Source organism: Ahaetulla prasina, chromosome 10, assembly GCF_028640845.1.
Source record: "Ahaetulla prasina isolate Xishuangbanna chromosome 10, ASM2864084v1, whole genome shotgun sequence".
Taxonomy (NCBI): domain Eukaryota; kingdom Metazoa; phylum Chordata; class Lepidosauria; order Squamata; family Colubridae; genus Ahaetulla; species Ahaetulla prasina.
The window spans coordinates 31,822,002-32,025,403 of NC_080548.1; the positions used below are offsets into that span (position 1 = coordinate 31,822,002).

The window sequence follows — 203,402 nt, forward strand, 5'->3', positions numbered from 1 at the left end:
GGGCAAAAAAACCCAAAACCCTTCACCGGGCTGAAATGTGCAGATTTGCCAGCAGAGGGCGGGCCACTCCAGAGAACTGAAAGGCTGCAGGAAATCTGGGTTGTTCCTGGATTGAAAGAAAAAATTCCAGAATCGGCTGCAATCCGTGATTAACTCATTTTGCTTCATAACAAGAATGGAAATGATTTGCAATTAATTCTCCACCCTCACCCCCTACTTTGCAGCCTGGGCTCCATTATGGTCGTAAGTCGAGGACTGCACAGCACAGAGCCCAGGTTGTGGAAGGCAGGCTAAACCCATTAAATGGAAACCAGAAAACAACATTTAAAAGAGCATCCATTTCTTCCTTGTATATAATTTATTGATTCAAAGAGCCCACGCAGATAAGACTAGAGTTGGTTCTAAAATCCGGCTTATTGTTTTCCCCAGCGCCAGGGGCTTAGAAGACGAATCGCCCTTTTATTAAAAAAACCAACAAACAAAAAAAAAACCCCAAAACATACATCTTTTTAAAAACGCTCAGAGAAAGGCCACCATCGGTCATATTTTTCCCTTTCCAAGGACACCATACAAATAAAGCGAGGATTAAAATAATCATCATTATTAACAAAATCTAGGAAGGCCGCGGATTACCTTTTTAATCTATGTTTTTAAAGCGAAAGGAGGCAAAAACCGGGGGGGGGGGAATGAGTGGGTGGGCTTTGCCGTCACCAATTCTGCTCATTCTTCCCCGCTGCCAGAAAAAAAAAATATCCTCATAATTCTTGGCAGAAAATCCAGTCCACCTTTTTAAAGTGCAGAAGGTCAGTCAGCAATCGAAGGCAGGAACTCGGAGAGACAAAGAGAGACTGCATGCCATTTTGGGGAGAGAAAACCTTTGAAATAGAAAGGAGAAAAATAATGAAACGGGAGCTTGGGATATGCCTCAATACAGACGGTCCTCGACTTACAGCCATTCACTTAGTGACCGTTCAAAGTTTAATAACACTGGGGGGAAAAAAACGTGATTTGCAACTGGTCCTTGCACTTAACTCAAGCAGAGACCCCGTATAACCATTTCAGACAAGTGACTGCCCAATCTCTTCTTTAAAAACTCCAGTGATGGAGCACCCACAACTTCTGGTGGCAAGCTGTTCCACTGGTTAATTGTCCTCACTGTTAGGAAGTTTCTCCTTCATTCCAGGTTGCTTCTCTCCTTGCTTAGTTTCTTGTTCTTTCCTCTTGTGCTTTGGAAAATAAGTTGACACCCTCCTCTATATAACTTGTTGCTGGCAATCCTTATGATTTATATTGATATATTGATCATCAATTGTGTTGTAAATGTTGTACCTTGATGAACGTATCTTTTCTTTTATGTACACTGAGAGCATATGCACCAAGACAAATTCCTTGTGTGTCCAATCACATTTGGCCAATAAAAAAAAATTCTAAAAAAAAATTCTAAAAATTCTCTTTGTGGCAACAATTGAGATATCGGAACACTGCTATCGTGTCACCCCTAGTCCTTCTTTTCTCTAGACTGGCTAAACCCAAATCCTGCAACTGTTCTTCAAATGTTTTTGTCTCTATCTTTCTAGCTGCTCTTCTCTGCATTTTTTCCAAAGTCTCAACATCTTTCTTATAACATGGGGACCAAAACTGGATGCCGGAGTCCAGGTTTTATAAAGAGGTACTAATACTTCACGTCAACTATTAGTAACACTTTAAAACAGGACAGGGTTGAAACCCAGCAGGTTCTGGAGAACCGGTAGCGGAAATTTTGAGTAGTTTGGAGAACCAGCAAATGCCACCTCTGGCTGGTCCCAGAGTAGGGTGGAAAGGGAGATTTTGCAATATCCTTCCCCCAGGAGTGGGGAAGGAATGGGGATTTTGCAGTATCCTTCCCCCAGGAGTGGGGAGGGAATGGGGCTTTTGCAGTATCCTTCCCCTGCCACGCCCACCAAGCCACACCACGTCCACCAAGCCACGCCCACAGAACTGGTAGTAAAAAAAAATAGATTTCACCACTGAACTTAAACTGTTTTTGAAAAAGGAAGCCAATAATTGGGAACATGTATTCTTCCAGCTTCTTCCACCCTCAATAATATCGTCTTAAGTTTCCTCTCTTTCTTTTCAAATCTTCCTCCTAAGAAGGCAACTTTTCTCATTCTTATCTGGTTTTTGGCAACGATCCGTGTCCTCGATCAAGAATCAAACTTCACTAAGACAAGGATTAGCCAAAACGCCTCCAACGGAATTAAACAATGAAAGAAACAACCGGACAACGGGAAAAGCCTCCAACGGTGCCAACGGTGTTTCGCCTTCTGCGTTTGGAATTGACGTCTTTAATCAAGGAAGCAGGTTTTGGGTTTCTCGGAGCGCCGTTTTGTTAAAAGCAGAAACAATCAGTTTGTCCCCGTTTCTTTTCAAGGGTTTCAGGTGACTCTCGGTTGTTTTCACAAAAGAAGAAATGCCAATTTAACCCATTTGGAAGGAAACAGCGTGGAAAGTTAATCCAGACTTAATCTGCTCTCTAAACTCCTTTTTTTTGTCAGAAGGATTGACAGAATAAAATGGGGGGGGGGGAGAGAAAGGTTGGGATGAATTTATTAAGGGACAAAGGGAGGGGGAGTTGAAAAAGCACTAATTAATTTTGTTCCAGGCCTTGCTGATTCCAGCAAGCTCCCAATTTTGTTGGCAGCACCAAATACAGGGCATCCTTAATGTAGACCGCCATCTGTTTAAACCGTTGTTAAACGGTTTAAATTTACAAATGGTCTCGGAGAAAGTAACTTACGGACCGGTTCTCAGATTTACGACCGTCGTTCCACCTTCATGTGATTGTGGCGCTCAGCAACTGCGCGTCACAAAAGTGAGATCCCGTGACCCCCAGGGACGCTGCCACCCTCATAAATATGAGTCGATTGCCATGCGGCTGGATTTTGATCACGTGACCCCTGGGGAGGCTGCCACGGTCGTAAGTGTGAAAACCGGTCAGACGTCTCTCTTTTTTTTTTATATACATTTATATCCCGCCCTTCTCCGAAGACTCAGGGCGGCTTACAGTGTATAAGGCAATAGTCTCATTCTATTTGTATATTTACAAAGTCAACTTATTGCCCCCCCCCAACAATCTGGGTCCTCATTTTACCTACCTTATAAAGGATGGAAGGCTGAGTCAACCTTGGGCCTGGTGGGATTCGAGCCTGCAGTAATTGCAGGCTGCTGTGTTTTAATAACAGGCTATCTTACAGCCTGAGCCACCACGGCCCAGTGTTTTTTCCAGTGTCGTCATAATAACTTCGAACGGTCAGTCAATGAATGGTCGTAAGTAGAGGACTAGCTGTAAGACGCTCCTGGAGGCACGCAGACTACCGTTCAAGTCCAAATCCGCTTGGACTTGTGTCAGAGCTCCAGGAATTACATTGGGGGGGGGGATCTCATGTGTCCCCCCCTCACACTTCCCCGGAGCTGCAAGTAGAAAAAAAAGGGGAGAGGGGTCTGCAAAAGCCCACAGCCCCAAAATACACACCGGAGGGTTAGCTGAGCCCCAAACAGCCTCTGAATTCGGGCAGCGAGATCAACTTGTTGCCGCTGAGATCGCAGTAATCCAGGAACTTCCGGGCGCAACGTTTGGGCCGGGCGTTTTGCTTCATGTACAGCTTGAAGGGACGCAACTCCCGCTCGCTCACGCCGTTGCTGAAGTCTCGGTCCAGGTGGGTGAACTGCCAGCGCACGGCCCGGTCTTCCAGGCTGGGAGCTGCCAAGGAATCCGGAAACCTGCCGAGAGAGTGTCGCGTTTTTTAAAACCTGGTTAAATTGTTGCTGCAAGTCAAGACGGCACGGGTAATGCTCCCAACGACGACCCTGGGAGGTAGGTTGGGCTGGAGGGGAAGCGACTCGCCCCAAATCCCCCAGGTGGGACTAGAACGCATCACTTCCTGGTGATTGGCCCAAAGTCACCCAGCTGGTTTTCATGCCTAAGGCAGGACTAGAATTCACCGTCTCTTGACGATTGGCTCAAAGTCATCCAGCTAGCTTTCATGGCTAAGGCAGAACTTGAACTCATGGCCTCCCAATTCATGGTCCTGAAACTACCAAACTCTCTCTCTCTCTCCCTCCCTCCTTCTTCCCTTCCTTCCCTTCCCTCTCTTCCTCTCTTCCTCTGCCTCTCTCTCCCCCTCTCTCTCTCCTCCGGCTGCATGTGTCTACGAGGTCTACAGGGTTCATATATGCCAACTGTACAAACACTCTTAGCAAACTCTCTAAAATTAACCAACCAGGTCCCAAAACTTGAGTTTGGCGTATGGTCCTCCTCCTTTCACCCAACACCTGCATCCTAACTCCGTGTTTCTCGATCTTGGCAGCTTTAAGGGGTGTGGATTCCCAACTCCCAGAATACCCTAGCAACCACGTTGAAGTCAACCCATCTTCAAGTTGAAAATGCTACCTGGGGAATTGTCGAAGTTGAAATCCACAGACCTTAAATCTGAGAAACTGCACAATATCTTGGATTGTGCGGTTGTTGTGGTCCGCCAGCAGCCTGTAGAGCTGGCAGCAGAGTTGGACAGCGATGAGGCTGAGGAAGAGCATGGGCCAGTCCTGGAGGCTGGGGAAGGCCCGGATGAGGGCTCTGCATCAGAGGCAAAAGTGGGGCAGGGCCATTGGGGAGTGATGTGCGGACTCCGGAGCCTCCAGAGGTTGACAGTAGTGAGGCAGAGGAACAGGAGGAGCCTGTTCCTAATGCACACATGAGAAGAGCTGCCAGAAGGCAAGAGCAGTTCAAGCAAAGAGGACAACTCGAGGGTAGGGCCAAGAGATGATTGGCCCCTCCCATAAGGCTTAAAGGACCAGCAACGGCGTTTGGGCTCTTTGTCGGAAAACAACGTTGATAGCCTTGCTCCTTGTCTTGCTGCATTTATTTCTTGTTGGTGTCTTCTGCTTTTGAACTTTTGCCAAGAAAAGCCTTTGGCAGTTTGCCTAATTAGACCAAGGTTGGTGATAAGACTGAAGAATTGTGTTAGGAAGAATTTGCTTTAATTTAGTTGAACTACGCTGAGAATGAAGTAATTCTCAGCTGTTCGAATAAAGTTTGTTTGTTTTTACTGTTGTGTCTCGTCCGATCTCACCACAGCCGGGGCCTTCTTATCTGCTTCCAAACACGGAGGAATGGCCTAGTATGCCTCCCGGCCCCAGCCCTGGGTCCATGCCCAGACAGGCTGAAGAGGAGGAAATACCTCCAGCCCCCAGCTCTGGCTCCATGCCCAGGCAAACGGAGCAACTAGACCCCTCCCCCTCCTCCACAGCATGTGAGCCTGAGGGAGGTCAATTGCCAACAGCTGCCGACTGGAGTGACCCTCGCGTCAGAAGACTTGATAGGCGGAGGCAACAGAAGGAAGGGAGGGGCAGGCCTGGATAAGTGCTGAGTCTTGGAGCCACACCCCATGGCCTATATAAAGGATCTGCTTTCTGGCATTCTCTGAGTCAGGCAAAGTCTAAACATATCTTGCTGAAGTCACTTTCTGGTCTCCTGCCTGCCCTGAGGACTTTGCTAGGACTTTGGCAGAGCTGCAGAGGCATGCCTGATTCGGATTTCCCTGACCCGGCCGTCAGCGGAGGAGTGGGACACGACATCTACATTGACTGAGTTTCCTCCTACCTACTTGGGCCTGGGTCACAACTGGGGTTCACTGACCGAAGGCGCTTCCTTTTTCGCAATGGGCGAGTCGAATTTACCTGCGGTACGGAATGGTCATCAGCCTCGATTGCAGCATGTGAGAACTCAACGCTTTGATCAGTTGGGTAAGGAACTGCGTTTTCTTTGACCCGGGACAACCTAATTGGGAAGATCAAAAAACAGGAATCTTTCCGACAGAAAGCTGCAGAAAACCCTTGTTGAAAATAAACGTGTTTTCTTACGACTGTTTTTAAAAGGAGGGAAACAGCTCTGACTTACCTGGCAGGATCCGATCTCGGAACAAGGACCCTAGTTCCGTGCTCTTGGTAGCTGTATCAGCTTCACAGTCCGGAGGAAAGTTTCTGGGAAAACGACGGAGAAATTAAAAGAAGGCCGTTTGGGGGCAGTAAAACTCCCCGTCTTTCCCAGGGGAGCCCCCTTTTTTAGGGGGTGATGTTAGGAACTGAAAAAAAACTGCAGCCCAGACCGGTTCCAGATCTGGGTCTCTCCCAATTTTTTCTCTCTTTCAACCTCTCCCAGCCTTGGGGATATCGGCTATGTTGGGACTGCAATTCCCAGAATTCCTCAGTTGTCAATGGGAATGCTGGGAGTTGCAGTCCCAGGACACACCCAGACAAGTGGTTTAATGGAGGAGTCTCGGACTTTGGCAGCTCTGTGACCAGTGAACTTCAACTCCCAGAATTCCTCAGCCAGCATAGCCAACAAGGGTTTTCTGCAGAATTCTGGGAGTTGAAGTCCACAAAGTTGCTAAGTTTCGAGACCCCCCGCTTTCTGCTAAAGGAGGGAGGTGTCACTGAACATAAGGGAGGAGAAAGGGACTCAAACTCTTGAGTTCAAGACAACTACAGCACTGACCGGGTGGAGGTCCCTGGGATGGGGCGGCCGCTGACCACTCGCACGCACCAGCAGTAGCCTGTGGCTTGGTGACATTGCACTTCCTTGTAGGTGCCATCGCCTTCGCACTCTGGGATGAAGGTGCCCTCCTGTTGGTGCTGGCGGGCCTCGTGGATGGCTTCCCGCCGTTCCTGTTCGCACGACGGCGGATATTCTGCAGGGAAGGAGCGTCAGGCGCAAGAGAAACCAGGAACAGGAGTTGAGTTCAAAGGGCTAAAAGTTTATCGCGTTCTACCTCTACGCAAGGATCTGATCTACTAATGGTCAAGCCCAATTGGTGCCAGATAAGAATCAACGGAATTCATGGGAGGGCTGGACTGGTTTCTCTGGTGGGAACGCCACGATTCTAAACTGATGGCACGTTTGACCCCACCTTCCAGGTCAGCCTGTTCAACGATGAGGATGAAGCAGATTTTTCTTAGCAAATGCTAAAATGATTTTCAAAAATAGACTGGAGAACCACTTGACTGGGATGGTTCAGGTAGTCCTTGGCTTATGACCACAATGGACCCCAAAATTTATGTTGCTAAGCAAGACAGTTGTTAACTGAATTTTCCATCCATTTTATGACCTTCTTCTCCCAGTTGTTAAGTGAATCACAGCAGTTGTTAAGTAAGTAATACAGTTGTAAACTGAATCTGGCTTCCCCATTAACTTTCTTCGTCAGAAGGTCGCAAAGGGGAATCACGTGACCCCGAAACACTGCAGCCGTCATAAATAGGAGTCAATTGCCAAGATTCCGAGAGTCAATTCCTAAATCCGGACTCTGGACAGATCTGGCATCAGGCAGAAATAATTTTCTAACTTTTAATGGTCAGCTGTCCAGAGTTGCTTTTTAGAGTGACATGAGCAGCATATAAATGTAATAAAGACATTAGTAAGGAAACGGGGCTCACCTTGAGCCGGTTTCGCCGTGTGGTTGGTCTTGAAATCCGGAAGGATGATGGGAATCAGGAAAGGCAGGGTGGTGCCTTCTGGGTTACGGAGGAATGGATCCATGATGGGCAGGGAAGCAGAATAATTGGCAGGAAACAGAAGTGGGTGTGGGGGGGGGAGTTAGAGCAATCATGTGGCATCTGGAAACCCTCTTATCACACCCAACTCGTTGGTGCCTCAATGGCCCTTCCGGTTTTCCTCTTGCCCAGCCCCCCCCCCCCGCCACATCCAAAGGGTTCCTGGTCTTGTTCAGGGTTGGGGGGAGTCCATCCTGCCAGGCTTCCTTATGGAGAGACCACCTCTCGCCAAATAGGGCAGGACAGCCCACCCCAACTAAGGGCAGCTGTGCCACTCACCCACTTGAGTTGCCCACTCAACCGACAGCGACTGCCGCTGCTTTATATCCATGTTCATGTATATTTACATTCCTCAGTGAGTGAGTTCTAATCCTGCCTTGGACCTGAAAGCTGGCTGGATGACTTTGGGCCAAGTGCCATGAGACTGGGAGTTCTAGTCCCGCCTTAGGCATGATAGCTGGTTGGGTGACTTTGGGCCAAGCGCCAGGAGATGGTGAATTCTAATCTCTCCTTAAGCATGACAGCCGGCTGAATAACTTTAGGCAAGTCCTTCTCTTTCTCAGCTCAGCCCACCTCACAGGGTGGTTGTTGTCGGAAGAATAGGAGGAAGGAGTATTAGATATGCTTGTTAGTTTCTTGATAAAAATAGTGAAGGTAGGATATAAATAAATAAATAGAAAAAGAGAAGAGGGGAAAGAAAAAGAAAGAAAAAGAAAGAAAGAAAGAAGGAAGGAAGGAAGAGTGAGAGGAAAGAAGGAAGGAAAAAGGATACAGGAAGGAAAGGAAGGAAGGAAAAAGGATGAAGGAAGGAGGGAAGGAAGGAAAAAGAATAAACAGGAAAGGAAGGGATTCTTGATAAACGGGAAGGAAAGGGAGGAAGGAAAGGAAGGAAGGAAAAAGGATAAAGAAAAAGGAAAGAATGAGAATAGGGCAAACCAGGCGTGGCAGCTATAAAAGTCCACATTCAGTGTCTCCATTTCAAGCATGCATTGTGCAATTGTTGCCTAGCACTGCAAACACACCCATGCAACAACAGTCCTGTTCTGGCGAGTCCAAGCAGCTTATCACCCTCCCCCAAAACTGAGGTCGGTGGCCTGGGTGGCACACTGACCGGGCATGGGGAGGGGGAAGGAGGAAGGGCTAGACCTACCTGGCTGCCTGCGGGGCACAGGGCTTGGCTGAGTAGGCCTGGGGGCGACACCTTCTTCTGCGTTCAGGGAGGAAAAGAGGTGGAAGGCAGCTATTACAGAAGGTTTAATGTCATCTTCTCTGTCCAAAGAGGGGGAGAATTTAGAGCTGCAGGGGGCGCCTCGAGTCGATGACGAGGTTCTACATTCGACGCAAACTGAGGGAGGGGGACCAACCCGAAACCCAACAGGGCAGGGGTATGCTTTCCGAAGACAGAAGAAGCTCCATCGGTTGAACTTCTGCCTGCTAAGCAAACCCCCCCCCCCCGCCCCCTCCAAAGGCACTAAAGGGAGGAATGCAGAAAATGACTTTTGTGGGTTTTTTGGTCAGGAAGGCCCCCTTCCGTAGCTCAAGTAGCTTATAAGTCGGCGTTTCTCAACCTGGGCAGCTTTTAGATGGCTGGACTGCAAGTCCCAGAATTCCCTAGGCATTTTTAGATGGCTGGACTGCAAGTCCCAGATATTCCCTAACCTGGCTAGGGCATTCTGGGAGTTGAAGTCCACACGTCTTAAAGTGGCTAAGACTGAGAAACACTGCTCTAATTCCGTGTTTTAGATGGGTCTTCTGGGGAAGGGGCTGAGGGCTGCTATGAAGGAAGGGGGGGGTCACATGAAACCTATTTTTAAGACTTCTTAGATTTCTTATCAGCAGTCAGGCTCCAAATCCCAAGAAAGGCAAGTAGAAAACTTGCCAAATTGAAGGAGACAACTTGTACCATAAAACATATGCTGTGGGAACTGTTAGGGAGGAGCTGTCTTCACTCTCATTCTCATACACAAAACTCTCTGAAATGAGTCTTGAGCTGCCCCTCCCACCTGGGAATCCAGGCTACGTTCCACTATATCCTCAAAGGGTGGGAAAACACACACCACTCCTGTTCTGCCAATGGTAGGAGGGGGCCTTTGGGAAATGCGGCTTGGGGGGGGTGTCTCCTCAGAAGGTCAAAAGAGAGAAGCCAGAAACATGCAATCAAAATCTGCATGTTGCATGAGGAAACAGGCGAGGCTTCATTGCCTCATAGTGACCGTCGTTTAGGCGTTTTTTTCTCTGCAGACATCCCTGGGTGGGTGTTTCCTAGAGGCCCAGTTATATACTCCTGAAATGCAGCTACAGTAAATGTAATATTAATTTTAATAATTTTAATAGCTTTTTTTTAACTGTACAACACTCTTTGAGTGAGACGGGCGGTCTCCCAATTAGACATAGGACTAAAATTAAGCCAATAGATAAAAAAGCCTCGTTCGCTTGTGCAACAGACCAGGGGTGCAGTACTCACACACGCCAGCAGGATTCGCAAACTGCGATTGTGAACTACCGGGTTCACAGCACCTTTTCTAGATCAGGGGTCTCCAACCTTGGTCCCTTTAAGACTTGTGGACTTCAACTCTGGGAGTTGAAGTCCACAAGTCTTAAAGGGACCAAGGTTGGAGACCCCTGTTCTAGAAGCTTAGTCGAAGCCCCCAGGGGCTACATTCCCACAACATGCTTAAACTGGGTTAGTTTGAACCTCAGTCAGTGCACGGTGTGAATCCAAAACACATGGGTTAACTCACTAACCAAGTTAGGCACATCATGCACGCTCAATCGCTGGGCATAACAGCCAGCAGAGGGCGACTTACCTCGCTTAGAAGAATGGGCATCTTGCCATGAAGTTCCCACCGAATTCATTCCTGGTTTGGGGTGGACGCAAAAAAGACAGAAGGAATAAAGGGGTAACTAACCAAGATTCACAGACAATCCTCGGTTTATAAGCACCGTTGCGACTGGAACTTCCAGCAATCTCTTTGTTAAGTCAGTCGTGCCTGATTTTGCCCCCGTCATTAAGCCAATCCAGCTTCCGCCACGAACTTGGCTTGTTGGAAGCCAGCTAAGAAGGTGGGTGCCACAACCATTGTAAATACATGCGGGTTGCCAACCACCCAAAACTGTGATCATGTGTGGTCCTGGGGATGCTGCAATGGTCCGAAGTACGAGGACAGGTTATAAGTCTTCATCATACGAAGGTCATAAGTGTGAGGACAGGTCATAAGTGCGAGGACTGGTCATAAATCACCTTTCTCAGCACTGTTGTAACTACAAATGGTCGTAACTTGTGGATTACCTGTAGGTCTTTTTCACCTTCCTCTGGTCAGAGTTTTTCAAACTTCTCAACTTTAAGACATACGGACTTCAACTCCCAGAATTCCCCTTAAGATGAAGTCCATACATCTTAAAAATTGCCAGGTTTGGAAAAACACTGCTCTTAGTCTAATCTGGATTTCTAGTTGTTCTTGATCTTTTATTAAAATAGTTCTCTTGGATATTTATTAACTTATTATTAAATGTATTAATTGTTTTAATTTAATTTAATTATTAATATTTTTTTTGAGTGGTGCGGTGGCCTAGAGGTGGGAGCTCTCGCCTCACAATCAGGAGGCTGGGAGTTCGATTCTAGGTAGCGGCAGATATTTCTCTCTCTGGGCACAATGAGTAAATATCAGCTGCGAACTCTGCATTGGCGAGAGGAAGGGCATCCGGCCAGTAAACATTCAGCCCCATTCAGCTGCCCGGATTCCAATCCGATGCAAGGGATTACGGGGTCATTAAAGACCAAATTTTTTTTTTATTATTTTCTCTGCATTAATTATTTCCGTTCAGAAGAGCAACCGAGCCCCGCAAAGCAGGAAAATGAATCTTGGCTAAATTCCTCCTTTCTAGGAACCTGGCCGGAGGAGAGAGAAGGCCTTACCTGTGCAATTGGGTGCTTGGTTCAGGGCAGACGTTCCCGCGATGGGCTTCCCTTGCGGGGTAGAGCACCAACAGTAGCCGGTCTGTTTATGGCACTGGACCTGGGCAGACGGGAGAGAGAATGGGTGAGGGGATGATGTGTCCAGGAAAATGATACAGGTGAGTCCTCCACTTACGACCATTCATCATTAATGACTGCTCAAAGTTACAACGGCCATCAAAACATGCGATTTATGACACGCATGACCGTTGCAGCATCCTTTATAGTCGCCAGCTGGTAATCCTCGCCTTACGACAAGTTCATTTAGTGACCGTTCAAAGTTACCACAGCACCGGAACCAGGGACTTAGGGCCGTTTTTCACGCTTACGACCGTGGCAGCATCCCCCATGGTCAGAATTCAGACAGTTGGCAACTGATTCAGATTTATGACGGTTGCAGTGTCCCGGGGGTCACATGATCCCCTTTTACGACTTCTGACAAACCAAGACAATGGGGGGTGGGGTGGGGGGAAGCCCGATTCACTGAACAACCGTGTCACTAATTTAAGAACTGCAGTGATTCACTTATTGAATCACTTATTGAGTCTGTCATTTGCACCTCTATAACTGTCTGGTTCGGTTCTGCAACCCAACAAGAAAAACACAGACTTCAGAGGATCATTAGAACTGCAGAAAAAATAATTGCTACCAACCTGCCTTCCATTGAGGACCTGTATACTGCACGAATCAAGAAGAGGGCCGTGAAAATATTTGCAGATCCCTCGCATCCTGGACATAAACTGTTTCAACTCCTACCCTCAAAACGACGCTATAGAGCACTGCACACCAGAACAACTAGACACAAGAACAGTTTTTTCCCGAAGGCCATCACTCTGCTAAACAAATAATTCCCTCAACACTGTCAGACTATTTACTGAATCTGCACTACTATTAATCGTTTCATAGTTCCCATCACCAATCTCTTTCCATTTATGACTGTATGACTGTAACTTGTTGCTGGCAATCCTTATGATTTATATTGATATATTGATCATCAATTGTGTTGTAAATGTTGTACCTTGATGAACGTATCTTTTCTTTTATGTACACTGAGAGCATATGCACCAAGACAAATTCCTTGTGTGTCCAATCACACTTGGCCAATAAAATTCAATTCTATTATATTCTATTCTATTCTATTCTATTCTATTCTATTCTATTCTATTCTATTCTATTAACGACCGTGGCAAAAAAGGTCGTGAAAGAGGGCAAAGCTCACTTAACAAATGTCTCACTTCGCAGCAGACATTTTGGGGCTCGGTTTTTATGGTCGTAAGTCGAAGAATTTGAAGTCTGCAACCACACCGTCCAAAAACCAGAGCTTGGTGGCAAAGGGTGCAATGTCGTTTTTGACCGTCCCTCAGGCAGCCCGTTGTCTGCCCTGCACCCTGAGCTCCGAGGGAGCCCATGGAACAGGGGTGTCAAACGCAAGGCCCCGTGGACCGGATCCAGCCTGCAAGGTGGTCAGATCCGGTCCGTGAAGCCATCTTGGAAAATGTAAAGGGCCAGCCTTGCGTGGCTTTGGCCAGGTCTACCCAGCGCAAAGAGGAAACATGCCAGCAGTTTGGGGCAAAGGTGGGTTTCAGTAGGTGCTGACCAGTTCTGGAGAACCGGTAGCGGAAATTTTGAGTATTATTTATTTATTTATTTATTAAATTTTTATACCGCCCTTCTCCCAAAGGACTCAGGGTGGTGTACAGCCAAAATAAAACACAATATATATACAATTAAAACCAAAGTAGTTCGGAGAACCGGTAAATACCAGCTCTACTCAAGTGCCAGCTGATTGGGAGGGAATGGAGATTTTACATATCCTTCCCCTGCCACGGCCACCAAGCCACACCCACAGAACCAGTACTAAATTTTTTTTGAAACCCACCACTGGTTTGGAGGGTGGCATCAAGCTGGCCACGCCCACCTCCCCACCCACCCCCGAGGTCAACCGCAGCCCCCATGCGGCCCTCACCCCTGCTGTAGAAGATGGATGTATTGACGTAGGAAGTTAGCCCCCACCCGTCTCCTAGGAAAATGAGATATTTTAGGAGATATTAAAAAGGGCAGAATATTTCCCCTAAACGGGAGGCAGAAACTCAGCCCCCTTTGTCAATGGGCCATTAAGGCCTGGGCCAACGAAGAGCCACCTCCTTCAGGCAGAGCCGTAGTAGGACTTGCCCAAAGCCCTTTCATTACATCATCACCCAGCAAGGCTCAACCATGCCTGGGACGCAGATAACCTACAAAGTTACCCCTGGCATGGCCCCATGGGAGTCTGACAACCAATCAGAATGCAAGCTCAAATTCAAAAGCCCAGAGAGGGCATAAAACCCAGGCGCTCTCAGCATGTCTTCCCCTTTTTGTCTTCTTCACCCAAGAACTTCAAGGCATGTGATCCTGTCTACCATTAAAAAAATCTTCTTTCCAGTCAGCCACCGTGTTTCCCGTGTTTTTTTCTTCCCACTTGGAACTGAACCCAGATGGACGTTTCTTCCAACATCGATTAAATGCATTTGCCTTCCGTCTTGCTATCAAGATGGGACATGATGGAAAGTTTGCCCAGTGCTGTAAGGAAAACGTAGAAAGAGGCTCACCTCCAGGAAAGCGCCGTTCTCACTACATTCGGGCACGTACAGGGCGTGGGCCTGGCGCCGGGATTTGGCGAGGGCAGTCGCCCGGTCTTCTTGGCAACGAGTCAAATTGGCACCTATGGAAGAAATGGGAGGAAGACCCAAGTCAAGATCGGGCATCGAACCAGAGTTTCTGAACCATGGCGACTTCTAGACGGGGTGGGCTTCAACTCCTGCCTATAAATAATTTGCTAATCAATCAATTCACACACCATGGTCCGGTTTTACAACCTCTTCAGCGGAAGAGGTTGTAAAAAAAAAATGCTTTTAAAAGGTTCTGGCGATCAGGGAACTCAGCTCGGATCGTCAGAACCCTTTAAAAGCAGTTTTTCTACAACCTCTTTGGCCGAAGAGGTTGTAGAAAAAATTCTTTTAAAAGTAAAAAAAAAAAAAGTTGGCCATGCCCACCCAGTCACATTAACCCCCACCACCGCCAAGCTATGCCCACCGAACCGGTAGTAACAAATTTTACATTTCACCTCTGAGCCAGTCCTTTGGAGGTCTGGAGAATTGCAGTCATAAATCAAGGATTACCTATAAACCATTTGCTAATCCATCAATCCACACTGCAGCCCTGTTTCACAGCTATGTCCACCTGGGAAAAGCCATCCTTCCCCAAAATTCTCTCCCGTGTCCGTCCGTCCCTCCTTGACACAGGGGCACCTCCCTCCCATCTCTCCCCCCTCCCCCGATCCCCGCCATCCTGGCGTCCTTACTGTTGTTATCCCGCTGGGCAGCTCCTCTGCAGCGGAAACGAGGCCAGACCTGCAGGTTGGGACGTTCACATCGGGCTTCCTGGAAGGCGCAGAGCGACATATAAAACTTCCCGTCGGAGGCACACAGGGGGCGGCCGTGTTCGTGGGGGGGGCACTCGGCCGGGCATGGCAGCCGCTCCTGGTCACCCTCCGAGATGAGGAACTGCAAAACAGGCAGAGGCGCGTGATTAAAAAACCCAAGTCGTCCTCGACTTACGGCCACCTTTGAGCCCAGGATTTCTGGGGCTAAGTGAGACATTTCTTAAGTGAGTTTTTCTCCGTTTTGCGACTAACCCCGTCTGTTAAGCGAATCACTGCAGTGCAGATGTTAGTCACACGGTTGTTAAGTGAATCTGGCTTCCCCCATTGATTTGGCTTGTCGGAAGATCGTAAAAGGGGATCGTGTGACCCTCCCCCGCAGTTACTGCAACCATCATAAATATGAAGCAGTCGAATTAAATCACGTGACCAAGCGGATTCTTCAGCGGTTGCAAATGTGAAAAAGGATCATAAGTCGCTATTTTCACTGCCGTTGTAACTGTGAACGGTCACTAAATGAACTGTTGTAAGGCAAGGACTACCTATACAGGTGGGCCCTCAACTTGCAACCTACTTTGAAGTCACAGCGGCAGTGAAAATAAGTGACTTATGGCCGTTTTTCACACCTACGACTCTTCCAGCATCCCCATGGTCAGGCGATCAAACATTCAGATGCTTGGCTCATACTGACTCATACTTACGACGGTCGTGGTGTGTCCCGGGGACACGTGATCCCCTTTTGCGACCTTCTAACAAGCCAAGTCAATAGGGAAGCCAGACTGACTTCCCAGCCGTGTTATTAATTGGACAACTTATGGCAGCTGGAGGATTCTGGGATTTGAAGCCCGTCTGTCGTACTTTGCAAGGTTGCAAGAAAAAATGTTTGTTTTTAATGGCAGGATAGAGAGGGTTGGTGTTCCTCCGCCTTCGAGTGGCCACGTTCGACAAACCTTCATCTAGGCCTCCAGAGAGGGGAGGCGAAGGCTATTATTGAGGGTCTACCTGGAGCCTGCAACATCCAGGATAGACAGTCCCACAGCCCACCGACAATTTTTGGTTCTTAGTTGCAACCCCATGGACCACGTTCCTCCAGGCCTTCCCGTCCTCCACCATCCTCTGGAGCAGGGGTCTCCAACCTTGGCAGCTTTAAGACTTGAGGACTTCAACTGCTAGAATCCCTCAGCCAGCGAAGCTGGTTGAAGTCCACAAGCCTTAAAGTTGCCAAGGTTGGAGACCGCTGCTCTGGAGTCCATTTCAGCTCCCGTCAACTGCTTCAGAGACTCCATCCAGCCGCCTCGTTCTCTGTCGTCCCCGTCTTCTTATGCCCTCCATCATTCCCAGCATTTGGCTCTTCTCCAGGGAGCCCTTCCTTCTCATCAGGTAGCCAAAGTATTTGAGTTTCGGTTGATCTCCTCTAGGACTGACCGGTTGGATTGCCTTGCAGTCCAAGGGACTCGCAGGAGTCTTCTCCAGCACCTGAGTTCAAAGGCCTCAATTCTTTGGCGCTCAGCCTTATGGTCCAACTTTCACAGCCATCCCTTGCAACTGGGAAAACCATAGCCTTGACTAACCGCACTTTTGCTGGCAGGGTGATGTCCCTGCTTTTTAATATGCTGTCTAGATTTGCCACGGCTTTCCTCCCCAGGAGCAAGCATCTTTTAACGTCTTGGCTGCAGTCCCCGTTTGCGGTGATCTTGGTGAATCTTAAGTTTCAAAGCAGGGCTGGCGCAGAAAACATGCCAAGCAAGAAGGGTTTGTGGGCTAAATTCCCCTCGGTTGGTGTTGGAGGCACCTGTCGGATTAATCTTTCAACGTGACAGCCGGCCGGGGCTGGGGAATTCTGGGAGTTGAAGTCCCCCACCCTCCCATGTCTCCAAGTGGCCCAGGTTTGAGAAACGCAGCTTTTATGCTACAAAAGGGTGTTTGAATGTCGCCCTCATCAAGCAGACATGAGGTCACCCATCACCTCCACAGGAGCTGCTGTGTGTTCTAGGGAAAGTCAGCCAGGTCTCCAATTCGGACAGCCCTTCCTGGACTGTGTAGACACAACCTCCCCCCCCCACCCCACCCACCCTCGAGTCTCCCACATCTCGTCTGCCCTCGGTTGAAGGATGGGATGGCAGAGGGAGGGGCACTGCTTCTGTGAAGGGTCTTTCAAGAGGATGGTCCTTCCTTCTGAGTCCCCCCAACCAACCAACCAACCAACCTTTAAATCATTCTCAAGGACAATCGGGATTATACAGCAATAAATTATCGGGCGTATTTAGACCAGGAAAAATATAGGTCTCTCCAGGATCCATGGAGGGGTGGGTGGTGGGCCAATCACCAGGAGACAGGGAGTTGTAGTCCGGCCTTAAGCATGAAAGGCATCTGAGTCAGGGGTCTCCAACTTTGGCAACTTTAAGCCTGGAGGACTTCAACTCCCAGAATTCCCCAGCCAGCAAAGCTTGGGGTGATTGGCCCAAAGTCACCCAGCTGGCTTTCATGCCTAAGGCAGAACTAGAACTCACCGTCTCCTGGTGATTGGCCCAAAGTCATCCATCTTTCCTTCATACCTAAAGTGGAACTAGAACTCCCTGTCTCCTGGTGATTGGTCCAAAGTCACCCGCCTGTTTTTCATACCTAAAGTGAAATTAGAACTCCCTGTCTCCTGGTGAAGTCACCCAGCTGGCTCACCCTAATATAAACTCAGCATTCATCCTGCTTATTGCAGCTTTTCAGGGGTGTCCTTTTTTGGCCATTTTGTGGTCAAAAAAAGTCAAGCTAGGACCACCCCCCCCAACGGTGGGATCAAAGCTCCACCTGGTTTTTAGGTGCAACGCATTCATACTGATCCGTATGAGTGATTTTAAGCAATTCTCTCTGTGTGTGTGGGGGTGTTGCCCTCATCCTGAAACAGACTCCAAGTTGGCTCACCGTGCAATTTTTCCTTTTGCTCCAGGACTGAAAGACGACACCGTGTCCCAGTCACCTTATTTTACGTGTCCTTTTCCCTCTACTTAACGTCGACGAACACAACACACCTCTGACCAGCCTGGCCGAGATGCCAAATCGCATCTCCCGCTGCCTCCCCAACACAAATATTAGTGCGCATTATGAAAAAGTCTGTTATGGGTGGGGATATTTGTTTATTTTGCAGTAGACAATTTATCTAATAATTCAGCCGGGGGCAGTTGTTTTGGTGGGAGATGCACTTGGAAAAATGTTGTGGTTCATAAAACGGTTCCAAATGCAACACATTTGGGGGGGCCTGGATGGTCCTGGGCGCACGCACGTCGGCTGGGGTTGGACAAGAAAAAGGCTGCCCTTCTTTGGGAACTGACATTGACGGACACTGGCACAGAGCCGACCCCAAAAAGAACGATGCGTCTAACATCCCATGCCTCCCTCGAAGTCTCCCAGTATGAGAAACAGAGGGGCCATTCGCTAGGGGTGCTTACTGGACAAACCCGGAGGCGTTTTACACATTGAGATGACACGTGAAATAAACCCACAATTATTACAGGTAGCCCAAAGTTTACAACCATCCTTGGTGCTTTCTGAGCTTGGTTGTTTCCTTGGTAGATGTTTCATTACCCAAAGTAGGTAACAAAATCAGTGCGAGAAGGAACTGTGTTTAAGCAGAGAGCAACCCCCGCTCCCTTCTAGAACTGATGATGTTACCCAGTTTGGTCATGAAACGTCTGCAAGAAAACTACCCAGCTCAGAGAGCACCAAGGACCCCCTCATTTCAACCCTGAGCTACAAAATATTCTCCCTTATTGGTTACAAGCATTTGTCGAACAACGGTTTGACGTTACAATGACACTGAAAAAAAGTGACTTACAACCTGGTCCTCGCACTTACAACCCTCACTCCCTCACAGTGACGTCATCAAAATTCAGGCGCTTGGCAAGACCAGCACTGTGTAAGTAGTATATATGTTATTTGTCTTTTACTTTGGTTTATATGTAAATAATAAAAATATATTTTTTTTAAAAAAAAATCATGCGCTTGGCAATCACAACCCTGGGTCATGTGACCTTCCCAGCTGGCTTCCAGGAAAGTCAAGGAAGTCAGAGGAAGAAGTCGCTTAAAGCCATGGAAATTTTGACACCCCTCTCCCCAATTTTGGTCGTAAGTCAAATACTACCTGTAATAGCACCATAAACATTAAAAATATGAACTGCCTTGCTTGTCTCATTAAGCGGCACAAGATTTTTTTAAAAAATTTATGGCAGTCATTCATTTATTCATTCATTCATTTATTTATTTATCTATCTATTTATCCATCCATCTATCCATCTATCTATCCATCCATCCAATTTATTTGCTGCCCATCGCGTAGTTCAGGGGTCTCTGGATTTTAATTTTTTTTTTTAAAAAAATCAAAACTTGACAAAAATGTCCCCTAAGACAGAGGTCTCCAACCTTGCCAACTTTAAGACTTGTGGACTTCAACTCCCAACTCTGGGTTGTCTTAAAGTTGCCAAGGTTGGAGACCCTATGACTTAAGATGGAGTTCAGCGGTCAGGGTGAAGTCGTTTGAGATCTGGATTTGTGGGAAAGACTCTGAACCTCAACAAACAGGTCGGGATTAGGGGTGCAAATACCCCAGAGCGGGGGTCTCCAATCTTGGTCCCTTTAAGACCTGTGGACTTCAACTCCCAGAGTTCAATTCTGGGAGTTGAAGTCCACAAATCTTAAAGGGAACCAAGGTTGGAGACCCCTGCCCCAGAGTGCTGTGTGTGTGTGTGTGTGTGTGTGTGTGTGTGTACAAAAGCTGCATCTGTTGCACACAGCTGCCATCTGAGCACTTCAGTCTTGATTGACAAGCCAGTCGTAGGCATAGCCACCTCCTGGCTGAACAGATTCCCTGTCTCTTTGTGTGTGTGTGTGTGTGTGTGTGTGTGTGTGTGTGTGTGTGTGGTGAGCAACCCAAGTGCCTCGCAGCTTACCTTGGCTCCTTGCATGCTACCCCGTAACCGCAGGAGCTGCAGCCAGGAAAATGTGAGGTCTGTATCAACAGAATTTGATAGGCAGGCCTGCCCGTTACAACTCTCCGTTCTGTGTCCTGCATCAGCATCCAAGATGCTGGGCGATGCTGGGGGGGGGGGTGAGGGGGGGTGGATCTTTAGGAGGGGTCTTTAGAAATTTGGAGAGGGGGAAAGAGTTGAAAGAGCAGGGAGGGGCAGGATAAGTGTTCTTGGGGTGCAGAGAAGTTCTGAAGCAAAGTTCCTTAACCTGGTAGGCTTTAAGATGGATGGACCTCAACTCCCAGAAGTCCCCAGCTAAGAAGCTTAAAGATGAGTTGACTTCAAGTACCAGAATTCTCCAGCCAGGAGGCTTTAAGATGGGTGGACACAAGCAATCAATTTTAAACCAAGTTATTCTCTTATTTGACTCATTATTTAATTCTACAATGTATAGGGAAACATAGAATTCCTTAAATTTTACAAGAACAAAAAGTGGGTAAGATTGGATGCCGTTCCTCTACCCCATGGGAAGGTTGAACCATCTCCCTGCAGCAAGAAAATTCAGCAAAGCAATGAGAAATTATTATTATTTTATTTTATTTTTATTTGAATTTATATCCCACCCTTCTCCGAAGACTCAGGGCGGCTTACACTATGTCAAGCAATAGTCTTCATCCATTTGTATATTATATGCAAAGTCAACTTATTGCCCCCAACAATCTGGGTCCTCATTTTACCTACCTTATAAAGGATGGAAGGCCGAGTCAACCTTGGGCCTGGTGGGACTAGAACCTGCAGTAATTGCAAGCAGCTGTATTAATAACAGACTGCATTAGTCTGTTGAGCCACCAGAGGCCCTTTCACTGAATAGCCCATGTCTCCTTTTAGGGTTTTTTTGAGAGTGTTTTCCTGATTGTCTATAGGTAAGTCCTTGACTTACAATCGCAATTGAGCCCAAAACTTCTGTTAAGTGAGAAATGTGTTGAGTTTTGCCCCATTTTACAGCTTTTCTTGCCACAATTGTTAAGCGAATCCCTGCGGTCGTTAATCTAGTAACACGGCTGTTAAGTGAATCAGGTGTCCCCATTGACTTCGCTTGTCAGAAGGTCGCAAAAGGGGGGGGGGTCACATAATCGTGGGACACAGCAACGGTCATAAATATGAGTCAGTTGCCAAGGGTCTGAATTCCGATCCCACGAAGCTGCAAAGGTCATAACTGTGAAAAACGGTCGTAAGTCACATTTTTCAGTGCCGTTGTAACTTTGAGTGGTCACTAAACCAAGCATTGTAAGCTGAGAAGTACCCGTAGCAGCCCCTCTCCACTTCCACGCAGGAGTCTTCGAACCCACTAAGAAGTGGATTTATTTAGGGAAGGGTAATGGCTTGTTGGCCGATTATGTGCTTTGCGTGCAAATAAATAAACGTGGTTTTTTTTTTATTAAAAAAATACCGCAATCGCTCCCAGAGGAACGGCTTGGGAAATCTCTGCCAGGAATCTACGGAGCTCCTCTCCTCTCCACATCAATCAAGGGGCTTCTAAATGGACCTTTGTTGTCTAAAGTAGCTTTCCACCTTCCTAAAAGCTGCCACTTCATCGGATCAATGCTTTAGAAAAAAAAAAACCACAAAAAACACCCAAATTCAAGAGAAGGCGGACGGCTTCGGATCCAAATTCTCGCCATTTGCATTTGGCAGCCTACCACCAAGACGTGCCTCCTGGGGGATTCCAGAAAACCCAGCCCGTGGGGTGTATTTAGCTTGTCTGAAGCGTGTTTCTCCCGCTGAGACATCGGGGACCAAACAGACGTGCCCCGATCGACAGCCAGGATCAACAAACCCGGGGCCCACGCCTGGACAGGTGTGTGTGTTTGCTTGTGCTACTGGCTGTGGACATGCCAAGTGCAACTCCAAGCAAAGAGATGTTGCATCAGTTGTAAACAACCCAGGCTTTCAATCAAGGGGGGCGGGGGGGGGGCACAGGGGGAGGCAGGGGCACCGGGTTGGAGACCAAGAATAAATATTGGAAACTGGGCCTTTTTCTTAGCTGGGAGATGCCAGAACAGAGGCAGGGGTGGCTAATTTCGAAGAAAAAAGAGTTAGAAGGCTTGGAAGATGCTACTTGTAGATTAAATTGGGGAAACTGGGACAAAGTGATGCTCCCAAATGAAAACCACCCCCAATGCTGACCTTATCTACTTCCCAGCCCAAATTTAGTTGGTCTTTACAAGATCTACAAAATCTTGAGTGTTCCTTGGGGCTCCCCGAGTTTGGTTGTTTTCTTGAAGATGTTTCACTACCCAACTAGGCAGCATCATCAGCTATCTAGAAGGGAGTGGGATTTGTGGAGAGGAGGAAGGGGAGGAGGAGAACAACTGTGGGGTCCTTAGTGCTCTCTGAGCTGAGTTGATTTCTTGCAGACAGTTCATGACCCTACTAGGGAACATCATCAGTACAACTAATCGATAATCTTTCTTTGGGGACATTGCTCCCATTTGGTCAGGTTTTGAATGCTGCCCCAGATGTCGGCCAATCCAGTTGTGTGGCTCTTCCCCCTTGATTAACTCTCCAGCTGCCATCAACTCCTTCGGGGTGGACAGGGGTTCAAGATCCTTAGCCTGTTGTCTTCCTCTCGTTTAGTGACCAATCAAAGGCACTAAAAAAAAGTGACTTAGGACCATTTTTCACACTTACGACCGTTGCAACATCCACCACATGATTAAAATTCAGACGCTCGGCAACTGACTCATGTTTATGACGGTTGTGGTATCGTGGTATCACGTTTTGCGACCTTCTGATATGCAAAATCAGTGGGGAAGCCAGATTCACTTAACCCCTTAAAGGGGTCTGCAAACTTGGCTCTTAGTCCACAAGTCTTAAAAGAGCCAAGTTTTGCAGACCCCTGACTTAACCAGTGTGTGACTAACTTAACAGCTGCAGTGATTCAACAACGGTGGCAAGAAAGGTCGCAAGATGGAGCAAAACTCACTTAACCAATATCTCACTCAGCCACCTAAATTATTTTTTTTTGGGGGGGAGGAGGAGGGGAACTGTGGTCGTAAGTCGAGGACTACCCCCTGGGCTGAATTCAAAGGTGCAAAAAAACCACATTCTGCAAACCGTTTGGAGAACCAGGTAGCTCTGCTCTCCCTCCCTGCTGTTTCAGCATCTGGGCTTCTGAGCGGCCAAGCTTTTGTGGTTTCGGTGGCCCATCGGCTGCCCCGTGCCAGAGCACACACGGCTCTTTCAGCTGTCAGCTGGCAGGATTTGTTAGCACCGCCGGCAAACGTGCGAGAGAAACTGTGCAGAAATTCTCTTCCCTTTGCCAGATTCAAAGCTGCCTTGTAGGGCAGCTGCCCTCCTTGCTCTGTCCCCCACCTCCTCAGATGACAAAGGCCCTTGATTAGCAAGGGCTGCGGAGTGGCTTATGAAGGGGCCTTATTTGACAAGGGGGGGGGAGGCAAGGAGGGGGGCCAAGAATGGAGGAGGAGGAGGGGGACAACGACGACTATGGGGTCCTTGATACTGGTGATGTTCTTGTAGACGTTTCACTACCCAGCTAGGTAACATCATCAGTTATCTAGAAGGGAGTGGGGTTTGTGGACTGGTGAGGAGGAGAAGAGGGAGGAGGAGGAGGAGGAGGAAGCTGGAGCCTTGCAGCATGCTAGGAACCTGCTCTGCTCTGCCCCCAGATATCCACACGTCTCAAAGTCAGCAAGGTTGGAGACCCCTGATCTCAACGTTTAAGGTAAAGGTAAAGGTTCCCCTCGCACATACGTGCTAGTCGTTCCTGACTCTAGGGGGCGGTGCTCATCTCCGTTTCAAAGCCGAAGAGCCAGCGCTGTCCGAAGACGTCTCCGTGGTCATGTGGCCGGCATGACTCAATGCCAAAGGCGCACAGAACGCTGTTCCCTTCCCACCAAAGGTGGTCCCTATTTTTTCTACTTGGATTTTTACGTGCTTTCGAAACTGCTAGGTTGGCAGAAGCTGGGACAAGTAACGGGAGCTCACCCCGTTATACGGCAGCACTAGGGATTCGAACCGCCGAGCTGCCGACCTTTCAATCGACAAGCTCAGCCTCCTAGCCCCTGAGCCACCGCGTCCCTTAGTGGGAGCATATTCGAAGAAGTCAGAATGACAGCTAAACAAAACGTAGAATACGTTCCTGGTTTGGGATGATTACCTATTTTGGAGACAGATTACTGTCAACGAAACAAAAAGGAGCTTCCTAAATTGAGGAAATGGAAAACTAGCTCGAAACTCAATTCCGAAATTGAGAACTAACTCAAAACTGGACATTTTTGACATTCCTTGACTTAGCAGGCAAAGGTTTGTTCAATCGTTCTTAAGGAATAAATAATGGATAAAATCCAAGTACAGATAGTTCTCGACTTACAACAGTTCGTTTAGTGACTATTCATTAGAAGTATCTCATAGCCTTGAAAAAAATGTGACTTATGGCCATTTTTCTCACATCTGACCGCTGCGGCATCCCCATGGCCATGTGATCAAAACTGAAACTCTGGCAATTGACTCGTGTTTATGACGGTCACAGTGTCCCTGGGTCACGCAAAGCCAGATTCACTTAACAACCTTGTGGCTAATGTTAATGACCGCAGCGATTCGCTTAACAAGTCTGGCAAGAAAGTTTATAAAATGGGACAAAACTCACTTAGCAACATAGCAACAGAAAGGTCGGCCTCAGTTGTGGTCATAAGTCGAGGACTGCCTGTATTGGCATCCCTTGTTCCACGCTGTTGTCTTTCTACTCTTATTTCTTCTTTGCCTGACCGAATGTCACAACTATCTTTTTCGCATAAAAATGTATATTTGGAAAAACTTCTGGTTTAGTTCAATCAGATTCAGATCCTGATCTGTCGCTCCCGAGGTGCCGAAAAATCAGATCAGGATGGAGAGAGTTTCCTGTCCCAAAGGTGCTGGCTTTTCTTTGAAGAGGTTTCGCTTCTCATCCGAGAAGCTTCTTCAACTTTGACTGAATGGTGGGGAATGGAATTCTTCAGTCAGAGCGGAAGAAGCTTCTCGGATGAGAAGTGAAACCTCTTCAAAGAAAAACCAGATAGTCCACTTGGCTCTTGGAAAAAAAACACCTTTGGGACAACCTGGATGGCGGAGAATCTCCCTAGACAGAGACTGTCATGCGTCACCCTTGTCTAGCAAATGGGGACATTCTTCTGCTCGGTCCACATCCAGGAGAAGACCCTGTGGGTGGAGGTTGCCCGGTTGTGTTTCTAGCTGGTGAACTTTGTTAAGGGCCCACCGAAGAGATGACCTCACTCCGAACAGACTCGGCCTCCCAAGAGCAGGTTAAAATTAGCTCCTGCAAGTGACACGTTGGGAACTAAATATGGATTTCAGTCCTTCCCAATTTGGCCATGCGCTTTGTGTCTCGGGATCTGTGAAAGCCTGGCCTGTTGCTGGATAGAAAGGAGCACCCAGCTCAAGCCCATCGTTCTTGGTAAAGGGACTACAGAGCCATCTTCCAGCTGGGGGCCAAGAACAGCCCTGAGAAATCCAGAATAAAATCTAATTATTTCCAGAACCATACAAGTAGCCCAAACGCTGAGAGTAATTAGCCAAAAACAGACAAATTCATCACTGGGATTTTTTTTTTTTCCAGATAAGATTTAGGATTTGAGAAAAAAATAAAATCATGAAAGAAACCCTTTTCAAATCTACCGTGTTCTCCTTTAGCTTCTTCCAGCTTTAAAGATCTGAAAGTTAGGGAGAAAATTAAAAAGAAAAAAAAATAGCTCTCTAAAAGGCAGAGAGGAGGAAGTGCTTCGTCCATGTTGCACTTAACAAATAGGCAAAGCTTGATTGGACTTTTGTGGTGGCCATGTTGACTTTTGTGGCCACATCTTGCAGACACTTGATTCTTGTCCTTGATTCTTGACCTCCAGTGTTTCTGACCACTCCATTCTCATATGCAACAGAGAAAACCGTGGGGTTTTTCTGGGACATTGATATACAGGTAGTCCTCGACTTATGACCACAATGGAGCCCCCAAATTTTGGTTGCTAGTTGTTGGGAGAGTTTTGCCCCATTTTATGACCTTTCTTGCCATACTTGTTAAGTGAATCACTGCAGTTGTTAAGTTGCTAACATGGTTGTTAAGCAGATCTGGCTTCCCGAATGACTTTGCTTGTCAGAAGGTCACAAAAGGGGATCACGTGACCTTGGGACACTGCGACCGTCATAAATATGAGTCAGTTGCCAAGCGTCCGAATTTTGATCACATGACCATGGGGATGCCGCAAGGGTCGTAAGTGTGAAAATGGTCATAAGTCACTTTTTTCCAGTGTTGTTGTTACTCTGAACGGTCACTAAACAAATAGTTTAGTCGAAGTATGCCTGTATTTAACTTTTTCTACTATAGCATGAAGCCAAAAAAGAAACCAGCAAAACTTTCCTGACCAAAAAGGAATTGTAGAGTAAGCACATTGATTGAGCACTACAAGCACATTCCTGAATTATTTCTTGAGCAATTTGCACAAGCAAGAGAGTCAGAGGAAGTTCTTTGCCCAAAGAAGGAGCTTATAACATATAATTCAAAAAGGTAACTGAGAATGGGGACCAGAGGAAAAAACCATCCAGACAGAACTCTAGAGCCTGTGTCCAACATTCCACCTCAAGTCCCAAATGCCGCAATTCTGACTCGTCGCGTAGAAGAATGAGATGCAACCCTTCACTGTCTAAACAGGAAGGTCCTCTTCTCAGAGCGTTAACACTTACAATTTCCCAACCCTGAGTGGGGAGAGGGGAATGGAGGAAAGATGCATATTGATAGAGTTAATCACACTTGGACTTAAGAGGTGAGTAAGAGGTTAAGCCAGAAGGTGTGAACAATGGGAGATTTGGGAAGAAAACATGTCTTTGTTTGATTTATAAAATTTATAGTCTGCTCATGTTCTCTCAAGGTAATTCTAGGAACATGAAGGCGAAGGAATCCTAGGAAAAACACTACACCAAAACCTTAGCAAGAACTCATCTATTCCGTAAGCTAAGATAAGCACGAAAAGCTTTGCAAAAAAGCTTAACAACAGACGAAGTAAGATTAGAGATTTCCCTGTTTACAACCATCCATCAACCTTGGCACATGGTGACATAAATGTCACTGTGTCTCTTTTTTCTTTTCTAACATCTATAAACATGGAAGCTCTATTGCTTACTGTAATTTTCCGCCTGGGCCTATGGAGAGCCAACTAATAAATAAAGTGAAGTTACCCAGTAACCATCACAAAATCAAAAGGACTTTACGTGAAGACGGATAAAAGATTGTGGCAGAGAAGACTTGAACATTAAACTTATAAAACTTACTTTTAAAAAAATCTTACAAATGTATTTTCTGCAAGAAATGGAACACAAAACGTGCTTTGAATGTCATAGGGAGGGCAGTTAGAGGCTCAGTTAATGTATACAACGTTTCTCAACTTTGATAATGTTAAGATGCGTGGACTTCAACTCCCAGAATTCCCCAGCCAACATGGGAGTTGAAGTCTGTGCATCTTAATGTTACCAAGGTCAAGAAACACTGAAATGCTTGACTTATGAGCACAATGGAGCCCAAAATGCTAGGCGAGAAAGTTGATAAGTGAGCTTGGCTTAATTTATGACCTTTCTTGCCTCCGTTGTTAAGCGAATAACTGCAGTTGATAAGTTAGTACCCCGATTTTAAATGAATCTGGCTTCCCCATTGACTTTGCTTGTCAGAAAGTCGCAAAAGAGGATCTCATGACCCCGGGATACAGCAACGGTCATAAATATGAAACAGTTGCCAAGCATCCGGATTTTGATCACGTGACCATGGGGAACGATGAAAAGGTCGTCACTGTGAAAAACGGTCGTAAGTCACTTTTTTCAAGGCCTTTGAACGGTCACTAAACAAACTGTTGTAAGTCGAGAACTATCTGTATGAACCAAACTTTACAAACCTCTTTACCTTAAACCAGGGGTCTCCAACCTTGACCACTTTAAATTCTGGGAGTTGAAGTCCACAAGTCTTAAAGTGGCCAAGGTTGGAGACCCCTGCCTTAAACTATGATACCACTTTCCAAGGAAAGATTATGTACTGATAATTGAAATTTAATTAAAATTCAGTTAACCTACCATCAAAAACCCACTCCACATTATGCCAGATTGGAGACATTCATAATGTTTGAATAAATAGAATGAAATAGAGTGGGGGGGGGGAACAAAATTTGCTTCATTTTTGCTGGGCTGGTGCCAGAGACTTATTTTAAATCAGTAATGATTTCCCCAGGTTTGAAAAAAAAAAGTGGTGGGGGGCAGGATAGAGAACAGCCCCAAATATTAGCTCGGATTCTCTCAGACTTGGTATGAAAAATAAGACAACAGACTCCCAAATTCTCTGCTTTTAGAGTTTTAACTTTGCACACCGCCAAAGGAAATAACCTTTCTTTGCCAAATATTGATCTCTTTTAGAAAAAAAAGTTTTCAATATCTAGAGGTTTAAAAGTCACACGCATACAGGTATTTCCCTGGTCATGTGTTGCGGCGTTCAAACATTTATGAGTTTATAGTATACCCATGACAAAGATCCAGAAAAGTAGCAGTACAAAAAAAGAGGGGAGGGGGGATGTCTACCCCATTCAGGATCAAAGAATCAGTGTACCCCGTTTAGGAGCCCCTCCCCAAAACAAGTGCACAGAGCCCCCCCTCCCTTTATGCTTCCAAGTTCAGATCAGTTGTTTTTAACAAATTGCTTCCAGGTTTTCTTACCGGAGACCGAAAAGATGCTGTCAGTTGTAGGAGGAAGAGCAGTAGCCAAAGCTCAGGAGGTTGCATGGCGTTGGCAGACTCTTCAGTTCTCCCCACCGAGGTTTCTGCAGCCCCCTCCCCAAAAAAGCAAGACGAAGGGGACCCGGACTGGACACGGCTGAGTCACCGCCTGCCAAGTTATAAAGCCCACTCCCCCCCCTGCCCTGAGAGCCCACCAGCACTTCCCCGCCCTTCCCAGCCGGTCACTGCTCTCTTCTCCAAGGTGTTCAAAGCACATGGGCCACCAACAGCTGGAGGAGAAGCCACGCCCCCTCGGGGGGGGGGAGATACCTGCCCATCCCCTTTTCCAGATGGGAGGCTGAAGTTCGGCCAGAGGGAGGCAGTCACAGAGAAGCCGGCTGGGTAGATTTCATCGCTGGAGGGTTTTTTTGAAGAAGAGACAGTCACTTATCTAAAATGGTAAGACGTTCTCCTGCTTGAGCAGGGGGCTGGACTAGAAGACCTCTGAGGTCCCATTCTGAAGTCTTTGCCTCCAGTGATTTTGCAAAAGGGCGGCCCAGCTCCAGAGGGCTTGAAGGAGCACAGGTGGTCCTTAGAGGGTTACCATCACAACGGAAGCCCCCCCCCCCGGGGGGTTTTATGGCTAAGGGAAACTCAGTTCATTTTTGTGGCTGAGCGAGGGTAACTTTAATAAGTTGAGTTTAGTTCCGTTTTATGACTGTCCTGCCGCGGTTGGTAAGCGAATCCCTGCAAGTTGACAAGTTAGGAACACGGTAGTTAAAGGGAATCTGGCTTCCCGTGGACTTGGCTTGCCAGGTCATAAAAGGGGGATCATATGACCCTGGGACACTGCGACCGTAATATGTATGAGTCGGTTGCTAAGCATCTGAATCAGGGGTGGTACTGACTTAACTACCGGTTCACAAATGTGAGCAACCACCTCCCCGCGCATGCTCAGGACCTTCTGCGCATGCACAGAGCATTAAAAAAAGGACGTAATGAAGTCCGGGTGGGTCAGCGGAGGGTGGGTTTACCTGAACCGGGTAGAACTGGCAGAATCCCACTACTGATCTGAATGTAAATCACATGACCCTGGGGGTGCAGACACAACAGTCTTAAGTGTGAAAAACGGTCATAAGTCACTTTTTTGACGCCGCAGTAATTCTGGGAGTTGGCATCCACATCACTAAAGTCACTAAAGGTTGTGAAACACTGTTCTAGCAGAAGATCTGTGGAAGAACATCTTGTTGTGCAGGTCCAGTTCCCTCCAAGAAGCCACAAGCATGTTCAGATCTTCCTTCCTTGCCCAATCTCTCTTCTCAACACTCCCAAGCAGCCATCGCTCCTCCACGCCGATCTCTTACCCGTTGAGTTTCGGTTACACGGTTACAGGGAAGAGCAAACAGGGAGGAGGGAGAGAGAGAGAGAGAGAGAGAGAGAGAGAGACACGCACACACGGCAGCCCAGGTTGGGGCAGGGATATTTGTGAGAACAAAATGTGCTGCTGACAGCCCCTTTAGTCTCTGAGCATGGGTTAAGCTTTAACCATTGAATCCACAGCTCCTCCTTGAAGTGACCCTCCGGAGCACCAGCTGCTGACCCAACTGTAGGCGTTCTGGATTCGAGCCGCGAACGGGGCACGTTTATTGTGCAAGGGGCAAAACTGAGCGTACAGTCTCTTGGGAAACAGACACTGCTCTCTGCTGGATAGAAATCGCACCGGGATCGAACGGTTGCTGGAATTGGGCATGTCTAGTTTAATGAAAAGAAGGATTAGAGGATGACAGTCTTCCAATATCTAAGGGGCTGCCACAAAGAAGTGTGGAGGGTCAACCTATTCTCCAAAGCACCTGAAGGCAGGAGAAGAAGCAACGGATCGAAGCTAATCAAGGAGAGGAGCAACCTGGAATTAAGGAGAAATTTCTTGACAGTGAGAACAATTAACCAGGGGAACGACTTGCCACCAGAAATTGTGGGTGCTCCATCATTGGGGGTTTTTAAGAAAAGACTGAACAACCACTTGTCTTGAATGGTAGAGGGTCTCCTGCTTGAACAGGGGACTAGAACACTGTAGCTTCAAACAGTCACTAAACAAATTGTTGTGAATTGTGGACTGCGGTATTAGATCCACCTCAAAAACACCCATTTCAGTATATATAACTCCACAGCTTAATTGTCTTAATTGAGCTTAAATGGACTCCGGAGGATGGTAGAGGACAGGCAGGCCTGGAGGAATGTTGTCCATGGGGTCGTGATGGGTCGGACACAACTTCGCAACTGACAAGAAGAAGAACAAACTCCAGACACTGTAAGGCCTTGATTGTAAAAAGATATTAATAACATTGGGAAAAAGTGGGATTGGACGCTTCAAATAATTCCTTTATGGCCACTGTTATCCACAAAACACCACTATGAGGATGCAGGGTTCACCAAGGGGGGGGATAGCTGCATCTTTGCACTTCTTAAATAAAATTACAAACGGCTTAAATCAAAATACCAGGCCGGCATCGAATTTATAGACATGGCTCCCATTCTCTTGAAAAAAAAGAGAGGAGGAAACGCCAGAGCCCAAGATCTGAAAAGGACATTATTTTAAAAGGTGACGTGTAAAATTAAACCAGTACGTTTAATTGACTTTTCCAGAATCCACTCGATAAATCTGTCTTGGGTGGGCGAAAAAGCCTTCCAGCCAGCCACCCGGAGAGGATAGCAAAATGTCCTCGCTTTGTACGATTGGAGACACGGGGCCAACTCTGCAGAAACTGATCAGAGAAGGCAACGAAGAGCAAAAGGGGAGAGAAGGAAGTTACGTGTGAAAGTAGGAGACCTGTTCTTGTTTTTCTCCCGGTTCCTCTGGGCTGGTTCGTGTTAGGCTGGTTGGGGAAACTCAGTTTTGGGTGGGGAGGTCCAACAATCTTTTAACAACAGTCCTGTCGCGTTACTAATTTTAAGGATGATGAGAGCTGCTGCCAAGGTGAGCACTTCAGCACATCAAGATCGTCTGCTCAAGAGATTTCTTCCCTGTAGTCCTCATGTCAGCTGCCACTTCAGGCTTGCCTTTGGCTATCGCTCGGGGCCAGACTGCCATGAACTCGGAGGAGCTGGGGGGATTCAAGGAAAACGAAAAGTTGACCCTATCTCCCCGAGACACGGGTTTCAAGGTCAAGCGGTTGGGGAACGGAATAGAGCTGCATATCAAAGCGACCGTTCTGAAAATATCTTCTTTGAATTTGATTGGACACGGGGGGGCATGGGAGGTATCTAAAGAAAGGAAAATTAGACTTGGGGATTTTGGCGTGCAATTTTCAGTTCTGGCTTTGCACTGCTGTAGTTCACTTGATGTCTGGTTAACTCTACCTTTGTAAAAAAAACAAAAACAGAATTAAGGATTGTTTTTTCTTAGAGACTCCAGCTGAGGCAGGTTGGACCTTAAACCAGTCTTAGTCTAGTCTAATCCCTAGACACTCAGCCTTTTCCTGGATTTAGGCCAACTTGGAAACTTCATCCAACCCAGAGAAGACAAGGAAGGACCATGGCCATAGTCAATCCCCATCCAACTGCTCCATCCCCACCTTTTCAAGAGGCTTGCGGGACTCGGTCAAGTTGACAGCTTCCTGAAGCAGACCAGCAGCAGAGGCAGTCCGGGGGCTATTTTTGGGCTTGTAAACAAAATTGACGCTGCCCTCTCTTTGGAGAAGATCTGCACGGATCTTCTGGGGGCAGCTGTCCTCCGTTAAGAGTTGACTGGAGTTGTCCGATATCACAAAAAGGCCATAAGCGGCACCGTCGGAGACGCCATACTTCTCCGCACAGGCGGCGCAGACCAATGCCGTGGTCATGTCGGGAGGGACGGAGATAGTCTTCTGGTTATTGAAGGGTTCATGGAAGGAGACGTAGAGGGTGTGCTGAAAAGAAGGGAAGAGAACCAATGTCCAACCAACCTCTTCGGCTGAAGAAATTGTTCAAAAAATGCTTTTAAAAGTAAAAGTAAAAAAAAAAAAAGCTGGCCATGCCCATCCAGTCACATTATCCCCACCACCAAGCCACGCCTACAGAACCGGGAGTAACACATTTTACATTTCACCACTGCCACATGCCCTCACCTAAGGGCCGCTCCCACAACCCTAGCCACCACAGCCCATCTGTCACACTAATGGCTACTGCAAAAGCCATTAGTGAAGAACAGGGGGGGCGACGGGACATCTGGTTGGAGTAGCATGGCCGGGCCGATGGCATGGTGCAGAGTCCTGGGAAGCCTGACTGGAAGTGCGTGCAGAGCCTCGGGGCAAACAGCTGACGAGCGGCTGTGTCAGCAGCAGCCAGGAGGTGACCGTGCTCGGCACCTCCTGGACCTCAAAAATAATCAGACCTCCCCGAAAATAAGGCCAACTGCTTATTTTGGGGGTCAAAAGAAAATAAGACCCTGTCTGGCATCTGCAGTGGTACCGCAGTACTCAACTGCTCCAAAACGCGTCAAATTGGATACAAAATGTTGTACAGGAAGATCTCAACTTACAACAGTTCGTTTAGTGACTGTTCAAGGTTACAGCGGCACTGAAAAAAGTAACTTATGACCAGTTTCCACACTTACAACCGTTGCAGCATCTCCATGGTCACATGACTGACATTTCAGATGCTTTGCAAGTGACTCATATTTATAACGGTTGCAGTGTCCTGACGTCGCGTGATCCTCTTTTGCGACCTTCTGATGAGCAAAGTCAATGGGGCAGCCAGATTCACTTCCCCTCTGTGTCACTCACTTAATGACTGCAGTGGTTCACCTTTGCAGCTGTTGCGAAGAAGTCACAAAATGGGGCAGAATTCGCTTAATGAATGCCTCATTTAGCAACAGAAATGGTCAATTCTGGAAACTGAAGTCCATATCTCTTAAAAGTTGCCACGGTTGAGAAACACTGGTCTGAAGGGATGTTTTGCCCTGCCTTTCCGACTTCAATGTCCTCTTCTCACCTGCCTTCCACGCTCACCTGCAAATTGCGGCGATGGTGGTGATGGATGGTTCGGCGGCGATGCCACTGATGGATGGAGTGCTGGGCCTCCACGCTGATCTGTCTGGTGAGGGTAAAAGTTGCTTGGAAGTTTTCAATGTGGTAGAGAGCCCCGAACCAGGTGGTGAGGTAGTAGCCCCCTAGAACGCAGGAGGAGGGGAAGGGAGGATAGGAACATGGGAACACAGTCACGTTTCGGGAGAAATCTTGGAGTGACAGTTCAAAGGTTTCTGACGGACCTTTTGCAAGACCAAGTTAAGCTCCCCTCCCCCAAGCCAACTTCAAGCCAGTCTTGTGAGTTTCTTGTTGTTCCCCTCTCACCTGTCAAGGCAACAACAGGTAGAGAGCACTTCCCTGTGCAACAGGGCACTTTGAATAACCCCAAGGCTTCTAGTACAGAAAGTACAATCTTTATTGTATTGTTCAATTTTTAATCCACTTTTATTATATTAAATAACTGAAGCGGCAATTATTGAAGAGGCAATAATCCTCCTATTTTCCCCACAACAACCCTATGAGGTAAGTTGGACTGAGAGATTGGCCCAAAGGCACCCAGCCAGTTTTTGTATCCAAGGTGGGGCTAGAACTCAATGTCTCCTGGTGATTGGCCCAAAGTCACCCATCTAGCTTTCATGCCTAAGGCAGGACTAGAACTCACCGTCTCCTGGTGATTGGCCCAAAGTCACCCATCTAGCTTTCATGCCTAAGGCAGGACTAGAACTCACCGTCTCCTGGTGATTGGCCCAAAGTCACCCATCTAGCTTTCATGCCTAAGGCAGGACTAGAACTCACCGTCTCCTGGTGATTGGCCCAAAGTCACCCATCTAGCTTTCATGCCTAAGGCAGGACTAGAACTCACCGTCTCCTGGTGATTGGCCCAAAGTCACCCATCTAGCTTTCATGCCTAAGGCAGGACTAGAACTCACCGTCTCCTGGTGATTGGCCCAAAGTCACCCATCTAGCTTTCATGCCTAAGGCAGGACTAGAACTCACCGTCTCCTGGTGATTGGCCCAAAGTCACCCATCTAGCTTTCATGCCTAAGGCAGGACTAGAATCCTTCGCTTCTGATGATCAGCCCAGCCACTTTTCAGCTTAAGGCAGGACTAGAATTCCCTGCCTCCTGGTGATTGACCAGGACTTTCGTTCCACATTTAGAAGAACCTCTGAGTCTTAGCAAGAACTTAAGATGATCTCATGGCTGGTGGAAGAAAACTCTTCCTTGGAAACAGATCCAGCTTTGAACCCAGCAAGCCCACCCTACCTTCTCCCTGCAGCTGACTGGGATCCATCAGTTCCATCATGTACTCCACATCCAACTGTACGGACACCACATCGCAGCGCACCAGCATGTAGATGAGAACTGGCAGGAAGTCATCGGCACCAAACGGCTCTTCCAAAAATAGAAAGCAAAGGCATATTATGGGGGAGGGGCAGCAGACATCTGAAGCAGCTCAGCAATATATTCCGCGCCTTTATTACAGCTACTCTTCGGCTTACAAGTTTGTTTAGTGACCGTTCAAAGTTACAACAACACTGAAAAAAGTCACTTACAACCATTTTTCACACTTATGACCATTGCAGCCACCCCCAAGGTCACATGATTTATATTCAGATGCTTGGCAGCTGGCTGGTTGCAGTGTCCCGGGGTCATGTGATCCCCTTTGGCGACCTTCCGACCAGCAAAGTCGGGGGGGGGGGGGAGCCAGAATCCCTTAACCACCATGTTATGAACTTAACAAGTGCAGCAATCACTAAACAACTCTGGTATGCCACGTTGTAAAATCTGGCAAAGCTCACTTAGCAAATATCTCGCTTAGTAACAGAAATTCTGGGCTCAATTGGGGTCGTAAGTTGAGGACTACCTGTATTGTAACCTTCCCCTACTTCAATGGTGAAATCTAAATGTCTTTCCTACGGGTTCTGTGGGCGTGGCTTGGTGGGTGGGCGTGGCTATGTGAGTGGGGGGATCAAAAGACAGAAACTCACTAACAATGTCCTGCTGGAGCAGGGTTGGACTAGATGATCTCCAGGTCCCTTCCAGCCCTGGATTATCCTCTGAAGCTGTGTCTAGTGCCAGGTTTGTAGTCCTTCCTTCCTCTCCTTTTCCCTCCCTCTTTCTTTCTTTCTTTCTTTTCTTTCTTTTTCTTTCTCTCTCTCTCTCTGTCAAACGAACCCCCCACCACCCCATTTTTTGCCTACACCCCCCATTTTTTGCCTAGCAGGCTTCAGATTTTTTGCATTTTAAAAAATGCTTTTAAAAGTTTTTTTTAAAAAAAAGGCTCTGACGATCATGTGCTTCAGCTGGGCATGGGAGTGGGACAGGGATTTTTGCTACTGGTTCTCCGAACCACCTGCCGCCATCGCTACTGGATCGGCCGATCTGGTCCGAACCGGGAGCATTTCACCCCTGCCCTATTTTCTCCCCTCCCCCTATAAATGTCTTCCGCAACCACGGAAATAGACGTTAGCAGAATTGAAAAATAGCCCACCCGGAAGCCTCCTACCTGCCTTCTCGCAGTGGAGGTTCATGGCCTCATAAAGCATCTTGCAGATCTTCAGCATCTGCGTCTCCTTCTTCTTGGGCGAGTAGGCCTGGTGCAGGAGACTCAGCTTGGTCTGGATACGCTCCAGGCAAGCCGCGTCGGGCACCCCGGCCGCCACTCCGAGCTCTTCCAAGCTTTGCTGGCTCAAGGTCAGCTGATTTTCACGCAAACGGTTCAGAGACCCGTCCCGGGTGCGGAAGTCCAGCAACTGGGCATAAATCAAATCTCTCAGCGGCTTCAGGATGCATTTGTAAAGGGCGTCTTCCATCACGGAACCTGGCCCAAAAGAAGAATAACAAAACTGGGAGGGGCCTTTGGAGGTCTTCTAGTCCGACCCCACTGCTCAGGCAGGAAACCCTGTAACATTTTAGACAATTGGCTCTTCGATCTTTTCTTGAACACCTCCAGTGTTGGAGCACCCACAACTTCTGGTGGCAAGTTGTTCCACTGCTTAATTGTCCTCACTGTCAGGAGATTTCTCTTTAGTTCTAGGTTGCTTCTCTCCTCCATTAGTTTCCATCTGTTGCTTCTTGTCCTGCCTTCAGGTGTTTTGGAGCAGGGGTCTCCAACCTTGACAACTTTAAGCCTGGAGGACTTCAACTCCCAGAATCCCCCCAGCCAGCTTAAAGTTCTGGGAGTTGAAGTCCTCCAGGCTTAAAGTTGCCAAGGTTGGAGACCCCTGCTTTGGAGAATAGGTTGACTCCCCCTTCTTTGTGGCAGCCCCTCAAATATTGGAAGACTGCGGTCTTGTCCCCCCTAGTCCTTCTTTTAATGAAACTAGATATACCTAATTCCTGCAACCATTTTTTGGTATGTTTTAGCCTCCAGTCCCCCAAGATCAAGAGAATGACCTTGGAGCCAAGAGGTGGGTCCTTTGGTCTTAGGCAATAACATCTTATGCAATTGGTTGCAAGCCAACTTCCATCTGTTTAGCTCATATTGTCCAAGATGGAGCAACCCTTTGGCCTACAAAAAGTAGCAGTTAACATCTCAGGAAGGTCGAGAGCAACGAAGTGGATAAGGCCCCATTGGATCCGGAGGTAGGACTGAAATTTTCAATATTTTGAGCAAGATGGTCTTGCTTTTCCAGTGTTGGTATGCTGATTTTATGTTCTTCACTGCCATTCTTATATACTTTCACTGGATGGGGAATTCTGGGAGTTGAAGTCCACCCCTCTTAAAGTTGCCAAAGTTGAGAAACTGGGGAATTCTGGGAGTCGAAGTCCACCCCTCTTCAGTATTAATTCAATTTGCCAGTCACAGATTTTAGCTTGGGGCCCCAGGTGGGAATCCGACCAGCGATGTGTCTTCAAGACATCCCTGGTCAAACCAATCATGGCTTATGCAGAGAAATTTCCATCATCTGTTCCGCTGCCTCTTTTGAGCTGCGAGGGCCGAGACTGAACCTACAACCTCCTCCCGTGCCATAACCGGGTTCAAGGGCTGCCGAGTTAAGAAAGTTTTCCCACCTTTGTCCAGCTGCTTTGGAGACTTACCAGAAGATAAACCCACTTGGGTAAACATGACCTGAAAACCTTGTGGGAAACTAACACAGCAAACCACCCCGGATTATCCGTCTTTAGAAAAAGATCTTAAAGCTGGAATTTAATTTGCAGCCCAAAGCTTCTTCCAAATTTTGCACAAAAGGTTGTGCAGGTAAGCTCAAAAGCTTCCCACTTTTTAATTGTCTGTTGAAGGTAGCTCTTTTGGGTCCTTGGTGCTCTCTGAGCTTGGTAGTTTTCTTGCAGACGTTTCATGACCCAACTAGGTAACGTCACCAGTGCTAGAAGGGCTTGCTGCCTATTTATATTCAAGTGGCTCACGCTGTCAGTGTTGGTGACCTTGTTCTTGGTGGCTCCTTGACTAAGCTGTTGTTTACTCTTTGATTGCTTGTCTGCTGGCACTGATGATGTTCCCTAGTTGGGTCATGAAACGCCTGCAAGAAAACCCCCAACCTCAGTGAGCCCCAAGGACCCCTCACTTCAACCCTGAGTTACAAATCTTCTCTTTAGTGCTAGAAGGGAGTGCAGGAGAAAGAGGAAGATGTGGGGTCCTTGGGACTCTCTGAGCGTGCTTGTTTCCTTGCAAATGTTTCATTACCCAGCTAGATAACACCTTCAGTGCTAGTACGGAGTGAGGTTTGGTCTTTTTTTTTTATAAACCCCACTCCCTTCTATCACTGTAGATGTTATGTAGCTGGGTAATGAAATGCCTGCAAGGAAACAACCAAGCTCGGAGAAATGAGGCCCCTCATTTCAACCCTGAGTTACAAATAATCTCTTTTATTGGTTTCTGGGTTCCCCCCCCTCCCCCCGTCCCCGTCCCATCCACCGCCCCAAACCTCTCCTTCAACTGTCAAAGCCACACACGGCGCTGCTTGCATCACAACCCCGACCACAGGCCAGGTTGATTTCCTAAGCTATCGGTGTTCATGTCAGCAGACACTGCTGTAAACCTGCCGAGAGGCCAGAGTGGAAACCATAGAAATATTTTCAGTTGTTCGGAGATAGGGCAAGAGATATTTATGATCAGTTTTCTGGGAAACGGACTTGAGAGGTGAACTCCTTGGGAGTCGTTGCAGACAGAGGAGTTGATCGCAAAACTTTGCTCTACCGGGAGAAGAGGGTATTTGTGGCTCAGGTTCAACCCCTGTAGAAGAGGGTTGGTTCACTCTAGCACCAATGATGTTACTTAGTTTAGTAATGAAACATCTGCAAGGACCCCACAGTACTCCTTCTCTTCTTCCTACTCCTCCCTCTCTCTCTGCAAGCCCCACTCTCTTCTAAAACTGATGATGTTACCTAGCTGGGTCATGAAACGTCTGCACGAAAACCACCAAGCTCAGAGAACCCCGAGAAGCTCTTACTGAGGCAAATGGATCATTTTCAGACTCCCCGCCCCCAAATCTCTCGGAAGACCCCGTTCCATACCAAGATCCAGTTCCTCGGCGTCACTGTATTCACCGTAGGCGGCGCGCAGATCCGAACTTTCGCCCAGGTAGCCCTTCAGACTGCTGATCATATTCCGTATCTCCTGCAGCATGTCGGTGCTGGTTGGGTGCCGGGATCCAGCTCCTTGCTGGATGTGCTCCACAAAGTTCTGCACCAGGCCTCCCACGTCCGACGTGGGCTCCTGGACCAGCTCTTGCACCCGCTTGGCGACCCGGCGCTCGAGCGAGAGGAAGCCGGTCAGGGCGCTGCTCATGGCTGAGAGACGGTTGAGAACCTTGTGGGTGAAGGTGACGGAGGAGGGGCGCCGTCTCTTCTGTGGCGAAGGGGTGGCAGGAGGGAGACCCTCACCCTCGTCCTCCATGCTGCTGATGGAGAGTGAATCCAATTCCGGGATGAGAGGCAGCAACATGGAGTCGTTCAGCAACAAGGATTCAGACCGGGCCTTTTTCAAGCAGGGAAAAGCGTCGGCCGAGATCCCTTCCACCCAGGAAACACGGTGGGGAGAGCGGGTCTCCTTTTGGGACACGGTGGGAGACCACGGCGGTGGAGCCTCCGTTTCCGAACTCTTCCAGGACCGTGTGCGAGGAAGGAAATCCCCTTGCGCAGAGGCGGAGCAGGGCGGAGGCTCTGCGGGGAAGAAAACGGCAAGAAAGGAACCTGTGGGCAAATTAGCCAATCTGTGCTATTCCATCTACCATTTAGAATGCCAGCTGGTGATATTACACAGTAGTATCTACTAATGGAAGAGGAATCTTTGTAGCTCGGGGTTCAACTGTGGGGACATTGATGCTCCATGAGCTCGGGAGTTTTCTTGCAGACATTTCATGACCCAACTAGGTAGCATCCTCAGTGCTAGTAAGAAGTGGGGTTTGCGGAGTACAAGAGGAGGAGGAGGAGGAGGAGGAGGAGGAGGAGACGGACTGTGGAGTCCTTGGTGCTCTCTGAGCTTGGGGGTTTTCTTGCAGACATTCCATAACCCAACTAGGTAGCATCATCAGTGCTAGAAGGGAGTGGAGTTTGTGGAGTGGAGGGGGAGGAGGAGGAGACTATGGCGTCCTTAGTGCTCCCTGAGCTTGGTGGTTTTCTTGCAAATCTTTCATTACCAGACTAGATATCATCATCAATGTTACTGCTAACACTAATGATGTTACCTAGTTTGGTAATGAAACATCTGCAAGAAAACCCCCAAGCTCAGAGAGCACCAAGGAGCCCACAGTTCAACCCTGAGCTATAAAGATTCTCTTCTCTTCTGTTGGTAAAACATGCTCTTCAGGAGCAGGAGAAAGGGCCTCTGTGGCTCAGACTGCTAAGACAATCTGTTATTAACACAGCTGCTTGCAATTACTGCAGGTTCTAGTCCCACCAGGCCCAAGGTTGAATCAGCCTTCCCTCCTTTATAAGGTCGGTAAAATGAAGATCCAGATTGTTGGGGGCAATAAGTTGACTTTGTATATAAGTATACAAATAGAATGAAGACTATTGCTAACATAGTGTAAGCCGCCCTGAGTCTTCGGAGAAGGGCGGGATATAAATGCAAATTAAAAAAAAAAAAACCGGGGTGATGGTGGGGGGGAGGAACTTTTATATCCATAACACCACCACGCCCAAGAGCTGCCCAAATCTTACCTTTCCCCGTCTTCTCTTTCTCTTCCAGAGACTTGAGACGTTCCAGTCTAACTGGGGCTTCTTGCCTCACTGAGCCATTGGCGAGCGGCCGGGATCCCCGCCTGCGTGTCGAGTGGTAGAGGCCTGGGGCCAGGTCGAGCCATTCGATGTCACTGTGCACGGAAAGAAAGAGGGGGTTCACGATGCACAGGGCCACGTCCTCGGACGTCACGCGGATGGAGCACGAGGGCTGCTTGGATTTCAGCAGGTCCCCGTTGGGTTCCATGCAGCTGGCTTCTGCGTCATCTGAGGCCAGGCCATTGGTAGGTTTAAGAGGCATCGCCCAGAACGCTGAGGAGGGAAAAAAAACAGGAAATGGAGGAGAGGAACCCTTGGAGCGGGAGGGGTGGAGGGCTTCAAAACTGTTCTATGACATCAAATGTTTCATTACCCAATTAGGCAACATCTTCAATGCACTGATGATGTTACTTTGCCAGACAATGAAACGCCTGCAAGCAAACAACCACGTTCAGAGAGAACCAGACGCTCTCACACTACTCCTCCTCTTTTCCACAAATGACACTCCCTTCTAGCACTGATGATGTTACTTAATTGTAGTGAAACGGTCTGCAAGAAAACCCACCGAGCTCAGAGAGCTCCAAGGACCCCACAGTCCTCCCCCCTCCTCCTTCTCCTTGGGTCATAAAACATCTGCAAGAAAACAAGCAAGCCCAGAGAGCACCAAGGACACACGGACACACACATACGGACACGTTCAACCCTGAGACACCAATATTCTCTTCCACTGGAATCCCTATGGTTAAGTCTGGAGTGGAAAGAAAGATCTAACTTCTTTCCGAATAAAACGAAACTGTCGTGTCCCACTCCTCCGCTGACGGCCGGGTCAGGGAAATCCGAATCAGGCGTGCCTCTGCAGCTCTGCCCAAAGTCCTAGCAAAATTCTCAAGGCAGGCAGGAGACCAGTAAGTGACTTCAGCAAGATAAGTTTGACTTTGCCTGACTCAGAGAATGCCAGAAAGCAGGTCCTTTATATAGGCCATGGGGTGTGGCTCCATGACTCAGCACTTATCCAGGCCTGCCCCTCCCTTCCTTCTGTTGCCTCCGCCTATCCAATCTTCTGATGCGAGGGTCACTCCAATCAGCAGCTGTTGGAAATAAACCCTCCTCAGGCTCACATGCTGTGGAGGAGGGGGAGGGGTCTACCGCTCCATTTGCCTGGGCATGGAGCCAGGGCTGGGGCCGGGGGATGCTCCCTCCTCTGCAGCCTGCTTGGGCATGGAGCCAGGGCTGGGGCCGGGGGATGCTCCCTCCTCTGCAGCCTGCTTGGGCATGGAGCCAGGGCTGGGGCCGGGAGGTGCTCCTTCTTCTGCAGTTTGTCTGGGCATGGAGCCAGGACTGGGGCCGGGAGGCATACATTCCTCCGTGTTCGGGAGCAGATAAGAAGGCCCCGGCTGCTCTGAGGGCGGGCAAGACACAACAGAAACCTTCCACTTTCTTGGTAACTGCATGCACTGGTTCAAATGAAAAAAACCAGGTTACCAAATTCCATAGAGTACAGATATGAAGCAACCCGATTAGGCAAACTCCCCCCAAATTCCAAAGCGGAACGTGGGGTATTCTCACTCACTTGGGCCCAAGGTGGCAACTGCATCTAAATCAGCTGTGCCAGGGAGTTGAAAGGCGTGGGCGACCCTGAGCAAACAAGGCAGGATATCCCTGGAAGAGAAGCACAATGACAAAAACGATAGCCACGATTGGCTCCTTGTAGGTCTTCTGTGCTACCTTTTTTCCCATTTATTTATGACTAATTTAGTTGCTTATTACATTTCTATGCTGACCCTCTCCACTACAAGGTGACTCTGGGTGGCTTGCAAATGATAGAAACAAGTTAAAAATCGTTAAAGGATTAAAAGATTAAAATGTACCATGAAAGATTAAAGCTTTGCACCATGGAGGCTGTTTTTAAAGTGGGTGCTCTAAGCATATTCAGGGCATGTAGTCTGAGATTTCTTTCCTACACCTCTTTTCCCAAAGCCTGCCCGATTTCCTCTTACAATTCGGAAGGTCTTCCGAGGAACAGAGATATTTGGGAAAGGGCAGATGCTAGGAGCCTGCCCTTTGATCTCAGAAATATTTGGCAATTACTGGATTAATTAAAGCCACATTCAGCACCAGTAAGTTCCTCCCAGCCTGCTTCAACGCTACAACCTCCCTCTCCCTGGTGCTCACCTGCTCACAAAGTGAAAGCCAAGCAGTTCCAAAAGGTTTCTGAAATACAACTGAGAACCTTTGAGGTGAAGGGCTGCAGAAGAAAGAAAGAAAGAAAGAAAGAAAGAAAGAAAGAAAGAAAGAAAGAAAGAAAGAAAGAAAGAAAGAAAGAAAGAAAGAAAGAGGGAGGGAGGGAGGGAGGGAGGGAGGAAGAGAATTTGTTTAGTGACTGTTCAAAGTTACAACAGTATCGAAAAAAATGACTTATCACGTAATCAAAATTCAAATGCTTGGCAACTGGCATGTACTTATGACTGCTTTTCACACGACCGTTGCAGCATCCCCGTGGTCTTGTGATCAATTTTCGGACGCTTGGCAGTTGACTCATATCTATGATGATCACAGCATCCCGGGGTCATGCGACCTTCCGATACGCAACATCAATGGGGAAACCGGATTCACTTAACAACCATATTGTTAATTTTAACAACTGCAGTGATTAACTCAACAGTGACGGCCAGAAAGGTCGTACAATGGAGTTAAAATCACTCCAGAGCTCTCTCGCTTAGCCACGGAAATTTTGGGCCGAATGAGGACTACCTGTAGATGATTGCCATGGGGAGGGGGGTGAGGAAGGAAGCTTCTGTCCTTGGCCGGGGCTTACTAGCTAAGCACATGCTTTATAATCAGAGCAACTTCTTCCCATTTCTGCTCACAATTTCCAACTAAAGGCCAAGTGGAAAAAAGAAGAGAGTCTGGAAATCTGCACGATGACTTGCACGATGCCCCAACAACCTGACTCAACGCTTCCCTCGGTGGATTGAGACATATCCGTCGTTCACAACAGAACATCTGGAGGACAGAAGGAAGTCTGAAATTGAACTACTGACACGTCTGGCCTGAGGAAAAGATCTCAGGGCCAGGATCATCTCAGGAGGAGGAAGAAGAGGTAATCAGCCAGTAGCAAAAAATTAAAATTAAAAAAAAAATTGAACCAAGTGGGATGGATGGATGGATCAAAGTGAGATCCAGCCTGGAATTAAGAAGAAATTTCCAGGCAGTGAGAACGATTAAGTCGATGGAAGAGCCTGCCTTCAGAAGTTGTGGGTGTTCCATCACTGGAAGTTTTCAAGAAAAGATGGCACAACCATTTGTCCAGGAGGAAATAAGGGACTCCTGCCTCAGCAGGGGGTCAGACTAGATAGAAGACCTCCAAGCTCCCTTCCAGCCCTAGGATTCTGATTCTGTGGTTTCGTGTATGTTCTCTATGTACTTCCTTCCTTCAAGGATCCTGAAAACTCTTGATTTTCAAATGCCAAGAGCCTCTTCACTCAAAAGTTTTAAGATTTCCTTCTATACTGAGGCACGAAACACAGAAGCAATAGTGGAAGCTCTCAAATAACTATTAAAATAGTTTAATAAAACATCCAAGGATCTTTTGATAGCAGATGGTATAAACAACTGAATACTATATGTAAAATAAAATAAGTTTGAGAACATCAATCTACATGATCAGATCTTTGGCCTATCTAATGCTAAGGAGACATTTCTTGTTAGCACTAGATTAAGGAGAAATTTTCCTGACAGTGAGAACAATTAATCAGTGGAACGACTTGCCTCCAGAAGTTGTGAATGCTCGCAAAGCTTTTTAAAAAAAATACTTTTTAAAATTTATTTTAAATACAAGTAATGCCAACAATACGAACATATACATACACATCTAAATACAAAAAAGAAAAAAATACAAATAATACAGTGCACCCCCACCCCTGGAGACCATTCCGCCCCCCTTATATTTCTTCTTCTATAACAGCTTCTTCGTCTATTAACAGAAATGTTAATAATGATGCATTATTAACATTTCAAAATCCCGTAGTTAATATAGAGAGGATATATTTATATCTGAACGAATTGTATAATGAAATTTGGAGCATGGCAACAAACGATAAATTAACAAGAGAAATTAAATTTTAAAAAGGGATGATTAAAACAAACAATTATAATGAAATATGGGGGGATTTTATAAAATCAGTGTTGGTGGAAGGCAAAGGGAATAAACCTACTCGAGAATATAAGATGTTTTGGAGAGGATAAGGGCACAATTATAATATATTGTATATTTTTTGGGCTGTAATGCTCTGGAAGTTTTTAAGAAGAAGGACAACCATTTGTCTGGAGTGGTAGAGGGTTTCCTGCCTGAGCAGGGGGTTGGACTAGAAGACCTCCAAGGTCCCTTCTAACTCTGTTATTCTGTATTCTCTAATGCAGTAGCCTGTTCTTTTGAGGTGCGGTCATCCAATCCGGTCATCTCCCACCAGAAGGCCTTCAGAGACAGTCCCAAGGCCATCAAGGTCATGAGCCGTTGTTCTCTGTGACTTCTACAAATTAGGCCTTTTTTAAAAAGCCAGATAAACTGGTCCCCAGCACCACCTCCTGGGATAGCAAATTCCAACGTTGAATTGTGCATCCTGTAAATATATATCTATTTCTTTTTGTCTGTCCTGATCCTTCCAGGATTCAATTTCACAGAGTGACCCCTGGTTCTAATATTTAGAGAAGGGAAAACCACAGGCAGCCCTTCACTTACGACTTCAATTGAGCCCCAAATTTCTGTCGCTAAACCAGATATTTGTTGAGTGACTTTTGCCCCATTTTACAACCTTTCTTGCCCCAGCTGTTAAGTGAATCACTGCAAATTGTTACGTCCGGGACACAGTTGTTAGGTGAATCTGGCTTCCCCCATTGATTTTGCTTGTCAGAAGGTCACAAAAGGGTGATCCCACAACCCTGGGGCCCTCAATCGTCATAAATGACCTCAGTTGCCAAAGGTCTCAATTTTTTCTCACACTGAGAATGCTATACAGTCGTAAGTGTGAAAAAAGGTCATGTCACTTTTTTCAGTGTCGTTAGAATGGTCACTAAATGAACTAACTGTATTTAGAGAAGGGGAAGCTAGCCTCCTGATGCAATTTATCCACATCACAGTTTTGTATACCTCCAACCTGCCCCCTCTCCTTCGCCTCCTTTAAAGACTACAAAACCCTTAACGTTGCAACCTTTCCTCGCAAGGAAGCCATGCCAGCCCCTTGGCCCTTCTCAGTTGCCCCTTCTCCCAATCTTTTCTGGCTCTGCTGTTGTGCATCCTTTTTGAGGTACGGCAAGCAGAATTGTAAACGCACCTGCCTCACAGGATTGTTGTTGTTGGGAAAAGGAGGAGGAGGAAGATAGGTGGGATATGCCGGCCACCTTGAATTATTTGTTAAGAACACGCTGAAGGCGGGATGCACATAAATAAGCTTAAAGAAACAACCTTGAGACAAATTCACCCTGGAATAATTAGCGGCATTTTGGAAAAGCAGCCTGACCTTTTCAGCAGATGCCAAAGACACAGGGCTGCCCACTTGGCACCACTCCAACCCCTAGGTTTTGCAGAATTTAGGTAATTCTGTAAGAGAAACCTGGAAGCTGTACCAGTTCTTTCCAGTTCTTATGCAGAGCAGACTGAGGTATCCAACCTTGGCAACTTTGAAGACTTGTGGACTTCAACTCCCCAAATTCCCCATCCAGCCATCGGGAATTCTGGGAGTTGAAGTCCACAAGTGTTAAAGTTAGCAAGATTGGACACCCCTGGCTTTCTTCCTCTGGTTGGGAAAGGTGCTTCTCTCCCTCGCCCCCTTGTTCATTTCCTTAAATGAATGGGGGGGGGGGAGAGGGAGGGAGAGAGAGAGAATCGGTTTACATCGCTCCGTTTTGCCTAGAAGCAAGGTAGGATTTAAAACACATATTTAACACAAGGAAGAATTCCTCACCTGTTCAGAGACGGGGAACACCAAATTCAGGGGAAGCAAGATGAGAAAAGAGCAAGAGCCGGAGAACGGAGGGAAAAAGACAGAACTAACGGCCAGTCTCTCGGTCAAGAATTTAAGGAGGTCGCCAGTTTACAAGGCGAGCGTGCAGCCTGCGACAACTGGTCCTTCTGCGCTTCTCCAAACTACTTCCTCTTTTAAGTAGAAGGAAATGATGTTTTGAAATTCCCCAGAAGAGACACGATGAGTGTTGAGGTCCAGCAACTGGTTGGGGCAAGGAAGTGAGGAACGGTAGCTCAAAGCCTGGACATTTCCTATTTCCCACACTTCAGGTTCTCATCATGAGATCGAGCAAGGGAGGTGAAATTTTGGTGAGGGGGCTGGCAGAGAAGGGAAAGAAAGGGAAGGGATCCATGCTCCTTGTTTCTCCTCTACATGTATAATTCTAGAACCCCGAAAGTGTAGACATTCATTCATACAACCTCCTTGTGGGAAAGAAAAGCAAACATCTTTCCGTCATAAACGTGAGGACTGTGGGGTCCTCGATGCTTTCTGAGGTGGGTAGTTTTGTTGCAGATGTTTCATTGCCAAACTAGGAAACATCATCAGTGTTGTGACGTCACTTAGTTTGGTAATGAAACATCTGCCAAGAAAACTACCCACCTCAGAACGCACCGAGGACCCCACAGCTTAATCCTGAGTTGAAAACATTCTCTTCTAACCCAAAAGTGCTTTTTCAGGAGGCAAGCGGACTTCCTTGTTTTTTCTTTCGAAGACGTTTCGCTTCTCATCCAAGAAGCTTCTTCGGCTCTGACTGGATGGTGGGGAATGGAAGGATTTATACTCCTTGCGGACAGCTGGTCATTTGCATCCTTTTAGAGCTGGGGTCTCCAACCTTGGCCACTTTAACCTTGGCCAGCTTTGCTGGCCGGGGAATTCTGGGAGTTGAAGTCCGCCAGAGTTAAAGTGGCCAAGGTTGGAGACCCTGTTTTAGAGAGTCATTGAGGAACTTGAAGGTTTATCTGTGACCTCAGGGTCACCTGAGTCTTGCAAATGGTTCCTGTAGTCTGCAATTTGTTTGGAAATCTCTTCATGCTCCCACACCATTTGAAGGCTTCTTGGGTGAGAAGCAAAACGTCTTCAAAAAAAAAACCAAGGAAGTCCACTTGCCTCCTGAAAAATCACCTTTGGGACAACCATGACCTGGATGACGGAGAATCTCCAAAGACATTTAATTACCTTCTAAGGTTAAGACTGACTGAAGATCTTTTTAGCACTGGTTTGAAAATACCGCTTAATGCTGCATTGTTCCACGAGATTGCCAGGTGTCCCTGTTCACCTCCCAGGGGACAGAAAGATCCAGGACCAAACCAACTCACCCGGATTGTCGTCAAGAGGAAAAAGGTCAACAACCTTATTGTCACTTTCAGGTAACCGGAGGAAAAGGGTCTTGGTGGCGCCGTTCCCATTTCTAGCAACGATGAATGACTGAAAAGAGGTGAAAAATGGAGACGGCAGGGTTGCTGGAAAGCAAAACCATCACCACCTCCTAAATACCCATTTCTCTCACCCTTTCGGTAGGATTGATAGTGATTAAATTTTAAGTAACCCACCTCCCCGTGACAGCCACTCTGGGAGACTTACAATATAATAAAAAAAGTAATAAGTGATTAAAATTAAGAGGATTAAACAGAAAACTAAAAAACAAAAGAATGGGTGGCATGGGGATGTTATCTTCTCTATATCCCATCCGCTACCCTTGGCCTTGGGTGCCCCTATCAGGGTGCCAGGCCAGCTAGCGGAACCAGGTTTAAGGCAATTATTGATTGATTGATTGAATTTATATTGCCGCCTATTTGCCCATGGCGACTCACGGGCGCTTACAGAATATAAAGCCACATTTAAAACAATAAAAACTAAAAAGAATCAAATAAATGAATGCAGTACAATATAACAAAATCACCTCCCCACCTCCCACCCGGCAACAGCAGATCACACGAGCCATTTAATGGGCTCCCTCCCGCACTGGGTTCCCCAGGGTCCGCTGACAGAACCAGGTCTTCAGCGCCTTCCGGAAGAGTATTAGAGTGGGGGCCATTCTAATCTCTGGGGGAAATGATGTTCCAGAAAGAGGGAGCCACCACGGAGAAGGCCCTTCTTCTGGGTCCCACCAGGCGTATCTCCCTTGGGGATGAGACCCGCAACATTCCCTGCCTCCCCGCTCTGATGAGTCGAGTAGATATGACCAGCAAATTAGTCCAATCCCAACAGATCGGAAGAGATCAGTTTTTCAGGAAAGAAATCCTGGGCAAAAATTTTAGTCCTTCTAAAAAGGGTTAGTTATTCACCCCTGGTTGGTGTGACGAGAGCAACCTCTTGACTTGCTCCGGCTGGACATCCAGAAGCTCCCAAATGCCCCTCGTGGCCAAGAGCCTGTCCAGAAGTGGGATGCGACTGCTGGGTTTTCGCCCCGTCGTTTCCTGTGACCTACGAAAGAGAAGACGCAAACGAAAGAGGCCAATTGATTTTGTGCTGCCAAAAAAACCCCTCCAGTTGTTTGTGTGCAAACCAGGATCACGTGATCCGGTAGCAATCATGGCTGATGATTCGGCAATCCGATAGCAATGGCGGATCCAAGGAATGTTTCTCAACTTTGGCATTGTATGGACCTCCGCTCCCAGCATTCCCCCTTATCTCCTTCCAGGAATTCTGGAAATTGAAATCCACACATCTTAAAAGTTGTGGAGGTTTGGATTACATGCTCTTCACATAACCAACTGGGCAAACAGGCATTCCTCTTTCTTGACCTAGACACCCAGACCCTTTCCTTACCGAGACCCTGGTCCCTTGTGCTCCTTGCTGGCATCAACCATGATCTCCGTCATTGCTCATTCCCACGAGACTCCAGTTGATCCCCAAGCCCTCTTTCCCTGATCAAGCTTTCCAAACTGTTTTTTTCTTTGGGGGGTGGTGGTGGTCTCTGAATGTTCTCCTGGAGAAACAGAAGACGTCAGGCAAATGAATCTGAGCCCCAGGAACAGAAGAAACTGAACGGAAGAGCTGTTTCTTCTAGGAATGATGAAAACAAAATATGAAAAAAAACACCCATATATTATTTTACATATGACAACGGCGGCAAGATTGGCATTTACGCAATGTTGGAGAAGCTCAAATACACCCTCTGAAGAGTTAATAATTAGAAAAATATTGGATTGCACCGTGATGGACAAAATGACACTTGAACTGAAAGGATGGATGGATTCGGATTTTTATGTAATATGGGAGAAATGGTATAATTGGGTCGAAAATAGGAAAAAAGGGGAAATAACAGATAGTAGAATTAGTAAGAATTAGAAATTCTAATTAGAATTAGTAATATAATTTAGTAAAATTATATAGAGTATAGGAGAACACTAATAGGATGATATGTAAATGGTCACAGTTATGCACAAGAGTTGAATGAAAACTGTTTAATTGTTAAAATTCAATAAAAAAACTATATTTTTTAAAAAAAGAATCTGAGCCCCAGATTCTCCACCCGTGGGTAGAGAAATGATAGCAGGAGCAAAAGACGTGCCCGTGGGCCAGGTAAGCTAAAAAGTGTCCTGAGGAAGGGTTGACTTATTTGTGAGATGGGCGGCTACATGCACGGGACAAGTAAATAAATAATTTGCTACTGTGGGATTCAGTAAAAGCTGCTACCCTTTGAATGTAGCATAGCATAACATAACATAATTACAAGAATTATGTTTATGTTTTTTCTTTGTAAAAGGAGAGTTAAGGTTCTAGGGGAGGATGGGAGTTTACAGATAGTTAGCATAATTTAGCTTATGATTGTTAGATTTAATACCCTGTATTTTGTTCCGGGAAGTCTGGGGGGGAGGGGTTTGGGAGAGGGAGGGAGGGGGGAAGAGGGGAGGCTGGGGAGGGGGAAGGGGGAAGGAGGGGTAACTCTTTGTAAAACTTTTTCAATAAAAAAAAAAAAGCTGCTACCCTTGGGGAAAAGGAGCCAGCTCTCCCCAAGTCCGTGAATGAAGAACTCTACTGATCAATAAAGGAGAATATTTGTAGCTCAGGGTTGAAATGAGGGGTCCTTGGTGTCTTCCGAGTTTGTAGATGTTTCATTACCCAGTGCAGGGAGGAGGAGGAGGAGGAGGAGGAGGAGGAGGAGGAGGAGGAGGAAGAGGAGGAGAACTGTGGGGTCCTTGGTGCTCTCTGAGCTTGCTTGTTTTCTTGCAGATATTTCATGGTTCAAACGAGGCAACCTCAGTGGGTCTGTTACTAGTTTGGTAATGAAATGAAAACAACCAAGTTCAGAGAGCATCAAGGACTTTTAATCCTATTTGAAACCACCACTGTATTCGTCAATAAATATTAACCATATACATTACAATGGATAAGAGACGCCTCCTGGCCTCCTTCCATAGGGAATCAACCCCATAAGCTCAATGCTCTTGAAAGTTCCCACCGTTCGGAGAAGAAATCGTACTTAACATACCTACAGCTAAATTAAAAACGTGCAGCGTCCAGGGAGGATCCTTCAGAAGAAAGTTTCCCCTTCCAAATGGCCTCTTCCTTTTCAATCCCTGCCCTAGTAGAGCTCGTACCAGATCCGGCTGCAAGGGAGACCCGAGCCCACGTGCCCCTATCAGCATGCAAAATGGCGGACAGAGTCAATGTTTAGCTCTGAAAGAAAGATAAACATCCTGCTTGAAGAAAGAAAAAAAAAAACCAGCGCTCAGCAAAACACCAAATGCATCCATACCGTCCGTGCCAAAGACCATTTCTGACCTTCCTCCCGCATGTACACAAAGTTTCAGGTGCGTTTGAATATCTGCATCAAAAATATTTATATTTATACCCCACGATGGCTTCCAACAAACAAGCTGATGCCACCGAAACACACAGCAGCAGGCAGTCAATCCAAGAAGGGAGAATAGTTTTGTAGCTCAGGGTTGATGGGAAGGGTCCTTGGTGCTCTCTGAGCCTGCTGGTTTTCTTGCAGATGTTTCACGGACCAAACTAGGTCACATCAGCATTGTTGATGTTACCTAGTTTGGATAACGAAACATCTGCAAGAAAACAAGTGAACAAGCAAGCTCAGAGATCACCAAGAACCCCCCCTCCCAATAATTCCAGCATTCATCCCCCAGAAATAGGTGAAGAGATTTTGGTTAACTTTCCTGAGGCTTGTAGGGATAGGTAAATCTTTTCTTCTCAAACTCTGCCTTAACCTTCCTGTTCAGAAATAAAACCTGGAGTTCTGATCCAAAGGTCCCCTTGTTTACCTCATCCCATCGACAGTTAGAAGATCTTACCTTGCGATGGGCATGCAGGAAAGTGAAACCGCCAGCTACGAAACCTCTGGGCCCAGGGGCCACTCCTGGAGCAGCAAAAGGTGAGCAAAGAAAGGCAGAACTGACAGTTTCGGGAGACAAAGGCAGGGATGTGGTTTGACACCTCCGCCGACTGGCTTCACGTGGTCCTGGGGCCTCCGCCGTTCACTTCAAAGAAAGGCAGCTAAAGAGAAAATAGAAGTTGGGCGGAGAAGCATTCATTAGAAAAGCATTTAAGAGTAGATATGCTGGATCAGAAAAAAATAATAATAAACCACGTTTAATCCAGGTTCCACTTGCTCCATGGTGGCCAACCGGCTGCGTCTGAGAAGCTCCCGAATGAACACACCACTTATGCTTCTCAGCAATGGCCTCCAGTGCTAGAGGGGATACGTTGCCGTCATGCTTAGTACATGTCAAAAGCCTTCCCCTTCTTGAATTTAAGATTTTTTTTGTTTCAAAGCCTTCCAAGAGAATCACTCATAACCTTCCCACGTGGATCAACAGGTCTGTGATGCACCGAGAGAGAGAATTCTGGAAAAAAACCTCCTGCGTGAAGCCAGAAGGCAAGAGGGAAAATTAGTCCGGACAGACACTCAAGGTAAAACAGAGAGGGCCGATTGGGAGTTATTAGGTGGCTCAGGCAGCTAGATGAACTTAAGAGCAGTCTTAAGCCGGTCTCAGCAACTTCGTGTGGGCCTGCTGCCTGGGGAATTCTGGGAACTGAAAGAAACACTGACTTGGTCAAAGGTATTAATAGTACAAAGCTATTGGCACAAAAGCTCAAGAGATTGGTTAGGCTTCCAAAGTGAAAAGTGCTTTAAAAAGCAATTTCCTGGTTTTTCCCCCCCTCAAATGTTTAACCTGACTATTCCTAGAGATCTTAGAAACTTATATACCTTTTAGGAGCAGTTCAGTTGAACTAAGAAAAGGGTTTGCCTAACTATGGATTCGGACATGGTGGCTCAGGGGCTAAGACGCTGATGCTGAGTTTGTCAATTGAAAGGTCGGCAGTTCAAATCCCTAGTGCCAAGTAACGGGGTGAGCTCTCGTGACTTGTCCCACCTTCTGCCAATCTAGCAGTTCGAAAACACGTAAACAATGCAAGTAGAAAAATAGGGACCACCTTTGGTGGGAAAGGAACAATGTTCTGTGCGCCTTTGACATTGAATCATGCCGGCCACATGACCACGGAGACGTCTTCGGACAGCGCTGACTCTTCGGCTTTGAAAGGGAGATGAGCACCGCCCCCTAGAGTCGGGAACAACTAGCACATATGTGCGAGGGGAGCCTTTACCTTTTAACCATGGACTGTGTGAATGATTTTGCAAATTCCTCTATAATCCATGTATTTATTTTTTTTAAAGGTACATAACCTGTAAACACTAGGACATAAAGCTAAGCTCTTTATATGTGAAGCCCTTACTTATGCTAGCAGCTAGAGTCTAGACCATTTTCTAAACCAAGTTGCTTTTATTATAAAATACTTTTCCAGTACCTCTATCTGAAGAATATATATCTTTCTTTAATTGTAGCAATAAAAAAAAAACTTGTAATAGATGACAGGGAGCTATAAACTAATGCCCAAAGCTATTTTGCTGTAATCTATGACCTAAGGGTGAAATCCAGCAAGTTCTGACAGGTTCTGGAGAACCAGAAGCAGAAAATTTGAGTAGTTTGGGGAACTAAATAAATAAACCAGCAAATACCACCTCTGGCTGGTCCCAGAGTAGGGTGGCAATGGGGATTTTGCAGTATCCTTTCCCTGCCACACACACCAAGCCATGCCCACAGAACTGGTAGTAAAAAAAAATTGAATTTCACCACTGCTATGACCCTCAGACAACTGATGGGAAAGTCAATAGTTGCCTCTCAGTACAGAAACCAGAGAACCAGTAAGGATTGCATCCATATTAAACTTTGTAAACACAAGTTTCACTTTGTGTCCACAAGAGGGCACCAACACTCCAACCCCTGAATTGCCACCAGGTTTTGCTAATTTGGATCACTACAAGACAGGTGACACCCAGTCTTCTTAAAAATAAACACAGGAATGCAGAAAAAACAACATATTATCTTGTGGTATCAAGCTGATTATATTTAATTGTCACTGATGACAGCTTTATGTAAATGATGGAAACAAAAGCATCACAGCTAGTTTAAAACTGCTACCCTGCATAAATCAACAGTTTAATCAAACACTTCAAACTATGCTGCTCCGAAAGTGCCTTCCTTGGTTAGATCAAGGAAACAAAGAAAGAAGGGGAGGGAGGGAGGGAAGGAAGGAAGGAAGGAAGGAAGGAAGGAAGGAAGGAAGGAAGGAAGGAAGGAAGGAAGGAAGGAAGAATAATAAGGGCTGGATATAAGTTTAGATCAAGTGTCATTTTGTCTTTTTTTTTTCTCTAAGGCAATTAGAACAAAATTCTAAAGTTAACTGAAAATTAATCAAATTCATCCTCCCAACACTTCGAAATAAGTAGAGCAAGGCTCTAAAGCAGGTGTCCAATCTTGGCAACTTTAAGACCTATGGACTTCAACTCCCAGAGTTCTCTAGCCAGCTTGCTTCTGGGGAATTCTGGGACTTGAAGTCCACAAGTCTTAAAGTTGCCAAGTTGGGCATCCCTATTCTAAAGAAATCTCCAAGAAATACTCCTCCTGCTAAATTAAAACTCCAATTCAATCATAATTTCAGCTGTTAGTGGCTCTGATTGGGCCCAAAGTCCCCCCGAGATGACTTCATGGGGTGAGACCTATTTTGGATTCCATCTTTGCCCTGAATTCTATGACCTCCCCCAAAATCTTTGACGCCAGATGGCTAAGTCCCTTTGCTTAGTTTGTTTGTTAGAATTATATCCTGCCTTTTCTCCAGCAGCGCAAACAGAAGAATCTTCCTTCCACTTATCCTCCCAACAGCCGTTTGGGGTGACAGGGACTCGCCCAAAATTATGTAGGGAATTTCCAGCGCTAAAGACGGACACCTCGTCAGCTCGCCTTAAGGAAATGAAGACAGAAGGCCCCCAGCATCCCCCGTTCACATCGAGGTGGGTTTTTTAATAATCAGAAAAGTAGGGCTCCTCAATCTTCTCTAATCTCTTCATTCTTCTTTCTTTGCTGCTGGCTTTTCTTTCTCTGAAGACAGATTCTGCTCTTGCTTCTTGTCTGGTTGCCAACCAGCACCTGCCCCGACACCCACAGCCTGTCCAGATTGGGCCTCAATAAGAGCGTGTTCCTTTTCCACCAGTTCCTCCAGCTCTTTCTAAGGGGGGAGGGGGGAGAAAAGAGAAAACCACGTAAGGAAGATAACCAAGAAATAAACAGACACTTAATTTGCTCAGAGTTGGCAAGCCACCCCTGAGGGAGCTAAAGAGAACCCTGTTCATTTTTACATCTGGGCTCTTCTCAGTGATTTTCAAACGGGGGCAGATACCTTCCATCCCAGCAGCTCTGCTAAAGCCAGGCAGCCCTCATCGCAGTCTCCCAGCCACGCAACGTCCCTGAAAAATTAAGTGGGGTGGGAAAGGCCCCCCCCAAAAGAACGGTGAATAACGGAATTCCAATTTATTGGTATTTCTACAGAGCTGACAAAGCATTCCAAGACAGATGCATCTTTTTTCCCAGCAATCCTTACAAATACTTTGTGATCATCTTCCTAACACACCTGGGCTATGAAGACCAAGCATGTCCCAAAGGTGCTTTTTTCCCCAAGAGCTAAAGGATCTTCCTGGATGAGAAGCGAAACGTCTTTCAAATAAAAACCAAAAAGTCCAGTTGTCTCTTGGGAAAAAAAAAAGCATCTTTGGGACAACCATGACTTGGATGACCGAGAATCTCCATAGAGAAGACCAAGAGTGGCCTCCCTGAAGCCACCAGGGGAGCTCAGCATATGGACCACAAAGCTGCATTAGATACACCGAGGCAACTGAGCATGTCAGAATCAAGAGAAACACAGAGAAATTATTGGCTTAAACTTTATTTTATTTAACTCCTCAGTGAAGTCTCTTATCTAAGACTTTTGTTTGGCACCAAAGCACTGAACCACACCCCACCTCCCATGAGTTAACCCTTAAGTTCTCAGCATCCACCCTGCCACAATCCTGCACCCTCAGGTGAACTTGCCTGTATGCCTTCTCTGAATCAAAATCCATCCCGCAGCCTAAGCCCATCAGGGACATGAAAGGATCACTCTGAAACGAGATCAAAAATTTTAAGAACGTTCTCTTGGAGGGCTCTGAGATGGTGACAATTTTAAGATAGGGGATCAGCAGAGAACTATCATCATACAAGCTGGCTCAGGAATTCTGGAAGTTGAATTCCACAGGTCATAAAATTGCCGTAACTTTATGGTAGATGATCTGGACGGGGATATGCAGGTGATGTTGCCTAAGCTGAAAAGCATTTTTTAAAAAAGGCCAGAGCAACAAGACGGCATTCAGAAGCAGCTCAAGCCAAAACCTTCCTGATTCACAGAAGTACAAGAAGAAGCAGGAGGTCAGCTCAGGAATTCTGGGAGTTGAAGTCCACCGCTCTCGTACAACTGCCGTAGCTGCCACACCCCAGCTCTATTCCCAGGAGCTCCCACTCTGTGGCAGGCCAAAGAAAACAGGCTGCAAAGCTAACCTCACCTCTCCAGTCTTCTCTTTATTGATCAGAAGACGTGGGGTGTTTGCGGGTACCCTGGAAGAAACAAGAGAGGAGGAGCCATTTAGCAACGGTGCCTGCGGCGCCTTGGTTCAGGAAAGGCAGCCCTTGGTGGCAGAAGCGGATGGAGTTGGCTGAAATGGCAAAAGTGACTCCTCTGACGAAAGAAAAGGACACCGAGTGCTTTGGTTTCCACATGGAACCCGCTTCTGAACTTCGTGGTTGATGTGGGAAAGTATGTAACTTTGACTTTGGGTTTTATAGATTAGATGGATAGATCTTTATAGAAATGACTTGTCCATGTTATGATGGAGAAACAAAAAGCTGTGATTTGATGCTAATGCCTTATTTTACTGCAACAGAGAGTCGGAAGTCGATGCTTCTTTTTCTTTTCTTTTCTCTACCTTGCCTCACTTCTCTTTCCCCTTTCCCCTCCCTCCTCGCTGCTCTTTTATTTACGTTTGTATTTTATAATGCTTTATAATACTTAATTAAAACGATTTTTGGGGGGAAAAAGAGAAAAGAAGAGCAAGCCCTCCCTTACGCAGCCCAGATTCACTGACCTGCTGACCAGAGAGGCGAAAGGTTGGACTTGAAGGGAGGTGCCCATGATAATAAGCATGTCCGCATTCTGGAAATCCTGCAAGCAGAGAGTTAGCGTGAAGGACGAAGGGCACCTGAAGAATTGCATCCCAGCGTCTAACCTGGTTTCAAACACCCTTGTCTCTGAAATAATGCTACCTGGATATGTTCCTTTGACCTTTCATTTATTCAGGCCTAGGTGGACTTTGCTGCCCCATGTTATTATGGTCATGACAGACCAGGAGTCTCCAACCTTGGCAACTTGGCAAAGCTGGCTGGGGAATTCTGGGAGTTGAAGTCTGCCAGGCTTAAAAAGTTGCCAAGGTTGGAGACCCCTGTGACAGACCACAGAAGAGTGAAGGGTTAAGGCTCCGGGCTATAAGACTTATTCAACAGAGAGGAAAGCTCTAGGTTCCTGCAGTGTGCAGATTCAGGTAGTCCTTGACTTACGACCAGAATTCAGCCCCAAATTTATGTGGCTAAGGGAGAAATTTGTTAAGTGAGTTTTGCCCTGTTTTACGATTTTTCTTGCCCCATGTTAGGTGAATCACTGCAGCTATTAAATTAGTAACATGGTTGTTAAGTGATTCTGGTTTCTCTGTTGAGTTTGCTGGTCAGAAGGTTGCAAAAGGATCGCGTGGCCCCAGGACACTGCAAGCGTCATAAATGTGAACCAGTTGTCAAGTAGCCATGGGTCAAGTAAATCACGTGACCATGGGGATGCTGCAATGGTCGTAAGGGTGGGAAATGATCATGTGACTGTTTTCAGTGCTGTTGTAACTTCGAATGGTCACTAAGCAAACTGTTGTAAGTCGAGGACTACCTATACAGGATTTTAAATTTTTTTGTTTTTGTTTTTGTTTACATTTATACCCCGCCCTTCTCCGAAGACTCAGGGCGGCTTACAGTGTATAAGGCAATGAGTACATACTGCATGTGGAGGGGCTTCTGACTGTAAAATTGAAGGTTAATTTGCGAATATGTTTATAGTACAAGATTCAGCTAACGTTTGCCCAATGTTTTGTTCCAAAAAACACCTGGAAGAAAGATACAACTCCGTGGAAGCTGAATGTTACTTTTTTTTGGGGGGGGAACATCCTTTATCTCTATTTTCAGCCTAAAATACAGCTCCTTTTCTGCCGTATTTTCATGCACCAGATTTCATTCATCCTAACCAATTATGGATCACATCTGACAAATTAGCATACTTGACTAAATAACATCATTCTGTCTGGAGAAATTTTAACTCCTAGAATAAGGAGTCAGAAATCCTGGCTCTTAGGAGACCTCCACCATGGGGCTGCCAGCGTTCCCAGTCCAAGGACAAACGACTGAAGCACTTACCGACTGCATGAGAGAGAAGAAACGAGGGGGCAGATTCTCCCCAAAAAACACGATGTCTGAACAAAGGGAAAGAAAGCAGAACCTTGGGTTAGCATTCCCTGAAACCTGATCGATAAGCACCAAGATCCCAGGATGTTGCTTTGATGAAGGACTGGGTGGGGATGCTCACCTGGCTTCACTACGCTCTGACATTTTTCACACCTGGGGGTGAGAGATGCAAATATTTTTTCTGAAAGAAGAAAAAGAAGAGCAATGCACCTGAGCCAATTCCATTTGCAGCCAATTCATGATTTGGCATAAATGTCAGTGGTCCAGGTTCCTTGAGGGGCCGTCTCACCCCACTGGGATTGGCCTGTACCACATGCCGGCAGAGGAGGCAGGCTGCGGGTCCCCTCAGCTCCAGTATCCCAGCTGGTGGGGTCCAGGAGAAAGGCCTTCTCTGCAGTTGCGCCTGCCCTCTGGAACATCTCCCTCCCTCCCCCATGTGAGGTTGGCCCCAACCCTTCTATCTTTTCGGAAGGACCTAAAGATGTAGCTGCGCCAATCAGCTTAGGGCTCCAGTGGGGGATCAGCGCAATAGAGGTAGTTGGTTGAGTAATAACAGAAACCCCTCCCCATGTGTCTTTGGTTGCAAGGCTTGATTTTCACATTTTAGGTTTTAATTAAGCTGTAATTGTAAGCTGCCCAGAGTTACCCTATAATTAAATGGGTGGCCAATTTTATAAATAATTTTTTAAAAACCTACAACCCTTATTCTAATCAGTCTTTTATTTTATTTATTTATTTATTTATTTATTATTTATTTGATTTTTATACCGCCCTTCTCCCGAAGGACTCAGGGCGGTGTACAGGCAAAAATAAAACAGATAATACAATATACAATTTAAAAAGCAGATTAAAAAACTTATTTTAAAATTAGCCTGATAGGTTAAAATATACAAGACTAAAAAAACCCCATTTAAAATTAATTAATAAAAATTTAAAATTTAAAATTAATAAAATTCAATTCAAGCCAGCCCCGCGCGAATGAAAAGATGTGTCTTCAGTTCGCGACGGAAAGTCCGAAGGTCAGGTATTTGGCGTAAACCCGGGGGAAGCTCGTTCTAGAGTGTGGGAGCCCCCACAGAGAAGGCCCTTCCCCTGGGGGCCGCCAGCCGACATTGTTTGGCGGACGGCACCCTGAGAAGTCCCTCTCTGTGAGAGCGTACGGGTCGGTGGGAGGCATAAGGTAACAGCAGGCGGTCCCATAAGTACCCAGGCCCTAAGCCATGGAGCGCTTTAAAGGTCATAACCAACACTTTAAAGTGCACTCGAAAGGCCACAGGTAGCCAGTGCAGTCTGCGCAGGAGCGGTGTTACGTGGGAGCTATGCGTAGCTCCCTCTATCACCCGCGCAGCTGCATTCTGATAGATTTTAATCTCTGCACTAGCCATACTAGTGAATCCAAAGTGTACCACTGGAATAGCAATAGCACTTAGACTTATATACCGCTTCACAGTGCTTTACAGCCCTCTTTAAGGGGTTTACAGCCTATTGCCCCAACAATCTGAGTCCTCATTTGACCCACCTCGGAAGGATGGAGGTCTGAGTCAACCTTGAGCCTGGTGAGATTTGAACTGCCAAATTGCAGGCAGCCGGCAGTCAGCAGAAGTAGCCTGCAGTACTGCACTCTAACCACTGCCCCATCGTGGCTCAATCCCACAAGTGGTGGCTTTCTCCCCTCAGCAGCATTCACACATCTCAGAAACAAGCACTGCTTAATCAAGATCATGCAGCGGGAATAATCCAGTTTATTCCAAAGGAATTTTTTTTAATTTTCTTTACCCCTTCCATCCCTTCCAGAAGGCCCCCGAAAATGTCTTCCCTGCTTCCAATGCCTGACTCTCACCTTTCATCCACTCCAGGCTGTAGGACTTCCTGCAAGTGGAGCTGATGCAATGGGAGGTATAAAAGGTGCCATGAGCTTCCACTAAGTGTTCAGCATCCAGACCGGCCACCCGTTCCAAGGTGTCAATGTTCTGGAGGAAGGCAAGAGGTTCAAAATAAATCCAACCTGAAGTGGCCGTCAATCATCATCTCCTTTTAATGACCCCATTAATCCCTTGCGGGGTGTTTACTGGCTGGATGCCCTTCCTGTCACCAATGCGGAGTTTTGTTCAGCAGATACACTCTCATTGTGCCCAGAGAGAGAAATAGCTCCCTGATTGTGAGGCAAGAGCTCCACCTCTAGGCCACCGCACCAGTCTAACTGGAAATAGCTGTCAATCCTGGAATTAAATCTGACTAGGACTGTTATTTTATCTAATGCCAGCGTATTAACTTTCGAGCATCACACGTTAATTCAACATTAAAAAAATTCCTTGCCAGACTCATTCAAAATTCACTTGCTGCAATGCACCATTTCAAAGCAAGAAAATGCTAATGGCTCTTATTTATTTAGGAGGCCAGAATAATATAACAAAAACTTTAATTGTTTTAAAGCACCAGCCCCAAAGACCAGAAAGAGACCCAAAGGGAAAAGGACTTATTTACCTGAGTGTAGCAGCGTAGCAGCAGCCCTTTTTCCTTTAAAAGACGAATGAAGTAGTGACAGACTGTGGGCTGAAAAGGACCAGAGCCTTAAATGTCATATTTTCTTTTCACAAAGGAAACCAAAGGGATAGTTTTTATTTACATGTTTATTCATTCATTCCGACACTTTGGCAGTTAACAACATTCGTCACATTAAAACATTCATTGTAAATTAACAATAAAACATCCACGGGCGATTAAATGAAACAATAAACTGCAGTAAATTAATGCATAACGAACTGACAGCAGCAGAAAAAACATCAGCTTCGGTTCATTAAAACCTAGGGATGACACTGAGCAATCAACAAAAGAACTTGGTGTTTGGCATCTTCTGGAACAAAGCCAGAGAAGGGCACCTAGATTTCAACAGAGTGGCTGTTCAAAAAAGCATGCCCTACTCCTGAAACGTTGTCCTTCATCCCAATTCATGGATGACCACAGGAGGGGTACTGGTAGTAGTCTCTCGGGGGAGAATCAAGTCAGTCAGGTTAATTCTAGGTGAAGAATGCAGTTCTGCAGGTGTGTGTTTTATTGTATGGGAAATGTATACAGTTTGGCGATGGAATACTTTACAACCAGTCTGATAGAGAAATGCCGCTCTTCCCAAGCACTAAAAATTGTTAAGAAAACTCAAGAGGATGTGGCTCTGGTTCTACTCTAAAGTTTTAGCCCAGAGGTGTTCAAACTTGGCAGCTTTAAGACTTGAGGACTTCAACTCCCAGAATTCTCCAGCCAGCAAAGCTGTTTGGGGACCCCTGCCTTAGCCCCTCACTTAAAACCTCTTAAAGAGACCCAATTTTGAGCACCTCTCTAAACTAGAAGCAGACCAAAGCAGAGATGGGCTTCTCAAGAGTGTGAAGGGGGCAGGGAGGGCACTTGTTAGGAACTCTTTGAAGCAGCCATTTCTTCTCCTGGGTGACAAGAAGACCACTGCATTTCTAGGATTGAGTTGAAATCCCTGCCCACCGCCTAGGAAACATGAAAAGCCAGCTGACCTTGAACTGCCCTGGGTAGAGCTCCCGAGCCAAGGTGAAGAATGGGTCTGGGTTTTTCTAAATGAAAACAGACATCGAATCAGTTATGCCAAAGAAAACAAACCATTCAGCCCACGTAAACAGCAAGCGGGTAACTCAGCCTGGTACCTTGAAGTAGCCAATCTCAAAGATGGCTTCAGGGTATGGTAGATTGTATTGCTGCAGATTGGCATATAGCCCCGTGCCAGGTGAGCGGAAATCGGGGATCCCCGCACCTGAGAGGCAGAAAGGCAAACGCTGAGACCAAACGGATAGCTGGAAGCAGCTAAATAGAAAACTAACAAAGGATAGGTTCTAAGGATAGGGACTTATTTATTCTGACACTATAGGAAGCACAAATACAGTTTGAGCTAAGAAGCATATACTGTACTTGAGGTTCCCAGCTCCATTATTTCAAGCCCAGCTTAGAACAAAGGAGATAAATTATTTTGATTTATCAGGGTGCTTCTCGTAAACATTTTTTCTCTACTTTCCCAGAAAAAGAGTTCCCTAATTAAAAAAAATAAATCTCTGTGGCAGGATATAAGAGCACACTTTATTAGATTGAGTAGAAAAAAACTCCTTCTGACCCCTAACTATGTAAAGGCAGTTTCTAATTTTATCAACCAGCATCACATTCTGCTCCTACATTTGTACAAAACAAACAAACAAACAAACAAACAAAAAGGACACATAATCAGCAAAGCCATTGTGACACTTACTAGTTGAGATTCCTGCACCGACCATACAGATTATATTCTTGCCTGCAAGAGGAAGGGCAGTAAATTGCCTTTCAATATCATGCCCTGAATTACACCATGCCACCCTCATACCCTGAACAGCATCAACTGCTTGGCATAGGCATTCAACCATTGGGAGCCTCGGCAACTGAGAAGCCCCAGAATTTCAGAAGCTGTGATTCAAATTATTCTGCTAGGAGGTGACATCTTTGGGTGGCTCTGGGCAAATAACCTTAGTCAACAGCAGTCCCTATCGGTAAAAGTATCAAGGACCACAGGTAAGCATGCACAGATATACTGATAACGGCATTTAACTACAGCACACAGAGGTGCCAAACCTCCCTCCTCTCTTTGACCTACACCACCACCTGCATCACAAGCTGTCCCCCCCTCCCTTTTCATTCACTTTTCAGAAAAAAGAGGCTTTTCAGGAAAAAGAGCAAAACGTTTCAGTCTCTAGAAAGAACTGGTTTACATTTCTCAGTGAGCATGAAGTTGGTCACGCCTTCCAGCGTCAGTTCCTCCAGCACCTTCTCAGGCTTCTCACTGCCAAAGCCCAGAGTCCGGGAAAAGAGGTTTCGCAAAAATTCCACTGTTAAGAAAGAAAAAAAATCGCAACGTCATCATGTGCCTTGAAGAGCTGAGATCTGTGCTGATAGAAGAGATCATCAGTGCACAAATGAAATTACCTACCGTGTTTCCCCGAAAATAAGACCCCACCTTATATTTTTTGAACTCTGAAATAAGCGCTTGGCCTTATTGCCATGCGCTCAAAAGCCGGATTGGGTTTATTATCAGGGGATGTCTTATTTTGGGGGAAACAGGGTAGAAGGATAATGAAACATCTGCAAGGAAACCACGAAGCTCAGAGAGCACCCCCCAGTCCTCCTCCTCCTCCTCTCTGCAAACCCTACTCCCTTCTAACACTGATAATGTTACCTAGTTGAGTCATAAAATGTCTGCAGGAAAATAACCAAATACAAAAAGCACCAGGGACCCCATGAGATCTCTGTATATTGTGCTAAACTCTTACTTGAAGAAAAATCTACCTGCAGCTCAAATGTGAGCTTTTCTACGCCTTATATATAAAAAAATGCTAATGTCTTGAAACACTGTTTCTCAATCTTGGTAGCTTTCAGCCGGATGGACTTCAACTCCCAGAATTCCCCAGTCAGCCATGGGGAATCTAGTTTGAGGTTTCTCTAGTTTGTTTGGCTTCAGTCCAAGATTTGTTAGAAAAGCAAAAAACAAGGCTCCCCTCCTTGTTTTAGAGAAGCGCAACTCTGAAAGGAAAGGCACATTGTTGTTTTAGGAACTCACTTCCCCTATTCTGTTCTTATTTTTGACAAATAAGCCCTGATTTACATGCTCCACTAGACATTTGCTCATCTTGTCCTGAGGCAGCTGACACAAACTACAAGCTCACTAATAAATGGACATGTCTATAACTGTTGCCCAGAGACAAAAGTTTGCTCGATGGATTAAGGCCAGCCTTACCTTATTCCAGGCAAAAGAATATAATTATAATGCTTGATTACATTATTATTATACTTTATTGTCAGTGCACAACATATGTACAATAAGATTGGTTGAGCTCCCTCAGTGCACACCCCTCCCAACACAATACAACTCACAGTGAAGACAGAAAATCAAAGTGATAAGTATACATAGCTACTGTGTACAGCAAACCGCCCTGAGTCCTTTGGGAGATAGGGCGGTATATAAATTCAAACAATAAATAAATAAATAAATAAATAATTCTTATCCTGGGTTTCACAATTCAGGGATTTCTATGTCTAGAAATAATTTTTCATTAGCTATAGGAAGACAGTAATAGTTTGGAGATATCGGGATAGTCTCAATTTATACATTCACAATATTTAAAGGAAAACATGAATTCCCACTGGATACTTACTTTCTGTCTGGCCAGAAGCTCCCCCTTCCTCATCAGAATCTGAACTCTATAGGAAGAAAGGAAGGAGGGATGTTATTTCTTACAATTCCTTAATATTAACTGAATTTATTAAGTCTGGCCAATCTTGCTTGGGCTCAAACTGAGCAGGGTTAATGCCTGCTAAGCACTTCACTCCACTCCACAAAAAAGTACTGTGAAATTCCAGAACATCCCAAATCCCATCTATCCTTTCCTAAAAATGTATTTTTAAGTGGCTCCTGAACTTTTTCCACAGGTGCAGGTGCTTTCTGGCCTCAAACTCAGAAAGGCTCTAGCGACAGTCTAGCCCCAGCATGGATCAATGTTCTCCCATCAACATTTTTGGAGAAGAGCTATAAGGGCATTCCATTTGAATTTAAACTATGCGCAGAGGTGAATGAGCCTCTGAAACAGTAAGAGATATCTTTTTATACCAGTGTTTCTCAATCTGGGCAGCTTGAAGACGTGTGGACTTCAACTCCCAGAATTCTGCTGGCTGGGGAGTTCTGGGAGTTGATGTCCACAGGTTTTCAAGATGCCCAGGTTGAGAAATACTGTTTTGTACTGTCTATTCCACATTAAATCCAATTCCCTGGTCATTCTGATCAGTGTATTTTCCAAACATCAATCTTACGTGACTTTCTCCTCAAGTGTGGCCAAATTTTGTCATTTGTCTGTAATATGTACAATAGTTTAAAATTAAATGATAGGCTTGATGAATTGCACAATTGATACAAGTGTTATGTATTTTTGACTTATTTATGTGTGTATTATTTATGCATTATATTTATATATTATTTATATATTATTAATATATTTATATTATTGATTTAGATATTATTTATATATATAGATAAATAATATATATCTGGTCCTCAATGTACAACTCCATTTGGGACCAGAACTTCCATTGCTAAGCAAGATGGTTGTTAAATGAGGCATGCCTGATTTTATGACCTCTTTTGCTGCAGTCATCAAGCAAATCATTGCAGTCATTAAGCGAATCACACGATTGTTAAGCAAATCCGGCTTTTCCCATTGACTCTGCTTGTCAAATTTTGATCACATGACTGTGGAGATGCCGTGATGGTCGTAAAAGAGAGGACTTGTTGTTGTAAGTCACTTTTTCCAGTGTCATAACTTCAAATGGACGGTTAATGTTTGTGTACATCATGAATTTTGAGGACCAGCTGTAATAAAAGATCTATAGGTAGTCCTCGACTTACAACCATTCATTCAGTGACCGTTCAAAGTTACAACGGCACTGAGAAAAGTGACTTACGACTGTTTTTCACACTTACGACCGTTGCAGCATCCTTATGGTCACAGGATCAAAATTTGGACGTTTGGCACCTGCCTCATATTTATGGTCCCATGGTCACATGATCCCCTTTTAGGACATTGTTCCAAGCAATGTTAACGGGGAAGCAAGATTCACTTAACAACCATGTTACTCACTTAACAACCGTAGCACAAATGGTCGTAAAAACGGAGCCAAATTCACTTAACAAACAAATCAGAAAAGAGCTGGAAGGGGCCTTAGAGGTCTTCTAGTCCAGCCCCCAGCTCAAGCAGGAGATCCTACGCCATTTCAACGTTTCACTTAGCAACAAAAACGTGGGGCTCACTTGTGTCCGTAAGTGGAGGACTCCTTTTTATCAGGAGATCGGAGGATCCCTGGCATCTCCTCTTGATGTGCCTCCATGATCAGGCAGAGTCTACCCTCAGGCCCAAACCATGTAAGATTTTAAAGGGGTGGATCCCCCACCCAGGGCCAGTCACTATATTAATTATTATTTACATATTTTATTTTGTTTTGTAAAATCCTAACAGGGATTTCATCGCAGCAGGAGTTTCCTCAGGGGTTTTTCCCCCCTCACCTGACTCCCATTCAGCTGAGCCGGGGATGATGGGCTTGGAAGTCCACCCCCTCCCCCCTCCCCCCAAATGACTTTTAAGAGTCCTTATTCTGGGACTCGAGCCACTTTCCCCCTCAGGAAGCTCTACCGGTTGGATTTCCGCCTGATGGACAGCGCTCCAGGCGCCCCCTTCCTCTGTGGGGGCAGCGCCGCGTAGAGAGAAGGCCCCAGACAGAGCGGAGGGGGATTCGGAGCGACGCCCCCCAATTTCGCCCCCTAAATCCTCACCGAGGACTTCGAGGCCTTTTCGGCGCCCTTTTCGGGACTGGCGGCAGCGCCTGTGACAAGGGAAACAGAAGGAAGAAGGGGGAAACTGAGCGGGAAGCCCGGGCCTTCTCAGCCCACCGATTCCCTCAGCAGGACCGTTACCTTCCCGGCTTGCCATGGAAGTTCGCGACGCTAGTCCGCCGAGAATCCAGAGACCGTTGCCCCCTGAGAGGAAAACTACAAGCCCCGAAAAGCCCCGCGGGACAACAGCCAATGGCCGGCCAGCGTCCAAACAAACAACGTCTGACGTCACCGATGGGCGTAAAGAGACCGTTTTGGACTCGCCCAACCGCCGCTAAGGACGAGGGGGCGGGGAAAGAGAAATTACAAATAAACACGTTTCCCTTCAGGCTTTGCGCCGGCAGTGGGGGTTCAACGTTGATGAAGTGTAAGTCGTATTTCCAAATTCCCAATTCCCAAAGCCCAAAAATTGACGAAGGCGAATGTAAACGAAAAGTGACGTTAAAAAGTTCGAAGTTCTGAAGGGAAACACCGAATCCTGAAAAAAGACGGCAATGCTACTCAAACGCCCTCACTTCTCAGGACTCCACTTCCCATCATACCTCGAGGGAGAAAAATATGGCGCCTCCGTCTTTTTTTTCTAAAGCGCAGGCGCGGAGGGAGGAGGAGGGGGGGGAATGACGACAAGTAGCGTCACTACAACTCCCGGCATGCCTCTCTTCGCCCGATAAGAGCGCTTGGCCGGGGAATCCCCAGGCCTCGGAAATTCCCCTTCATGGCATCCTCGGCCGGGCCGCCCGCTTGAGTTTCGTCGGCCCTCGGGGGGGGGGCTTCTGGGCCCGGCCTCCGCGATGGCACCGCTGCCCGTAGCGGAGGTTCCTCTGTAGGCCCGTCCCGAGCCATGGCCTTCGTGCAGGGCCAGGGCGGCCCCAGAGAGCCGAAGAAGGCCGAGGCTGGGGGCGAGGAGTGGTGCGACAGCGGCCTGGGCTCGCTCAGCGAAGGGCAGCTGGTCCAGCTCCGGGAGGATGGAGGCCTGGAGGGCCCTGGAGACGCTGAGGGGGGCCCTGGGGGCTTCCCAGTGACCTCTGACCCCACCGCCCCCCAGAAATCGGAGGAGGAGGGGCGCCTGGACTCGGCCTTGGGGGGCGACGAGGGGGTGGGCGACCTGGTGGAAGGGGTGGGGGGCGTCCACCTCCAGAGCCAGGTGGGCCCCGAGGCTTGGCTGCGCCACGTCCTGGGCTTCGTCACTGAGGATGGAGACACGTAGGTAGCCCGGGCTCTGAGGGGGCCTGAACTGGGGGGTCCCTGGGGGAGGAGGGGGCACAGGTGAAATTGAAAGTCGGGGCACCTCACCTGATGGATGACCTGCTAAAGCAGGGGTCTCCAACCTTGGCCACTTTAAGACTTGTGGACTTCAACTCCCAGAGTTCCTCAGCCAGCTTTGCTGGGAGTTGAAGTCCACAAGTCTTAAAGTGGCCAAGGTTGGAGACCCCTGCGCTAAAGGACCAGCACAACTTTTAACAACCGTAAATTCCAGTCTCAATGGCGGTGCTAAGTTGAGGGATTTAACTACCTGTACGAGGTAATTCTCGGCTTACGACCACCATCGAGCCCCAAATTTGGGTTGCTGAGCGAGTTTTGCTCCCCCCGCCCTTTTTTACGACCTTTCTCCCGAGAATCTCCTGCAGTGGTTGAAGCCGGCTTCCCCCGTTGGCTTTGCTGGTCAGGGGATCGCAAAAAGGGGATCATGTGACGTTGGGATCCTGTGGTGGTTGTAAATATGAATTGGTTGCTAAGTGTCTGATCACGGGACCGTGGGCAATGTTGCAACGGTCAGTGTGAAAATTGGGCCTTAAGTCACTTTTTTCAGTCTGGTTGTAACTCTGATCAGTCATTAAACAAATGGTTGTAAGTCGAGAGCTATACTGTAGAAAAGTTTTCCCAACAGTGAGTTCAGCCTTTTTTTAACCACGTTTGCTCTTTCCTCTCATTCCAGGGCTCTTCACCTGGCGGTGATCCATGAACACGAAGCTTTCCTGGATTCTATTCTGCAATACACCCATGGAACAGATTACCTGGATATTCAGAATGACCTTGGCCAGGTGAGACCGTGGGGGCACTTTGCTTCGCTCCAGCTGTCCTGGCTGTCTCAAAATTTACAAGTGAGACTAGGAAGACTGTTGGGACAGACCTGAGAACAGAATTTACGCTGGTTAAATTTTAAAAGGGCAAAAGCCGAGTACAATAAAAGAATGAGGCTTGGAGATTTTGAGTGGATCGGATGCGTTTTAGGCCTGGTGTCAACAATCCTGCTAAACAAATAATAGTTTTGGTGTTCTCTTACAACAAGGGTGTCCAATCTTAGCAACTTGAAGACTTTGTGGACTTCAACTCCCAGAATTCCCCAGCCAGCATAAAATTAAAAATCTTGTGGACTTCAATTCCCAGAAATTCTGGCTGGGGAATTCTGGGAGTTGAAGTCCACAAGTCTTCCAAGGTGCCAAGATTGGATACCCTTGTTGTAAGAGAACACCAAAGCTAAGTGTGATAAACGGCCATGAGTCACTTTTTGCAGTGCTGTTGCAACTTTGAACGGTTCCTAAAAACTGTTGTACGTTGAGGACTCCCTGTACTGAATGACTCCCATCAGTGATGGAAATTCCAATTCCGGTCATAAGTCGAGGACCATGCTCTGCAAAACTGGTTAGTTTTAAAAGCCATCGAATCTCTCCGACGAAAAGTTTCACCTTTCCTTCTCTTTTCCTTTAGACTGCACTTCACATCGCCGTTATCCTCGGGGCATCCAGCTTTGTGGGCAAACTCGTGTTGGCGGGAGCCGGGCTGGACATCCAAGAGAAAGGAGGCCACACGGCCCTGCACTTGGCATGCCGAGAGGGATGGCGGGATTGCGCCGAACAGCTTCTGGCACCGCTCACCATCCAAAGGCCCGGTCGGGGCAACCGTTTCCAGGCCCAACTGGATTGTACCAATTACGATGGTAAGTGACGTCCGTGAAATGGGTAGAACCCTCCTCCTTGAAGTCTTTTATAAACGGAGAGAGCGAGCTGTGATCACAAGTTTCTAGTCCTCATGGCTGGGGAAGTTCAGAAGATTGCTAGCGCGCCTTCTAAATTCATACAAATATAAATTTAGCTGTATGTTGCTAAGCGGGTGGGCTTGTAACCTCGTGTCCTGTTGTTTGTTTATTTTGTACAAGTAGTCCTCGACTTACAGCAGTTCATTTAGTGACCGTTCAGAGTTCAACGGCACTGAAAAAAGGGACTTACGACGGCTTTCTACACTTACGACCATTGGGGCATCTACGTAGTCCCATGGTAAAAATTCAAATGCCTGGCAAATGATTCGTATTTATGACCATCACTATGTCCTGGGGTCACGTAATCCCCTTTTGTGACCTTCTGACAATCAAAATCAACGGGGAAGCCAGATTCACTTAACAGCCGTGTCGCTAACTTAATAACTGCAGTGGTTCACGTAATAACCGTGGCAAGAAAGGTCGTAAAATGAGACAAAGCTCCCTTAACGAGTGTCTCACTTAGCAACAGAAAATTTTGCGCCCAATTATGGTCGCAAGTCGAGGACTATCTCTGTGGTGTAACACAATGCAGCATGAATGCATAAAATTCACAAAAACAGCCTGTAAAATGTGTATCAAAATATAAAACATCAGAACAGTGACTTATTTTAAAAACTCACCATATGAATGACCCATAAAATTATGTCCTGTTGTGGTCTGTTACAAGAAGTCGTCTTAGGGTTAACAAAATATATGTCTCTTCCTTTTTTTCCCCTCCCTCGTAAACTATGATTTTTTGCTCTCCTTTTCAAAGTTTACTTCTAGGGCTCCCTGTGGTTAAAAATTTACTTCCTTGCCAAATTTGCATAGATTACCCAAATTCTGGCAGAGGGATCTGAACTGAATTGGAACAAATGTTGTTTATTTTGTACAAAGGTTTTCTTTTGAATTCCAGTGTGGCGGGTTAAGGTTTGTGGGTCAAAGGAAAGGACATCTTGTTTTTCCATCCCGTAGCCCAGGTTGACCTCATAAAATTGTTGTTGTTTTTGCTGTTTTTGTTTCTTTCTCAAACACCCTCCGCCAGGTTACATCCCCCTGCATGTGGCCATCCTACGGAAAGATTTGGACATGGTCAGCCTTCTAATCTCTGCAGGATCTGATCTCAACAAGCAGGTTAGTTTTCCAAGCTTGTGAACTCTCAAAAAAAACAAAATCAATTTCATTTTGATTTTAAAGGAAGCGATCCTCATTGGTAGGTTGAAAAAAGCTGTAAATTCAAATAGGTGGGAGAGCCGGATGCCGCCAATGGCCATAAACACAGGCCAGTTGCCCAACACCTGAAATGTGGTTATGTGACACTGGGGAGTGGGCTGGCCATCAAAATGTGAGGGCCAAGTCATAAGTATCTTTTGGCGTCTGTCGTAACTTTGAACGGTCGCTAAGCAACTAGTTATAAGTTGAGGACTGCCCCATTAAACATATCAGTTTTGATCACTGCCATGGATGTTGGGTGAGGAGGTGGGCAGTCGAGTAGGGGAAGGAGTTGGCAGAAGCTGGGGGCAGTGTTGAAAGAGGGATTAGACTAGAATCCCTACGTAGCCACAAGTGGATTTAGTGCCTGCGTTGGGATTCTAGGCGGATTCCTCTTTTAATGCCGCCCCCAGCTTCTACCTCTTCTCCTGCTACATTGTTGTTGCGAAACTATTTCTCAACCACGAGAGCTTGAGACTCATTTTGAGCACATGGCACTAATTCGTTGCCTGAATATTTCCCACTTCTAGTAACTGGAGCATCCAAGTGGGATTCTCATGACACCTTCAACTGAGCCGTCAATAAGCAGTTGTTGTCTTGGTGTGACATCAACCACATTCCAGGTTTAACATGACAGCCTGACCTACCCCACAGGCTAAACGAGGCCTGCCCACAACTGACCCACAAATGCCGCCAACACCCCATTTTAACTAGTCCCGCCGATTGTGCAAGGCCTGTTTGTAACGCGTGTTTGTGCAAATGCGAGAATTCCAGTCTCTTGTCAAGGAGATCATGTTGCAATCTAGTGATTCTCCTGAAGCTCCTGCCTCAGTGAAGGGATGTCAGGCTGGGAGGGGCCTGGACAAAAGACAAAATCTAGAGGTAGAAGAACGGGTGAGAAAGAAAGTCAAAACAATCCTGCCTTGATTTTGCTTAGTATACAGAGTGCCCAGCTCAGCTGATGGTGCCGTGCCTTTCTCCCCCTCCTCCCTTCTGCAGGAGCTAAGTTGTGGCCGGAGTCCCCTCCACCTGGCGGTGGAGTCCCAGAGCCCTGAAATGGTGGAATACCTCTTGCGTGCAGGAGCTGACACAGAGGCACGCATGTATGTGGGCTACACACCCATGTACAGCGCCGTGCACCGGCCTGACCAAAAAATCCCACAGCTGTTACGGGAATTTGGCTCCGAGGAGCCAGATTGGGATTCCGAGGAAAGTGTGGACAGTAACAGCGAGGTGAGTGCAATTGCAAGAGAGAGGTAAGCTGTGAAACGGGCCACTTGGCACTCTATGGTAGGGGGAAGGGAAGGGAAGGTAGGAAGGAAGGAAGAAGTCAGACAAAAGGAGGAAGGGGTCAGGATGGGAGAAAGGAAGCAAGGAGTCAGATGGAGGAAGAGGGAAGAAAGAAAAGAGGGAGGGATGGAGGAAGGAAGGAAGGAAGGAAGGAAGGAAGGATTGCATGCTAACACTCTACAAGAATCCGAACTACTAACAGTCAAAGCAAATTGGTGGTAGAGGAGAATCAACAGAATTCAAGGTGGGCTGGACTTAGGTCTCTCATGGGCGCAAGGGGACTCGAGACTGATGCTGCCTTTGACCCCTCCCTCGGGCTCTTTTATCCTGCAGGCATCCAACTCTTTTAGCCCGTCTTTCTTTCTTTCCTTAGGAAGAATATGACGACATCGTGATCAATTGTGGCCACTAGAAGGGAGCCTGGGAGCCCTTTTACCCCACACAGGACTCCACTGAAAGTACCCCATGGTGGCAGCTGGCTATGATCTCTGTAGCAATTGCATCTTCACTGTGAGCTAGATGTGAAACTTATTTATAAAGGCCGGGACGAAAGGGGAAGCAGCCTCACCTGGCCCGGAGGCCTCTTCCCCAGTGGCCCCATTCCGATGTGTACCCTCCGTTATTTTGTCCTGCTTCAGAAATGGATGTCTTGTCTCTGATGTCTCGCTCTTGCCTGCCTTGACGTTTCAGAATCAGTAGGTTTGGGTTTCCTTTGTTATTAGCAAGTGGCTGGCGTGTGTCCCGAGCAGAGCCTAGTTGTGAAAAGGTCTCATCTTGTCTCATCTCTTTCTGGAGCACACACACGCACCCCACCTTTCCTGGGAATGCTCATGGTCAGATTCAGGGTTTCCCTTCTTAATGTGGGTCCAGGTCTGTGGATTTTGTTCTGGAGAGCTGGAGGGTCGGGGGAACTTGGATGGGCTCCCCCACCTCTCGCAGTCGGAGAGTTGGAGAACTGCCCGGCGCAAACAACCAGATCCACAGGTGAAGAGTTCAATTAGCCACTTCATTGCTGGTGCCTATAATACAGGAATCTGCTCAGATTGGTCATTTGCGCTTGGGTCCCACAAAATAAGGTTCAACAGCATTCAAGGAGGTCAGACGTCGCCCTTTTGTGCCTACGTAGAGATTAATCTCTTTTCAACTCACTGTCACCTGACCCGGCATGAGATCGTGGGCGAGTGTAATCCTAAATATTTGGACCAATTTTTATCAGGGGGCTTAGCAAAACACAACCTTTGGGGGTCTCATAGCAGTTGGGGGTTGTTTAGTTGGAGGTGGGTAGATCTCTTCCTAAAGAAGGACAGAATTTAGGAAGAAGAACTTTTGGTCTTTCTTTCCCTATCCGGGGATTGTTAAAAAAAAGTGGAATGTATACCCCGTTTGGACTAGCAGTAATTATGTCAGGCCCTGATGAAGGGATGGTCTTAACTCACCTTGTCTGGAAGGGCGGCTTAATTATTGCTCGGACCAGCCCTTGCTGGACAGTTAGAAACGAGTCCTGAAAAACTGCCCTCTAAATTACAAGGCAAATAAATCCTTTTGGCCAATCTTGCCTCTCTTCCCATGCCGGCTTTATTTCTAAGTCTTGGGAACAACCTGGGAAGCGTGGACTGAAGTCTCGTCTCTCCCCAGTATCTGACAAGCCCCTAAAAATGGCTCGTCCCCAAAAGGTGACAGCGGACGACATCGCTGCGAAGGAAAAGATGTCAGTGCAAATTTGAGATGGTTAGGGTAGGTCTAACTGCAGCTAGGATTCTATGGAAGAAGACAGAATTGGAACCCGGAACCTGCTTGGAACTGGTATTTAATAACAATTGGGGGTGGGTGGGGCTGGAGGTTCCCCACTCCCCTCCTATGGGCTGTCTCTGGAGTGAAATGCCCCCGGGGTGTCTCTTTAAAATAGAGAGTACGTCTGCAGCAAAGAGGAAAGAATTGTGCGTTTGCCAGGCCTTTGAACTCTGCTCCGCCTTGCCGTGTTTCTTCTCCCCCTTTCAATGGAGGCTCAGTGTTTTGTGGTTCCAGTGTGGTTTCCTGTGACCTGTATAAATTTGCATTTATGACTCGGTTCGGTCGGTCTCTTTCTCTCTCTCTCTCTGCTTTTTTTCCTCTTCCTGCCTCTCTCCCTTGATTGTATTCTGTAGGTCTTCCCGAGCAGACAGATTAAATCTTACGGATATGGTGTGTTTTTGTCTTCCTTTTCATTGCTGCTGGCGCCAGCAACCCCTGCCTGAAAGTTCAGCGGCATCAGACTCGGATGGGAGAACCCACAAATCAACACACACACCCCATCCCACCGTGGCGCAGTGGTTAGAGTGCAGTACTGCAGGCTACTTCTGCTGCCTGCCGGCTGCCTGCAATTTGGCAGTTCGAATTAAAGAGGAAGGTGTGTTGATATGCTCGCTGTCTTAGTTGTAAAAATAAAAAAGAGGGGATAAATAAATAAAAAGCAAATGCACCTCAGCTATCGAAAATCTGGCAATCCAGCAGCAATCCCTCCCATAATTGCGTTGAACGCCCCTTGAATGGACAGAAATGTACAAGGAAAATTTTACATCTTAGTCTCCAAGGAGGGTGTCATTAAAGAAGAGGTCTGAGACCAACCCAGACTGGCAACTTATTCTGCTTTGGATCTGAAAATAGCAATAGCACTTTACAATCCTCTCTAAGCAGTCGGCATCTTGCCCCCAACAATCTGGGTCCTCATTTGACCCACCTTGGAAGGATGGGAGGCTGAGTTGACCTTGAACCTGGTGAGTTTTACTCACAACAACCCTGTGAGGTTGGTTGGGCTAAGAGACGGTGAGTGGTCCAAAGTCACCCAGCTGGCTTTCATGCCTAAGGCGGGACTAGAAGTCACCATCTGGTTATTGGCCCAGTCATCCAGCTGTCTTTTATATTTAAGGCCAGACTAGAATTCACCGTCTCCTGGTGATTGGCTCAAAGTTACCAGCCAGCTTTCACGCCTAAGGAGGGACTAGAACTCCCAGTCTCCTGGTGATTGGCTCAAAGTCGCCCAGCTGGCTTTGATGCCTAAAGCGGGACTAGAACTCAGTCTCCTGGTGATCGGCCCAAAGTCACCAAGCCAGCTTTCACGCTTAAGGCAGGACTACAACTCCCCGTCTCCCACTTTCTAACCTGCCGCCTTCACCACTAGACCAAACTAGCTCTTCTAACTGGAGGCAGGGACACGTCCCTCTTAATGTGTGTGTGTAAAATGGAAGCCAAAAGCAACTCGATCCACCAAAATAAGCTGGAGGAAGAGAGGTGAATTCACCGGATGCCGGAGCACAATGGAACAGCTGTCTTGGAGACACCACCAGCTCACACACAGGCACAGCAAACCTTGTCTTAGGCAATTATTTTTATTTGCAGTGTGTGCAGATTCAAAATACATTTGATGCAACGGTGCAGCAGAACGACTGCAGCAGTTAGGAAAAAGGCAAGCTTACAACAGCAAAATACTGAGGTGCCACAGGTCACCCCTATTACGAGTGGAAATTTAAGATTATGGGAGCCCCTGATAGTTGTTGCTTTTTTTTTTCTTCTTCACCCGTGGCAACTTGAAAATGGGTGGACTTCAATTCATGCTGGCTGGGGAATTCTGGGAGTTAAAATCCCACCCATCTTCCAGTTGCCAAAAAGTGAAAAACCCGGATTAAACTAATATATATATATTTTTATCTCGATGCAAGACACAGAAAAGACAGCCTTGTTCCCGTTTGACTATCCCTGGAATTGCGACGTAGAAAAAAATTGCAGTGCAAACTTGTCTGCCAGCCATTTAAAGTGTTTGTAATCGAAAATACATAATAAAATACACGGGTAGCACTAAGCTTTTAGGAGGCGATCAAAGCTATCCTGGCAGTAGCAAGCAGAGATCTGAGGACGGTGGTGAGTGGGAAAACAGTCTCCTGTAGCCAGATTGAGCTCTTTACCTGGGAAGTAAAAGGGACGCCTTGTTTTGTGACGAAAGGCAAGTCAGGCGGATATTTGTTGCGGTCCTTGACGCTCTCTGAACTTGGTTGCTTTCTTATGGTCGTTTCATGACCCAACTAGGTAACATCAGTATGAAAAGGGAGTGTGGAGAGGAGGAGGAGGAGGAAGACTGTGGTCTGGTTTTCTTCCAGACGTTTCATGACCCAACTAGATAGTGTCATCAGCTCTAGAAGGGAATGGTGTTTGCTGTCTGTTTATATACAAGTGGCTTCGGTGTTGGTGGGAGTGTTTTTGGTCATTCTTTGGTTATTAAAGGTAAAGGTTCCCCTCGCATGTATGTGCTAGTCATTCCCGACTCTAGGGGGCGCTGCTCATCTCCGTTTCAAAGCCAAAGAGCCAGCGCTGTCCGAAGACGTCTCCGTGGTCATGTGGCCGGCATGACTCAATGCCACGGAACGCTGTTACCTTCCCACCAAAATGGTCCCTATTTTTCCACTTGCATTTTTTTACGTGCTTTCGAACTGCTAGGTTGGCAGAAGCTGGGACAAATAATGGGAGCTCACCCCGTTACACGGCAGCACTAGGGATTCGAACCGCTGAACTGCCGACCTTTCGATCAACAAGCTCAGCGTCTTAACGACTGAACCGCTGCGTCCCTTACCTTTGTTATTTACTTTGGTTGTTAGACTGTAGTTAATTGTCTGAGTTGGTAGTTCCTCCCACCAAATTCCTTTAGCCTTATCAAGGAAATATCAAGGGAGCAAAACACCCCCCTCCTTCTAGCACTGTTGATGTTACTTAGCTGGGTCCTGAAACATCTGCAAGAAAACCTCCACGCTCAAAGAGCACCAAGGATCTCACAAGAAACCACCAACGCGGACAGGCCAAACCACTTGAATAGAAACAGAGAGCAAACCCCATTCCCTTCTAGTCCTGAAGATGTTACTTCGCTGGGTAATGAAACGTCCACCAGAAGCACAGAAGACCCCCACGGACCCCCACAGTTCTCCGCCTCCTCCTCCTCCTTTTCCTCCTCTCCACATACCCCACTCTTTCTAGCGCTGATCATGTTCCCTAGTTTGGTCACAAAACATCTTCAAGAAAACCACCAAGGTCAGAGATGGCTCGGGATTCCAACAACCCTGAGCTACAAATATTCTCTTCTTTATTATCATTGTAAGCACGGGAAAACTTAGTTTAACAGTCTAAAGCCAAGCTGAATACAAGGGTCAAGAGAGAAAGTGGGGGTGGGGGGGGGGCTGATAGAAGGCTACTTGATAGCTGGGATTTCTCCTACCCTCCCCAGCTCCTGAGTCGGCCGCAGGATTTAGCCCTTCTTCAGTTCTCCTAGCTTGTCAGCAGCCCACTTCAACTCCCGCTCGATCTCTTCCAGTTTGTCCACCTCCGGAGCCTAAGAGAAAAGCAACACGCGAGGTAAAAAAAAGAATTGGTTAAAAAAAAGCCCAAAGAGGAACTTATCTCGCATTTGTACTGTCGTCTCCGTCCTCCGATGCCTGGACTTCAACTCCCACAATTCCCCAGACTGTTTAGCTGAGAACTTCTAAGGCTCCCCTGACATTCCCAAATTGAGGAAAGATGTTTTTAGAGGGCAAAGGGCCCTGGTAAACAACCTATGGAGAAGACTATGTCAGGGTGGAGGTAGTCCTCAAATGTACGACCAGAATTGGGACCGGGATTTCCATCGTTAAGCGAAGGAGTTGTTCAGTGAGACGCGGCCGAGTTTGTGAGCCTTTTGGCCGCAGTTACGAAGCGAATCAATCGTGGTGAGGAGGACAAAAGAGCTCTGACCATTGGCTCCTAAAGCAGGGGAGAGCAACCTTGGGGATTTTACAACTTCTGGACTTCAACTCCCAGAATTCCCCAGCCAGTAAGCTATTGAACTTTAAGATGGGTGGACTTCAACTCCCAGAATTCCCTGGCTATCATGACATTGAACTTTAAGATGGGTGTGATTTTAAGTTTTAAAATCACCAAGGTTGGAGACCCCTATCCTAAAGTATCCATATTTAGGAGAAAACAGTTTTTAGGCACCTAAATCTTCACTTCCTCCTGGATCTTCCCAGCTCCTTTTATTTTTCTGTTTTATTTTCCTTTCTCTTTCCTTTTATTTTTTATTTTTTGAAAGCAGAAGCCATCAAAACTTATTTGAAGCCTCTTTTTTTTTTTTTTTTTTAAATCAAACCAGCTGACGGGTACCCAAAGTGACTCTGCCTTGATACCAACCTTCCTCTTCCTGGAGTGCTTTCCTTCCTCCTCCTCCTCTTCCTCTTCCTCCTCAGGAGTGTGGTGTCTGCCCCTCAGATCCACCTGATCCTTCCAATACCTCATCTTGAGGTCCAAGTCAACCGATGGATGGTGGTGGCCGTGTCTCGCCTTGTTGTGGTTCTCCTCCTCCTCCTCTTCCTCTGCTTCTTCCTGCCGTGTCTTCAACCCTTTATGGAGGTGGGCCTTGGACTTGGAGCTTTTAAGACCCTTCGCTTGTTCTTCCTCTTCAAACTGCGCAGTCTCCTCGTCGCTGGCCTTCTCCGCCACCCTCTTGGCCACGGCAGATCTCCTCTCTTCTCCCTCCCACTTCTCATCATCGCTGTGTCCTCCAGGATGGTATTTCTTCTTCTCTTCTTCTGAGGCGCCATCCCTCTCTTCCTCATCCATCCTAAAGTGTCTCTTGCCCATTTCCGGCCTCTCCTGGCCTTCTTCGTCTCCCTTTCTGATTTTGGGCGGCCTAGAACCTCTTCTCTTGACGTGGCCAAAATATTCCTTGGAGTGCCACGTCTCTGAGGAGGTCCTCTTCTTTATATCTCCCTCCTCCTCCTCCTCTTCCTCCTGTTCTTTCAAAGCATCTCGAAGTTCTTCCTCTTGAGAGACCTCAGTTTTCTCCTTTGGGTCTTCAGTTTTTTCACCCTTCTTCGTCACCTCCTCCTTCTCCTCTTCCTTCTTCTTCTTCTCCTCCTCTTCCTTCTTCTTCTTGTCCTCCTCGTCCTTCTTCTCCTCTTCCTTCTTCTTCTCCACTTTCTTCTCCTCTTCCTTCTTCTTCTTCTCCTCCACCTTCTTCTCCTCTTCCTTCTCCTCGTCCTTCTTCTCCTCCTCATCCTTCTTCTCCTCTTCCTTCTTCTTCTCCTCTTCCTTCTTCTTCTCCTCCTCGTCCTTCTTCTCCTCTTCTTTCGTTTCACCAGCGTGCTCTTCCCTCTTCTCAGGGGCAGCTTCCTTCTGTTGGGCAGGCTCTTCCCGCTTCTTGAGTTCTCCTTGTTGCTTTCCGTCCCGAGAACTGTGGTCCGTTTCCTGGGCCAGGAGATGCTTTGTATTTTCTGGAAACGAATGGAAGACATTGACAAAGAAAAAGTCAACGTTAAAAGTAAAAAAAAAACCCCACAATTCTTTCACTCGTGCTGTCATTCTGCTGATTCTGAATTCTGTAATTCTCACAGTGTTATCTAATTCAGTGGTGAAATCTAAATGTCTTTCCTACCGGTTCTGTGGGTGTGGCTTGGTGGGCGGGGTTCATGTGACTGGGTGGGCGTGGCTATGTAACCATGGCATAGGGCCGGGCTACTTACGGGACCGCCTGCTGCTACCGAATGCCTCTCACCGACCCGTGCGCTCTCACAGAGAGGGACTCCTCAGGGTGCCGTCAGCCAGGCAGTGCCGACTGGCGACACCCAGGGGAAGGGCCTTCTCTGTGGGGGCTCCCACCCTTTGGAAGGAACTTTCCCCAGGACTCCGCCAACTTCCTGACCTTCGAACCTTCCGCCGCGAGCTTAAGACACATCTATTTATCTGCGCAGGACTGGACTAGAATTTTAAATTTTTAAATGTTTAAATTTTAAATCTGGTTTTAAATGGGGTTTTATTATTTATATCTCTATTTTAAATATTCGGCCTATATAATAAGTTTTTTAAATTAATGTTTTACTCTGTATATATTTATGTTTTTTATATGGCTGTAAACCGCCCTGAGTCCTTAGGGAGATAGGGCGGTATAAAAGTATGAATAATAATAATAATAATAATAATAATAATAATAATAATAATAATAATAATAATGATGATGATGATGTGACTGGGGGATCAAAAGACAGAAACTCACTGACAAATGTCCTGCTGGAGCAGGGTTGGACTAGATGATCTCCAGGTCCCTTCCAGCCCTGGATTATCCTCTGAAGCTGTGTCTAGTGCCAGTTTGTAGTCCTCCCTTCCTCTCCTTTTTCCTTCCTTCCTTCCTTCCTTCCTTCCTTCCTTCCTTCCTTCCTTCCCTCCCTCCCTCCCTCCTTTCTTTCTCTCTCTCTCTCTCAAAAACGAACCCCCCCACCCCCGTTTTTTGCCCAGCAGGCTGAGCAAAAATGGACTCCCCCCACCCCCTTAAAAAAAAAGGCTCTAACAATCGCGTGTCACAGCTGTGATCGTCGGAGCCTTTTTTTTTTTTGACTTTTAAAAGCATTTTTTTTTACAACCTATTCAAGCATCTATCCCCCTTACCCTCCATCTCCACCTAGCAAAGAACCGAACTCGGGAATGGAATTGCTTACCTTGATGGGCGAGTTCCTCCAACTCCGTCAGCAGATGCCGATGATGGAGCATCGTCAGGACTCTGTCGTCTGAAATGGAGCTCGTGTTAAAGACTCCCAGAGGAACCCATGCAGGTGTTGCTTGCACACAATGCAAGCCACTGGCAGGGTGCAGTGTTGAGGGTAAGGGAGCGCTCCATGGCATAGGGCCGGGCTATTTACGGGACCGCCTGCTGCTACCGAATACCTCTCACCGACCCGTGCGCTCTCACAGAGAGGGACTCCTCAGGGTGCCGTCGGCGCGACAGTGTCGTCTGGCGACGCCCAGGGGAAGGACCTTCTCTGTGGGGGCTCCCGCCCTCTGGAACGAACTCCCCCCAGGACTCCGTCAACTTCCGGACCTCCGAACCTTTCGTCGCGAGCTTAAAACTCACTTATTCATCTGCGCTGGACTGGGTTAGTTTTAAATTTATGGGTTTTTTAATAGGGTTTTTTATTATTTATCCTAAATTTTAATCTCGGCCAATTGAATAAGTTTTTAAATTGTATTTTAATTGTATTTATATTGTAATATTATTGTATATTTTTATCTGGCTGTGAACCGCCCTGAGTCCTTCGGGAGAAGGGCGGTATAAAAATTTAAATAATAAATAAAAAAATAATAAAAAAACGTGCGAAAGAGCTTGGGAGACGGGACAAAGAGATGCTGCCAAGAGGACAGTCAGCTAAGAGATCGCATCGCCCTTAGACGTGCAAGATTGATGCCTCGTGGGATAAACCAGGCAGGCATCACACCCAGACGAGCGAATCCTACTTCACTGTAATAGCCATAGCCCTTAGACTTATATACTGCTTTACAGCAGGGGTGAAATGTAAAATTTGTTACTACCGGTTCTCTGGGCGTGGCTTGGGGTGTGTGTAATGTGACTGGGTGGGCGTGGCCAACTTTAAAAAAAAAAACTTTTAAAACATTTTTTTACAACCTCTTTGGCCGAAGAGAAGGTAGAAAAAAATGCTTTTAAAAGCCTCTGACGATCTCAGCTGAGCTGCGCGGTCATCAGAGGCTTTTTTTTTTACTTTTAAAAGCATTTTTTCGGCCGAAGAAAAAATGCTTTTATAAGTTAAAAAAAACCAAAAACCTCTGACGATCGCGCGGCTCAGCTGGGAATGGGCGGGGAGAGCAGGGATTTTTGCTACCGGTTCTCCGAACCACCCGCCACCATGGCTACTGGATCAGGCGATCCGGTCCAAACCGGGAGCATTTCAACCCTGCTTTACAGTGCTTTACAGCCCTCTCTAAGCGGTTTACAGAATCAGAATCGTGCCTCCAACAATCTGGGTGGAATTTTACCGACCTCGGAAGGATGGAAGGCTGAGTCAATCTTGAGCCGGTCAGAACTGAACCCCTGGCAGTTGGCAGAATTAGCCTGTATTCTAACCACTGCGCCACCACGGCTCTTCTCTAATGCTAGGGAATCTTGTAAGTCTGAAACTAGAATTGTCCCCCCCCCCGCGTCTCCTTTACCACCCAAGAAAATAGGGAGGGTGTCCTGTGAGCCTCCCTGGGGTTTAGAGAGGAGGGGGGGGGAACTCAGTGCTTTTTGAACTTGGTGGTTTTCTTGCAGACATTTCATGACCCAGCTAGGTAACATCATCAGCATTGGAAGGGAGTGGGGGAAGGAGGAGGAGGACTATGCGGTCCTTGGAGCTCTCTGAGCTTGGTGGTTTTCTGGCAGACATTTTACTACCCAGCTAAGTAACATTATCAGTGCTGGAAGGAAGTGACATTTGTGGACAGGAGGAGGAGGAGGAGGAGGTGGAAGAGCCCAAATCCCCGCTTACCCTCCCTCAAGATCTTCATGCAGTTGCTGGTCACCGGCATTGGGCTGGATCTGGACAGGGCGTCTGCTAAGATTTCCGAGATGCATTTAACCACCTGGCCAGAAAAATCAGAAGACGACAGGAAGTTAGGGGTGGAAGTTATTTTGAGGATCTCTTTCTGACGGGGAAGCCAGATTCACTGAACAATCCTGTTGCTCATTCAACCACTTTAAGCGACGTGGCAAGAAAAGTCGTAAAACGGGGCAAAAGTCACGACGAGGGTCTCATTTATAACGACACAAATTTTGGGCTCAGTTGCGGTCGTAAGTTGAGGACAACCTGTATAGTCTTCGCTCTCCCTCCCTTTCCCTTTCCTTTACCGTTTCATCGTCCTTGGACAGCTGAGTAGGTACGGGCATCGAAAATGCTGGAGGGGGGGAGAAAGAGAAAGCGTTATTATAGCTTGCCAAATATTCAAACAAGCCTAAATTTCAGCAGCAAGACTACGGTGCTTGGTTAGCTTGCTAGGCTTTGCACTTATGACCGGTCTAATATTAATCCGACTTTCCTTTCTATGACATGGGAATAAAAGAGCAGAGGTGGGACTTGGCGCTTTCTAATTTAGTTGATGCGGATAAAAGAACAGAATAACAAGAGTCGGAAGGGACCTTGGAGGTCTTCTAGTCCAACCCCCTTTTCTTCTTCCCTTCCCCCGCCACCTGCTCCCCTTTCCCCTTCCTTGCCTTCCCTTCTCCTTTTATTTTCTGATCTCCCTTCCTAGGCTAAACAGGCCAGAAGAAATGAGACTGATTAAACCAGGGTCGTTCAACCTTGGCAACTTTTATTTATTTTATTTTATTTTATTTATTTTGTCACAACAATATATACAAGTATCATACAGAAAAGATTATATAGTGTATAAACATATATAAGAGTAGATATTAGGAGGAATAAGCATATATATATATATATATGTAGGTCTTTGGTTATTCGGGTTTTCTCCCGCGTAAAATTTGAAGTGTCTTGGCGACGTTTCGAGGAAGTCTCATTCGTCATCTTCAGGCTTCAGCTTCGTGCTTCTGGGAGCAATGTGTGACTGCAGCTGTTTCTTCCTTTTTAATTGCTAGTGGGGGTTTGAACTGATTGGGTGGGAGCTTGGCTGTGCTCTGATTGGATGGGGGTTTTTTTGTGCTCTGATTGGCTGGGGGTGTGTCCTCTTTGGGTGGGGGCTTGGTTGTGCTCAGATTAGTCTGAGCTGCAGGGGGATTTGAGCTTTGGGAAACCCGCCCTTATTGACAAACGTGTCCCTAACACGAGGAATGACACCAGACCCACAATCACGAGGTCCACACAAGATGTCACCACCACACATCCACCCAGAAAGCAGACCCAAACCCACACTGATCATGAAGCACGACCAAGGACCAGAAGCCAGACCGCAGCTGCAACATTAGCCATTTCAAACCCCTCCAATCCATACATGCAGCAGACTGACACCCACTATGAAGATGTAGCACCACCACGAACACGAAGCCAAACAACAGCTATGCAGCTCACCAGCTCAAATCCCCCTGCAGCTCAGACTAATCTGAGCACAACCAAGCCCCCACCCAAAGAGGACACACCCCCAGCCAATCAGAGCACAAAAAAACCCCCATCCAATCAGAGCACAGCCAAGCTCCCACCCAATCAGTTCAAACCCCCACTAGCAGTTAAAAAGGAAGAAACAGCTGCAATCACACATTGCTCCCAGAAGCACGAAGCTGAAGCCTGAAGATGATGAATGAGACTTCGTCGAAACGTCGCCAAGACACTTCCAATTTTACGCGGGAGAAAACCTGAATTACCAAAGACCTACACACACACACACACACACACACACACACACACACACACACACACACATATATAGGAAGAAGAAAAGAAAAACAATAGGACAGGAACGGTAGGCACGTTTGTGCGCTTATGCACGCCCCTTATGGTCCTCTTAGGAATGGGGTGAGGTCAATAGTAGAGAGTTTTTGGTTAAAGCTTTTAGGATTATGAGAAGAGACCACAGAGTCAGGTAAAGTATTCCAAGCACTGATGATTCTCTTACAGAAGTCATATTTTCTGCAATCTAGATTAAAGCGGTTGACATTAAGTTTAAATCTATTGGTTGCTCTTGTATTGTTGCAATTAAAGTTGAAGTAGTCTTTAACAGGAACAACATTACAATAGATGATTCTATGAGTTAAACTTAGGTCTTGTCGAAGGCGACAGAGTTCCAAGTTTTCTAAGCCTAGGATTTCACGTCTGGTGGGATAAGGTATTTTGTTGTTTTCAGAAGAATGAAGACCCGTGGAATTAAAAGCTCTCAGAATTCCCCAGCCAGCCATGCTATTCCGCAGGCAGGCTGAGGAATTCTGGGAGTTGCAGTGCAGAGGTCTTAAAAGTTGCCAAGCTTGGACTTCCCTGGATGAAATCTTCCTTATTTGTATCTCTCCATTCATGTTTTATTTGGGGACACCGAGCTGCATGCTATTCAAGCAAATATCGGCAGGGGGCAGGCAAAGCTGCTCTCGGGTCGGAATAACAGTGAATATGTTTAAATTTTATTATTTACTTCTTAAATCGACTGCACTGCCTCTCTCACGCTGTCCCGTGACTCTGGCCAGCTTACGATCCAATGTTAAATAACTCTTCCCAGACCCTCTTGATGTCCTCTTTGCCAGACCCATTGTTAGTTTTTAAAATAAAGTCACAGGGGGTTGGACTAGATAACCTCCAAGATCCCTTCTAAGTCTCTTGTTCTGTAATTCTGTAAAAAGGACCATTGATAACTAAAAGCAGGGAGGGCTACTGCAAAGAAGCCTGTCATTATGGGGTTAATAATCTCTGAGGGGCTTACACCCCCCCCCCACACACAGAGATCTTAGGAAGATAGAGAAAAGGACTTGAGTTTTTCAGGTGTGCCAGTCTCACTTACATAAGACTTACATAATGCTGGAGACTGCACAACAACAATTCCAAAAAAAATAATAAAATAACCCAGAATGAAGAGAAAACATGGAAAACTGGAAGGAAGCAGTTCCCTCTCCCTCCCTCCCCATCTACCCCCCCCCCAATTAATTCTGGTCCCTTCTAAACATGTTGTTTTGCTAGTTCCTGCTCTTTACTGGTTTGTATGAGTTTGGAATTTTATTTATTTTGGGGGGGAATGCCCGCCTTCATTTTGGACAGGGGTCTCCAACCTTGGCAACTTTAAGCCTGGAGGACTTCAACTCCCAGAATACCCCAGCCAGGATTGTCTCCAGGATTTTTGGCTTTGGAATTCTGGGAGTTGAAGTCCACAGGTCTTAAACTTGCTAGGGTTGAACCCTCCAATATAGACTTTTTGAGTGAGGTGGAGGCAGGGTGGTTGCAGATTTGGACACCCCAAATTTTGTGGATGATATGATGGCCTTCAAGCCAGGAGCTAATTTTCAGCTCATTTCAGCTGGTAAACAAATCACAGGCAGAACACGGTGGTTGGTAAAAACCATATTTTTCTGTTAAACTTTGTTTGATTCTGGTCGGTTGTTCAGTACAATGAAAGAAATTGGCTTAGCCGAGTAGCAGTCAAAAAATGATGGATGCAAGACTAGATGTGAGGTCAATTAATTCCATTAGTTCTCTCCATCTTCAAGTCCGTGATTTAGAGCTAGGTTTCTCAAACTGGGTGACTTTAAGAAGGATGAACTTCAACTCCCAGAATTCCCCAGTTGCCCACTTTCGTTGAAGAATTCTGGGAATTGGAATCTACACAGCTTAAAGCAGGCAGTCTAGGGAATTATGGGAACTGAAATCCAGGCATTTTTAGCTGTGGAATTCTGGGAACTGAAGTCCAGGCATACTAGTTGGGGAATTCTGGGGAGCTGAAATCCAGGCATGCTAGCTGGGGAATTCTGGGAACTGAAGTCCAGGCATGCTAGCTAGGGAATTTTGGGAGCCGAGGTCTACCCATCTTAAAGTCGCCAAGGTTGACAACAGATTTAAAACAAGGATAGAGAAGACAGAAACTGGGCAATCAGCCTCTGCTATGAAATCATTTATTTATGAATTACCTTATTTTTTTAAATTAAAAAGCAATATTGGGGGCAGCACAACCATTTTTGGAAGGGCACACTAGAAGCATGGGGGGGGGGCTGAAAATGCAAATTAATTTCCCTTATGATTTAAATACCACCAATAGGGAACTATAAAACTAGGTCATCTTTTCCACTGATTATGATATGCTAGCTGAAATTATTTAGCAAAAGGCTTTCCTTTTAGACCGTAGCAGCTCCTAAAAACTAAAGACAGAAAGGAACAATTACCCAATTGTTTTATTTAGACATGAATCCTGCTCCCTAGAAATTCTGATTTAGCCTCAAAACCACCCCCCCACTTTATAACCAGGATGGGATGGCAGTTATTAAAGAACCGTGGGTGCACACCAATAACTCTGTACATCACACACCGACTTGTCTCCCATTACAACTAGCCGATACACTGCATTGCCCAAGAAATCCATCAAGCCTGTTGGCCAACTTTCAAACTACAAAATGCAGCTAGTCTGTTGCCAAAACCCAGGCAGTGAGCCCATTCACACCATCCAAGTATTTCAGGAACGGAAAAGAGAAGGGCCGAATGTGCTTTTTTAAAAAAAAAAAATGCCTGGATTGTGGGGGTGGATGGAGAACCCAGGATTTGAAGTTTCAGCCTCCTTCGGACCAAAAAGCGCCGCTCTCCAGGGTGCTGAAATTCCGAGTTGGAATCCCGTCCAAGTTCCGAAGACCAAGACTGGCGCAGCGCTGGCTCAGTTATGACTCTCTGCCTTCATCGGGACGAACCCCGAATCCAAAGCAATAGCTGCTTTATTTAGCGGAACAGGGGCAATAAATAAATAAAAATAAATCAACCCGACCAGCAAGGTAACAGCTTGTGTCTTGTGTCATATACTCCGCGTGGCGTTTTAGAAAGGAGGCCGATTTTGGGGAAAGAGCCATCGAAAGAGGAGGAAACAAAAGGAACCGGGGAGGGGTGAGTTTGAAAAAAAAATGGAAAGCATTTTTTTTTTAAATGGGGAAGAGCGAGCCGCGTTCATGGAGGAGGTTGAGAGAGGTTTGAGGGTCACTCCGGCAAAAAGGTTTAAAAGAAGCTGATAGGTATGATAATCAACTCCCAGTTTCAAAGCTATGCAGGATTACTAGGTTGGTTTCGAAAGAAGCAAACGATCGGGGCCAGCGGTCTCCAATATCCTGCTGTTTTAAGTAGAGCGGACTTAAACTCCTATTGGCCCCAGCAGTATCTGGGCAGGTAAAGAGAAGGCTTGTCTTGGCAAGGGGGCTGGACTAGAAGACCTCGACGGTCACTCCCAGCTATACGATTCTAAGGCTTACAGTCCCAGAGTGGGAAGGTAACAGATGGAGAAAGAAAACTGAAATAAGGCACATTTTAACTCTCAACAGAAGGTTTTTTTTAAAGAGAAATTGGACAACCATTGGTCTGAAAACGGCATAGGGTCTCCTGCTTGAGCAGGGGGTTGGACTAGAAGACCTCCAAGGTCCCATCCCACTCTTTTATTTCGCTAGAATACATTCGCAAGTCAGATTCTTTTCCTTCAAGGAGAAAGAACATTTGAGCTCTCCAAAGGAGGAAGGGGCCATCCGTTGTGAAAAGCACCTTTCCCCCCGTTTTGCTACTTTCAGGCAAAAATCATGCCTTTCCTGGGGAGGTAGAAGTGTGTGTGTGTGGGGGGGGAACCAGCAGGAAAGACCCTCGGGAGCACGGTTACAAAACCCAGATTCTACGTCCGGAGACTGAGTTTGTCGATCAGAAAGGTCGGCGGTTCGGAATCCCTCGTGTAGGTCTCCTGCGTGAGCCGGGGGTTGGACTAGATGACCTCCAAGGTCCCTTCCAACTCTGTTACTGTTACCATCGAGCTCCTTGGCCGGATCTGCATTTGAAGTTCAAGAAGAAACCCCGCCAGTGGCTGCTTAAGTGCTTAACGGAGCACGATCAAAAGACATTAAAAAAAAAAAAACTTTGGAAGGGTCGTTCCACTCGCGTCTTTCTCGGGGTATGGAGAGCCGACGGGGCTGGCTGGAGGCCGGGGAAAGGAAGGGATGGAAACAAACCACGCACGGGACTTACCTTGGCAGAGGAAAAAGAGCAGAAGCGACGCTTCCAGATAAACCATGGTGCAAATCCTCAGCGAAGCTGCCTCTCTCGCCCCTCTTTGGGGCGGTGGGTTTGGGTGGGAGAAGGCAAGGAGATCCCAGAAAGGAGTAAAAGAGGGAGTGGGTGGGGTAGGGTGGGGGGAACCCCACGCAAAGGGAGCTCTTGCGGACACCCGGCCAACGTCCTTGGATGGGGGAGCCTGAAGGACTTCTCTTTGCATGTGGAACTGAATAGAGACGCATCGTAGACTTTGGAGAAAGGGGCGGGGGGAATGCTAAGGAGGAGGCCGGGAAGGAAGTGATGTCACCTGCTCCTAAACAGAAGGCTGGGGGGGAGAGTCTCTTTATACGGGTGCTAATGAGACCCCCCCTTTTTTTAAATAAATCAATCAAACACACACACCCCTTTCCAGTGGGTTAGAGAATTCCTGCATGATTTCGCATTGCCTACCAAGCAGGTTTGATACCTCCGGCTGGAAAGAGGGGAGGGGAATCATTTTATGCAACCCTAGAAGTGTGAGGGAGGGGAGGAGGAAGGGTTTGAACCATGGGGGGAGGGGTCATGAAACGGGGGGAGGGGGGGAAAACATTTTCAGAATTAAAGGCATCCCGAGCTTACAAAGTGCATCTTAAGCGCACCACATTGAAATAGGTTAGTTGCACTAAAACAGCAGTGTCCCAACCTGGCAACTTTTAAGACTTATGGACTTCAGTTCCCAGAATTCCCCAGCCAGCACAGGGGAAGAGCATGGCTGGTTGGGGAATTCTGGGAGTCGAAATCCTTAAGTCTTAAAAGTTGCCAAGTTGGGACGCCCCTGATTTAGAACCAGAAACTAAATCACCCCGTTTTTCGTTGCTGACTCTTAAATCACAGATGTCCAACCTTGGCAACGTTAAGATGGATGAACTTCAATTCCCAGAATTCCCCAGCCAGCCATTCTGGAGAATTCTGGGAGTTGAAGTCCACAAGTTTTAAAGTCACCAAACTTGGACACTCCTTCATGAAATTCAAGGAGGCATTGCCACCCTCAATTAGCACCCAGAAGGACCCACCCAACGTGACAATCATTCAGCAACTCTATGGAAATTTGGGATTGACGTAACACGACTTGGCGTTGGGTGACACAACTGGGAGATACATTTTCATCATCTGAGAAATTGGTTACGACATTAGGTACAAATGAACTTGGTTGCACATATATATTTTTTTAAGAATGCCCATGTTCTATTTTCCCATAGAGAATCATACGGCCAAGCATAGAACAGCCACTGGCGATTACAGGGCAGGGACGGTCAAAACGGAAACTCAGCGTGGAAGGCTCTTGAAGGGCAGGTGCAATTAAAAACAAACTCACTTCCCATTTCCTTGAATGACATAAGAACCTTTTCACGAGATCTCTGCATCCTATTCTTATCCTGCTTTTATTTTTATAAATAACTCAAGGCGGTGCACATACCCAATACTCATTCCTCCTATTTCCCACAATCACCCTGTGAGGTAGGTTGGGCTGAGTCGGATTGGCCCAAAGTCACCCAACCAGCTTTCATGCCTCAGGCAGGACTAGAACTCACCATCTCCTGGTGATCGGCCCAGTCACCCAACTGGCTTTGATGTCTTAAGAGAGCACTAGAACTCAGCCTCCTGGTGATTGACCCACTGAGCCAGCCAAGGCAGGACTAGAACTCGCCATCTCCTAGTTTCTAGCCTGCTACCTTAACAACTAGACCAAACTGGTCTCCCAGTTTCCCCTCCCATAAAGTTGTTTTACTCCCAAAGCACAGCCCAGAGGCAAAAGTACCTTTTTTAAAAAATTTACATTTATATCCCGCCCTTATCCGAAGACTCAGGGTGGCTTACACTATGTTAGCAAGTCTTCATCCATTTGTATATTATATGCAAAGTCAACTTATTGCCCCCAACAATCTGGGTCCTCATTTTACCTACCTTATAAAGGATGGAAGGCTGAGTCAACCTTGGGCCTGGTGGGACTAGAACCTGCAGTAATTGCAAGCAGCTGCTGTTAATAACAGACTGCATTAGCAGCCTGAGCCACAGAGGCCCTTATGTCAGGGGTCTGCACCTTAAACACTCAAAGGGCCATTTGGACCCGTTTCCCACAGAAAACAAAACAATGGGAGCCACAAAACCCTTCCCGTGCCTGACTATTTCTTGAGCGGCCACAAAACTAGCATATGTAGTTCAACTTAAATGTTCTGTTTTCTTCTGAAACTTTTCTTCTCTTGGATTTATCCACGGTTGGCCTACCAGAGGTCGAAAAGCTCAATAAATTGCATGCCAGAGGGTGCCGCACATTGGCGGTTGTGATGCATATTTTGAGTGACAGGGAGCCACAGCAGAGGGGTGAAAGGGCCACATGCGGCTCCAGAGCCACAGGTTACTGACCCCCGTCTTAGGTGAACTAATGTGCCCAGCCCCTCTACCCTTTGGGTGTCTACATATGCCTCCAAGCATCCACAAAGTTCCACATCTGCTGGCCCAATTGTGGTTGTTGAGCTACAACTCCCTTTTGCTCCAGACAAGCTTACAAGAGTGGTTTCCATGGCAGCCTGCCCCCTCTCCCCTGAGCAACTGCACCTGTTGATCTTCCTTTTGTCACAGGCCCTTTGTTCTGAAGTCACGCATGGAGCACCGTAGCGTGCAACCAACTAGTTGTGCCAGAGGACGACAGCTGTCGGGAGGGGGGGGAACAGACTCGCTCGAGAGACTGCACAGCAGCTTGCAGTTTCAGGAGAACAGGGTAGCACACACACACCCCCAGCAGCTGGTGGCTCCCCCAAAACGGGTCTTTATCCCTGCCCTGGAGGGGTGGGTGGGAGAAAACCCAGGGGGCTCATCCCCAACGCGGAGACAGCCTGTTTTTGAAAGGATGCAGCTGGAACGAGACTTTTCAGTCAAGGCCACAGCAGAAGCCTGTGAAAAGATCACCCCAATTCATTCTTTTTTTTTTTTTTTTTGCATTTATATCCCGCCCTTCTCCGAAGACTCAGGGCGGCTTACAATGTATAAGGCAATAGTCTCATCCTATTTGTATATTTACAAAGTCAACTTATTGCCCCCCCCAACAATCTGGGTCCTCATTTTACCTACCTTATAAAGGATGGAAGGCTGAGTCAACCTTGGACCTGGTGGGGCTTGAACCTGCAATATTGCAAGCAGTTGCTGTTAATAATAGGCTGCATTAGCCTGTTGCGCCACCAGAGGCCCTTTTTATTTATTTTATATATTTATTTTATTTATTTATTTATTTTATTTATTTATTTACAGATGTTATTTCTAGCCCTCTCCTTCCAGGTCAAGTTAGGCTGCTGGGATCTGAGATGTGGGCTGTTTCCAAAAAGAATTTCAAGGGACAACAAGAGAAAAGGACCAAACGTTAAGAGGGGTGCAGGATTCCAACCGCTCTGCTCCCCGCGCAGGGACCTCCCCCAGTCTCGAAAATACGTCTCCATCTGTCAGAGAGGGACGAGGGAGGCCTGGCCAAAGGGTACCAAGGCCCCTCTTGGGCAGGAGAGACGGTTCCTTGAAGAGACACCTCTGTTGGAAAGAGGCCCTGCTGGTTGGGTTGGTGGTGGGTCATCTCTGGAAGACGCCAGGCAGGAGAGCAGTGGTCTCCTCTACAGCCCGATGCCACCCAGCAGGGCACCAGCCCAGAATAGAACAGCCCAAGAAAAATGTCTTTCTCCTTTTGTGACTTCTGCAGGAGAAGCCGATGCAACGCGCCATCTCGGAGGCCTCTCCAGCCGCCGGTCCCAGGTCGACGTGGCACTTTTGCTGTTCAGGAGGGGCTGCCCTGTTTCGCAGTGGTATTCCGGCCCCTAATGGAGGGTCCTCGCCCCTTCTAAGTTTTCCAGGGCTTCTCCGAGACTGGTTTCTTCCCTTTCTTGGCCTGGTTGGGACCGATGTATTTTAGCGGGGTGTGGCTGGGTTTGTGGATGACCTCGGCGCCCATCAGAGGCTGCAGGACCGCCGGGATTTGAACGCTGCCATCCTGGGTGAAGGAGAAGATGAGGTCAAAAGAAGAGGGGGGTCAAATTCTCCTCCAAAGTACCAGAAAAAAGGACAAGAAACAATGGTTGGAAACTAACCAGAGAGAGAAGCAACCTGGAATTAAGCAGAAACTTCCTAACAGTGATGACAATTAACCAGTGAATGTGTATAACAGCTTTCTCCCAAGCTGGTGCCTTCCAGGCGTTTTGGGACTACAATTCCCAGCATTCCCCCAACCAGCTGGGCTATTTGCTCTGCACCCTTGCAGTGGGTCATCTACATTGGAGAAGGCTAAAACCATGTTGTGGTCCGCCAGCAGCCTGCGGAGCTGGCAACGGAGTCGGACAGTGATGAAGCCGAGGAAGAACATGGGCCAGTCCTGGAGGCTGGGGAAGGCCCGGATGAGGGCTCTGCGTCGGAGGCAGAGGTGGGGCCAGGGCCATCGGGGAGCGAGGTGCAGACTCCAGAGCCTCCAGAGGCAGAGGAACAGGAGGAGCCTGTTCCTAATGCACGCATGAGAAGAGCTGCCAGAAGGCAAGAGCAGCTCAAGCAAAAAGGACGACTCGGGAGGAGGGCCATGAGATAATTGGCCCCTCCCATAAGGCTTAAAACAAGACCAGCAACAGCATTTGGGCTTTGCCGGAAAACAATGTTGATAGCTTTGTCTTGTTGCAGTTGTTTCCTATCGGTGTCTTCTGAACTTTTGCCAAGAAAGGCCTTTGGCAGTTTGCCTAATTGGATCAAGGTTGGTGATAGGACCGAGGAATTTGTGTTGGGAGGAATTTGCTTTAATTTAGTTGGACTGCGCTGAGAATGAGTTAATTCCCAGCTGTTCTAATAAAGTTTGTTTTTACACTGACTGAGTTTCCTCCTACCTACTTGGGCCTGGGTCACAACAAACCAGAGGAAGTGCATGCTAATGTTCTCCTCTCCGTGTTTTTCCCCCCACCCCAAGCATCTCTCCTCCTCTGCTGGCTAGGAATTCTGGGAGTCGTAGTTCCAATGCACCCGGAGGGCTCCAGCCTGGGCAAGGCTGCCATATTCTGGAGCCTATGCAAAGCAAACCCCCCCCCCACCCTTCCCTCAACAAACCTTGAGTTGGTTGGACTCCAGAATGGCAATGAGCATCCGAGGAATGGCACAAGCGGTTCCGTTAACCTGCAAAGGCACCGAAGGGGCTGTGAAATGTTTGGAGGATGGACAAACCAAGCCCCCAGCCCCAAGATTGCCCAGAGGGAGAAAAGGCATCAGGTGGCTGCTTTCTCCCTCTGCAGCCCCCCCGCCCACCTTTTTTATTCTGGAGACATCTCCCCACCACCCCAGGGTCTCCCTGGACCAAGCTTACAGTATGCACAAAGCTAAGCTGCTCTTTCTCATTGTAGTACATGATATTCAACCGCCGCGACTGGAAATCGGTGCAATTAGAGAGGCTGGAGATCTAAGAGAGGGCAGGAAGAATGAAAGAAAAAGAGGATGAGGGCCAGGAACAGGGGGCTGGTCTAGAAGACCTTCCAGCTCATTCATTCATTCTATTAAAAAAAAAAAGGGCCTTGATTCAATCCAGCAGACGACTCCAGAGATGGTGAATTCCTCACTCGGAACAAGACGACTGTTGTGTCTGTGCCCCCTGAGCCGGGCCCCCTGCCAGAAAGTGACTTGGAAAGTGAGGGGGAAGGGCCATCAGGACTTACCGGCTTCCCTGACTCAGCTCCAGGAGCCAGAGGCAGGCCAAGTGGAGGAGATAATGAGGCCTCCATCCCCTGACTCTTTCCCCCCCCAGGCCATACCTCCAGACCCAGCTGATGGCAAGCAGGCCTGGCTGGACCCTAGGTTTCGTAGGCAGGAGAGACGGGAACAACAGAAGCAGGGGTGGGGCAGGCCTAGGAAGTGCTGAGTCATGGAGCCACACCCCACAGGATATAAAACCAGCGAGGGCTGCTATGCCTCTTCGTAGCAGGCAAAATCAACTGCTTAACTAGAGCTGAAGTACTGTTTGTTCCTGGGTGACTCATCAGCATCAAGGGAGATAACAGAGTCACTTGGCAGACGCTCGCTAGTTTGCTGCCAGAGCTGATAGTGCCGGCTAATTAAGCCATCGCTCGGACGGAGGCGAGGGGGGACAGAACAACGAGCGAGCTCCCCGGAGAGGACTCCCTCGTGACCTGTGAACACCTGAGCACCAGCAACCGTTCCAACGTGGACACCACGAAACCAGGGAGGCATCCCCAGGTAGGCCAATCAAAACTTTGCACCGCCATCTTGATTCTTCTTTCCGCCAACCCTTAAGGTGAACCCCTCCCCCAAAAGCCCAGGTCTTGAGACATCTCCCCCCACACCTCACCTCTCCATACTGGTTCCGGCCGGGCATCCAGGCCTCAATGTCAAATTTCCTGAAGGCAGAGAGGCCCAGTTCGTGGGGGGGCATATCCAGAACCCTGCCACAAAGAGAGAAGCTGGTCAGAGGGAAGCCCAGCAGCCACAAACAACAAAATCCTGAAACCTGTTTGGGGGGAGGCAAAGCAGGGGGCTGAGCTCCCCTCCCCCACATGCACCATCTTCACTCATTTGGCTCTTTGGATGGGGAAATGGGGTTTATGGTGAACTCCTCCACGGGATACAGGTAGTCCTCGACTTCTGACCACAACTGAGCCCAAGGTTCATGCCGCTAAACGGGACGGCTCTCAAGTCAGTTTTACAACCACTTTACGGCCTCTCTCACCCCACTTGTTAAGTGAAACACTGCAGCTGTTGTGTTAGTTAACACAACTGTGCAGTGAATCGGATTCCCCCATTGATTTGGCTTGCCCGAAGGACGCAAAAAGGGGATCACGTGACCCCGGGATGCTGCAAAGGTCGTAAATATGAGTCAGCTGCCAAGCACCTGGATTCTGAGCACGTGTTTCTGGGGATGCTGCAACGGTCGTGTGAAAATCGGTCGTTAAAGTCACTTTTTTCTGTGCCGTTGTAACTTGGAACGGTCACTAAACGAATGGTTGTAATTCAAGGACTGCCTATGTAATAAAAGTCTTGTGGCTACTTTGCTGTGTAGATATTTCTTCCGTAGGGGTGTTTCTCAACCTCAGCCACCCAGGAGGGGCTAGCACAGATCCTGCAACTGCTACCACATCCACTGCCTCTCCTTACTTGTAGTGTAATCCCAGCTCCAGGAAAATCTCTTTCTGCAGGCTGAGAAATTCCTCCATCAACGCACTGCTTTCGAGACCCGTCTCGTTGGCCGTCACCCCAAACATTTCCACCTGGGCGAATGCAGGAAGGAGAAGAGAAAAGGGTGACCTCACTCCATGTTTTCCAAACTTTAAGATGGGTGGACAACAATTCCCAGAATTCCCCAACCAGCGTGCTTTAAGATGGATGGACTCCAACTCCCAGAATTCCCCAGGCAGCATGCTGCCTGGGGAATTCTGGGAGTTAAAGTCCCCACATTTTAAAGTTGCCAAATTTGAAAAACCCTGATCTAACTTTTCAAGAACCGCTTCATTTTTTGGAGAGGAAAAATAATAATAATCTGAAACAGACCCAACTTGGCAGCAAAAATGGAACTCTCCAGCCAAGGTAAAATTGGCTGTGTCTTTGTCGTGTCCCACTCCTCCGCTGACGGCCGGGTCAGGGAAATCCGAATCAGGCTTGCCTCTGCAGCTCTGCCCAAAGTCCTAGCAAAGTCCTCAGAGCAGGCAGGAGACCAGTAAGTGACTTCAGCAAGATAAGTTCGACTTTGCCTGACTCAGAGACTGCCAGAAAGCAGATCCTTTATATAGGCCATGGGGTGTGGCTCCATGACTCAGCACTCATTAAGGCCTGCCCCTCCCTTCCTTCTGTTGCCTCCGCCTATCCAGTCTTCTGATGCGAGGGTCACTCCAATCAGCAGCTGTTGGCAATTGACCTCCCTCAGGCTCACATGCTGTGGAGGAGGGGGAGGGGTCTAGTTGCTCCCTTTGCCTGGGCATGGAGTCAGGGCTGGGGCCGAGAGGTGCTCCTTCTTCTGCAGTTTGTCTGGGCATGGAGCCAGGACTGGGGCCGGGAGGCATACATTCCTCCGTGTTCGGGAGCAGATAAGCAGACCCCGGCTGCGGTGAGAGCGGACAAGACACAACAGTCTTATTTTGCGCTTGTTTCATTCTGGGAAACCTAATCCTCCACCGATTTATCCCTAATGTTATGTTATTGTGGTCATAAGTCGAGGACTCCCTCCTCGACTTACGACCACAATCGAGCCCAAAATTTCTGTTGCTAAGTGAGACAGTTCAGTGAGTTCTGCCCCATTTTAGCCCTTTCTTGCCTTCGTTATTAAGTGAATCACTGCAGCTGCTCCGTTAGTGACACGGTTGTTAAGTGAATCCGACTTCCCCATTGACTTGTCTTGTCAGAAGGTCGCAAGAGGGGATCACGTGACCCCGGGACACTGCGACCGTCATAAATACGAGTCGGTGGCCGAGCGTCTGAATTTTGATCACACGACCCTGGGGATGCCGCCACAGTCGTTAAGTGTGAAAGATGGTCCTAAGTCACTTTTTTCAGTGCTGTTGTAACCTCGAACGGTCACTAAACAAAGTGTTGTAAGTCAAGGACTGCCTGTATTGCTTTGCACAACACTTGAGCTCCCTCCTTTCCAGCACGATTGTGATTTTTCTCCAGGCACAGCCGAACACCAGGCCTGCAGCCAGCAAAGCTGCCCTGTTTGTGGCCCTTGCAGAACCACAGGTGTGCTGTGTCGTTTTTCTCTCCCTCTGCAGACCTGGCCCTTGAAGGTGAGCGTGGACAAAACAAACCAGCCCCACCTTGGTGAACTGGTGCACCCGATAGAGACCCCAAGGCTCTTTCCCGGTTTCGGTTTCTGCTCGGTAGCAGGTGCTGGAACACACTATCCTGGCCAAGAATAAAAGGAGAATTAATCATGCCGGGCGGTGCAGATCGGGCCTTCCCACCCACCACCCGCCCCACAAAAATCTGTTGGAAGTTTTTTTTTTTTTTTTTTAAATACCCTGGGAAATCTAGCCGAAGGTGTGAATACGCAGCAAGTACAAAAACAACTCACCTGACGGGCATATCCTTCAAAGCTACAGCGTGGTCGGCAAAATAACCTGGAGAAGCCAAAACCAGAAAGAAAGAAAAATGGGACTGATAGAAGAGAATATTTGTAGCTCGTGGGCAAACTGTATTTGGGGGTCTCTTGAGGTCGAGGGTCTTCTTTGCAGACATTTCAGGACCCAACTAGGGAACATCATCACTGCCAGAAGATGAGCCAACAAATAGTCCAAGAGTAAACAACAGCTTAATTAAGGAGCCATCAAGAACATTCCCAGCAACAATGATAGGTGAAGCCACTTGTATATAAACAGAGAGTAAACCCTTCTAACACTGATGTTGTTACCTAGCTGGGTCATGAAACGTCTGCACGGAGAACACCAAGCTCAGACAGCACCCAGGACCCCACAGTTGTCCTTTTTCCTCACCCCTTCGTCCTCTTCACAAAACCTTTTCCCTTCTAGCACTGAAGATGTTACCTAGTTGGGTAATGGAACTTCTGCAAAGAAGCCAACAAGCTTAAGACCCCAAAGTCTTCAATGTCCTCCCCTCCTCTCCACAAACACCCCCCGTCTCTTCTACCACTGATTATGTTACCTAACTGGGTCATGAAACATCTGCAAGAAAACAACCAAGCTCAGAGAGCACCCAGGAACCCCACAGTCCTCCTCTTCCCCACTTCTCCTCCACTCCACACACCCCTCTCCCTTCAAGCACTGATGTCGCCCCCTCCCCAAATTCATCCACAGTACCTGCAATGCCAACTTCAGATGTTCCCGCCAAGTTCAGATCCTCAAACCGGGAAGGGTCTATGCTATACACCAGGGAGGACTGGACTTCAGGTAACATGCCACAGCCTTCCTGATAAACAAAAGACACTGATGAGGTTACCTAGTTGGGTGATGAGACGTCTACAAGAAAACTTCCAAGCTCAGAGAGCACCAAGGACCCCACAGTCCTCCTCCTCCCCTCTTCTCTTCCATCCCACTACTCTCCCTCCCTTCTAGTACTGATGAGGTTACCTAGTTGGGTGATGTAACATCTGCAAGAAAACTAAGACCACAGAGCACCAAGGACCCCTCCCCCACAGACACCTTCATTAGCCAAAACTGGATGCAACGGAAGGATACTCACAAACACGGCTCCTTTAACCAAATCTGGGACGGTCATGGGAATGAAACCCTGAAGGCAAAAGAAATGGTTGTTAAGGACTGCAGGAATGCCTCATGCCCCAATGCCTGTAAAAAAAAAACCATTTTTCGTTTGCTCTTAATGCAAAGGAGAAAGAAATTCAGCATTGGGGAGCGTTTGCCGATTATTCTGATATTTTTTTTTGCGAAGACTCTGGGGTACAATCAACACAAGAGCATGGCTGGCTGGGGAATTCTGGGAGCTGAAGTCCACCATACCTCTTAAAAGAGGTGTCAAGTTTGAAAAACAATGATTTGTGCTCAAGAATTAGATCTCAAAGGTGTTTTTTTTTCTTCGTTTTCCTTTGAAGGCATTTCGCTTCTCATCTGAGAAGCGGCTTCAAGAAAGTCCACCTTTGCCTCTTGGAAAAAAAGGAACTTTGCAACAGCCATGACCTACCTGGATGACTGAGACTCTCCACAGATATCAAGAATGAGATGCTTCAGAATTCCATACCTTTTGGATCAGCTTGGAGAACGTGAACTGGACCAGGGCTCGCTCGAGCAGAGCACCTGCCCCGCGGAGGTAGTACGATCGTAAACCGGAAATATGTGCTAAGCGTCTACGGAGAAGAGGAGGCAGAAGTAAGTGTTTAAGAGATTGCTAAGGGTGCAGCCAAATTAACTTGTGGGCTTCCCTTCCCTTCTCTTCTGGGTAATATTGAAATCAATTTAAACCAAGCCACCTATTTGTTTATTTAGGTTCCAAGCACTGGAAATGGTCACATCCTTGCAGCTAAAGTTAGTCACATTCTGCCATAGCTGGCGGTGAAGACGACTGTACAGAGTTTGTGATAAATGATCTCACCAAATAATGGCATAAATCAGGAGGACTTTGGTAGAGCCTTTTATGAAAGCCAATTTTATTAAATTTGGATTTAAATTCTTATGAGCTACAGCTCGCCAAAGCTTCTGCCTTTTAATCAGATGCGTTAGGCACAAACGTGGCTACCAGACTACAATGTCCATAACTGACCTAGCATATTGCACTCTCTGCTTATTTCATTAAATGGTCATTAAACCTCTTATTTCAGTCTGATTAAGAAAAAAAATCAACTCCACCTGTCCTATTCTCAAATTTCTATTTAGCAGATTAGCTGGAATATACTGGAGTGGAATGAGTTTTAATTCTACGATTTGGAATATTGCAATTTTTCATACTAACCTTTGCCTTATAATATCCAAGTTTTCTCCGATTTCTAGGTGTCCTTTTACCTTGAAATCAAATTCTGTTTCCAGAACAAAGCAAAGAAGCAAAAGGCGTTATATTTTGAAGTATCAGTGTTGCATTGGCTGTACAAATATTATTGCAATGCTCTCTACATGGGACTGCCATTGAGGTGCACCCGGAGACTGCAGTTAGTCCAGAATGCGGCTGCGCGAGTAGTAATGGGAGCCACTCGTGGCTCCCATGTAACATCGCTACTACGCAGTTTGCACTGGCTTCCTGTGGTCTTTCGGGTGCGCTTCAAGATTTTGGTCACCACCTTTAAAGCGCTCCATGGCTTGGGACCCGGGTACTTACGAGACCGCCTGCTGTTACCTTATGCCTCCCACCGACCCGTACGCTCCCACAGAGAGGGTCTTCTCAGGGTGCCGTCCGCCAAACAATGTCGGCTGGCGGCCCCCAGGAGCAGGGCCTTCTCTGTTGGAGCCCCGACGCTCTGAATGAACTTCCCCCTGGCTTACGCCAAGTACCTGATCTTCGGACCTTTCGCCGTGAGCTGAAAACACATCTATTTATTCAAGCGGGACTGGCATAATAGTGTTATTAATTTTAAATTGGTTTTTATTGCCTTAGGGTTTTTTTTAAATTTTTAAATTTTAATATTGGCCTTTTGTAATTTGCTTAGTTTTAAATCTTGGTTTTAAATTGTATGTATATCAACTTTTTATCTTTGGCTGTACACCGCCCTGAGTCCTTCGGGAGAAGGGCGGTATAAAAATTTAATAAATAAATAAATAAATAAATAAATAAATAAATAAATAAATAAATTATTTTTGGCTGTAAATGGGCACTAAACCTTTTCAATGGGTTTTTGAACTATACCTCAATGGTAGCCCAGCCTACTGTCTCCTCACCTGGTTTTTCGCCAATGATCTCCACTACCCTGGGTTCGTTCTCATCTCCAAATTGCTACGGGAAGAAAAGAGAAGAGGTGAGGACACAGCATTGAATATTTTTTCTGTCCAACTCAAGGTATGAAAAACACCGGGCCTAAGCTAAGGGAATCCAAAGCAAGAGGACTTTGCAACAATTTTATACTAGAGGTTCAGGAAATTTGGGCTGCCTCACTCACAGGAGCTTATAGGAGGAGTGGCAGAAGCTGAGGGCGGAGTGAAAAGAGGAATCGGCCTAGAATCCTTACATTATGGGTCTTCAAACTACGGCCTAGATCGGCCCGCACAAGCCATTAATCTGGCCTGCGTGGGACCACGAGGCTGCCCCTCCCACATTGCCCCGCCCAGCCGCCAGCCAAGCGCACAATTTACCTTTGTGAGATAGAAGTAGAAGGTAAGGCAAAGAACTACTGGAGGCGGGGGGGAGGCCAAAAACGCAGTCATTTTTGTCTGGCAGAAGGCTTCTGGGGGCCAGGAATGCCCAAAAGGCCCAGCATTGCACCCTGTGTGGCTTCCCTTTCATTGGGACTGCCCCCACCCCGCCCCACGTGGGAAAGCCACAGCCGCAGTAAGCACGGCCACCAGCAGCATTGCCAAACTCTGGAACCAGATGGGAATGAGAAGGAGGCAGGCAGGGAAGGAAGGAAGGAAGGAGAAAGAAAGAGAGGCTCTTTTTGTGGGGGGAGGGGGGGGCAGCAAAAGTAGCAGCATTCCTTGGCTGGGAAGCGGGGAAAGGCAGAAAGGGAAAGTAAATTTCAGACCCTGCAAACTGCCGCTGGCTGGAAAGGGAGGAAGAAAAAGGGGAGCCCAAACCTTAAATCCCCAGGACTGTCATCGACTGGCTGGCATTTGATCTCTCCCACTCTGGCTTCCCTGCTCAATTGGCAGCTTTCTTTAGTTCAGAAGCAGCCACGTGGAAGAGAAGGAGGGGGTTTCTCCCTGAGTTTTTAAAGTCCCAAGTGTCATGAAACAAATGGTTGTAAGCCGAGGAATACTTGTATTGGCTTTTTAGCAATAAATCAGTTTAATTGGACCTGATCTTCTGTGCCTGACAAGAGCCCTAGGCATACCAAAATTTACTTCTCTATTTCATGCTCCTTACCACATCAGGGTGAATCCTGTTGGGCAACTTTAGGGCATGCAGGTAGTATTTTTCTTGCAACCCAAGCTCCTCCTTACGCAAGGCATTAAGGCGAAAACGGACTTCCCTCCCCTCTTTCACCAAGGCGTTATAAACAGGGAGCTGGCGGGAGAGTGAAAGAGGGGAAAAGATGTTGACGAATTCACCGAAGCAAGCAGAAAGTATCTATGGAGACTCTCCGTCATCCAGGTTGTCCCAACATTTTCAAGAGGCAGCTGGACTTTCTGGTTTTTCTTGGAAGACATTTCGTTTCTCATCTGAGAAGCTTCTTGGATCAGGATCAAAACATCTTCCAAGCAAAACCAGAAAGTACAGTTGCCTCTTGAAAAAAGCACCTTTGGGGCAAGCAGAAAATATTTTCCATTTTTATCGTTGCATTTTCTCCCTTTGTTTGTAACGCTTTTTAACCTGTAACCGCCCAAAAACTTTGGGACATGGGCGGCATATACATTTAATTAATTACAGTAATCAAAATAGGCCCGGAAGGATTGCTGTCCTTATGGACAGACGAGAGGGAACCTGTGGTGCGGGTCAGCAGGAACCTTTTCTGGCAAAAAGGCATAACTTCCATTGGTTCGAGGGCAACTCCAGGCTCTGGGCGTCACGTGCTTCAGAAGTGAACCGAACGAAGATCCGTTTTGGAGTGGGGCACAATACAGGAATTTATTTTATGTATAAAGAGGTGTTTTACGAATCTGCAAAGCTTGAGACATTTCTTTTGCTCTTTAGGCAAAACAGCCTCCAAATAACAGTAACAATAATATGCTATCTGACTCTCAACAGTGGGTGCTATACCAAAAAAAAAAAAAAAGGAACATAATTTTTGGCTCCTCTATTCCTGGTGAGTTCTGGAGCTGCAAAAGATATGCTGATCAGAATAACAGAGTTGGAAGGGACCTTGGAGGTCTTCTAGTCCATCCCACTGCTCAAGCAGGAAACCCTATACAATTTCAGACAAATGGTTGTCCGGTCTCTTCTTAAAAACATCCCAAGTTGGAGCACCTAGAATTTTGGTTCCACTTGTTAATTGTTCTCACTGTCAGGAAATTTCTCCTTAGATCTTCAGTTTCCACCCAATGCTTCTTGCCCTGCCTTCAGGGGCTTTGGAGAATAGGTCGACCCCCTCTTCTTTGGGACAGCTCCTCATATATTGGAACACTCCCATCATGTCACTCCTAGTACTTCCTAGGGCTCCTGTTCACTACTTGCCTTCCTATTTTAGACTCTCTTGCGGGCAAATCAAGCAAATGCTAATTCTATATTTAAAGTCCAGTATTGAAATGAATACGATAGCTGTCAAAAGAAAAAAGGAATTTCCTTACCGTCTGTAAAGTACTGTCATCATGGCTTTGCTACAAAGATAGACACACAGGATGGTTATTCATAAAACAAACCAATGTAATGATTGCGAATAATTAACTATCAACCAAGGATGTAAAGCTACTTTTGTCTATTCAACAACTATGAAAAGCAACCAATTAACATTCCAAAATTTGGGATAAACTATCTGAAGCATTGATTTAATCCTTTCCAGCTTTTTTTTTTAAATGAAACGTCCCCAGCTATCATAACTCAGACAAAAAAACAACAAGCTATTGAAGAGAAGTGGCCAGACGTAGCAGCTTATTAATTTGTTAATTTATTTTCGTACAGTAAATTCAGGGGTTATTCCAGAGTGATCACAAACACTCACCGTCAAATTGTACACTTCTGTCCTCACTCTCTTTTTTTCTGCAGTGAGTTTTGCAATCTCTTCTTGAACCTGATTCAGTGTCTCCCAAACAGTAACCTGGTGGTTAGGATCCAGGAAGAAAGAAAATTACAACAGTCCAGCAAGGATTAAACCAGATCAGTCGAAAGGAGACACCATGGTATGAATGTTTTCTGTATGACTATAACTTGTTGCTGGCAATCCTTATGATTTATATTGATATATTGGCCATCAATTGTGTTGTAAATGTTGTACCTTGATGAACGTATCTTTTCTTTTATGTACACTGAGAGCATATGCACCAAGACAAATTCCTTGTGTGTCCAATCACACTTGGCCAATAAAATTCTATTCTATTCTATTCTATTCTATTCTATTCTATTCTTTCGCCACACCAGAGTTCTGCTAAATCAGAAGCAATGGAAGATTAAGTCTGTAGCATGTAACTAAATTTACATGTAAGAAGTGAATCAGCCAAGCCAGGCGATCCCCACCCCACCCCACCCGCTTACGATCTCGCGCAGGTCCGGCGCCTTGAGCGGCCCTTTGCGCGCCTCCAGGTCCCGCTCGGCCTCGCTCAGCCGCTCGCTCAGCCCGGCCACGTCCAGCCGCGGCCACGACGCCCACCCTTCCCGCGCGTGCTCGTACAGGCGGCTCCGGACGCCGCTGGAACCGGCCCTCCGAGGCGGCGGCGGCGGTGGCGGCCGCTGCAGCGCCCGCCATAGAGGACCCACGCCGCGACCCAGCCGCAGCGCCGCCGCCGCCATGACAGTCGATCACATGACGCGACGCAGCGACGTCGAGGTTTCCCAGCCAGCCAATCCGAAGCGCCCGGCTGCGCCGCTGCGTTCGCCATGGCAACGGAAGGCGGCCTGCGAGGGAGGCGACTCCTAGGAAGGATGAGGGACGGAGAGTCTGCGCATGCTCTCTGAGCTTGGTGGGTGGTTTGCGGGCGTTTCGGGACCCAGCTAGGTAACACCATCAGTTAATGGTGGGGGCAGCAAACAAGCCCTGTCTGGCTGGTACTGATGAGGTCACCTAGTTGGGTCATGAAATATCTGCAAGCAAACCACCAAGCTCAATACCAAGAGCTTTTTTTGTGTGTGCACCAGAGCACAAATGTGCCTACCGTTCCTGTCCTATTGTTCCCTTTCATTATATCAAATTAATACAGTTGTTGCATACTTTTGCTTATATATATGTTTATATGATGTGTTGTTGTTTTATGCTGATGTTTGTGTATACTGTTGTGAGAAAATAAAATTAAAAAAAAAAGAGCTGTACAATTATTAAGTGATGGAGGGACACTGGGAAGACCCAGAACCGGGTTCCCTCATGGCCACAGAAGCTCCCAGCCTGAATTTGAACCGGTCACACTCTCAACCCAACCTCTACAGGGCTGCTGCGGGCAGATGGATGGATGAATAATAGACAGCCAGACAAGGATATTTAGATCGATTGATCGATCAATAGATACGATCAATACAATAAGTAGGTAGGTAGGTACATAATGCAATCGATTAATTAGATACGATAGATAGATAACTAGATAGACAGATAGATAATACGATCGATAGGATAGGATAGGATGGGATAGTAGGTAAGAGATAGATAGATAGATAGATAGATAGATAGATAGATAGATAGATAGATAGATAGATAGATAGATAGATAGATAGATAGATAGATAGAAAGAAAGAGAAAGAAAGAAAGATAATACAATTGATACTATAGGTAGAAAGATGATAGATAGATAGATAGATAGATAGATAGATAGATAGATAGATAGATAGATAGACAGACAGACAGACAGACAGACAGACAGACAGACAGACTATAGATGGATGGATAGGTGGATAAATATAAATAGGGAAGACAGAGAACTATAAATGTTACCTTCCACTCCTGAATAAAATATGGGCTATAAACCTTTTCTTTAAGGTTTAAGATTTAAAGATTTAAGATTTTGGTCACCACCTTTAAAGCGCTCCATGGCTTAGGACCCGGGTACTTATGGGACCGCCTGCTGTTACCGCATGCCTCCCACCGACCCGTACGCTCACACAGAGAGGGTCTTCTCAGGGTGCCGTCCGCCAAACAATGTCGGCTGGCGGCCCCCAGGGGCAGGGCCTTCTCTGTAGGAGCTCCCAGGCTCTGGAATGAGCTTCCCCCTGGTTTACATCAAGTGCCTGATCTTCGGACCTTTGGCCTGAGCTGAAAACGCACTTATTTATTCAAGCGGGACTGGCCTAAAATTTTATTGGGTTAAAATTTTATTGGGTTATTTATATGTTAATATTTTAATTCGTTTTAAATTTGGCCACTTTATAATATATTTGTTTTAATTTCTTTTAATATTGATACTGTGATTTTTTACTTGGCTGTACACCGCCCTGAGTCCTTCGGGAGAAGGGCGGTATAAAAATTGAATAAAATAAAAATAAATAAAATAAATAAATACTAATCTTTTATAGTACACAGGATTTCTTAAAATGTTGGACTTCAATCAATAGATCAATAGATTGCAGCAAAGCGATCTATGGAGACGTCTCAGTCATCCAGGTCAACGGTTGTTCCAAAGGCGCTTTTTGAAAAAAGGCAACTGAACTTTCTTTATTTTTCTTTGAAAACATTTCGCTTCTCATCCAAGAAGCTTCTTCTGTTCTGACATTCAGTCAGAGGCTTCTTGGGTGAGAAGCGAAACTTTAGAAGGAAAAGCCCAGTTGCCATTGGAAAAAGCAACTTTGGGACAGCAAAGCAATTAAAACAGGTTTATGCCATTTTCTGAACTAGAAATTGGCTTCACACAGATTCTGAGCCCAATTTGTCTGGAGTTGGCTTGGTTCTGGCTTTCAGCTCAGCCATGGTGGTTGATGTTGCAAACGACAATATGTACAATCCAGTGTTGGGTTTCAAAATCTTTTACTACCAGTTCTGTGGGTGTGGCTTGGTGGGTGTGGCTTGATGGGCGTGGCAGGGGAAGGATACTGTAAAATCTCCATTCCCTCCCCAATCCAGGGGAAGAATACTGCAAAATCCCCATTTCCTCCCGATCAGCTGGGATTCGAGGCAGAGAATAGATGGGGCAGAGACAGTCAGAATTTTTACTACCGGTCCTCTGAACTACTCAAAATTTCCGCTACCGGTTCTCCAGAACTGGTCAGAACCTGCTGAAACCCACCTCTGGTACAATACACATACAATAGTTTTTGTAGGTCTCCAGTGTGAAATTATATCCTTGAGGAGTAATGGTACAAAGAAAGAAAAATACTGTTGAATGTAGGTCCATCACGAACCACGCAGTTAAATGTCATTGTGTATTCCTAACCCATTTTTCTCCCCCTCTGTGGATCCTGTGTGTTATTCCACAACACTGACATTTCACACCCAAGCCTGTAAAAGGGCATGAAAAATACCAGCAATTTTGTCATTTTTAAAAAACCAGCTATTTTATTAATGCATTCCACTCCTTGTTTGTTCATGTTATTTACTCCTTCGTGTGCAATTTTGTCTGTCTCATTCAGGCTTCATTTCTTGGGCTATTTCCTTTTTTCAAAGTTTGTTCAAAATAATTGTTTTTGTGTGGAACACCGAACTGCAACTGAGTCATTCCCCAGTTAGATGAATATGTGTCACCACGGTAATGCAGAGGGCTGGATTCATTGAATTGCTCTGCCATTTGTATGAAGTCACGGGTATTTAACTATAGTTTATTAAATAAGCTATGGTAGAGTAAGCTTGAAGATGCTAAGCCATAAACCAAAGTTTATAGATTGGAATGAGTTCACCCAACACATTAAGAAAAAGAGCAAAGAAGTCTGCATATGGCTTAAGCACGTTACATGAGCTCAGAGAAGAATAGAATAGAATAGAATAGAATAGAATAGAATAGAATAGAATAGAATAGAATAGAATAGAATAGAATAGAATAGAATTTTATTGGCCAAGTGTGATTGGACACACAAGGAATTTGTCTTGGTGCAGATGCTCTCAGTGTACATAAAAGAAAAGATACCTTCATCAAGGTACAACATTTACAACACAATTGATGGTCAATATATCAATATAAATCATAAGGATTGCCAGCAACAAGTTATAGTCATACAGTCATAAGTGGAAAGAGATTGGTGATGGGAACTATGAAACGATTAATAGTAGTGCAGATTCAGTAAATAGTCTGACAGTGTTGAGGGAATTATTTGTTTAGCAGAGTGATGGCATTTGGGAAGAAACTGTTCTTGTGTCCAGTTGTTCTGGAGTGCAGTGCTCTATAGCGTCGTTTTGAGGGTAGGAGTTGAAATAGTTTATGTCCAGGATGCGAGGGATCTGCAAATATTTTCACGGCCCTCTTCTTGATTCGTGCAGTATACAGGTCCTCAATGGAAGGCAGGTTGGTAGCAATTATTTTTTCTGCAGTTCTAATTATCCTCTGAAGTCTGTGTTTTTCTTGTTGGGTTGCAGAACCGAACCAGTCAGTTATAGAGGTGCAGATGACAGACTCCATCATTCCTCTGTAGAACTGGATCAGCAGCTCCTTGGGCAGTTTGAGCTTTCTGAGTTGGCTAATAGTAGGTACTGACTACTAGTTAGTACTTTAGTCAGTACCTACTAGCAGTTAGAACAGGGGTCTCCAACCTTGGCAACTATAAGCCTGGAGGACTTCAACTCCCAGAATTCCCCAGCCACCTTTGCTGGCTGGGGTATTCTGGGAGTTGAAGTCCTCCAGGCTTAAAGTTGCCAAAGTTGGAGACCCCTGAGTTAGAAGACATGATGAAAACGCCTTAATTGTACAACACGTGGATAGACTTTGCAGTTCCACTGAGAAAGTTTGAGCATCCTAGACCAAGCTAAGTCCAAAAAACAGAGAATTCCTGGAAGTCTGGTCCACAGGCAAAACAGCCATCAACAGACACATAGAGATAAGCAATATCTACATACCATTCTAAGGAGACAATTAAAAAGCCGTCAAGGAAACAAAAAGACCGAAATATCTCCTCACCACTCATTAATACCCTAACAAGCAGAGATTAACACCAAGATTAATACTAAATCAACGATCAAGCAAAAAGCCTGTAGAGATTCTCAGTCAATCAAGCAGTATACAAGACCCCAATCAAGGAATTATGAACTTGGACAAACAAACAGTACACAACACCTTAATCAAGTAACCATTAATGTAACCGTGTAGTGCTGTAAAGTTTTAATGGCTTTTTAATCGATTTTTAACCAGTGGTGAAATCCAAATTTTTTTTACTACCAGTTCTGTGGGTGTGGCGTGGTGGGCATGGCAGGGGAAGGATACTGCAAAAATCTCCATTCCTTCCTGACTCTGGGGCCAGCCAGAAGCGGTATTTGCCGAACTACTCCAAACTACTCCCAATTTCTGCAGTATCTTCCACATGTCCATCACATGGTCCAATCAATCACCTTCCCAGTCACGCCACTCCAGGTGCAAGGCAGGATGTCCTTGCCTCGCAAAGAAAAGGTAATTATGGCTAGATATCTCTCCACTCCATACAATGCCCCCTCCCAGTTTCCCACAGAACTAAATGTGGCAGCCATGAAGATCCAAAGTAAAAGATGGCTTCCAGGACTGACACTAACACTGATGATGTTCCCTAGTTGGGTCATGAAAGGTCTGCAAGAAAACAACCCCAAGCTCAGAGAGCACCACGGACCCCCACAGTCCTCTTCCTCTTCCTCCTTTCACCCCTCCTCCTTCTCGCCCTTCTCCTCCCCTTCTCCTTCTCTGTCACCCCACAACCCCCTCTCCACTGATGATGTTACCTAGCTGGGCCATGAAACATCTGCAAGAAAGCAATCTCAGAGCACCCCACTGGATTGACAGTCTACAGTAGAATCACTTGGTCGGCTGTCACAGAGCCCAGGTAAGAAACGGTTCACTGTAGGTCTGCTTTTCCACCACTTCTCCCCACCCTTTATGGCAGGTGTGGAGAAGGAAGTTACCAATTCGCTTTGATGCGTCACTAGAAACATCTTCAGACCAGATGTTTCACCTTTGTGTGGGGCTTTTACCCCTGCCCTTTCCTTCTGAGCTCATTCGGGGCGGGGGATGGCTTTGTCTCTTATTGAGTCATGAGATAATGGCGAGATTTCCAATCTTGTGAAGAGTCGTGATGCTTCGCCCTGGCTTTGCCTCCATCCTCCGGAGATATCAAAAGCTATCAGGTTGATTCAAGAGCCTCTGGGGCCCACAACCTCATAGATCACCATTAAAGGCAGCAATTCCTAAGCTTCAGCGTTCCACAAACAGAGATGCTGGTAAGTGCCAATTGTAAATTCCAAGCACAGATGCTTCAACAACCTGCATCAACGTGCATTAATACCCATGGCTAGCAATCTAGCCCATTATCTAAATCTCCTACAAACCGCTTTGCTTGCTCCGATGGTTTAAAAGCCAAGCACATGTCTTTGCTTCGGGTTCAAGATGTTTTCGGTGCAAATAGAATCGGCGAACATAACGTTGGAAAGAAATATTGGAGGCTAAACCCAAGCCCGCGTGGCAATAATCAGATCCGTCAACAGATTGCAAATCGTGTTTCGGGTAACACGAACTGGGTTTTACTCAACCGGAAGGAACCCAATCAGACCTATTGTGGTTTAGTGCAGGGGTCTCCAACCTTGGCAACTTTAAGCCTGGTGGACTTCAATTCCCAGAATTCCCCAGCCAGCTTTGCTGGCTGGGGGATTCTGGGAGTTAAAGTCCACCAGGCTTAAAGTTGTCAAGGTTGGAGACCCCTGGTTTAGTGTGACTGATGAACCAGGATTAATGCTAAAATTGTTTTACCTCTTGCGTGAGTTGTGCTCCTGCAAGAGACGATAGACACCTGTTGCAAATTCAGAATCTTAATTAGGTCTTTATCGGAAGGAACCTAAATGTACTTGCTGACAAGTCAAAGCCAGATTATCTACAAAGACAATAACCTTCTCGCCCCCACCCCAAATTTTTTAAAAAAATCAATATTCTTGTAACAGTAAAGAAGAATGAGATGTGCCAGAACCACCAATTTTTTTTTTATTTCATTTTGTCACAACAGTATAAACAAACATTGTCGTAAATAAAACAACATATCATGAAGAAAATATAGATATATATAAGTAAAAAAATATGCATCAGCTATATTAATTTGATATAATGAAGGGAACAATAGGACAGGAACGGTAGGCACTATTGTGCTCTTATGCACGCCACTTATAGTCCTCTTAGGAATTGGGTGAGGTCAATAATAGACAGTTTTTGGTTGAAGATTTTGGGATTTTGAGTATATTTTTTTTATTTTGAGTAGAGTTGAGTAATTGTAATCCAACATTTGGAGACTTCCAGTTTGTTGTCCCTTGAAGTTCTTCATGTCCACAACTGAGTTTGTTTAGTTATTAAATTTATATACCTCCCATCTCACCAGCTTAACTGATTTGGGACACCTTACAGTGCCATAAAAACTAATAAGCAAGCATTAAAATTAACAATTAAATGAAGGCTAAAAATCCAAGAGGATGATACAGCGCAGGGATGGTCTTTGTATGTTTGCCTCTCTGAGACAGCACAAAACCTCCATATTTTCTCTCAGCCCCTGCTTTGATTGATTGATTTGATCAAATTTTGAAACCACCCATTTCCCTCACAGGGGGACTCCGGGCAGTGTACAAATAAAACATTAAAACCTAAAAAAAAAAGAAGCACATAAAAGAGGCAAGGATGATTAAAATGTTAAAACTGAATTAAAATTAAAACTGTCAGTTTTCCCTAGCATCAAGGTTCTTCAACAGAGGAGACTCTTGATAGCTCCAGGTTGACATGAGGGGTCCTTGGTGCTCTCTGAGTTTGGTGGTTTTCTTGCAAGCGTTTCATTACCAAACTAGGTAACACCATCAGTGCTAGAAGGAAGGGGGTTGTGCAGTAGAAGAGAAGAAGGGGAGGAGGAGGAGGAAGAGATCTGTGGGGTTCTTGGGGTCCTCTGAGCTTGGTGGTTTTCTTGCAAGCGTTTCATTACCAGACTAGGTAACATACTATTACATGTAATGTATGTAACATTACATACTAGGTAAAATACTAGAGCAACTAATAGATTTAAACTTAATGTCAACCGCTTTAATCTAGATTGCAGAAAATATGACTTCTGTAACAGAATCATCAGTGCTTGGAATACTTTACCTGACTCTGTGGTCTCTTCCCATAATCCTAAAAGCTTTAACCAAAAACTTTCTACTATTGACCTCACCCCATTCCTAAGAGGACCATAAGGGGCGTGCATAAGCGCACAAACGTGCCTACCGTTCCTGTCCTATTGTTTTTCTTTTCTTCTTCCTCTATATATATATGCTTATACCTCCTTATATTTACTCATATAAGTGTTTATATACTATATAATCTTTTGTATGATACCTACATATATTGTTGTGACAAAATAAATAAAAATAAAAATAAAAACATCATCAGTGCTAGAAGGGAGTGGGGTTGTGGGGAAAGGAGGAGGAGGAGAAGTAGAAGGATAAAAAGGAGGAAGAGAAGGAGAAAGAGAAGGGAGAGGACTGTGGGGTCCTTGGTGCTTTCTGAGCTTGGTGGTTTTCTTGCAGACGTCTTCTGACCCAGCTAGGTATCTGACACCAATGGCAATAAAACACCTGAAGGCAAACCATCAAGCCCAGGGACCATTTATTTCTTCATTTATTAAATTTATATGCCGTCCGTCTCGCGGTCATGACAAACTCCTCATCAGGATCTTCCACAAGGACCAGCGTCAGCCTTACATCTCCACAATCTCAAAGTCTTAACTTCATTACTGGGACGGCCAGAGGCAAAAACCAACCGGTTCTCTGGGCGTGGCTTGGTGGGCGTGGCAGGGGAAGGATACTGTAAAATCTCCATTCCCTCCCCAATCCAGGGGAAGAATATTGCAAAATTCCCATTTCTTCCTCAATAGCTGGGACTTGGGAGGCAGAGAATAGATGGGGGTGAGGCCAGTCAGAATTTTTTACTACTGGTTCTCAAAACTACTCAAAATTTCCGCTACCGGTTCTCCAGAACTGGTCAGAACCTGTTGAAACCCACCTCTGGATCAAGGCATCCTTGGACAGGCGCCATGGAAACATCCTTAAATGCTGGGGACCAAACTACCACCAAATGGGAAAGGAAAGCACTGTGATAATTTTACACTGAGTTCAGTTTACACCAAGTAAGCACGGACGCTGCTCACTACCGCAGTTGCTAGTTAATAATGTCCCCTTCCCGGCTTCGATAGCTTAATTAATGCTTAGAGAAGAAGAGGGAATATCTTGCCTCGATTGTATATCCAGGCTTCAGCAAACAAAAGCCAATTCTTTGATAATGGCGACGGGAGATTTTTGAAAGATATGAGCAAGGTGACACTTCGGAAACTAATAGAAAATCTGGAAGCTGTCTCTTTGATGAGTAGGAACTGGAGGAGCAATGGAGCATACGGGTGATGGAATCGATTTCCTGAAAAATCCAATGTTCATTGGCAGGTTTATCGTTAAATATCAGCAAGAGAAAACAAGCAAACTCTGATTAAAATGATTAAAAGAAGCCATAAAGATATAAACTTATGAATGGTTGTTGGTTTATTTGGATTAATAGTAGCTGCTTATCTTGTTGGCTTTTATATCTTACATATATATCTATATTTCCCTTATTCCGGTGCCTTTTAACAGCTGTTTGGACCCGTCAGAAAATATCCTGTTTTAATTATTGCTTTCTCTGGATTGAAAATTTCAGCATCTGATTTTTAGAGATCTGGCTACCGATAGTCACTAGAAGATACCAGTTAATTCTTTTCCTGGAACATCTGGCACCCCTGCAAATTTTCTTTTTTTACATATTTTTTTTTACACATTTTTATTAAGTTTTGTCTTTCAGAATACAGGCTGCAGAATAACAGAATTGAAAGGGACGTTGAAGGTCTTCCAGTCCGACCCCTTGACTCATAACAGGAGACCCAGTTGCAGTGGTGAAATCCAATTTTTTTTACTACCAATTCTGTGGGTGTGGCTTGGTGGGCATGGCAGGGGAAGGATAATGCAAAATCCCCATTCCCTCCCCATTCCTGGGGGAAGGATATTGCAAAATCTCCATTCTCACCCCACTCTGGGGCCAGCCAGAGGTAGTATTTGCTGGTTCTCTGAACTACTCAAAATTTCCACTGCCGGTTCTCCAGAACCTGTCAGAACCTGCTGGATTTCACCCCTGCCCAGTTCTATAAGTCTCAGGTTTTGGTCTGCACCTTTTCATTGTACAAACAACTGACCCAATTGGATTCGGAAGGAAGGAAAGAAGGAAGGAAGGAAGGAAGGAAGGAATCTCTGCAAATCTTAAATAAACTAAGCTCCATAGAGCTCCCTTTTCCAGATAAGTTACTTTTGCAAGCCAAGCAAACTTTGGTATCACTTTAGTATTGTTAAACGTGATGCGGATTAATCTCATAGAACAATTTGCATCTTCTCAAATACAAGCCTCCAATGTTTTCCCCCAGTGCACGGTTTCTTTGCCTTCTCCATCCTGTTCTTGACACGACAACCAAGTTAAAACATTTCCTTCCCCATCACCCACCTACTCCTGCTTTGCTACCTGAGGCGAGAGACCCTGCCCTTTTCTGGATGACATCCAAAGCGGGCGTGAGCTCTGGAGAGATGCCCTCCACCCCTGCGGACACCCTCCCCAGGGGGATGACGTGAGAAACAGCCCCCTCCCCTTCTGACTACTTTCGCACTCGGCTCAGGCCACCCACTCGAAGCCTTGATAAGGCAAGGGAGCTGCTGGCGCTTCCAAACAGCAGCCTGGAAGCCTCTGGGTGATTTACCTTTTGGACAGGTAAAAGTCCCTCTGCTTTTCCAGCTCCTGAAACCTGCTGCAGGTAGGACTCTTTGATATATTTTTTTTTTGGTTCCTGTCTGGATTTTCCTTCCAGCTCTTGGTTCAAGATTGGTTTTGGGGAACAGGTTTGTCCCAAGGCTGTGAGAACAGTTGCGGGAACTGGGTATGTCTGTTCTAACAGAGAGAAGGACTAAGGGTGACACGACAGCTGTCTCCCAATATTTGAGGGGCTGTCGCACAGAGGAAGGGGTCAACCTATTCTACAAAGCTCCTGTCCAGAAGGCAAGACAAGAGACAACTGATGAAAACAAATCGAGGAGAGAAACAACCTAGAACTAAGGAGAAATTTCCTGACGGTGAGGACAATTAATCGGTGGAACAGCTTGCCACCAGAAGTTATGGGAGCTCCAACACTAGATTTTTAAGAAGAGACTGGACAGCCATTTGTCCAGAATGCTGTAGGGTCTCCAGCTTGACCAGGGGGTTGGACTAGAAGACCTCCAAGGTCCCTTCCAACTCTCTTATTCTGAGATGTTTGCAGGATAGTGTGAAATTGCTGTCGGGAAGCTGAGCAGTAGCTGCTTCGTCTGGCAATGTCATGAATCTATATATACACACAACTACCGTAGGTCTCTTGTGAAGTTGAATCTCTGATTGTCAAACAGCTATCAAAGTACGTTGTTGTTTTTTCTTCCCTGTTCATTTGGCAATTTGCTTTTCGTCGAGCCGAGCAAGGTAGGAAAAAAAAGAGAAAAATTTGGGGGGGGGGGGAGCGCTAGAAGTCATTCTGAAGCGGGTGTCGAACAAAGCAAAAACCACATCAGCCCGTTTTCTGTTTACCCAAGGAAGTGTTTCAGATGGCACCGTATGGATTATCTGGTTGATGAGTTATAGATCCTTCTCCACACATTCTGCAAAGCCCAGATGGTATAAAATGGGATTTTTTTGGGTTGAAATGTTGGAGAAATGGCGACCCAAGTGGGTGGCTAAACAAGCTATGTTGTATGAAGCTAACCATCATCTCTTATTTTATTTTATTTTATTTTATTTGTTTCATAAAGCATGTATTTTATGACAGATACAAGTGTAAACATAATTATAAATACATGAATAAAAGAAAACATTAGTACAGGAACGGGAGGCACGCTGGTGCACTTATACACACCCCTTCTTTCTTTTCATTCTTGCAAATGAAAACAAAAAAACAGAAAACTCCAGCGACGGTGGAATCTTTTAATTCCAGAAATTAGAATTTCTCTCCTGTTAAATTCAACGAGACTTTCCTATCTTGCAAGATAGGGTAGCCTGGGGGGAGTGAAAAGCCAAGGGTAGGCATTTTCTCAAATTTACTTTTAAAATACGGGCAACCCTGAGCCCAAATTTATGTTGCTAAGTGAACTAAGTGAAATGTTGGCTGAGTGAGTTTCGCCCCATGGTACGACTTTTCTTGCCACCGTTGTTAAGTGAATCCCTGCGCTCGTTCAGTTAGTAACCCGGTGGCTAAGGGACTCTCACTTCCTCATCAACTTTCGGGGACACACTGCAACCGTCATTAAATAGGGACACATTGCCAAGCATCCAAATTTGGATCACGTGACCCTGGGGAGGCAGCAATAGTTGTGTGAGTGTGAAAAACGGTCATAAATCACTTTTTTCAGTGCTTCGTAACTTTGAGCGGTCACTAAATGAACTGTTGTAAGTCAAAGGTTACCTGCATGATACACTAGAGGTGTTATTTCTGGACCACCTCTCTTTGTCCTTTCTCAGGCAGCTGCTACCTGGATAAGGTTTCAGAATTGATGATCACAGACAAGCACCCCCGGATTAAAAGAGGGCCCTGAGATGGGGGCTTCCTGATCTGTAGCCCCCACCCCACCCCGGTATGCAGACAACCCCGGAACTGTTCTTGCTGTTGATTCAGATCTACCGGACAATAGAGGTGAGCAGTTTGAGGATCTGTTAATTAGAATTAATTAGTTAGAACAATTAGCCAGTGGAATGTCTTGCCTCCAGAAGTTGTGGATGCTCCAACACTGGAGGTTTTTAAGAAGAGTTTGGACAACCATTTGTCTGAAATGGGTACAGGGTGTCCTGCTTGAGCAGAGGGTTGGACTAGAAGACCTTCAAGGCCCCTTCCAACTCAGAGGAGGAGGAAGAGGAGGAGGAGGACAGAGTACCTGATAGAAATAAATTAAATGCAGCCCCCGCCCCACATTCATGAAACGTCTGTGTACCTCTGCTCTAAATACACTCAATTATCCAAATTTGCAGCTTTGTTTCTAACTTCCAAAGTGGAGGGGGGTGGGAACTTACCCCTCTCTTCTCTTACGTCGCAGGCTCACCCCACGGGGTCTTCGGTCCAAGAGATGTTGGAAGCCTGGCAGGGATACCAAGAGGCCTGCATTCGAAAGATGACTGAAGACCCTCAACCAACAGGTGCAGAAACACGTAGATGCTTTTTTTTTTCAGTCTTGTGAATCCATGTCCACCTCAAAGGTTCTCCCAATAGAGCAGGGGTCTCCAACCTTGGTCCCTTTAAGACTTGTGGACTTCAACTCCCAGTGTTCTGGGAGTTGTGGTCCACAATTCTGGGAGTTGAAGTCCACAAGTCTTAAAGGGCCCAAGGTTGGAGACCCCTGCAATAGAGCATTCTCCCTCAACCTTGGTAACTTTAAGATGGGTGGACTTCAACTCCCAGAATTCCTGAGCCAGCATGGAATCCTGGGAGTTGAAGTCCACCCATCTTAAAGTTGCATTCTGGCTAGGGAATTCTGGGAGTTGAAGTCCACATATCCTAAAGTTGGATGCTGCCTATGGAACTCTGGGAGTTGAAGTCCACCCATCTTAAAGTTGTATGCTGGCTGGGGAATTCTGGGAGCTGAAGTTCACCCATCTTAACATCCATAAGGGCGAGAAATACTGTGCCATATAGTTTCATCGGCAGTAATTTCAGCCTTCCTGTTCAAAGGATCCTCCTTAAAACCAACAGCTTATCTTGCAAGGTGGATTTTTTTTAATGCACTTTGCAAACATTGTCCGATGCGTCCTCACAGCAAAAGAGAACTCTGTTTTTTGCAGCTGCTTGCGTTGTTCAGGAAATGATAGAGGAGGCAGAGATTATCATCTGTGTGTAAATAGCACAACAGGAAGCATTTCTGCCCTGGGGTATATTTGCAAGATGCTAATTGACAGCGGGGTACACAAACAACCCCAAATTAGGTGTATGCTGCACGGGTGCCAAATTTTGTAGTGGTTTTCCAAAAGACAATTTGGAATGTTGACTTGGTATTTAACCAGGACAAATGTCTCACCCTTAACAGAGGCGGTTGTAATCTTTAAAAAGTGTGAGGAGAAACTTGCAGTGTCTCACCAGCCCAAAAGATGGTGCAATGCACTTGGGCGTGTGGGTGAGTAAATCTTAAAGGTTGTTGTAGTTTTGCTCTTTTCCATAACAAGTGGAACAGAATCCGTTATGCAAAATAAACCAGATGCACATGCCTAAGAGACTGTTTTTCTTGGCACAAATTCAATGCACCCTTTTCATTGTCAAATACAAACTTGTGTCGCCTCCTTCAGCCTGCGATCTAGCTATATTTGTTTTCACCAGGGATTTTTACGTATCTCTCAGGTAATAACGTTTCTGCCGTAATGGAGCTTTTAAAGATGAGTTGATTGTTGTTGGCTCTGTTTTTCTCGATGTGGGTATTTCCACCCACTTTGTCAAAGTGTTTTAAGTTGAGATTTTTTAAAGTGCCTGCATTCCTGAAAAGGTTTAGAGCAGGGGTGAAATCTGAACTGGTTTACTACCGGTTCGCTGGCTGCGCATGTGCGCTGCGTGTGCACGTGAGCAATGCATACCACGCACTAAATGCAAGTTGTGCGCACCAAAAGGAAGCATTGGGTAAGTAGAACAGCGCGTGGAGGGGGCGTGACCAGCTGTGGGGCGCAATCTTTTTTTTTTTCTTTTAAAAGCATTTTTTTACAACCTATTCGGCCGAATAGGTTGTAAAAAAAAATGCTTTTAAGAGTAAAAAAAAGGCTCTGACAATCAGGCAGCTCAGCTGGGATCGTCAGAGCCTCTTTTTTAACCTTTTAAAAGCATTTTTTAAAAGAAGCAGGAAGCGGGAAAGTGGGAGACTGGGCATCGGGTGGGCATGGGCAGGGGGCAGGGGGGGGATTTTTGCTACCGGTTCTCCTAACCACCTGCTGCCATCGCTACCGGATCGAGTGATCCGGTCCAAACCGGGAGCATTTCACCCCTGATTTAGAGGTTGGCAAGCGGTCTGGAAAAGGGTTAAGGCAGAGGTTCCCAATCTTTTTCGGTTTGCGGCTCCCATAACACTTCGGATTTTTTCCGCGGCTCCCTTAATAGGTACATCCGATTTTTTTTTTAATTTTTGTCTTTTTTTCTGAATTTTTTTCTGAAAGCTGAAATCTTTTCTGTTAACTTTAAAATGTGCATATTGCCTCCTTGTAAAGAGAGATTCAACACATTCAACTTTTCAAAGATATCACATAGGTATGTGAGTTTAATCAAAAAGTCTGTTTCTACAAAGTGTTTGGCATACTCATGTTTTGCTGATGGACGCGCCGTCTCCTTTGATGGGAGCGGCCTCTGTGGAACTTTCCCAGGCGTTGGGGTCCCTGCTTCGGTCTCGGAGTTTGGCCCCTCGCGATCCCCTTGTTCCCTCGGGTCTCCGCCTTGTGGAGGAGGTGGCTGTTCTCGCCTCCAGCCTGGCTCACCTGGGAGGAACTAACGGGGTGGTTTTGCTATTTTCTGCGCAGCCCCTCTTTCCCGATGCCGTCGAGCGTGGTGGCCGCGGCCGTGTTGGGCAGCGTGTCGGGTGGTCTGGGAGGCCAGTGGCGTCGCGGGCAGACTGGAGGGGAGGTGCGCCGTTGCTTCGTCAGGCGGCGGGTCTGGGCAGGCGCTGTGGTTCAGGCGGGCGGGCGGGGCCGGAGCTCGCGCTTCTCCTTTGGTCCGTCGTCGGCGTCTGCCGTCTTCCTGCCTGCTGTGGCCTGCCCCGCGGGGGGTGTGGGTGCGGCTGCGCGGGGGTCCCTTGGCTTTTGGAGTTGTCCCGAGTTGCGGTGTGCGAGTCCCGGTCACTGCGGCCGTGTCCGGCTTTGTGCGTCTGGGATCTCGCGGCACCGCGTGTGGAGCGGACGCTGCTTCTTCGCGGCTCCCTTGTGGCGGTGGCGCGGCTCCCTGGGGAGCCGCGGCTCACAGTTTGGGAATCACTGGGTTAAGGAAAGAAATACTGCATCTCGCATTATGTCGCTAATGGGTACCTCTCGATGGGCACCTTAAGCAGTTCTTCTCAGCCATAGCAACTTTAAGATGGGTGGACTTCAACTCCCAGGATTCCCCACCCAGCCATTTTCACGTTCATTAGCATTCTGGCTGAGGAATTCTGGGAGTTGAAGTCCACCCATCTCCAGGTTATCATGGTTGAGAAACGCTGAACTTAAGAAACGTTGATGAATGGGGGTTCTGGAGGCATGGGGTGATTAGGGAGCCACATTTGGATGTTCACCATCCTCAGTGTGATGTTGTTGATTTCTTGTCCTACTCATTCCCTCTTCCTCTCTTCTGTTGTGCTGCAGGCCTGGTGTGCAACCGTACGTTTGATATGTATGCCTGTTGGGACGATGCCCTCCCTAATACGTCGGCCCGGGTTCCTTGCCCCTGGTACCTTCCTTGGCACCAGCAAGGTGAGTGCAGTTTGAAGCAGGTAGAAAGACTCAGTCTATACCTTGGAAAAATAGGTAGATAGATAGTGTTGATTTCTTCAGCTGGACTATATCAGAACGCAGGCGGTCCTTCAATTATGGCCGCAAATAAGGACCAGAATTTTGATCGCTAAGCAATGCAATCGTTACAGGAGTCATCATCGGACTGGATCCGATTTTGTAGCTTTACCACGGTCCTTAAGCGAACCACATGGTTGTTAAGTGAATCTCTTCTCCCAACTGACTGCTGGGAAGTTTGCAAATGGGGATCACGTGACCACAGGATACTGCAACTGTCGGAAATAAACCAATACTGGCCAAAAAAAAAAAAAAAACCACATTGCAAATTGTGATGCTTGGCTGGGCTGGCAGTGGATGATGGGAGTTGTACTCCAGGCTGTCTGGATCTCAAGTTGGGGCGAGGCACCCCTAAGGCAGGCCGCTAGGCAGCAACCAGGTGATGCTTGATATAACTGTAAAATATAGAAGGAGAAATTAGTCAGCTGTTAACCTGACCATCGGATTCTACTTTTTCTCTCCCTGGCAGTGCAAGATGGGTTTGTCTTCCAGAAATGCGGCGCAGATGGGCAGTGGGTGGTTGATGCCTCCGGACTGCCATGGCGGGATCATTCCCAGTGCGTGGGACCCAACAACGATCTCCCTTTCCAGGTAAAAACTACTAAACCAGGGACGGCTCAACCTTGGCAGCTTTTAAGACCTGTGGACTTCAACTCCCGGAATTCCCCAGCCAGCCTGTTGCCTCTTGAAAAAGCACTTTTGGGACACCTTACATTCAGTAAAAATGTATATCTTAACTAAGACTGCAGTCATGGATAATTATTTATTAATTTGACTTTTATCCTGCCTTTATAGAATAGAATAGAATAGAATTTTTATTGGCCAAGTGTGATTGGACATACAAGGAGTTTGTCTTGGTGCATACGCTCTCAGTGTACATAAAAGAAAAGATACCTTCATCAAGGTACAACATTTACAACACAATTGATGGTCAATATATCAATATAAATCATAAGGATTGCCAGCAACAAAGTTACAGTCATACAGTCATAAGTGGAAAGAGATTGGTGATGGGAACGATGAGAAGATTAATAGTAGTGCAGATTCAGTAAATAGTCTGACAGTGTTGAGGGAATTATTTGTTTAGCAGAGTGATGGCCTTCGGGAAAAAACTGTTCTTGTGTCTAGTTGTTCTGGTGTGCAGTGCTCTATAGCGTCGTTTTGAGGGTAGGAGTTGAAACAGTTTATGTCCAGGATGCGAGGGGTCTGTAAATATTTCAATAAATATTTTATTGTTGTTTATAAATAACTCAAGGTGGTCAACATACTGAATAGCGATAGCACTTAAGACTTACATACCGCTACTCCTTTCTCTTCCTATTTTGCCCACAACAACCACCTTGTGAGGTGAGGTGGGCTGAGAGAGAGGGACTGGCTCATGGTCACCCAACCTGGCTTTCATAACTAAGGCAGAATTAGAACTCCCAGCCTCCTAGCGACTGGCCCAAAGTCATCAGGTCAGCTTTTGTGCTGAAGATGGGACTAGAACTCACAATCCCTGGGGTTCCCAGGCCAGCATCTTAACTACCAGACCAAACTCACATCGGCAGGGAAATTCTGGTTTGAAAAATCCTCTCTTGATCATCACTCAAGCAGGATCCGAACGTTCCTATTCTTCTTCTGGGTGGGTGCTGTTTTTAGATTTAAGCCCCCCTGAATTTCTCTTTTCCTCCAGAGGCATTTGTGGATCCTGGAGCAATTCCGCCGGATGTACACCGTCGGATACTCCGTCTCACTCGTGTCGCTCCTCGTGGCTTTGACGCTGCTGGCAGCATTCAGGTATGGAAAAGCTGGATCCCAAAAGCCCCGCTCCAGGCTCTGAAGTACAGGTAGCCCTTGACTTACAACAGTTCATTTAGTGACCGTTTGAAGTTATCCCAGCACCGAAAGAAGGGACTTGGGGCCGTTTTTCACACGCTTATGACCGTTGCAGTCACATGATCAAAATTCAGAAGCTTGTCGACCGACTCATACTTATGACGGTTGCAGCATCCCGGGGTCACATGACACGATCCCCTTTAGCGACCTCCTGACAAGCCAAGTCACTGGGGAAAGCCAGCTTCGCTTAACGACCGTGTTCCTCACTTAAACAGCTGCCAGGATTCACTGGACAGCTGCGGCAAGGAAGTTCATACAATGGGGCAAAGCCCACTTGGTAAAAGCTCTCGTTTAGCAACGTCAACTTCTGATGGTCGTACATTGAGGACTACCCGTATTAGCTATTTTGGAGGAGAAATGGAGAGGGGGGAGGGCTAAATGAATCTGGTGATGCCGATCGACAAGACCATTCCTGGAATCTTGAAATGGCAGCCAAGAGACGAGGAGAACAAGGTCCCCCTACGCGGGCAGGAAATTGGTGCTCCCAAGGAGATGTTGCTCAATGATGGACCGGAAAGAGAGGGGAGAGGAGGGGTACAAATTATGGCAATATATGTGAGCCCCGTGTTCTCTTCCCCCAGGAAGCTTCGATGCCTGCGCAACTACCTCCACATGAACCTGTTCCTATCCTACGTGCTGCGGGCAGCCTCCATCCTTCTGCGAGACGCTCTCCTCTGGCTTCACTTCCCCCGGGGCCTCCAGGTGGATCTCTCAGGCCTTCCAAGCAGGGAACAGGTATCTCTTCCTTCCTACCATGGAGGATCCTGGGGTCGGATGGGACAGAGGATAGGATGAAGGTGGGAGGAGAAGGGGAGTTGGAGGGCTCCGGATTTGCATTCAATTGTCTTTCTTTCTTTCTTTTACTTTCTTCTTTTTCTTTTCTTTTTCTTTCCTTCTTTTTTTCTTTCTCCCTTTCCTTCCTTCCTTCCTTCTCTCCTTCCTTCCTTCCTCTCCTCCCTCCCTCCCTTCCTGACTTCCCTTTTTCCTTCTTTCCTCCCTTCCTTCCTTCCTCTTTCCTTCCTTTCTCTCCTTCCTTCCTCCCCCTTTCCTTTCCTTTCCTTTCCTTTCCTTTCCTTTCCTTTCCTTTCCTTTCCTTTCCTTTCCTTTCCTTTCCTTTCCTTCCCTTCCCTTCCCTTCCCTCCCTCCCTCCCTCCCTCCCTCCCTCTTTCTTTCTTTCTTTCTTTCTTTCTTTCTTTCTTTCTTTCTTTCTTTCTTTCTTTCTTTCTTTCTTTCTCCAGGCTGTAATTGGCTGTCGGCTGGCACAAATCCTAACCCAGTATTGCGTCTGCGCGAATTACTTTTGGCTACTGGTAGAAGGCATCTACCTGCACAACCTTCTAGGACCCATTGCCTTCTTGGAAGAAAGTTATTTCCCTGCGTATCTACTCCTTGGATGGGGTGAGTCCGTTCGTTGGTATTTCAAAAAGAGACTGAAGTGAAATTTTTAATTGATGTTATTTACTTGGCTTCACACCCTGAGGTTTAATTTGCCAGCCCACCCAGAAGCAGTGGGCAATTAGCAATTAAAGAACTATGGAAATATGTCATGATGTTAAACAATCCTGGCTAATAAGAACCTTCTATTGATAGTCCTTGACTTGTGACTCTCAATGGGCCAAGAATTCTGGGAGTTGAAGTTTACAGGTCTTAAAGTTGGGACACAGCTGTCTTAGGTATTTTCATGGAAGAAGAGTTATAAAAGCTCATCTTATCCTAGATAAGAGTTAAAAACAGTCTTATCTTATCCCAAATAAGATCCAGTCAATAGTTCTACCTGTATGACAGGTGTAAGCTGCAGCTACCTGGATTTCATTATAATATAAGGAAGAACATTCTGACCTGTGAACATTTGTCTCTCTCTCTCTAGGGGCACCCCTCTTCTTTGTCATCCCATGGGGGGTCATGAGATACCTCTATGAAAACAACGAGTAAGTTTAGCTGGAATAAACTTTCTGTTGCATCTTATAAAAAAATTATACGAACTACAAATAGGTTAATATAAATAAATATCCATGATTAGGGTTATACATCAGTCCAGAATCGACAGGAAAAAAGTAACTTGGAGCATACAAATTACAGAGCCATACTTTAAACCAGGGTTGTCCAGTTTTGGCAACTTTAAGATCTGGGGAATTGTCGTCCACAAATCTTAAAAGTCACTAAACCAATGTTAGTAAGTCAAACACTATTTGTATTTTCAATTTGGGAACCAATCCTGTTCAACCCAGTAGATTTATTACGGTAAAAATCCACAGGTTCACACAGTGAGTCAGTGAACTGTTATGGCGAGTTAATTAATGACTCTATTTAATCTGCTTAAATGCACATCCCAGAACCACCAATTGTTCTAAAGGAGAGAGAGGAAGGAGCTGAGCTTTATTTTTAGTTCCGCTGTGTGTGGTTTTCACAGAACAAAGTGCCCCTTTTGAATTGCCAAATTAAAGATTTCTCAGTAGACTTATTGCTGCCTGGAAGTTCCTTCCTTTTAAATCCTGCCAGATTTACTAAAAATACCAAATTTGGAAAAGAAGCAGATGATTCTTGTAATATAAATAGCAGAGTGGATTCCAGCAGGTTCGGACCAGTTCTGGAGAACTGGTACCAGAAATTTTGAGTAGTTTGGAGAACCGGTAGTAAAATTCTGACTGGCCCTGCCCCCATCTATTCTCTGCCTCCCAAGTCCCAGTTGAACAGGAGGAAATGGGGATTTTGCAGTAACCTTCCCCTGGAGTGGGGAGGGAATGGAGATTTTGCAGTATCCTTCCCTTGTCACGCCCACCAAGCCACGCCCACAGATCCGGTAGTAAAAAAATTTGAATCCCACCACTGATAAATAGCCTAAATTGTGGGTTGTTGTTGTTGTTGTTGTTGTTATTAATGTTTAGGTGCTGGGAGAGAAACGACAACTTGGGTTACTGGTGGATCATCCGTTGTCCAATCTTGGTATCCATTTTGGTGAGTCACAGAGGAACACCAAAGCTGTTGCGTTCTTTGCAAGATCAGTTCCATCCTGACCTGTAAGATTTTTAAATGCAGGTAGTCCTCGACTTACAACTGTTCGTTTAGTGACCGTTCACAGTTACAACAGCACTGGGGGGGGGGAAAGGGACTTACAACCGTTGCGGCTTCCCCGTAGTTACGTGATCAAAATTCTTGGCAACCGACTCTTATTTATGACTGTGATTCCCCTTTTGCGACCTTCGGATGCGCAAAGTCAATGGGGAAGCCAGATTCGTTTAACAACGGTGTTACTAACTTAATAACTGCAGGGATTCACTTAACGACGGTGGCAGGAAAGGTCGTAAAATGGGGCAAAGCTCACTTAACAACTGTCTCGCTTAATAACAGACATGTTTTAGTCGTATGTCGAGGACACCGGTACAAAATGCCAAGAAAACCTGAGCTGGCTTTCTGCATGCTGCATGATAAGCAGGTGACAGGTGACAGGTGTAGGCTCAACAGGAAGGCAAGGACTAAAAACAAATTCCTAGATTTATTATACCTGTATATTGCTTTGTTTTCTGCATTCTTGCTTTTTACTAGGTTTTGAAATGAGCCTTTTAAATTCTTGCTTCTAATGACTCATCCCCTGTATGCTTTTCCTTGGGAAAAAGGGAGATGCGGAACTAAGGCCCCTCCCAAGTAAAAAAAAAAATCCATATATTCCATTCCCATTTGCATCCAGATTTCTGGGGCCTGAAATATAAATGGGAGGGGATGTCACTATTTATTTATTTTTTTGCATTTATATCCCGCCCTTCTCCAAAGACTCCGGGCGGCTTACACTATGTTAGCAATAGTCTTCATCCATTTGTATATTATATACAAAGTCAACTTATTGCCCCCAACAATCTGGGTCCTCATTTTACCTACCTTATAAAGGATGGAAGGCTGAGTCAACCTTGGGCCTGGTGGGACTTGAACCTGCAAGTAATTGCAAGCAGCTGTGTTTATAACAGACTGTCTTACCAGCCTGAGCCACCAAAGGCACTATTACTAGGAAATCTCAGGGGTCTCTCACCCCTCAGCGTTACCTGGCTGTTTGGCAAAATATTTTGTGCCATCTGTCAGAAAACGTGCAAAACAGCATCTATCAGTCTTAGAAACTTTCAGCTGCTGGCTGAGGGATTCTGGGAATTGAAGTCCACACATCTCAAAATTACCAAGTTAAGATACACTTGTATAGAAAAAGCCAAAGTCCAGGTGTGATGTGTGTCCGTAGAATGCATTTTTGGCATTATTTTTTGGTATGCCTTGCAACCTTTATCTGGGTGCATAACATATCTGGGTGCATTCTGTCGAAGTGCTCTACCGGATGAATGCAGCGAAATTTGGGATTTGTGAATATCCGAATTATTTTTTTGTATCCCGTTTCCCAGGTTAACTTTGTGATTTTCATCCGGGTTCTTAAGGTCCTAAACTCCAAGCTTCGGGCCCAACAAATGCATTACACGGATTGTAAGTATAGGTAAGGCATTAACTTCCGGATAAGATGGAGCCATGATGGGGTGGGAACGCCAGAAGAATTTTTATTTATGTTTGTATTCATTCCCTTTTATTATTTTTAAAAGCAAAGTGGCAAGCATACCTAATAAACCCTCTTCTTCCTCCAACAACAACCCTGTGAGGTGGGTTGGGCTGAGAGAGTGAGGGATTGGCTCAAAGTTACCCAGCCAGCTTTCATGTCTAAGGCAGAACTAGAACTCACTGTCTCCTGGTGATTGGCCCAAAGTCACCCAGCTGACCTTCATGCCTAAAATGGGACTAGAACTCACCGTCTCCTGGTGATTGGCTAAAAGGCACCCAACTGGCTTTCATGCCTAAGGCGGAACTAGAACTCACTGTCTCCTGGTGATTGGCCCAAAATCACCCAAGCAGCTTTCATGCCTAAGGCGGAACAAGAACTCACCGTCGCCTGGTGATTGGCCCAAAGTCACCCAGTCGGCTTTCATGCCTAAGGTGGAACTAGAACTCACCATCTCCTGATTTTTAGCCTTGTGCCTTCACCACTAGACCAAACTGGATGCTAAGGTCTCTCGTTCTCCACGCTCAGGTTGGCCAGGTCGACTCTGACTCTCATCCCTCTGCTGGGCACCCATGGGGTGGCTTTTGCCCTGGTGACGGAGGAGCAGGCCCTGGGCACCCTGCGCTACATCAAATTCTTCTTTGAGCTCTTCTTCAACTCCTTCCAGGTGAGGCAGCATTTGGGAAGCAGCCACAGGTATGTTGAATTGATGGCAGGTAGTCCTCAACTTACCACCGCCATCGAGCCCCAGAACCTCGATCGCTAAGCAAGACGTTTATAAAATGAGTCCCCCCCCCATTTATCACCTTTCTTGCCACAGCTGTTAAGTGAAACACTGCAGTCGTTCGGGTAGTAAACACGGGCGTTAAGTGAATCGGGCTTTCCCCTTTGGCTTCGCTTCTCCGAAGGGCGCAAAAGGGGATTGCGTCGTCCCTGGAATACTGTGACCGTCATAAAGATGAGCTGGTTGGCCGGCTCTGAATTTTGATCCCGTGACCAGGGGGATGCTGCAACGGTCGTAAGTGTGAAAAATGGTCGTAGGTCACTTTTGTCAGTGCCGTTGTAAGTTTGAACAGTCACTAAATGAAGGGTCGTAACTCGAGACCCACCTGTAATTAGATTTATACAGCTCCCCATCTCACATAGCGTTACTGAGCGAATTACAGCAAGCAAAAAAGAAAAACTTAAAGGTGTTTTTTTTTTAAGGGCAAGCTCTCCAGAATATTATAATAATATATAATAATATAATAATAGAGACCCATTCCTAAGAGGACTATAAGGGGCATGTATAAGAGCACAAAGTGCCTACCATTCCTGTCCTATTGTTCCCTTCATTATATCAAATTAACATAGTTGCTGCACGTTTTTACTTATATATACATATATTTCTTTCATGATATCTTGTTTTTTTTATTTATGACTATGTTTGTGTATACTGTTGTGACAAAAAATAATAAAAAAAAACCCCTCTAAATTATCTGACTGAAATGGTGTAGGGTTTCCTGCCTGGGCAGGGGGTTGGACTAGAAGGCCTCCAAGGTCCCTTTCAACTCTGTTGTTATATTATATTATATATTTAAAAAAAGAAAAACCAACCCAATTTATTATCTCTAATAAGAATAATATCTCTAGTACGGCCAAGCTTCATTAAACCCAAAATGATAAAGAAAATTACCAGGCTTAAGACCTGATTTTTTTCCCCCCTCAAACAGGGCTGTCATTGCCTAAAACCAGCCAAAGCAAATGAATTCCATTTTTTCCCCTTGTTTCTTCATTTCCAGGGTTTGTTGGTGAGCACATTTTACTGCTTTGTCAATAAAGAGGTAGGCATTCGTCCTTCTTTCCAATGCAGATGTGGGGCTGAGGCCTGGCTGCCCAGGGGTCTCAGAGGGCTGGGGGCTTCCTCAGAATGTTTAGCAAAGATGTGTAAAAACATGTCCGTCAAATGTTGGAAATATAACCAGATACCGGGTTCGTATTATTTATTATATGTGGTGGACCTGCCCAAAGGCAAAATATATATATATATATTGGATGAAAATACATACACAGTTAGAGAAAACGATAAAGCAACATAGAGATTTAAAGCCAGAAATATTTTTGTTAGGTATTTTGCCAGAAAAAAATATAATAAAGGGAATGTATATTTAATACTACATGTTTTGATGGCAGCCAGAATTGTATTTGCACAACATTGGAAAATGAGGAAACTCCTTCAGATGAAAATATAATTAAAAAAATATTAGATTGTGCAGAAATGGGTAGGTTAACATTAAAGATAAAAGAGAAAGAAAACACAATAATTTTTAACTTGGGATTTGTTTTACTAATGGTTAGAGAATAAAAATAGAAATTAGAAGTCGGAAGAATATTATTATACACAAATAAAGAATATTATTATTACTATTATTATTATATATATGTAAAATGACCCAGACAATACACTGTTTATTACATACTTAGGTATGTTAAAGAAAAATGTATAAATAAAAATATATCTTTAAAAAAGGAATCAAAGAATTGGGTGCGGTCCCTCAAGGTCATCCAATCTAACCCCACATCACTTCAGGAATTTGAATGAAAACAGTTGGCTGTTGATCAAAAACAGATGGGAACCTTTTGTCTCTCTTCTTCCTCCAGGTCCAATCCGAGATCCAGAGAAAGTGGCAGATGGACATCGGCCTGCTTGAGAGATGGGGACGCCGTTTCGGTCTCTGCCGTTCTTGGTGCAACCAAAAACCCCCATCCAGGAAGCCCAGCTGCGCTCAGATTTACATCCAAGTAGGACGCAAAGTTGCTCCGAGTGACTTAGACAATGGGGCAGGTGCTCCGTTCCAAACTACAGCTCCCGCTGGTACCTCCGCATCAGGATGAAAGTGGAGAATTAGCACAGCGAACGCCTCTTCAAGACACCAGCTCCCTTCCAGATGTGGGAAAAACCTGCCAGCCCTACCAGAGATGAAGGGATCTTAAGACAGACAGGAAGCTGATGCAGCTGTCAACATCTGGAGGAACAACGGAACAAAATTGTCCCTTGCCTGCAGGTAGAAAAAAGTCACCTCCAGGCGACTCCCATGAAAACTTTGGAAACTACAAGAGGGTGGATTTTACTCTGCCTTTTTGGTGGGTTATTAAGGAAGCAGGCAAGATTTACCCGCAGACAATTCACGCGTCAGAACTTTTGCGATCTTGAAATCTCATGATGACTTCATGCAGAGTCCATATTTTTTTTGGGGGGGGGGAGAAGAGCATAGAAATGGTTTTCCACTGCCCTGTTGTGATATTTCACATTCCCATCTCATTGTCACCCTAGACTGAAATCGTAATCCAGGATGGGGCAGATCTGAATTAGAGAGGATCTTGGATCTGCTAATGTCAAAATCCTTCTGGATTAAAACTGCTGAGATCAAGAGGAGTTACGGGAATTATTTTGTTGACCTCCACTGATGCAGATTTATACTGTGGTGCCTCCCCCCACTCCAACTGATGCAATCTGCTAAAATAAGATATAATGCAACCATTAGATTTCTATAATATATTGACAGAATCCTTGAATTAATTGTAAAACCAACGGACAATTTTTCACTGGGATTTCCAGGCTCCACGAAGAGATAAGAAGTTAATCACTTCCTGGTGCAATATTTTATTTATTATTGTGAATTAAAAATGGTTGTCTCTGCAGTTCTTGTGGCATAGTGGAATTATTACCTACATAACTCAATTGGAGATCCTGTCTTTTCCTGGATTGGGGTGGATTTGGGGTAGGTGATGGCTGGATAATTCTGAGAGCTGAAGTCCATTGCTCTAAAATTTATCAATTATTACAAGTGTCTTGGAACCTTTACCCAATCAAGTTACATTTATAGTTACTTAAAAGGGCTTAGTTTTAATGTCAACCAAAGATTCAATGCCAGAAAGAGAATTAACAAAGATATTTGCTTGAACAATGGGGTTTTTCAGTTTATAGAGGAAAATGCTGCTTAATTTGCTCAGATGCTTAATCTGAGGTTTAGGTTCACCTATCCCAGTAGGATCAGGTGATTTATAAACCACAGTCATTGATAACTCTCCAGCTATTACGGCAGGCAGAATGCAGATTTTTTTAATAACAGAGTTGGAAGGGACCTTGGAGGTCTTCTAGTCCAACCTGCTGCTCAAGCAGGAGACCCCATACCATTTCAGACCAATGGCTATCCAAGCTCTTCTTAAAAACCTCCAGTGATGGAGTGCCCACAACTTCTGGTGGCAAGTTGTTCCCCTGGTTAATTGCCCTCATTGAAAGGAAATTTCTCCTTAGTTCCAGGTTGCTTCTCTCCTTGATTTGTTTCCATCCATTGCTTCTTGTCCTGCCTTTAGGTGCTCTGGAGAATAAGTTGACCCCCTCTTTTCTGTGGCAGCCCCTCAAATAGTCTTTTATTTGAAAATAAAATTATCAGAAAAAAGATACTAGATCCCCCCCCAAACTTTAGATTCCTGATTTTTTTCTTTTCTTATCGCGGTAGATAGACTAACGTGGATCTCCTCTGAGAATGACGAGGTACTAAAGCAGTGGTTCCCAACCTTTTCTTGTTTGAGGCACAACCTTTTCTTGTTTGAGGCACCCTTGGAAAGCCTTTCAAAAGTTCCCGGCACCCTTATAAGGAAATAGATATTTAAAATCTCCGTAGCTCAAAAGTTCCCGGCACCCTCAAAAGATCTCACGGCACCCCTTAGTGCCACGGCACACTGGTTGGGAACCACTGTACTAAAGTCATCCAAGGTTTAAGAAACAAGGTTCTGAGTGTAGAAAGTTAAGATAATCAGCTCATGACTAACTCCAAAGACAATGCTAGATAAGAACAATAAAGGTCATAATGAAATCAGCTCACTTAGTTTGGCAAGATCTGGAGACTGACACCATCGCCACTCTGGGACTGTAGATGCCATCCTTCGAAGCAGTTCAAAGGTTGCAAGTCCTGATTTCAGACCGATAAATGACTCAGGGGTCATAAAGAGAATAATAGGTGTGTCTGCATTTTTCAAAGGAAGGACTTTGGAAGAGGAACAAAGAAAACAATGTACAAGAAAATTCTGATAATAATAATTTACGCACCAAGCACAAAACAAGAAAAAATGTATAACAAATTACATATGAAAATAATGGAATTAAAAATATCCACTTTATCCCCTCTCTCCTACCTTCTTTTCTTCTATTTATTTACTCTGATAAATGAGAATATTTATTCTGATGTTAGAATAATATCACTGATTCTGATGGGTGGGAATATTATTTATTCTATTCATACAGGACTAGCTTGAACGTAGTTTTAAATTGGGGTTTTTAAATCAGGGGTTTAAATGGGTTTTAAATTTGTATTTAAAAGTTTTAAGGCATCAACTGAATTTAATTGTCTATTCTTTTTGTTGCTTTATATGTATTATATGTTTTCTGTTGTTTTATTGGCTGTGAACCGCCCTGAGTCCTTCGGGAGATGGGCGGTATACAAATATAATAAATAAATAATAAATAATAATAATAATAATAATACAGTGGTTGCAAACTTTTCACGCAGAATCCTAAGGCACCTTTAACATGTACTGTAGCTGCACCATTCAGGGGAAGGCTGAACTCACTACAGCTAGTCCTTGACTTAGAATAATTCATATAGTGACCGTTCTAAGTTACAATGGTACTGAAAAAGTGAGTTATGACCGTTTTTCACACTTATGGCCGTTGCAACATCCCCGGCGGCGGTCCTGTGATTTACATTTGGATGCTCGACAACTGACTCACATTTATGACGGTTGCAGGGTCCCGAGGTCACCTGATCCCCTTTTGCGACCTGACGAGCAAAGTTAACCGGGAAGCCAGATCCACTTAACGACCGTGTTACCAATTTAACAACCAAATTGATTCACTTAACACCGCTGGCAAGGAAAGGTTGTAAAATGGAGCACTTAACAAATGTCTCGCTTAGCAACAAAGAAAAATGGGGCTCCACTGTGGTTGGAAGTCCAGGACTACCTGTACATGCTCAGAGGCACAGAATTTTTAAGCAATGCACACTTCCCAAAAAAAGGAACCCTGCAGGATTGCGAAGCTCCAGGGGAGAAAAAGGAAGCAGGGACCACGTTATTATCAAGTTATTATTAATCTAGATTGCAGAAAATAATCTAGATTGCAGAAAATATGACTTCTGTAACAGAATCATCAGTGCTTGGAATACTTTACCTGACTCTGTGGTCTCTTCCCATAATCCTAAAAGCTTTATCCAAAAACTTTCTACTATTGACCTCACCCCATTCCTAAGGGGACCATAAGGGGCGTGCATAAGCGCACAAACGTGCCTACCGTTCCTGTCCTATTGTTTTTCTTTTCTTCTTTCTATATATATGCTTATACCTCCTTATATTTACCCATATATGCTTATATACTATATAATCTTTTGCATGATTCCTACATATATTGTTGTGACAAAATTAGAATTAGAATTAGAATTAGAATTTATTGGCCAAGTGTGATTGGACACACAAAGAATTTGTCTTGGTGCATATGCTCTCAGTGTACATAAAAGAAAAGATACCTTCATCAAGGTACAACACTTACAACACAATATAAATAAATAAATAAAAATAAAATAAATAAATAAAATAAAGTGGCTAGATTAGAAATAAACCCCCTTTCGCCCCGCCCCCCCGGAAAAAAGCTTTCCTGCCCTTCTCATCCGCAGAGCTGCGCAAGAGCCTCCAAACGCAGCGCCAGAACTCTAACTCCCAGAAGCCTTTGCGACTCGGAATCCCGAGCGGAGGAGAAAGCGGCCGCCCATTGGGCGGCTGAGTACGGAAGTGGGCGGTTCGAGGAGGGGCGCCTGCGCAGAGGGGGAACCAGGAAGTGCCGAGGAGTCACTGCTTGCAAAGGGAGAGAGTGGAGGTGGCGGGCGGTCCCGCTGCGTGGAAGGTAAGAGGCGCTGAGCGTCTCCTGTTGGGGGTGCAAATGCATTGGAGGCCCGGGGGTCGGAAGCCCAGCAGAGAAGAAGCAGAAGGGGCTGGAAGAGAGAGGAGAAATTATTGATGGGGATCAGGGTTGCCAACTGACCTGCCCCAGCCCTGCTCCTCTGCTCTCAGCAGCCCCAGGAGGCTTTTCTGGCTAGAAAAGCGGATTAAAACTAAAGGGCAAAGGCTTCGTTTTACCATGCCAGGTTGCCAGAGCGCTGCTGCTGCTCCTAGTACTGCAAAAGGTATTCGAATAATAAATAAATAAATAAATAAAAGGCACAGGAGCAGCCCGAGAGGAAAGCAGGTGGCAACCTTTCTCCAGGCAGGGATCCGCCCTTCTCCTGCCTCTCCACCAGATCCCCTTGGTGCAATGGGAAAAGGTCTTCGGGAAGTCTCTCCTTGGATGGGCTGAGTTTGGCAGCTCGGTGGGCTGGACTAGAAGACCTCCAAGGTCCCTTCCAGCTCTGGTTCTGGTTCTGGTTCTGAGCTGTTGGCAATTCCAAAGGGCGGGGTGGGGGAAGGGTGGGAAAGTTCTGGAAAGGGGCTGCTGATTTTGAACAGACCCAGCAAAGATGCCTCAGCTTTCTGTCTGGGCTTGCCGTAACTCAAGGACCATATCGCACTGCCCTTTAAGAGCAGCATCCTGGTTTATGACCCGGCTTTCCATCTGGATCTTGGCTTAGCTGCTGTATTTGAGGAGAAAGACATGCAGCTTATCCTGGCCTGAAACCCAAAGTTTAAGAGCTCTGCTTTCTGGGGGGTTGGTGCCAGCTCTGTAGCGGGAGCCCCACTGACATCTGTGGCCCTCGGTTTCGGGTCCCTCTGTTAAGTGGAGGTATAATCCCAGAGGCCGATTTCAAGATCTTGAAGTAGATGGTCTGCCCCATAGGCTTGTTCCTGACCCAGACCTGACAGAGGGTTAATAGAAGGAGGATTCTTCTAGTTTGGGGGCTGGGGGTGCTCTGGACTGTCTGTACCCCTTCCTTCTTCCAAGGGTTTTAGATCGAAGGGAGGGAGGAAAATTATACAACCTCTCTGTCTGCATTTATCATCTATCTATCTATCTATCTATCTATCTATCTATCTATCTATCTATCTATCTATCTATTATCTATCTACATTCATCCATCAATCCATTTCTGCCTGCCTGTCTGCATCTATCTATTTCTCTCTCTCTCTCTCTCTCTCTCTCTCTCTCTCTCTCTCTCTCTCTCTCTCTCAATTCATCCATCAATCAATGTCTGTCTGTCTGTCTATCTATTTATCTACTTATCTATCTTATCTACCTTCCTTCCTTCCTTCCTTCCTTCCTTCCTTCCTTCCTTCCTTCCTTCCTTCCTTCCTTCCTTCCTTCCTTCCTTCCTTCCTTCCTTCCTTCCCTGGGTTAAGGACAGTCTCCATCTCTGTCCTTGCTACTAACATCCAGACCGCCTTCATGGCTGATGAAATGCCCTTCTTCCCCCCACCCCACCCCACCTTCAGAAGACCCTCTCCTCCCCCACACCCCTCCAAAAGAGGCCACCGGGTGTCTCAAAAAACCCTTTGAGGTGCGCTTGGGAATGCTGTGGCTGGGAGCGCTCAGTTGCCGCCTGTCTCACTTTCACCTGGCCTGTGCAATCCGCCCCAATTTTACAGCCTTTCAGGGCGCTCTTATCTCTCTTGATGTTCTGCGTTGGTGAGTTACACAGGCTTAATTATACGGTTGTGGATGTTAAGTTAATCATAAACATTGCGCTTGGCGTGAAGCCAGCCGCCAGGGAGAAGAAGGGCTTGCCTTTTTAGTTGAGCAGCAACGCAGGGTTTCGTTGTTACACTGGAGGTTTCTGCAAAGAGATTGGACAACCGTTTGTCTGAAGTGGTGCAGGGTTTCCTGCCTGAGCAAGGGGTTGGACTAGAAGACCTCCAAGGTCCCTTCCAACTCTGTTACTCTGTTTTTAATACAGGTAACCCTCAAACTTAACAACAGTTCCTTTAATGAGCAAAGTTACAACAGCACTGAAAAAAAGTGACTTACGAGCATTTTACGCTTTATGTGGCAGGATCCCCAGGCTCACCTGATCCAAATTCAAAATGCTTGGCGACGGGTTCATACTTCATATTTCCATACTAGCAAAGCTGGCTGGATCATTCTGGGAGTTGAAGTCCTCCAGGCTTAAAGTTGCCAAGGTTGGAGACCCCTGACCTAGAGGGATTTTCTCCTGGGTCCAAGGTTGCCCGGCGTCTGGACTAAAGCTTTCCTAGCAATAACTTCTGTAGAATTACTCAGCATGTCCTCCTTCCTTTTCAATATGGCTGTTGCAGTTATGTCGATACTGCACCGATATCGAAGAGGATGTACATTTCTGCCTTTCTCATCCCTCGCCTTCCAGATGTTTTGGGCCAGGTTGCCTGGGCCAGGAAAGGGGCAGCCCCCCCCCCCCAGTTTACGAAAAGGCCATCTGCCAGAATTGCCCGTTAAATGGGTTGCAAACAGTTCTGTACATTTGCTTGCGGTGTGGATATTCCTCTTTGCATCTTAATCCCTCATCTGCCTTCAACGGGAACCACAAAAAAAGAAATATAATGGGGGGGGGGAAACACCCTTTGGAGCTCAGGGAATAGGAAGCCACGAGAGGCAGAGAAAAGCAGTCATCAAGAAAAGAAGGGAACTCAATCTTAAATTAGCTACAGCAGAAATCTTGCAGAGAGAGAAAAACCCCTTAAGGTGGGGAGTCTCCAACCATGGCGACTTTACGACTTGTGGACTTCAACTCCCAGAATTCCTCAGCCAGCATGATTAGGGAATTCTGGGAGTTGAGGTCCACTGATCTGGCTGGCTGGTTGAGGAATTCTGGGAGTTGAAGTCCTCCAGGCTTAAAGTTCCCAAGGTTGGAGAGCTCTGGACTAGATGACCTCCTAGGTCCCTTCCCAATTCTGTTATTCTACGATCAGTCTGGGAGATCTTGTCCCATCCTGCCCCCCCACCCACAAGACTATGCATGCAATCTGTGATCTAGGAATACAGCCATTGGTCTGAAGTGGTACCAGGGTCTCCTGCTTGAGCAGGGGGTTGGACTAGATGACCTCCAAGGTCCCTTCCAGCTCTGGTTCTGGTTCTGGTTCTGAGCTGTTGGCAATTCCAAAGGGCGGGGTGGGGGAAGGGTGGGAAAGTTCTGGAAAGGGGCTGCTGATTTTGAACAGACCCAGCAAAGATGCCTCAGCTTTCTGTCTGGGCTTGCCGTAACTCAAGGACCATATCGCACTGCCCTTTAAGAGCAGCATCCTGGTTTATGACCCGGCTTTCCATCTGGATCTTGGCTTAGCTGCTGTATTTGAGGAGAAAGACATGCAGCTTATCCTGGCCTGAAACCCAAAGTTTAAGAGCTCTGCTTTCTGGGGGTTGGTGCCAGCTCTGTGAGCCCCACTGACATCTGTGGCCCTCGGTTTCGGGTCCCTCTGTTAAGTGGAGGTATAATCCCAGAGGCCGATTTCAAGATCTTGAAGTAGATGGTCTGCCCCATAGGCTTGTTCCTGACCCAGACCTGACAGAGGGTTAATAGAAGGAGGATTCTTCTAGTTTGGGGGCTGGGGGTGCTCTGGACTGTCTGTACCCCTTCCTTCTTCCAAGGGTTTTAGATCGAAGGGAGGGAGGAAAATTATACAACCGCTCTGTCTGCATTTATCATCTATCTATCTATCTATCTATCTATCTATCTATCTATCTATCTATCTATCTATCTATTATCTATCTACATTCATCCATCAATCCATTTCTGCCTGCCTGTCTGCATCTATCTATTTCTCTCTCTCGCTCTCTCGCTCTCTCTCCCCCTCCCTCCCTCCCTCTCTCTCTCTCTCAATTCATCCATCAATCAATGTCTGTCTGTCTGTCTATCTATTTATCTACTTATCTATCTTATCTTCCTTCCTTCCTTCCTTCCTTCCTTCCTTCCTTCCTTCCTTCCTTCCTTCCTTCCTTCCTTCCTTCCTTCCTTCCTTCCTTCCTTCCTTCCTTCCCTGGGTTAAGGACAGTCTCCATCTCTGTCCTTGCTACTAACATCCAGACCTCCTTCATGGCTGATGAAATGCCCTTCTTCCCCCCACCCCACCCCCGCCTTCAGAAGACCCCTCTCCTCCCCCAGACCCCTGCAAAAGACAAAAGAGGCCACCGGGTGTCTCAAAAAACCCTTTGAGGTGCGCTTGGGAATGCTGTGGCTGGGAGCGCTCAGTTGCCGCCTGTCTCACTTTCACCTGGCCTGTGCAATCCGCCCCAATTTTACAGCCTTTCAGGGCGCTCTTATCTTTCATGATGTTCTGCGTTGGTGAGTTACACAGGCTTAATTATACGGTTGTGGATGTTAAGTTAATCATAAACATTGCGCTTGGCGTGAAGCCAGCCGCCAGGGAGAAGAAGGGCTTGCCTTTTTAGTTGAGCAGCAACGCAGGGTTTCGTTGTTACACTGGAGGTTTCTGCAAAGAGATTGGACAACCGTTTGTCTGAAGTGGTGCAGGGTTTCCTGCCTGAGCAGTGGGTTGGACTAGAAGACCTCCAAGGTCCCTTCCAACTCTGTTACTCTGTTTTTAATACAGGTAACCCTCAAACTTAACAACAGTTCCTTTAATGAGCAAAGTTACAACAGCACTGAAAAAAAGTGACTTACGAGCATTTTACGCTTTATGTGGCAGGATCCCCAGGCTCACCTGATCCAAATTCAAAATGCTTGGCGACGGGTTCATACTTCATATTTTCATACTAGCAAAGCTGGCTGGATCATTCTGGGAGTCGAAGTCCTCCAGGCTTAAAGTTGCCAAGGTTGGAGACCCCTGACCTAGAGGGATTTTCTCCTGGGTCCAAGGTTGCCCGGCGTCTGGACTAAAGCTTTCCTAGCAATAACTTCTGTAGAATTACTCAGCATGTCCTCCTTCCTTTTCAATATGGCTGTTGCAGTTATGTCGATACTGCACCGATATCGAAGAGGATGTACATTTCTGCCTTTCTCATCCCTCGCCTTCCAGATGTTTTGGGCCAGGTTGCCTGGGGTGATGGAAGGGGCAGCCCCCTCCCCCCCGCGTTTACGAAAAGGCCATCTGCCAGAATTGCCCGTTAAATGGGTTGCAAACAGTTCTGTACATTTGCTTGCGGTGTGGATATTCCTCTTTGCATCTTAATCCCTCATCTGCCTTCAACGGGAACCACAAAAAAAGAAATATAATGGGGGGGGGGGAAACACCCTTTGGAGCTCAGGGAATAGGAAGCCACGAGAGGCAGAGAAAAGCAGTCATCAAGAAAAGAAGGGAACTCAATCTTAAATTAGCTACAACAGAAATCTTGCAGAGAGAGAAAAACCCCTTAAGGTGGGGAGTCTCCAACCATGGCGACTTTACGACGTGTGGACTTCAACTCCCAGAATTCCTCAGCCAGCATGATTAGGGAATTCTGGGAGTTGAGGTCCACTGATCTGGCTGGCTGGTTGAGGAATTCTGGGAGTTGAAGTCCTCCAGGCTTGAAGTTCCCAAGGTTGGAGAGCTCTGGACTAGATGACCTCCTAGGTCCCTTCCCAGTTCTGTTATTCTACGATCAGTCTGGGAGATCTTGTCCCATCCTGCCCACCCCCCACCCACCCACAAGACTATGCATGCAATCTGTGATCTAGGAATACAGCCATTGGTCTGAAGTGGTACCAGGGTCTCCTGCTTGAGCAGGGGGTTGGACTAGAAGACCTCCAAGGTCCCTTCCCACTCTGCTATTCTGCGTTACAGTTCTTCCCGGTGCAATGCATAGCGAGTCTTTGACCAGCTCAGAGCCGAGAAAATAAATTCGACATTCCAGGAGTGTGTGTGAAGGGATACTAAGAATTGCGCTATGGCCCTCGGCTGGGCAAGCCGGCCTTCGTTCCTGATTGTGGGTGGGAATTGCGCCACGATCCCTGGCTTGGCTTGGCATGCTGGCAGTGGGGATTTAAAGGAGGGGAGGGAAGAAAAAAAAAACCCAGAAGGAGAGGCTCAAACTCTGCTGTCATCCATATATGGGCATGCCCCAAACTCGGCTTTCTGATTGGCCGCTCAGCCTCATGCATATGTCTGTCAACAAATGGCTGAAGTGGTTAAGGGGTGTGTATATGGGTGTGTGTGTGTGTGTGTGTTGGAGGGGGGGTGGTAAGAGTTACAGTCTGGTGCATTCAAAGCCCCTTATTGATTGCAAGTGGGAAGGGGGACCCTGCCCTGGCCAGTGGAGTGGAATGAGGTAGCTGGCCCTTTAAGAGATCCAGGTTGGTGGGGGGGGAGGGGAGGGATCCATTCTGTCAGCAGCAGGAGGAGGTTCCTCGGGTGGGGACAATATTCCCACTCACGCACACCCCCGCACACGCCCCCATTTTGGACCATTCCCTCCCCCCCCTCTTCCCCCCCCTCCTCTGGCTTTGCAAAAGGACCTGTGGATTTATCTATTATTATTGGCATTGTTGTTGTTGTTGTTGTTGTTGCTGTTATTATTTAAAACAAAACATAATATTATTTCGCAGGCTTCCGAGCAAGGATGTAGGGTTCCGCGAAGGCCTGCCGAGGCTCCTCCCCTTCCCTTGGCTTTGGGGTACCAGGTAAGAAGGGGAGAAAGAGAATTTGTCAGGAAAGGATGAAGGGAGGATGCTATGGCTGGCAGGAGATTTCGCCCTGGGGTGGGGGAGGTGGGGGGGGGAGAATTGTTGGAATTGTTGTGATTGTGATGATTCTAGTCGAATTCTTTCTTTCTTTCTTTTTTGTGCCCTGGGGAAAAGCTTAGTTGGAAAGCTTGCATTGATGCTGGCGAACAGCGGCCGATTGCATTTGGGGAGGGGTCTCAAGGATGAGTTTGCAAGGGGGTGTGTGTGTGTCTGGCTGCCCAGGACCAGGTTCCTCCATCGGGCGGTGTCCTTGCACAATCAACAAGTTGCACGTGTGACTTTTCTTGGGGGGGGGGGCGGCGGCTTCCATCACAATGGCAATATGGCCCATGCAGGAGGAGGAGGGGATGGCATTCCAGCATTCCCCTTCCCTCATCCCCCTTCCCACCTCGGGCTGCCTCCTTCCCGCAGGTTTTCAAGGGGGAGATGAGACCAGTTTCCAAGCTGTCAACCCACCTGCCAGGCCCCTCTCTGCTCTTTCTCAAAAGCATGCCAGGTTTCGAACACCGGAGCTTCGGTGCAGGTTCGGCTTAGGAAGGGCCGAGAAAGGGGCATTTTAATGGGAAGGGGTAACATGCGCCATTCCACAAGAGCCGTTGCTTTTAAGGTCCTCGGTGCTTTTGGAGCCTGCTGCTTTTCTGGCAGACGTTTCGTGGCCCAGCTAGGTAACTTCATCAGTGCTTGATTTGCAGATTTCCAGTGCTCTCAGTGCTTTGGGGTTTTCTGTGCAGACGTTTCATAACCCAACTAGGTAGCAACATCAGCGCTGCAGCTCGGTAAGGAAGCATCTGCAAGAAAACCACCAAGCTCGGAGGCCACCAAGGATGGCTCAACCTTGCATGGAATTTGCAGGGTTTTCTGGGATGCTACAAATCCTCTCCACAGCCTGTTTCCCTTGTTGCTTTCTGGGAGGGGGCTTCGTGGTATCGGGAAATTTGAAAATCGAGATTCTTGTCAGTTTTGTTCCATATACATCAACCTTGTGAACTCTCTGCTATGTATTCAAAATGGACAGTGATTAATATACTGTATATGTGCATATACATGTATAGGTATAGGTATCCTGTGTTTCCCCGAAAATAAGACCCTGTCTTATATTTTTTTGAACACTGAAACAAGCGCTTGGCCTTATTGCCATGCGCTCAAAAACCCGACTGGGCTTATTATCAGAGGATGTCTTATTTTGGGAGAAACAGGATAGAATGTGTATATGTGTGTTACGTATGTATGTATGTAGGTAGGTCTTTGGTTGTTCGGGTTTTCTCCCACGTAAAATTGGAAGTGGCTTGGTGACGTTTCGACGAAGTCTCATTCGTCATCTTCAGGCTGGTGTTATCAGCTTTGTGCTCAGCATGAAGCTGATAACACCAGCCTGAAGATGACGAATGAGACTTGACACTTCCAATTTTACGCGGGAGAAAACCCGAATAACCAAAGACCTACATACAAACACCCGTGAAAACCTCAGAAAACAAGTATGTATGTATGTATGTATGTACCATGTTACGAAAATAAGACCCTGTGTTATATTTTTTGAACCCCAAAATAAGCGCTTGGCCTTATTTTCGGGGAGGTCTTATTATTTTGGGGTTCTTGGAGCAAGACGGGGCTCCTCTTGCCGTCTTACCTAATTTCCAGCTCTGTCTCCCTAGCCCTAACCCGAGGAAATGACGGGGACCGACTGTGCATGCGCTTAAATATTTTCGGGGAGGACTTATTTTAGCGCATGCGCTCAAAGGCCCGATTGGGCTTATTATCTAGGGAGGTCTTATTTTTGGGGAAACGGTAGAATGTGTATACGTCTGTTACGTATGGGCATGGGTAGATATATACTTAACTTTTGAGATCAGGCAACAGAATTTCATTTTTAATGAAAGTGGCCGTTGTGCCCACCGTAAAGAAATGACAATAAAAGTTATCCAATTTCCTAAAACTCCCCAGCCAGCATGGTTTAGGATGCATGCAACTCATCCCCCCAGAATTCCCCCGGCCAATATGATGGGGAATTCTGGGAATCGGTGGTCTACATCAGGGGTCTCCAACCTTGGCAACTTTAAGACTTGTGGACTTCAACTCCCAGAGTCCCTCAGCCAGCAAAGCTTGTGGACTTGTGGACTTCAACTCCCAGAGTTCCTCAGCCAGCAAAGCTTGTGGACTTGTGGACTTCAACTCCCAGAGTCCCTCAGCCAGCAAAGCTGGCTGAGGAACTCTGGGAGTTGAAGTCCACAAGTCTTAAAGTTGCCAAGGCTGGAGACCCCTGTCTACAGCTCTTAAAATTGCAAAGGCTGAGAAACTGTCTTAGAACAGCCCTTTAAGGTAGGCCACTAAGTTCCCATTACTACAGGGGAATTGGTGTGGTAGAGGTCGAGCGGACGCTGACCACGGATATTTGGGAATCAGCACGGCTGGCTCGGGCATTCTGGGAGTTGAAGTCCACAGGCCGTAAAGTTGCCACCGTTGCCGGCTCCTGCTCTGGTATCAGCTTCGATGTTCCCTCTTGTGTTGGTGGCATCCTGCCAGCCATCTGCCGCAGCAGGGGCCACCCACGTGGTCCTTTGCTTGCCCTTGGCATCGGTAACCTTCGCGTACTTCCTTTGAAGCCGTAGGAGTAAATTATGCAGAGCACTCCCCGAACTTCAGCTGGCCGCTGGGAAACAGGCAGGAGATGTAAAAAGCTATGTGGCCTCCCTTGGACAATTTACTGATGGATTATTTCACGGATTTATAGGGCTGCCCATCTACCCAAAGGAAGAAAAAGCACAGGGCAATGACCGGGAAATCATTAAAATCAAATTAAAAAAATCCTCAAAGATTGAAGGCCCAATAAAACTGGCATCTATAAATCCAAGTCACCGCATTCCTTAAGACCGAGAGTCCCAGTTACAAGGCAAGGAGAGTGAAAGATACTAGACGTTGTGTGGGATGGGACAGCTCCAGGCCCTCGCTGGACCCCATTGCCGTGTTTTCCTTTTTTTTACTGGCACCATGAGGACTAGCTACAGGTCGTCCTTGATTTACAGTCGTTCATTTAGCGTCCATTCGAAGCTACAACGGCACTGAAATTGGTGACTTACGGCTGTTTTTTTCACACTGATGAGGCAGCATCCCACGTGATTAAAATTCAGACGCTTGTCAGCCGACTCATATTTATGACGGTCGCAGTGTCCCCGGGGTCACGTGATCCCCTTTTGCGACCTTCTGACGAGCAAAGTCAACGGGGGAGCCAGATTCACTTTAGCAACCCTGGGACTGACTTAACTAGATGCAGGGATTCACTCAACATCTGTGGCGAGAAAGGTCGTAAAATGGAGCAAAACTCACTTTAGCACATGTCTCACTTAACAGAAATTTTGGGCTCAATTGTGGTCGTAAGTCGAGGACTACCTGTCATGATTTCCCACCCACCCCCAGAAATGGAAAATGAATTCGAAGGTAGCAGAGCGTTGCATGCACACAGTCTTAATCCGCTGCATTTTGCACACCTGATGGATGTCTGTTTTCCTTCGCTTTCCCGCAGGCTACTCCAGGGCCCTGGGAAGATTCACAGGAGCAGCCGATCATGCACTAGAGGGGAGGACCGTCCTTCCCCCTCCTCTTGGCCATGAGAGCGTGATGGATCACAACACCTTCTCCCACATCCAGCTGTGGTGTCCCCGCCCGTTTGGCACCTATTCCGAGAACAAGCCGTGCCGTGGCAACCAGGGCAAGAAGAGTTTTGGAGACTTTGCCTGCAAAGCCAAAGAGGAAGACGGGGACAGCGACGAGCTCTCTTCGGAGAACACCCCCCCAGCTCCGCCTCCCCCGCCGCCTCCCCCGGCTGCTTCCTCCAATCCTGGTCAGGTGGAGGAGGGCCGAGTCCTCTTGGACACCTGGTATGTGATCAAGCCAGGCAACACGAAGGAGAAGATCGCGTTCTTCGTGGCCCACCAGTGCAGCAGCGGCAACAGGGCCAGCGCCATGAAAGTCAAAGGAAACTGGGGGAGCGACAGCTCCAAGGCGAAGCGCCGGCGGAGGTCGCACGATCCCGCCCGGAGTAAAGTCTGCCCGGTCAAACCCAAGGACAGTGGCAGCAAGGAGGCTGAGGATGTTTGCCTTTGGCCCGAGTCCCACACTGACCCTGCCGGCGGGGACACCACCGACCTGCTCTCGGTGGCAGAGATGGTGGCCTTGGTGGAGCAGCGGACGGCGCGGGCGGAGCAGAATTGTTCCAGACCGAGCGCACCGCCGTCCCCGATGGTTTTTGTATCTACGGAGCAAGAGGAGAACGGGGAGAAGAAACCACCAGCCTCCGGGGGAAGCTCGGACTGCAGCCGTGTGGCCGAGGCCATTGCCCACTTTGAGTCTCGGGAACGCAGTGTTGTGTGTCAGAACGGCCTCCGCCGGGAGTCTTCCGAGTGCGTGGCCAACTCCCAGCACAGCCCTGGCGAAGTTCGCATTGCCTTCCGTATTTCCAGCAGCCGAGACCCCCGTTCGCCCTCAGAAAGCGGCTCTGTTCCCCGGCCCAACTGCATGTTCATGAGCTGCGGAGGGTCCCCCACCGGCACCACAGCCCGGTCCAAAGACAAGATCACCTGTGACCTCTATCAGCTGATCAGCCCCTCCCGGGATACCCTTCCCAACAATGTGGATTTCCTGTTGGCGAGTGCCTCCCCCAAGGGCTCCGAAGGATCCGGCCGTGAGCCTGCAGACATGGAGATGACGTATCGCGAGACCCAGAACGGCTCCGGCAAACTGGACACTATCCCCGAAGACGTCCGGGCCCCTGCAGAAAAGATGGGAGGCTCCCCCGCCTCCGCAGCCAGAGACTGTGTGTCCGGTTTCCATGTGGACGTGGTGGTCACAGGTGTGGTGGACCAGTGTGTCTTCTTTGGCAAGGACAGCACCAAGAACATGAAGGAAGAGACCGTTTGCTTGACGGTGGGCTCGCCAACCCAAGAAGCGTTGTGCGCGTCTTGCGATGACCCTCCGCCAGGACAGCTCTTCTTCCTCCATGCTCAGACGCCACGGCAGGAAGACAGCCGAGACACGGACAGCGCGTTCCTGGACTCGTCCAGCGGCGGTGAGGGCGGGTTGGAGAGGGCCGACGGATCCGGCTTGGAGCCTTCCGTCTCCGATACGTCCTTGTGTCGCCTGTATCGCCACGTCTCGCACGACTTCTTAGAGATCCGTTTCAAGATCCAGCGGTTGCTGGAGCCTCGCCAGTACATGCTGCTGCTTCCCGATCATATCATGGTGAAGATCTTCAGCTACCTGCCCACCCAGGCGCTGGCGGCCTTAAAATGCTCCTGCCACTACTTCAAGTACATCATCGAGACCTTCGGCGTGCTGGCCACGGACTCCAAGTGGAACCGGGACCCCTTGTATCGCGACGACCCCTGCAAGCAGTGCAAGAGACATTACGAGAAGGGCGACGTCTCCCTCTGCCGTTGGCACCCCAAACCTTACCATCACGACTTGCCTTACGGACGCTCCTACTGGATGTGCTGCCGTAGAACGGACAAAGACACCCCGGGCTGCCGCGTGGGACTGCACGACAACAACTGGGTGCAGCCGTGTGACATGTTGAGAGAGAGGGCAGCCCGGAGGGAGGACGGGAGGTGAGGGGCTTCGGGATGGGGGAAAGTGGGGTGGGTGGGCGGAGAGACCTTCCCCCCCCCGCCCTCCTTTTCTCCTTTTCTCTCCTGTCTTAATTCTCCATGCGTGTGTGAGAGAGTGGGAGTGCGGGTGCATTTTACAACAGCTCTGATCTGTGTGTTGCGTGTGTGTGTTTTAAAGAACTGCTTGATCCCGCTGGCAGCTGGGGGTGCGGAATTGGTCTCTGCTGCTGCCCTGCTGCAGAAGGAAATTGAAGAGGGGGTGGGGGAGAAAATAACACCCATGTATTCAAAATAAATAAATATATGTACAGAGAGTCATGAGGCCCCTTTAAAAACAAAATATATAAGGTTGATGGAGGGGCATATATTGGCCAGTCGCTACAGCTCACCAGATTTGGGGAGACAGCCCCAATGAGCTCCTTTATCCTTTAAAAGAGGGGGGGTCCAAATTTGGCGACTAGAAGACCTGTGGATTTCAACACCCAGAGTTCCCCAGCCAGCATGGCTGGCTGGAGAATTCTGGGAATTGAAGTCCACAAGTCTTTAAGGTTGCCAAGATTGAGAAAACTGGATTAGGTCAGGGGTCTCCAACCTTGGGAACTTTAAGCCTGGAGGACTTCAGCTCCCAGAATTCCCCAGCCAATGAAGCTGGCTAGGAAATTCTGGGAGTTGAAGTCCTCCAGGCTTAAAGTTCCCAAGGTTGGAGACCTCTGGATTAGGTGATCCTTCTGGTCCGTTCCAACTCTATCATTCATGGCTGGCTGGGGAATTCTGGGAGTTGAAGTCCTCCTGGCTTAAAGTTCCCAAGGTTGGAGACTTCTGGATTAGGTGATCCTTCTGGTCCGTTCCAACTCTATCATTCATGGCTGGCTGGGGAATTCTGGGAGTTGAAGTCCTCCTGGCTTAAAGTTCCCAAGGTTGGAGACCCCTGGATTAGGTGATCCTTCCATTCCAACTCTATCATTCATGGCTGGCTGGGGAATTCTGGGAGTTGAAGTCCAGGGGGCTTCAAGTCGCCACGGTTGGCCAGCGCAGAGCTAAAATCAGAAATGAGTTTCCCATCCCCCTCCTCTCTCGTCTTGCCCGGAGCACGAGTCCAGCAAACGCATTTTTAGGGAGAATTTCTTTGTTGGAATCGGGGAGCTTGCAAAGACCTGGGGGGTATCAGCTGACTGCAGAAATCCCCCTGCGTGTAGGAAAACAATCCTCAGTGGGTGGACTTTTTCCAGTTGGGTTTTCTGAGTTTCCCCCTCCCCACCCTGGACCGCGAAAATGTCAGCCCCCCTTGGGACCTAAGATTTCAGGGTCACCCGAGTGATGGAGAAGAGGTCTTCAGTCCTAAGCAGGAAATAATATTTTCTCCGGGCCGAGACAGGCCAACCGTCCCCTAATTCCACCCCATCCTTGTACTACTCTGGCACAACCATCATTCAAGATAGGATCTCTGGGAATGTGTTGCCGTTTCTATTCCTGGTCGCCTTTCTCCCATCCTTTGTGGTGGGTAAAGAGACCCCCCCCCCATCTTGGATGCATCTTCCCTAACCTTCACTCTCTCTCTCTTCCATACTGGGGAGGAGCCTCGCAGGACTGCGGGGGAAACGCCGACTCTTCTGCTAAGGGCTCCTCTGCTTTCACCCTTGCAGCCCACCCTCCCGTCAATCAAAGACCCCTTCCGTTCTACCGCAATGCTGTGTAGCTCTCGGCTTTTTCCCCATATTTTTTTCTTTCTTCTAAAACTCTTTATTGATCTAGCTAAAACGAAGCCCATCAGTGGCGTTTCTTCCTTACTTGAATTATGACCCAATTGGCTTCAGGGGGGGGGGGAGTGGGGGAGGACTAGCAAGGGGGGGTTGGGGTTTTCCAAACTCAACCACTTCCTCGTGAACTGTACGAAAAAAAAAGCCTGCAAAAGAGTCATAACTTGGCCAATGTTTTCATTGGAAAATGCCGGTATGTCCTCTGGCTGGCGTGAGAGCCTGCCGGTCTGGTTGGGCACTTTAACCCACCTGAGCTTGCTAATCAAGTCATGGGATTGTCTTCTGACCTTGCAAACAATCCTGTAGATTCAGGGACCCGTTGTTTTTCCTCCGTTGGCCTCTTGTCCGGAGTTCTTCCCAACCTGGTGTAAGCTAGTAGTCGTGCAGGAGCCCAAATGTTTAGAACCTGCTGTGCTGGCCTTCATCCTCCACCCCCATCCCCTCATCCTGGGGTCTTCCTTCAGTCACTTCCTTATGATTTCTTTGCCTTCAGAAACTCACTGCATTGTCTTAGGACCTGCTCCAGATCTAGAGGGGGTTTGGGTTACCAGGAGTTCTTCACCGTGAGAATGGTGGTTCTTGATGGCCATCCAAAGGGCTACTCCCCAATTCAGTGTTTTGTAGGCCTTCCAACTTTTCCCATTTGGCCATCTTCAGGGGCAAGGAAAGTTCTGAGGACGTTGGGAAGGCAGGTCTCCTACCAGGGGTCTCCAACATTGCCAGCTTTAAGCCTGGAGGACTTCAACTCCCAGAATTCCCCAGCCAGCAGAGCAGAGCTCTGGGAATTATTGGAGTTGAAGTCCTCCAGGCTTAAAGTTGCCAAGGTTGGAGACCTTTGCTCTATACCAGGGGTTTCCAATCTTGGCTGGCTGAGGAATTCTGGGAGCTGAAGTCCAAAAGTCTTAAAGTTGCCAAGGTTGGAGACCCCTGGTCTATACCATAGGAAGACCCCAGCAGATTTTGGAGAACCGCTAGTGGAAATTTTGAGTAGTTCAGAGAGGCAAATACCACCTCTGGCTGGCCCCAAAGTGGGGTGGGAATGGAGATTTTGCAATATCCTTCTCCCAGGAGTGGGGTGGGAATGGAGGTTTTGCAGTATCCTTCCTCTGCCACGCCCACCAAGCCACACCATGCCCACCAAGCCACGCCCACAGAACCGGTTGTGAAAAAATTTGAATTTCACCACTGCCCTTGACCCCTACTAATCTGGTTGATACTTGGTTGGGAGCCCACAGCTACGAGCTAGACTGGGAAGTCAAAAAGGCCACCTTAGAAGACAGTGGTCCACCTTTTCCATCCTTAATAGGGTCCTCATCCAAAGCTCAAGTTGAGTTGACCTTCATGTCAAGGGATCTGACTACGATTCCAGCTTCTATAGGTCCCCTCTCCAGCTACCTCTTCCACACTATTCTAAGCCTTGCTCCTCCTGATATATTTCTTTTAGCTCAGGAATTTTTTTACCCATAGTTTGGATGCTTATCCCTACCAGGGTCTCATTTGATCCACCATTCTCCTTCATCCATGGAGGAAGAGGATGGCCAGCTGAAAGGGCCACCTTGGGCAGGGCGGAAAGCAGATTGAAATGGAAGCCACTGCGTTTGTGGGGTGAAATGGATTATGGCAGTGATTCTCAACCATAGCCATTTTAAGCTGGGTGGACTTCAACTCCCAGAATTCCCCAGCCGGCCAGCCACGCTGTCTGGGGAATTCTGGGAGTTGAAGTCCACCCATCTTAAAAGTTGCTATCATGTTCCACTGGAATATAATTTCCCTGCCTCCTTTCGCTTTTCTTTTAATTAACATGGGCTCATGCTAAAAAACAGATTTGCTTTCTGCACATTTCCGCTTGTAGGAATTCATGCAAGCCACATTCTTAACCTGGGATCTGTTTCTCAGCCCTTTCCTGTCTCCTGTGCACCAGAGTTCTCACACCTCAACTGTACACCTGTCCTCCCTCCCGATTATTTTGTTATTTCTAACTATTTTATCTTCTCTCCAGCTCCCTTCCCCTAAACGACAGGATTCCCGTTGTTTCCCCTTGGATCAGATGTTGATTTGCAGTGATTTGACGCCAACCTGCTCCTTCCTTGACGCTGGCCGATTGGCACCACTCAGGGGTGGGAGGTGGGGGTGTGTGTGTCTGTGTGTGAGAACAGGGCACTTTTGCTACTTATTCACACTGGTATTTATAAGCTCGTTTGTCTGTATACATGTGTGGCATTTTCACACGAATGTCAAGTGGAGAGGAAAAAAAAATAAAAACAGGAAAGAAACGAAACAAGACTCGCTTTCTCATTTCTGGAGGAATAACAGAATAACAAAGAGTCGGAAGGGGACCTTGGAGGTCTTCTAGTCCAACCCCCTGCTCAAGCACGGTCACTCATGCTCTCGTGACATCTCGTCTGGATTACTGCAATGCTCTCTACATGGGGCTCCCCCTGAAGAGCACCCGGAGGCTCCAGTTAGTCCAGAATGTGGCTGCGCGGGTGATAGAGGGAGCCCCTCGTGGCTCCCATGTGACACCTCTCCTGCGCAGACTGCACTGGCTACCTGTGGCCTTTCGGGTGCGCTTCAAGGTTTTGGTAACTATCTTCAAAGCGCTCCATGGCATAGGGCCGGGCTATCTACGGGACCGTCTGCTGCCACCGATTGCCTCCCACCGACCCGTGCGCTCTCACAGGGAGGGACTCCTTAGGGTGCCGTCAGCCAGGCAGTGCCGACTGGCGACACCCAGAGGGAGAGCCTTTTCTGTGGGGGCTCCCACCCTCTGGAACGAACTTCCCCCAGGTCTTCGTCAACTTTCCGACCTTCGAACCTTTCGCCGCGAGCTTAAGGCACATCTATTTATTTGCGCTGGACTAGACTGGACTAGAATTTTAAATTTTAATTTGGTTTTAATGGGGTTTTATTATTTTTATCGCAATTTTTAATATTCGGCCTTATTTAAGTAAGTTTTTTAAATTGGTGTTTTATTCTGTATTCATATGTATGTTTTTATTGGGCTGTAAACCGCCCTGAGTCCCTCGGGAGATAGGGCGGTATACAAATGTGATTAAATAAAATAATAAATAAATAAAGGGCCGGTTTAGCTCACGCTGGTAAAGCCTGTTATTAAGAACACAGTAGCCTGCAATTACTGCAGGTTCGAGCCCCACCAGGTCCAAGGTTGACTCAGCCTTCCATCCTTTATAAGGTAGGTAAAATGAGGACCCAGATTGTTGGGGGGGCAATAAGTTGACTTTGTAAAAATATACAAATAGAATGAGACTATTGCCTTATACACTGTAAACCGCCCTGAGTCCCTCGGGAGATAGGGCGGTATACAAATGTGATTAAATAAAATAAAATAAAAATAAATAAATAAGCAGGAGACCCTATAACAGTGATGGTGAACCTTTTCTTCGGCATAGAGCGCCCAAACTGGAAAGTGCATGGGTGCGCCTGAGCCCCGGAAACTTGACCAGCTGGCTGGTGTGCATGCGCAAGCCATCCACCTAGTCATCTGGTTCCCGGTGCATGCATGCTCACCAGTCACGTGGTCTTTGCACGCACCGGAAATCTGAAGACAAGGTGCATTCCATTGGTCTTTGGGTTTCTGGGGCTCTGGCACGCATGAAGATCAGCTGGCCAACATCCATGCACGCACCGTAAACCAGAGGAGCAGCTGGCAACAGCGCATGTGCCCACAGAGAGGGCTCTCTGTGCCACCTCTAGCACACGTGCCATAGGTTCACCATCACTGCCCTATAACATTCCAGACAAGTGGCTGTTCAGGCTCTTCTTGAACAGCTCCAGTGGCCCAGCAGCCACAATCCATGCGCATAAAAGCAGAGTTGGATTTTGGTTTGCACATTACCTGAACGTGGTTTGTAGAAAACTTTGGGAAAGCATCGAAGATGATAAGAGATCACAACTAAATTAGCTATGCAAGAGGGTGCACTTAAAACACATTTATTCATCTGCGCAGGACTGGATTAGATTTTAAATTTATACTGGTTTTAAGGGGTTTTATTATTTATATTGCTTTTTAATAATTCGGCCATGTAGAATAAGTTTTTTAACTGTTATTTTTAGTCTGTATTTATATGTATGTTTTTATTTGCCTGTGAACCGCCCTGAGTCCCTAGGGAGATAGGATGGTATATAAATGTGATAAAATAAATAAATAAATAAATAAATAAAAGAAACCTCCAGTTTTTATACCCAGAAAACCCATATTTGCAAGTTGCAAGGCTATTAACTACTACAACTGTTTAGGTTATAATTGTGGATGTAGCATATGGGGGGGAAAACTCTGTGGCTTCCATGTTTACACAACACAGGTTTTACATAACTCAAAAGACCGTTTTGTTCACTTCTTTTTTTTCAAAAACAATTAACTGAAACCAGTCATTCCCAAAGAAAGATAAATTCTCGTTTTTTGGTTTTTTTGTGGTTTTTTTTTTGCAACGGAGGATTTTGAAAACTTTCTGTGCTTGCTGGAATTCAAATAACTCTCACCTCTTTTTAAAGTATTTATTATTGTTTTTGGTAACACAGCCAGCCAAATCTTCAGACTGGATTTGGCACTTTTATCCATTTTTCAAGTCTTTCCAAGGATCTGGGATAGGCAGATGTGGATGTCTGACAATGTTAGAGGGATCAGCACAGGGCCTAAGCTCTTTCAAACAAAAAAGCTGCCTTTTGCAATTGACTGGACTGTGAATTTGTCAAGGCCAAGGGGGTTCAAGTGGTGCTCCAGCTGTTTTGGGATTACAATCAAGGTGCCTATTCCTTCTCCTCCTTTCCTCCCTCCCTCCCTCCCTCCCTTTATCTTTCCTTCTTTCCTCCCTCCTCCCTCTTTTCCTCTCTTCCTCTCTCTCCCTCTCCTTCTTTCCCTTTACTTCCTTCCTTCCTGCTTGCCTCCCTCTTTTCCTCCCTCCCTCTCTCCATTCTTTCTTCCTTCTTTCCTCCCTCCCTCCCTCTCTTCCTCCCTTCCCCTCTTCCTTCTTCCCTCTCCTTCCTTTCTCCCTCTTTTCCTCCCTCCCTCCCTTCTTCCTCCCTCCCTCCCTCCATTCTTTCTTCCTTCTTTCCTCCCTTCCCCTCTTCCTCCTTCCCTCTCCTTCCTTTCTCCCTCTTTTCCTCCCTCCCTCCCTCCCTTCCTTCTTCCTTCTTTCCTCCCTTATTCCTCTTTCCTCCCTCCTCCCTTCTTCCTCCTCCCTCCTTCCGTTCTTTCTTCCTCCTTCCCTCCCTTATTCCCTCTTTTCCTCCCTCCCTTCTTCCTCCCTCCCTCCTTCCGTTCTTTCTTCCTCCTTCCCTCCCTTATTCCCTCTTTTCCTCCCTCCCTCCCTTCTTCCTCCCTCCCTCCTTCCGTTCTTTCTTCCTCCTTCCCTCCCTTATTCCCTCTTTTCCTCCTTCCCTCCCTCCATTCTTCCTTTTATTATTATTATTTTTATTATTTTTCAAATTTATATACCGCCCTATCTCCCTAAGGACTCAGGGCGGTTCACAGGCAGTTAAAATACATATAAATACAGATTAAAAAACAATTTAAAAATTAAAAATTTTCTTCCTCCCTCCCCTTTCTTCTTTCCCCCCTCCCTCCCTCCTCCCTCCTTCCCTTCCTCCGCCGGGAGCGATGGGACCTGTAGTCGTATCTAGAGAGAGCAAATCCCACTCGCCCCCCCCCCTCCACGGCTCCAGGCGCCTCCCCCTCCCCTCCCCGCCCGTCCGAACCCGCTGATTCTGCCCACGTGTCCTTACCCAGGAAGGGGGCGGTCCTCAGGGGCACGCCCCTTCCCGGCGCCGCCTCGGATTGGCCCAGCCCGGAGGGGGCGTGGTCCAGCGAGGACCTCGGGGCTCGGGCCATGCGGAGAGGGGCGCGCAGGAGCCGGGCGGGCGGGGGTCTCCCCGACGGGCGCGGGGCGGCGGACCTGGCGGGTCTCTCGCGGCTCCCCCCGCAGCGCCCGATCCAGCGCTTCCTGCGGCGCTGGGCTCTCCCGCTGGCGCTGGCGGCGGCGATCTGCGCGCTGGGGCTCTGCTGCCTCCTCTGGAGGAGCTTCCAGCCGGGAGCCGCGCCGCGAGCGGAGCCGGGCAGCCAGGTAGGCGAGCCGGGCAAGGCTGGGGGGCCCCTGGGGGTCTCGGCTCAGCTGACAGCCGCTGGCGCTGGGGGGGGGGGCATCTCCGGGCCCCTCCCTGGCCAACAACCCCGGCGCCGTGGCATCCAACCGCGGACCACACCGCCCATAAGGCGCGGCCAGGGAGAGAAAGGGTCGGCTTTCCTTAAGAGGGGAAAAATGGCCCGGCAAGCCAGGATCGGCTCTCAGCTGGTGGGGCTGGGGAGGCCAGGGTGGGCCGCCTAGGCTGGCATCGTGGCTGCTTTGCCTCCAGGAGTGAGTGGGGGGGGGGCCCTCGGGGGGAGGGAGACCCTGGAGGAGGGCAGCCGAGCTGTGGTCGGTGGGCTCCTCCGCCTCGGAAAAGAGTCGCCCCAAAGACGATCGGAGCCCCGTTTCTCAGCTGCCCAGCAAGGTAGAAGAGCGATCCTAGTTCGAAGAACTGGGAGACCGCCATCGGGGCTGGATTAAGGCCAACCGGTGCTTTACAGGAGAGCAGGCGCTGATGAACCTAGACCAGGGGTCTCCAACCTTGGCAACTTTAAGCCTGGTGGACTTCAACTCCTAGAATTCCCCAGCTAGTAAAGCTTAAAGTTGCCAAGGTTGGAGACCCTGCTTTAAGCACAGCCCACCGTCCCCGGCCATTGCTTCACCCACAAGCCGTTAAGATGCACGTTTTTAAACTTTAGCCCTTCGTGGCACCCAAGACAATGCATTGATCAACAATGCAGATTAAAGTCAAACCCTTGCCCCCCATCCTCCAAGAGTGAAGGAGGGCCTGATATCTTTAAAGTTCTCTAGCACTGCCGACTGGAGAATTCTGGGAGTTATAATCTACCCATGGTCAATAGTGTGCTGGCTGGGGAATCCTGGGAATTGAAGTCCGCAAATTTTCCAGTACAATAACATGCTGGCAGAGGAATTCTGGGAGTTGAAGAAGTCCACCCATCTTCCAGTGGTCAAAGTTGCCTTTGGAGGTATACAAAACCCCTACAGCTTGCTCTGAAATATTCCCATATGCAATGCATAAATAAACGGTGGTCTCTTTTTCCGACAGCTGATCCATAAACCCCGAAGTCTCTCCAGCAGCCAGTTAAAACACCTGACCTCCCAGCTGGATTTACAACGCCTTTGGAAGACTTACCTGCGGCCCATGCTGGTGGAGAGGTATTCAGGCAGCCCTGGCAACGTCAGGATCCGGCAAGTGAGTTTGTACCCACGGTGACGTTGCCCAAAATTTGGGGTCAGTTGTGGTCGTAAACCGAGGACTACTTGCACTGTCATTCAGAGAGGGCTAGAAACTTGCCCAAGCGACTTAGCTGGTCCTCAAGCTTTGTTTTTTCTGATTTCTCTTCAGTTCATCGTGGAACGGCTAAAAGCACTGAAGGCTTCTTGGCAGGTGGAATTAGATGCTTTCGAGGACCAGACGCCACACGGCATGGTTGGCTTTGCCAACGTGGTGGCCACGCTGGACCCCACGGCCACCTGGCGCCTGGTCTTCGCCTGTCACTACGACTCCAAATACTTCCCCCGAGACAGGCACGGACGGGTTTTTGTGGGGGCCACTGATTCGGCCGTGCCCTGCTCCATCCTGCTGGAGCTGGTAACGGCGCTGGACAGCCGGCTTCTGAAGGCCAAAGAGCAGGTGAGACGGTCAAGGTGGGAAGCTGGGAAGACGAAGCGTCGGGAGGGGGAAGTAGAGACTAACAGAGCTGGCAAAATGCCACTGTCATCCTTCCCACCTGTTTTGGGTGGGACGCTTTTAAATGCAGAAATAAATGCCTTTATTTTTCCAAAGTATCGGAAAGGTTTCCACAACCCACAAATACGAAAGGCTTCTGGAACCAGCAAACGTTTATTTTAAATTTGCGCGTAAAAAATGGAATTTTGGAATTGGGCCAGAGAAATTGGGCAAAAGAATAAGTTGCAATTCCTGAGAAAACTACCTGCAAAATATTTTCCACGGCTATTAGGAATATAAGTGAATGGATTTAGATGAATACCTTCCCAACCGTGGCCTGTTTAAGACCTGCAGACTTCAACTCCCAGAATTCCCCAGCCAGCTATGACCTGGGCAGGATGACATCATCAAACAGGTGACATCATCGCGGCTTGGACCAGTTCCTTTTAGTACAATCTGGTTGGCATGCTGGCTGGGGAATTCTGGGAGCTGAAGTCTGCAAGTCTTAAAATTGCCAAGGTTGAGAAACACTGACTTAGATGGCTGTGATCCTTCCTCCCCCGTTATTCCTTTTGTGACTTTGAGGACACAACACACAACCTAACCCCCTCCTCCCCCTGTTCTTTGTGGTTTCAGGCTTCGAAAATAACCCTGCAGCTGCTCTTCTTTGATGGGGAGGAAGCTTTCCGTGAGTGGAGTGAGACAGATTCCCTCTATGGGGCCCGTCACCTAGCTGAGCACATGGGCAGGACTCCCCATCAGCAGGGCATCACTCACCTCCAGGCGATAGTGAGTCTCTTTCTGGGAGTGGATAATTCGGATATAAGTCAAAAGTGGAAGCCATGATGATGTCATCAGGCAGGTGAACTTTTGGTCATCTAGGTGGGATGACATCATCAGCAGGGGACATTACTGGGGCTTCAACCAGTTCCCTCTAGTGCAATCTGGTTGGCATGCAGACTGGGGAATTCTGGGAGTTGAAGTCCACCCATCTTAAAGCAAGCTTTCTGGGGAATTGTGGGAATTTAAATTCAGCCATCTTAAAGGGCTATACTGGGGAATTCTGGGAGTTGGAATCCACCCCACCTTAAAGCAAGTTTTCTGGGGAATTCTGGGAGTTGAAGTCTACTCACTTTAAAGCATGCTGGTTGGGTATTCTGGGAACTGAAGCCCACCCACCTTAAAGCATGCTACTGGGGAATTCTGGGAGTTGAGGTCTGTCCAACATAAATTATGCTGGCTGGGGAATTCTGGGAGTTGAAGTCCACCCACCCTAAAGCATGCTGATTGAGGAGTTCTGGGAACTGGAGTCTACCCATCTTGAAGCATGCTGGCTGAGGAAATCCAAGGCTTGAAATCCATCCATCATAAACTATGCTGGCCGGGGAATTCTGGGAGCTGAAGTCCACCCATCTTCATGCTGCTGAGGTTGAGAAACACAGGACTAGAGAAGAAAATCAACTTCTTCTGTTTGTTTGTTCTCCTTGTAGTCTCTCTTCGTTTTGCTGGATCTGCTGGGCGCCCCTCAGCCATCTTTTCAGAATCACTTCCTTGCAACATCCGGTTGGTTCGAGAGGCTTATCAGCATCGGTAAGATCCAAAAACCGAGTTAGCAGAACTTTGCAGGTGTTGGCCGATTCCCATGCAGATGCTTCGTTACCAGGCGAGGAAGCACCATTGGCGCAGTGGAAGAATGCAATTTGCAAGCGAGAATTTGCAACAGGAACTCATCGTGCATCTACCTCTCAGTGACAGGCAGTTCTCGACTTAAAATCCTTTGCTTAGCGACACGTTTGTAATTAAAACAACCCTGAAAAAAAGTGACTGACAATCAATCCTCGCACTTATAACCGTCGCAGCATCTGCATGGCCGAGGGGTCAGAATTTGGGTTGCTTCAGGGATCCTGGGGTGTGTGTGTGTGTCACATGATCGCCATTTGCGACCGACAAAGTCAGTGGAGGGGGGTGGGGCGGGAGTCAGATTTGCTTAACGATCGCACGATTCAGTTAACGGTTGCAGTGATTCGTTTAACAACGTGGCCAAAACAGGCCTAAAAATAACGCACAATTCCCTTAACAACCCCTTCGATTTACAACTCGGCTCCCAATGGTGACTGTCAGTAGACTGTACTGCAATTTGCAGGAATGCAGTCCTGGCTTTATGGCCAGAATACCCCTTCTAGGCAAGCAGACACGGATGCAAGGATACTGCCCCCACCCCGGCTAATTCCTGCTTTGCATTCTGTAGAAAAACGGCTGCACCACCTTGGACTGCTCCAATCCCATTCCCAGGAACAGCTGTATTTCTATAGGGAGCCAGTCTACGGCTCTGTTGAAGATGACCACGCACCCTTCCTCAGGAAAGGTACATTCTCTGTCTCCCCCTTTGACACCCCCATCCCGTTCTCCACCCCCGTTCTCTTTCTCTCGTCTCCTTCTTTGGTAATATTTTTTTAATATTTGTAATGACAAAAGCCAGATTCAACCGGGTGACTTAACTTATCAGCTTGCAGTCATTCCCTTAACCCCTGTGGCAAGAAAGGTTGCAAAACTCACTGAACAACTGTCTAACTTAACAGCAGAAATTTTGGGCTTGATTGTGGTCATAAGTCGAGGATTACCTGTGTACGGGGTGGGGGAGGGAATATGGCTTAAAAGGCCAAAAACCGAAAGACACACAGTTTTTCCCCACCCGGAGTTCAACACTGACAAATCAGGCCTTGGCGTGAAGTTGAAAGTAGCTGTGGATAATGAAGTCGGTTTACTTTATTGTCATTGCACCTCGTACATTGAAATTAAATGCCATCTTCCGTGTACGTTATACATAAAAAAATAAAACAAAAGACATAACCTTCACATTCCATACAATTGAATTGGAAAACCCCTGATATTGCACTATATAGTAGAATTCAATATATAGTTACTGCCCCAGGATGGAAGCTGTTTTTCAGCCTATTTGTCCTTGTTTTTATTATCCTGTACCGTCTTCCAGATGGTAATAGTTCAAAAAAAAAAAAAAGGGTGAGATCCAGGATGAGATGGATCTTTAAGGATGTTTTGAACTTTCTTAAGGCAGAGGGAGCTATCAGACTCTTCCAAAGAGGGGAGAGGGCAACCAGTGATCCTCTGGGCAATGACGTTGACTCTCTGGAGTGCTGTCCTATCGGCCACTGTGCAATTGGCTAACCATACACAGCTGCAGTAAGTTAAAGTACTCTCTATGGTGCAGCATAGAAGGCAATCAGCAGTTTTCCATTCAGTTGTTGTTTCCTGAGAAGTCTCAGATAATATAATCTCTGCTGGATCAATGCTGCAATGTGAGCACCCCAGGTCAGGTCCTCTTTTTATGGTAAAGCCAAGAAACTTAAAACTGGCCGCTTGCTCCACTCGGTCTCCATTGATAAGCAAGGGCTGGATGTCTGATCTATCCCTTCTATAGTCCCCCATAAGCTCCTTGGTCTTATTGGTGTTAAGGACCAAGTTTATTGTCTCCACACCACAAAAACCACTGTGTGTGTTTGTCTTTTGTGTATTTATGACAGGCGTTCCAGTCCTCCACCTCATTGCCACCCCGTTCCCCAGGGTCTGGCACACCCTGGAGGACACTGAAGCCAACCTGGACCGCCCCACCGTTGAGAACTTGAGTAAGATCCTGGCTGCGTTCCTGGCGGAATACCTGGGGCTTTAAGGCGGACGGAGGTTCATCCAACCTTCGCAGGTCTCCTTGGTTCTACTAGACGTGGACGTGGCTAGGATGAAAATGATGGAACTGGTTTTTCGGGAGGTGATGGCCCTGGTCCAAGATCCAGAGAGGATTGCCATGCTGAGGGAGATGGGCCAGATGGGTGGGCTTCTCCTTGGAGCTCTGGAAGTGGATCTACCACGAAGGCTGTGTGGTGCTTGGCTGTCTCCCGCTGGTGGGAACTGCCCAGGCCAACATGGTTGAGCGAGAAGATCCAGGATTAGCTTTCCTGCCACTGGGATGGGCTGGGGTGTCTTAAAAGAGTGAAGAAAGATTCAGGGAAGAGTGGGTTTATTTCGCTCTTCGGAAGAGCAGTTGGGCACAGCCAAAAGTTGGCCTTCTGCTCGGTCCAGATTGTCTCTTGAAACCAAGCACGGCTTGAAGTGGTCGGTGGAAAGGCCCATTGCTTGATCCCCTGGAGTGGGCAAGAGATCTTAGATCTCCTACCCTCCTTTCTTGTTCTTGTTCTGAGAAAAGCGGGACTTTTTAAAAAAAATTGGGATTTTTTTTTAAAAAAATCTCACAGGAAATCACTGTGTGGTGCACACTCCTTTCTTTCAAAATTGAAAGAACCCTTGAATTTGGCTATTTAAACACAGAGGAGCCTGTGGGAATAGAACAGGATGCAGTTTCTGAGCATTTCCTGTTGGAAATACCTCGTGAGTAAAAAAGCTAGCACATCAGGGACTTTTTGATCTTAGCCTAGAGCAGGGGTCTCCAACCTTGGTCCCTTTAAGACTTGTGGACTTCAACTCACAGAGTCCCTCAGCCAGCAAAGCTGGCTGAGGAACTCTGGGAGTTGAAGTCCACAAGTCTTAAAGGGACCAAGTTTGGACACCCCTGGCCTAGAGGTATCCAACCTTGGCAACTTTTAAGACTTGTGGACTTCAACTCCCAGGACTCGGAGAAATTTCCTGACAGTTAGAACAATTAATAAGTGGAACAACTTGCCTGCAGAAGTTGTGAATGCTCCAACACTGGAAATTTTAAAGAAAATATTGGATAACCATTTGTCTGAAATGGTGTAGGGTTTCCTCCCTGGGCAGGGGGTTGGACTAGAAGGCCTCCAAGGTCCCTTCCAACTCTGTTATTACTATTATTATTTCTGGCTGCAGAATTCCGAAAATAGAAGCCCTTTTAAAAGTTGCCAAGACTTTTACACCTCTTGCCTTAGTCCTTTCCTGCCCTGCAAGGTTTCTGTTGTATTTAACACAAAGTATTTGTGTGTTTTTCCAAGCAACATCCCTCCTTTCCTGTGATATAACTTGTTTTTCCACTTTAACAACATTTAGCATTCCTGCCTGCCTTCCTGTTGTTTTGTGGGTTGATTTAAGCCCCTCGGGTTTCATTTCGGTGGGGGGAAAAAACCCCTTTCCAATAAAAGTTGTCTCTTTTTTTCGTGGGTTGTCCAAATTTCCTAAACCCCTCCTGGGGATGACTTGGTCAGGGACATGGGACTATGGGACATGGAACTATTTGGTCAGGGACATGGAACTATGTCACCGCTTTGCGATCTGCTGGAATTCCGACATTTGGGAAAATGAAGGCCAAACGTGATTCAATATGGCTTGGACTTGAAGAAAGCGGATTATTATTAATAAAGCTGCAAAGCAGAACTTCATAGGCGAAAGAAATGAAGGCAAGTGGACTCTTAAAAGTCAGAAAGACCGGATGTGAACTTTGCAAAGGAGAAGAATAGCAGCAAAATGTAACGGGCCAATCTGGCCGCATGGCTAGCTGGGGAATTCTGGGAGCTGAAGTCCACTTAGATTGGACTGCCATTTGTCAGGGGTGGTGTAAGGCAGGAGTCTGCAAACTTGGCTTTGCTGGCTGAGGAACTCTGGGAGTTGAAGTCCACAAGTCTTAAAGGAGCCAAGTTTGCAGACCCCTGGTGTAGGGCAGTGGTGGCAAACCTTTTTGGCACCAAAGGGAGTCTTTGCGTACGCGCTGCCGTTTGCACCGAGACCAGGAACAGGAGCTGGCCAGGGGGATGTGCGCACCAGAGAATGTACCTGCGGTTTCTTCAGGTTACTGCCACGCATGTGCCAATCAGCTGGCCGGCGCACATGCTCACACTGGAAAATGGAAGACCACCTCTTCCGGTTTCCAGCACTGATGCCCGGAAGAGGAACGGGCGACATCACAGATGTAGGGTCTCCTGTTTGGGCTGGGGTTGGACTAGATGACCTACAAGGTCCCTTCCAACTCTGTTAAATCTATGTTAATCTTTAAAGCTGCTGAGCTGAAGAATCACTGCTGTAAAGAAGGTTTTTGCAAGAAGGAAAACTTCTCGGGAAGGTTGTTCTTAGAGAAACCTTTAATGAAGTCGTTCTTCGGAAGGCTTTCAAACCTGAGGTTTTGCAAGACAGCCGTCCACCCACCCTGCCCTCCCCCTCGAGGACGCAGCCGTAGAAGGAAGGCGGGCAACCAGGGTGGTGAGAGTGGAGAGAAAGGACAATCTTCGACATTTGGACCGGATCTAGCTAGGTGAAGGAATCGCAGAGGCTCGGCTCCATCGCTCGGGCTACGTCTGGGTCTCCAGCTTATTCATGTATTCCTGCAGGGCTTGCAGACGGGCGTCGATCTCAGAAAGATCGGCTGAGGGCTCATCGTAGAGGTTCTCTGTCGGGTGGGACAGACGATACAATCAGGTCAGGGGGCATCCAAGGGGGATCATCCCAAATTGCCCACAATGCCCACCACCAAGACTAAAGTGGGATTTTTCCTCAAATGCATCAGGCTCCGAAAATCTAAGAAAAAACACGCCAAGTTTCTTCAAAGCGGTTTCCTTAATTGTTCCCTCACCCCGAGACATCGATCTTTATTTATTTATTTATTTATTATTTTATTTATTCAAATTTTTATACCGCCCTATCTCCCGAAGGACTCAGGGCGGTGTACAGCCAAATAAAAACATAAGAATAATACAAATAAAAACAATAATTAAAAAACTTATTAATTAGGCCGAAATTAAAATATCACTAAAATAGTATAAAACCCCATTAAAACTAAATTTAAAACTAAAAACCCTAGGCTAGCCCTGCGCAAATAAATAGATGTGTCTTAAGCTCGCGGCTTAAGATCTTGCCAAACTGAAGCCAACTACAGGTAGTCCTCGACTTACGACCGGAACTGAGCCCCAAAGTTATGTCGTTAAGTGAGTTTTGGCTCATTTTACGACCTTTCTTGCCTCAGCCGTGAAGTGAATCACTGCGGTTGTTAAGTTAGTAACCCGGTTGTTAATTGAATCGGACTTCCCCTTTGATTCGGCTCGTCAGAAGGCCGCGAAAGGGGAATCGCATGATCTTGGGACGCAGCAAATGGTCGTACGTATGAACCGGTTGCCAAGCAGCTGAATTTTGATTACCTGCTCGTGGGGATGCTTCAAAGGTCGTAAGTGTGAAAAGTGGTCATAAGTCACTTATTTTTTCCAGTGCCGTCATAAACTTGGAATGGTCGCTGAATGGACTGTTGTAAGTCGAGGACTACCTGTGCTTGCACCATTAAAGATAGGAGGCATCTTAACTCTCTTCCTCCCAAACAAAACAATCTTAAGCTTCACTGTCTCTTGGTCCTCTGGAATGCAGCCCCTCCCTCCCTCCCTCCTGGGAATCCAGACCTCACTCCACTACAGTAATCCAGGCGGAGAAGTCTCTTATTTTTCATACCTTTATATCTCAAGAGGGATACACCTGTAAACCTCGCTAAAAAAAAAAGCCCACCTTTATCAGCCTTCCCTGTCAATACTGCATCTTCTAGCTGCCTTGTGCCCCGTGTTCCATCATTCCCAGCCAGCAACACACACACACACAATAACTCAAAATCACAACACAAAATCTGCGTGTCTTTTCTTGATTATTTTTTTTTTTGGAGCCTGGCATCAATCTTGCCAAAGTAAAGCACCTACACAGTGCAACCTCGGTACTCGTCATTAATTGGTCCAGAGAGTCGTGACGAGTTCTAAAAGTGACGAGCACCAAACAAATCCTATGATGAAATGTGTCACCCTTTGTTTCTGGCTGGAAAGAGTAGGGAGGCAGGAGGCCGCCATCTCCCAGTGACTGATGGCTTGTGCGTTGAGGCTGAAATGTAGCTACCCAACGTGTGTGTGTGTGTGTGTGTGTGTGTGTGTTAGGACAGCAGTAGGGAGGTGGGACTGGTCCAAAGGAACCCCACCTTCCTCAAAGCAGTTATTTCAAGATGGGACTTTTGATCAGCAGGTTGGTGATACATCGAAGAAAGCCAGTTTGGTCCAGTAATTAAGGCATCAGGCTAGACACTTGGGAGACGGTGAGTTCGAGTCCTGCCTTAAGATGTGAAAGCGGGCTGGCTGACTTTGGGCCAACCTCCTAGCCCCAAGCACCCTCACAAGGTTGTTGTGACGACAACAGGAGGAGGAGGAGGAAGAAGGTGTGTTAAATATGTTTGCCGCCTTGAGTTATTCGTAAAAATAAAGGGGAGATATAAATAAATTAAAATAAAATAGTAGCTTGGCTCAGAGATGCCCACCCACCTGAGTTTTCCAAAATCTCCTCCGAGACGCCAGCCGTTTTACCTTTCCCCCTGGCTTTGCCTGTATTTGGAGTGCTTGAGAAACGTTTCTTGTGAGCGTTGTCCACACGGGGACCCTGAACAGAGAACAAGAATCAGTGGGGGGGGGGGAGTTACATGGTCTGTCCCGGGCCCCCTTGGAGGGCTCTCCTTGAACCCAAAGCCAACTTTGGAAAGAGGAACCTTTGCTGACCACTCACCCCCGTAGGGCCGTTCCAAGACGAAGAGCTGAAGGGTTTCCTGTTCCTGGGGAGCCGTTTCCTGCCTCTAAACGAACAAGGACCCAATCCGTTAGATGGGGGAAACACCGACGGTGAAACTGTAGATGTGTTGTGTCTTGATTATGGGAGACATTTTGTTCTACGTGGCTTAAAGAGCCACGTTCAGTGGGCAGTCTAGAGTAGGGTCTCTAAAGCCTGGCTAGTTTGTGCGGACTTCAGCTCCCAGAACCCCCACGCCAGCCTGCTGATGAGTTTTAAGATGTGGGAACTTCAACTCCCACAGGACGTCTCCCTTGGCTGGCTAGGGAATTCTGGGAATTGGTCCAGGAAGCTTAAATTCACCAAAGTTGAGGGACGCTGCTATTATATACACAACAACGGGAGTGAAAAGTTACGGTTGGAAACTTAGTAGATGGATTGCCAGAATCATCTTAGCTGATCCCCATTTCCTCCCCCCACATTAAAAGAAACCCCATCTCCCCCCCCCCCCATCCTTTACCTTGGTGCAACGGGTTCCGAATAATCCTCCATCTCACTCCCTGAGCTGGCCGAAGTGCGTTTGCTGCGGAAGCTTTCCACTGGGGGACAAAAAAAGGACATTGGTGTTTAGGGCAGGGTCCCACCAATCCCCACCCCCACCCCCGGTGTGATTCTGCACTCACGAATCAACAAGGTTCGGTTGTGGTCGTAAGCCGAGGAATTAACCCCCCCCTTTTTTTGCACCCTTTAAATGAATGACATGGTTGTTAAGTGAACCAGTGGCTCACGATAGGTGGTTTCCCCCCCCCCCAAAAAAAATCAGAAATAAACACTGGGTTGTTGTTTTTTTTGCAAAACCGTTGTAAAATGCAGTCAAGAGACTGTGGGATGCTGCAAACTGCTATAAAGGCAATTCTATTGCCTAGCATCCAGACATGAGATCCTGTGGCAAAAGTGGCAACCTTTAAATCTAGTTTGTCAATTACACAGACACACAGCTAGCTTCGTCAGAGGTAAGCAATTGGTCATAAGTTGGTGTCGTGGCCGCTGGCCCCTCCATTGGCCAAATCGGAGGAGGAGGAGGAGGCGGCGGGGGAGTCAAGGTCAGTATCAAGGCAGCCTGAGAGCTCCGAGGGGGAAGAGGGCATGGAGCTGGCAGAGAGAGAGAGAGAGAGAGAGAGAGAGGCTGGGCCGTCTGTCAGCCCTCAGATGGAGAGTCAAAACAGCCCCCAGGTCTGGAAGTGACTGATGAGGAGGAAGAGGAATAGCTGGGTCCAGTGCCTGACGCACGGATGCACAGAAGGCAGAGGAGAGGAGAGCAGTGGAAATCTATGGGCCTGTCCTTGGGACGGAAGAGCTACTGCTGCTAGTGAGGCCCCACCCGAGCTCTGGGGATCAAAGGCAGGGGACGGAGATGAATAGGTGTGGCAGACAACTATTCATCCTCTGGCCAGATGGGCTTGTTAGCCTGCGGTGAGAGAGAAACTCCTTTGCCGGGGCTACCAGCACTCCTAATAAAGAAATCTTTTGAGTTTACATCAGGAGGTTTGTCATGTTTGGGGAGCTGGGGTCAGAACAGTTGTGGGGGGGGGGACTACCTGTAATTGGATTGCTTCTACAGGAGCCCAACATATCCTGCTTGTTCACTTCCTTCCTGTTCCTCTGCCCTTCCCCTCGAGTACAGAGAGTTCCGGATTTGGGCACCCCCCCAACTCTTTGCCCCCTGGTGCCATGGCAGAATAGGCAAAGGAAACCACCTTGGAACAGGGGTCTCCAACCTTGGCAACTTTAAGACTTGTGGACTTCAACTCCCAGAGTTTCTCAGCCAGCAAAGCTGGGAGTTGAAGTCCACAAGTCTTTAAAGTTGCCAAGGTTGGAGAGCCCTGCTTTGAAGCCCCTGCCATACCTGAAGAGCTGCGGCCACGTGGCTTCCCAAGGTTGCTTCCGCCGGGGAGGGCCGAGGAGCCCCTGAGCTGGGTGTGGTGGTACCAGCCACTGGGCGGGGTGTCTCCCATGGCCCGGTGGAGACTCCGTTTGCTGGAAAGGAAAACCGGAAACGGAATGATCTCCTTTTCGGTTCCGGTATCAAGACAAGGCGTAGAGCAGATCGGCACGATATCTTAACTTTCTCACTTTTCGCTGGTCAATTTTAACCTTGTTTTTAACTGACGTGTTTCCATTTGATCATGCGGTCTCTAAACCTCCCAGAGTCACTTGGGTGAGATGGGAGGTTTAGAAATTTGATGAATGAAGTAACAGTAAATTAAACATTAAGCTTATTAAAAAAAAACCATGGCCAAATGATGCCACTGCCCCAAAATATACTACATCATCCAGCCACTAACAGCTGATTCATGCGCCAGCCTTTCATTTGAGCCTTGCCATTATTTTTAATTTGCCAGCGTGGCCCTTTGCCCAGAAAGCAAGCCGTATCTGCAGAAAAGTCCACTCACTTTTTCTGATTGATCTCTTTCTGTTTCCGTTCCTTGGCCTTCACGAAAGCTGTCGGATCAAAGCGAGGAGCCCGGATAGCTGCGGTCGGAAAAAAGGGAGAGTAATGGACTTGTAAGGAATCTGCTTTGGCTACAGGACGGCATTTCTAATATTTTTTTTAATAGTTTGAGCTAAAAAAAGAAAAAAATAAGCTAGCCTTTCCCCCACAAGACTTAAACGCTTATTGGAAAACAGGATGTCACAAATTGGCTGCTTCCTAGCAGAGAGATGGTCAAAAGATGGATTAAAACCGAGAGCAAACCCCTCTCTCTTCCAGCGCTGATGTTGTTCCCTAGTTGGGTCATGAAACGTCTGCAAGGAAACCACCAAGCTCAGAGAGCACCAAGGTCCCCACTGTCCTCCTTCTCCTCCCTCCATTCTTCTTGTCCTCTCACAAAGCCCACTCCCTCCGAGCACTGATGATTTAACCTAGTTGGGTCATGAGACGTCTACAAGGAAACCACCAAGCTCAGAGAGGCCCTGATCTGCAAATACTCTCTTCTATTGGTATGGAGTAACATCTATTAGTAGAGGGTTGGGCAATATACAAGCAAATCAAGCAGGGAAGTTCAACCTTTAATAAAACGTTTACAATCCCATTTGCCAGCAAATATAGAAATCCCCTTTTTCAGCAAATAAGAAAGGCTCTAGTCCCTCATGTTAGAGAAACGAGCTTGGTGCAAAAGAAGCAGAATATCTGGGAAGCCAGAAGCAAAACAGAAATTGGAGACAGGGTTGCATTCCTGAGCTCCAGACCATTCCCATGCCTTCTCTATCGAGAGGAAACAAGCAAAATTGACTTATAGAGCAATTGCAAAGATTGGAGGCCGCAAAGACAACCCTTCCCCCCCCCCACCTGTCGGAGAAGGAGATTGGCGGGAGACGCGGCCCTGGCTCCCGCTGCGCCCGTCCCTGGAGGTGGATCGCGGCCGGCTGGTTCCCCAGGGCACGCCGTTGCGCTCCTGGGAATTGGACCGTTCGCCCGAGGCGGAGCGATGGCCATCTCGCTTTGAGATGCCGGCTCGGTTCAGGCTGAGAGGAGAGAAATGGCGAGAGGGTGTTTGAGAGAGAATGCAGGTAGTCCTCCACTTACGACGGTTCATTTAGTGACCGTTCAAAGTTACAACAGCACTGGAAAAGTTAGGATCCTTTTTCGCGCTTACAACCTTTATATCTCCAGGATCATGGGATCAAAAGTCAGATGCTTGGCCAGTGGTTCATACTTATGACGGGTGCTGTGTCCCAAGGTCACGTGATCCCCTTTTGAGACCTTTCCGACAAGCAAACGGGGAAGCAACGGGGAAGCCAGGTTCACTTAATGACCACGTTATCAACTTATCAGTTGCAGTGATCCACTTAACAACAGGGACAAGAAAGGTGGTGAAATGGAGCAAAATTCACTATACAAAGGCCTCACGTTAACAACAGAAAATGTTGGGCTCGACTGCGGTCGTAAGTCGAGGACTACTGGCATGAAGTGGGCATGAAATGGGGAAAGGGAAAGGGGGGATGGAAAGTGCTCAGCTAGCAAAAAGCAGGCCCCCCCCTTTGCTCAAAATGGCAAACATAGGTGATCCTCATTTAATGACCAAAACCTGAACCTGGGGGATTTTGGTCATTAATATCATTGCAGTTGTAAATCCAGTCACCACATATGATCTGACTTGATTTTACAAAGGCAAGTCACTAAGTGAATCACAGGGTCGTTAAGTGAAGCCACACTTTCAAATGGACTTTTTTTGCCAAAAAACACTGGAAATGGACAAAACACATCACAAATCACATGACTGAGGGAATACGGCAACCAGCCCTAAAAGTGAACCGGCTGCCAGGGGGCCAAAATGGGTCACCGTGGAGGGAGCTTTGAGGAAGAGTTGTAAGTAATCTTTGGAGTCTGTTGTAACTTTGACTGGTCGTTAAGTGAGGACTACTTGCCTTCCCTTTTTGTATAAAGCCAGCTCGTTGGTTAGGTTCTTCACACGGATCCGGAGGCTCCTCTCGGCAGCTTTCACTTCTGCAAGCTGTCGGGATCGGAAAGAGAGATCGAAGACGGCGTTGTGCGGAATACAACACAAACAACCACAAAGGAAAATATCTGTAAGCTTAGGGGTTGAAAATGAGGGCTCCTTGGGGGCTCTCTGAGATTGGGGGCTGGTTCTCGCAGATGCTTCATGACCCAAACTAGATAACGCTAGCTCTGATCATACCGTCATCGTTAGAACTGGTGATGTTACCTAGCTGGGTTGTGAAATGCCTGCAAGAAAACCATCAAGGTCAGAGAGCAGAGGGGAGAGGAGAGGAGAGGAAGGGAAAGAGAAAAGGGAAAGAGGAAGGGGAGGGGAGGGAGGAGAGGGGGAGAAGGATGGATGGATGGAAGGAAGGAAGGAAGGAACATCACTGATGATGTAACCTCGTTGGGTCATAAAACATCTGCAAGAAAGCCACCAAGCTCAGAGAGGACCAAGGTCCTCTCACAAACAATAACCAATTCTACAGTTTAATAAAAGCCAGGAGCCAGAAAATATACATTTTCTTCAAATATTTGTAGCCTCTCCTAGGTTTACTGCCTGCCTGGCATCATGCGGTCACTCTACTCTCTCTGCAAACTCTTTGCTTGTTGATGAGGCTGGAATAGATTTTACTTATATATATGTATGTATGTATGTATGTATGTATGTATGTATATATATATATATATGTTTTCTGAGGTTTTTGCGGGTGTTTGTATGTAGGTCTTTGGTTATTCGGGTTTTCTCCCGCGTAAAATTGGAAGTGTCTTGGCGACGTTTCGACGAAGTCTCATTCGTCATCTTCAGGCTAGGTGTTTACAGCTTCGTGCTTCTGGGAGCAATGTTCCCAGAGCATTGCTCCCAAGCACGGCTGTAAACACTAGCCTGAAGATGACGAATGAGTTCGTCAAACGTCAACACTTCCATTCTGGAGAAAACCTGAATAACCAAAGACCTATATATATATATATATATATATATGTTTTCTGAGGTTTTCGCGGGTGTTTGCATGTAGGTCCTTGGTTATTCGGGTTTTCTCCCACGTAAAATTGGAAAATTGTTATATATAACAAATAACTCATGTCGGCAAATATAAATCCAACACAGTCTTCTTCTTCCTCCTCCTCCTCCTCCTCCTTTCCCCATAACAACCCTGTGAGGTGGGTTGGGCTGGGAGAGGGAGAGACTGGCCCAAAGTCACCCAACTGACTTTCATAACTAAGGTGGGACTAGAACTCCCCATCTGGGACCCAAAGTCACCTAGTGGGCTTTCATGACTGAAGAGGGACTAGAACTCCCGGTCTCCTACTTTTCAGCCTGGTGCCTTAACCGCTAGACCACACGTCCTTTCCACAACCTGATGCAGTAGTGAAAATCCAAACTTCAGAACTTGTAAACTGGGTCATAAATAGCCTTTTCTCTTGTAACTCCAAATGAGTGACTCCGGTCGTAAGCCGAGGACTACCTGCCCTTCCAGCGGAAGGATGCTGGTCCTTGCGAGGGGCTTCCAGACCGGGTGGGCTTCTGCCTACCTCGTCAGCCAGCTGCCGGCTCTCCTGCAGGCGCCTGGCGGCCAGGCGCTGGTGCTTGGCCCGTTCCTTGGCCAGCTGCTCTTCCAGGGTCTGAACCACCTTCTTCAGGATCCTGACCTCTTTCACGCCGCTGCCCTTGGGGGCCACATGCAGCTCCTCCTGCGAGCTCAGCAGCACCGACTCCATCAGCTGCTTCTCCTCCAGAGCACGCTGCAGCCTGCAGGGGTGGGAAGGTGGGCGGAAGGAAAGAGCGAGGATGTAACAACGGCAGTAATTCACTTAACAACGGTGGCAAGCAAGGTCATGCAATGGGGCAGAGCACAATGAATAGCTGTCTCGCTTAGCAACGAAAATTTTGGGTCATAAACGGAAGACTACCTAAGATTTAATGGCAGTGCTCTCCTGGCTCTTAGACCCTCAGGCCTCCAATTCTAAGCCTCCGCGTATTCCGAGGAGAGTTCGCAGGCCCCTGCCCTGGATCAACCTCCTGTCCCCCCCACCTGCCCTCTCACTCACTCCTCCCGAAGACGGCGGATCTCGACGTCCCGGAAATCCTTGCCTGGCTTAGCCTTCAACATGGCCACTTCCTCCTTCAGCTCCCGGATCACTTTCTGCAGGACCACGGGATCCGGCTTTCCAACGTAGGGAAGGGGTAGTGGGTAATGGATCCTGCCGGGAATCGAGACAACCAGGTCGCAAGTCAGGAATTACGGAAGACTGGAACAAAAATGGAAGTCCAAACGGCTCATGGGGTCAAGAGCCAAGGTCTCCTCAACACCCACGGGGTGTGTGTGTGTGTCCCCCAAATCCAGCTGCCATCTTGAATTTCTGGGCAGAATGGTGGGATGGGCCACAATGGCAATTTTAAGACCTGTGGACTGCAGCTCCCAGAATTCCTAAGCCAGTTGGCTCAGGAATTCTGGGAATTGAAGTCCACAGGTTGTATAGTCATAGACAGGGGTCTCCAATCTTGGCAACTTTAGGATTTGTGGATTTCAACTCCCAGAATTCTCTGGGAGTTGAAGTCCACAAAGTTGCCAAGGTTGCAGACCCCTGATCATACAGTCAGCCCTCGACTTACAGTTAGTTCATTTAGTGACCGTCCAAAGTTACCACGGCACTGAAGAAAGTGACTTACAACCGTTTTTCACATTTGTGACCTTTACGGTAACGGGATCAAAATTCACGACGCTCGCCAACTGCTTCATACTTGTGACCGTGGCTGTGTCCCAAGCTCATGTGATGCCCTCTTGAGAAGCAAAATCAGTGGGGTAGCCAGGCTTATTTAACAACCGGGCGACTAACTTATCAACTTAAATTGGCTTAAATTGGATTTTTAAATGTGAAATTTTATTAATTTTTAAACGGGGTTTTTGTTTACGGTAATTTTAATTTCAGGCTAATTTTAAATAAGTTTTTTAAATGGTATTTTAACCTGTATATTTGTATTGCTGGTTTTATCTTGCCTGTACACCGCCCTGAGTCCTTCGGGAGAAGGGCGGTATAAAAATCAAATAAAATAAATAAATAAATAATAAATAAACTGCAGTGCTTCACTTAACAACTGTGGCAGGAAAGGTCGTAAAATGGAGCAAAACTCACTTAAATGTCTCGCTTAACAACTCAGGTTGGGGGGGGGTGTCAATTGTGGTCGTAAATCGAGGACTACCTGGCCTGTGGGGTGTGGTTTCACCCGGTTAGCGGTGAAGCCACAACCAGCCAGAGGGTTGCAAGTGAATTTTGACTGAGTGTCCCCCAAATTTTCCATTCCTCAACCCTGAATAGTTCAAACAGCAACAGAGCCTGGACATTCCAGGTCACCCCCCAAACCTGCCTGTCGAATTCCACGGAGTAAATCAGAATGAGGTAACGCTTGGAGTTCAAGGGGGAGGTTTTGGAGGCCGAGGGGTGTCGGGGTGCCACCCCGATCTTCCTGTTCCGCAGCGCCTCCAGATCTGCGTAGGTGAGGAGATCCAATGTTACAGATTCGCTGCTCTATTAAAGGGGGCAGAAAAAAAACGACACAACACCAGATTGTTCCCAGAATCGTTCACACAAACAGGTTTTGGAGTCCAAAAGCTCGTCACTAACCAATAAAGGAGAATCTTTGTAGCTCAGGGTTGAACTGCGGGGTCCTTGGCGCTCTCTGAGCTCGGTGGCTTTCTTGCAGACGTTTCACAACCAAACTAGGTAACATTATCAGTACTAGCAGTAGGTACGCTCACACAGAGAGGGACTTCTCAGGGTGCCGTCCGCCAAACAATGTCGGCTGGCGGCCCCCAGGGGTAGGGCCTTCTCTGTGGGAGCTCCTACTCTTTGGAACGAACTTCCCCCCGGTTTACGCCAATTGCCTGATCTTCGGACCTTTCGCCGTCAGCTGAAAACGCATCTATTCATTCAAGCAGGACTGGCTTAAAAGTTTTATTTCATTTTAATTGGGGTTATTTATGAATTTTAGGGTTTTAAATGGATTGTTTTAAATTTTGGCCATTAATGTATATGCTTGTTTTTAAGTCTTTGTTTTAATGTGTATATTGTGTGGTTTTATCATTTGGCTGTACACCGCCCTGAGTCCTTCGGGAGAAGGGCGGTATAAAAATCTAATAAAATAAATAAATAAATAGTTTGGGTTATGAAACGTCTGCAAAGAAAAAAAAAAAAAAAAAGCAAGCCAGAGAGTACCAAGGGTCCTTCACGTGTTTACTAAATCTGTACACGTAGTTCTCGACTTACAGCAATTCATTTAGTGACATTAGAGTGACTTTATGATTTTTCATAAGCGACTTACGATTTTTCACACCTACAACCATTACAAGCATCCACCTGATTATGTGATCAAAATTCACGATGCTTGGCAATTGATTCATATTTATGACGGTTGCAGCGTCCTGGGGGGGGGGGGTGTCATGTGATCCACTTTTGCGACCTTCTGGCCAGCAAAGTCAGCCGGGAATCCAGATCCACTTAAAAGCTCTGGCCAGAAGGTTCGTAAACTGGGCCACAATTCACTTCACAAAAGTCTCACTTAGCCACAGAAATGTTTTTTTTTAAAGTTTTATTTTAACATTCATATCCAATAACATATTTAATGTACCATCATATACAATTAATCGGACCTGCCCGGTCACCACCCCCTTCCTTTAACTCTCTTCCCTTCTCTACCTTCTTCTACTTTCCACGACCATCCTCCCCCTCTCTTATCTACCTCCTCTCCTCCTTCCTCCCTACTCTTTTCTTCTCCCTCTTCTATCCCTCTTCCTTCCTTTCCTCTTCCTCCTCTTCTCTTTCCTACCTCCTTCTCTCTTCTACTTCCTTCTTTCCCGTCATTCTGAAGTGGTAGCCAGGCAGCTCCGATCTTAGATTAATTATACTTCTTCAATCATCTTTGTACATTAACCATCAATCCATGATGAAGGTTGGATATTAAAAACTATGTACTTTATTCAAGAACAAACACTAACACAATTGGAAATTTCTGAGAACTCTAGGAGTGGAATGGTCTGATATATAATGGATTGGAAGAAATGTATTTTCTTTGTTTCTGGAAGGGGAGTTGAGGTTTTAAGGAGTGACTATGGATTATGATTTGTGTTATATTTTAATTTTTGTTGTTAGTTTTATACCCTGTATTCGGTTCTGGGAAGTCCTGGGAGGTGGGGGGAGGAAGGGGAAGGGAGGGGGAGGGGGGATGAGGGTAGAAAATAGCCACAGAAATGTTGTAGTCGTACGTCGAGGTCTACCTAGGTCAGGAGTCTGCAAACTTGGCTCTTTTAAGCTTTGCTGGCTGAGGAACTCTGGGAGTTGAAGTCCACAAGTCTTAAAGCTGTCAAGGTTGGAGACCCCTGACCTGGGTATAAGAAACTGTGGGTGGTAGGCCTGGGCCTTGATCAATCTTTGTGCTTAGGCAGTGTTTGGATTTAGGCCCAGAACGTGAAAGCGATGTGTGGGGGCCACACGTACTGGAAGCCGATTTGTGGCTTACCTGGGCCAGGGCGGATTCCAGCATGCTGCAGAAGATCCCAAACTGCTTGAAATTCCCCGTTTTGTGGGTGAGATCTTCGATAACTGCGGGAGAGGAGAAAACGAGGGGAGAGAGACAGAGATCTGAGTTTCTGCAGAGATGGATGCATTTCAAGGACGGGAGGGTTGCAGTCTTAACTGCTGTGCCGACTCCGGGGTCCTGGTAGGACTGCCCTGCCGCCCCCCCCACAGGACAGAAAGCCCCCCCCTCCCCCCTGAGGCAAGGATTATAGGTGGACCTCAACTTTCAGCAGTTCACTTAGTGACCGTTCAAAGCTACAACAGCCCTGAAAAAAGGGGAATTACAGCTGTTTTTCACCCCCAGGGTCATGCAATCAAAATTCAAACGCTCGGCAACTGACTCATATTTGTGATGGTTGCAGTATCCCGGAGTCATGTGATCCCCTTTTGCGACCTTCTTAATAATAATAATAATAATAATAATAATAATAATAATAATAATAATAATAATAATAATAATAATAATAATAATAATATTTTAATTTATAGACCGCCCTTCTCCCGAAGGACTCAGGGCGGTGAACAGCCAGTTAAAATACAAGAAAACAGACAATATTAAAAACAACCCTTAAAAAACTCATTCAATTGGCCAAAACTAAAACACAGTTACACCCTATAAATTACTAAAAATTTAAAACCCCAATTAATCAAATTAAAATTTTAAAAAATCAAGCCAGTCCAGCGAGACGGAACAAATAGGTTTAGTGGAGGACTGTAGTTTTCCTTAACTTCCAAAAGGCTTATAACTGGGGGCTCCAATCCTTCAGGCAGCGGCCCAGTACCGGGCCAAAGCCCGTTGGGAACCGGGCCATACAAGTGGCAGGTGAGCGTGCAAAACCCCACTTGCACAAGCAGCACTTGCACGCTTCCACGCAAAGCTCCATTTGCGCCAAACCATCCCATCTCCAGCACCACCACCACCGTTGCAGCCACCAGTCCACAGAGCCAGAAAGGTTGAGAACCGGTTGTGGCCTGTCGGTCCCCCCAGCAGGCGAATCAGAGGAGGAGGCAGCGGTGTGGGTTTCAGGGCCAGCATCAAGGCAACCTGAGAGCTGTGAGGGGGAAGAGGGAGTGGAGCTGGCAGAGAGAGAGAGAGAGAGAGAGAGAGAGAGGGAGAGCCTGGGCCATGGGTCAGCCCTCAGATGGAGAGTCAACAGCCCCCAGGTCTGGAGGTGGCTGATGAGGAAGAGGAGGAACAGCTGGGTCCAGTGCCTGATGCGCAGAAGGCAGAGGAGAGGAGAGCAGTGGAAATCTATGAGCCGGTCCTTGGGGCAGAAAAGCCACCACTGCTAGAGAAGCCCCACCCTACCTCTGGGGATAAAAGGCAGGGGACGGAGGTGAATAGATGTGGCAGAGAACTATTCATCTTCCAGCCAGACAGACTTGTTAGTCTGCGGTGAGAAAGAAACATTTTGCCGGGGCTGCTGGTGCTCCTAATAAAGGAATCTTTGCGTTCACTTCAGAGGGTTGGTTGTGTTTGGGGAGCTGGGTCAGAACAGGACTACCGGTTTATGAGGATAAGGATGTTTCTTGACCATCACGCGCAGGTTTACCTCTGCAAAGCTCCCTCAAGACTCGGGCTGGCCTTCCTCCCAGAGGCTCTTCCCCACCCTTCCCCCATCGTCCCCCAACCTTCTCGCCTGTCCCCCGAGACTCACAGGCAGCGTCAAATTCCCCTCGCCACTGGTCAGTAGATAGCCGGTCTTCCACCTCCACTTCTAGCAGGTTGCCTTCCGTCGTCATCCGAACGATGTGCTCCGCTCCGCGGAAAACATAGTCCACTTGCAAGCCATAGTCGGTTCGCTTGGCCATGGCGGGACCGAAGGCTCCCCGCCGCTTCACAAAACAAGCTTGTCACCTGGCTTGGGACAGGAGAGGGGAGATGTTTCCACAGACATGCAAAAGGGGACCTTCTGACCTGGGGTCTCCCCATCTTGCCCCCAGAAGTTGTGGGTGCTCCATCATTGGAGGTTTTTAAGAAGAGACTGGACAGACACTTCTCTGAAATGGTCTAGGGCAGGGGTCTGCAAACTTGGCTCTTTCAAGACTTGTGGACTTCAACTCCCAGAGTTCCTGGCTTTGCTGGCTGAGGAAACTCTGGGAGTTGAAGTCCACAAGTCTTGAAAGAGCCAAGTTTGCAGACCCCTGGTATAGGGTCTCCTGCATGAGCAGGGGGTTGGACTAGAAGACCTCCAGGGTTCCTTCCAGCTCTATTCTGACTGATCTCAGGCCAGGCACAGGATTCCTGCATGAGGAGATCCACTGAAACTTTCGGCCGGGGGTCAGGTGTGGGCAGCCAGAGGGGTTTCCTCCCCAAATTATGGCTTTGTGGTGGAGTCAGCCTGGACAAGAGCTTTTCTCCATTTGGGTTGAAGGAGGGAGAACCAGGGTCGGTCGGTCGGTCGAAGGGAGCATTGAAAGAGGTTCCCTCCGACACAAAGGGAAGGGACCAGCGGGATCACCTGCAGGATCTAGAGAGCCGCTACTGGTCCAGGTTGCTTAGGGTTGGTAGAGCTGTTGGGAGATGCATGACATCTCGGACATGACATTCGCACAACCCGCAAAGCCGCCTTCATTTCGGCAGGATTGTCACAGGTTGGGGGGGGGGGGCTGCAACCCAGCCACCATCAGTTTCCACCGGCCAAACTTTAACCCACTTAAGTGGGTTCCAATATCCTGGGCCAGGGGTCTGCAAGACTTGTGGACTTCAACTCCCAAAGCAAAGCTGGCTGAGGAACTCTGGGAGTTGAAGTCCACAAGACTTCTTAAAAGAGCCAAGTTTGCAGACCCCTGTCCTGGGCAGACCAAGAAAGTGGGTCAGTTCAGTAACCTGGTTAAGCCTTGTTGTGTGAACCCAAAGAATGGATTCTTTTATTTATTTATTTCATTTTGTCACAACAGTATACACAAACATCGACATAAAACAACAAATCATAAAAGAAAAACATATATATAAGCAAAAGTATGCAACAACGATATTAACTGGATACCATTAAAGGGAACATTAGGACAGGAACGGTGGGCACGCTGGTGCTCTTATGCAGGCCCCTTACAGACCTCTTAGGAATGGGGTGAGGTCAATGGTAGACAGTTTTTGGTTGAAGATTTTGGGGTTTTGAGTAGAGACTATAGAGTCAGGTAATGAGTTCCAAGCGTTAACAACTCTGTTACAGAAGTCATATTTTCTACAATCAAATTTGAAGCGGTTGACATTAAGCTTGAATCTATTGTTTGCTCTTGTATTATTGCGATTGAAGCTGAAGTAGTCTTTGACAGGAAGGATATTGCAATAGATGATTGCAATATATTATAGATATATATTATAGATATTGCAATAGATGATTCTGTGTGTTAAACACAGGTCATGTCGAAGTCGAGGGAGTTGTAAGTTTTCTAGTCCCAGGATTTCAAGCCTGTCGGTATAAGGTATTTTGTTGTTTACAGAGGAGCGAAGAACTCTTCTAGTGAAATACTTCTGGACCCGTTCGATTGTATTAATGTCAGAGACGTGGGGAGGGATCCAAGAAGATTCATCCAAGAAGCTCTACCTTTAACACGTGTGTGTGTGTGTGTGTGTGTGTGTGTGTGTGTGTGTGTGAATGGGGATTCATGGGGGGGGGCTAGTTTAGGGAGGGATCAAATGCAGACTGGCTGGCTGGGCAGTGTGGACTACAATAAAGCCCATCATCCCACAGGGCCGGAGTCCCATGTGGCTCAGCCACTCTCCCACACCCCTCCTCCCGCCTCCAGCAGGGTCCCTCTGTCGCCCAGGGACCCCACGGAAGCCCCACGGGTGTGGGTCGGACTACACATCCCATCCTCCCCAGCCACAGGTGCTCGACGGGAAGTCCCAGGAGGCGCCTTCCCGTCGATCGCCTGTGGCTGGGGAGGATGGGATGTGTAGTCCGCCCACCCCACCCCAGGAGGCTGGCTGGGGATGATGGGATGTGTAGTCCGCCCGGTCCGCCCACCCCACCCCAGGAGGCTGGCTGGGGATGATGGGATGTGTAGTCCGCCCGGTCCGCCCCACCCCCACCCCAGGAGGCTGGCTGGGGAGGATGGGAGGTGTAGTCCGCCCGGTCCGCCCACCCCACCCCAGGAGGCTGGCTGGGGAGGATGGGATGTGTAGTCCGCCCGGTCCGCCCCCACCCCACCCCAGGAGGCTGGCTGGGGAGGATGGGAGGTGTAGTCCGCAACGCCCGGCAAGCGTCCGGCCGGGCACGATCGAAGGAAGGAACGGAGGAAGGAAAACGGGGGCAGCCCGAGGAAAGAGAGAGGGGGGGGTCTCAAAGGGGGGCAAAGACGAACCCCCCCAAAAAAACAACATCAACTCACCTGCGCGCCTCCGAACCTCAACTGCCGCCTCTGGGGAGAGGCTCCGCCCTCTTGCTCTCCACTGGTCTTTGGTTCAACAACTTCCGCGTTGTCATTGGCTCCGAGCAATGTCAATCATCCTTTCACGATTGTGGTATGCCTAGCGGCCCGTCATTCACCACCCTCTAGCGCAGCCCCGCCCCTTCGCTCGGTTGGTGTCGGTTCCTTGGATGACCCGCCCTATCAGCAACGCGGGGGGGCGGAAGCTCGTCCCTGATTCGTCCCTTGAGAACGCATAAAACTCCGCCCAGAGCCCGCCTTTTTGCCCCCGTCTATTGGAGGCTCTGCTTGTCAATCCCAGGGCCGGCTTGGAACTCTTCGGCACTCCTGCAGAAAGGGTTGGAAAAGATGCCGCCTTTAACGACCCCTAGCGGCTGTTAGGGGCGAAGCGGAGCGAGCAGCACTTTTCAAACAGACTTTGTGAGTTCGAGACCCGCTAGCGCCAGGTGTAAAATGAACAAAGGGCGCGCCCTGCAGAAACCGAAAGTAAAATTGCTTTTTTTAAAGGCACGATTTTCAATTAGGAATGCACTTACGCTCCAGTTTCCAAACAGGTAAGAAACTGGCATGTGGAGTTGTCCATGTATTGGTTGTTATTTCATTGGACTGGAAATTTTAAGAATTCTACATTGTAAGATGTGAGACTGTTTTGATTTAAAGGGACAAGTTCCAAGGTGGGAATTTTTCTGGTCATACAGTGAAGTGTAGTGAATGGCAAATCAATATATTTATATAATTGTTCTGTTACAATGTAAGTAATTCAGCATCCAAGAGAGATGGAGCCTTTAAGTTGCAGGTCGGGTCGTTTCTCCTTCTTAAGATTTAATTTAATTTTCTGTCTGGTTTTCCAGAATGTGCTTGTCTTTATTCCAAACCTCTCCAGGCATCAACAGAAAATTGCTTCAACTAACAAACCTGGCCATTAAAAAATTAACAAAAGACATAAAAGAAAAGGAAGAGACAGAATACTATCAAGTATGGACCAAATGGTATGATTGATTAGAGAATAGGAAAAGTAAACATGAATAAACGATGGAGAAGAGAAGATGACAATTGTATAAAATATTGTAAATGAATAAAACTAAAACTAAAGGGACTATAAAGATAACAAAAGAGAGGGGGAAAGGGGGAATATGTAAAGCAGAAAGTATGTAGAACGAAACTGACAGGTAAAAAGAAAGCACATAGTATGTGTTTGTGTTATGTAAAAAAATAATAATAAAGAACCAGAAACGGCATAGCTGAAGTCTGAATAAAAATGGATTCTTGAAAAAAATGAGAGCATCTAAATCCATATCCGATTAAAAGAGCCAGCATCATTCAGAAAAATGAAGACTTCTTTAATGAAGAAAACGAACCTTCCTCTCATTAAAAACAAATTACAGTTTTAAAGTGTGGCAGCATAAAACTCCAGCAGGATGTCACCATACGGTCTGGAATACAAAGCAAGGTAAAATCCATGAACCCTTGTAAGATCTTCGTTAACTTTGCATCAGAACCAACATGTGTTAAAAAAGTGGAATCGTTGCAAATAGAAATCTTTGGGAGTCTTTCTTTTTTAAAGCTTCACAAAGGATGGGAAGAGCCGTTCTCTGCCCCTGCGCCATTTCTGCCTGGAATTCTGAAACCAGAGAGAAAAATTACTGACTTCGATCCCGCCTTTATTACTTTTTACAAAGAACTCAAGGTGGCGAACATATCCAACACGCCTCCTAATTTGCAACAACAACCCTGTGAGGTGGGTTGAGAATGTCTCAAAGACACCCAGCTGGCTGTCATCCTTGTTGGACTAGAACTCCCAGTCTCCTGGTGATTGGCTCAAAGTCACCCAGCTGGCTTTCATAGCTTTTTCTTGCCTAGGTGTAAAACCTTGCTTTACTCCACATTAAATTTCATTTTATTGGATAGGTCCCATTGTTCAAGTCTGCCAAGATCTTTTTGGATCCTGAGCTTGTCTTCTGGGGCGTTGGCTATTCCTGCCAGCTGAGTATCATCTGCAAATTTGATAAGCTCCCCTTCTGTTCCCTCATCTAAGTCATTTATGAAGATATTGAAGAGTATTGGATCTAAAATGGAACTCTGTGGTACCCCACTGCTTACTTCCCTCCATGTAGATGTAGTACCATTAAGGGTGACTCTTGAGTAAAGTTTGACAGCCAGTTACAAATCCATCCATCCACAAACAGCTTGTGATCTACTTTGTCAAATGCCTTCCTGAAACCCAAGTATACTATGTCCACAGCATTCTGTTCATCCACAGCATTCCATTCATCTGTTAATTTAGTCACTTTGTCGAAGAATGAAATGAGATTGGTTTGGCATGATTTGCTTTTGATAAACCCATGTTGACTTGTGGTTATAACTTTGCTTGCTTCTTTTTACAGATTTGTTAGCTTGATTATCTTTTCCAGGATCTTCCCAAATATTGTTGTCAGGTTGATTGGTCTGGAGTTTCCTGGGTCTGTTTACCCCCTCTCTTTTTTTTTTTGAAGATGGGGACCACATCAGCTCTTTTCCAGTCCTCAGGCAGCTCCCTGGTGCTCCAAGGTCTTTGAAAGATATGGTTCAATGCAGTGGTGAAATGTAAAATTTGTTACTACCGGTTCTGTGGACGTGGCTTGGTGGGGGGGTAATGTGACTGGGTGGGTGCGGCCAACTTTTTTTTTTTTACTTTTAAAAGCATTTTTTTCTATAACCTCTTCGGCCTTTTAAAAGGCTCCTCTGACGATCCCAGCTGAGTTGCCTGATCATCGGAGGCTTTTGTTTTCTTTTAAAAGCATTTAAAAATGCTTTTAAAAGGCTCTGACGATCCCAGCTGAGCTGTGCGATCATCAGAGGTTGGGTTTTTTTTATTTTTAAAAGCTTTTTTTCGGCCGAAAAAAAAATTCTTTTAAAAGTAAAAACAAAAACAAAAAACCCCTCTGATGATTGTGCGGCTCAGCTGGGCATGGGCGGAGAAACAGAGATCTTTGCTACCGGTTCTCCAAACCGCCCGCCGCCGCCATCGCTACCAGATCAGGTGATCCGGTCCAAACCGGGAGCATTATTTCACCCCTGGTTCAATGGTTCTGAGATCATATCTGCCAGCTGCTTCACACAGGGATCCAATGGAGAGTGCGGGGGCAGCTGTTCCTTCTCAGAGGTGATCTGGAGCCTGTCATCTCCGTTGCTCTCTGGAGCTGCTCTGTTCCTTCAGGCAGTTCTCCCTCCGGTCGGCCATCCCCCGACCGGAGGGGACCTTGCCCTCTCCCTCAGATGGTCCCAACTCCTCCTACCCTCTTATCGCTTCCCTATTAGTAAGAATTAATAACTTTGGGGGTTACAATGGACTATACAGTAACTGATACTAAATTGATATTGAACTTGATAACAGCAGCAAGATTACTGATAGGACAGTACTGGAAGAAAAAAGAACTACCCACAATAGAAGAATGGATATTGAAAGTTTCTAATTCGGCGGAGATGGCCAAAATCTGAGCCTTTTTGAAAGACAATACTCAAGAAAAATATTTAAACGAATGGAAGAAATGGATTGACTATATTCAAAATAGATATCAGACTAAGAGATATCAGACTGCCTTTGAATGAAGGACGTAATTTTTGACTTTAAAGGAGGAAGTCAGGATATGTGAAAGAGAAGGATTATAACTGTGTTAGACTTTAAAAATTTAATGTATGAATGTTAGTTTTTTGAACTATACTTTGTGTTTGCTCCGGGAAGTCTGGGGGGGAGGGGGGTTTTTGAGGGAGGGGGGAGGGAGGGGGAGGGGGGAAAAACTTATTTCTTTTTGTAAAACTTTTTAAATAAATAAAAAAATAACTTTGAGGGTCAGTTTTCCCCATGATTCTGAACCCCCTTTTTCTTATTGGATGCCGACTCTGCCATTCTTCCCTGTGTCCCCTGGTTGGATTACCTTCCCACGGGAGGGCCTTAGGCCCCGCCCACTTCCATTCAGGATGGGAACAGCAACTCCACCCCTTTTCCATTCACACATTCCGTTCCACCGTCTGAAATAGAGGGGAATTTGCAGGGAAAGGTAACACAAAAGACACACAAACATAAGCAGACACACCCACGCCGTGTGCCTGTCGGTTCAGCCTGGCAAGATCTTTGTGGCAGGAAAACTTCCTTTGTGGTCGTTTTGAGTGAGCTCTTAAAGAATGGCCCCAGATCTTGTGGTTGACCTACCCCAAAAAGCAGGACAAGGATTCTTCCGGTCCCTTGAAAGCTAGACAAAAGTTTGTAGCCCGTCCTGAGTTCGAATGTCCTCGCTTTCCTGCTGCAGGGTTTTGTTTACTTTTCATTTTTTCCTTGTTTTCCTTCTAAACATTTTGTAACTTTGTTGAGGTTTGTTGCCTTGAACGTAGGGTGATACTTTCCTGGTATCATTATAGGCCGGGAAAAAACAAAAAAACATTATATGATTGTAAATAGTACATTGTAAAGCAGGGGGTCAAACTAGATGATCTCCCAGGTCCCTTTCCGACTCTGTTATCCGGTATTCTGTAAATGCAAATTGAACTTCTACAGGCCGCCCTCGACTTACAACAGCTCATTTAGTGACCGAAGTTACAACAGCACTGAAAAAAGTGACTTACAGCCGTTTTTCATGCCTTTGCAGCATCCCCATGGTCACATGATCAAAATCCAGAAACTTGGCAACTGGCATGTACTTACGTCAGTTGCAGTGTCCCGTGGTCACGTGATCCCCTTTTGTGACCTTCCGACAAGCAAAGTCAACGGGTGGGTGGGGGGAAGAAGCCAAATTCACTTAACAACCGGTGACTAACTTAGTCACTGCAGTGACTGGCCCGGATAGAAGCTATTTCCATGTGTATCTCAGACTCCAAAGTCAAGTCTAAGGCCTGCAAAGAGGGCTTCAGAATCTTTGGCTTAGCACCTTCACCAGGAAACGGGGGGAAATCTTTCTGCCGGGCCTTTTAAGACCTGCCGATCTAACTAACTGTGTTTCGTCCATCGTTTATGGTTGACCGATGCTTCATCATAATGCCCCGATCACGATAAGCCAGCTAAAGAACGAGGCTTTTGAACAGGGTGGGTGAATTTCTTTTTCTTTTATGTACACTGAGAGCATATGCACCAAGACAAATTCCTTGTGTGTCCAATCACACTTGGCCAATAAAATTCTATTCTTCTAATTCATGCCAGCCGGGGGCCTTCCTACACGCAAGTGGAGCTGTGGCAGATACTGGCTTCCGTCCCTTTATCAGGCGTTTGGGGCTGTTTTGGATCGTGAAAAGACATTTCACGATCCAACGTGGTAACGTCTTCAGGACTAGAAGGGAGCATGGGTTTGCGGAGAGGAGGAAGAGGAGGAGGGAAAGTGGAGAGGAGGTGCAGGAGGAGGGAGACTGGGGTGGACTTTGGTGCTCTCTGAGCTCGGTTGTTTTCTTGTAGATGTTTTGCTAGCCAACTAGGGAACTTCAGCAATGCAGGAAAGGGCTTTGCAGAGAGGAGGAAGATTAGCAATAGCAATAGTGCTGAGACTTATATACTGTGCTTTCCAGCCCTCTCTTAAGCGGTTTGCAGAATCAGCATCTTGGCCCCCAAATAATCTGGATCCTCATTTTACCGACCTCGGAAGGATGGAAGGCTGAGTCAACCTTGAGCTGGTCAGGATCGAACTCCTGGCAGTGGGCAGAGTTAGCCTGTAATGCAGCATTCTAACCACTGCGCCACCATGGCTCCAGGACTGCGAAGTCCTTGGTGCTTTCTGAACTTTGTTGCATTTTTGCAGACGGTGCACTACCCAACCAGGTAGCATCATCAGTGCTATAAGGCAGTTGGGTTTGTGGAATAGAGAGGAGGAGGAGGAGGAGGAGGAGGTGGAGGAGAACTGTGGGGTCCTTGGTGCTCTCTGAGCTTGGTGGCTTTCTTGTAGATGTTTCATTATCCAACTACTAGGGGATTTCATCAATGCAGGGATCGGCTTGGAGGAGGAGGAAAAGGAGGAAGACAAATAGGAGGAGGAAGAAGAGGAGGAGGAAGAAGAGGAGGAGGAGGAAGATGCCTGTGGAGTCCTTGGTGCTCTCTGAGCTTGGTAGTTTTCTTGTAGACGTCACCCAACCAGTTCACATCACAAGTGCCCTACCAGCCAGCGATTCTTCTTTAAAAGGAAAATACCAATTGAAACAGTGGCCCCTTTTCTTGGTTTATGGGACTGGACAGGGAAATCTCATTAGTTTCCAACTGCAGTTGACAAATGATCTCCTCCTCCTCCTCCTCCTCCACCACCATCATCATCACCATCCGTGGATCACCTAAAAGAGAAATGGAGCTGAATTTTAGATGGAACCTCGGACAATTTGCAGCTTTTGCGCCCAGCGTTGCTCAATGTCTAAGCTAACATTGCAACCAAAAAAAAAAAAGAGGGAAAAAGAGAGGAGAGATTTCTCCTTGGCAGATCAAAGGATCTGTCTCGATCTGCCCAGGTTCAACTCCAGGAAGATCAAGAGGGAAGATCTAGATGGAGATCTTTTAAAAAGGAAGAGCTGTTTTCCCCCGGCCATTTACATGTCAGACTCCACCTCTCCGGTACAGTTATTAACATTGTTTAAATTGCCGTTTAATGTGTGTGTGTGTCTCCTATGCTCATTCAGTGAGGGATGCGTGCCTGGCTGGGACAGATTGTCCTGGTCACCATGTTCTCCACTTCATCCCGGTCTTCTCCAGCCTCCGTTCCAGCTGTGGCCCCAGGCGGCTTTTTTGACCCATGGAAGGATTATCTGAAGCTCTCCAAAGTGGTGATGGAGATTGTTGAGGAGCGGAAGGCACCAGGAGGGTTCTCTCCTCCTTGGGGAGACCCCTTGAATGTCATCGTTCTACATTGGGTGAATGGAGGCGACAACAGCAAGACCCGCAGCCCCAAGACCCACGGCAGCCATGGAGGGGACCTCCCGCCCACTCAACCAACCCAACAAGGCATTTGCAACTTTTGCAAGCACAACGGAGAGTCCAAGAAGGTCTATTCTTCCCACACCTTGAAGAGATCCGATGGGGTGGTGGTTTGCCCCATTCTGCGCAATTACATCTGCCCGCTTTGTGGGGCCACCGCCGAGAAGGCCCACACGCTGAAGTACTGCCCCCATAATAAGGGGAAGCAGTCCTTGTACCGCCGAAGTGGGCGCAACTCGGCCGGACGCATGATCAAGAGATAAAGGGACAGACACACCCCTTCCCCAATCTTTCTTCCACGGAAAAGTGGACGAAGAAGAAGAAAAAAAAGTTAAAACACCTGGAGAGTGGATGGTGAGAAGGAAAAGGAAAATTTCAAAGATTTGGAAAGAAAGAAATACAAAGGAGTAAATCTGGGTTCCAGTTCTTCAAAATATCACAGTTGCAAAAGAGGTGATTTTGCATGACTTTAATTTTTTTTATATATATATATATGTATGATGGACGAGAGCAAACTTTATTTTGAAAAAGAGGAAGATTTGTGTCTTTCAACTGCATCCAATTTCAGTTTCGGACAGACAGGACTTTGTTTTCCAAAATTAAACCTGTAAGTGCAGAAATCCTTTTTTGTTTGTTTGTTTGTAATTATCTTGAATGATGTGCAAAAGAAGTCACCATTTGCCTTAAATTAACCACGATAAAAGGAAAATAGGTGGTGTTTTTTTTCTCTTCCTTTTCTTGAACTGTTCCTCACTGGCCCATGTTAGACAATAGTTGAGATACTTTGAACAGTATTTATATCTGGGTTTGCAATAGGTAAAGTTTATTATGATTGTTTTTTTTTAAAACTAGTAAGATGTTGTCTTTTAATAAACAATTTTTTTTTCATGATTGCATCAAATCACTGTTTCCTTCCTTTGTTTTTAATCTCTGGGTTGAATTTTCCTGGTTTCTCTGCCACTGAGTCTTCATTTGATACTCAAATCTTCACTCCACATTTAATTTTGATTTGGACCTAAGTAGGTTTCCCTTTGTTCAGGTTGCGTAGTTGTATCATAAGGCAGAGTTCTTGCTGTATTTTGATGCACCAGTTGGGAGTGGGGGGGCATGACCTTGTGAAAGTTCACAAACCAAAAACGATATTCTCTTTTCTGCATGTCAATCCCAGGTTGTTGTTGGTTTGGTGTGTGTGTGTGTTTTTCTGCAAATATTGAAAATCAGCAATTATTTCTGCAATCCGCATAGCTTTTTAATGCTTGGGGGAGGATCACGTCTTCACTTCCAGCAATTAAAAACTCTCTTGAAAAATTCCGGATTCTCTTTTTGGCTTTTGAGATTTGCACAACCAGCTTGCACGCATTTATTGTGGAATAGACTTAGCTAGCACGCACAGGGGTTGCAATCCGTTGCTGGTGTTAGATTTGCCATGCTGGCATGAGGAAGAATGGACTTCTAATCAGCTCCAGATGAAATTTAGAACTTAGAATAACAGATTTAGAAGGGACTTTGGAGGTCTTCTAGTCCAGCCCCCTGCTCAGGCAGGAAACCCCATACCATTTCTGACAAATGGTTGTCCAGACTCTAGCATCTCCTTAAAAACTTCCAGTGTTGGAGCATTTACAATTTCTGGAGGCAAGGAGTTCCACTGATTAACAATCCTCACTCTCAGGAAGTTTCTCCTTAGTTCTAAGTTGCTTCTTTCCTGGGTTAGTTTCCACTCATTGCTTCCTGTCCTGCACAAGACACAAGCCCGGGCAGCAACGCCTATTTGAAAAGTTTAGAATTGTCACCAAATGTGCCGGATCCTTTCCTGCAAGAGGCAATTCCATCTGCCCTGCTGGAGAGGTTTCTACCAACTTTATTAACGGAGCTTTCCCAGGGGCTAGAAACTTGATTTGTTCATACCCTTCCACCCTGCAAATCTAAGTGCACTTTTCTGAGAGTTTGCAATCTGTGAGAAAGAAAAGGGATTAAACCCTCAGTTTGGCAGTTGGACCAAATTAGGAAAGAACTGGGCACCAAAACATCAGGCGTTTGCTTGCATTGCTCCAATAACCTATGAATGTGTATGTGTGAAAGAGAAAGCATGAGAAGGGAAGGGAAGGGAGGGCCTTTTTAGACCTCCACTTACAGGTATTTCCACATGTGTTACGATTGTAGCTCCTAGAATACTGTTTAATATATCTCTAAATCAATGTTTTGCAACTCATCAGTTGAAAAACACTGATTTAGTTAAATCAGTTAGGTCACTTTAAGATGTATGGACTTCAAGTCCCAGAATTCCCCAGACAGCATGCTTGCTTTGGTCTTGGATGATTAGGAGAAGCAGCTTGGCCGGAGAGTAGAGCCGCTTTACCTAACCTGTCCCGGCCTTATGGGTATTGCAGACTAAGAAACCTGGAAGATGATGGTTTGGGTAGAAATTCCGGTTAGAAGAGTGTTTCTCAACCATGGTTAGTTGAAGATGGGTGGACTTCATTGGCTAGCTGGGGAACTCTGGGACTTGAAGTCCACCCATCTTCAAGGTCACCGGTGTGCTGGCTGGGGAATTCTGGGAGTTGAAGTCCACCCGTCTTCAAGTTCACCGGTGTGCTGGCTGGGGAATTCTGGGAGTTGAAGTCTATGAGTCTTCAACTTCATTAGCATGCTAGCTGGGGAATTCTGGGAGTTGAAGTCCACCCATCGTCAAGTAGCCAAAATTGGAACAATTGAATTAGAACTTCCCTTATTTCGTGGTGGCTCAGGCTGTAAGATAGCCTGTTATTAAAACACAGCTGCCTGCAATTACTGCAGGTTCTAGTCCCACCAGGCCCAAGGTTGACTCAGCCTTCCATCCTTTATAAGGTAGGTAAAATGAGGACCCAGATTGTTGGGGGGGCAATAAGTTGACTTTGTAAATATACAAATAGAATGAGACTATTGCCTTACACACTGTAAGCCGCCCTGAGTCTTCGGAGAAGGGCGGGATATAAATGTAAACAAACAAACAAACAAACAAAAACTTTCCCACAACACTGATGTCCTTCAGGGCCGCCAGCTTTCACTTCCTCTTGTCCACGTTGAGTTGGCCGGGGTCAACCGTCCACGCAGTCGTCCTGCTCAACCTGGAGAACCTCCAGATCCGCTGGGGAACATGGGTGTCGCAGTCCACCACCTTGGCAGGTGACCCAACTGGAAGGAAGGCTGATGTGTCTGCAGAGATCTGGGGGAGGGGCTGCCTTTAAATGCTCCTCCTGCATATTCCCTTCCCCAACTCCCCCCCCCCCTGCAGCTTCCCCCATCCTCATGGCTGGATGCAGGGACCTTTCATAGCCCCCCCCCAGCCAGGTGTTCCTGGGTTTGCAGCTTCAGGCTGGGTTTGCAGCCCCTCCTTGCAGAAAACCTACCCCTCCTTCTCCCCCATTCCCCCTCCCCAAGGTTTCTGCCTCTGAGAGAGCAGAGAGTCCTGGGTCAATCTGGAATTTTGTATCTTTCAGGCAGACGACCCTCCAACTGGAACAGGGGAGGGGGGTTGAGGTAGACACTCTCTCCAAACGGACTTAACAGCTTCAGGGACAAGAGAAAACATTTGGGACCCTCCTGCCCTTCCCCCCACCTCAGAATAAGGGGTGAGGGGTCCTGGGTGCTCTCTGAGCTGAGAGCGCAGCAAAGACCCTTCATTTCAACCCCTGAGCTACAAATGATCCCCTGAATTGGTAACGAGGGGGTCATTGTGAGGCTGGGGGCTTCTCACAAAGCAGCTTTACTCAAGCTTGCTGGGGGGGGGCGGGGAGGGTGCTTAAGCCTGGACTTGCTGAAGTCCTGTCCCCCCCATTTTCCATGTGGGGCAGCAGGGAAAGGGGGCAATCAGAGCCAGCAGCTGGGAGGAAGGGGCCGGGGCTGCCCAAGAGACCCCAAGTGTGGGCTATGGCTCAGCATGGTGAGGGATACCTGCAGACCCAGGAGGTTTGGGGGTTCCCATCCTCAAATGGCTAAAGTTGGGGAACTCTGGTTTCATTCCTTAGCTATTGGTTGAATGTGGATTAAAAGGATTAAACCTCTCTCTCTCTTCCTTCCTTCCTTTCTCTTTCTCTCCTTTCTTTCTTTCTCTTCCTTTTTTTCTTTCTCTTTCTCTCTTTCTTCTTTTTCTCTCTCCCTTTCTGTTTCTCTCTCTCTCTCCCTTCCTTCCTCTTTCTCTCCTTTCTTTTTTCTTTCTTTTTCTTCTTTTTCTCTCTCCCTCTCTGTTTCTCTCTCCCACTTTCTTCCTTTCTCTCTCTCTTTTCTTTCTTTCTTTCTTTTTCTTTTTCTCCTTTTTCTCTCTCCCTCTGTTTCTCTCTTCCTTCCTTCCTGCCTTCCTTTCTCTCTCTCTTTTCTCTCTTTCTTTCTTTTTCTTTTTCTTCTTTTTCTCTCTGTTTCTCTCTCTCTCTCTCTTCCTTCCTCTCTCTCTCTTTGCCTTCTTTCTTTTTCTTCTTTTTCTCTCTCCTTCTCTGTTTCTCTCTCTGTGTGTGTGTGTGTAAGTGAGTGTGATAGAGAGAAATGAGAGAGAAGAGAGAGAGAAGAGAGAGAGAAGGGCATTCCAAAGAAGACCAGTGCAGTTTATCAAACAAAATTCACATCCATTTGGTGCATGTTTCTTTTTTTCCCCATCCGGTTGGATAAATGTTTCTTTATTTCTCTTCCCATGTTTGCTACACTTGGCTTTTCAGGAAGTCCAGGCTAACTGCCAAGTACCCCAACCAGCCAGCATCAGCAGAAGAAGTTTAGCTTCTCTTCAGCAGCGTCTTCCATCCATCCATCAGAATAGAGCTGGAAGGGCCCCGGGAATTCTTCTAGTCCAGGGGTCTCCAACCTTGGCAACTTTAAGACTTGTGGACTTCAACTCCCAGAATACCTCAGCCAGCAAAGCTGAATTCTGGGAGTTGAAGTCCACCCATCGTCAAGTAGCCAAAATTGGAACAATTGAATTAGAACTTCCCTTATTTCGTGGTGGCTCAGGCTGTTAAGTAGCCTGTTATTAAACACAGCTGCCTGCAATTACTGCAGGTTCTAGTCCCACCAGGCCCAAGGTTGACTCAGCCTTCCATCCTTTATAAGGTAGGTAAAATGAGGACCCAGATTGTTGGGGGGGCAATAAGTTGACTTTGTAAATATACAAATAGAATGAGACTATTGCCTTACACACTGTAAGCCGCCCTGAGTCTTCGGAGAAGGGCGGGGTATAAATGTAAACAAACAAACAAACAAACAAAAACTTTCCCACAACACTGATGTCCTTCAGGGCCGCCAGCTTTCACTTCCTCTTGTCCACGTTGAGTTGGCCGGGGTCAACCGTCCACGCAGTCGTCCTGCTCAACCTGGAGAACCTCCAGATCCGCTGGGGAACATGGGTGTCGCAGTCCACCACCTTGGCAGGTGACCCAACTGGAAGGAAGGCTGATGTGTCTGCAGAGATCTGGGGGAGGGGCTGCCTTTAAATGCTCCTCCTGCATATTCCTTCCCCAACTCCCCCTGCAGCTTCCCCCATCCTCATGGCTGGATGCAGGGACCTTTCATAGCCCCCCCCCAGCCAGGTGTTCCTGAGTTTGCAGCTTCAGGCTGGGTTTGCAGCCCCTCCTTGCAGAAAACCCACCCCTCCTTCTCCCCCATTCCCCCTCCCCAAGGTTTCTGCCTCTGAGAGAGCAGAGAGTCCTGGGTCAATCTGGAATTTTGTATCTTTCAGGCAGACGACCCTCCAACTGGAACAGGGGAGGGGGGTTGAGGTAGACACTCTCTCCAAACGGACTTAACAGCTTCAGGGACAAGAGAAAACATTTGGGACCCTCCTGCCCTTCCCCCCACCTCAGGATAAGGGTTTAGGGGTCCTGGGTGCTCTCTGAGCTGAGAGCGCAGCAAAGACCCTTCATTTCAACCCCTGAGCTACAAATGATCCCCTGAATTGGTAACGAGGGGGTCATTGTGAGGCTGGGGGCTTCTCACAAAGCAGCTTTACTCAAGCTTGCTGGGGGGGGGCGGGCGGGGAGGGTGCTTAAGCCTGGACTTGCTGAAGTCCTGTCCCCCCCATTTTCCATGTGGGGCAGCAGGGAAAGGGGGCAATCAGAGCCAGCAGCTGGGAGGGAGGGGCCGGGGCTGCCCAAGAGACCCCAAGTGTGGGCTATGGCTCAGCATGGTGAGGGATACCTGCAGACCCAGGAGGTTTGGGGGTTCCCATCCTCACATGGCTAAAGTTGGGGAACTCTGGTTTCATTCCTTAGCTATTGGTTGACTGTGGATTAAAAGGATTAAACCTCCCTCTCTCTCCTTCCTTCCTTTCTCTTTCTCTCCTTTCTTCTTTTCTCTCTTTCTTTCTTCTTTTCTCTCTTTCTCTTTCTTCTTTTCTTTTCTCTTCTTTTCTCTTTCTCTTTCTCTTCTTTTCTTCTTTTCTCTCCTTTCTTTTCTTTCTTCTTCTTTTCTTCTTTTCTCTCTCCTCTCTGTTTCTCTCTCTCCACTTTCTTCCTTTCTCTCTCTCTTTCTTCTTCTTCTTTTCTTCTTTTCTCTCTCCTCTGTTTCTCTCTTCCTTCCTTCCTGCCTTCCTTTCTCTCTCTCTTTCTCTCTTTCTTTTCTTTTCTTCTTTTCTCTGTTTCTCTCTCTCTCTTCCTTCCTCTCTCTCTCTTTCTTTCTTTTTCTTCTTTTTCTCTCTCCTTCTCTGTTTCTCTGTGTGTGTGTGTGTGTGTGTGTGTGTGTAAGTGAGTGTGATAGAGAGAAAAGAGAGAGAGAAGGGCATTCCAAAGAAGACCAGTGCAGTTTATCAAACAAAATTCACATCCGTTTGGTGCATGTTTCTTTTTTTCCCCATCCGGTTGGATAAATGTTTCTTTATTTCTCTTCCCATGTTTGCTACACTTGGCTTTTAGGAAGTCCAGGCTAACTGCCAAGTACCCCAACCAGCCAGCATCAGCAGAAGAAGTTTAGCTTCTCTTCAGCAGCGTCTTCCATCCATCCATCAGAATAGAGCTGGAAGGGCCCTGGGAATTCTTCTAGTCCAGGGGTCTCCAACCTTGGCAACTTTAAGACTTGTGGACTTCAACTCCCAGAATACCTCAGCCAGCAAAGCTGAATTCTGGGAGTTGAAGTCCACAAGTCTTAAAGTTGCCAAGGTTGGAGACCCTGGAAACCATATAACCATTTCTGACCAATGGCTGTCCAATCTCTTCTTAAAAACCTCCGGTGATGAAGTACTCACAACTTCTGGAAAAGTTCCATAATGCCCAGTTTCTCCCAGGGTGCCCTACAGGGATTCCTGCTGCCCACAGCTGTACCTGTTACAGGTCGTCCTCGACTTACAACCACAATGGAGCCCCAAATCTCTGTCACTAAGTGAAACATTTGTTAACTGAGTTTTGACGCATTTTACAGCCTTTCTTGCCCCAGTTGTTAATTGTCTGCCCAGCGCGCCCCTAAAGAAGAGGACTTGGGGAGAAACTGGGGGCCATCTTTTCTCCGCCCAGGCGTCACCATGACAACCTGGGGCATCTCTTGTTGCCATGGGGACAAGAAAGAGGAGAGCAGGGTGGTACCAAGTACCAGGAGGAGGAGGGGTGGGGAGGGAGGAACGTCTGCAATAGGAAATCAAAACTTCTGCTTCCGTGGGAAGCCACATTTGGTGGCCTGATTTTGAGGCTTCATCATTTATCCTGCATCGGTTGCTCCAGGAACAAACCCTGGTCCATGTGGGCAGGTTTACTTCTGCTTGGTCAGAGAATGTGGTATATACAGGTAGTCCTCGACATTACAACAGTCCGTTTAGTGACCGAAGTTAACAACGACACTGAAACTTATGATCCCTTTTCACACTTACGACTGTTGCAACATCCCCATAGTCACGTCATCAAAATTCAGATCCTCGGCAACTGACTCACATTTACGACGGTTGGAGTGTCCCCGGGGTCACGTGATCCCCTTTTGCAAACCTTCTGACAAGCCAAGTCAACCGGGGAAACCACTCAACAACCAGGCGACTAGCTTATCAACCGCAGTGATTCACTTAACGGCCGGGGCAGGAAAGGTCGTAAAAATGGGGCAAAACTCACTTAACATATGTCTCACTTAACAGCAGAAATTTTGGGCTCAGTTATGGTCATAAGTTGAGCTCCGTCTGAAATTCCGAAAGAGAATGATTTAGGAATTCAGGTCCTGAAAATCTGCTGTTTCCAAAGAGTCCAGTAGGGGGCACCAGGTGATCAGGATGCTGAATTGCAAATGGTCATATGGCCATGGCCCCTCCTCTCCTCTCTGGGTGTGTCTCCCGTGTGTAAAAATATAGAATAGAATTTTATTGGCCAAGTGTGATTGGACACACAAGGAATTTGTCTTGGTGCATATGCTCTCAGTGTACATAAAAGAAAAGATACGTTCATCAAGGTACAACGTTTACAATATATATATATATACACACAACCTTAATATATATATTAATTAATTAATATATAATAATTAATATATATATTAATATATATATATAAATACCCGTTTTCACGGGTGTTTGTATATAGGTCTTTGGTTGTTCGGGTTTTCTCCGTGTAAAATTTTACACGGAGAAAACCAACAACAAAGACCTATATATTTATATATATATATATATTAATATATATATATATATATTAATATATATATACAATATATATATATATATATATATACACAACCTTAAGGGGATATTGCTTGTCTCCCTTCTTGCTTAATTCTTCTTTCTTCTTTTGATCTGTTCTCGGAGATCATAACATTTTCAGCCGTCTCTCTCTCTTTCTCTCTTTTTTTTTTTCAGATGTTCTTTGTTTCAAGCCTTTTGTCCTCCCTGAAGTAAAATCTCTTCTGACAGCTGCCCTCATTTAGATGCTACCTGAGAATAAATCTTCTCCCTCCCTCCTCCTCTTCCTCTTCCTCTTCCCTCCTCCTCCTCCGTTTCTTCGTATTTGCCATTCCTTTGAATCCTTCCTAAATCTAGTCTGGCTTAATGAAAAGTAGGACTAGAGGGGGACATGATAGCAGCATCCCAATATTTGAGGGGGTCCACCTGTTCCCCAAAGCCCCTGAAGGCAGGACAAGAAGCAACGGATGGAAACTAACGAAGGACAGAAGCAACCAAGAACTAAGGAGAAATTCCCTGACAGTGAGGACAATTCATCAGCGGAACGACTTGCCTCCAGAAGTTAAGGGTGCTCCATCACTGGAGGTTTTTTAAGAAGAGATTGGCCAAACAAAAGTCCATGGGGGAGGCCAGATTCATTTAACAACCGTGTCACTAACTTAACAACTGCAGTGTTAAGTGCAGCAAAGGTCATAAAATGGGGCAAAACCCACTTAACAAACGGTTCGCTCAGCCACAGAAATTTTGGGCTGAATTTTGGTCATAAGTCAAGGGTTACCTGTAACCTGTATTTCAAAACCAAACGTTATAGAAGACTAAAGTTATGATTGTTATTAGGGTTGTTTGTACAGTCAGCTGAATGTTTCAATCGGATTTATCATTTTTCTCCACCTATTTGTTAGGATTCCTCTAAACAGCAGCAAAAAAAACAAAAAAAACATCGCATCGGGGATTGGGCTTTCTGTATTGGAAACTCCTTTGTGGTACCTGGACGGGAGGCAGTTGCTTAGCAACGGCTGCAGTGTTATTTGCAACCTGCTGGGCTCAAGTTCTTAACAATATGTGTATGTGTATTAAGTGGGTTTTTTCCCTATCGAAGCAACCTGGTCTACCCAAATATGGGAGGGAGCACCCTGCTTCCCTTTCGCCTTTCAGCCCCAATCCAGGAATCCTCACAGGCAGTCGCTTTCATGACAAACTATTTTGTGTTAAATTTTACCGACAAAGAAATAAAGAAATGAAATAGATCTATATTAGTCTCCTTATATTTCTTTGTCGGTAAAACTTAACACAAAGTATATGTATACGTATATGTGCATACCCTGTTTCCCCTAAAATAAGACATCCCATGATAATAAGCCCAATCGGGCTTTTGAGCGCATGTGCTAAAATAAGCCCCCCCCCCCCAAAATAAGTCCTCCCTGAAAATATTTAAACGCATGCGTATCTGGTCCCCGCCATTTCCTTTGGTTAGGGTTAGGGAGACAGAGCTGGAAATAAGATGGCAAGAATAGCCCCATCTTGCTCAATGCGCTCCAAAATAATAAGACCTCCCCGAAAATAAGGCCAAGCACTTATTTTGGGGTTCAAAAAAATATAAGACAGGGTCTTATTTTTGGGAAAACACGGTATGTCTGTCTGCCTCCCTGCCTGCCTGCCTGCCTTATCTATCTATCTATCTATCTATCTATCTATCTATCTATCTATCTATCTATCTATCTATCTATCTATCTATCTATCTATCTATCTATCTATCTATCTAAAGGTGGACAATTCAGCTCCAGTTCTCATTTCCCATAAGGCTCCTTCATGGGAGCTCAGGAGGGGCCCTTATATATTCTTCTGATGGGCCCCCCTGCGGTATATATCTACACAACCACCGAAAATTATTGAGGTGGGATAACGGACACCTAGTGTGAATTGAGAGTCATGTTCAGCCATGAAAAGGTCCAGCAATGCTCAATTAATCAAACTAGAGTTGGAAGGGACTCCTTGGAGGTCAACTAGTCCAACCCCTTACTCAAGTAGGAAAGCCCTAGACTATTCTTGACAAATGCTTAGCACAACATGATGCGCCAGCATTCCGACTGGCAAAGGGAAACTGAATTGAGCAACAATTATGTAGCACAAACAATGCGTGGAAGTAGGAAAGGAAGCTGTGAGTTTTTTGGCTGCGTTCAAGAGATTTCAAGGGTTTAAATGAGATGCTAGTAGTGAAAATACAAACTTTTCCAGAGGTCTGTTGACAAAGCATTGACCAGAGCAACTTGCCTCCAGAAGTTGTGGATGTTCCAACACTGGAAGGTTTTAAGAAGAGATTAGATAACCATTTTGTCTGAAGTGATGTAGGGTTTCCTGCCTAAGCAGGGGGTTGGACTAGAAGACCTCCAAGGTCCCTTCCAACTCTTGTTATTCTGTCTTTTGAAACCTTGGCAACTTTAAGATGGGTGGACTTTAGCTCCCAGAATTCCCCAGAATGGGGTCCTAATGTTACAGTTTTGAAATAAAATCATGCAAAGCTCTTTCTTTTCCATCCAAATGAATGAAGCAGCCTTTTTTAAAAAATAAAAAATAAAAAATACCATTTTGAGTTTTGGAAGGAGGAAGGGCAGCTTGCTGGATGAGAAAAGGGTGTTTGGCAGAAGGCCCGGCCGAGAAGGTGTCATCCCAGCTCACGAAAAGATGGTGAAGAGAATCGGGCATTTTTCTGCCGAGAGAACAGAGGTTTCACTCTTGAAAGTCCTCGACTTACGACCACAATCGAGCCCAACAATTTCTGCTGCTAAGTGAGACATCGGTTAAGCGACTTTGGCTCAATTGTACGAGCTTTCTTTCTTTTCTCATCGGTTAAATGCAATCCCTGCAAGTTGTTAAAGTTAGCCGCCCAGCCGTTAAGGTGATTCTGGCTTCCCTGTTGACTTTGCTTTTCGGGCGGTCGCAAAAGGGGGATCACATCACACACACACACACACACACACACACACACACACACACCCCGGGGACGCTGCAACTGTCGTAAATACGAGCCAGCTGCCAAGGGTCTGAGTTCGGATCCCGTGATCCTAGGGAAGCTGCAAAGGTCATACCGATGGAAAAAACCAGTCGTAAGTCCGGGTTTTTTTTTTCTTCCAGTGCTGAGGTAACGTCGGACGGTCACTAAGCGGGACGTTGTAAGTCGAGGACTGCCTCTAGTTCTCAGCTCCTGATGCTGCCATACTGGCTAGTATTCTCTCCAGGTGAAGAATGGAAGACGTTAGCCAGTTCCACCCTTGGCCGTTGTCTCCCTAGATCAGGGGTCTCCAAAGCTGGCTGGGGCATTCTGGGAGTTGAAGTCCTCCAGGCTTAAAGTTGCCAAGGTTGGAGACCCCTGCCCTTGATGATGATGGTCACTTCCCATCCTGGGTCTGCAAGGAGCAGGAGTCGGGAGCGAGCAGAGCTGCACAGACCTCTTATGGCTCCTTGCCGCACCAGCTTCGGACCGTTGCCTCTTGGCCTGCATCCAAATTGCTCCCACCTCCTGCCTGGTGCAGTGCCCAAAGCCCCCCCCCCCACTCCCTCCGCCCCCCCCCCCAACTCCGAACCCATTCTCGCACATGTTCGAAATTGCACCACTGAAGGAAAAAAAAAAAAACGGAGGCAGGGCAAGCTATGCAACCTTTTTCCCTGATTAATTGTCGGGGAGGATCCATTAGGCGAGTTTTAATTAACTAAAAAGTGCCTTACGATCCATCGGCCAAAAAACAAAAAACCCACGCCGTTTTTTTCTTTTTTTAAAAAAATAAAATAAAATCCGACTGCTTATAAAAATCAGAGGAGACACATTTTGCCTTAGAACAAATATTTCTCTTTTTTTCCTCTTGCAGCTAAAAACTTCTCCCCCTCCCCTCAAATGCATTTGGACTTTTAAGTTCAAATTTTCATCTTTTACAATCGTATTTTAGTGGCTAAACTCACCCTCTAAAACGTTGTGATGCGTTCGCAGGATGGCGGCGAGAGTTTAAATTCAGCAGCGGAGGCCGAGAGAGTCTGAGGTCCGGAATTAGAAACTGTGGAAGATCCGAGTTGGAACTCACGACATGCTCAGGAGCCAGTCCAATGAGGTACTTTCGGGTCAGATAGCTTTAACCTACCTCATTGGGCTACGATGTGGATAAAACCGGGGATTGTGATGAAAGTACTACCGGTCCTTGTTTACCGACCACAATTGGGACTGGCAATTTGGTCATTAAGTGAAGCCACCATTAAGTGAAACCACCACCGGGCTCACGAGTTGGGAACCAGGGTCCTTACCTTATGAATGCAATAAATCAACGCAATTGGGCAAGTTGAATTGGTATAGTCGGTGGCTGTTGATGTCCTTGGAGACTGAACCTTGAGCGAGCTGCATTCGAACTCGGAACCCTGTCAATGAACTTGGTCAAGGAGAGCCCTATTCTTATCTTGTCCGCCCCCGTCCCACTACAAAGCATTTACACGTTGGAGTCTCATCACATTGGCAGGGCCGACGTCAAGCAACACTGGTGCATTCATCCTAAAGTCACACAAGTGGTCGCAACAATGAACTGGCCCTCAATGAACAAGCCTGGGTACATACGCAGGTAGTCCTTGACTTACAACAGTTTGTCTAGTGACCGTTCGGAATTACAACGGCACTGAAACAAAGTGAATTGGGACTGTTTTTCACACTTACGACCATGGCCGCATCCTCGTGGTCACGTGATCAAAATTCAGACGCTTAACTCATATTTGTGACCGTTGGAATGTCCCGGGGTCACGTGATCCCCATTGGATAAAAAAACCCAACAGGGAAAGCCAGATTCGCTGTGTGAACGCCCTTAACAACGGTGGCGTTTCATTTAACAACGGTGGCGAGGTACGTCGTTAAAATGGGACACGGCTCCCTTAAGAAACGTCTCACTCTGCCACAGAAATTTGGGGCTCAAATTGGGGTCGTAAGTAGAGGACTTCCTGCAATGGCTTCAGGTGAGGCGTGTGGGGAAATGCAGCCGATGGGGGATGAGCAAGGAGGGGGGGCAGTTGCAGCATGAAACTCCACAGGTTTCTTGGGAGTGGGGGGGGTCAGCAGCCTGTGTCCCCCACCCCGCCCCATAGATTGGGGGGCTTTAATAGGAGCCATTCTTTCTTCCTGTTCTTTTTTTATGTTAGGAAGGAAATCTTTAGCTCTTTAGCTCTTGTTGTAAAGAAGTGGGGAGGGGGAATATCGGGGCTGGAGTTGAGTTGGAGGGCAGGTAGCGTTTTTCAACTTTGGCAAAATTAATGGGGGACGGACTTCAATTCCCAGAATCCCCCAGCCAGCTATGGCTGGCTGGGAAATTCTGGGAGTTAAAGTCTTCTAGTTCCAGCCCCCAGCTCAAGCGGGAGAACTTATACCATTTTAGATAAGCGGTTGTCCAGTTTCTTCTTAAAAACCTCCAGTGATGGAGTTGCCCATGATTTCTGGTGACAAGTTGTTCCACTGGTTAATTGTCCTCACTGTCAGGAAATGCCTCCTTAGTTCCAGGTTGCTTCTCTCCTTGATTGGTTTCCATCCATTGTTTCTTGCCCTGCCTTCTGGAGCTTTGGAGAATAATTTGACCCTCTCTTCTTTGGGGCAGCCCCTCAAATACTGGAATACTGCTATCATCTCGCCCCTAATTCTTCTTTTCTTCAAACTAGCGAGACCCAAATCCTATATATAGGGTTAAAAGAACAGCAATGCCGGTCAATCCAATTAACTCTTGACCCTTTTGGCTTACATGGTCCTCCAGGTCAAAGAGATGGCGAGAAAGAGAGGCTGAAATGGCCTCCCCCCCTAGGTCTCCATCACAGAACTGATCACAAAGACTTGGAAGCCCAGACTGTCTCTCCCAAACAGGGATTGGCTGCTGTGGTCATGTCACGCCTATTACTTCTTACTCGGCCAATAGAAGAAGCAAAAAGAGCTGGGGAAGGCATGAAGCCTTGCCAGTCTTCTGGCACAAAGATGGTGACATCGCGAGCTCTTTTTTAAGAGAGAGGTGGTGGGATGGGGCCGAATCGTGATGTTTGATCCAATTAAGTGTTGTCATAATTGTTGATCAGGAAATCTGATTGGGTCGGGACCGGCCACGTTGGGCATATTGAATATTTTGCATATTTTGCATATTTTGGAGCATATTTTGCATATTTGCATATTTTGGAGCAGGGACGTCTAACCTTGGCAACTTTTAAAATTTGTGGACTTCAACCCCCAGAATTCCCCAGACAGCCATGCTGGCTGGGGAATTCTGGGAGTTGAAGTCCACAGGTCTTAAAATTGCCAAGGTTGGACTCCTCTGTTTAGAAGGTTTGAGAAGTTCTGGGATCTTATTTAGAGGATGCAGGAATGCGATGTCTGTCCTTTCCGGCCGGTGGCGATTGTAGCTGGGGCTGCCAAGCAGATGGACCATGTGCCACCTGGAAGACCCCAATTTCTCTACTTCCAGGGTCACCTACAGAATGGCCGAAACAGGGCACTGTGGGGTTATATCTCTGCCCAAGTCATTATGTATCCCAGGTAGCTTCCATAACTACTTGACCTTAGCTGATTGAGCCATTGGGAGCCAAGGACCGAGTCGGCCATGCCCCAAGGGAAGAAGACGGCCATACAATTGTAATATTAGATCCCAGTGGACCCCTTCCTTTCCGGGGGTGGTTTCGTTCTTCCATCTTTCTTCCCCTTTTGAGATCCTTCAACCATGCTTCATGCAGAACAAACAGCAGGGCAGCTTCCTTGGGACACTTTTCTGTGGGCTGACTTGACCACCTGACAGCTGAAGACGTGGATGGGGAGCCACCAAGAGGTGACCTTCAGCCAAACACTGGAAGTCCTGCAGGGTTCTCAAACAATTTGGTCTTAAGATTCCCTTTAGCTTCTGACTGAGGAACTCAAAAGAGTTTAAGGTGGTGTGTCTATCCATAGTTCCTGCAGAAATTAAGATTTGAGAAATTTTAAAACATTGGACGCGGGAGAAGCCCTGAAGGGGTCTTGGGGACCTCTCACGTCCCCTCGAGCCACGCTTTTGACAGCCACTGCCCCCCAAAAATGTTGTGATTTCTGGCACAGACAACACCTCTGGTGGGTGAGGATGAAGGAAGTCCAACACAGTTGAAGGAACCTGGTGCGTGGTGGGATGGTGGTTCGAGAATGACCTTCTGCCTGGTTAATGGGACGAAGGAGGGTGTGTGAAGGGGGGGGGAGATGATGAACCCCCAATGCCTTGTCGTTGTTGGTAGGCCCCCTCCCCAACTCCATTAGTTAAAATGGGTTAAGAGATTGTTGTGAAATGTAAAGAAAAAACGACAACAGAAGACGGAAGAGATGTCGTGAATGGACATTTATCATGACAAGAAATGAGTTAATAGTATTAGCACTAAAAAAAAAAAAGGCTGACTCCACCAAGCACAAAATCAATACACAACTTTACACTAAAACACACAAACCTACCAAGACATTCAGAATTTTTTTTTCTTAAATTTTTTTTTCTCTTCTCTTTTTTTGCTAGGTAGCCAGGACGATGGAATTGGTTTACTTAGTTGCTCCTTTAAAAAAAACAAACCAATAATAAAAAAAAAACCCCCAAACCCCATTTTCAACTATTCCGCTTTCCTTGGCTGTGCAGCCACTCCCTTGTGGCACCAACCCCCGTCAGACTAAAGGAGACTTCGGTTCAAAAGGAGAGGTTGGATGGAGAACAAAAAAGATCCGGAATGGTTTGCAAGCGAGTTTGTATAAAAGGAACTGGAGGCTTGTGACTCCATAATGAGACAAAGTCTTCTTCAAGTGGGAATGGTGAACCTTCAACTGTCTTAGCTGACCTCCCGAAATGGACAACCTCATGGATGATGGGCTACCAGGAGGGTCAGACTAATGTTGACCAAGGATGGAGTGGAACTGAACCCCAACTAGCATGGAGAGAACCAGGTTAAGGAAACCTCTCCCTCAAGACGGTCTACAAGGGCATGGTCAAAAAAGCCCAGATAGTGGTTGCACCTGTGTGATGGAAGTTCTCTAGAAGATTGATGGCACTCCAGGGACCACCATCTTGATTTGGGTTGACCGTCTTGAAGGCTGCCCTGTTTGGAGTTCTCCAGGTTTTCCCTGTGGTTTCAACTGGGGAGGTCTTGGTCACATCTTGGGGGTGGGAGTTTCCTGTGGAAAGCATCTATAGGGAGGCCTCCATACCTGAGGCTCTCTAAGATATGGTGACTAATAAAGAAAGAGACATGTTGTTATAAGGCAGTGTTTCTCAACCTTAGCCATGTTAAGATGGGTGGACTTCAACTCCCAGAATACCTCAGCCTGGCTGGGGTATTCTGGGAGTTGAAGTCCACCCATCTTAATATGATTAAAGTTGAGAAACAGTACTCTAAAACAGGGGTCTCCAACCTTGGCCCCTTTAAGCCTGGAGGACTTCAACTCCCAGAAAGCAACTCCCAGAAAGCAAAGCTGGCTGGGGGAATTCTGGGAGTTGAAGTCCTCCAGGCTTAAAGGGGCCAAGGTTGGAGACCCCTCCTCTAAAAGGCATGAAACAGGGAACTCTTGACCACTAAAGGCATCCACTCGTCTTGCTGTTTTGCTGCAAATTTTGGGGAATAATTTAGACTAACCCTTGAATGGTGCCCATATCATTCATCCGGGTCACCAGAAGATTCATTTGGGCCCCTCTTGAAATTCCTCCCAGATTTTGAATGGCGTCTGATTAGGGGCAAAGAGACAGCCCTTTATGTCTCCTTCCCTCAGAGCTCTAGCACG

General features: G+C 46.9%; 11 protein-coding genes across 21 annotated transcripts; 5 read left to right on the forward strand and 6 right to left on the reverse strand.

Moving 5' to 3' along the window:
• Positions 1-258: 258 nt before the first annotated feature.
• LOC131204165 (SPARC-related modular calcium-binding protein 1-like) lies at positions 259-30,844 on the reverse strand. 2 transcript variants are annotated; one of them, XM_058195071.1, is made up of 12 exons: positions 28,670-30,844; positions 14,880-15,081; positions 14,128-14,240; positions 11,501-11,600; positions 10,392-10,442; positions 8,735-8,791; positions 7,468-7,545; positions 6,533-6,725; positions 5,936-6,018; positions 5,716-5,815; positions 3,512-3,759; positions 259-875 (listed from the first exon to the last, which is right to left on the reverse strand). In XM_058195071.1, the coding sequence occupies exons 1-11, from the start codon at positions 28,733-28,735 to the stop codon at positions 3,519-3,521; spliced, it is 1,284 nt and encodes a 427-aa protein (XP_058051054.1). In that variant the 5' UTR covers positions 28,736-30,844; the 3' UTR covers positions 259-875; positions 3,512-3,518. The 2 variants fall into 2 exon arrangements, with proteins under 2 accessions (XP_058051054.1, XP_058051055.1); XM_058195072.1 differs by lacking the exon at positions 8,735-8,791.
• A 140-nt stretch (positions 30,845-30,984) lies between these two features.
• Positions 30,985-49,198, reverse strand: RINL (Ras and Rab interactor like). 3 transcript variants are annotated; one of them, XM_058195064.1, is made up of 12 exons: positions 49,159-49,198; positions 47,795-48,298; positions 46,814-47,705; positions 43,026-43,098; positions 42,424-42,512; positions 40,797-41,126; positions 39,150-39,797; positions 36,181-36,495; positions 34,938-35,066; positions 33,655-33,815; positions 32,242-32,574; positions 30,985-32,026 (listed from the first exon to the last, which is right to left on the reverse strand). In XM_058195064.1, the coding sequence occupies exons 6-12, from the start codon at positions 41,113-41,115 to the stop codon at positions 31,946-31,948; spliced, it is 1,986 nt and encodes a 661-aa protein (XP_058051047.1). In that variant the 5' UTR covers positions 41,116-41,126; positions 42,424-42,512; positions 43,026-43,098; positions 46,814-47,705; positions 47,795-48,298; positions 49,159-49,198; the 3' UTR covers positions 30,985-31,945. The 3 variants fall into 3 exon arrangements, with proteins under 3 accessions (XP_058051047.1, XP_058051048.1, XP_058051046.1); XM_058195065.1 differs by lacking the exon at positions 46,814-47,705 and having other exon boundaries at positions 48,050-48,298; XM_058195063.1 differs by having other exon boundaries at positions 46,814-48,298.
• A 2,110-nt stretch (positions 49,199-51,308) lies between these two features.
• SIRT2 (sirtuin 2) lies at positions 51,309-67,394 on the reverse strand. 2 transcript variants are annotated; one of them, XM_058195074.1, is made up of 17 exons: positions 67,256-67,394; positions 66,975-67,164; positions 64,950-64,995; positions 63,510-63,626; positions 63,017-63,058; positions 62,424-62,530; positions 62,277-62,333; positions 61,243-61,311; positions 60,599-60,728; positions 58,880-58,939; positions 58,711-58,766; positions 57,348-57,424; positions 56,769-56,820; positions 56,263-56,330; positions 55,574-55,640; positions 52,129-55,402; positions 51,309-51,496 (listed from the first exon to the last, which is right to left on the reverse strand). In XM_058195074.1, coding segments are annotated over exons 3-16 (1,065 nt in total). In that variant the 5' UTR covers positions 64,951-64,995; positions 66,975-67,164; positions 67,256-67,394; the 3' UTR covers positions 51,309-51,496; positions 52,129-55,240. The 2 variants fall into 2 exon arrangements, with proteins under 2 accessions (XP_058051057.1, XP_058051056.1); XM_058195073.1 differs by having other exon boundaries at positions 67,115-67,164; positions 67,256-67,385.
• A 419-nt stretch (positions 67,395-67,813) lies between these two features.
• Positions 67,814-74,874, forward strand: NFKBIB (NFKB inhibitor beta). The gene is made up of 6 exons (XM_058195075.1): positions 67,814-68,377; positions 69,111-69,216; positions 69,884-70,112; positions 71,236-71,324; positions 72,402-72,635; positions 73,066-74,874. The coding sequence occupies exons 1-6, from the start codon at positions 68,016-68,018 to the stop codon at positions 73,102-73,104; spliced, it is 1,059 nt and encodes a 352-aa protein (XP_058051058.1). The 5' UTR covers positions 67,814-68,015; the 3' UTR covers positions 73,105-74,874.
• Positions 74,875-74,897: 23 nt separating this feature from the next.
• On the reverse strand, positions 74,898-89,645 carry LOC131204163 (golgin subfamily A member 6-like protein 22). 2 transcript variants are annotated; one of them, XM_058195068.1, is made up of 6 exons: positions 89,132-89,645; positions 83,356-83,402; positions 82,997-83,090; positions 81,176-81,244; positions 78,876-79,957; positions 74,898-78,042 (listed from the first exon to the last, which is right to left on the reverse strand). In XM_058195068.1, the coding sequence occupies exons 1-6, from the start codon at positions 89,376-89,378 to the stop codon at positions 77,959-77,961; spliced, it is 1,623 nt and encodes a 540-aa protein (XP_058051051.1). In that variant the 5' UTR covers positions 89,379-89,645; the 3' UTR covers positions 74,898-77,958. The 2 variants fall into 2 exon arrangements, with proteins under 2 accessions (XP_058051051.1, XP_058051049.1); XM_058195066.1 differs by having other exon boundaries at positions 74,898-79,957.
• A 2,774-nt stretch (positions 89,646-92,419) lies between these two features.
• On the reverse strand, positions 92,420-105,156 carry SARS2 (seryl-tRNA synthetase 2, mitochondrial). Of its 2 annotated transcripts, XM_058195069.1 has the most exons (16): positions 104,885-105,156; positions 104,355-104,450; positions 103,984-104,013; positions 102,623-102,763; positions 101,482-101,536; positions 100,565-100,628; positions 99,857-99,962; positions 99,344-99,391; positions 98,962-99,070; positions 98,220-98,265; positions 97,963-98,050; positions 96,311-96,423; positions 95,508-95,601; positions 94,512-94,604; positions 94,259-94,324; positions 92,420-93,167 (listed from the first exon to the last, which is right to left on the reverse strand). In XM_058195069.1, the coding sequence occupies exons 1-16, from the start codon at positions 105,137-105,139 to the stop codon at positions 93,018-93,020; spliced, it is 1,554 nt and encodes a 517-aa protein (XP_058051052.1). In that variant the 5' UTR covers positions 105,140-105,156; the 3' UTR covers positions 92,420-93,017. The 2 variants fall into 2 exon arrangements, with proteins under 2 accessions (XP_058051052.1, XP_058051053.1); XM_058195070.1 differs by lacking the exon at positions 102,623-102,763.
• Positions 105,157-117,103: 11,947 nt separating this feature from the next.
• Positions 117,104-130,466, forward strand: GIPR (gastric inhibitory polypeptide receptor). The gene is made up of 13 exons (XM_058196485.1): positions 117,104-117,160; positions 117,558-117,657; positions 120,823-120,930; positions 121,496-121,622; positions 122,695-122,805; positions 123,486-123,639; positions 124,143-124,302; positions 124,772-124,832; positions 125,790-125,859; positions 127,284-127,372; positions 127,958-128,096; positions 129,211-129,252; positions 130,070-130,466. Exons 1-13 carry the CDS (start codon positions 117,104-117,106, stop codon positions 130,301-130,303), a joined length of 1,452 nt encoding a protein of 483 aa, XP_058052468.1. The 3' UTR covers positions 130,304-130,466.
• Positions 130,467-134,278: 3,812 nt separating this feature from the next.
• Positions 134,279-150,684, forward strand: FBXO46 (F-box protein 46). Of its 2 annotated transcripts, none has more exons than XM_058196003.1 (4): positions 134,279-134,366; positions 140,905-140,979; positions 144,560-146,639; positions 150,396-150,684. In XM_058196003.1, exons 3-4 carry the CDS (start codon positions 144,655-144,657, stop codon positions 150,448-150,450), a joined length of 2,040 nt encoding a protein of 679 aa, XP_058051986.1. In that variant the 5' UTR covers positions 134,279-134,366; positions 140,905-140,979; positions 144,560-144,654; the 3' UTR covers positions 150,451-150,684. The 2 variants fall into 2 exon arrangements, with proteins under 2 accessions (XP_058051986.1, XP_058051987.1); XM_058196004.1 differs by lacking the exon at positions 134,279-134,366 and adding an exon at positions 134,425-134,646.
• Positions 150,685-154,228: 3,544 nt separating this feature from the next.
• On the forward strand, positions 154,229-160,613 carry QPCTL (glutaminyl-peptide cyclotransferase like). 2 transcript variants are annotated; one of them, XM_058195984.1, is made up of 7 exons: positions 154,229-154,476; positions 155,546-155,692; positions 155,846-156,133; positions 156,806-156,958; positions 157,660-157,759; positions 158,418-158,534; positions 159,712-160,613. In XM_058195984.1, the coding sequence occupies exons 1-7, from the start codon at positions 154,243-154,245 to the stop codon at positions 159,855-159,857; spliced, it is 1,185 nt and encodes a 394-aa protein (XP_058051967.1). In that variant the 5' UTR covers positions 154,229-154,242; the 3' UTR covers positions 159,858-160,613. The 2 variants fall into 2 exon arrangements, with proteins under 2 accessions (XP_058051967.1, XP_058051968.1); XM_058195985.1 differs by lacking the exon at positions 156,806-156,958.
• Positions 160,614-160,669: 56 nt separating this feature from the next.
• Positions 160,670-179,130, reverse strand: CCDC61 (coiled-coil domain containing 61). Of its 3 annotated transcripts, none has more exons than XM_058195983.1 (14): positions 179,073-179,130; positions 176,396-176,599; positions 174,679-174,761; positions 172,531-172,691; positions 171,213-171,365; positions 170,697-170,913; positions 169,091-169,176; positions 168,012-168,187; positions 167,116-167,194; positions 166,569-166,699; positions 165,183-165,261; positions 164,663-164,729; positions 164,467-164,539; positions 160,670-162,533 (listed from the first exon to the last, which is right to left on the reverse strand). In XM_058195983.1, exons 2-14 carry the CDS (start codon positions 176,547-176,549, stop codon positions 162,436-162,438), a joined length of 1,557 nt encoding a protein of 518 aa, XP_058051966.1. In that variant the 5' UTR covers positions 176,550-176,599; positions 179,073-179,130; the 3' UTR covers positions 160,670-162,435. The 3 variants fall into 3 exon arrangements, with proteins under 3 accessions (XP_058051966.1, XP_058051964.1, XP_058051965.1); XM_058195981.1 differs by having other exon boundaries at positions 160,672-162,533; positions 164,425-164,539; XM_058195982.1 differs by having other exon boundaries at positions 160,672-162,533; positions 164,425-164,539; positions 176,396-176,595; positions 179,073-179,127.
• A 6,608-nt stretch (positions 179,131-185,738) lies between these two features.
• On the forward strand, positions 185,739-186,290 carry NANOS2 (nanos C2HC-type zinc finger 2). Its single transcript, XM_058196486.1, has one exon. It carries the CDS (start codon positions 185,739-185,741, stop codon positions 186,288-186,290), a length of 552 nt encoding a protein of 183 aa, XP_058052469.1.
• Positions 186,291-203,402: the final 17,112 nt, after the last annotated feature.

Bases quoted from the DNA above. Each gene is read 5' to 3' on its own strand.
- LOC131204165 (XM_058195071.1), bottom strand. From the start codon at position 28,735: ATGCAACCTCCTGAGCTTTGGCTACTGCTCTTCCTCCTACAACTGACA. The intron at 11,601-14,127 runs GTGAGCCTCTTT...CCGTCTGCCCAG, and splicing joins AGAACGGCGCTTTCCTGGAG to GTCCAGTGCCATAAACAGAC. The intron at 6,019-6,532 runs GTCAGTGCTGTA...TCGTTTTCCCAG, and splicing joins ATCCCAGGGACCTCCACCCG to AAACTTTCCTCCGGACTGTG.
- RINL (XM_058195065.1), bottom strand. From the start codon at position 41,115: ATGCCTCTTAAACCTACCAATGGCCTGGCCTCAGATGACGCAGAAGCC. The intron at 39,798-40,796 runs GTAAGATTTGGG...TCTTCCCCGCAG, and splicing joins GAAAGAGAAGACGGGGAAAG to AGCCTCCGCCCTGCTCCGCC. The intron at 32,027-32,241 runs GTGGGGATGGAG...TTTTTTACAAAG, and splicing joins CCCGCAAGCCTCTTGAAAAG to GTAGAGTTAACCAGACATCA.
- SIRT2 (XM_058195073.1), bottom strand. The intron at 62,334-62,423 runs GTACCAGGCTGA...GTTTTCATTTAG, and splicing joins TTGAGATTGGCTACTTCAAG to AAAAACCCAGACCCATTCTT. The intron at 58,767-58,879 runs GTGAGCATCCCC...CCCTTTGTTCAG, and splicing joins TCAGAGCGTAGTGAAGCCAG to ACATCGTGTTTTTTGGGGAG.
- NFKBIB (XM_058195075.1), top strand. From the start codon at position 68,016: ATGGCCTTCGTGCAGGGCCAGGGCGGCCCCAGAGAGCCGAAGAAGGCC. The intron at 68,378-69,110 runs GTAGGTAGCCCG...CTCTCATTCCAG, and splicing joins GTCACTGAGGATGGAGACAC to GGCTCTTCACCTGGCGGTGA. The intron at 70,113-71,235 runs GTAAGTGACGTC...ACCCTCCGCCAG, and splicing joins GGATTGTACCAATTACGATG to GTTACATCCCCCTGCATGTG.
- LOC131204163 (XM_058195066.1), bottom strand. From the start codon at position 89,378: ATGCAAAGAGAAGTCCTTCAGGCTCCCCCATCCAAGGACGTTGGCCGG. The intron at 83,403-89,131 runs GTAAGTCCCGTG...CCCCCCCTCCAG, and splicing joins GCTCTTTTTCCTCTGCCAAG to CATTTTCGATGCCCGTACCT. The intron at 79,958-81,175 runs GTAAGCAATTCC...ATTCGTTTCCAG, and splicing joins GGAGGAACTCGCCCATCAAG to AAAATACAAAGCATCTCCTG.
- SARS2 (XM_058195069.1), bottom strand. From the start codon at position 105,139: ATGGCGGCGGCGGCGCTGCGGCTGGGTCGCGGCGTGGGTCCTCTATGG. The intron at 101,537-102,622 runs GTAAGGAGCATG...TTCTTCCCGTAG, and splicing joins ACAGGATTCACCCTGATGTG to CAATTTGGAGATGAGAACGA. The intron at 99,071-99,343 runs GTGAGTATCCTT...TTTGTTTATCAG, and splicing joins TGGTTAAAGGAGCCGTGTTT to GAAGGCTGTGGCATGTTACC.
- GIPR (XM_058196485.1), top strand. From the start codon at position 117,104: ATGCAGACAACCCCGGAACTGTTCTTGCTGTTGATTCAGATCTACCGG. The intron at 122,806-123,485 runs GTATGGAAAAGC...CTCTTCCCCCAG, and splicing joins ACGCTGCTGGCAGCATTCAG to GAAGCTTCGATGCCTGCGCA. The intron at 124,833-125,789 runs GTAAGTTTAGCT...ATTAATGTTTAG, and splicing joins TACCTCTATGAAAACAACGA to GTGCTGGGAGAGAAACGACA.
- FBXO46 (XM_058196003.1), top strand. From the start codon at position 144,655: ATGGATCACAACACCTTCTCCCACATCCAGCTGTGGTGTCCCCGCCCG. The intron at 146,640-150,395 runs GTGAGGGGCTTC...TCTTCTCTCCAG, and splicing joins GCCCGGAGGGAGGACGGGAG to CTCCCTTCCCCTAAACGACA.
- QPCTL (XM_058195984.1), top strand. From the start codon at position 154,243: ATGCGGAGAGGGGCGCGCAGGAGCCGGGCGGGCGGGGGTCTCCCCGAC. The intron at 156,134-156,805 runs GTGAGACGGTCA...TTGTGGTTTCAG, and splicing joins TTCTGAAGGCCAAAGAGCAG to GCTTCGAAAATAACCCTGCA. The intron at 157,760-158,417 runs GTAAGATCCAAA...TGCATTCTGTAG, and splicing joins CGAGAGGCTTATCAGCATCG to AAAAACGGCTGCACCACCTT.
- CCDC61 (XM_058195981.1), bottom strand. From the start codon at position 176,549: ATGGCCAAGCGAACCGACTATGGCTTGCAAGTGGACTATGTTTTCCGC. The intron at 174,762-176,395 runs GTGAGTCTCGGG...CCTCTCCCGCAG, and splicing joins AGGGGAATTTGACGCTGCCT to TTATCGAAGATCTCACCCAC. The intron at 170,914-171,212 runs GTGAGTGAGAGG...CCACCCCTGCAG, and splicing joins ATCCGCCGTCTTCGGGAGGA to GCTGCAGCGTGCTCTGGAGG.
- NANOS2 (XM_058196486.1), top strand. From the start codon at position 185,739: ATGCGTGCCTGGCTGGGACAGATTGTCCTGGTCACCATGTTCTCCACT.